Raw genomic sequence first — 244,879 nt, forward strand, 5'->3', positions numbered from 1 at the left:
TTTCTCCCCTAGGGCAATCTCTGTCTTGTGGACTAAATACTCAGTTCATATCACCAATAAACCCACAGAAAACATCCAGGCAAAAAAGCACACACAATAAATGTCTTATAACTGGCATATCCTCGTCTGCATGGCCTGATGTTATGGTGTTTGGAAAATCAGAAGTAATTTTAAAAACTCTGATGGCTTGGCATTTGGAATACTAAAAGCAATCTGGAAAATCCTGAGAGTCCAACATTTGTGTCTCCATCATTAGCTGCAGAAACAGATGGTCAGGATGAGTTTCAGTAGGATCAGAGGAGTGAGTGTATCCGGTGGATCGGCTCACTGATGGCAGCATTAATGAGTTTGGTGATACATCTTTAACAGACTCCGGCAGTGAGTCTGTGATGATTAATTCGCTTCTTTTCCCTCCCAGAACATTCCAGAGGTCAAATACTGGGTATGTGATAGTATTTTATACTTTTATACCAAGAGTTTCTTCTGCTCTAATTGATGCATCTATAATTGATAAAGGCTTCAAGTATGAGCAAAAGTAATAATGGCTGAGAGATAAAAGCATATAACCTAGGCCATATCTAGAAATCAGAAATTTAAAAAATAATTAAGCATTATCAATAGAATACTGTCCAAATGTCTGGAAAAATCTGATAATCTTATAGGGTTAAGGTTCCAGTTATGCTGGATTTTTGGACTTTCACTGTCTTAAGCCAGCAGAAGCTGCTTATGGAAGGAAAAATGTTCAATAGTTTAAATCTTCAGACTCTAACTCCCCGGGACCAGTACCTGTCTGTGGCCTGTTAGGGACTGGGCCACAGAGCTCTGCTGCTCTCCCCCGCCCAACCCCTGCTGGTCTGTGGAAAAATTGTCTTCCATGAAACTTAGGAACGAGGGTGGGGGCAGGAGGTGAGTGGCAGGGCGGGCAAATGAGCTGAAGCTTCACCTGTATTTACAGCCACTCCCCATCGTTCGCATCACCGCCTGAACTCTTTCCCCCCACCCCCCCAAGGAAAAATTATCTTCCATGAATCTGGTCCCTGGTGCCAAAAAGGTTGGGGTTAAATGATCGGTTAATTTACTGTGTAATAGTCCATCTGATTCTCCTTTTCCAGCTCCAAACCACAGTCACATGCCACAGCTTAGAACAAGAAAGAATCGCTGGTCTAGCGCTCCTGCCAAGGGAGTCCACAAAGTAGCCTCACTCCCCAGAGTATGTCTGTAAGTGTTTATGCAAGATCAGCCTCTAGTACAGAGAATTCAACTTGGCAATGTCTGTTCACGTATAGTCATCAGAGAAGCAATGTGAAATAAATGAGAGTCAAAACAATAACACTACAAGAGCCCAGATAAAATGACTTCTCTCCCTTAAGTTGCATGAAACCCTCTTTCCCCCCTGCCTCCTGCCACTGATTGTGCACATATTACTCCAGTTAACAACTTTCTACCCGCCTGGCTCTAGGAATCACATTTTGACCACTGTGTCTCCTTTTCACACAGACTCAGGGCTGGGAGTCTTTTCTGTGTAGGCTTCTAAGGGAAGGGTTAAGCTTAAAGGGGAGAAGAGTTCTACTTAAAGGAGGATCCCAGCAAGACGTCTTTGCACTCAAGGTCCTTGTCACACTTTCAGTTAACATTGATCAAATGTTTCAGGGGCGTTTCCTATATGCCAGGCACTATGGTAGGTACTAGGAATACAATGTGATTTTTTTTTTAAAGATGGAGTCCCTTCTCTCAGGGAGTGAAAGCCCACTAGACGATAATAGCTAAAGCCTATTGGGAGTTTCTGCATGCTTTGTAGACATTATCTCGCTTAATTAAGGTATTGGGCTATTATCATCCCTATTTTACAGATGAAGAAGCTGAGGCAGAGAAAGGGCTAAGGGCCAAAGTTTATATGCAAACGCTTATGAGAGCTAGCCTTGATCCGAAGCAGCCTGAGTCCCGAGCCTGCCCTCTTAACCCTCATGCTGGGCTCCCTCTCTACTGCTCTCTGATGCACCCATTCTAGAAGCAGGAGACAGGCCCTGGGCAGCAAGTCCATCAGACACTCCCAAGCAAAGCAGAATCTCCTCTTGAAGACAGAGATGAGAATGAGGTGAGAATGTTTTTCAAGAAGTCAAGAGGAGATGGTAGGCTTTTGAGATGTTTGGAGTTTTGTGCCCTTTCTTTGGGTTTGGTGGAAATTATATTGCATAGGCTGATAAGGAGAAAGTGGGAGGGTGGAATTGTTATCTTCACTCCCCCATTTGTCTCTCCAATCTTGAACTTGCATCCTAGCAGTGGGGGCAGGGTGTCAACCAGAGAGGATCTGTGCCCTCAGCACCATTAGACAGAAACGAGATTTTCCACACTGGTGTGAAACCAGACTTGCCTTTGACTGGCTGGAAGTTTCTCTTAGACTGTGGTCAGCAAAAGCCAAGAGCTTCCAGGAGGTAAGACTGAGATTTTTGTTGAGGCTGTTTTCCTTTGTGTCAGCTCTTGGGAGTAATTTGTATGATACTTGTCAGAAGAGTATTTTCAAGGCCAGGAACACTAAATTTGCCAGATTTAAGGTAGGGACTCTGATCAACCTGACATCTGCCTGCCATGCCTTCGCCATACGCTACCTTCCAAAATCCAATAAACCAGCTATGAGGTTAATGTTTTAGGAAGCAGTCTACAAATGGCTTAAGCAATCTTCAGTAAGAGGAGTGGGGGTGGACTGTCAGGACCCAGTGGGTGGAGAGGCGAGATGAAAATCGGTATTGGCTAACAGTGGAGTCAGTGGTTTGGAGTCAGCAGACCTGGGCTGAGTAAGTTTCCTCATCTATAAAATGGAGTTAATGAGAATACCGAGCAAAAAAGGCAATTGTGAAAATTGAAGGAATTAATGCCTGTGACATGCTCAGCACATTGGCTGGCCCATAATGTATTCTCAACAAACCTTAGCTGTCTTCATCATCACCACCATTGTCACTATCTTCATCACCATCATCCTGGCTCTTCCATTTACCAAGCATGTGATCTGGGGCAAGTTATTTAACATTTGTAAGCCTCTGATTCTCATCTTTACATTGAAGAAGAAAAAATAGTTATCTTCAAGACTACAGTGAGGATGCAATGAAATGATGCACATAAAGCATCTAACATGTTTGGCAAATTGGTAGGTGCTCGTTGAGTCAGTGTTATGACCTATTGGTTTCAGTGGCTTTCCTTTTTTGAGTGGTAGTCAAACCAGGAATTCTGACATAGGCATGTGTGTGGCTAGGAAGGAAGATACCAAAGTCTGCCCAATAGGAAAAGTCTACTGTGTGGAAGAAACTCTCCAGTTTTCCATGGGAGTTTTTCTTTTTGTTTTCTGTATGGTCCCATCTGACATCTCCCTAAGACCTTAGATGTCCTTGAGTTTACAGTCTAACCCATTAAGGGGGCTTTTGTTTCTGAAGAAATCAGAGAATAGGCCGGGCGCGGTGGCTCACGCCTGTAATCCTAGCACTCTGGGAGGCCGAGGCGGGTGGATCGTTTGAGCTTAGGAGTTCGAGACCAGCCTGAGCAAGAGTGAGACCCCACCTCTACTAAAAATAGAAAGAAATTATATGGACAACTAAAAATATATACAGAAAAAATTAGCCGGGCATGGTGGCGCATGCCAGTAGTCCCAGCTACTCGGGAGGCTGAGGCAGGAGGATCCCTTGAGCCCAGGAGTTTGAGGTTGCTGTGAACTAGGCTGACGCCATGGCACTCTAGCCTGGGCAACAGAGTGAGACTCTATCTCAAAAAAAAAAAAAAAAAGAAAGAAAGAAAGAAATCAGAGAATATTGAAGATTTGGAGACATGGATGTAGGGTTGTCAGATTTAGCAAATAAAAATACAAGTGTCCTGTATTTTATCTGGCAATCCCACATGGATGCCAATTTATTTTCTTGTAAAACTCAAGCTAGGGCTTGTGACTTTGGGTGATGTTTACAGTATTCAAGTTCAAGGTCTTCAGAGAGAGAGAGAGAGAGGCAGAGAGAGAGAGAGAGAGAGATGCTGCAGAACTTGGGCTAGATTTCTCAGGGTAGGCAAATATCAGGGCCATCTCTCCCACTATTCACACTGGGCTTAAGTAGAAGCAAAATGAATCCTGGTGGTTAGGTTCCAGTAGGAAGGCCCTGGGGTAATTTCCTTACAATGTTCCCTCTCTTACTAATAGAAGCACCGCAGGGTCTCTACAGTCTAATGGGTAGAGTGAACCATGCTTCCTAAGGATGATATTATGTGAATCCAACACAAATCTGGCCTCCTGGGCTCTATTCTGTTCAACCCATAATATTCAGAAGTTATATCATTTCTCTTTCCAAACTCTGATGGCATTTCCCAATGGCTTTACTTTTTTTTTTTTTTTTTTGAGACAGAGTCTTGCTTTGTTGCCCGGGCTAGAGTGAGTGCCATGGCGTCAGCCTAGCTCACAGCAACCTCAAACTCCTGGGCTTAAACGATCCTACTGCCTCAGCCTCCCGAGTAGCTGGGACTACAGGCATGCGCCACCATGCCCGGCTAATTTTTTTCTATATATATATTTTAGTTGGCCAGATAATTTCTTCCTATTTTTAGTAGAGACAGGGTCTCGCTCTTGCTCAGGCTGGTCTCGAACTCCTGACCTCGAGCGATCCACCCGCCTCGGTCTCCCAGAGTGCTAGGATTACAGGTGTGAGCCACCTCGCCCGGCCCTCCAATGGCTTTACTTTTGAAATGAAAATGCAGGTGGCAGAGCAAGTATCAAGTTGATAACCTTTAGCTCAAAACCAGGATAATGTACTTACTTCTAACCATGTTATTTGGTGAGGTCAGGAGGAATAGGCTTCAGAGAAAGGTCAGGTGGACTCTTTATGACATTTTGCCAACTGCCCTACCCTAAAACATTTTCTTCTGTAGAGTAGGCCTTGAGGTAAGGCTGCCGTGTGTGCGTGTGTGTGTGTGTGTGTGTGTGTGTTCGTTCATGTTCAGTCTTTATGCCACTACTAGCTGAGATCACATAGAGCTAGCCTTCCTGGCAGAGTTTCAGAGCCTGGTGGCTAAGAGGGGAAGGAGAGAAGACTTGATACCATCCCTGGCTTCAGAGTGTACCTGTCTCCCTCCCAGCCTGAGTCAGGATAGCAGCACAATCTTTAGCAATGTCTAGCTCCAGGACACATTTTCAGCTCCTAAGCCCTTCCCACACCCCGTCCCACTCTGAACTCCTGGCTGGAACCGCACCACGTGAGAGAGGTTAGAGGACTTTGGGGTGATACAATTTGTCTCCTTGCCTCCCAACAGGACTGATGGCACTTGACCCTCAGGAGCAAAGACGGAATGAAGGGTGGCCTTTCTCCAAGCCCTTAGTCCTCCTTTCACTACACTCCTCATGCTCCTCCTCTGCCTTCCATGCTGGGTATCAGGAAAGGTTATTTTTGACTTCATCAGGGACCCTAAAATTCCTGCTGATGTGCTCTGCCTTTAATGACCCTCCCTCTTAGTCCCCATCCCTGACAGAGCGGAACACTGTCAGGAGCAGGCCTTTGCTTTGCATCGGAAGCTGGCCAGAGGGCACTACCATGGTTACTGGTCTTCTCCCAAACACCCCATTCAGCAGAGGATGAGGTGGGACAAATAACCTTTAGAGTTATGAAATCCTCCCGCCCACAGCACTGGCAAATAAACAGTGACCTAAACCTTGTATTTCCTTGATTCATCTTGGAGAGGGCCTTCCAAGATTACAAATTAGGAATGGACTGACTGGCACCCTCCCCCTTTTTCTGGATAATGCACAAGACCCCAGAATTCTCTGCCTAAATATCCCCAAGCTCACTTCTGGGCCCAGAGCAAGCCTGTTCCAGATCAGTCCTTCCAAGGGTGACCCTGACGCTGGTATGTGCACCCCAACCAACCTTAAGAGATCCGCAAGCATGAGTGTTAGGAGGGGGAAGGAACTTGGATATATGGAATGCAAGAAGGGCCAGAGTCATGAGTGGGAAGAGGAAGGACGCAGGATGAGGGCCACGCTGGAGGCTGGCTCTTCCCATGCCGCCACCGTCTGGCAGGGAGCTCTAAGGGGTCCAAGAATTCTAAATCCCAGCCGGGATTTCCAGGTTGTTCTGAAGGTATTTTTGTCAAGGTAGGAGGACAGAACATATTTTATTTAATGATTTGCTAGCTTGATTTATAACTTTAAAATATGTAGACATAAGGTTTGTGGGCCTCCATTTGCGTTCCTGACTTGGGGCCTACGATACCGATGCCCCACCCTGCTACCTCCTGAGAGAGAAGCCTGCACAGCCCACACGGCTCAGAGAGTGGTCCAGCTGGAACCTCTTGCTACACAGTCCCACATCTGTCCCACTGTTCCCTAGTTTGGCTCCTAAGAGTGGCGAGATCTCACAGGGCACTGAGTTAAGCACTCATCCTTATGACCATGTGTTTTATACAAACCCTATACTAGCTTTCAGGTCTGGATTGAGGGCATTGCATCGAATGTAAGGTGTTCACCCAGCTTTCAAGAACCATTAAATTTAATTCAGTTGAACTATGGGCCTTGGAGTCTTGTCTGAAAGAGATGAGGTGGGTGAAACTTGGCTGACAACCCAAAAATGTCAGGCTCAGGGGCTGCAGGAGGCAATTTAGGGGAGAGGTGGAAGGCCATGGAGCAGGAGCTGGGACAGGGACTTTGAGGAAAGAGCAGAGTATATGCAGGTATCCTTTAGGGGAATTTATTACATGTTATGAGAAACTTGCCCAATTTTCCCAAAGAAAAGTCAGTAAACTTGACCTTATTAGAGGCTGCTCATGGAGTCGGGCGGGTGTGTTTGTTTATTTGTTTTGGAGGAGGGAGACCAAGGGATGGGACCAAGTACTGAGTCTGGCCTGAAGGTGATCTTGAACGATGGCAGGAGCTGCAGAAGGGCCCAGATGCATTCAGGTTGACTAAGTGGAATATCGGGCATCCATTTCTCTTTCCCCAGGGCTAACTGGGTGCCGGCTTCTGAGTAGATGCCCAAGTCTCTGAGAACGAGACGGAGGCAGCTGCACAGGCTCGCGCAGGGCCTCCTGGGAGCTGTGCTAAGAGACAGATGAGCCGCATGCTTGGCCTTGCTCCACCAATCGCTGTTTTTAGATACGTGTTTTGGTTGGTTTTGTTCTCTGTTTTTATGACAAAAGTAGTTTGTGTTTATGAAATAACATTTCAGAAATACAGAAAAAGTTAAAAGAAGAAAAGAAAAATCATCCATGAGCTTACCATCCAAACCCCACCAATGTAAAACATTTGCCGTGATTCCTTCAAGGCTTGTCTTGCTCTTTACCCAGGGGTGTGTGTGTGTGTGTGTGTGTGTGTGTGTGTGTGTTTGACAGAGAGGGTGAAAGAAAGAAAGATTTTAACATAATTGGATCCACTTCCCTAAAGCACTGTTTTCAAGGCAGCATAGTTAATGTGATTTTAAAGTACTAAGATGAGTCATCTTAGAATTATTGAGCAACTTCATGAGGTTTGGTAAAAACAAAGTTGACTTTCCTTTATCCTGTCACCAGGAATTACCTCCTCTGATATTCAGCTGTTTTTCTCTTGGCCGATGTGCAGTGAGAAGGAAAACAAGATACACATCAAGAGATGTAAAAGTAAGAAATAGAACCAAGGCACATGCTATTATGACTTAATTACTTAAACAAATGATGAGACCTGTGTCTCCTAGTTACAATAGACCTACTTCTGACTAAGGTTAAAGAGACCAAAACTCAAGCTGAATCATTTGAATTTTCTGATAAATCCTGTTCTAAAATGAATTGGGATTTGATTTTTGTGGCAAAAGCAACTGCACATTTACTTGGTGACTTTTCTCAAAGACGAGCAAGGGCTAGGAACTGACATAGCTGAGGATGGGATATAAACAGTATAGAAGGAGCAACAGAAACTACATATTATAATTGAGCAAAGGCTGGGAACCAGCTTCATTTTGCCACAGTACCAAAGAGAAAAAAGTGGGGTCTCAATTCATTATTTTCTTAGTGAGTTTGAGAAATTGTCCTGGAAGAAACATTTCAGCCAATTCAATGAGCTTTCATAGCCCTGGGCTTTTTGCTTATGCAGATCCTAAAAACTAGAAGGTCCCATTCTAATTCTCTGCCTTTCTAAATCCATCTTAATAGCCAGCCGGATCCTGTGCCCACTCCAAGGAGCCCTCCTTACATTTTCAAAATCCTTGCCAGCATGACCCCTGTTTAGCATTTGTATTATTCTGCTATGTGAAGCAATGCATTCTGCTTCATAACAACATTTTTGAATGTTTATAAGCAATATATTTACAACGGTTCAAAAATCAAGCACCATAAAAAGCATATTCAGTCTTTTTCCCCATCCCTCCCTCCACATCCCACAAACACTTCTGTGAGTTTCTTGTGTCTTTTCCAAAGTTTCTTCATGCAAACATAAATACAAATCTATTATTTCGCTATCCCTATTTTCTCATACAAAAGGTACCTTGCTATGCATACTATTCTGTACCTCGCTCTTTTTGTTTCAACTTACCAATACATCTTGGGGATCTTTCTATATAGGTTCAGAAAGAAATTCCTCATTCTGTTTTTAAAGTGGTTTAAAAATTTTAAAGAATCCTATTATATATGGTCTCCTAATGTATTTAACCAGTTCTGCTAATAATCGTGGACATTTGGGTTGTTTGCCATCTTTTGCTGCGTCAATGATGCTTTATAGAAATAAGTCAATTTGCATTGTGCGTATATGTCTTTGGATAAATTCCCAAAAGCAGGAGGGCTGGGTCAGATTGTATAATTCTATAATGTTGATGGAGAGTGCCAAATTGCTTTCCACAGGGATTCTAGCTATTTATACCTCCACCAAAAATAAAGAAGGAACCTGTTTTTTCACAGCCTTGCCAACAGAGAGGTGAAGAGAGAGAGAAGTTTTAGGAAGGAGTGTTTGCTTGGCATCAAAGGCAAAAAGAAGACAATTGATGATGCCTGGAAAGAGCACACACAATGTTAGAGCTGACACCTTCCCTGGGTCCAGCCAGCCTCTTCCGGAGATGCCTGATCGTCTCTGTTAGGACCAGCTGAACACACTAACACGGAACTCGCTGAAATCAAAGCTTCCTCTTGGTTTCTCGTTTTCTACCAATGAAACCACCATTTGTTCACATTTAAAACCTTGTAGGAGAGGGTGGAGGCAAGTAAACTTTCACTTCTTACTTTACGAACTCTAAATTTATATGCTTTATTTTATTACAAAAAGCATGTATTTCTTTTGTAACTTAAAACTAACGAGAATATACTGCTTAAAAATGGAAATCTAGTCATTTTCCTTTTAGTTTTTATTTATCCATTCGAACATGTTTTATTGTGTCAGCTGTTTGTTTTTGTTTTATTTTGTTTCTGACAGGTGCCTAGGAAAATGTGTTTGTTAAATTTAATTTAATTTTTTTAGAGACAGAGTCTCATTCTGTTGCCCAGGCTGGAGTGCAGCATCTGATCATAGCTTGCTGTAACCTGGAATTCCTGAGCTCAAGCAATCTTCCTGTCTCCATCTCCCAAAACGCGAGGATTACAGGTGTGAGCCACTGTGCCAGCCTTAGAATGGTTTTTAAATAACTTGGCTCTAGAGGGAAATTATAAAGAAAAAAGCATTAATTCCACTTCTTTATAAATTATTCCTAAGCATCACCCCCTGCCACCACTCTCACACCCACTCACAGTTTTTAAACTGAAAAGAATTAAGAAAAAATTGTTAACGAAATGTTTACATAACAGTTATTGGAGCTGGGACACTATTTTAGGGCAAATTTATATGGTTAGGATTTGTCATAGTTGTGTGATACTTTTATGTGCTATAAGTCACTTTTCAATCCATTGAGGTCTTTATTATAATAAAAATGTATATTTGTTTTTATTTTATACAATTTGGAGCAAAATTGTACTACTTTAAATGATGGAAGCTTACAATTGTCATAGCTAGTTTTAGAATCACATTCTTGGTCAAATATGTAATCCACTTGGTAACAAGTGGATTATTGAAGCATTTCTCCTATGGGAAACTATTAATAGCATCAACTTTATCAATTTTGGGATTTCTACAAATTTAATATGGTAAAAGAGAGAGGTCATCTCTTGGTGCCCTTTTGTATATTCACTTTTTTTTTTTTTTTCAAGAAACAGAGTCTCACTCTGTCGCCTGGGCTAGAGTGCAGTGGTGTGATCACAGCCCACTGCAGCCTTGCACTCCTGGGCTCAAGCGATCCTCTTGCCTCAGCCTCCCCAGTATCCGGGACTACAGGTGTGTGCCACGACACCCAGCCACTGTACATTTATTTTTATACAGAAAAGGACATTACATAGAAATATAATTACTCTCCAAATAAAGTCAATTAAAAAAAGAAAGAAAGAAAGACATGTACTTGAGCCATCTTTCCTAGATGGCATCGGGACAATAAGCCAGGTAACAAAGGAACATCTTGAGCCATCTCCTGGCGGCGCTGCCTGCCAGCTCTCAGCTCAGTTCCGTCTGCACCACCATCTTTCTCAGCCTACAGCATTTACTCAGTTATGTTCATACTGGGTTGCATTTAGCCTTGTTGCTTTATCAAAATTAGTAAAATATGGGAAAAATGTAAGTGCAAACACCAGTAAGAGGCAAGTATAGCTCTCATAAATGTAAAACCATTGAGACAAACAAGGAAAACATTGAGTGTGCAAAGGTGGGTGAATCCTCAGCCTTAATCATGACAACTCATACTGAGAAGTTGTAGCCGAGTGCAGCGGCTCACGCCTGTAATCCTAGCACTCTGGGAGGCCGAGGCTGGAGGATGCCTTGAGGTCAGGAGTTCAAGACCAGCCTGAGCAAGAGTGAGACCCCATCTCTACTAAAAATAGAAAGAAATTAGCTGGACAACTAAAAATATATAGAAAAAAGTTAGCCGGGCATGGTAGCACATGCCTGTAGTCCCGGCTACTCAGGAGGCTGAGGCAGGAGGATCGCTTGAGCCCAGGAGTTTGAGGTTGCTGTGAGCTGGGCTGACGCCACAGCACTCTAGCCTGGGTGACAAAGTGAGACTGCTCCAAAAAAAAAAAAAAGAGAAGTTGTTATACATCAGTCATTATTGTTACCAGTTTACATGATTTAATTCACATTCTCACAACAATAGTATGTGAGAAATAAACGATGAAGGTACCATTATTATCTCTGTTTTTACAGATAAAAACAACAATTCACAATTCATAGAAAGGTAAACAGCCTGACTCAAATCTTAAAGCTGCCTATTAGATTTTAGGTGGTCAGCTCTGTTCAGCTGGGATGGAGAAGCCTACATTTTAAAAAAATCTGAGGCCGGGTGCCGTGGCTCATGCCTGTAATCCTAGCACTCTGGAAGACCCAGGCGGGTGGATCGCTGGAGCTCAGGAGTTCGAGACCAGCCTGCGCAAGAGCGAGACCCCGTCTCTACTAAAAATAGAAAGAAATTATATGGACAACTAAAAATATATATAGAAAAAATTAGCCGGGCATGGTGGCACATGCCTGTAGTCCCAGCTACTCGGGAGGCTGAGGCAGAAGGATCGCTTGAGCCCAGGAGTTTGAGGTTGCTGTGAGCTAGGCTGATGCCACGGCACTCACTCTACCCCGGGCAACAGAGCAAGACTCTGTCTCGGAAAAAAAAAAAAAAAAGAAAAGAAAAAAATCTGTTAAATGCTGGAATTAGGCCGGGCGCAGTGGCTCATGCCTGTAATCCTAGCACTGTGGAAGACCAAGGCAGGAGGATCGCTTGAAGTCAGGAATTCAAGACCAGCCTGAGCAAGAGCGAGACCCCATCTCTACAAAAAATAGAAAAGTTAGCCGAGTGCGGTATCATGGACCTGTAGTCCCAGCTACTTGGGAGGCTGAGGCAGGAGAATCAATGGAACCCAGGAATTCGAGGTTGCTGTGAGCTATGATGACTCCACTACACGCTAGCCTGGGTGACAGAGCAAGACCCTGTCTCAAAAAAAAAAAAAAAGAAAAAAAGCTGGAATTATAGTTTGAGATTATACCTAGGAGACATGGCACAATTAGGAATTTTGTATTATATTTTAGATCTCTGAAAATAGAACCCTTTCCTTAAAACACACAGATCTGTTTTTGAATTTTGTATATCTTACACAGGTGTGTGTTTTCAGGAACATGCTATATATGAAAGTAGGAATCTCTTATATTGTTATATGTGTCTTTAATGTACATGTAAAGATGTGAATCCTATGAGAACAGGGAACTTGTCTTACACTTCTCAGCGCCCATGACAGTGCTCAGCAAATGTCTGTTGCTGTGGTTAGTGACAACAGCCGTGGTTTGAAAACCAAGTTGTCATCATGCTGAGCACTGTGGGGATCCTGTGGCTTCAAGGCCACGTGTGGCCCTCTGGATCCCCAAGTGCTGCCCCTCTACCAAATCCAAACTTCACAGAAAAAAATCCCATTAAAAGGATGTGTTCTGTAAAATTTGGATTCCGTCAAAAGGCCACACTCAGGGATCCAGAAGGCCACATGTGGCTCTGAGGCTGCAGATTCCCCACCCCTAGCGAAGTGTTTGTAACAGTATCTTGAAAAATGTGTCATCTTAAATGCATACACACACACGCATCTATGAGAATATACAAGTATTTATAGGCATATATATAAAAACACATTTATAAGTGCATGACAAAGGCAAAATGATGTCACATCTTAAATGTATAAACACATGTATAGGTGTATGACAATAAAGGCAACATGATGATGCAATGATCATTGAAAATCCCATGCATTTTTTCCCATTGAAGAAGTGGATGGAACTACTCCTGTGGCCTCACCAAGACAATTGTGTACATTCAGGCAGCAGACAGATGCAGTTGGCAGCCTGCTGCATGTCCTACATTTGGAGTGCCTACGCTGTCTCCTTCCCAGAGACTCTGTCCCCATTCACCATCTCTTCATAATAGAGCAGTGGGCTTTAGGGCACCATTTGCTTGGGATGAGACTGGACAGACACCTGGTCTGAGCAGAGCCTTCCTGGGTGGTGTGATTTGAAAAGTAGAGCTAGATTCTCTTTCTGTTTTTCTCTCCCTGAAACTTGAATCAAGAGGCCAAGAAGGAAGCTTCCAGTGAGCTGTGAGCAACCTTGCTAAAAGGTTGTTCTGGGGCCTGAGTCAGCACCCTGACAGGCTAAAGACACTTTGCAAGCTGAAATTAGGGGAGGAGCAACTGTGAGTTAAGTGGGAGAAGCTTGAGGAGACAGAGGAAAAAAAAAAAAAAAAAAGAACATTCATCCATGCAGAGAAGCCAGGAAGCCAGAAAAGACAGAAAGTGTGCACCGCCCTACCTTCGTTTGCGTTCTGTTTTTCCTGGGCTCCTGGGCACATGTATCTTCAAAAAAATTTTTTCCCCGTGAAGAAACTCATGTGCTTTTCTGCTCCTCGTTACTAAAAGAGACTAAATTGAAATAACAAATAGCAGGAGAAAAAGTCTCTGACAGTGGAGGAAATAAACTAATTACTGTACAAGTACAGCAGTCCAGGGCCATGAAGAATAGTGGTAAACAGTCATTTCATTCAATAATCCTCGAGGACCTCAGTTTTGTGCAACCCTGTGTAATAATCAATATCGATAGTGACGACCTTGAGTCTTAGAGCAAAAGCTGATTGATGTTCAACATATTTTCAGAAGGCCATGAAATGTTTTAATTCAGGAAAACTTTCCTTTAAGTTTTAAAAAAAAAGTTTTGGTGTTTTAAAAAGGCAAGTTTCATCCAGTGATTTGTTATTTTTTAGTTTTTAAAATGCTTGTATTTATTGATACATGCCTTGCCTTGTTTCAGCAAAGAGATAAGATGACTTACAAGAATACACAAAATCCAACAAGCGAGCAAAAACTGACAGTGAAGGGGAAGAAAGAACATCACCGTGTTGAGATACAGAGTTGATCAGGAGATTCAGTTATCTGCAAATCTCACTTCTGCGGACTGCCTCATGCCTTGAGAGATCTGGAACACCATCACTAGTATTACTTGTTATCTCATAATTTTAAAATCTGGAGCAAGGTCAGGGCTTATCTTCTGGACATAAAAATCAAATCGAAGCTGGAAGAAAAAAAAGAAAATACTGGTTTAAATCAGAGAAAATATAATAATATTAATACATCCATGTAAACATGCTTTTAATCAGCTGCCAATTTAAACATGTTTAAATAATTTCTATATCTTTATTTCAGTAAGATAATTGTTACAGCAAAAAAAACAAAACAAAACAAAACAAAACATTACTACTAATCAGAAATAGCATCATGTTACGTTATACAACCGGTAAAATTCTCTTCAATATCCTTTTTACAAACCATATCAACCTATTTGGAAAAAAACCAAAGAATGTTGATTTAAACCCTCAATGCAAATGTAATTCTTATGCCTCATTAAAAAGCAATAATTTTTCCGGGAGCCCTCATTTGGAAAGACCGACAGAGTTTTAGTAAGTGTGTTCCTATTCCTTTTAGGCCTGCACTAGGGAAAATTTCTTCTAATGGATGTTTCTCCTTACAGAATCACTGCTTAAACTGATTTAATCCATAAAACATAGATTTGATGCAGGATAGTTGAGTAACAGCTTGGGTAAGTTTCTTTAAGCTTTCTCAACTTGGTTTCTTAACTGCAAATGGAGTTATCAGAGTTGTATGGAAGATTGAATAATATATTGCACATTAAGCCCTTAGCTCAGTATCTGATATCTAGTGAACCTAATAAATGATGCCTGTTATGGTAGAAACAGTGATTACACAGGACATTTCACACTGATGTGACATAAATTTCTCTTTCATTAGTGTCTTGTTAAAAGGCTTCTGGCCTAATTTTCCCATCAACAAATTTTCTTGGCTGGGCATGGTGGCTCAGGCTTGTAATTCTAGCACTCTGGGAGACTGAGCGGGAGGATCACTTGAGGTCAGAAGTTCAAGACCAGCCTGAGCAAGAGTGAGACTGGTCTCTACTAAAAGTAGAAAAAATCAGCCAGGAGCGGTGGCATGCACCTTTAGTCCCAGCTACGCAGGAAGCTCATGCAGGAGGATTTCTTGAGCCCAGGAGTTTGAAGTTGCAGTAGGCTATGATCACGCCATTGTATTCTAGTCTGGGTGACAGAGTGAGACCCTGTCTCAACAAAAAAACCAAACTTTCTTTAACTTTATTGTTGTGAATGCATTCTGAATTTTTTTATGGTATTGACATGTAAACTAGTTTTATTTCTTTTCTTTTTTTTTTTTTTTTTAGCATGAAACAAAGTTTATTGAGGAAGGGCAAGATAGGTTTATAGAGCAAGAGCAAGATACATTCACCACAGACGATGAACGGGCCCCCTGTCGTAACAAGAGGCCTAGTTTTATTTTTTGTTTGTTTTTTTATTTTTTTGAGACAGAGTCTCATTCTGTTGCAGGGGCTAGAGTGCCGTGGCGTCAGCCTAGCTCACAGCAACCTCAAACTCCTGGGCTCAAGCAATCCTTCTGCCTCAGTCTCCCAAGTAGCTGGGACTACAGGCATGCACCACCATGCCTGGCTAATTTTTTCTATATATTTTTAGTTATCTGGCTAATTTCTTTCTACATTTTTGGTAGAGACAGGGTCTCACTCTTGCTCAGGCTGGTCTCGAACTCCTTACCTTGAGCGATCCTCCTGCCTCAGCCTCCCAGATTGCTAGGATTACAGGCGTGAGCCACCACACCCAGCCTATTTCTTGATATTATTTTCTTATTGATTGTTTTTAAAATGTATTAATATAAGTGGTGTGGGTTTTTTTTTTCCACTGATAGATTTATAAGGGAAATTGTACTTTGTACTTTATATCTATCTTGATTTATTCCTTTGTTCCTTTTCATTCAGCTCTAGATAAAATGCAGTTAACCATGTCTGCCAAAGTACGTACAAAGTCTCATCTGACTAGCTCCATCATGTGTCTAGAATGAGTTTTACAGTTTTAAAAGTTGCTTCCCCTTCATTTCTACCATGGCCTTGAATAAGAATAAATATTTGCTAATATATTACTGAGTCCTCTGAAAAATAGAGCAAATCAGGAAAATCAGAAAAACATTCATTTTACAAGTTGAGGATTTTTCAAAATTTCATTTGGCCAAAAATCTAGGATACCCATATAATTTATCATTTAAACTACACCTTTTTGAAAATCAAAGAGGGATATAATTAATAAGTTCAGTGGGATAAAGGCATAAACCAGGACTTTCCCGGGTATACCAGGACGTAAGGACATAAGGTCACCTTAGTCCAAACGGACAATGTACCTCCCTAAGGTGGGGATGGAGTGGGGGAGGGCTCGAAGGCCTTCTTCATGAAATTATAGGCTGTATCACATGATCACACATTACATTCTATACTCAAAATGTGAATTAGTGGGTTCTGTTTTGAGAATCCAAGCTGAGCCTCTGCCTTTAAAGTATCGGGCTCAATTCTAACCGACATGCCTCAAGAGAAACACAACAGAGACAAAGACCCAGAGAGGCATAACCAACACGATCAAGAGCTGTGGCTCCTAACATTTTGGCCATTATGGCATCTTTGAAAATTTGATAAAAGCTCTTAACTCTCACTGAAGAAAAGGGCATACACAAACAGCCCCCACACTTGGCATGCAATTCAGGGGCCACGGTCCATCTGATCTCAGCCAGGGCCTCAGGTCTGAGTCCCTCACCTAGAACACAAGGGATGGGTGAAGAGAAAGAGGAATCCATATTTGTTTTTTTTTTTTTTTTTTTTTTTTTTGAGACAGAGTCTCACTCTGTTGCCCAGGCTAGAATGAGTGCCGTGGCGTCAGCCTAGCTCACAGCAACCTCAAACTCCTGAGCTCAAGCGATCCTCCTGTCTCAGCCTCCCGAGTAGCTGGGACTACAGGCATGCACCACCATGCCCGGCTAATTTTTTCTATATATATTTTTAGCTGTCCATATAATTTCTTTCTATTTTTAGTAGAGATGGGGTCTCGCTCTTGCTCAGGCTGGTCTCGAACTCCTGAGCTCAAAGGATCCGCCCACCTCGGCCTCCCAGAGTGCTAGGATTACAGGCGTGAGCCACCGCGCCCGGCCAGAATCCATATTTGTTGACCATCTTTACACATATTTCATTTTATACTCGCCTCAATCTGTTTTATAGATAAGGGAACTGAAGCACAGAGAAATTAGGATCTCACAGCTAGTTAAGTGGAAAAGGCAGACTTCAAATTCAGGTTTCTGTACCACTAGATCTCATGATCTAAGCACTGCTTAGACATAAAAATTTAAATATATATTATGTATTTCCATCTGGAAAAAAATATATTGTAAAGTCATGAAAAATGAACACAAGCCTACATGTTCATCCATGTCCCAACTACTAGAGTTGGGAATACCTCTTGAAACTGGAAAGAGATTATTAGGGCAAATAAAAGTGAACATTTTTTAAAATGATTTTTTAAAAAATCTAAAATGATGATACAATGGACAAATAGTCTCAAGATCGTTATTGAAAAATCAAAAACTGATAGATTGTCGATGGATTATTAAGAGACTTTCAATGTTTCATTGCATCCCTGGGTTAAACTTGGGAAAACAACTGTGTCTTTGCCTGTATATCTTGAAATCATGTCAATGTGACTACTAATCAGGGTGGGCCATGGATGGGATGGTGGCTTAGGTGTCATTTCCAACTTTAGGGTTCTTGTGGTGCTAATAAGTCCAAATTTTCCTTTTGGCAACCTCTGTTCATTAGTCCTAAAATAGCTAATAGTATTTTGAAGCTGATATGCTCCTGTGAGGTATGGAGTCAGACTTACCTGAGAATTTAATGTGTCACATCTCTATGTAGCTAGGCAATGCCTAGTGCAGATGCCATACTGTTTACTTTCCAGGTCAAACTACACACTGCTGCCTGATGAATTTCCTAATCTGAACTACAGCTCCAAATATGGCAGTTCCTTGCACAAAACTACTGTCACTTCTCATTGTATTTGTTTCTTTCCTGTAAGCATTTATTATTTTTAAATTTATCATCTGTATCTTCCCTTCTAAAATTGTAAGCCCAGCAAGGGTAAGGACCAGTTGCATCTCAAGTGTCAAGCTACCTTATGGAGGGCGTTCAAGTATACTATTGCCCAACTATGTGAATGATTATTACAGGAATCTGGACAATGTGATTTTCTTCCCTTTTTTTTAAATGTGATGTAATTCACATACTATAAGATTCACCCTTTTAAAGTATACAATCCAGTGGTTTTTAGTATTTTCACAAAGTTGTACAATTATCACCAATATCTAAATTCCAGAAATTTTTCATTACATCAATAAGAAAACGAATACCTATTAGCAATTACTTCCATCCACCCGTCCTCCCAAGCCCCTAGCAAACCACTTATCTATAGACTTTCTGTCTCTATAGATTTCTCTATTCTCAACTTTTATATAAATAGAATGATATAGTATGTGATCGTTTGGGCCTGGCCTGTTGCACTTACCATGTTTTCAAGGTCCATACGTGTTGCGGCAGGTATCAGTACCGCGCTCCTTTTTATGGCTGAATGGTATTCCATTGTATGGATACACCACATTTCGCTACTACCCTATTTGGACAAGATGATTTTTAACACCCGTCTCAATGCTATGATCCTATATTCAAGTGAAGAGCTACAACCGAATTTCATAAAGTAAATCATACCATCATTATCCTTCATAGCTTTTCTATGCCTGGAAGTTTTCAAATTTTATCTTCCACAGATCCCAAGGGGGCAGCCTCTTGTGAACCACCAAGGTTACTTCTGCAGTCCTCCAAAATAAAATCAGACTCTCTACTTTTATTTCAGGATTCTGCTTTTCCTTCACCCCAATCTTCTGCTCATTGTGCACCTGATTTCCCAAAACTCCATACGCTGGAATAATGCATTTTCACAGTTCTGATTGTGCTTCTGATTGTTATCAACAGGTACCTGTCGACTGAGGTTGGGTGGTGTTTCCACCTCTCTCTCCCCTTCCCTGTGCTCACTGCACTTGCAACTTTCCTGCCATCAAAACCTCCAAAAGAGAAAAGAAAAAGAAGCCAGAAGCCTTCCTTTGTTTTCCAAGGAAATTCAGGTAAAAGGAGGGGTGAGGGAAATGATATTTTTGACTTTCCTCACAATCCAGACATAGGAATGAAAGAGGATTTCCTTTGGGCTGCTGCCACGACTCTGATCTTTTATGCTGATAAAATATTTCCTTCTTAAAAAAAAAAGTTCTGGGAAAATCATGCCACTTCGGCTTGGAGGCTAAAGCTACTCTAACTTTGTGTTAAAAAAAAAAAAAAAAAAAAAAAAAAAGAAAGGTTTACTTCTGTTTCACGGAGGGTTTTTTTCCTAACAGTGCAGGTCTTGCCACCAGGCGCGAGCTGGGTCCGCAGCGTGCGGTGGAGGCTGGCGGGGACCAGGACTACAGGATCCAGAGGTCTTTGGAAACTCCAGCAGCTCCAAGCTTGTTGGCTACTACGGTTTCCCTGAGGAGTGACGCTGCGAAAACAAACCCTGATTGGTCAGGTCTGAGCTGAATTCTCCATTTATGGACAGATTGCCCGGTCCGAGCCGAGGCTCAGCCAGAGGAGTACGGATTAAGTGGCCGAAGAAAGAGGAGCGAGGCAGGGGAACTGGGCAGCAGCGCCGAGCGCATCGGAGGCACCTAAGCAGCGGCGAGCGGCGGGTCCGAGTGGACTCCTGCCCTCCGCAGCATGCACCGCGTGTGCTAAGTCGCCCCCGTCTCGCCCTCACCTAGAGCCGCCGATCCCGCCTGGATGGAGTCCCCCCTGGGTTCCCATTGGCTCCTGTGAGTGCTTGGGTGTCGGGAGCCTGTTTTTGGCGAGAGGAACCAACTTTTGAAGTTCGCCCAGGAGACTACGTTCCAGCCCCAGCTCCCCGGCAGCCGGACCGGGCGGAGGCGCTACCGCGGCGCAAGTCACCATGGTGAGTTGGCCGCGCCGCGTCCCAGGACGCCTGACCCAGGGATGGGGCAGGAAGCCCCGGCGCGGGGCACCCACCTTGGGCGCGCTGCCCAGGCCAGGGGAGGAGAAGGTGGACGCGGGAGTAGGCACGTCGCGAGCTCTTATTTCCTCCTGCCTTCCGTAAACCGGGATCGGGGAGAGGGACCAGGGGCCAAGGAAAACTTTCTTTAAAGTCGCTTTCTGCGTCCCGAAACTTTTTGTGGCCGGGTTGCTATGGCTGCCAGCTGTCGGAAGCCAGGGTGTGGGCACATCTGTTTTCGGGGGCGCGGCGTCGGAGGGGATCCCTTTCTTCCAGCTGGGGCGGTGGGGGCAATCGCCCGTGCCCCTCGGGTCCTAGCTGGCCGCGACGTTCGTGCCGCAGCAGGCTCGCTGCGCCCCTCCCCACCCGCTGTCCCCTCCCCGCCCGCCGGCACCCTCGCGGGCTGACTCCCTCCCCAGCGCGGTTCCGCCGCCCGGCAGCGCCCGCAGCTGTCCCGCCTGGCATCGGCGCGCTGGCTGGGGCGGCCCCCGGCCTGCCCTGGCGAGGGGCGGCGCGGGCCGCACAAAGGCGGGCGAGGGCGCCAGGTAGGGCGAGCACCTGGCGGTGGGCAGGCTGCTGAGAGCGAAAGTGAGCCGGGCGCAGCCGGGAGCCCCGCTGGCCTGGACCCGCCAGGGGCGCCGGCCCGCAGGGTCTCTGCGCTGGAGAGGCCGAGTAAACACCTCCTGGGGAGAGCCCAGCCGCTTCCCAGGCGCGAGGTGACAGGGACTCTTCGCGTGTACAGTGAACAGTTCGCATGGCATGAAGTCCTCACGAGTTTCACGTTTTTTTGCTCTTTTTCCATTTGGCACTTTGGAAATATATGGAAGTGGCTGCCTCTTTCTCTGACTTTTTTGTGACTTTTCTGCAACCCCAGCTTCCCTACCCAGCTACATTCCTCCTCCCTGCCTATAACCTTAGCCACATCCCTTGGGCTTTGGTGTGGTGTACTTTTCTTTCCGAGGCACAAAAGCAAGGACTCTATTTTGAAAAGATTGGCAGTCCATCAGAAAAAAAAAAAAAAGAAGTGCTACTACAAGCCTTCATAGTTTCCACACTTGCTTCTTTTCAAGTAATCCTGCTTAGGTGGATGAAGTAGTTCTCTTCTGGTTTGTTCTTTTTTTAATGAATGTGAAAGTGAAGCTATGTCAAAATGATAACCAGCACAGCGCTAATCTAAATATCTATATATCCTGCATGAGCGGCCGGAAGGACTGTAGCAAAAGCTCATCGGAATCTACATACAGAGCTCAGAAGCAGCCTTTGACCGGGTGCTGTTTATTCAAAAGAATGATTAAAAACAAACAACAAAAAAACCTTTGAAGGCATCCTCGACCAAAGCTCTTTCTTTTCATATAGTCCAAAATTAAGTCACCTTTGCCCCTAAGAGAACACTTTATCTATAAAAAAAATTTCGTCTTCCAGTTTTAAAGTTTAAGAAGTCAGTCCACCCCACATTGTTTTTGGAACCCCTACAGAGAACCAATCACATTGGGCATGGGTTTGGGTAAAGGTATTTCGCTGGGCTGCTGGCCACCTGAATTTTAGCAATGTGATAGTCCTAGTGCTTTAGAACTGCTGTAATTATTTTCCATGGTTCAATATTTCTAAAAAAAAAAAAAAAAATCAATGTGTTTATGTCAAGAGCTTAAAGAAGCTTACAGAATTTAAATACTTGAGTGGTACCTTGAGAAAATTAACTTCCTCTCAGTTAAATTTATCTTTCATGCTGAGCAGACTGAAAAATAGTCTAGCATGCCTTTTTTGGGACCTGGGAAACTCCATACTCAGTTTGGCCCCATTGCAGATGAAATGGTTGGTCAAATGGATGCAGAGGAGGCGTGTTCTAAGGAAGAGTCATTTCCAGAGTTGGTCTATCCAAGGACAGGGTTGACTTACCTATTGTTGGGCTCCCTGCCATCAGAACAGATGGGCAGGTTGTGGGCCACCAGGCGACTATCCGTGCATCAGATATGGTTGCTAAGGCCACAATTCGGGAACAGAAAAGTTGAAACAGCTGGCTGTCCTGAAATAGAAGGTGTGCCATTCAGAGATCTACCGGATCCAGAGTAATTTGGCCAAAATTAAATGAATCATTTCTTTCCTGACTTGAAAAATTATCTGTTCATTAGATATGTGGCGTTGCCTTAGAACAGACCATCAACATCTTAAATAATCAGAAACCCACGTTATAATACTTAATGTTTATATAAGACTCTGTCAAACCAAATGAGGCTTCATTTTGTGTTCCACATTGGTCTAGGCCTGCCCTTAGCTGTCTAGAACAGGAAGGGACGGGACATGACCTTCAGTGGGTGTGGCTGAGATTTAGCACGGAGAATACAATTCATCAGTAGGCCCTTGGCCAGGTTATAGGGAGAGCACCTGTGCTATGGGCTTCTGTGTGTGTGTGAAGTCTTGTAGCACATTAGGAAGGTTTTCCATCTGTATCCAAGGTACTACCAAGACTCATTCAGTTGTGACTCATAAAGGTAGATTGCTATTTTCTGACTCATGAACACAATGTACAGTTTGTAGTTCAACTCCTATCTCCCTCCTGAAAACTCACTTTGGGACACTTCCCCATCTTGGGAAAACTAAGATCACTAGCAGGCAATAGTTATTTGTGTCTTTTTCCTTGGGAAACTTGAGGAAGTGCAAAAAAATAATTTAGGGTATGTTGTTTAGGAGAGTACAAAAATCTCCGTTGACATCTAAGGTTTCCTTTGTAGAATCCGGCCTTATCATCATCTGTAAAGGAAGTTCTGCTTTTGTGGCCATGACCAGTTTGGACCATCTGATGGACTGAAACCCATGTCTATAGATCTACTATGTGCTTTGGACCCAGAAATTGTGATTCGTGAGGCTTCTGTGAATTAAATATGCAGAAATATTAATATTAGGGCAAATCCGAATTGGCCATCACCGCAGAAAATGTTCAAGATGTGTTTCCTTTTCCTTACTTGCTTTTTACTTGTGAGTAAATTGTAGATATGACATATAAAAATATACAAGAATAGACCTAGGAACCTAGAAACCTGATAGATAGCTGACTATAAGGTAGATTAAGTTCCTTTGGGTGAAGGCAAGGCTTATATTTAGAAAGATTGGAATCCATTTCAAATATGTTTTCTGGGAAGGTAACCTTGTTCATTTTTACTGATTAGTTCATCAGATTGCTAGTAATCTGGCCCAAACAATACAATACAGCAAAAACAAAACCGGAAAGGAATGGGATAAAGCACAAAAAAATTTTGATGCAGGCAAAGGGTTAGGGAAAGATCTGGTGTCCTGGACATTATGTAGGGACAAGTGTGGGTGGGCCATCCTAGTGGGGAATATTAATATTTGGCCAGTCCAGGGCTTCTCTTTGGAGAGAAACCCAAGGTCAGAGGGATGGAGAAGTGTAGAAAGGAGACAGCTGCAGGAGCTGAAAGCTACCTTCTCCACAGTCTTGCCAGGGGCTACAGCTTTATCAGTGGTTGCAAACTGGAATGATAGGATTTGGTGGGGGGAGGCCGGCCTCTAGAGAGTGCAAGTGGAATGCATACTTCATCTAAAGAGGCACCATTACTTGACCCTAGGCCATGTTTACATCACCATATTACCAAATTGTCTTGTTTTTCAAGAAAAGCTAGAAATCCAGATTTTTATGCCATATCTTTCAATTTTTGTAAGTGTTCTGATCATCAGTGAGAGGCCAAACACACACACTTGCAGGTCAGCTGTTTGCAGCCACTCTGTAAATTTTAATGTGGTGTCCTGCTGGGAACCACAGTGCCTCCTCCCATTCACTCACCAGCAGGACCGTCTACACCTTAGCCACCTACCCAATCACAGCATTAGATTTTTACTGATACACCCACACCTTCCCACCGGGTCCCCCTAAAGAGAAAGAGTTGCTTGGTATTTTTAGCCCACAGAATCTCTAAGCTACTAAAACAGGGAAAATCTACATCCAGCTGCTACTATTTGGAGCTCTAAACACCAGTGTAGGTTGGTTCCATGAGTGGTGAGGCTGCAAACTGAACTTCTCTTTCTTACTCTTCTACTCCCTCTTCCACTGAAAATGCTCTGGCCCCCAATATTGCATGATGGCCTCTTTTTATTACTCCTTTCTCAGTTGAATTTCATGAATATGAGGTCTGTTTCAGGAGATCTCCTTAGGTCTAGATGATGAGCAGCAGTGAGAATTTTGATGACTTGTAATATTAATACAACATTTTGCTCCTGTACCTGTTATTGGCATGTCACCAGCTCCTGTGAGACTAAACGAAAGAAAGAACACGTAGTGCTTTGCATTTCCTAATGAGATGGGGACAAGGCCTCATTCCTTGGTAGGAACTTGTGAAAGCTCTTTTCATCAGCTTCAAAAAGCAGAAATATTTTAAAACCTCTATACAGGTGCAGGATATTATAAGCTTTATGGTGGGATATATAGGAATTATGAACAGTAATGATTTTACAAGTTTGAGTCATCTACTTTGTTTTTTTGCAAAGATGCAGCAACTTGTGTTTTTACCAATCTGCGATTAAAATAGGTTTCTCAGTGTTGAGATATATATAATATATATATATATTTTTTACCTTGCTGACTTGATATTTACAGAGCAAATAAGGGGTTAAAGGTTAAATGCCAAAGGTATTAAAAATAAACATCTCAGCCTTATGAGCACATTCTGTAATAATGGTAAACAAATTATGTTTTGAATTTCAACTTCAGAATTTATTTTGGCAGAGACAAAAGGTTTTTGGGTATCCTAGCAAAGTGTTTTTTTTTTGTGTCTCTTTATGACAGTCACACTTGAGAGAGTAGAACTATAAAAGCCATTCCTAAAATAATGGCATTGGCTTTGACAAGCCATAGAGCTGTAGGGTTTTTTTTTTTTTTTTTTTTTTTGAGACAGGGCCTCACTCTGTTGCCTGGGCTGGAGTGCAGTGACATCTTCACAGCTCACTGTAACCTCAAACTCCTGGGCTCAAGCGACCTCCTACTTCAGCTTCCTGAATAGCTGGGACTACAAGTGTACACAAGCACACTGGGCTAATTTCAAAATTTTTTGTTGAGAGAGGGTCTCTGTTGCCCAGGCTAGTCTCAAACTCCTGGCCTCAAGTGATTCTCCTGCTTCAGCTTCCCAAAGTGCTAGAAATACAGGCGTGAGCCACCATGCCTGGCCTCATAGAACTTAGACTGTACCCGTGAGTACAGTTGACCTCCCTTTTGAATTGCCACCATGAGAAGGTCATTGCCATTGTTCAAAGTACTTTTGAGTAGTCGTTTGTGAGCTACATAAGAAAATCTATTTTTTTTACTTCCTTTATGACTTAAAATATTACCACCACCCAGCCTGATCACCCATCTTACCAGACTTTGCACCAGATCCTTCTCAGCTGCTTCCAGTACTTACATTCTGCCTCAAAGGAGGAAAAATTAGTCCTGCTGAAGGTAAGCAATATCATATACACCAAGCTGTGGTGGCCAAAGAATAGGTCCCTCTTTCCAGGAATAAGTATAAGAACTGCCCTGAAGGGGGCCGTGCTCTCTTGGATCTTTTGAATTCTGATGTGTTTGTTAAAAATTTTTTCACAGCACTTTATAATCATTTGCTACATTGTAGAAAGTAAAACATATGCTACATTGTAGAAAGGCCAGAAGAGAGTTTAAGAATTCTATCCTAAGTCTTTTTGCTTGACTTCAGACAGAGGTCTAGAGAGGTTAAACAACTTCTGAAGTCTCATAACTAGTTTTTGGCCGAGCTGGTGCTAGAATCCAAGTGTTCTGATCCCAGTCTAATAAGGTTCTTCCCACTAAATGGTGGTGGATTAGAGCCTATTTCCTTGAGAGTCTAGACATGACCAGGTAGTTTTCTTTCTGGAACCTTTCGAGAAAGCCTGCTTGGAGATGGAAGGTCATTTATTTTTGCTTCATTACTATGTCAACTTTAAGAGATTATAAGAAATAAATTTAGAAGAATTCATCCATAATACCCCTGTACCTGAACACAGTAATTATTTTTATGTCTTTAGGTTTCCTTCCAATCTACTCAAACACACATTATTTTTATGTAGTTGTAATTATGGGGCAAATACTCAGTCAGTGCTCCATATTTTTCCACTTGTTTTATAAATCCTTTTCTTTGGTAAGCATATTTATTATATTTTGGTGGCAGTATAATAATAATAATATATATATGTAAATATATAATTTTTTTTTTTTTTTAAAGACAGAGTCTCACTCTGTTGCCCAGGCTGGACTGCAATGGTGTTGTGATAGCTCACTGCAGCCTCAAACTCCTGGGCTCCAACGATTCTCCTGCCTCAGCCTTCTGAGTAGCTGAGACTACAGGCTCATACCACAACACATGACTAATTTTTCTATTTTTAGTAGAGATGGGGTCTCGCTCTTGCTCAGGTTGGTCTTGAACTCCTGAGCTCAAGCATTCCTCCTGCCTTGGCCTCCCAGAGTGCTAGGATTATAGATGTGAGCCACCACACCTGGCCAAGTGTAATATTAATAATCCCATGTAGCCTGATTACCCAGAATGAGTCATAACTGTATGGAAAACTCCTCCAGAAGTGAGTACAGGGAAGAGTTCCTCCTTGTACCCACTAGAACTGCTGTCATCACCAGTAATGGGCGGCTTAGCCTTCTGTGGCTCCTGAGATGTGGAGCCCCTCTTTGGTGTAGAGCTGGAGCAGGATACACTTGAGGTACGCACGCCACACTCCTAGGTTCTAGCCCAAAGTTGCCTACTGTCGGTGTTCCCCCAGGAATCTGATGTTGGCACTCTAATGTGTGATGCCAGTGAGTGCTTAGGGCTCTGAGTCTAACTTGGCAAGTATGAGTGGTCCTACCAGAGAAGTGGAGTAGTTGGAGATGGAGAGCTTTGAACTCCAAAGTGGAGGAGACACAGCTGTGGCAAAGAAGGTTAGCATACATGCTTGGTACATAAGAATCCTTACCAAATATATTGCCAACTGCTGAGAAATCAAAGATGAATTAAGCACTGCCTCTGCTTATGAGAAGCTCACTGTCTAGCGGAGAAATGACAAAGGGCTTCTATATGCACTATTTCATTTCATTCTAGCACCAGTGATGATTTTTGTTGTTATTTCACAGGTAAGAAAATCAAAGTGTAGCAAGGGAAAGGAAATTATTCAGAGCCGCACAATTCGTATGTAACTAACGAGATCTGCTAAATCTATGCTCTTTTAAAAGCAATTGAGTAAATTATTTCTAAATTTGACAATACTGAGTCCAAGTATCTGTATAACATTTCATCATTTCACATACTCCCGAGGGAAAGCAAGACTGATAAAAAAAAAATCACCTATTTTGGTTTATTTTACTAAATAATACTAGGGTGGGATAATTTAGACTTAAGCATATGGTCTGTTATGAGTAGTAAGGGTCTGGGTTTTAATTTCCTTGTTTTGGGACTTTGCCATAGAGACTAGATGTCACACTGGGAGCAAGCATAAAAGTAAAAGAAAGTCATATTAGAAAGCTCTCTAATCCAAATTAGGTTAAAAAAAAAAGATAGAAAATAAGGGAAATGAGATAACCACCAGAGATCTAGCTGTTTAATTCTTATAAACATTACAGAAAATAACAACAAAAAAATTAGGATATCACATTGTTAGTCTCTTAGTAATTTCTTTGGTGTGAGCAGCATTTGATGCTGACAGCAATTTAGGATAACATTGCTTGGTAATACAATGTTCTGGACAGCAACATTATCTCATTTTAAGGAATTTTCAATGAAAAAAATAAGGCTGTTTTTAGTGTTCTAGGTAGATGCAGACCTTTGTTACAGGAAATTTTGGATTTGAATGCAGAAGCATCTAATAAGTGATTTTAAGAGTGTAAGGACAGCTTCCTTGAAGGCTTGAGAATGATCTAATGCAGAAATATATCTGCCAAATTATGGCACTTCCCCATCAGATTATCAAACAAAGATTCCTAATGTTTGGATGGAGGGATGGTGTTCTGAGGCCCTCTGAGAGTGTGTTGGAAGCAACCGATCTGTTCCTCAACAGCGTTTGTAATAGCACCAAAAACAAACAAACAAACAAACCCAAAAAAACAATGGAAACAATTTAAGTGTCCATTAGTAAAGAAATACATGTGGCTTACATATTATATGAGAATATGGTATCAATATGGATGGGTCTCACAAAAGTAGTGTTTGGTGAAGAAGCAATTGCAGACAGATGCACTTAGGAAAAATTTCAGGCTGGGCACAGTGGCTCATGCCTGTAATCCCAGCGCTTTGGGAAGCAGAGGCAGGAGGATCCGTTGAGGCCAAGAGTTTGAGTCCAGCCTGGGCAATATAGTGAGACCCTGTCTCTATACAAAGACTAAGAAAAGTTAGCCAGGCATGGTGTTGCACACCTGTAGTCCCAGCTACTTGGGAGGCTGAGGCAAGAGGATTGCTTGAGCCCAGGAGTTTGAGGTTGCTGTGAGCTATGATGACACCACTGCACTCCACCCTGGGTGACAGAGTGAGACCCTGTCTCCTAAAAAAAAAGTAATTTCAAAACCACAAGACTATATGTTAATACATTATTTTGTAATCTATACATTTATATATGTATACATATATTTATGTATATATTATTTTAAAATATAAATTCACAGACTAGAAAGATATATACCAAATTCAAACTACTGAATGGGGGAGCAGGAAAGGGAGATGACTGAGTCAGACTAATATCAACCCTATCGGTAATGTCTTATTTGCTTTATATATAAAAAAGAAATCCAAAACAAATATGATAAAATAGTATCTTTTTTTTTATATTTATTTATTTATTTTTTTGAGACAGAGTCTCGCTTTGTTGCCTGGGCTAGAGTGAGTGCCGTGGCGTCACACCTAGCTCACAGCAACCTCAAACTCCTGGGCTTAAGCAATCCTACTGCCTTAGCCTCCCGAGTAGCTGGGACTACAGGCATGCGCCACCATGCCCGGCTAATTTTTTCTATATATATTTTTAGTTGGCCAGATAATTTCTTTCTATTTTTTTTAGTAGAGATGGAATCTCGCTCTTGCTCAGGCTGGTCTCAAACTCCTGACCTTGAGTGATCCACCCGCCTCGGCCTCCCAGAGTGCTAGGATTACAGGCGTGAGCCACCGCACCCAGCCTAAAATAGTATCATTAATTCTAGGCAGTGTATATATAGATATTTCTTTGTTATTCTGTTTTTTAAGCATCTTTTTTTCAGTTAAAAAGAAAAAAATGCATATAAACACACACAATTCTTCATGTAATTTTAGGAGGTTCATAAACTCCTGATATCCATACTATAGCATTACAAGAGTTGCAGCAAACATTGTCTTGAAATGACCATTAGGGAGCATGGTCAATTTTGAATCTATGTCAGGATATTGTAATGACTGTTGACATAAAATCCAATCAGTAGTAAGCCCCACTGACTGGTTGTGTAAAGAGCTATTAGGAGATATGTCCTCCGATGTTCAATATATCTTAGCCTCTGTTAGTCACCTTTTCTTGCTCTATTGTGTCTGTTAGCTTTTTGTGTAGCAAATCACCCCAAACTTGGTGGCTTAAATAATAAGCATTTATTATTTCTCAAGATTTTGTACATTGGCTGGGCAGTTCTGGTCTTGGTGGTTTCATCCAATCCCTGTGGTCAGCTAGTGGCTTGGCTGGGCATGGATGATCTAGGATGGCCTCACTCACATGTCTGGTAGTTGGCCCAGTTTCAGCTGGGACAATGGAGATGACTTAGCCACAGATCTCTTGTCATACCAGGCTAGCCCTGGCTTGTTTATGTAGTAGTGGTCACACCACAGTGTTCCCAAGAAAAGCGAGCTTGCGCAAGCTCCAGTGCACAAGCATTTGGTAAGCCTCTGCTTGCATCTTGCCTGCTGTTGTCCCCACTGGCCAAAGCAAGTCATATGGCCAAGTCTGGAGTCAGTGTAGAAAAGGACTACCCAAGGGCTTAGATACAGTTGCCCAAACTCAACCTTTTCTCTGTCAGCGTTCCTTCCTTGGGTGGAGACATTGAGGCAGGAATAGATTCAGTGGTAGCCTCGGTTTTCCCTGGCTGATCCTCCGAACCCCTGTGGGTGACAGAGAAGCCGGTATTGCTGCTGATATGTCCACTGCTGTTTTCCCAAGACATGAGGAATTGGAGCTGCAGTTCTTTTGTATTGATGGGAACTCAGTCTGATTCCAAAATTGCTACATTTTGTTGGGAAAAAAAGGCAAAAGCAGAAGCTAACAACAAGAAAAACCATTTTCTGTCTGTTAAAGGGAGCTCTGTAAAAATAGCAAACATTTTACATTAAGTCCAAAGAGTGAGAGCAATGAATCATGCCAAACCAGACTGGGCTAGGTGGCCTGTTGGACAGAAAGGTGAAACTCGTGCCTTCCAAGGTGGGGACGATACTTCAGGCTGCCTAATTTTGCCTCTTCAGCCAGATCTGAGCTCTCCACGTGGAGAAAGACATTTCCTCGCATAGACAAAAATACTTTTTTTCCCTGGTTGAAAGTCATGTCTTTTGGACTGTAGGATGGTTCCCAAAATAACCCTGTGTCAATTCCATATTCTGTGAGCCACAGATTTTGCTATCTGGGGGCTCCTCAAGATGTGAATTGAGGAGGGTTCATTTAGCTTTGTGCACAGGACTCAAAAAATCTGTTAACCTACAGATCTTTCACTTAGACTCTCTCTGTGGAAAATTTAAAACTATACAAGTGAGAGAAAACTAATCCCCCAACTTCAACAATTGACAACCCATGGCCAATCTTTTTTCTATTCTCGTCTTCCTCTGGTTTATTTTGAAGTAAATCCTAGATATAGCATTTCACCCATAAATATTGCCATATTATATTGGCTTTTAAATAAAATAAAACTCGACACTATTCTTTGGACTGGAAGAAGAGGTATGTCTTAGAGAACCCAAAGCAAGTAGTGTTCCCTTGGCTTTTTTTTTTTTTATTAGGGTCTCGCTCTGTCACCCCGGCTAGAGTGCAGCGAGGTGATCTTAGCTCACAGCAACCTCAAACTCCTGGGCTCAAGTGATCCTCCAGCCTCAGCCTCCCGAGTAGCTGGGACCATAGGTGTGTGCCACCACGCCTGGCTAATCTTTTCTATTTTTAGTAGACATGTGTCTCACTCTTGCTCAGGCTGGTCTTGAACTTCTGAGCTCAAGAGATCCTCCCGACTCAGCCTCCCAGAGTGTTGGGATTACAGGCGTGAGCCACTGCACCAGGCTCTTAATGGGAGAGGCTTTGTTGCCAGCCACTGAGGGGACTTCTTCAAGCTTGGCCCCGTGTTGTCCACAGGAGAATCTGGCAGTGAGATCTTGACATTCATAGTTTTAGTGTGCAGGACAGCGGGACTCCCCTACCCTACAGTCCTAGCTCCACTCAGGCACTGCCGTTAGCTGTGATTGCTAGAGTGAGTTCAGCAATATTAGTGTCTTCACTTCTCCTCGTATATACCTGTATCATGGTAATGGCTGTAAAAATAATACTTGTTTCTTTCAATGATCAGATACCTTTAATTATAGAATATCAAAATGAAAAATATTCTAGAGACCACTTTGGGGGAAGGTCTAGGAAATTGTTTGTGTCCATGTCCATTCATATATATTTTTTTCCTGGGAAGAAGATTTATAAATGCCAAAGTGGTCTGTTGCCTCCTAGGGCCTCCCCAAATGACCTCCAAGGTCCAGAGAATTTGAGTGTCCTGACCCAGAGCCTTAGGTTACCTGGCAAGTTAATAGCAGAATTGTCTCTAGAATACAAGTCTCTTGACCCACAATCTGGGAATCCTGGTCCTGATGAAACATAATCAAGCATTAGAGAGAAGGGAGGTTGAAAGTGGTGAGTTAAAATAATTTTTTGTATGATTCTCAGATGCTAAGCTAATAAGACACATCAATGTGAGGCAATGGTAGGTATCATTTGCTGACAACTGACTTGATTTTTCAGAGCAATAATGAAGCATAAAAATAGAGTCACAGCATTGGTCCTGGACTTAGGTTTTTATATTCTCTTGTGATCACAGAGAGAAATGTGTCAAATGCAGACTTCAAATATAAATCAAGGGCATAAAGTTTTGACTTTATGTAAGTAATTGAAAGCCCATTATTCTCCTGGTGAGGATCCATTGATGTTAATTAGAAAATTAATATTTACTAATTGAGAGCACATAGAAGGGAATTGCTAGGCTTCAATTACTGGACTCTGGAGCAGATTTCTGTGCTTTGTTTCTATTACCCAGGACTAGGGCTTTCGGTGTAAAAAACTGGGATAGCTTCTTGCTTCCAGCTCTTTCTGTCACCCACACCCCAACCACATCCTCCTGCTAATGTTTTTTCCTTTTTCCACAAGGCCTTTTGCCCATCCTCTCCCTGAAGTGGCCTTCTGGACTTGGGAGGGATGAGGAGGAGGGCTGGAGAAGGCAGGAAAAATAGTTTGCACCTGCTCAGCAGCAAGGAAACATAATGAAGGCCACCAAACAAAGGGCAGCTCCCTCCTCCCCCTCCCTCAAGCTCACTTAATCCTCCTCCTCCGACCAGCCCTGCTTAGCACCTCTCCAAGCAAATGTGGCAAGCTTTGTCTGCTCTGCAGAGACAAGGAGGCATTGTCCTTTTTGTTTGGGGTCATGGATCAGAGTCTTCCGCTTTTTGCAGCCGTTGTAGTTAAGTGTCAGTTGGCAAAGGTATATCTTATATACTCCAATATAGGATGTAGTGAATAGCAACATTCCACTACGTCTGCAGTGTGGCTTCAACTTACCTTTTACTTTGTCTCTCACCTAGATCGTCTGATCAAATTCAACCACTTGGTGTTCCCTTTATAGGCTTGGATGTTCTCCACCCTCAGCTTGTGTCTGGCTGAAATCAATTCCCTTCCCTTCCCCATCCCACTGGTCTAATTCTTCTTTTGGGCTGGCCCCAATTCCACCTTCTTGAGTCTCATAGTTGAAAGTTATCCCTTAAGCAAAATCTCATGACACTTTATCTGCAAAGATCTTATGATGGTTTATACACATTGTATCTTCCCTTCTCACCAATTACTTTTCAGATAGAGCCCTTTCTTGTTCAGCTTTGTATCCCAGCCTCCCCCACTCCAGCCACCAGTTTTTTGTGACTTGCTCTACTGGGTATACAATACTATTTTAAAACTTACTGGGGGAAACTGCGTGTGTTTCCTTCTGCTGTGTGTGAGTATACATTCTTGAAACCTGCCCCCTAGGTCTTTACCTTGCAGGACAAAAGCAGGGTGCAGAACCACAGATACGGTGGGGCATTCTTAAAGTCCACTCCAATAAACCACTGCTCTAGGTTACTCAGATAATGGAATGAAACAGGGGTGTGAATTGGTGAAAGCACCCTGTGACTCCAATGTCGCTGAGCCTTTGACTTGCACGGAAATGATGAAGTTGTGTGATGTGTGGGTGTCACTCCTCACATCGTTGGCCTACCCTTTGGAAAGATGGAGTAGTGAGGACAGAGACAAGAGGGATAAAGACACTTAAGAGGGCACCTGAGTTGTGCATCCATGGAAGGCAGTGGAGAGCAGTCTGCCGTCATGGTGCTTGTCTTCACTCAGCAAGCCACTAAAATGTTGAAACCAGGAAACGCACCTTCCTCCCTCCCTCTACTGTTTAGGAATCAATGAAAAAAGATTGTTCTCCTAGAAAACAGATTCTGTTGTATATGTTGCCAGGAATTTCCCCAAGTGTTTTTCAGTGTATTTAAGACATAGGCAAAGATAATAGATGGGAAAAGGAATCGAAAGAATTGACGTGAGATTTTGCAGCAGCTGGACAATGTGTTTTTTTTATATTGCATGTAGTTTTGGAGGACAGGTTGAATTCAGATATTTAAAGGTAATCCAAAGATACGTATTGGCAAACTGTCCTCATGAAACCTTTGTACTGGAATTCATCAAGTAAAAACATTGACAAATTTGCACTTTTTGAACTTTTTGGAGTATGTTTTCCATGCCCAGCTCCAGGTGGCTGGGGGAGGTGTTCTAAGCTCTGCAGATAAAAGAAATGGCCTCCAGTGTGAGCAGGAGGAGAGAAGGGGGGAGTGTATATATGATCACCAGTTAGAACATTCGGAGTGAGGAATGTTGAGTGGCTTGTAGTAGACAAGGAATGGAAGAGTTTCGACAGGCAAGGTAAATTAGGGCCCTCCTGCCCATCAGAAGTTTTCAAGTGATATTAATTCATTACATTTTTGTTTACTATTCTCTTCTACTTGGCTGTAAACTCCCGAAGGGGAGGGACACTGTGTCATGCTCATGGCTCATCTTTGTATTTTGTGTTTTGGTATTTCCATCACCAGCACACTCTCTGGCATGGGGTAGAATCAGCAACTTTGCTGAATTGAACCATTCTGTTGCCCCCTAGACCAGATGTGCACGGAGGACTGAAAACCTTGCAGTTCAACTTGGTTGCAGCAACAGCAGCCTTCAATGAATGGGTGATGGATGAGTCAGTGGATTCAAGGAGCCAGCTAATTGTAAACTGGACATGTTTTTCAAAGATAAAAATAGCCCCCGAAGATAAAACCACTAGGGCTTCCTTTTGAGTTTTCCTTGAATAGAACAGGTTAAAAGTGGTCCGCTGCAGCTCCTGCAGGAGGCAGTGACTGCAGAGGGAAGCTGGGCGGGCCGGGATGGCTTCTACATCTGTCTCTCACTCCTTTTCAACTGAGGCTGGGTTGAGGCCACACAACCAGTCCTGGCTTGTCCCCCGAAGGGGTGGTGCTGCTCTTAACAGGCAGAAAGGAAACAAAATTCACCAGGGCTCTTTCTACTCAAAAGCTCCCAATTTTGAATGGCACCATTCCAAATCAGGTGCCTGCCTGGCATGGAGGTGGCAGCCTGTTCTAGCAAGTTCTGCCATCAGAGACCACTTTGACCTGTGACCCCGAGTTAGGGGAGGAGTGGTTAGTTGTTTTAGTTGATATGAAAGATCACTGCCAGATTAACGGATAGGATAAGAAGGTTTTCCTTGTTCAGCTATATGGATTTTCAGAATGTAAAATTTCCTGACAACGTTTATATCTGTCCTGGTTTTAAAGGGGAGAATTTCCTGCCTTTGTTTTTCCCTAAGCAGACTAACCACTCACCTGCCCAAGTGGAATCTGGCATTGCTAGCCTCCAAAGGCCAGTTAGTCTCAAAGGAGACTTGCTAATGGCTTAATTGTTTTGTTTATTCTGCTGCTCACAAATTCCTACAGCCTCATTTGCATTACCAGAAGAACTTTTTTGAATGTCTTGGCATTTCCTTTGGTTTTGAATAGCTCTTAAAGTTTGCCCTTAATGTTTTTCTGAAAGGTAGGTCGAGCGGTTTAGTGATAAGTGTGGCTTCCTCTAAACAGGGGTTTTTCTTAGTGTGTGATGGAGAAAGTGAGAGAATTTTAAAAAATAAGTGATATACTCTTTATCTACCTGTACACACCAACTATAGATTATTCTGGAGGCTGATATTTATGATTACATTTATATTCACATACTTTAGGTTTGGGGGTTAAAAGATTAATATGTGCAAGAGAATGGTTGGATATGTAGCCAGACAAAAACTACACATTTACAGAGCTGCAGTTTGCTTTTCAAAATGTGGAAATAGGACAAAGCTTTATTTCTTCATCTATGACAAAAAATTCCAAGTATAAGACTATTCTGATTCATGTAGTAAATGCATTTTTATACTTTTAGTATAAATGAGCTTGTTTAGATTAAAGAACTTTATAATGAGCTAGGGTGGTAGTTCTTAATGCAGGGTGGAATCTGACTTTGGGGAAAGGGAAATGTGAAGGTGGTTGGTTAGATCTCACTGTGCTGGCTGCCTCATAAAAGAAATGCTTGCTTTTTCCCTGCGGGCTGGAGTTTGGGGGAATTTCAGAGCTGGGAAATCATGCGATAGATCTTAATGTTATAAATCACTCAGACAAATACAGGATAAAGCTATTTTGGGAAGCGGTTGTGATTATACAGGATTATACGGTGATAAAGAGTTTTCAGCGGCTCTTTCGGTTTCTGAGGGTGTTCTGTGCTTTGCATTCTCAGGAATTCCCACAGAGAGAGACCAGAGAGCCTTTGAGGGGTTGGGTGTGCTTTTGTAGATTTAACAGTTTTCCATGCCACTGAAAAAACGAGAATCTGTTATCAGAACTAACAATTACTGAGAACCCACTCTGAACTGTCCAACATTTTTGCCTCCTGTTGAGATAGCTATTATTATTTTGCCTGGTTTATAGACAAGGAAACAATAAATGAGTTAGGTACCCTGTTCAAGTTCACGCAGCTGCAGAGTGGCAGAGGAGGGATTTAACTTCTGGGTGACCTGAATCTAAGGTCTGCTTTGGAGAGGAGCTGTCTGTCCCTGGACACATATATGTTCAAGTTGTGGGTCCATGGTCTAATATCCAGAACATCCTGTGATATTATTAGAAACGCAGAACTTCATGCCAACCCTAGACCTACTGATTCTGAATCTGCATTTGAACAAGGTCTCTAGGTGATTGCAAAGTACTAGTGCACAGGAACACTGGGGTCTGAGCGAGGTAACACGACTCTGAACATGTGTCCAGAGGAAGTCTAATGGTTGCTCTCAGAATGTCATCTTCCGAGGACAGGGATGTTGCCAAATATCCGAAGCTTCCAGGGATGCAACTAACCATTGCAACTGATCATCCTGCTCAGGCAAAAATTAAAGGGCACCGAGGGAAAATTTTCTCTTTGACAATACTGAAGTCAAGCTGTCCCCAGGTAGAGGCACAGAATAGGTGGTTGTCTACGGCATGCTAGGACAGCTCTCAACCCAGGGTGTCTCCTCCATGGCTGCTGTTGCTGCCACACTTTCTGCCAGTGCTGATCCCTCTGAACTAGTCTGTCAAACCCCCCACAGAGACCAAGAACAGCTTTTGTCAGGCCAGAGAAGGGAGAAGGAGATCCAGAATGGGGAATATCAGTAGCATGAAAATAGGGAAGCGCTTTGAAATGAGCCCAGCCTCCAGAACACTCCAATCCTGACCCAGAGAAAGTACACTCTACCTTTTCCTCCTCACTGGTTTTCCTTTTAGAATTCCCCCAGGCATTTTTGCTGGAGACAGTCCTGTCCTTGTCTGTTCTCCCTGCCGGACTCCTCTTGGTTCTCAAACTCTGGGAGTGTATCTCCCCAGGCGCTCCCTTTCTTTTCACAGCTGTCACTCCAGCTTGATTCACCATCACCTTACAGTGGGACCATCACATGAGTTTTTCTAAGTGGTCTTCACTCTTTCCTCTCCTGCAATTCACAGAAACAGCATGGTCAGAATCATCTTCCTGGCTGTGCACCTGTCACTCTTGCTCAAAAACTCTCAGCTCCTACTGAGAACATTCTAAAGCCCCAAATGCACTGCTGTCTCCGTTAAACCTATTGGCAGGTTGCCTCCGTCCAACTCTATTTTCCGGTAGTCCTGAAATACGTGAACTCCATGAGGGCTGCCTGAATGCTTTGTCCCTGCTGTTAGGTCCCAGCACAGCGCTTGTACACAACAGGTTCTCAATAAATACTGAGTGAATGAGTGAGCTTATTGTCATGTTGATGTTTTATTCTTCACCTAGAATACACTCCTGGTCAGGCCATTTTCCATGACTGGCCTCCCTTCCCTTTCTTGCCATTTGTCTAAATTCCTAGAGGCCTAACTAAAGGCTCATTTCCTGGAAACCTTTGATTTAGCTCATAGAGATCATTTCCTTCTTCTTGTCCTAGAGTTACTTTTCTGGACTAAATTATATGTCATCTTGCATTGCTATCTTGGGGCCCAGGTAGACTGTAAGCCCCTTCAGGTCAGAAATGACATACACTTCTTTGTACTGTTCAGAATTTGCCATGTTTTCCTTTGGCCTTCCCACATTCCTGCCCCCCTGGTCGTTCCGGGTCATGTGGCAGCTCTCTCCCAGCTCTGTATCTGACAACTGCCGGTAGTGGGCCAGGCCTCCCCTCCCCTCTTTCCTCCCAGGAACACATGCAGTCCCTGAGGGCAGGTGCTCCTTTCTCTTTGTGTCTTTTGTGGTTTTTTGAATGGTGGATGCTATAAACTTTGTTCTTTTGAGTTTTACATTCCTTTCCTTCTCCTGCTCAGTTCTTACAACTCTCATTTCTGAATTCCCACAAGTGTAACCATAGTGAATGAAAGCTAATGAAACTGTGACTCAGTGTGTCCTCTAGTTAGGGTGTGCGGATGAGCCAGCGACAGCGGCAGAGGATCCCTTCACCCCGAGGGGAGGCAGGAGCCTGCCTGGTGATCAGCACAGAAGGGGTTCCCCCCATTGTTTCCTGGAACTAGTAGAACAAATATTTTAACTCTGTACTTCAATTTCCTTTTTTAAAAAAGGGTGTAAGGATAGTTTACATTCTCTTTTCTAGTGGTGATGCACTGAATATTAATAAGAAGATTATAAAATGCTCTGGCCAGGTGGTGGCTCACGCCTGTAATCCTAGCACTCTGGGAGGCAGAGGTGGGTGGATCGTTTGAGCTCAGGGGTTCGAGACCAGCCTGAGCAAGAGCGAGACCCCATTTCTACTAAAAATAGAAAGAAATTATATGGACAACTAAAAATATATATAGAAAAATTAGCCAGGCATGGTGGCACATGCCTGTAGTCCCAGCTACTCAGGAGGCTGAGGCAGGAGGATCACTTAAGCCCAGGAGTTTAAGGTTGCTGTGAGCTAGGCTGACACCATGGCACTCTAGCCCAGGCAACAGAGTGAGACTCTGTCTCAAAAAAAAAAAAAAAAAAAAAAAAAAATGCTCTGGATACCTGATGCTGGCTGAAGCTCTGTACTAGGCGTCCCTCCTTTCTGACTCTGTTGTCACCCCTCAAAGTTAGAAGCAACTATCCACATGACAGTTACCACATTAGCATCTTTCTAACAAACTTATTCAGGTCCTGGCTCAATGAACTTCAGGGAAACCATACCATCTCTCTGCAATTCTTATAACCAATTGTCTTGGAAAGAGTTGCATGTTGTCTGTTAAAGAAACACTTCAACCTTGGAATCAATTGAGTAAGGTTAGAAATGTTTCAAGAACACAGACACATCTCTGCTTGATGTGCCCAGCCTCAAACTTTCCTATCTACTAGTCTGGGAGGGACAAATGGTGGATGTAGAGTGCTTCAGTTTTTGTTTTGCAGAAAGTTATGTCATCATCATGTAGAATAAAAATCACAGAATGAAATGAATTAATAATACACTAATTGAATTTGGGCAGGGTAGTTTGCCTATTTGAAATATTCTTGGCAAAATTTTTCATCATCCTCCTCCCTAATTGGCTGAGTAATTTAAAGAAGGCTTTTCAACTGAAATTTTCTGAATAAGGTTCAGTTCCCTTTTGTACATGGTAGGTTGTTTGCAGTGCATTACTGGGAGTTAAGGAAAGACACCCTTTTCTGTCTTAACCCTGGGCTGGAGGAAACACAGCTTTGTCTGGAAGCATACTAAACACATGATTATAACCATTTCATTTGCAGTGTGACAAAATCGTCTGTTAGAAAATTATGATTGCAAGTAGAAATAATATAGGAGGCATATATACTTAGATGTTCATATGAGAAGTTATGGGAGGAAAATTAAATAATTACTAACGAATAATTACTACCAATAATAAAATTTCACATTTTCCTCTGTCTGGGTGTCTTCCCATCATGCCTAAGTCTTAGGTAAGTTTCGAGATCTAACCTCAACAAAATCCCATCCTCTGAGTCTCCAAAACTTCCCAGACCTTCCTCTTCCGTGTGCCCCTGGGTTCTTGTTTGAAATGTTCTCACATCATGCATCATGGTCTACCTTGTGTTAGACCCATAAAGATTTTGTGTCTCATTAAGATGTTGTACTCTAGAGAGCAGAAGTTTTTTCTGACACACAGCCAGTGGTCTTGATCTAGCTTAGCTGCGGTGCTTTTTAAACATATCAACCCTTGGACTCTATCCTAGACCAACTGAAATCAGAGTTCCCGAGAGTAGGATTTAGACACAACTGTATTACTTTTAAAAGGTTTCTGGGTGGTTCCTAAAAGCAGTCAAGGTTGAGAGCCACAGTTGGAAGATATTTAGGAATTGTTGGCTATGCCATAATTTGGTACAGCACCAAATATAAGCTGATATAACTTTTTCCAAATGGACAGTTAATGGTCCTAAAAATAACTTTTTAAGAAATGCATTTTTTGTCTTCTCTCCTGAAGTGCCACCTTTATCCTCTATTAAATTTATATCTGTAATTTGTTTCTGGCCTTTTCTGTTCCATTGATCCTTTCCTCTATTCCTGAATCAGTTACCAGCAGCACACTGTGTAATTACTCTAGTTTTAGAATGTGTTTTTGTGTTTGTTTAGGCAAGGCTCCCCTAATTATATTCCTTTTTAAATGAGTTCTTGGCAGTGTATATTCATTTACTCTTCCAGACAAAATTTAGGATCCATGCGTCAAAGTTCCAAAACAAAATCTCTTTAGAACTTTGGCTGGAGCAGCAGGGACCCTGTGGAGCAATTTCAAAGGCGAACATCTTTGTAACTGAGACTTCATATCCACAGACATGGTGTCTGGCCATCCCCGTCAGCCCTTCTTTTAGGGCCTTCCATACACCTTTATGCTTTTCTTTATACAGTCCTTTCACATTGCTTGCTAAGTTTATTACTGGCATTTTATAACTTTTTTTCCTAGTTTGAATGGGATCTTGCCTATAACACTGTTTTTTTTTTTTCTTTCAAATAACACTTTTTTGAAAATGTTAATAATTTTATTCAGATTTTGTTCTTATAATTTAATGGATATGCTATGACAACCCACAGAATTATAAAAATCTCACTTATCTGAATGTGAAGGGATTTTAGCATTCTGATTCATTCCATTTTTTACTCTTGTTTTTGAGACAGGCTCTTGCTCTGTCGCTTGGGCTAGAGTACCATGGCATCAGCCTAGCTCACTGTAACCTCAAACTCCTGGGCTCAAGGGATCCCCTTGCCTCAGCCTCCCGAGTAGATGGGACTACAGGTGCGCACCACCACGCTCAGCTAACTTTTTTATTTTTAGTAGAGATGGGGTCTCACTCTTGCTCAGTCTGGTGCCAAACTCCTGGATTCAAGTGATCCGCCTGCCTTGGCCTCCCAAAGTGCTAGGATTACAGGTGTGAGCCACCGCGCCCGGCCATTTTTCACTCTTAATTCAAAAACATGAAACAAAACAAAGCGATTTCTCCCCATGTGTCCTAATGCAGTTTTCTTCAGTAACAGAGTGGCTTGGGTCATCATTCTGAAGACTTATGGCAGGACTGGCCCCTGGATGCAGAAGGAGCTGGTTCTGGAGCTGGGCTGAATGTGGCAGGATGTACCCTGCAGGTTGTGCTTCTGAACAGACCCCAGGTAGGGGGCCCTGATAGGGGACCAGTGATGCACCTCCTCATCCTAAAAGTCAAGAAAGCACAGTTAAAAGTGGAAGAGGAGAGCCTGTAGTTCCAGCTACGGGGGAGGCTGAGGTGGGAGGATCTCTTGAGCCCAGCAATTTGACTCTGCAATGAACTATGATTGTGTCACTGCACTCTAGCCTGGACGACAGAGCAAGACCCTACCTCTAAATGAATGAATGAATGAATGAATGAAAATGAAAGAGGCAGAAAGATGTCTTAATTCTGCTTAGCAGAATGAGGGATTCAGAAATGGGAGCCAGGCCTTCGCTTCTCATCTCTGAAGGAAAAAGACCGATTCCAGGAACCAAATAATTCTACTATAAGAGTGTTTTGCAAACTATAAAGTGATATTCAGATGTATGAGGAAGTACTAACTGTTTTTAAGCTACATTTGAAGGACTTCAAGAAAGTAAGCAATGTCATTGCTGGATAAAACCTGTTCCCTCTACCCCAGAATTCTTGTCACAGCTTTAAAGGAAGTTTTATATGCAGGGCAGAGGAAAGTAATAGCAAGATAACTCTTTAATCCAGAAACATGTCTAAACCTTGAGGATTCTGGGAATTGGTGAATGTGCTGTATATTCTTAGCATCCACAGGCTAAATACCCCTCCATTCCCTAAGTGTGGGCATGGGAGAAGTTAACAATGTTCCATCCTGCTTCTTCTCCCTTTGCATTTCCCTGTCTTTCCCCAATCATCTTATACCACAGGAAATAGAAAAGTAGTTAGGCAATCCTATTTTTTTGTTAGCAGAATAAAAGCCAAAGTTAAAGGTAAAATGCTGAACCAATTGGGTTCTAACAAGCTAGTGAATCAAGTGTTTTATGTCCAAAGAAATAAAGTGTTCTGTGTACCCAAGAAATTAAATTACTTTTTTCATCTTCATATTTTTACATTCTATTCTGCAGCCATGACATAAGTAGATGTCCACTTTTTTTTTTTTTTTTTACAGCTCATTCAGCATCAGAAAGATGTCCACTTTTGAATGTGGATTTTCTCCTTAAAGAAAAGTTTAGGAAATTGTTAGGAAACAATTCTGTATGAATTAAGAATAAAATCTGTCCATGAAACAAAAGGACTTGTTATAACTGGGAGGAGTAAAGGGAGGAAACAGTAACAATTAGAGACTTCCTAATAAAGAAATGATTAGGAATTCTTAGAACCAATATTTTATTTAGTGACTTTGGTTTTATACCACAGGTGAATTTAGATGTCAAGATGGTTTTACTGGTGAATTCCATAACACCTGTAAGAGACAGATAGTTCTTCTCATAAATGTTTTTAGAGCAGAGAAAAGGAAAGATTCTGAATTTTTTTCCTACAAGGTTGATAAACCTCAATTAAAAACATTTTACAAGGATGGCACAAGAAAAGAACACTAGAAACTAATTCCACTGATTAGCATGGATGCCATCTCATTTTGGAATTTTGGGGGGGAGCTTTGAAGATATCCAGACCATACCTGCCATTTTTTGGGGGTGAGAAAACTGAGAGTGGGAGTAGATGAATGCTTTCTCCGAGGTCATAGTTTGGTATAGCTCTAGACCCATTTCCCGAGTCCAAGTTTAGGGAAGTTTGTTTCTTGATTCTGTGGAATCAGACTGCACCCCTCTCGGGGAAGGGGAGGGAATTTGAGGGAGTGCGTTCCAGCCACATGCTTTATGAATTGTCTCCCATAATCTCACCTTTGCCCACTGAAGGAGATTGTACTATCTCCATCTTCCCAAGAAAAAGCTGAGTCCAAGAGAGGCTAGTGTGTGCTGAGAGTTAAACCTGATTCCCAGAACCTATGCTTTTTTATACTACTTTTCTTTTGCACAGATCTGCAATTCGCTTAAGTTTTTATCAAATTTAAATACTTCAGCTGCCTTTCTGATCCGTCAACTTTTCTTTGTACCTTTCCATGATTGCTTTGGCAAAGAGCTTCCAGTGGGCTACATGTATTTAATATACTGTAGCTTCTGAGGTCCCCTCTCTTTAGGGAGAAGTGGCTCTTCTGTCTACCTGATTTGTCAAGACTCTTTTCTCTTGATGTCTTTGTTTCTTTATAAAAAGCTAGGCATTTTAGAAATTTTCTATTTTTCTTTTCAAATAAATTACTTTAAATTATTTTGCAAGCTATGGCCATATCCCGTCAATATGAAAATACATGAGCTGATTAAAAAAATGACATGCTAGTTTGGGTTCTTTGTTCTTTGGTACCTATTGCCTATTAACTGGCTACTCTTAGGGCTGCTTTTGTTTGTTAAATCTAAGTATTATATCCTTTTTGGATTTTTCTTAAATACTTCCTTCCTGACTTTATCCCCAAATAAAAATCAAACATTATAATGTTAGTTTTAATTTTTGCTTTAAATGTCCAAGTAAATTAGAAAAAAGAAATAGTAAAAGGGGGAATAACCTCAGAAAAGGCAATTATTCGCAAAGCTGATTGTAAACATGTCATTTGATGCGACTGTTATTTGATGCTACACGTGGTGAAGACACAGTGAGGTTACCAAGAACCACCCCAAGTCTTATGATACGTTTTCACATCTTGACAATTTTCCTCCTCCCTCCAATATTCTTAGGAATTAGACTGTCTAGAGAAAATGTAAGAAGAACAGAGGACATCATAGAAATAGAACCTCAAGGAAACAAGATTTTATGTGAGGAGTTTGCTTTGCTTAATTTAAATGTCAGGGTGGATTTTAAAAATTCTTAGTTCAGAAGCCCTTTGATGAGTTAAATATAAAGGCAAGGAAAAACTCTCTTTCTTTTTTAGACTTTAAACTTTGCTCAGTCCTTCTCTCCCTTGTATTTCTACATTGTACCTCTGGCTTTTGTCCCTGGAGCTGAGTGTGGAGCCCCCCTCCCTCTGAAGAATACAGCAATGACCACTTTTTCCTTTGCAGAAAGATACTTTGCAAATCCAAGTACATTTATTCCCATTCCCAAGTACATTTATTCCCTGTAAGTTCCTTACATTGAATTCTACTATGCATATTTTTCTTTTGTTTTGGTTGCCATGTATTCAAATTACAACTTTCTCCAGTCATGGGTCTTAGGAAGTTGACTATAGGAAACAGAAGAGAAGGAAAATGGGTGACAGAACAATCCCATTAGGAGAGAGAAAAATGGATGAGTCAAAATAAGAACTGCAACTTGGTGGCGTACATCAGTAGTCCCTGCTGCTAGGGAGGCTGAGGCAGGAGGATTGCTTGAGCTCCAGAGGTTGAGGCTACAGTGAGCTATAATTGTGCTTGTGAATAGCTACTGCATTCCAGCCTGGGCAATATAGCAAGATCCTGTCTCTAAAAAAAAAAAAAAAAAAAAAAATTATAAAAAATAAAAATGCCTAGGATAGGAGCCTAATATCCCTAGAGCTGCCCTTCTATGTGTTTTGGGAGGTGCTTTGTCCTAGAGGAAGGTGGTCAACAGAAGGCTGGACAACTGTGGGTGGTAGGGGAGTGGACTTGAGAAATACCAACTGTGTAGTACGGAATAGGTTATGTAAAAGATTTTCCACTTCAAGTAACCAAGGTATCTTATGTTTCTGTCTGCACTTGGGAACCAGAGGTCAGTCAAACATTTGGTTAGAGAGCCAGGCACAGGGAAACATGTCTCATTACACATAAAATCTATATCCAAGCACTGGGAATTCTATATTATCCACTAGAAGCACTGGAAAGGAAGACCCTGAAAGGTTCTGTCTATGGAGGGATGATAAACGGAAGTTAAGAATTTAATACCCATTATTGCTAATTCAAGATGAATACAATGTCATTGACATTTTCTTTATAGGGTGCTATTCTTAATGTTTAAATGTCCAGTTTTTTATGTAGATGAGACTTCTGTAGTTTCACGCCTGCCTTTGGTTCTCTTGCACTGTTTTTCCCAGAGCATCCTACATTTTTACCCGAAGGGTTTTTCAGGGACCTTGCTCCTCCTCCTATGGGAAGCAGGTATGGGTTATCAGATTTGGAACTCCCTTACTGTTTTTTCCCAGATCAGCAGGCTTGGTGGTCACCAGCCCCAGCACTCCGAGGACCCATAGAGACAGTCCTGGGTAGGTGACGAGGACATCCTGGGAAACATCAGTGTTTTGTGGAGCAAGCTTAGGGGAAGGTGTTCTAAAACCACAGAGGAAACAATTTTCTCTCTGTTCCCCACTTCACAATTCAGCAGATGACGTCCCTTCATGGATTTATAATAAACATAGTTCTCCCATCGACCAACAGGTTGAAAAGCTCAGAAAGTTTGCTAGGCACAGCTCTCGGTGTCAGGAATGTCCAGTGTGCTGAGTAAGACATTTCTAACTCCTCTTTGAATCAAAAGGAAAATTTCAACACTGACCTAGTTTACGTGGCTACTATGAAAAATTTCTATTAATGAAAATAGAAATTCGGTTGTAAATAGAGGAGGCTCCAAATTCCTAAGCAATCTATTCATTTTTTTTTTTTCAAACTTAAAAAAATTCTATTTGCTTTGCTTCACGATGCAATTGTTGCTCTGGGGCCGCTTGAGTTACACCTCGTAGCTGAATCTGCAAATACTGCAGAGCTCACTTCCTTCAGAAGGATTTTGTTTGATTAATTTATACTCTTAGGTGACATTTCTCAGTTGAGTAGGAGGAAGGAAAGGAGCTTAAAAACCACATTAGCCACATCATGGATGGGGAAATGTAGGGAGTATGTTTAAGTGATTTGCCTTATTACTTAAGCGAAGATATTTCTAAGCTTAAATTTTACTTTGTTCTTTAAGAACTTTATGAGCAAGATATTTTTGACTACGGTGGTTTAAATGTTCTTTTAAGTCTGGTACTGTAGGCTAAATCTCTGCTTTCTGCCAAATGTGAAATAGTAGAACAGAATAAAACCATGTGCTTTACATTACACAACGTGTATCTGATGGATATTCATGTTTAGAAAAATCACAATCAAGCTCACCGCTTGTAGATACGGCTAACACAGCTCCTTTGCCAAACAGAGCTGATTTCAGCACGATTGCCTACCTTTATATATTTTATTTTTCTACCTGTAGTAAACTCGATTTGGTTATACTTAAAAGCTAGTCAGTGGAAATTTGTAGAATGGAGCGCTGGTTTGAGTCCTGGCTCTTGTAATCTTAGATCAGTGGCCTCAGTTTTCACATCTATAAAATGGAAATATTCATAATAATAGACCATCTCCTAGGGTTGTTATAAGGATCAAATGAAAAAATAAAGTATCTTGAAGTGTTTCGTAAACTAAACCATTTAATAATAATTAGTTATTAATAATTACAGTTATTAATACTAACTGTAAGGAGTGGGTTCTTGGGGTGTGCTGCGTGAATCACAGGAGGTACCAGAGAATTTTCAGATGGTCCAACACATGTCCAAAATTCAAGTCCTATTAAAAACACATCGTTTTAAAAGTAAAAGACACTTACCATAGCATTCTGAGATCTAGATTCAAAGGGACATGAATAAATGTTAAATAGTTTTGTTTGGTTTTTTAATCCAGGAAAAAACTTCAACATATTTCTTTTGCTTTTGCTATGTGCTGGGAGCAGTAGGGGAGAGGGGTGGCGAGTAGGAGTCGCTGCAGAACTGGTCCTTTTGTGGCATCAGAGAGAACGGCACACCACACACACAGCCAGGTTTGCATCCGGGAAGGAAGGTGTCAGGACCGTGTGTGCAGACAGCGCTGCATATACTCTGTGACACTCCTAACATCCCTCCACATAAATCGGGGCCACACACGGTTTCAGGTGATAGAGGTTCTCTCCCACCATTCTCAAGGGAAGTCATTTGAATGCATCAGTTTCCCTGCCGCGCCCGTATCTCTGTCTTGCCTGCCAAAGTTAATGGGGAAATAAACGCTCACGCTGCTTAGCAGTGGGCGAATCTGGGGCATGAGATGTAATTTAAATGTAAGTCCATCGTAGCCTCCAAGGAGCTGGGAAAACAGGTGGGGGACTTCAAAGAGACCTGAAAGCAAGCATAGCCAGGTCTCTTCTACTTTTTCAGCCCTGGCTTATGCATGGGATAATGGTGAAAATCGGCCCTTAACGGTGAACCGCGTGGTTTTATTATTACTCACATTCAACACAGATTTGTTGATGTAGAAAACAGGTCCTCCTGATGTGGCTACTGAATCATCACTTGCTTCTTTCAAAATCCCTAAAGTCTTGCATTCTGATGCTACTTGGCTGATCCCAGCTCATAACGGCGGCAGCCCATGCTTGCCAGGTGGACTGTCTGAAAAGGGGTTCAAGTAATTTTAACAAACTCTTTGATGATCGTCCACCTTCGCTGCATACCAAGAATAGTACATATATGTCCCAAGTTGTGCCAAATCTTGTTCTTTCTTCTTTTTAAATTTTAACGTCAAATTCACACTTTGTTTAATAATAAAAATACAAAGCTATGAGCTATGTAAGGAAGAAATAAAGATTATTCTGAGTAGGCCCTATGAGCCACGGGAGTGCCCTTGTTTTTCTCTCTCATAGTTTGACCCAGTGTGGTGTGAATGTTCTCTTTCATCTAGTCTTTGTATTAAATCCTGACACTAATACATTTGTTAAAACTTCCTTAGGAATATTCTAAGCAAGGAAGAGTTGGTGGATGTGATTTTTGCAAAGAAGCTTCCTTTGCCTGCTTACCAGTTTCCTTCCATGTTTCTGAAAGTACGACCCGTAGATGACACATATAGGTGGACGGAGCAAAGTGATGGAGACGTCTATGCCGTTCTGATAAGTAAATAATTCTAATAGTCCATGTTGAAGAACCAGCAAGTTTCTCACAGATTTCCTACTGTTCTTGACCCTGCCCAACTGAACCCAAGTACCCGGCTGTGTGACTAGCATGGGCTGCCCCTGATTTCTGTGTATTCATCTCACGGAGACTTACCAAGCTTTGGAGAATATTTGGATGAAGCTGGTGGCTGTTTTATTAATGCCATCTGATTCTACTTTGGTCCTGTAGCAGTTTCTGTCACTTTGTCACCAAAGGGGGAGAGAATTCTGTTACCACATTGGAAAAAGATGACATTTAGTAGCATTTTCCTATATTTGTCTCAGAACTCCTCTAAAACGGTCATGATTTGAAGAGCAAGGCATTCTGTTGATTTGGTTAGCCCTGAGACTTGGGTTGCTTATTCTAATTTGAAATTATACTGCCTATGATAAGAATGAGCAAGATGAGCTACTAGAAAGCTAGCGGTCCCCTTGACCCCAGCCTCCGCCTTGGTTTCGTGGTCCTGCGAGGCTGTGGTCTCTAGGGAGGCAGAAGCCCTGCCTTGTACACCACTTTTTCTTCAGGACTTAGTACGCTGCCTGGCATAGCATAGGTGCTCGGTTTGTTGAGTTAGTTAATTAATTGGTTAATTAAATGTGTGAATAAAAAATGAAGTGTAAAAAGAGATCCTGGGAGCAGCTACAACAATAGGCAACTCCCATAATCGGTTGCATTTTGTGTAGGGCATCTTTTCCTTGTTTGGTTGTTTGGTTTTTGAAGGCCAAGGATATGGGGAAGATCCCATCAGACTCCAGCCTTCGTGTGGTTGTTTGTTTATGATTGGTGGACGGAGTGAAAGTGTCCTTTCCTCCTCCTGGCCCACACCTCTCCTGTTGTGCCTTGGGTGTCACCATCAACCACCACTTTGTCCACTTGTTTCAGCTGTTCTCCCATACACAGCAGATACCCAGTATTGGTGGACATTAGGATTATTTCCATTTCTATTAAACACTCAGGCTAGTATTCCTGGTGAGGGGATTCTTTGAAGCAGGGTCGCTGGTTCCTAGGGTATGTGCATGTAACACTTTGAGAGGAACTCCATGATTGGCTTCCAGAAAAGTTTTGCCTATTTACATGCTCACCAAAGGCATAAAAGAGTGGAGAGTTATGAAAATAAGGTAATATTTTGGAATTATTGGAGGATAATTTCAAGTAGCTAAAAACTCTAATTGCCGGAAAGCTCACAAAAATTTTGAGAACAAGAGATTCTTTATATTTCTTTTACATCTGCCACCACAAAGCTAACTGATGAGTGTAATTGATCTATTCAGCCAGAAGTCACTTACCTTTCATACGTTTCCCTGTTACCTGGTCATGTTTCCAGGGGGTTTCAGAGGAAGAAAAAATAGCTCTTTCCTATCAGCCTATGCTGGTTCCAAAGTCTTAGATACATGGTGGAAGCTCAAAAAAATATTTACTGAGCTCACTCTTTTGGTTCAGCTTTCAACTATAAACACTGTAAGAATAAAGAGGGAAAAGGGAAGAAAAGCTAGAGCTGAAAGCAAGGTGGGAAGACAGTAGATCTAGAAGGAAGTGGGGAATTGGTTTGCTCAGAGGAAGGATACCCACCCACCAATGGAAGACAGGTCCAGCGTTGTGTGGTAGAGTTGTGGGTGGTCGTGTAATAGCAATTTTACAATGTGTGTAGAAGGTTGGTGACTAGATTAGAAAGTAGAGAACTGGCGAAGCTGGATCGTGAAAGCAGAAACTCAAAGCAAGACGTGGGATTGGGATATAGGATTTCAGAATTTAAAAATTTCTTAGCGCATTGTCCTTAGATTGTGTTTACTAAGCAACAATCAGCTAGTGAGATTGCTAGATATGGCCAATCCAGATAAATAAAGACCATCAAGTCTTTGTGAAAAGGAAAGAAGAATCTGGAACTCATATCCCTGTCCAGCTCAACACCTCGCTTTTTGTTTTGAGGAGTACAGGAAGTTGTTAGATTTGTCTACAAAATAGGAAACACCTGATTAAAAAACAGCATGGGGCCAATCTTACCAATGAAATCACCTCCATCCAATAGAATGGCTGAGAAGTTAATTCCCGAAATCTCTCCAGCTCAGCAGTAGCATAAAGGTCTGAACTAAGTTATGGGGAAATTTAGTCTAGGTGGCTTTAGCGTCAGCCAGGTCAATGCCAATTCTACTGTGGATATATGGGACAGGGAATGGTACAACTAGACATGCCTGCCACTGGCCCGTTGTGCTGTTCAGGCTATTCTGTGTGTCTAGTGAGAATGGACGCCACTTCCCCTGTGACAGATAATGGAAGTCCTGCGTCAGTGTTCTTACTCCTGGTCTAATTGCAAGCTACAATTTGGAACTATTGGGTTTACTTTTAATTTTGAGAAGGTAAATGTGTTTGTAAGAGTTATAGAAAAGCCCAGAATTCATTTCCTTAAATTGGCTACATTCTTGGACATGGTAATCCTATCACACACTTTTACCTGAATTCTCTTTTTCCTCGTGACTTTGAGCAGGTGATTTAACCTCTCTGAGAACATAGCTCCTCACGTGCAAAACAGAAATAATGTCTATGTTATTACTTCCACTCCAAGGGTAGTTTGAGGGCATAAAATGGTAAAGGAGGTAAAAGCTAAAGTACTGTAAAATTATAGGACCACTTTTTGCTTTTAAATTTGATTTTTACTCATATGTCAATTTTTATCTAAAGCCTAGATTCTGGGCTAAGAAAGAGAGCTCTCAGACTTCTTTCTACTCCATTAGCCCTTCTTTATCTGTACTTTAAAATTAGTCTTCCTGTTCCCTTTCATCTCCTTTGAACATCATCCCTACCTTGCAATAATAAAAGACAGCTACAAACAGTGAGATCAAACTGTGAAATTATAGAATTGTAGAGCCAGGACTAGCTACATGTAAAGAGAAAAGCAATCTGGTTAGAATAATTGTCATCAAGGTGAAAATGACCGAGAGATATAGCTTTAACAGGGTTATCTTTAGAGATGTGCAACTAAATTGTCAACCTAAGTAAAATCCAGATTATGGAAGGTACGTGAGGTATTGATAATATGGGACTCGTTTCTTTCTAGCTCATTGTTTTTCCGGTGGGGGAGTGATATGTCTACATAATTTTGCATTAAGAAACAATTTTGGGCTGATGTTGACAATCAAATTGATTGCAATCTGTAGAAGAAGAAGTCTGTCTCATCTTTTTCTTGCCATTTGTATATATTGTTCCACCTCTTCCATCTCATTCTAAATGTGGGGCAGTTACCTGGTTCCCAAGTGTTCCTCTTCTGACTTGTTGCTCACTGATGTGTTCCCTCAGTTGTAGATGGGGATTTGAAAAGAAAGGTGTTTGGGATTTAAAAGGCTTGCCACTTAACTGCCTCCACAATTGTAGTAAGCCCAACTGTAGACTGGACAAAGCTGCTCTTAGACCTTTCGAGGTGTTTTTCATTTGTCCTTCTACATCAGATCAGCAAACTTCTGTAAAGGGCCAGATAGTAAATATTTTAGGCTTTCTGGGCTATACAGTCTTTGTCACAACTACTCAATTCTGCCATTGTAGCACGAAATCCTCCATAGACAATACGTACATGAATAAGGGTGGCTGTGTTCCAATAAAACTTTGTTTCCAAAGAAAGCAGTGGGCCAGATTTGGCCCACGGCTACAGTTTGCATCCTACATTATTTCCCACCTTTATGATCTTCATGATGGGACAGATTCATTTATAATACTAAATGCAATGGAGAATGCCATTGCAAATGCTCTCAGGTTGAATCAAGGATAGATTTTTAAAACAGTCTGCTTAGGAATTTACCTACAAAAGACTGTATTATCACAATTTTCAGTACTTCCTTGCACTGTGTACCTATACATTGAATTAGGCAAAGGCCTGGCAACAGACCTTGGGAATATTTAGGGATATTTACTTTTCTCAAGTAATTCTTTTACATACTTAGTCTGCCAGTTTTTACATGGTACTGTCAATTTAAATTAATGCTGCTGACCTAATGCCAACCATGTTCCACTCTTCGGGCTGCAAACTGGATTAGAGGAGGAGCAAGGAGGGACTAGGAGAGGGAATTTACCTTAAATGATCCTTGAAGTCAACACTCAGTACCTTGAGAAGCTCTTGCTGCTTGAATTTTAAGATCTTCAATTACAGTACTTTGATTCTTAACCTTAAAAAAAAAAAAAATTCTCCTTCAACCATTTCAAGCCATGTGGAATATCTATTACTGCTTAGGAATTTGCTGTGGTTTTTCATTGATCGTGGCCCCAGACTCTGGAATATGTATTAATTTATCTGGGCAGAGAGTGCAGAAATCCACATGCAAAATAAAGCGAACTCTATGCTGAAGCAGAATATTGAAGCTGGAAATGATTAATTCTTAAAAAACGAACCATCGGCATTAATAACTATTGAATTCTAAGAAGGTATTTTGCAGTTTGCTTCTTAAAGTACTGAGGTAGTCTGATGGATGTCCCATTTAAAAGTGAGAGTTTTTCTCTTCTCCCCATGAACAATATTTGTTTAGAGTCATTGGTAAATTATTAATCTGCATTCCAGTGTTTCATGTCTGAAATACCAGTCCGCCCTGTCCACGGGGATTTGATCTCAGGCTGTAATCAGCAGAGGGTTCTGGGAAGTGAGAATAGCTGTGGTTTGCTCTTTTAAAGACCTTAAGAGAGAATCAAAAGTGGTGGTTATACAGGAAGTAGGCCTGTCCAGTGTTTGACAGCTGGCACTTTCCATATCGAGTCATATGATGCCGTGAACTTGGAAGCAACGCTAACTTGTGGGAAAGTTTGGGTGGGCTTTCCTCCCTCAGTCTGATTTTCAGAGGTCCTAGAATGTTCTTCAAAGTGTTCCTGCAGCTCTTTTGAACGTATGTCAAAATCTCTTTTGGTTTGGAGCTACCCCAAATGTTTATATTCTGAGTCTTTGGTCCGTTTCCCTCCAACGACGCACATTTGGGGCTGCTATTTGGACATCTAATAAACTGAAATGGTAAGATCCTCAGGATCTCTGGCCCTGGCTCTACACCACTTTCTAGCTGTGGCATGTTAGGTAGGTCATTTAACCTCTCTGATTCTCACACTGAATGGAGATTAAAACAGTGTCTACATCATAGTGTCGCTTGAGGATTAAGAGGAATAATTCATGGGACCTGGCTTGAGTCTTGTCCACTAGATGGTAAGCTCTACAGGGGAGCTGTATTCTCAGTGCCTAAAGCTGTGCCTGGCATGGAGTAGGGAGCTCAATAAGTACTTGTTAAATTCATAGTAAGCATTTGGTAAATGTTATGATTGATATTAATAATATTCTCAGACTTACTGTTACTTACTTTGCCCTCGTACTCAAGTTCCACTTTGAGTCCTCCGCCTTACTTGCTGTTGGGGACAATAATCTTCATGGAGCAGCTGTAGTGTCATTGATGGAGTGCTCCGTTCAAGTTCTGATCCCACCCTAATTAGCCATGTGCAAGATTATTTAATCTTTCTGAGCTGGTTTCCTCATCTGTAACTTTCTGATACTTCCCCCCGGCTTGGTGCAATGCCTGGTCAATCACCAACCCAATGAAGGGAAGCTCCTTTTCAGAGTTTATGAAAGTCTTGAGCGTTTGAGTTGAGAGCAGATCAAGTTCTCCTTCCTCCTGTAGAGTCTCTCTTCTAGTCCACACTCTCTCTGGGAGGTAGCACAGGACCAAGCAGAAGGCCACTTCCCCAGTGCAAGAAAATGTACTGCTGTATTCCCACCTTCTACCTCTGGTTTGAGCAAAGGCCAAATATTGTGAGCCTTTTCGCTGCCCAGTTAACACTCAGAGGTGAACTTTCTCTCACCCTCTCTGCTGACACCTCTACTAGCTGCATCTCCTTCAGAAAGGCAGGACCCCCCATGGGGCTTTGTATTCTTCTTTCAGCAGGAGAGGAGCCCCCACGCTTCTGCCCAAGCGCGTGGGACCACCACCTTCTCTCCTAACAGCTGTCATGGTGGTGGGAAGCGAGGGAGCATCTTGTGGCTGAACAATGCTTTGTCCACTGACAGGGAGTCTCAGCCTTGCCCAAGATGTGTCTGGAAATGGCAGCCCAACCTGGCCTCCCCTTAATTCACTCCTTCCCTCACCCCCACATCCAAGCCATCAGTCTTGCCATTTCTACTTAAGAAGAGACATCGAAGATGACAGCTTTACCTCACTCCGGAGCTGCTACCCTAATTGGATGACCTAGAATGGTGATTCTCACCTAGAACTGTGTGAGATAGTCCTAGTTGATTTTGCCCTCCTGCATTCTCCACATAGCGGTGTGTTTTTACAGTAAATAAATGAAAATATTTGTAGTGCTTGCTGTGTGCCAGCACATAAAGTAATATTTAGGACTAGGTCTCCTGAAAAAATTTACAAATGCCTTTTAGGAAGTAGGTATATGAAGAGGTGAGCTGGATCGAGGCTTGCAGTGCCCGGCGGTGAGCTGGGTCCGCACTGGTAGTGGGTGCAGAGAAGGGGAGTGGGGGGGTCTGTGGTCCATATGAGGTGGGAGATCAGATTGGAGACTCCTGCATGGAGCTATGTGCTCAAGAGTCAAGTAGGAAAATACCTTCCCCATAAAGGGAGATGATATCATCACCACCTTAGTTCTCTTTTCCTACTGAGACCCCACCCGGTAAGCCCCACCCAGCTTCAGGAAGCTGTTTGCCTGAAGCCTGGTGCTGGGATTGTCCTACTGTCCCTCTGTTCCCTGACTGGTTCCCTGACTTGCTGTTTGACAAAGCCTTTTTACATACATTAGAGAGCTGGGCAGGATCTTGGCCACTCAGCCAATAAGAAGCAGACTCTGAACTGGATGCTTCTGAATCATTTTGCAGTGTCCTTTCTACCATATTGACAAGGGAAGAATTTATGCAGGATTGCATCAGCTTTAATTAGAGCAGAGCTATAAAATATACAAGTAGCAATACATATTTTAACACAAAAGGAAGGTCCATAGACAAAAATAGAATGGTAAAATCATGAGAATGTAAATCCATTGCGTGGGAGTCATTTAGGCTCAAAGTATTATTTAAAAATCAACACTTGTCACCTGTTGATGTGATGCTGAAAAACATCTTGTGATTTTAAATGGAAAGGTGGGTTCAGGCTGACCACCCAACTAAATCTACTGTGTAATTTTCCGGAGGAAGTGAGAATTATTTGGGTTTTAAGAGAAATATATAGCTGCCTGGGTTTTTTTTTCTTTTTTCTTTCCTTTTTTCATTTAAGTACCTGACAATAAAAATGTACCTAAACAGAAGAGGAACCAAACCTTTGAGTTTGATTAGAGTTTGATGTCTAAAGAATCTAAGACCATGAAGAATGTATGATGACTTCCCTTTTCCCATTACGTTGAAAGTTCCAGTTATTGCCTCTTGGGCTTTGAGAAGATTCATTATGCTTTCACATTCCAATTCACTGGACAGCCTTGGTCATAGGTCGTGGAGATCAGAGCTGGAAGGGGCTGTGGACGTCAATCCATGTTTCCCATTTGACAGGGGAGAAAATGGAGGCCAGAAATTGAGAGTCCAAAGACTTGCCTAAACTTCCACAGGGTCACCTCAGATACTGTGAAGGTAGACACCTGCCTCTGCTCCTGAGCAATTTCCCCCCAGTTTACAGAAGAAATGATGATTTAATTTTAGCCGTTTTATTTATTTATTTAGACAGAGTCTCGCTCTGTCACCCAGGCTAGTGTGCAGTGACATCATCATAGCTCACTGCAACCTCAAACTGCTGGGCTCAAGGAATGCTGCTGCCTCAGTCTCCCAAGTATCTGGGACTATAGGCGCGTGACACCACGCCCAGCTAATTTTTTTCTATTTTTAGTAGAGATGGGGTGTCACTCTTGCTCAGGCTGGTCTCAAACTCCTGACCTCAAGCTATCTTCTCAGCCTCCCAGAGTGCTAAATTATAGGTATGAGCCACACCAATTGGCCAATAAATTTAATTTTAAAAAGATGAAAAGGAAATGCTAGATTAATCTTTGAAAATAATTGTTAGTATGCCTTCATGGAAAAAAAAGCTAACAAAGTGATTGGACATGTACATTTTAGTATGTATTTTTCAAAGAATATGTTTTTGGATGACACTATCAAACTTCCGAAAATCCTGAGTTGAAATATGTATCATCTCAACCAGTGATTTATAGTGGAGATATGTGCTGATCAGCCGACCTCCCAGCCTACTGACTAGGACTCACTACAGGAATTTAAGGCCTTCAGTTAAGATATGTTTTCATTTTGAAAAGTAAAATTAACGGAAAAAAAGAAACCCATAGCATTTTTAGATATATTAATAAAAGCTGAACTCTTTTGTGGTTAAACAATCCGTGTGATCATTTCCACAAAATCCTTGGTTATGTCACCTGCAGATCTTTTTTCCCTAATAAAAAAGGGACATTAAATTCATTTAAATTGTTAAATCCAGCTGAAGGGGTGATAGTGCCCCAATCTAAAGGCATTTTTTTGCGGCTGGGCTCAGTGGCTTACACCTGTAATCCCAGCGCACTGGGAGGTTGAGGCAGGAGGACCCCCTGAGGTCAGGAGTTGGAGGTTGTAGTGAGCTATGTTATCATGACACCACTCACTGCACTCTAGCCCGGGCAACAGAATGAGACTGTCTCAAAAACAACAACAACAACAACAACAAAAATCCCCAATATTCTCTTTTATGTAACTCAGGAGTTAACTGATGTGACCGACGTTTGCACTTTTGGGTGACTGCAGAGCTAGGGCACTGCGGAGCAGAGTTAAGCCTGGGTTTTCTAACAGCTCAGATGTCATTCGCTCTGCCTCATTGTCCGCATAGATAAATATATACTTGTCTGACTTTGTGCCATGCTCTTTGACCTCAGAAAATCTAGTTATCCTGCCTTCTATCAGCTGAGCCTTATTTTCCTATTTATGATTTGTGGCCAAAGTGGGTCCTGCCCTTGAGGACTGTGGGGGTACATGGAAAGGCCCAAATTAGATCCCAAACCTCAGATCTTTCTAGGATTCTGTTTTTATCCTGCTTTTGGTGGCTTCGTCTGTCTCCAGGAAGCCAGTGGGGGTCTGGGGCTGGAGAAGTCACTGTGGGCACATGGAAGGGTCTTTGCTGCTCCAATCTCAGAACAGCAGGCCCCACAAGCTTTAGCAATAACAGAAGGTGACAGCCCCCCAGGGGCTCTTATGGGCCCGCCAGACCCCTCAGTCCCAAGCCTGGTGCATTCCCTTAATTTGCAGGTCCCCCTCCCCTCCCGCGTGGCGGGGCTGCAGCACACACCAACACCGATGCAGTCATCACACAAATGCACACCGCCTTTCCCCATATCATTCTGCATTTTAAGCTTGAATGTTAATTTTTTGGTTGAAATGATTTCTTTACATGTCATGTTCAGAAATTATCACATTTCAACAAAACTAAGACTTCATTGGTTTGGTTTTAGAAAGTGATCTTTTTCCCTGTCAACCTTATTTCCATTTTTGGTTGTCATTAATTTTAATAAGCACCATTTTTTTTATATACCTTTAAGAAAGAAAAATACAGTTAACTAAATTAAGACATGCCATCAATTTTAAGACATTCTGATTTAAGATATGTTAAATGCAAGAAAAAAAAACAACGTGCTTTTTTTTCTTCTCCAATGTGCTTTTTAGAATCGATAAAATCTGGGTCAGGACTCGATTAGATTTCACTTTCCCTCTGACAGAGCTACTTGTGTTTTTAAAATAGCCAGGTAAGCAGGACAATTTCCTTTCAGCCCATTGCTGGCTCTCGTGGCTTCCTTCTTACCCATGCTAGATAAGCACTTTGAACTTGAAACACTTGACTAAATGCACTCATATGGTCTGGATTGTTTAACCACAAAAGAGTTCAGCTTTTATTAATATATCTAAACATGCTGTGGGTTTCTTTTTTTCCTTTAATTTCACTTTTCAACATTAAAAAATATCTTTTAAGGTCAAAAATTTCAAAGCAATTTGTAGATGTTGATCCAGTTTCACAGTGACAATTTCTTACATTATAAGGTGACACAAAAGACACCTTTTCTCAGTAGCTTCTTGTTTATGTTAGCTGAGAAGTGAGCAGTGAAAAGAAAAAGGCAGGAAGGATCCTCAAGTTAAAAGACACTTATCTTAGTGGTCTTATGTTACAGATTTCACCTTGTCCAGAAATCCTTCTAACAATTTCTGACGATTCTTGAATACTTCCAGTAATTAAGAACTCATTGTCTCAGAAGGGAGCCTACTTATTTTTGAGCAGCTAACCTTATTTAGAACACTTGCATTGTTTAATTTTAATTTTTAAAAAGAATTTTATATAATCCGTTTATTTTCTTTTGAAATTAAGATAAACTGGTTGCCACAGACACTTTATGTTTGAGATAAAATGTATTTTTTAATGACATATACCCATTCATACTTCTACTTCTCTATTTTTTATTTTTATTTATTTATTTATTTTTTTTTTGAGACAGAGTCTCACTTTGTCCCCCTGGGTAGAGTGCAGTGACGTCATCGTAGCTCACAGCAACCTCAAACTCCTGGGCTCAAGTGATCCTCCTGCCTCTGCCTCCTGCATAGCTGATGCTTGCCACGATGGCTGGCTAATTTTTCTACTTTTAGTAGAGACTAGGTCTCGCTGTTGCTCAGACTGGTCTTGAACTCCTGAGCTCAAGCAATCCTCCTGCCTCGGCCACCCAAAGTGCCAGGATTACAGGAATGAGCCCACCACATCTGGCCTACTTCTCTATTTTTATTCTATTTATGATTGATTGGTTGACAGGGTCTTGCTCTGCCACCCAGGCTGGAGTGCAGTGGTGCGATCATAGCTCACTGTAGCATTGAACTACTGGGCTCAAGCATTCCTCCTGCCTCAGCCTCCCAATAGCTGGGATATAGGCATGTGCCACTAAACCTGGCTAATTTTTAATTTTTTAATTTTTTTGTAGAGATGAGGTTGTGTTCTGTAGCTCAGGCAGAACTCCTGACCTCAAGCAATCCTCCCATCTTGGCCTGCCAAAGTGCTAGAATTGTAGGCGTGAACCACCAAGCTCGCCCTTGCTGTGCTTGTTTAGAATAATCCAGCCATGCAAGTCTTTGTAACCCATTATCACATGTCCTCTGAGACTTAAAATGTCTAGTGCCTATAAGACAGGAAGTCAGATAGACCTGAGTTCAAGTTCAGCTCTGCAATTTACTCACTGTGTAATCTTGGGTGCCTTTCTCATTTTCCTCGTCTTTAAAATGGGGATAATAATAACCTTTCTCTCATGATTTTTGTGAGGATTAAATTAGTTGGTGTATGTAAAGCCCTTAGTACAATGCCTGGCAAATAGTAAGTTCTTAATAAATGTTAGCATTTAAACAAAAATATCTTCCTCTTTCTTAACGTCCCAATTTCTAAGAATGGCAACACACATCTTCTAGTTTCATAATTTTGAAAACCTGATGTCATTTCTTTTGGTTTCAGTCTTTCACTTGGTTTCTATGCTCGATCAGTTATGAAGTCTACCACCCATTCTTTCCTCTGATTCTCTCTCTCTCTCTCTCTCTCTCTCTCTCTTTTTTTTTTTTTGGAGACAGAGTCTCACTCTGTTGCCCAGGCTAGAGTGCCGTGGCATCAGCCTAGCTCACAGCAACCTCAAACTCCTGCGCTCAAGCAATCCCCTTGTCTCAGCCTCCCAAGTAGCTGGGACTACAGACATGCACCACGACACCTGGCTAATTTTTCTATTTTTAGTAGAGACAGGGTCTTGCTCTTGTTCAGGCTGGTCTCAAACTCCTGAGCTCAAGCGATCCTCCTGCCTTGGCCTCCCTGAGTGCCAGGATTACAGGCATGAGCCACGGCACCTGGCCTCCTGATTCTCATGACAACTCATTTTGACAATTATGAAAACTTACTACCTGGTTTCCTGCCTCTAGCATTTACAGGACAGTGTGGTGGGAAAAGCAGGGACTTTCATGGTAGCTGCTCTTGGGTTCAAATTCTGATTCCATCACATATGTCCATGGGCAAGATATAGAACCATTTTGAGACCCAGTTCCAGTACCAGGAAGATGGGAATCCCATGTCTGCCTCTTCCAGAGTGATTATTGGATTGTGAGGTAGGATTATAAAATAATGCCTGGAGAGACATTCATTAAATGCCAGTTATCTCCCATTTCCCCGCCAGTTTATTCTACATATGGTGACCACATGCATTCATTAAATCACAGCTCCAATTACACAGTGTCTTGCCTAAATATCCTCAGTGGCTCCCCATTTCCTTCTAAGGAGGTCTAAACTCTTATGTCCACCTGAAATATAGAACCAGCCTGGGTGTGTTTGAATTCTGCTCTGTGACTTACTAGCTACCCTGGGCAAATTTCATAACCTCTCTGCCTTGGTTTTCTCATCTGTAGAATGGGAGTGATAATACGAGTGCCTGCCTCATGAGGTTACCAGGTTCGGTCATAACAATTATTGAATTAGTCCACACGAAGGACCCAGAAAAGGTCCCAACTGTGTCTCACATCCTTCCTCTGTCACACCAGCATTTTTCCCCAACCTCTTCTAATCACTCATCTTTAGCACCTCTAGGCTCCTGACAAGCCAGATAATTTGTTCTTCCAAATTTTTATTTATTTAGTTTTATGTTTTTGTTTTTTCTTTTTCTTTTCTTTTCTTCTTCTTCTTCTTTCTTTTTTTTTTTTTTTTTTTTTTTTTTTGAGACAGGGTCTCGCTCTATTGCCTGGGCTAGAGTGCTGTGGCGTCAGCCTAGCTCACAGCAACCTCAAACTCCTGGGCTCAAGCAATCCTCCTGCCTCAGCCTCCTGAGTAGCTGGGGCTACAAGAATGCGCCACCATGCCCGACTAATTTTTTCTATATATATTTTAGTTGTCCAGCTAATTTCTTTCTATATTTTTTTTAGTAGAGATGGGGTCTCGCTCTTGTTCAGGCTGGTCTCGAACTCCTGAGCTCAAACGATCCTCCTGCCTCGGCCTCCCAGCGTGCTAGGATTACAGGTGTGAGCCACCACACCCGGCCTGTTTTTCTTTTTCTCTACTCAGCAATGACAAAAGGAACAATGTTCTTCCAAACGTGTCCCCCTTCCCCTCTGTATGCAGGGTTTACTGCTTGTGAACAGGAACTCCACCTGTACCCAGACTGCCAATCCATTTTGGGACAGGTGCCAAAACCCACCACTGTCTCTCTGATAACAGACTGTGTAGTTGTCTTAGGTTGGGCTCTCTGTTTTCAGGGGCCAGAAGATGCTGTGAGTGGTTGTCTTAGTGTATGCCACTACCCGAGCCTTCCCTATGGAGGTCTCTTATTGCTGCTGTCTCCCCAAATTATTTTCTCTGTTGGGTTTTCCTTAGTGATGGTGAGCATAGAGTTTACCCCAAGCATCTCGCATGTTGTCATGACTCAGGCCAGATTAGTCACCAGCTCTCAGCCCCTTGTTCCAGGTTTCTTTGGGGAGGAGAGAGAGAAGGGTACGTCTTAGACATGGCTTTTATTAAACTGTTGGAATTGCTTGTTGACTTGTCCATTTGCGTCGTTGGACTATAAGCTCTGTAAGGTCAGGTAAGATACCTGTCTTGTTCATCTGTCTCCCAACCCATAGCAAAGTATCTGGCACATAATGGGCACTCAGTATTGGATGGATGGATGGATGGATGATGGATGAATGGATAGATGGATAGACAGAATAAGACTGGAATGTATAATGCCCCTTTTGGCATGTCCAAATGACAAACATCAGATGCATTTTCCTCTCTGCCTATGGAGGAAACCATTCCTAGCAAGAGTACAACTTAATACTCTAGAGTACTCCTGGACTACTGGCTAGGCTTTCTAATAAAGCCATGCGAAGTTAGTTATTAGCAGTTAGGAGCAGTATCTTAGTAATACTAACTTTCACAGGTACCTGGGTTGATTCCAGATTTATCTCCCTACTATGGCTTCAATTTTTAGTATGCATTATTTGCTTTGTATGGTATCTTCTTTACATAGCATAGTGCTTTCACAGAAATATTGAAGACTTGCTAATGGACCCCAAAGACCTCACATAAATCCTCTGTGAAGTCTGCTGTGGAAAGCAAGAGGACTGATATCCAATCTGTACATGATGAAATAAATTCTGTAATTGAAAGACCAGTTTATATTGGCCAGAAGTGATCAGAACTAAAGCAGAAAGGACAAATGTACAAAACCGTATGTGGTCATTTGATCTTAATATCAGAATTATTTCTGGCTTTTATTCATTTCCATTCCTTTTCTTTCTCCTCTCTGTGTAATACTGCTGGGAAGAGAGAGTGCTGCTCACAATTTTTTTTGGCAGACTTGGGTATAAGTTAATTAGCATTTTGGCCTCCAGTCTGGAGAGCAGACCCTATTCTCTTTGTAATGGGTGCCGGCAAGGAAGCTTTTCAAAGCAGAGGGAAAAAGTGGCCCCCACTCTGCTGTCAAGGACTTTTATGAGGGTCAAGTGGTCTTGGCAAGAGTTCAGGCCAGAATGACTTGGCTTCAGCAAAGAATGCCACAGCCCTTGTGACAGGTTAGATTAGCCATAAACCTGGACACACTAAATTCTTAAGATGGTGAGAGATTGTTCCACTCTGGCCCAAGAATTTCTTGCGTGCTTTTCTTTCTTTCTTTTTTTTTTTTTTTGCAAGTGAAAGTTTGATGGTTTGACAGCTGCTGTCTCCTTACTTGCTCTGTCTCCTGCTGTTCCTGCCCCTTCTCAAAATCACCATGTGCCAAACCACCCTGGTACTTGTCGGCCCACTGATGCCTCAATGTACAAAATATTCCTTGGTGTCTATAAAATGTTCCAAAAATGTGTCCGAGTAATGAATGGGTCACAGCTTATTTGTCACTGAGAAAGTATGAGTTAATGCTCCAGTTACACCTCCGTAAGTTTTTATGCTAAGCCTCAGACAAATACTAACATTCATCTTGATCTAAGTGTGATGATTTTATCATTTTTATGAGCACCATTGCATTGGGGCATTATTTCCAAAGGCAAAGAATTCAAGAAGGAGGCTTAGGTGATAGTTTTTAACTAATCATTTCACATACATGAGCTAATTCAATTCTTCCTCATAGCCTGATGAAGTGGCATTATTGTTATCATCTCCATTTTACAAAGCAAGAAACTGAGGCACAGAGAGGTTAAGTAACTTGCCCAGTGTTTTTTCTTGGCAGGTCAGGACTACAGCTTTTCTAAGTTCTCTTCCAACTCTGAGAGATTAAAATTTTTATCTGGATGGGGATGGTAATCAGGTCAAAAGACGTAGCTGAAGAAGTGAGTGAGAAAGAGGTGGAAGATGTGTGCTAGACAAGGCTTTGGGGGATGCATGTGACAGAAGCCAGTTCTTAGGCAACACAGAGGGCTTATTAAAAGAACTGCCTCACAACACCCAAGGAAAGGGAGAAGCCAGTTAGCTTCAAGGAGCTCAAGTAAAGGAGACTTTGGATCCTCTCTCCAGATCAGAAGCTGTAAGCTGGTGGCTCCCAGGCTCCAGGAGGCCAGAAAATGTGTTTATTTGGCCCATACATTTATTAAAAAATTGAGTCAATATTTAAAAATCAGATTTAAAAAAAATCAGATCTCACATAACAATCCAGATTTCCAGCTTCTCTAGAAAAATCAGATCTAGCAACCTCGAGGCCTGGTTACCCCCATGCTGACAATCAGCTGGAGAGCCATATGGTGGTGTCCCCTCCTCAGACTCTCCCCCTCCAGTCAGCTCAGCTTCCTCTTCAGCTGAGTCACCCCGTTATTATCTGCTGGGCCCAGGAGGCGTTTGTGTTGCCTAGAAGTGGCAGTCCTCTATAGCACGCTGCCCTGTCTGATCTGGGGAGATGGAGGAAGAAAAGCAAAACTGGCCATCATCAGACTCGGCACAGACCTGAAGACATGCATGATGCAGTCACTTGTATTTGCAGAGCAGGTTTAGTTGGCAGGAGGCCACCCCGTCTAACTCCTGCTCCATTCCATCTGGGTGTAACCCAGCCATTATGGTCTCACTCTTGGGTTTCGAATGCACAGGAGCAATTAAGTCATTCTCATAATTTCATGTGGTACAGAAAGTCCCAAGCCAAAAATACCATCCTTGGTTCCTACTTTTAGACTTCCAGGGAACTTCCTCCTCCTTTTCTCCTTACAATTCATTTTGATTCCTTCTGTTTTTCTCTTCTTGAATGCATTGGCCAGACATAGAGTCCTAGTTTATTTGACAAGGGGCTAAAGGCCAACACAAATCAACATAAATCCAACTTTCATTTGGCAGGAGTGATGAGAGCAGAGGATTGCTGGAGGTCCTCAAATGCAGAAGCTCGAAACACAACAGAGTGTGTGGATCTTATCTCTGGGATGTAAGAATATGAGAACACTGTACAAAATAATCACTAAAAGATGATGGAGTGACAAGGAAAGTGGTTGTAGCTATACTGCTATTATTATTTGTGAGTCCTAGATAACCACAATTAAGTCACTTTATTATTAGTACACAGAATTTCTTCTCCTATGGAACCATGACATCAGACCTGTGTTGCTTCCTTAAATGATTAAGTTTTCTAGATCTCTTTCAGATGTATACTAACAGTTAACTTCCTGGTAGTCAGGTGGCTGATGTGGTCTGATGTGTGTGCATACATCACGCATGTCTGGTATCTCTTCCTTCATGTCTCTTCCTACTATAGGTTATATTAAGGACTAAATGAAATGAATTCCAGCTACAGATGATTTCAGTGTTTCTTCTGTGGGAATAGATATGTCTTCTCTCTAGAGCAGTGGTTCTCAAAAGCTTCAGCGAACCCCAGAATCACCTGGAGAATTTGTTAAAACACAGATTGCTGGGCCCCACCCCATGCTCAGAGCATCTTATTCAGTAGGCCTGGGGTGAGGCCCAAGACTCTGCATCACTAACAAGTGTCCAGGAGTTGCTGATGCTACTGGTCTGTAGGTCCCATCTGGTGAACTAGAGTAATCAAGAATGATGCTCTAAACACAAGGCTTTCTCCAGCAGTAGTGACAACTGCCCCTTTCTGTTTCTGTGCCTTCATTTGTATTGTCCCTGGCAAGTCCCCCTCTTCCCACTGACTGAATCCTCTGCATCCGCCAGGCATGGCCTAAATTCCTATTCCTGCATAGACCACATCCTGACTAGTCCACACAGATCTCTTCCCTTCTCCGAACTCTTTCAGTTTTTTAAAATGAATCTGTAAAATTTAATCTGTTGCCTTGTATCATTTGCAGATTGGTGCATGTTAGTCCTTTTCCCAGCTAGACTGAAGTAATTTGATCAGTGAACATGACCGTGTCTTATATACCCTGCTGTGTGTTCCTGAACCTACATAGCTAAGCACATTGGAGATGACTCAATTATTTATATTGTGATGAAGGTTCAAAATGAATTAAGAGAGAAAACAGAATGCTGACTGTTTTGCTATAATAGAATACCACAGACTGGGTAATTTATAATGAAAAGAGATTTATTTCTCACAGTTCTGGAGTCTGGGAAGTCCAAGGTCAAGAAGCTGCATCTGGTGAGGGCCTCTTGCTGTGTCAACATGGGGAAGGCATCACATGGCGAGAGAGTATGTGACAGATAGCAAGAGAGGGCCAAACTCGCTTTTATAATAAACCTGCTCTTGCAGTCACAAACCTACGCCCTTCATAATGCCATTAATCCATTCATGATGGCAGAGCCCTCATGACCTAATCACCTCTTAAAGGTCCTACCTTTTCCTGCCTTCCCACCCTGTTGCATTGGGGATGAAGTTTTCAGCACATGAACTTTGAGAGACACATTCAAACCATAGCTCTGCCTATACTACCAACTGGGATTGCCTGATGTGGAGTGCCTGCTTCTCCTACCAAATTATGCTTTACGTTTCTGATATGACAAACCTCTGTGGTTTCTGTGCCCAAAGCTGCAAGTCCTTCTGCCTGCTTCAAGATTGCCCAGACTTTGGTCTACTAGAGTAGGGACCTCATGGGCTTGCTCGGTATGATGGACGCTCAGATCCACTCTCAGGGACACCCTGGATGGTCACCGTCACCATGCCTGCAATCTATTGTGCATAAGAACCAGTCGCTGGACTCCAGGGCAGAGTGACGGCGGAAGGTCAGCAAGCAGGTGGAGAAGTGCAGGGAGGAGATGATGGCAATTAGGCTGGCAAGGTGGGTTGGGCCAGACTGAAGGCCTCACATGGCATACCAGGGGCTTGCACTTTGTCCTGCAGAGAGTGGAGGGTTTTAACAAAGAGAATGACAAAATCGGGTTTGTTCTTTAGCACCACAATTCTGGAGGCCACTGGCTTCTTGCGGAGTGTGTCTGAAACTACTGAAGGCAATTTTGTGAAGTAGAGGAATTTTGACATGAAGGCTTCTTTAATCTTGCTGGTCAGCTCTTTCCACTTTTCTTCACATGTTGTAATTAGTGTTCTAGGGTGGTCTTAACAAATTGCTATAAACTGGGTGGCTTAAAACAACAGAAACCTATTCTCTCCCAGCTCTGGCAGCTGGAGTCCGGAATCAGCACCGTCAGCAGGAGCATGCGCTTTCTGAAGGCTCCAGGGAGAATCTGCTCCATGCTTCTCTCTTAGCTTCTAGTGTTGCTGGCAACCCTTGCATTCCTTGGCTTGTAGACACATCACTCCCATCTCTGCCTCCGTCATCACATGGCCTTTTCCCTCTGTGTCTGTTTTGTGTTTCTTCTCCTCTTATAAGGACACCAGTCATACTGGAGTAAGGCCACCTCAGTGACTTCATCTTAACTTGATTACTTCTGCAAAGACTCTATTTCCAAATAAGGTCACATTCACAGGAACTGTGGATTAGGACTTCAACGTATCTGTTTTGGAAGGGACAAAGTTCAAACCATCACAGACACATACTTCACTGCACCTTAGCATTTAAGGGGTCAAGGTAGCAAAGGGCTTCCTGCTATACCCACGCTGGTCATCTTGGCTAGGTAGTGTGTTCTTGGGGAGGGCCAGGAAGCTGCCTCCACCTAGAGTCAGTAATACTAGAGGCTCACTTAAGTAATTGTAAAGGGAACGTACACAGGATCAAAGCAGCAGGCTGTGGGGAACTGACCGAAAGACCAGTTAGGGTGCTCTTGCAGGTGAGAACAGAGAAGACAAGGTGGAGATGAGAGACAGGTCTGAGGTGGAACCAATAGGATTGGGTGTTGGGGAGGAAGGGCTCCAAGGGTGATTCTTAGTTTATTTACAAATATGTATGTGCAGGAATATAATACTTATCAATATATTATATATAGATGAAGATAAATAAGGCCTTATAGACAAGCTTCTCTTGGTTTCCACCCAATTAACTTGAATTATGCTTTATATGCTGAAAAGAAGAGTACTAAAGTGGAAATGATATGGAAGAAATCGAGGAGAAACTTTAGAAATCCATGTGAGTAAAGATCTTTCAAATGGAAAAAATGGAAAAAGACACAAATTTTGGCCCACAGCCTTCTGGGAAATTTCCTCTAAATGGGGTGTAGGTGTCTAAGGAAATGGCAACCGCTAACCTGCTGCGTGGACTTCTGACGCAGCCCTAGGGGCCCTTTGCCTCAGGTCAGGTCCAGGGCATTGTCCGGCCTGGGAATGGGCAGCTGGCTGACCTCCAGGCAGATTCGAAGGTTCTTGGTGAACCTATGATGCAGGTCCTGGCATCACCATCGTAACGTTCTCTCACCCTCCGGTAGCACCTGGTCAACTGCTTTTGCATTCCACTGTCTGGTTTGCACAACAACCTTGGCACAACAGAAAATCCCTTGACAGGTCAGAAGAACTGAATTCAAGTCTTGTTTTATTGTTGTTGTTTTGTTTTGGGAGAGGGGGTGGTGTTGGGGTAAAACACTTCTCCATTCTCATCAGTAAATGGACCACCAACACCATTCTCGTGGGATAAATATACATAAAGCCTGGCCCAGACCCAGTGCATAATAAATACATAGTCAGTCCCTTCCCCCGCCCTTCAATCTTCCTTCTCCTCTTTCCTCCAGGTTTTCTGACGCTTAGGCCCAGAGGTCTTTGTGCCATTCTGTCTCTCTGGGAATAAAATATAAATAAATAAAGATAAATAAATTATAAACAAATTCCTCTTGAGGATTGTTTTAAACTCATTAGAATCAATTATAAATTGTATATTCACCCAAAAGGCTAGATTAGGGGGTCTTAGAGTTTATGAAGCAAACCCCGGGAGTCAAGGTGAGAAGGAAATGGCAGATTTCTAATCAGGATGAACATCCATCAAATTTGACAGAATCTGGTGCTTGTGCTGCCCCTTTCCCACGCTTGCCGGTCCCAGCTTGCCGGTCCCAGCTGCGCAGCTGCTGTCATCTGTCAGCCCGGGCTCCTGCTTACTCCTTCCAGTAGAAGATGACTCTGCAGAACCTCATCCTGCCGGGACCCAAGGTGTTCACGCAGCTGCCGATGGCTCTGGTCAGCTACCCCGTGCCCAAGTGCCACCGGAGATGCCTGGAGAGTGGCCGCTGCCCGGGCCATGCCGGCAGCTCCCTGGGTGACATCCACCTGGACTTGGTTTTACTGTGAAGTTAGAAAGCAGTGGCCTACATTTTCAGCTAAATAAAAGCTGGAAATGAGGATCTCGTCAGGGCTGCCTCCTCAACCGTATGCTTCTGTGCTCTCCTTCATCTTCCTGCTAGGAATGCTCTCCCAGTGCGGCTCTCCTCCTGCTTGCAGCCCATCCTCAAGTCTCCGCCCTGCAGTTCCACTTTGGAGTCCATCCTTCAGAAATGTTAGCCTAAGGCTGCACAGATGCAGGGACAAGAAGGCTTGCTGCTACATTGCTCACAACAGGGAAACCAGGAAAATAACTCAAAGGGTTATTCACGGGTTTTTTTTTTTTTTAGATGAATCACACCATAGCAAGCGACTCACCATCTCAGCTCCTTGTGTGTATCATGTAAATTTCTAATATCCAGCCTGACTCCAAGGACTGTGAGATGATGAGTAGGAAAGCACTTTGTAAATTGCAAACGGTTTTGCAAGTGTAAGGAATATGATGAATCAACAGTGAACAAAGTCCTTTGAGGCCTTTTACAAATAAAGGCATTTATATATTTAAGCCCTTGGCACTCACAAATTTAACATTCGAGGTTTAGCCAACGCATTGCAATTTACAGTTTAGCTGAGGCGTATATTTTCTTCCATCCATAAGCGTGAATATCTCACATGAGGATGCGGAAGAGTGAATGGATGAGGAAGGCAGGTTGAAATATGATTACTCTATAGAGTCTTTAGATGCTCATTAAAACAGACATTTGTTCAGTGTCTTTTATGCTGTTGTCAGTGGGCTCTGGGCTATTGGGAAAGAGTAAGACAAAAAGGTGAAAACTAGAAATATACTATGTAATTGGAAAGATCATAAATACACTCATAAAACAATTAGTGGCCATAGCAATATACAACAATGTTATAAACATTATAAGATTCTTACCTGTATTGTGCATTAGGAGGAGTGGGGACTCATGCAAAGCAAAGGATTCATGTAGGAAATGGTTTGTGTAAGCCTGGTGCTGTGGAAGGACTTAAGTTTAATTTTACCACATTTAAGTGGGAAAATGTCCACCTGAGAATATGCAGCTGTAATTATGAGGGAGTTTTATTGTTACTCTGGTGTGTGTTTTTAAGTCTCTCCCACTTACATTCTGCATGTAGGCACTTGAAGGGTGGTGTGGAGCTCTGCAGTTGTCTGGGGTGCAGCCTGCTCCCCATCTCTGTTCTGCCACTCCTAGGGTGTGTCCCACCCCTTGTCCTTATGGGCCTGCGATAGTCCTCTGGCTCCTTCTAATTTTGAGCAAGGGAGGGGGAAGGAGGGCCACACCCCCCACTTTATGATGTGTCCTAGACCTTGAACACATTTCTTCCACTGACATCACCAGGCCACACCTAATTGCGTGGGAGTCTGGGAATGAATTCTTTATTTTGAGCAACCGTGTGCCCAACAAAAGGCCAGAGATTTTATTACTCAAGGAAAGGAAGCACATCTCAGGTGCTGCCAAAGGCCCATCTCTGCCCGTCTGTGAGCCGGTTGTTCAGACGGGGAGGAAATCTGAATAGAGGAGGAGACAAGTCCAGGCGAGAAGACTTAGAGCTGAGCATATCTGCTAGGGACTTCAGAGGACAGCTTAGTACTAATTGTACTTTTGGTTTCATTTAAATTACTATTGAATGATCTTCCTAGACTTTCTGTTAGATATGAAGGCTGCTCAGAGGCAGTTGTTCGAGAAAGAAAAAAGCAATTCCTGCCATCCAGGCACTGGTCTGACAGCGCTGGTTCACGGCGCGGCTGGAAGCTGGCCAGGCGCTCACAGCTAGGCCATGTTGTCCTCCTGTCGGACGTAAGCGATCACACAGAGCACCACCCTCAGACAAGGTCACTCGGAAACCATGGGAGACTGAGCCAAAGCAAGGCCGCTGCATAATGTTTTCTGAGCACAAAAACAAGGTTCCCGTACAACCTGCAAAACACCAAATATCTTCTCACTCACTCAGCTAATGTGAGTGGCCACTGCTTCTTAACCATCATGGCTCTATCTTTACTCTAGACAGCTCTCCCTGTAGATGAGATTTATTGAGGTACCCATTCACACGAGCACCCCACTTTCTGGCAGCACCTAATATAGAGCAAACCCCACTTCTTTAGATCCTCCCCCCAAATCCAACCAAAGCCCAAATTCTATACTAGGTTTAACGGCTTCTTACCAAGGAGGCTTGATGGCTTCCTATGGTATATGTTCTTCCTCACCACAATCAGTAATGAACCCAAATTGTTCAGCTACAGGTGTGCTCTTGGTGGTCTTTGGCTGAAAGACACTGACATGTTTGGGTAGTGGAAGGAGGAATGCTGTTCTATAAATTCAGAAAATCTGGGTTCATTTAGAGGAGACCTCACTGCAACCATAGGACAGTTTCTTAACACCCGAAAGCTTCATTTTCCTGATCTGTAGATTGAGCATGATAATATCAACTTCACAGCGTTGTGAAGACTAAATGAAAGAGTGCATATGAAAGTACTTTTTAAAATTACGAATCACAGTAGAAATGTAAGGCATTTAATTTTGATTATCACAGGGAAACTAAAGATGAATTCTATTTTTCTAGGATTTGGTTTGAGCCAAGTCAATGACTAGCTTATGTTATCGCTTAATTTACAATATTAAGTAGTTTTGCATTCTTAGGCCCCACTTTTCTGTACTTGGGAGGGTAATATGAACGAAGAGCCTGATCCCCAGGCATTTCTACCCAAACCAGATCACTGGCTAAGGATGCAAGAGAGGGCAGATTCAGCAGAGTCCCTTTGAAAGGAAAGTTCCTCTGAATACAAGGTACAACGTTCATTTGAACAGAGAAAACAAAAAAGGCAAAGGTGACATTATGATTCTTTTTTGTGTCATACCTAAATTATTAGAAGAAAGCCCTTTTTCCTAATAGCACATGTAAAATCTTCGCTGGGCTTCAGAGGTCTGAAGGGAAACTCTAGAACCAAGACATATATCAGTCCAGTTATTCGGAGGGTCAGCACCACCCCGGTTGTGAAGAGACGGAAAGGGGCTACCCGGGGCAGTAGAGTGAGAACCCGGTTCTGCCTTTTATTTTGTATGTGCTTCATATGGCCAAGAACCTGACTTTCACCTTCCTCATATAGAAAATGAACATAGGAGAGCCTGCCTTCTACCTCCTCCAGGCATCACTCCAACAGGATGATGAGTATGAAAACACTTAACTATGAAAGGTCATATAAAGGAACCATTATACTCCTGTTGTGTTGCTGTTATTAATATTTTATTAAGAGAGGGTCTTTCACTGCTGGTTCAGTGTAACAGGCAGCTTTTGAGCACTGCCTTCGTGCCAATCACCGTGCCTGGTAATTTGTCCCTCCGCCTCTCCCTGCCACTCATTTGACCTTCTGTCAAATTGGAGGAGACACAGCTAGCTGTGGGGTTACACTGCTCACTCCAGGAAGAAACCTAGAAGGCACTATTGCCTCTTGCTTTTGCATTTTATTTTATCATTATTTTTTTAGAGTCAGGGTCTCGCTCTGTCGCCCAGGCTGGAGTGCAGTGGCTCATAGTTTCGAACTCCTGGGCTCAATCTTCCCCCCTCAGCCTGCTTGAACAGCTAGGACTTCAGGGGCACACCACCGCACCTGGATAAGTTGTTTTTGTTTTTTTTTTTTCCCCGAGACAGGGTCTCCCTATGTCGCCCAAACTGGTTTCAAACTCCTGGACTCAAGTGATCCTCCTGCCTTGGCTTCCCAAAGTGCTGGGATTATAGGCGTGAGCCACTGAGCCCAGCCACTTTTGCATTTTAGATGATGGATTTTATCAGCTTGGCACTTAATTCTACCAATCAAATTAGGCCTTGATGGAAGTCTGAAACTGAAGGCTTTATTTACCACATGGAGCTCACCTGCCAAGCTGGTTTCTAAAAATACCAGCCCTCATTTTCTTTTACGTGGAAGCCAGTTAATAAACCTAGCTGTGGGATTGCACAGTTAATATGGTAGGTAGCGTGGAGTGATTCTAAGGGGTATCCTCAGCAGACAACAGTGAGAGTTTTCTTGCTCCGCTATAGAGACACCCTCATCTAACAGACTAAATTCACGGGTGCCCTGGGCAAGGTCATTCTGGAGACGGCCTGATCAGTCCTTATGTTCCAACATCATTTTTAGATTTTAATTGGGCAAGAGTCTTTGGTTTACTTTCAATAACTTACCTTTTACATATTTGTAGAATTCATATAGTGTTTCAGAGTTTATATTATACTTTACACCTCATTTTTCAGTTGTAAATTTAATAAAATTGATCAAGCCCTAAGGAGTGTCAGGCGCTGTGCCGGTGGACTCTGGGGGGGTGGCCACAGAAAAAGAAGCCGATTTCCCTGCCCAGGCGGGTGATGTCTAACTAAGGTCAAGCGGCACATGAAATCCAGTAATGGAGATGGGTCCTGGGCACAGCACGTTTCTCTCACTGGTCCTGTGAGCTAGGTTGTCACACCCTTGTCATGGACGAATAAAGTGAGACCAGTGTCCTTAAGTGGCTGTGGTGGTCGCCCAGCTAAGGGGGTCTGACTTCTAAACACTGGCTTTTCCCAGCCCAGCACTCACCCCCATTCTGCGTTGTCTGCGTTCTTCCGCGGCACGTTGCCCTATCAAGAAGGCACATTAATTTCTGTGATGATGTTGAAATTATATTTTGGGTTCCCTGTTTTCTCAAGACATTTAGGAAAGTGGCTTAGTTATCTGGACCTGTTCCTAAATCTTACTTGAGTAGCTAACCGATCTCCTCCTTGGCATGCTGGTTTGTGTTAGCTTCAAGGTGTACCAGTTCCAACCTTCCCTGCTTCTCCTTTTTTCACATCTGGTGCTCTTTGTGCCTGGGACTGTCCTGGAACTTTGGCCAGACCCCACGCTCTCTCATTACCTGCAGCGGAGGGTTTCCTTCTGCCAGGCGGTGGGCAAGCCTACCTTGGTTTGGGTGTTCTGCTTGCGTTATTTTGAAGATAGGTTTGAGGAGGGGGGAAGGTAAGTCATTCGAAGTATGTAGCAATTAGTTTGAGGGTATACAGTAGGAGAAATTAATAAATTAAATAGCATCCCATGTGATCTCTTGATGTTGCCAAAATAACTTATTTATTTGGCACCATAATGTTTACTTTTCTGTTCTTTACCTCAGTGGTCCCTTGCTTAACACCCTGTGAGGTTAGAAACAGAGGAGTTTAAGTAAGTCCTCCAGGCCACCTGGACAGTAGTAAATCGAGGAAGAGGAAATTTGAGTCCACTCCAGTCCTAAGCCTTTTCTCTCTGCCGGGTCATGGAAGAATATGGACTTAGCCAATAATAAAGCTTCTTCAAGTGCTGCTGAGAGTGGTTTTTACTGACCTGATCCCTCCTGGCATCCGAGGGAACCTTCTCGATTACACGTTACAGCCTTTGGGCGTCAGCCCAGGAGATGCGGCAGAGGGTCCCGAGAGCCTTCACCTAGCGTGGGGCTGGCGCCGAGTCTGTGAGGGACGAGCGCAGCTTCAGGACTGCACTGGGGAGTCTACCTGCCCCTGGCACACTGAGGTAGCGTGTCCTGGGAATGAGGACATTTCTGAGGAAGGAGTAAATTGCCATAATATAAATGGGGGTTGATCTATTTAAAAGTGCTCAGATGTAAGTACACATTTTTATTGCTGAATCTACATTTGCCCCCAGAGAGGGTGTTTTCTGGGCTGTGGCTACATTAACTAATGTTAACTAAGGAGACATTTTTAAATAAGACCTGAGGATTCACACACAGGCTGCCACACTAAAATTGGAAAACAAATGGTCTACAATAAGTCTCCCTTCCCAGGAGTTTGTCATTTCCATTACTGTTGTTGTGATTATGATTTTGGCATTTGGATATCTCCTTAGAACTAGTCTGTGAGCCCTTTAAGAAAGCCTGTCAGAATTCTTCATAATCACACCTCCAACCAAAGAGGGGCAGTTTTGGGGATTTCTTTTTTAATTGGAACCCTGGCAGATGTGTAGCTACAAGGCGGTCGCAGGTTTCTAGCTCAGTGTCCCAGCCCACTGTCTTCAACCTTCTACAACGCGTGGCCCCCTTCCAGGTTTCAGAGTGTGAAGGCGTTGGGTAGATTCACTTCCTCCTGTGCTGATGCTTGAGAATGAGGGGGCAGAGGAGGAAGTGGGGGTGGGCGGGGAGGATGGGCACCTGGCAATGCTGGCGGGGAGTGTTCAATGACTCTACGCCTTTGGTAGTACCTTTGCCAATAAAGACCTGGGAAAGGGAGTGGCCTTCTGTGCGTGCCGGGCAGGCAGAGCCATGAAAACAGGAAAACCCAGCCCGGCCTCAGCCTCTCTCACAGGCACTGGTATTGCTGGACATACTGGTTGGGAAGAACTGCCTTCGATTTTCTTTCATCTAGAAGAGACTCAAGAGAACCCAAAGCCTGGGGATTTAACACTTAGCACTTTACCTGGTGATAAATGATCAAGTAGCTAACCGGTCTGTGGTAAACAGTTGCCCAAATGCCCTTTCAGCTTCTCAGTGGCAATAAAGTATATCTCACAAAGATCTGACAAGCCATGAAAGATTTAGGGATTCCAGTTAGGATATTTAAAACCTCTTGCCAGATGGGAGATGATATCACCTACCTCACACCAAATTGCTAGATCTCAGAGAGACAGGCATGGAGATTTTTTAAAAAGTAACTTTTGAGTGGACAATCGTTAAGAGAAAATTTAATCAACTTAATTTAAATAGACCAAATGATGATTAGAGCTGATCATTGTCAGAGCTTGGGCTGTGGGGGATGAGTTCTTTAAATAGGGTCACCAGATTAGCATTCAGTTGTCTGGAAGATCAATGATTAGCCTCAAGTCTTGTCTTCTCAGCTTACCTGGCAGCCAGGGGTAATATTTCACAATTAGGTGTGAATTGCATTCCTTTTTTTTTTTTCCTGGTAGGTACCAGCTCATTCAGTGTTTTTATATGGTGAAAGAACTGAATCTTATATCAACAAAACCCATTTTTAAACAATGGAACTATAAATGCAGACTTAAGTAATTTGTAAACCTTTGTATCTTTTTTTTAAAAAATCATTATATCCCCAGGGCCTAGCACAGGTTTTGTCGACTAGGTTAAATGATCGAATCAGTGAAGGACTGAATAAGTTGAAAACATGGATGTGGTTCAGGAAAAAGACCACGAGAGCATAGTTGTTATTAAAAGAATGCCATCCCTAAAATTACTATTATAATATTGCCAATTTCCTGTTTATCTTTATGAATCCTTAGGAATTTTGGAGCACACTACCAATAATTTGTATCTTATTACTCTAGCTAGGGGAGGGAAAAAAATGAATCCTAAATGTAAACTTTTTACCTTGAAAATCTAAAACATTTGTTTTCCCAGTGGTGCTTCAGCAGTAGTATTAAAAATCACATACGTTTCCGAAATGGGCTCCAAGCTTGTAAAACAATGTGGCTATAATATTTATTTACAGGACTAGAAGAATGTTTGATCTCTGAATAAGCTCGTTCATCTTCATGGCTGTGATAATCTGCTATAGGGACTGGGCTGCTTTCTCAAGTTCTATCCCAGCTGCCCTAGATTTGGAAGTGGCGGTTCTTGTATAACAAAGTTACCTGAGGTAATGTTTCCACATAGTAATTTCTAGCAAAAAGAAAATGCCTGATGACTATCCCAGGTGATAGCAGATTCCCTTGCGGGAACGAGAATGGCTAGAATCTAAAGTTGGGCCCAGAGAACTTCCCTCTTTGTGGCTCAAGAGCAGGTGGAACTGAATGGTTGGACTCCGTCCTTTTCACTCACATTGTTCTTCTCCCAGTCTCCGTGTCCTCACCTGGCTTTAAGCAATCCAGCCCAAAAGGGCTTCTTCCATTTCCACCTTTTTAGTAGGTACTCAGTAGAGAGGAGGAACAGGATGGAGCAAGGATGAGGCTCTAGGCACCCGGCTGGAGGGAACCAGACACAACCGTCCCACGCAATAGCTTTGCATATGGGCAGGCCTGATTGTCTCGTATACCTCTTTCCACAGTCCTGTCTGGGCCATTAAGAATCACCTTGACTCATAATTCTGGTTATCAGTTCAGCTTCTAGGAATGCATTATTTCACACCCTGTGGAGGTGGAACACGGCGTCACAGATCAGGAGATCAGGAGCGCAGCTATCTGGTAACCTCAGCCTTGCTGCCTCTCTGGGAGGAACTCAGCTGCCATGTCTCCAAGAAGCCCAAACGTGTGCTCTGTAGCCTGCCTGTCTGAAAAACTCAGCTTCTGAGAGTAATGCATTCTCCCGGAATGCCAAATAACTGCATTTAAAATTTTAATTTTATCAGTCAGTTTTCAAAGTTTGTTGAGGAACAGGATATTTACATAGTCTAAAGTATCTCCCTACAAACCACTTCGCAGTTACAACTGGAAAAAATAGAAATTATGCAGTGGCAAAATTGGACAATACTTAATCAAGTGATAAAGATGAATATCACCTACAAACACCACGTACCACTGGACGTGATGCCCTGAGAAGGATGCAAAATTACTCGCCCAGAATTCTAGCCCCAGATGCAAAGGATGAATCTGATTATGACAAATATCAGAGAAATCCAAACTGAGGGAAATTCTATAAAATAACTGGCCTGAATTCTTTAAAATCATAAAAGACAAAAGAAAGCCAAGGGACTGTTACAAATTAAAGGAGACTAAAGAAATCTGACAACTAAATACAATACATGACCCTGCACCAGGTGAAAAAAATTGTCATAAAGGACATTACTGGAATAATTGGTAAATATTGTAATATTGTAATATTGACTTGGATAACAAGTACTGTATCAATGTTAAATTTCCTGTTACCTCCACTGTGGTTATTTGAGAAAATTCCCTTCTTAGGAAATATACACTGAGATATTAAGGAGTAAAAGGACATGACGTATACAACCTATTTTCAAATGTTTTAGAAAAAAATAGTTGTGTATATATACATATATATGGAGGGTTGGAGAGAGAGAGGAAGCAAGTGTGGCAAAATGTTATAAACTGATAAAGAGTGGAAGAATTCTTTGTGTATTTTTGTAACTTTTCTATAATGTTGAAATTATTTCAAAATAAAAGGATGGAAAAAAAATACTTTCATTTTCCTACACTCAAAAACAAAATGAGCAACCCTCCCCCCCCCCAATTGTCCCCTTTGCCCGGGTTGGGTCAGCAATGACACTGAAGTGGTTGGAAAGAGGTCTCTGTCCCCTCCGTGTCCCTCACCCTTCCTCCTAAATAAAGTCCCCCCAGCTGTTGTGGACGGTGCCTGCAGAGAGACGCCAACGAGCACGTCCGACTCTATTTCTAGGGCAGTGGCCCAGGGAACTGCTGGGCAAACGGGCTGTTCTTCCCAGGCCTTAATGCCCCTCCACGTGTAAGAGTCCCAGCTCTGCCCCGCAGAGCCAAGAATTCTCTCAGCAACCGGAATGGTGGCCGCAAATTGAGGTCAGTAGGAAAACAGATCTGTCTGGGGTTGTAATGTTGCATACAATGCCGTGAGTGGACAGAAAAGAATGTACCCCAGTGAAGGAACGGCCTTGCAAACCCTGAGTTTGGTTCTGAATATCCTTACGATGCCCAGCATAGAAAACAGGAAACGTCAGTTAAAATGGGAAATCGCTGTGGGCTGAATTACTGTAATTCCTCGTCTTACTTAGAAGTTGGCATGGAGCAGGGCCCGTCATCCACAGCGTGACGTCTCTGGCTTTTCTGTGCCTCGATAATTTTGCCCTTTCTTTAGGGTGGTGCATTATCAAGCTGAAAGGCTTTTAGGCTGGAATTGCTACCTTTAAGTACACTTAGAAATTGTTTTTAAAGAGCTGTTTGTTTTTTCCCTGTCTCTAGGTTAAAAGCAGTCTAGCTCCAGTTCTGGTTCCCTCCCCCTGCCCCCTCTTTATTTCTAAGTAGGCGAGATTGAGCACACAGAGAGACTCGCAGCCAGGCTTAATAATAACCCAGCGATACGTGACATGGCCATTATCGTGCTAGACTAGGGGACAAACAGAGGTGCGTTCTCCCAAGCGGATGAACCCAGCTGGAAATTTGCTCTTTGGTCCCCCCACCCCCATTTCTACCACTCCACTGGGGTCCTTAACATAGAGGGGGGATTTTGCCAGCCTTTCAAAGCCGAAAGGTGGAGATGATTACACTACTCCCTGCCTTCCTCATGAAGTTGTTTTAGGACTCACACGGGATGATTCATGGCTAAGCAGCCAGACGCTGGCAGCAACGTACAAATTCGAGGTGGCGTTATTTATTTCTCTCACTGGATGGGAATCTGACTACAGTAGTTTGGGTCCTTTCCCTCTGGAAGGAAGACGGTTTTTCTGTGTGACCTGGGCTGCACCCTCTGATGGAGATTCCATCTCGGCTGCCTGTTTCCTGTCTCCGCTGCCAAGTCCTCAGCCTGGCCTGCCTGGCCCTCCTTCAGCCGGCTCTAGTTTTCCTATTCAACCTATGCGACGATTTCTGCAGCACAAGTCCCCCTTTCTAGTCCAGTCGGTCTCTTTAGGGGGCTCTCACGTGGGGGAAAGCTCAACGCAAACACAAGCGATAGTGTCCTCGTCCGTGCCTTTGCTTTCCTTGTACCCCTCCCGGGAGTACCTTTCTTCCTCCATTCTCTCCAGTCAGTGCTTAAACTTTTTTTCAACCCTAAACTCCAATCCGATCTCCCTGAAGCCTTCCAGAATGACTCAACCTTTAGTGATTTTTTTCATTAATTACTTCATCGAACAGGCATTTGTAACGTCATTTACGTGCATGGCTCTTTATTAGGATGAGGGGAGCACGGAGATGCGGCACACCCCACCCTCAAGTGACTTACGGTTGAGAAAGGGAGAGAGAGGAGGCGCAACTAATTGTGAGGGTACAGGCAGACTCTTGTCAGAGTGCAGGCAAGATGACCCGGAATGTCTTAGAACTTGGAGGCACTGGAGAGGTAGCATTTGCATTGGGTCTTCAGGGATGGGCTAGATTTGAACATGCAGGACATTCAGTCCGGTGGCCAGAACATGATGGGCTGAGACACAGAGGTCAAATGTTCCAGCCTAAGAGCACCAGGTGGTCTGGTGACAGGAGCATTGGGGCACCTGGGAAATAAACACTGGCAAGGAAATGGGCTTGGGACGCCGGGCTGAGGTGTTTGAACTGCACTGACTGGCAAGGAGGAGCTCCCCTGAGGGGCAAGAGGAAGAGCCAAAGCCAGCACTGTGTGGGGGCTGAGAAGGCTGGCGTGCCCCCTGAATTCTCATGACTGCCATTGGGACAAAAATGTTGGCATTCCCAGGACATTTTGTGGCATACGGCATGGCTAGATCAAGTACAGGTGCCTACCTTTGCCATCCAAAGCTGTTTATTTCTAAGTTCAGATAGTGTTTGGGTAGGACAGTTGGATAACAAGGAATACTGCTTTGTCCACATCTATTTAAGATCGGGAGTAATGAGATTCCAGGTAGGAGAAGGTTTATCGAAAACTTTATACGAATCTATTCAGTTCCTGAGTTTGGATCTCAGATAGGGAGGGACATCTGTATTTGAAGCAGCTGACCCAGGAAAAGCTAAAGGGTCTCTGAGGGTCGTTGTCATTATATAGAATCCGCATCAAGCCATCTCAAACTCTGTTATAGTTTGGTTGTTTAACTTAGGCAGGGATGCTCTAAAATATTTAAATACTTAACATGCACAGCAACCGATCAAGACGACGCCAGTCAGAGGCGCTGTCCAGTGGGAACTCGCTGAGTGTCAGGCCTATATGTAAGTCAGCCTTCTTTTGCTAAGTCAAATGGAAAATTTCTTGGGCTTAATTTACTGTGTCTGAATTCATCGTGATGCTTAAAACAACACCAAGTATGTGTTAGAGGCTTAATATTTTATATTTTTTTGAATTTCATTGGCTTTATCCATATTTTTGTAATTTTAGAAACTTTTCATTTTAATGTGTCAATGAGAAGTTAAGAGAGTATCATGATGCCGTTCTTTGTTCAGACTTTGCTTTCCAAAGTAGCCCCACCTTGCATCTCCCTTTATTCCCTGTTAATTTTCAGGCTTCTTTATTGTTATTTACTCCTTCAACAGTATTTATTGAACATCCCACTATGTGGCAGGCACAGAACTTGGATAGAGCACATTCAGTAGAACTCACACATTTGTTGTTCTGCAGATTTTAACCTGACATTGGTAAGATTCTGGGGTTCAGGCTGACTAAGTTGGTGGTCAGTGTCTGACATTTTGCTGCTCAGGGTTTGACTTTCCAGTCTCTGGCTTTGGTGTGCGTGAATCTCCCAGACGAGTGCGCTGAATGAATGAATGATCAGCTCTGTGTTCACCGTGCCTGACGCAGCTTTCTGCACTTCACAGAAACCCAGTCTCGCTGCTCTCTCCTGCTTCTTCCCGCCTCACTCCTGGCCTTCTTTGTCCCTTCCAAGTTGGTTTTTTATTATTTGTGGCCCTACTCAGAAGTTCACTCTTCAGAGAAGCTTCCTCTAGCCTCTAAACTCTATCACATTACCTTATTTTTTTCATAGCATTTATTAATATCTGAAATCGTATTTGTTTCTCTGTTTATTTCCTGCCTTGCCAACGAGAACGCGAGCCCTGTGAAAGCAGGAGCCCTATTAGTGTGGTCTGCACCTGTTACCCCAGTGCCTGGAACAGGGCACATGCCTATTGGAATGAATGCATGAACAAAACAAATTGATGAAACACTTCCCATCCTTGGTTTCCTTCTTGTCCATTTCCTCCCTTTTTTGCAAACTCTCACCCATGCCTGTGGCAACAGCTGCTTAGAGGCTGAGGGAGGACTCCCGAGTTGATGTTCCTGGACTGCTCCTTCCTCCTAAGCTCCAGAAGCTTCGGAGCTGAACATACAGTGCCTAAGTGGAGAAGCCGGATAGAGAAGGGTTTCCATGCATGAAGATTCTAGAGCCAGAACCTTTGCCAGGGGGTGTTGATCTGGGGCATATCATGTGAGTCCTTTGTATTAGGGCTTCGTCCTCCTTAAAATGGAGATCAAGAATAACGCCAACTTTACAGTTTTCAGGGATAATTAAGGGAGTTAATATAGGTAGACAGCTTAGAACTTTGCTTGGTACATAGTGAGCCCCCAAGAAAGTTAACTGGGTGGGGGTTTCATTCTAGCCCAGTGCTCCTTCCGTCTGGTGTATTGAAGTGATTGCCTTCTGCCCTTTTTTCATGGCAGAATAAAAGGGGCGCTTTGCTGAATCCTGAACTCTCTCCCACCACAATGCAAACGTATTCCTTACCTGTGGCATTTGGACCATCGGTACTCATGTCTCCCTACTCAGCTCCAGAAAAGTGGTTTTCCTGGCCCAGCAAACAAGACGGTTTCCAGCTCATAAGCAGGGCCCCCCCCCTTTTGTCTGCACACTCCCATTTGCCTACCACCTCCAATCCTATGGGATAGACCCCCCCCCACACACACACATTCTTTATACAGGTTCACTTCTCAACTCTGGCTCATAGAAATTCAGTCCTTTCTTTGGCTATGTGGATGATTTAGGTAGCAGATAGTGACCTAGGTTCAGATAAGAAAAGACCCCTTACATGGGTAGACCCATGCTCATTTTGCAGTCTTGTTTGTAGCTATAGCAATGTCACAATTCAGTTGAGATTTTCATCACATTGGTCAGGAAATTCGTAGTGAAGGTTACTACAGCAACCTTAACTCTGCTCTGGAAAGCAGAGCCCTTACAATGGGGCCTTTCAGAGGCTGGCCCTGAAGCTGGGCAGTGATTCAGCCTATTCAAAACACAATGGGGCAAAACAGAATAGAAAGGAACTACACATTGTTTTAGGCCTCCTTTTGCCATCTGTAGCATTTCACATTGTTGTCCATCTTTATACCCAACATGAGTTTTGTTTCTCTGCTAATACACTTTAAATCTCACAACTCACACGCCTGCCAGTGGAAGCGCATTTCATGGAAGTTGAAATAGTGATGATAATTCTATAGTGGTGTACAACAAATTCACAGCCAGAAGGTGCTACCGAGACATGTTTAAGAAGAGGCGATTCAGACTTTTGATTTGGAGACAAGGAAAGCACCAATTGGATATGTTTAAAAATATTAAAACCACTCTTCAGAACTGATGGATTTGCCTTGAAATCCTATAATACAACCATGAATTTTTTCAAAAGGGTGAAAACCTTAAATGACCAATTAAATTAAATTAAATCACCCCTGGCCTTTATACACAGTGACTCCAAACAAACCCATTCACCAAACAAAACATACCCACTGATAGGAAATGATTGATTCACTTACATTTTTTAAGCTGGAGAATGTTAGGTAGGTTTTTAAGAGCTGAATTTAGCCATTTAGCGTGTGAACAGCAGTTATACCAAGCAAAAAGAGCTGTGGTTTCCTTAGAATGGAAGTTGGAAGGAAACTCTTTTCTTATTTTTTTCCTTTAGTGCATTTATGGTATTTGATTTTATTTATTCCTACTGCTTGCCCTATGATCAAACAACTCTGTTGTATATTTAGATCTCTAGGGTTGTTTTATTTCTGTCCCTTCTTTAATGTTTCCCTCATGTTTAATTTAAATCATTTGCCTTTTATCTTTCTCAGCATCTCAAGCTATTTCTCTTTCCTAATCTTTGTTCTCTTCTTGCTACACTGAATTAAAAAATAAATTAAAACGAGCTTTTTTCCCAAGTGTAAAGGTAGAAGCTACTTCTGCATCTTGAACATAGCTAATCTCCATCAAACAAATGGTGAATCCTTTTCCTTTTGATTCCAGTGAACTCTTAATTAACATGTAGTTACTCCCAGATATCTTTGGGTGTTGGTTATTTGATTAGTAAGTAATACTGTGCTTTTGGCCCAACTCCAAGGAAGAGAAGGAGTCACAGACCAGGGAAGACTATTAGGACTGCTGGTACTACTACTTTTCCTTGTATTTTGGGTCTCTGGGCTCAGGTAGAAAGGGACTTTTGTGTGCTTGGGAGCAACGTATAGTACAAATCCTTTCAGTATTTTTGCAACCAGAAGCCATGCAAATATTTTTGCAAATATACTTGTTGTCTTGCTGGCAGTTTTTGAGCACAGCCCTCTGTTTGAGGTGGTGATGTTGAAACTATTTTCTATTCACTGTCCTGCTCATAATTGAGCACACTGTCTTTTACATAACTGGGTGAGCACACTCTTCTCTACCTAATGTAGACAGCAGGTATCCGTTTGTTTCCGTTCCTTGCATAAAATGATTTCTGTTATTACTGCTCTGGGGCAATTTGTGTGTTAATCCCAGCCCCCTTGAGTCTTGTTCCTGTCCATATGACAAGGGAGGGCAGAGTTTACTGCCAGCTCTTGACTTTGCAGGCTGAGAGAGGCATGCTATGTGACTTTGGAAACTATGCAAAAAATTCCTTCAGCGGATCACTAACTGGGACTATTTTTGCAACTGATGTCTATCTTGCCTATTTTGTCTGAGTGAGGACTTCTGTGAGGTTATTTTTAGGATATCTGAGTCCCCTGATTGTGCTAAGAGGTACCTTTGTCACAAAGGAAAATCATCATCCCCCTCCAAATTTTCCCCCTCCAAAATTTTTTAATGAGAGTCCTGCTCTCACTGAAGACCAGGGTGTGGGGAGTGTGTCTTCGAAGCTGGCTGCCAGGAGTACTTTGAAGGACATAAGGCAGAGGCACAGTTCGCTCTCAGCGCCACTGAGGCTTCTTACTGTGCCCTTTAGCTTTCTGTGTCAATCATTCAATGTGCCGAAAATGCCTCTCTGTTTAGAGGCCAGTTCTGTTCCTGTAACCAAGGTAACCCCTCATCCAATTTGCCATTGTAGGACCTAAAGGCAGCTTGGGGTGCTGCATATGAAACCTTGCTGTCAGAGAACATCTCTCTTGAGGGTCCTGAATAAGCTCACAGTGAAGCCATGCTGATCTTCCAAGTTGGTTTTGTTGCAAATTCATCCCAGAACTTGCTTATTGAACTTGGGGTTGGGGGAGGGGCATAGTAACCTACAGGTAGTTGGTAAGAGCCCCTTGGAAATTCTGTAGGCAAGGGACACATCAATAGAAGATAAGGTTTGTGTCTGCTCCTGCAGTGGTACCCAGGTACCCACTGCCCTCCTGCCCACTGAACTGCATGCAGTGCCTGCCTTCTGCACACTGGACCTGCAGACCCGCCTGCCTTCCTGTCTACCCTAGGGCTTTTCATTGAGTTTTCAAGCTTATCTTTGATTCCCCCCACCCTTTTTAAATTCCCTGAGCCCAGCCCTGCTTTCATTCCATTCCTGAAATCCATGGTGTGGCTCAGGAGAAGAACTGGCAAGGTGGGCCCTGAAGCAGGTGATGGAAGGGAGTGAGAGGATGGACTTCGTGTTTGTTGTCACACATTGAGCTGCCCTGAGCCTACAGGACCCTTGGTGACACTGATCTGCAGTGTGAATTAGTGGCTGCTCTTGTGGTTTCTTCTCCTGGGATGTATCCACAAGACCATCACCTCGGCCATCCATCTCATTGGTGCTCTAAAGGCTCCTAGACCAATGCATTTATGGCTACGTTTTGCCCCTAGAGGAACACGGTGCCTGTGTGCTACAGATCAGTCTAGATTAAGCAAGCCAAGGGTCCAGATGTGCCCGTGCAAGAAACAGCCATTTCTTACTTCTGTATGTGGTTCCGTGTTGGCCAGTGGTTGTCGTGCTCAGAGATGCTCCTTGCCCCTGAGCTCAGCTTTTTCCCTGGATTCGATATCCCCATAGCTCACCCACAGCAAAGGCTGCCCATGCCCTGGGACACCCTTGGGACATACCCTTTCCCCACCCAGCACATCCCGACACAGCACCCCTGCATGGGAGATGATACACCAACACCTTACCTGTGACCGCTACTTAAAATCCTATGCGTTATACTCTGGCAGTGTTCCTACACCAGCTTTTAAAAAACACAGATGAGAAAATAATTCCATCCATGTTACAAAGCTTTTTAAAAATTGGCTTCTCATTCAGATATGCCTCAAATAGTTCATGTCTCAGAAAAATGAAATTAACTAAGAAAACCATAAAATGTGGTTAGTCATACCTTCACCACTTTGCATGACATAAATAATACATATTTTGCTATCAATATAGAAGAGATGCTATGAAGGACAGTGAGTCCTGGAGACTTTTTAACCAGGTTGCTATCGGCTCTACTCTGGTTTGCTAAGTCTTTGCATATTTTTCTTTTTCTTAAAATAGCATTTAAATGTTAGGATTTCTTTCTTCCATGGTATGGAGCTAGAGTTCATTTTATGTAACAAGAAATTGTTCAATTCCCTTCCTGATTTTATTTCTATTTCAATCGATAACATGAACAGGAGCCATTGGTTCTGGTATTTCTAGCTGGTTTGCTTACTTTGTTACTTTGGCTTCTTAATTCAATTAAAGAAACTTACTGAGCAGCTACCATTGCTTCAGATACTATAATTTTCAACCCAAAAGTTAGGACACATAGTGTGATAGGACTTTAGTTTATGAATTCATTATTAACAAAAATCCTGTTAATGGAGGTGCAAAAGCTAAACCATATTTAGGTCTACATTTGACAGATTGCCTTAATTGTGAAGAATAAAATTCTGTGAAACTGGCCTAGCCCAAGGTCACAGAGGCATATAAGGGATAGAGCTTGTAGCCAAGTCTGTGGATTCTAATCAGCTGCTGGATTTGGCACGAAGCATTGCATTCCCAGATGTCTAAGACCTTGCCAACTGTAGTGGCTCACACCTGTAATCCCAGCACTTTGGGAGGCTGAGGCAGAAGGATCACTTGAGAGCAGGAGTTCAAGACCAGCCTGGGCAACATAGCAAGATCCTGTCTCCAAAAAAAAAAAAAAAAAAAGTAGAAATTAGTGGGGGCATGGTGGCGTGCTCCTGTAGTCCTAGCTACTCAGGAGGCTAAAGCAGGAGGATCACTTGAGTCCAGGTTTCAGTGAGCTATGATCACATCACTGCACTTCAGCCTGGGCGACAAAGCAAGACCCTGTCTCTAAAAAAAAAGAGATTAGTCTATTACCCTTGACTACACTGTGAAGAGATGGAGAACTGTCCTGAGGGGCAACATCTCTTCACTTTGGTCTCCTGGGTCAGGGAAAAATAGGAAAGCTTTGGAAACTTCTTTCTTCCCTGGCGCAGACTCTGGGCCCAGGACCCCCATTTTCCCTGCTGATAGCTGCCCTAGAGCCATAGAGACACAGCAAAGATGTCCTCAGAGGAGCCAAAATGGCCTGGAGTTTATTCAGCCGACTACTACTGATTGAACACTACCATGTGCCAGGCACCACGCTGCATGCTGGGGACACAGCAAGGGACAGACCTCCCAGGGCCGACTCCATAGCGAGGAGATTGCTTTGTCTTGTGCACAGCCATGCAGAGCCAGACCGCTGCGTGGGCTCCTCGCTGTGGGGCTTTGATCCAGGTACTCCACAGACTACATAGTACTTTTTTCTCTTCTGTTAAAAAAAAAAGAAAGAAAAAAGAATAATATAAGTACTTCCTGGTGTTATTGAGCCAATGAAAGAAGTTAATACATGGCCTGTAGTAAACATGCAATACAGCAGTTGCTATGAACTTTAGAATTATTGCTGTTTCCAACTGCCATTAGTTTATTATGGTAGACAGTAGGTACAATGTTTAAAGCACAAAAATGATCTGAAGCCCAGCTGTTGGAACTGAGCTAGTTACTCAAGCTCTCTGTGCTTCAGTTTCCTGCCTTGCAGAGTTGTGGGGGTTAGATAAGTTATATATAAAATGTTTAGAACAGTGCCCGACATGTAATAAGATTTAGCTGCTATGTGAGAATAATAATATTTTATTTCATTCATTCAACAGACTTTGGGGGGTGCCACAGGGGGTGCCGTCACTATACTAGGTCTTGGGGTAGAATGGTGAATAAGACCTAGTTCCGGAAGTTAGTTTAAGCGGGGAGCCAGGTACTCAGATAATGCTGTTTCCTAAGTGCGGTGAGGCAGGGGCTTCCTAGGGAAGAGGGCGCCTGAACTGAGCTGGGTGGGAGTTTACTAGGCATAGGATTGGGGGCGGGTTAGGGAGGAGTTCATGGAAGAGCATTCCAAGCAGAGGGACAGTGGGAATGTAGGTACTGAAGATCCCACCTCACACACAGGTACCCTGGAAGCACAGAAACAAAACCCGGCATGCTGTGCATGGAAAATGGTGGTGTAGGCATTTCAAAGTTAGGGGGAAGCAGGGGTTAGAGATGGACAAGGACAGGTCAGGGGGCCTTGCTAAGATCTGTGCTTTAGATGCAGGTACAGCTGCCCTGTGGCCTTGAGGGGTTCGAGACCAGGCTTGCAAGGTGGCCACTGTCCTCTGGCTGCCCATTTTCCTGGGATGCCAGCTGCACTGGTGGCTGTGCCGGAGAAGCCCCAGCCAGAGCCCTTGCCTGGCCTGGAGAGCAGATGCCCTGCGGGGGCTTGGAGAGCCTGGGCTGCTTGGGGTGAATTGCAGGGAGCCAGGGACACTGGCACCCAGATTGTGTAGGGGTGTTAAATCCTTTTGCAAATAATGGGGGGGGGGGCGGCTTCAAAGGGGCTTTTAGTGAGGACCAGAGGGGAGGGAGCCACGGCTCTAGGTTTTCTGGAGATGGAAAGAGGAGGGAACAGTACTGGTAATGATTGCAGGTAGCACTTCCTGAGAGAGAAAGAATAAATAGCAGGTGCCCAAAAGAGACTTTCCTTATCAGCCTCAAGACAAGCCGTCACCCTGGGGGACTAGTGACCTCCCCACATGTGGCTGGGAGGGTTTTCTGAGGCCAAAGGGCAGGCAGGGGCCTTGGGACCCCTGATGGAAAGTGCAAGGAATCCAGAATGTGAATACAGGGTAGGTTCTACTTGCAAAAACAAAACCTAGCCTCTCACCTCCTAACTGAAGGGGAACTCTGTCCTTGCTATGTGAGATTTTCCACAGCAGAGAAAAATGTGTCTGGAAATGCAACAGAAGTCATTTAAATTCCCTATGACTAGACTTGAAATTGCCAGACATAGGCCCAGTAGAGAATGGTGGTGTGTTCCCCAGGTTGGAACATAATGCCAGGCACTTAAGATGGGGATGTATAATCCCACGTTGTATATTTTACAGCATTTGTCTTCATAGCTATTTTTTACACCTTGGAGAAACAAAACTAGCACACCAAACTGATGATCTGTATGGAGATTATTGTGCAGGATTAAGCCAAATTCAAAAGGACAGTTTCTGGAAGAAGTTGAAGCATAGGACTGGTGAAACTTGGATATAAAAAACTTGTTAAAGTAGTTGAAAATGACTGAGGTTTAGGAAACACTGGAGTACAGAAATAGTAATCCCAGGGTGGACATGTAGCATAGGGACAGGGCACCTTTCGCTCCAAATGGTGTTGATATTGAAGGAACCTGTAGTTTGAAAGAGATACACACCTGAATGTGCATTTACAAATTGAAAAGGAAATTACCTAAGGACCTCGCTTTGCAAGCTTGTGGTCTGGGGGGTGGCTTGTCCTGGGCAGTTTGTCATCCAGGACACTTGCCCTCATCCCCTAGTGGGGTGGGGGTGGGGCGGCCCTGGCAGCTACAAAAACTTTCATAACAAAACCTCTAAAACTGGGTGACCAGCAGCCTCACCAGTAAAAAGTATTTGATACAATGCTTCCAGAATAATCAAAATGTTATCAAAACCACAAGAAGGTTTTGGCCTAGATCCAGTTGCTCGCCACACAAAGATCCAATTATTGAGACGATGAGGATTGCCAAGGAAGAATGGAGTTTTAACTCAGAAGACATCTCTTGGGAGAATGGGAGAAATGGTCTCAAATCTGTCTCTAGACCACAGAGATCAGGAGCTTTTTGAGGAGGGGCCACAGGCATTAGGAGAGGTATGTATGGCGCAGGTCACATGTATTGGCAGGTGTATTGGGGCAGGTCACATGTCCTGGGGCAGGTGTATTGGAGCAGGTCACATGTCCTGGGGCAGGTGTATTGGGACTGGTTGAAGGCATTGGGGCAGGTCATAGGGGATGGTGTTCCTTGCCATCAGGAATCATGCTCAGGGGCCTTCGCAATCTCAACTCCCTTGTCTTGCAAAAATTCTGCCATTTCTGGGAAACAACTCAAAAAGTTCAAGTAGTTAGTTAAAGGGAAGGGATTATAAAAAACCACATGGGGTCATTGAAATTTATTCATAGAGCCAGTTACAATACAAATCTTTATGATATTTTATATCTGTGATGATATTAAACAGTGACTTAATATTTGCAGTGCTTAGAAGAGTACCTGGCCCCTAGTGTTAGGTGCCATAATTCATCACAGCTAAAATGCTACTGGTTATAAGAGGATCATCATTATTTTATTTACTGCTTTGAAAAAAAAAAAAACCTACTGCCAGTGAAATTATGACACACCATTTATTGTAAGACACATCCTAATTTCAGAATGTTAAAATGAGAAAGAATGCATCTTTAGAACTGATGGAATAGTTAACTGTTCATTTACAACGTCTTAGATTCGAACTAATTCATTGATACAGAAAATGATCTGACATTTCAGGCTGGAAAGTTAAAGAAAAGCTCTCATTTCTTTTCCTACTGGGTGTCTGTTGTTACATAAAAAGAGCTCAAGGGCTGGGCGTGGTGGCTCATGCCAGTAATCCTAGCACTTTGGGAGGCTGAGGCAGCAGGATCACTGGAATTTGAGACCAGTTTGGGCAATATAACATGAGCATATCTTTACAAAAAAATAGAAAAATTAGCTTGGTGTGGTGGTGCGCTCCTGTAGTCCCAGCTACTCGGGAGGCTGAGGCAGGAGGATCACTGGAGCCCAGGAGTTTGAGGCTGAAGTGAGCTGTGATGATACCACTGCACTCTGGCCCCGGCAACAGAGAGCTTTCTATAGCTGCAAGCTGGAATAAACAAGGATTGGAGACCTCAGTTGACATGGAATAACAAATAATATTTAAAAGTGTCAAGGTTCATACATTTATATATTTCATTTCACTTTACAAAGTATTTTTATATCTTATTTGATCTAATTTTTTTCATGATGAAAACAACTGTGTATATTTTATAAATACATGCTCAATAGAAAAATAAAACCATACAGAAAGTACCTATAGAGATAAATAACCACAATGTTTTAACAGCCATAATTTCAAACTGAGATAGTGTACATAAATACTATATGTTCAATTAAAACAAAATTTGGACACCTTACCATTCCTTGTTATTTTTTACAAACCTTTTTTTTTCCCTCCCTCACTCAATTAGTTCAACCAGTGTTGCCAGCCTGGTGTGCACCTTCCACGCTTTGCTCCCTGATCATGTCATCATATAAAACCAACCCTACCCCTAAAGGGATTGGGGGTTGCTTTGATGGTCAGTCTTATTTTATCTTCCCAATAGTCCCAGGGGCAATGTAGTGTGACAAGCCCCCTTCTGCCAAGGAGGGGACAGGCTCCGAGAGGTCAAGTGATTTGTGTGACACCCTGTGGTTAAGTGGCATAGGGCCTTAGCTGGAAGCGCTAGTCTTTGAAAGTTGCCCTTGGCTTTTCTGAGATCAAGTTCGTCATAGATACAACCATTCAGCCTGCGATGGTCACATTTTATTCCTCTTGCTCCAGCTTTGTTAACAACGCTCCCTTCTGCACTCAAAATCCCAGGTTGGACAAATTATACGTTTGCTGCAGTCATGGACTACTTCTCCAGTCGGGCCAATTCTTCCAGGGTGATTGATTCCTGCTGGTCCTGGCCAAGAGACCACTGGACGGACCCACAGTGGTCCTAGAGCAGTGTCTACACTTGGCCTTACAGATGGTGTTGGAAGTGAGATGCGATATAGCAGCAAGAGCAAAGAAAAGGAAGTCAGAAATCTCAACGTCAATTCTCAGGGGCTAAGTGAGATCACTGCATGTAAAAATGCTATACAAATACTGAATTTTTGGTAGGGTTGCATATATTTCAACGAATGAAACTAACAAGCACATCTTCCAAATTCATTGAGCCTTCCCCTGTCCCCAGTCTCACGTGCCAACCCTCCAGTGCGCTTTCCCATCCACACCCCCTCCAAGCAGAGGCAACATGGTACATTACAACCCTAGGCTTCAGTTCCTCCATTTGTAAAATAGTGAGGGATTATAATACTTGCGTCTTGTAGGTGTTATGAGAACTAAATGCTTTCAATAAATGGTAGTTCCAATTACTCAGGGGTCCAGGGGATGGGAGTGGTTTGTTGGCTACTGACTGCCCTGTCTCTGCACTCTTCCAGAAACACTTCCTCCTTATACTCTGTCCGCTGCAGTCCAGGACACACATGCTGGCTTCAAAGGCACATCTCCACATCTCCAAAATATTGCGGGGGTTAAATTCCATAAAGTCAAAATATAGTGCAAGCCCAGTGCCTTGCACGTAGTAGACAGACAAGTATTTATGGTTGAAGTAAGTGTTTCATTCCCGTCTAATGGCAGAAATGCAAAAGGTAGAATTCCAGAATGTCAATTAAAAGATCAAAGTGTAACAGATAGTTCTGTTTCTTCCCGTTAGGAGTCACTGCAACAGAAAAATCCCATTAAAAAACAAGCCCAGGTCGACTGCAGCCATAGCATTACCCATTGTTCATTGTTCACAGTACGAGTATGATTTATCTGCTTCTCGGAGTGACACACTTATAACGTTGGGCACATTCTAATCCCAGGTTTTCTGGAAATCAGATCTGCTGTCCTAGCGTGTCCATGGACCAGGTAAATGTCCCAGATATGATACTGTTTTGTTGTCCAGACATTATCTTCCCAATGCCTTTCAAACCTGGAAGTAGCACAGAAGCCAGTCTTAGGACAGTCCTAGCTTTTGCCTTCAAGAGCCTGGTCAGTACCCAACAGCCCTCAAGAAAATGCTTGATTGTATTGATGTTGTTTTCAATGCTTCTGTTTATTTTACTGACACATGCATATGGTAAAAAAGATATATAGAAAAACATAATATGGAAAGTAAAAGTAACTCTTTTCCTGAAACCCCAGTACTTTATGTTTCTTTCAACCAATTATAACACACATACCTTTTTAAAAATTATATAAATGCATTCATTCTGTATTTATTCCACATATTGACTGCTTTTTTCATGAAACAGTGTATCTTGAAGCTCTTTCCATCTCAGCACATGCAAACTTCTTTAATGACTGGACAGTACGCCTTTGCAGAGTAAGCTGTATCGTAATCGATCCCCTACCTGTGCTTCGTGTCTTCCGTGTTGTAAACTTTGCTGCAGTGAACAATGTTGCACATGTACCTTGGCATCCTTTTGAAGGTATATCTTGAGATAAATTTCTAAAAAATACAATTGCCAGATCACAGAGAATATGGCTTTATTTTTATTTAGTTAACTATGTTTATATATCAGTCTGTATATCAGTTTATATATCAGTTTATATATGTAAAATTTCAATACCTATTTCTAAATTGCTGCCTAAAAATACTGTGCAGTGTCCTCTTTCTGGAAGCATGTAAGACTGTTTATGGCCCCATCCTCGCCCCGCGCCCTGCCCAACACTGGGCCTGTTGTATTTACGTGGCACATTTAATGGCCTCCCTTTTCTGGGCATCTGAAGGGCGTTTGAAGACTATGGTTACCCAGTGTGGGGTAACTCCTCCTCTCTCCTGGATGAATCCAAGGACAATGCTTACCGGGATGCTGGTGAAGTGTTTGCAGAACTGCTTCTGTGACAGGCAAGCACTACCCTGGGGCTCTCTCCTGGGCGATGGAGGTAGACTTTCTGGAGAGAATAATCCCTACCTGTGTGCTCTGACTCACCTTTGCTCTTGTGAGTCTCCACCCTGGTAAACACACACCAGTTAGCGAGGCTCCACCTTTTAAATCAGAGAATCAGCCAGCCCGGCTTCCTGCTCACAGCCCGGTTCTTCCTCCCTGTGAGGGACTCTGGTGTTTGGTGCCACCTCCTAAATGAGGCCATTATGTGGATATGGGTGTACCCCACTTTCTGGAACTTGCATGTGAATCAATTGCTCTTTAGTAAACTAAATCATTCTTAGATATTAAATGTGGGTCCAAGGAAGTGTGTACTCAATCCCTATCTAATAGAAATGTCTTCCTCATCATTTGCAGTAAGTGTTGGGGCGAAGAGCAGTTTTTCATTGTTGTTATTACTATGTTCATGTCTTAGTCATTACTAAGGCAACCCCCGCTGCCTTACTCATCGAGGGCTGCTGGAAAGTGGAGTACCTTGCTGAGGATCCTACTGTTTAAAATGCCACCGTTTTTTACCAGGGGAAACACAAAGGAGTTACTCAAAAAGGAAGCCCACAGAAGAGAAGGCAGCTGAGCCTAGAGGTGTCCTCACACAGCTGGAGAACTTCCCATCCCTGCTGGCCTCCTGCAAGCCTGTGTGGCAGCCAGACCCGCCCCCGCCTCTCAGTCAGGACAGGAGGAAGAAATGACAGGGAAACAGGGGCAAGGTTATTTGTTCCAGAACCTCAAATGCATATTCTTAACAATTCTTGAACAACTTTCAGCCTCTGTTTCCAAAGGGTTCGGGTGGTGAATGCTGCCGATTTCCTACCGTGTTGCCTACCTGCTCCCCATGTTCAGTGGCTGTGTTCTAGGAGAGGCCTCTGGATAAGTCAGGCCATTATTGAGCTCTTTTGTCCCCCACACAGCAACAGAAAATGGTTTTTGTTTCACCGTGGGGAACTTTTAATTGTCCCTGGGCTGGGATGAGAGCCTGCACATCCAGGTTTGGTTTCCAGCTTCCCTGACAGCTTGGTCACCCTCTGTTACAACGTCCCTGCTCAGCCCTAGCCCACCCCAGCTTGCATTTACCTGCCTTTGGAGGATTCTGACCTTGTCTTTGACAATCTGAATTGCTCCCACCCTCCCTCCGCCTCATCTGGATGGGAGGACAAGGGCACAGCAAGGAGCAGTCAGTAAAGACAGATGCTATCGTAGGAGACCTTGGTTTATAGATAATACACATAGCATGGGGAGTGGTTGTGAAAGTTGAATGAGTTCACATATGCAACTATTAATGTAAGAGCCTGCCAGAGGGACAGTGAGGGAGAGAGGGGAAGGGAGGCAGTGGGAGAGAGAGAGAGAAAGAGAGAGAGAGAGATTTTGATTGATTTGTGACCAATTGGTTATAGAAAATGTATGAAATCAAAAATAACTCCAGTGTTTTCGTCTTTGATGCTAAGAGGAGGTGGTCATTAACAAAGATTGTGTGTCTTTTTAATGATGAATTCCATTTTAGAGAGAGGCTGTCATTCTATTGCCGCCTTAAACTTAACAAGTAGAAATATCCCTTAAGTCACTTGTGAGACTGTGAAGAAACCATGTTTGGATGCATCCAAAATCATTGAGTCTTTGATTCACATCTTGCCTTTGCTACTTACGGGCTGGGCGATCTCACCTTCTACCGGGCATGGGAATGTTAATCCTCTCTCACAGAGTTGTGTGCGTTTGTGAGTGGAACGCCCTGTATGGATACAACAGCTCATTGCTTTGCGTACAGTGACCACCCCGTCACACTATTGATTCCTTATCCTGGTGCAGATAGAAGCCTGGAAAACGAGGCCAAGGTAGGGACTGGAGATCCAGGGGTGGGAATCTTCAGTGTTGTCCTATCTGGGACCATGAGAATTAATGAAGTCCACAAGGAACTCTATTCTACTAAGGAATAACTGCCATTAGGAGGAGAAGGGACAGTCAGGAATGTTTTACCAGGCAGTTAGAGAAAGGCAGCTGGATTGAACACCAAGACCAGCTTGGGTTACCTTGAGAAGGCAGCTTCTGTGGATCAGTACAAACGTATACACCATGGCACAGAGCTTCTCTGTTTCTTGCCTTTGTAGAAGTTAAACAACCACTTATTAATTGTCCTGTTTTGTTCAACTGTGCTTATATTTTTCAAAGATAATGTAACATTTTTGGCCTTTTTTGAGTATGGGGACATCTGTTGGGGTTAAAAATCTACCAACCAATCAACCAACAAACCTGAGGTTGCTTACTCTGGGAGCTTAGTTTTCTATGGCCAGAAACCTGGAAAAGGAGGGAGCGAGGGTGAGAAGGGGTTGAATCTTTATCCGGTTGGAAGTAAACATGGGCATTTATTTGAAGGAGATCTAGTGAGTCACGCTGTGGCCAGGCAAGTGCTTTTTCTCTCGTTCTGCGTTGCTACAAGAGGAAGAAGGAGTGGTGAGGTGTGAGTTGTAGAATAGATGCTGCATGTAGTTCTGAGAAAGCCAGACACATCACATAGACAGTTTCCCTCTGCAAGACAGCACGGGTGGCAAACCTTCCAGAACCCGTTTCCAAAGCGTGAGCCCATGGCACTGCTATGCTTTCCCTATGGCTGTTTTTAAAAGATTGCTTTTCCTAGATCCTTTAGAATGTGCTCTTAGCAAAGGATCTGTGTTTCCCCACAGAGAAAGCATTAAACAATTTAACAAATTTTTCAAATGAAACCCGAAATGGCTTCCATCTTGTTTCTTTCTACCTCCCCCTTCTCTCAAAGAGCCTCTTTTTCCCTTTTTCATCCCAGTTTTGATATCTGAGCAGTTGGCCTTCCTAGATACCCTTATTGGAATTTTTCTCTCCTTTGTTCCAACTCCCCCAAGCATGAGCTCCCATGGAGGAGCCAGGGGTCAAGTCTCACTGGATTCAGTGCCCCCTATACTCACCCACTGAGTGACACTTCCAGTAGGTGCAAGAAGTGTCTGAGGGCAAGGAGACTCTCCCAATATCTTGGCATGTAATATTTGCCATTACTTCATTTGCATTAGATTTTTTGTCCAGTGAGTGTCAATTATAATGAATGTCCTTCCTCCTCTGGCCAATTCAAAGTATTTTAGGCCTATTTCAAATGCCTTCTTCTCTAGGAAGTCATATCTTCTGCCTCTCCCAGGACAAAGGAGTCTCCCTGCCTCCACTGCTGGAACACGCATTTGGTGTGTGTTTATGTATTGACTGTTATTGACACATGACTCACTTTGCCCCGTCATTATCTAGTGTCCTTCAGTGGACTGTGAGCTCCCCAAGTGCAGCCACTGATAGCAGTCCCATCTGCCCCAGTCCCAGGACTTGGCAAAAAGCTGAACACAGGGGAATCCTGCTACAGAAATGCCAAATGGAAGGAAGCTCTGCAGTCCACAGAGTGTCCACAGGCCACCCCTGCTGTTAAGCTGAAAATCCCATAAGTAGACAAGGGCCAAGACTTCATCTATTCAAGGAGGGCATGGGGAGGCGTATGAGGTCCTCTGTCCAGAGCATGTTCTGTGATCACATTTTTTTTTAATCTGTCCTGTCCGCTTCCTCATTACTGTAGCAGTGATCAGTCACGAAAATGTAGCTTATCTTTTGAATATGGAAGGCCAATAGTACAGTGACAGTGATAAGTTTATGGAGGGAAAATAATTTAGGTGACTTTGAGAAATTATGACAGTGTGACATAGCCATCGTGTGATCCATATTCTTTCCATTTCTTGGTTCTGTCATATAATTTGCAAAACAAGTCTAGAAAGTTTCTATGCCCTTGCTTATTTTCCTAAGGTTGAAGGAATTGTCAGAGACCATAAATCATATATCATGTTATATTCCAGACACTGTTTGGCACTTTACATGTTATTTTGTTTAATCCTTATAGCAACTCTATGAAGTGGGTCTTATTTCCCCCATTTTATGAATGAGAAAAGAGAAGCTTCAGTGACATAGTGAACTTAGGTAACCTTCCCCTACTTAGTCTGTAGGGAGCAAAGCTGGAACTTGAATCCTTGTCTATTGATGACAAAATCTTTCTCTGTTTGCTCTGCTCATTCTGCTACGTTTTATTTGGGGAAGACTTGGGAAATTAGCAAAATAAACTATCCTAATAATTGTGCATTTTCTGCTTGCAGGGAAGCAAAGGTGCATACCGGTACCACTGGCAGAGCCACAATGTCAAGCACAGTGGCGTGGACGACATGGTGCTGCTCTCCAAGATCACAGAGAACTCCATCGTGGAGAATCTCAAGAAGAGATACATGGATGACTACATTTTTGTATCCTTTATTGGTTTCTCTGGACATTTGTAAGTGATACAACAGTAAAACGTGGCTTTATTCCTGGTGTAAGAAGAGCCATCTGGAAGTCTGAACTGACGTTGTGCTCACATCAGTTTCACCATTTCAGAATGAGGTTTTGTCCTTTTATATCACTTGGTTCAGGCTGTGCAAAGGGCAAAGATGATGCTACATTATTTTCCTGGCACTTCACAAAGTCAAGATGCAGCCAGGATTTATTCATTTTAATCGGTGGTATTGTCCCTTTGACGTGCTGTAGTCATGCACATGGTGTCTGAAACCTCTGCTGTTCCTAGAGAAAGTTCTGGTTTGCAAAGAGTTATTGATAGTGCATCCTAACTGCAAAGCAGAGATATTTAAGTGCAGACTTAAAAGGCTAAAAAATGTTGCCTCATGCAAAAAACAAAAAGAAAAGAAAAAAAGCAATTTTGCCAGTTTTTCTGCATTTTTATGTTTACTAAAGGAAACATGAGACGTGAACAACAACTATTGAAGATGCCTGACATTCTTGAGTTGTTCTTTATGTTTCAATTTTAGCTTACCAGATGCCATTTTTTATAGGGCTTTTAAAAATGCAGAATGGAAATTTGATTCAAATGTGTGTTGACTTCATTATAAACAGAGAACTGTGATATTTGCTTAAGTTCCTGGAGGATTCAGGGGTTTTGTTTGATGCAACTATGTAAAGATATACTGGTGGAATTGTGGTGAAAGTTAGTCATAAGCATGCAAAGATCTGTGTAGCAGTACCGGAAAGTTTAACTTGGATGCTGATCGTGACTTCTGAAGGTATGGTGTCGCGGATGACCTATGAAAAGTGGAATCTTTGCTATTGTTGTAACAAACATTTTGGATTTTAACCCAGAAAGCTTGGGGAAGAATAGTTTTCTCATCGGTGGCTTTTTTGTTGTTGTTGTTAAAACACTGCTTGTCTATTAGTTAAAACCACCTGAACCAGGCTGCCTTGTGCCATCACTGGTGTGTGTGTGTGGGGGTCAACTTATCATCAGGTATTAATTAACAGCATTATTCCAAGGCACTTAGACCATTCTGATCAGTACTATGCTGTTTCTTATTTACTATAAAGGAATTTTGCCAAATATCTGCATAAACCTCTAAACTCCTGCTTTTAAGGGTTAACAGAGATACTTGGATTTGTTAGCTATGTGATAATAGCATCATTTAGAAAATTTATTTTTAAATGGCAAATAATAGTTGTATATGGTTGTGGAGTACAATGTGATATTTTCATACACATATCCGTTTTGGAATGATAAAATCAAGCTAATGAACATGCCCATCACCTCACATACTTGTGTGTGTGTGTGGTATAAACATTTAAAATCTACTCTCTTAGCAATTTTGAAATATTCATTACATTATTAACTTACAATAGCATCTTGAGCAGAGGCAACCTACAGCCTACAGACAAAAATCCTGCTTGCTGCCCTGTTTGTAGCTACAGTTTTATTAGAACACAGCCGTGCTCATTTGTTTGCTCATTTGTCTATGGCTGCTTTCATGCTACAGTGGCAGAGGTGAGTAGTTGCAGGAGACTCTCTGACCTACAAAGTCTCTAATGACTTTCTGGCCCTTTATAGAAAAAATTTCCTGACTCCTGCTCTAGATATGTGTGCAAGACTTCCTTTAATTTAATTACATGGAAGCAGTCGTGTTCAGTTGCAAGTTTTTATTTTATTTGGTCAGAAAATTCCAGCCTAAGCAAGAGTGAGACCCCCATCTCTACTAAAAGTAGAAAAATTAGCTGGGTGTCCTGGCCATGCCTTTAGTCCCACTTGCTTGGGAGGCCGAGGCAGGAGGGTCCCCTGATCCTAGGAGTTTGAGGTTGCAGTGAGCTATGATGACACCACTGTGCTCTAGCATGGACAACAGAGCAAGACTCTGTCTTTAAAAAAAAAATAAATAAATAAAATATGCTTACTTTATCTGGACTTACCACTGTCAAAAAATTTTAATCACTTTTATGTTCAAGACCCATGGCATGTGGAAACTGGCAGATGATAGATTAGAAAGGGCTGGGTGGCAGAACGTGGAGTTGGACTGCCTGGGTTCAAACCTTACTCTGAGTGGATTTGGTGATCTTAATAAGTTCTGTGATCTCAGTGCCTTGGTTTCCTCTTCTGTAAAATGAGAGTGATAATAAAATCTCCCAGTGAGACTACAATAGGGTGAAGTGAAATAATGAATACAGTAAGTATGCAATAAACATTAATTATTATTACCATATGCTAGGGCAGGGATATAAGTTCTTCCCATATTTCTGAGTTATTTTACAAAAAGTCAACTGTAAAATTGCTTATTGGAAATTCCAATGCATTTTGCCATAGAAACTTCTAAATGGAGGATTGAAAAGCCCACAAAAGTCTAATTTCCACAGAATGTAATTGAATAGGTTATTTATTGGAATGTTCTTGGAATGTGGGCTCAACTTACTACATTATTTACTTGGAAATGTGGTTTTTGAAAAGCTGGGTTAAAAAAAATGATGTTAGTAGCCAGTTCATCCTCAACCCAGACAACCTCACTCCTCTCTCAAAAGAATGCTTACTCCCCAAACAACAGAAGCTCCCTCAGGGCAAGGATTGTGTCTTGTATATCTTCTTCAAAAAAACCAAAATGAAAAAAACCCTTTAAAGCAATACATGTTCATTTGACACGACATATAAAATGCAGTCAAGCAAAAAGGAGACCACTAATATCACCTGGAATTCCACCACATGAGATTAGTTCTTATTAATCTCTTGGTGTCTATCTTTCAATTTAACCACTTATAGACACGCATGTATGTAAGCTTTCTTGTTGTTGTTAATTTTAACAAAGTGGCATCATCTTGCATCATGTATTTCTTGGTTTCCTGCGTAAGTATTCACTGAAAATATGTTGACTGTTAAGATGTGCTTTTTGAATTCAGACAACAGAATTTTTAAATGACTCACACAGAGGGGGCTGATTATGCGCCTTTGAATTGATGCCTTTGAATCAATGACTGACTAATCGTGTGTTCTATCAAGGAAGTGAGTTACTTGACCACTAATGACTTTATGTTTTAGAAATCTTGACCCACTACCCACTCAATATATGGGAAGCCCAGCATAAATGTGCTTTCTATCATTAGCACAGAGTAGCTTTCAGCTTAGGGAAGCTTGATAGATGTTTATGAAATAACACTGGGGGTCTGGCTGCAAATCTTTTCCTCTGATAGTGTTGAAAGCGTCCTTTACCACTTCAACGTTAAGGGACTTTAATGTTAAGGGAACATTATAATAGGGTAGCATTACTGTAAATAAGAGCTGGGTTTTTTCTCTTCTATGTTTAATTGTTAAGGCAAAAAGAGACTTGATTTCACATTAAGTTATAAAATTACTCATTTTATCTCTTCTAGATCTAATTCCAGCTCATTGCCATGTATTGAAGGACAGCATTTGGAACAATCCATTGTTAATGCATTCAGGCTGAACGCACATTTCTTCTACATTAGAGAAAAAAAAAATACTTAGAAAATGCTGACATTGTTTATCAACAAAACCCCCTATTTTTGAGTTATTTATCCTAAGACAAGGAAGGTCTAATTTGCCATCCATTTGTTGTGAATGTTGCCACACTTCTTACAATTACATTCTAAGATAGATGAGGAAAACATTGCAGCATTTTCTCTTGTGCTTGGCCAGACATCATTTCTAGCCACTTGGCTGACAGAGTTCTTATGCAAAGCGCTCCACGCTCATTTGGTCCAACTTTCCCCAAACTTGTTTTTACTCAAAGACCACACTCAAGTGTGTTTGGCATTTTTAATCCTTGAGTTAGGAGTTCAGACCTTTGTGCCAGACCAACTGGAATTCAAGGCAGCGTAGTTGCTCCTGGTAGGTTTGGCCCTTGGCGGCCAGTTCGTGTGGCGGCAGCGGCTGTCGTGAGACAAAGCCTCGAGTGCCAGCTCAACCATGCTCCATGAACGTGACCCTGGGCAGGTCGCCTCACCTCCCTGCACCACCTCAGGAATAAATCCAGGGAAGTCAACTCAACCCATGTGGACAGTTTTGGGGAATCCACTGACCATTCACGTGTTTTTTTTTTTAAGTTCAACTCTTAGCATTGACAAATAAGGGACCATTAAAAACAAACGTGCAGAAATTTCACTACCATCATATTTTATAAAAGAAAGAATATTTTAATGCCAAAAAATGTACAAAGGAAATAATCTAAGAATAAAGAAAATTCCTTTATATTGAATAAATTCAGCTTTACGAAAAATTCAGGGCATTGTTTCTCTTGTCATTCTTGCCACGAGTCCATAAAAATTCATACATCCATTGACAAGCATTGGGAGCCAATCAATTAAAGATCTACTGATCTCTTCTGTCTCTTATAGTCTATTAAATAAGATGGTATTTATTTTATTTTTTTTTTTTCTGTTTTTTTGGTATTATAGCTTCATGTCTCCATGCATTTTGAAAATAAAGACACCTTCGCTGCCAAACATGATGTGGGAAGAGGCAGTGATCTGAACAGCTTTCCCAAGGCACACCTGAATGAATGTAGTTGGGAAGGGGAGTGGACATTAACCAGAGTTACCCAGAGTTCCCAGCCCAGCAGGAGACCTGTGCTTGCAGGGAAATAGCTGAGTCTCTGCAGACCCAGCTGGGTGGAAAAGGCTAAAATTGTTTGGATAATTGTTAGGCCAAACTCTCACCTGAAATAACTAAAATCTGTTTATTTCCTTTTAAGCTCAATTAAATTCTCTTGTCCCAATTCTTCTGATTTAGCTAAGTTTGTTGCTACTTAGCACAGAAACCTTAAAATTACGCCTTTTAAACCAAACTTTATTTTTCAGAAATCCTCCTAAATTGCCCTTGGGAATCCTACCGGGAAACTTAGGGGGCAGTTACACATTTCCCTGTTCATTCCAACCTGAGTCATTGGGTTCAGGGTTGGCCAAGAATAGTCCTAATGAGGTTTGGTTTGGTTTGGTTTTTTTCTCTGAAAGTCTTCTGAATCAGGCCCTTACCAGAATTTATATAATCTACTTAGTGAAAAACCAAGACTTTACAAGATATGTCTTGATATATCAGATTAACGGTTTAAATAATGTGTGGTTACTTTAGGAGCTCGTATGTAACTAAATTCATATTTTGGGGGTAACCATGAGATTGGTGGGGAGGTAGTACCTGTGACCTATGCCCTCCAGGAAGCGCTTTATTCTTTGTGTGCAGAAATCAGTTTATCTAGGACAAGGTGGCATTAACAGCATTCCCTTTGCCACAAAGGGAAGGAGTAGCCTCCTCCATGGAAGGAGCTTATTTGCCCAGGTTTGCTTCTACCTGAGGATGATGTAGACATAGACTAGACATCTTCCTCTTCTGAAAGGAGGATAGTTCTAGCAGTGCTGTATTTCTTAAAAATTAGGTTTACATAAGAATCCTTATTTTGGTTAGCATGAGAATCAGAATGAGAGATGAACCTCATTCATTCAGTTTTGATTAGGTTCTCGCCACATGGAAAGGACACTAAAAAATCCAACTAAGGGATATTTGAGAACACAAAGCATCACAGATTCTAAGTTAGAAAAGACCAACCCCACCTCCACCCTGCATTTAATCCTTGCACTGCCAATTTAGGGTTGCTAGATAAAATTCAGGACTCCTGGTTAAATTTGGATTTCAGATAAGCAATAAATAACTTATAAGTGTGTCACAAATATTGCTGGGGGCCATACTTATTTGGGACATACTTATACTAGAATATTCTTCGTTGTTTATCTGACTTTTAAATTTAACTGGGTATTCTGTATTTTTGTTGACTAAATCTGGCAACTGTGCCTATAATAATAGGAAGAAAATTAACAACAGCAACAACAATATCTGCTTATCTTTGAAAGACATAGCTTGTTGATTAAGAGTGTGGACTCTGGGGGCTGGGCGTGGTGGCTCAGGCCTACAGCCTGAGCACTTTGGGAGGCCAACGCTTGCTTGATGCCAGGAGGCCTTGCTTGAGGCTGGGAGTTGGAGACCAGCCTGGGCAACATACCAAAACCCCATCTCTACAAAAAGTTAAAAAATTAGCTGGGTATGGTGGTGTGCCTCTGTAGTTCTAGCTACTGGGGGAGGCTGAGGCAGAAAAATCTATTGAGCCCAGGAACTTGTGATTACAATGAGCTGTGATGAAGCCACTGGACTCCAGCCTGGGCAACAGGACAAGACCCTGTCTCTTAAAAAAAAAAAAAAAAAAAAAAGAGTGTGGACTCCATCTGGGTTTGAATCACCACTCCGCCATTTACTTGCTTGTGACTTTGAGCAGGTTTTTAAATTTCTGTATACCTCAGTTTCCTTGTACAGGTTGAGTATCCCTAATTTGAAAATTCAAAATCCGAAATGTGCCAAAATCCAAAACTCTTTGGGTGCCAACATTACACTTAAAGAAAATGTTCCTTGGAGCATTCCAGATTTCGGACTTTTGGATTAGGGATGCAGAACTAGTAAGTATAATGCAAATATTCCAAAATCCGGAAAAAATGCAAAATTCGAAAAACGTCTGGTCCTAAGCATTTCAGGTAAGGAATACTCAACCTAGAGTAGAATAGGATTAGTAATAGTAATAGGATCATTGTTAGGTGCTTAGATTAGTGCTATGTGAATGTGCATGTGTTCGATTAGTTTTATCACCACTTATAGATTCTTGGCTACAGCATCATGGACATTTCTAATCTGCTTAACAATTGTAGTAGTACCTTGATCTGTCCTAAATTTTACCTCAAAAAGGTGGGCTAGTAATCTGTCACTGGCTTCTTCTGACTTTGGCGACCGGAAATACGTTTTCCAATCTCCAAGCTCCTGGCCCTTCCTCCATACGCTTTAGTTTCCTCAGCATTTTCTTTCCCTTAGTGCTACAGACTGCCCCTACACCAGAGCTAGTACATCCTCTGTGCTCTTAAAACCACTTCATCTTCTCTGCTGTTCAACCCTTGCAAGTCAGATCTTTCTGGTCAGTGACAAAGGAAGCAAAATATAATAACAATCAAGTCATTGTGCATGCTCACTCACCTTTGTGTACACATCTTTTTTTTTTTTTTGAGACAGAGTCTCACTCTGTTGCCCAGGCTAGAGTGAGTGCCGTGGCGTCAGCCTAGCTCACAGCAACCTCAAACTCCTGGGCTCAAGCGATCCTCCTGTCTCAGCCTCCCGAGTAGCTGGGACTACAGGCATGCACCACCATGCCCGGCTAATTTTTTCCTATATATATTTTTAGCTGTCCATATAATTTCTTTCTATTTTTAGTAGAGATGGGGTCTCGCTCTTGCTCAGGCTGGTCTCGAACTCCTGAGCTCAAATGATCCGCCCACCTCGGCCTCCCAGAGAGCTAGGATTACAGGCGTGAGCCACCGCGCCCGGCCTAAATCTTTTTTTTTTTTTTTTTTGAGACAGAGTCTCGCTCTGCCTGGGCTAGAGTGCCGTGCCATCAACCTAGCTCACAGCAACCTCAATCTCCTGGGCTCAAGTGATCCTCCTGCCTCAGCCTCCCGAGTAGCTGGGACTACAAGCACGAGCCACCACGCCCGGCTAATTTTTTCTATTTTTAGTTGCCTGGCCAATTTTTTTTCTGTTTTTAGTGGAGACGGAGACCTCAGTCCCACTCAGGCTGGTCTCAAACTCCTGAGCTCAAGCGACCCTCCCATCTCTGCCTCCCAGAGTGCTAGGATTACATGTGTGAGCCACCGCCCCCAGGCTTGTGTACAAATATTATTTTTTAAAAAACTATAGTATCCATGCCACATTCATTTGTGTTCAATAATAACAACAACGCTGTATCTAATCAAAACTAAGAGGCCACACTTGAAACATGCGTCACGATTTCAGCAATGTCAACGTGTGACAAAACACGCATCTTAGAGGATATGAATGAAGGAAATAGCATCTACTACATGCCAGACACTGTGCTGAACATTTTATATTGATTCTTTCATTTAGTTCCCATAGCCTGGCTATCAAACAGGTCCTATTTTATCTCCATCATCCATTCATGGCTTACAGATGTGACTTGCCCAGGGTCAGAATGGAACTGAGCTTGGGAAGCCAGGCAATCCAACTGGACGCCCTGGACTGCTCTATTTAACACATAGATCATAGTATATAAACACGTAAATGTCTTCCTTGGGAAGGAAGTCTCATAGTTTTAAGTCTTTAACTATTTAAAACTATTTATTTAGAAATAACTTTTTATTTAACTACTTACTTGTAAAATTTCTAAACACGTTGAAATCAGTGATTAAAAGAAACAATTTTGAGTGTGTATTTTTATTTTTGTTGTAGTTTTGACAGTTTTTTCCTCTGTGAGAGCAAGGAGTTTTATCTATCCTGTTTATTTTGTTCACTGCAGTATCCCAAGCATCTAAAACAGTGCCAGGCATGTTGTAAGCACCCAGATCAAATTAGTTGATTGTTGAATGAATAAATGGAAGTATTTTTTGTTATAATAATGCTTCATTTATGTGGGCACATTAAAATGTGTCATGTAACACTTTCAAGGTCTAGCATAGATGCACCCTCTCAGAGAGGCCTCCCTGGGTTCCCCAAGCAGGAATAATACCTTCTTCCCCTAAACCCCATCTATGTGAGTTTGTAGTTTTCTTCTCTAAAAATTATCTTATTGATAATTTACTACCAAAGTCCGCTAAGTTCCTGTTCAGTTCATCCCGTATCCTTCTACTTGTTAAATGAGTAAACGAATAAGTTTTTAGTCCGCGTAAAAGATACGGAAGTTCCAAGAGAAAAACACATGTCATTTGAGGAGAGAAACGACAACAGCTCTTTTCATTCCTTGCCATTTTTGCTTTGCTTTGTTTTCTCCTGGCTGTACCTGTCACCGATCTTGAAAGAAGGTGCTTTAATTCACTTAAAATAATGATTTCTTTTCGTAGCATCTTGGTAATTAAATGCATTATTTTTCCTGAGGAGGCACAAAGCCTGAGCTGGTTGGATAATTGCTTTCGTCTTTATTTGTAATCTTTTAGAAAACAAGTAGATGAGCTTTCCGCCTGGACAGTTGTTCTGAATTCTTGATAACATCTGGTTACTTAATTTGAAAAATACGCAGCTGTGAAGATTAATGATGGACCTTAACGGAGTTTAAATTCAGACATATATAGGATCTGTATTAATCTCAGTCAACCCTTTCAAGCAGATGCCCTATTTTGGGGAAAAGGAAATTGAAATGTATCAAGGAGCGGTAAGTCATGTGTCACATAAATTACTGCTATGTTTAGGGCTCTTATGACGCGTACATAGTTTTTCTTGAAGTTAGCAGTACATTTGCATTTTCTTAGTATGAATTATTAATTGAGGAAGCTCAAGTAAATGACATTGTTTGCTTTTTAATGATGTGCCACTCTTTAGAAGCCAGCTCAAAAAAGCATAGGACTAGCTAGTATTTGAGCCTTGTTTATAGGCAAAATTAGTTAAACGGCGTGTAGGACCTACAGCTTAGGGGATCTTCCCACTTCCACACAGGCCACAAAAATCTAAGGAGTAAAAATCAGTAATGGGTGAAAAATAAATAGGGTGATGGCAACCCTTCTTTAGAATCGGAACCTTAGTTAAGCTGTGGCTATGACTTGAATATAAAAAATGAATCTTTTATTACTTCATTTACTAATCTGACCCTGGTCCCTATTCAAACTCAGCTCCACTGCCATTTCAGTTGTGTAATAAAAATAGAAACTGTAATCATCATTAATGTATTTTATTCCGTGGTTCATCACTGCCCCACGCCTCCCTCCCCATCTCCGCATCTTTTTCCTTTCCTCTTCCTTCCCTCTTTGCTTTGCTGCAGAAGCACAAGAGCGCCCATTAATCCTGACCCCTAGAAAACAAACAAAAGGGAGCCCACACAAATTCATCAGTTGAAGTGGAAAGCAAGTTACCCCGAGCAAGAGCCCACCCCATTGTTGCCAGATGAATGGTGCTGGTGGCGGGAGCCGAAGGAGGCTGCCACGCGAAAGACCTTTGATAATGCTGCCTTTATGGGAGCCCAGCACAAGGGGAACACTGTCAGCAGAGGCCGGGCCCTGCCCTGGTGTCCTGCTCAGCGAGGCCCGGGGGCAGCAGGCGCAGAGCCGGCTGGGAGTCCTCGGTGGCAGCCAAGGCTCGGTAGACGGAAGGGCTGTGCACGCGTGTTTCTTTCCAGTTTTCTGCAAAGGGTTGCTGCATACATGTCCCTTTGAGGCCATTCATCTTTTGAAGAGGTTTGTTTAAAGAAATATCATAGAAATTTAAAAAATATGTTTATTTTTCCTGCTAAAGGTTAACAGAATGTTGTAAAATTGGTATTTACTGAGTGCCATGTACTATGTTACAATTGTAACAATCATAAAACAGCCCTGGATGCTGGCTGTGTCTTACTCTCTGTCTCCATTTCACAGATAAGGAAACTGAGGCTCAGAGAGGTGAAGTACTAGAATCTACCAAGTGGTGGAGCGAGGAGTTGAGATCAGTTCTTAATGTCTTTCAGGGTCTCAGGGAAGGGAAGGATCAGGTAGAGGAAATGCCTAGTCTGTGGTTCTCACAGGCAGCTGAGAGGTTCGCTGAGACCACAGATGGGAAGAAAGTTTGGAAAATGTAGAGTGATATGCAGAGGTCAGGTATAACTTAGTCTAGCAGCTCTGAAGCCTTACTGGACGAGGACTTGCCCACACCTTCCCCTCTATTGCCCCGTAGCTTTCTCTCCACTCCATTTCCTTTTATTTTCTATCCTCTTTTCTTTCTTATAATCCTCCATTCTCCTGTTTTCAAAGAGACATTAAAAATAATTCCGTAAGGGGGTGTAGCTCAGTGGTAGAGCCCGTGCTTAGCATGCACGAGGCCCTGGGTTCAATTCCCAGCACCTCCACGCGTAGGTCTATCAGATGCCATCTTGGCTGCTGCTGTAATGCTGTTTGTGTACAAATAAGTTCAGCTTTTTTCTTGGCCGGGCACGGTGGCTCACGCCTGTAATCCTAGCACTCTGGGAGGCCGAGGCGGGTGGATCGCCCGAGGTCAGGAGTTCGAGACCAGCCTGAGCAAGAGTGAGACCCCCGTCTCTACTAAAAATAGAAAGAAATTATATGGACAACTAAAATATACATATACAAAAAATTAGCCGGGCATGGTGGCACATGCCTGTAGTCCCAGCTACTCGGGAGGCTGAGGCAGTAGGATCGCTTAAGCCCAGGAGTTTGAGGTTGCTGTGAGCTAGACTGATGCCACGGCACTCACTCTAGCCCGGGCAACAGAGTGAGACTCTGTCTCAAATAAAATAAAATAAAATAAAATAATCCCAAAAAAGCAGTCTGGGCTAGAAGAAGCCCATCTAAGACCATATCCTGAGGTCCTGTCCGTGCATCCCCTTCCGACACTAAGGTGAAGGCAGAGATAACATATTCTTTTGGTTCCTGTGTAGAGGTCTTCAGTTGACCCGTCCCAGCAATAGGCTCCAGCCCTCACTGGGCAATTGCCCTTGTGAGCCCCCTGTCCGCAACATGGGGAGAGCAGTGAGCACTGGATACACCAATGCTCAACGTGTGTGCAGGCATCACAGCCCCTGCTCTCCAGCCCCTGGCCCCGGAACTCTTATCCTCCAGAGCATGGCCATGAGTGGCAACTTCTTAACTGGGCCCCTGTTTTTATAGTAAGTCATTGCATAATAGGGTTCAACGATGGGATAAGTAAATCATGCTTTCCCTTTGTGTACTACTCTATCTTTTCAAATTGCTTTCCCAACTGTCATCTCAGTTACCTTGTGAGATTTGTAGCCTGGGCATTATCATCCCCTCCTTAGTGATGGGGACCACTGAAGGGGAAGACAGTGTGTGTATGTCTTCTCACTCTGCATCTGGTGTTCTTTTCACTCTTTCAGGTTCAATAACCTTAAATTTAAGGCATGTTCTTTCTCCAGCTACATACCCCGTGAAATATTTTTCTTTTTAGTAATTTTTGAGGTTGTAGTGAAGATGGATACCAGGAAACTGAAAACAGGGCTGGAGCTAGCCTGAGAATTTATCAAGCATGGAAAACTTATTGGGTCTTATATTTATGTATAGCTAAGGTATCCAATGAGACTGAATCACAAACCCTGGAGAATGTCTTAGTATGGTAGGATTTTTTTTCTTCCTCAATAGAGATGAAAAAAACTGGTTAAAATGGTTTATTCCTTTAAAAAACCATGCCTCCTACCCTCTTCTTCTGGAAAATTTTAAGTTTTTCTCCTCACTAATAGATAGCCTCACTTAATTCCCCCTGAGGTCCTAGAATCTGCACCTTGTCTCTTAGAAAAAATTACATAGGAACTTGTTAATAGAATTCCAGAAGTCAGATCCAGGTGTTTGGTAGGCCTCTCTTAAGACCTCTTGCCCAAGTGTCTTCAGCAACAGTTAGAAATGGAATGTGGTCTGCAGAGGCGTGTTTGGGTGGAAGGGTGTGGTGTCAGAGTAGCTGGAGACGTGGGTGATGACCAGAAGGCTGAATCACGCTTATGCCTACCAAGGAGTCCTTCCAAATTCCATCTTAATTTTGTTAGGGTGTGACTCTTCACGACCTAGGAAATTTTATAAATTCTTGTATCTTGCAACCTTTAAGATGTAATTATAGGCACTAGAACTATAACGCATAGTGGTGGATTCATTTCCAAGGCCAAGAAAAAAATTTAATATGTTGTTCTATCTGACCATGGTTTTGTTTTTGTTTTTTTTGCTGTTCTAGGCACAGTATGAAAACCCACCACATATCTATGCCCTTGCAGATAACATGTATAGAAACATGATCATCGACAGAGAGAACCAGTGCGTCATCATCAGGTATGAGAAAGATCCTTATGAGCAGGCCTGGGGGATGTGAGACCGTGGAGTTCTGTCCAGAAGCAGTGATTTCGCAACAGCTACTGATGTCAGAGGCTGGTTAATGTGTCTGAGTAAAAAGCAGGCTGGCTGCTATATCCTGGTGTATTTATAACTCCATACCATAGAACTTCATATCATAAAAATCTGGAGCTTCCATGGGGTTACTGTTTATGCCCCTGTTGCTTAAGGCATTAAGGTTTTAGGGCACGTGGGGCCAGGCAGACCTTTGTCTTATCATCAAGGTAAAGCTTTGTCATTTTGGCCCTCGATGAGAATCATAAAACATCTCCCCTCCCGTGTGATTGTACTGTGGCTTTACTCTGAACTGGAGCTCCTGTATGGCAGAAGTGAAATAAGCATGTTTCACTGGTTTGTCAGCTGGAGTCCTTTTCTCTAGGTACCTATTTTTTCCTTCCCTAATAATTCAGTAGTTAGTAATTCATGTTTGAATTTTTTTTTATTGTACTTTGTCATTTGTTTTGAATTTTTGAGGACATTACTGGTAAATGACAGCATTCGGTTTCCGTATCTACATTTCATAATCTCTCTAACCTGACCTGGCTCTGAGTCTGGATTGGGTTTAAGTGCTTTTAAAATTCTGTTTACTATGGTGAACATTTTCAAATATGTAGAAAATATAAGCATCCATAGAATCAGCACTTTGAATCTGACAGTTAACATTTTGTCATGCATATTTGTGTTCGTCTTTTTTAGTTAATTTTTTTCATCCAAGGCATTTTTGGCAAAGTTTTTTGTTATAGATATTTACAAACAACACAAAATTAGAAAGAATGATATAATACGTCCCTGTGTGTATATCATCCATTTTGTATCGTTATCAATATATGGCCAATTCTGTTTTATTTGGTCCTCCCTTCCTGTCCCACTTGATTATTTAAAGCAAATCCTAGATAGCAAATTCCTTTATTTGTCAATAATAAATATGTAACTCTAAGAGATTTTTTTCGCACCATAAAAATTAGTAATTTTTTTATGTCATCTAATATTATCAGTATTCCAGTTCCATGACTATCTTATAATTTCTTTTTTATAGTTGGGTTGTTTTTATTTAAGGCCCACACACTGCACCTGGCTGCTCTCTCCAGTCTCTTAATTGTTAACAATTCTCCCTTGCTTTTTTGGTTTTCTTGGCATTTATTTGTTAAAGAAAAATGTTGTTTGTCAGATCTTTCTACAGTCTGCCATTGGCTGATTATATCCTGTTAAGTTGGTTAAGTATTCCCCTGTTCCCTATATTTTCTGTGAATTAGATCTAAAAGCTTGATCAGGTTCAGATTCAGTTTTTGACAGAAAGACTTCCCTCGTGATGCTGTGCACTTATTACCTGTTGGTCTTTCTTTGTGTGTTAAGATTGTCAGTGAACCCATTATAAATTCTCATGTCACAGCCATTGTTTAATTATTTTCTATTCTATTATTCCTTCTGCATGTATTAGTTGGAGTTCTTTTAATTTTGTCACCTTAAAATACCAACTATATGGGAAAATTAGACAAAATGCTTGATTCATTGCTTTTACTTACCAATTTTCCCAAAGCAAGATGTTGTTGCTCTAGCAATCTCCCAAGGTAACGTGTTTTTATTTTCAGTTTCACTCCAAACTTGTCTATTGTAAATATTTTACCTGTTTAACTACATTGCAGTTATACATTTGGGGGCTAAAATGATCCTACTGTTGACCAGTGACAATCTCTTGTCTTGGCTCTTATGTCTTTTGACATCACTCCAGTTGTCTCTCATAGTTACCATTCCAGGCTCATCTTGTACATTTTCTGTGCAAGACCTGGAATCTGCTATTTCTCCAAGGGGCCCTGATTCATTGTAATGGGAAATAGTGCCTACAGACCACTAATCTGGGCACTGAGAGTGCTCACTGCCCTGTATTGTCAATGCTTCTAGTTCTTTTGAGAGGACAAAGCTAAGGAATAGGAATTTTTTTAAGAGAAAAATGAAATGAGTTCATATTGATGTTTCCCATTCATTTTTAAGATTGCAGGATTTCCATTTTTTTGATTTTTATTTTATATCCTGTTTTTTTTAACTGCTGATAATCTTGGTTCCTCATGATATTAATACAATTATATGCTTTACATTGTGTGTGTACTTTGTAGGTGGATAGATAAAGCAAATAAGTAACTTTGTTAATGCTTTAATATAATAGTATCAATATTACTAGTAGTAATACTGAATTCATTTTAAAATTTCTTTGTTCTTTTTGTCTGAATACCCAATATTTACAATCAAAATATTGGGTTTTAAAAGTCACTTAAAATAATCCTTTTCTGGCTGGGTGCTGTGGCTCACACCTATAATCCCAGCACTCTGGGGGGCCAAGGCAGGAGGATTGCTTGAGCTCAGGAGTTCGAGACCAGCCTGAGCAAAAGTGAGACCCCAACTCTATAAAATAATAATAATAATAGAGAAAAAACTGTAAAAAAAAAATAATAATCCTTGTCTGTGTCTTTAATATGTCAACCTGACCTATAGTTAGGTTCATTTATTTAATTTTATATTTTAGTGGTTTAAAATTTTTTAATTTTGTTTTATAATTGTGTAAAACATTTATGTGCTTACAAACTCAAAACTCTAAAAACAAGAATGCTTAAGCATTTCAAAGTAAATATAGATCTCAAGTATTTCAAGGTAAATATAGACTTTGTGACATTTTACCCCTAAATACTTCCACATGCATCTCATAAAAAATAAAAACATTTTCTCATTTAGTCCCAGGACAATGATCACAACTAAAGAATTATTATTTTTTTCTTTTTTTGTTTTGTTTTTATTTTTTTTCTCCAAATAGTCATTGACTCAGAACAACTAAAGAATTAATAGTAATTTTTCAATAGCATCTAAAAACCAGCAGTCCATACTCAAATTTCTCTAATTGTTGCACATACTTCCTTTCCTGCCAGTTTATGCAAATCCAGGAGCATTGGTTGCATTTGGTTATTCATCTTAAATTTATTTTTATCCTACCACAGTTCCACTACTACCGTCATTTTTTTTTCCCATGACATTGACATTTTGAAGTGACCAAACCAGTTTTCCTACAGGTACCTTTTAGATTTGTCTAATTGTTCCCTCATGGTCTCATTATACTTATTCCTTCAACTGGATTTTCTACAAATTGAAAGTTAGGTCTAATTACTTGATTAAATGCAAGTTAAATTTAGAGGGAAGGAATACCTGGGTAATGATGAATTTGGGTGCTTAATAGGAAATGCTTCTGTTTGGCAACAAGTGGAGGCCATTGGGAGTTGCTTTCCTAAGAGGAATTTAATGAGAATCCAGGACGAGCTTTCTGTTGAAGTCCCTTGCCCTTTCTCCTTTCTCTCTTTCCCCTCCTGGGTCTGTACCAAGATGAGAAGGACGAAGATCATCTTGTTCTATGAGCTTCAGCGGTCTGGAAGCTGCCTCAGTCTTACCCTACCCACGTCTCTCCCACTCTTGGGTCTCTTCCACCTGTCACTGCAGAACACATGTGTACTTCCAGGACCCTCCTTTCTAGCTGTTCAGATGGCAAAGACTTCAAGGACCTGCTGCCAAGGATTTCTGTTGTGATGACTGTGCTCTAATCTAGGAAGTGGTAGAACAGGGAGCTGCCTCTCTTTCAACTACTTGGAGTTAGGCCACACTGCAAGTTGAGGGCACTGTCCTCCCCAAGCTGCCCTCACTGCAGACACCAGCTGCAGGTTCACGGCTCCCCAGCCCACCCTTACAGATTTAGGGGTTCCCACTATACCCTCAGGTTCCATAATTCACGAGAGTGACTCACAAAACTCAGCAAAGCCCTGCACTGAGTATTCCCGTTTTATTAGCGAAAATATACAAGTCAGAGCTGAACAAAGAGACACATAGGGCAAGATCTGGGAAGGGCCAAAGGTGGAGCTTCCGGTTGTCCTCTCCCTGTGGAGTCATAGATTATGTAACCTTCTACCAGCTATGACATGTGACAGTACTCACAAAGTACTGCCAACCAGGGTGCTCACCTGAGCCTCTGGTGTCCAGAGTTTTGACTGGGGCTTGATCACATACTGCTGGCATGGCTCACCTTCAGACTCCAGCTGCTCTGACGGTTTGGACTAATACCTTTAGTTTCCAGCTCCTTTGGAGGTCAGAACTGTTAAGGTGTGTTTCAAATGGCTAGATCACATTGTTAGACTCTCCTGTGGCCAAGGCTCCCAGGCAAACGAGGACACTGCTATCAGGCAGGACATTCCAAGGACATAGAGATTATCTCCAAGTCATCTAGGCCCAACCTCTCTTGGGTTAACTCTTGCCTACACAGGAGCTATGGTTCGTCTGCCTTGGGAAAGTAAAATTGAAATCTCTGGCATGCCTTGGTTCACTCTCCCCTGCTCTCAGACCCTGGGCAGCACACTTCCCAGCCCTGGGCCCTGGCCTTTACACCTGAGAGTGAACCGACAGACCAGATGACCTCTGAGGCCTTCCTGGTTCTAAAACTTTCTTCCAAATAATGCTACAGAGGAGGGAAAACAGGGAAATAGCTGACACTGGAGGGGCCAGATTCTCCGTCTGCTAGCAGCTGTGTTGAATGGTGCCTGCCCGAATGCATTTGTGGACAGAAAGCAAACAAAACCCATTTGCTTGGGGGCTAGAAGAGAAGCCTGTTTCTTGGGATTCTGGTATAGCTGGAAACACTAGGAATTTTTAGTATCGTTTAATTAGGAAATGAAAAATTAATGATGACTTAATTTCTGTGGTGTGCTTTTAGACTTCCACCTCCTAACTTCCCTGGTGTGATTGGTCTAAATGACTCTGTAGATGGCATAAAGATGCAGCCCATAAAGGCAGCGTTTCCAGCTTCCTCCCAATCTTACTCGTGTTTCCTAATGCGGTGGATACAGTGACAGGATGGACTGGCACCTGACTGTTCCTAGACTAGAAATCAGAGTAACAAATTGAATTTACAAAGAAAGGAGATGGCTGCTTTCTCAAGCAGAGACATCCCTGGATGCTTGGCCCTGAGTTCCGCACATCTACAAACTTGATTTGTCAAAGCAGTTGGAGTTCAGCAGCCTCAAGTAGATGGACTCTTGCCAACCAAACTCACAGTTGAGTATGAATCAGACCCCAGTTCATTGTTTTGTGGGGAGAATCCTGCCCCTGGACAGCTGATATTTGCCCTGGGACACAGTCCCTGAGGGGAACCAGGTTACCCGTAGAGGGCTGAATAGAAGGTTGCATTCAGAGCAAGGGGACGATCACACTGGCTAATGTCATCAGATCACAGCACTCACCTCTGGAGACGTGAACTGAGGATGTTGCTGTACTCCTCCGAGTAGTCCTTTTAGCTGGAGAAAACTCACCATTCCTACTGATTATTTTGCTGTCCTGACCCATGGAGGTCAACTTTACACTGTCTCCTGCCAACCCCTGCCACCCATTTGGTTAACTTCTATTCAGGAGTAAACACCCAGGATTGACCTTGGATATTCCCGAGTCTTCCTCCACAGCCCACTGGCAGACAAATCTGGAGAGTGGCTCCCACAGATGCTAATTTCACCCACCATACCTTGTGTTCACTCACGTAACTTTCAAGGGATAAGTATTTCCAATTCCTGAACTGCCTTATTAGTTTAGTGGCTATGCAGATATCTAAGATCCACCTCCAGAGATTCTGTTTCAGCTGATTTGTGATGGGCCCAGAGCATCATATCTTTTTTCAAGCTCCCCGAGTTATTCTAGTTGAGAACCAGGGTACAGGCTCTTGAAATCCTGGTTCCAGGTCACCTCTTGCCTTGAGCACCATTAGTACCGAGTGCCTGCCCTCTGCTGGGTGCTTTTCACATAGGTTGTCTCTTTTAATCACCACGCTGGTTGTCAGTATTATTGTTTCTTGAAGTTTCATGCAGAAAATGAGGCTTAAGAGAATTGCAAGATCCCAAACCTAGTAAATGGCAGAGACTCTATTTGAACTTAACCTTGTCTGATTTCTAACCTGATACACTTGCTCTGTACCCTACTAGCAAGTGACTCTTCTCTGTTCTCAAATTTCCCACATTTTAACGGAGATGTAATAGCTACCATATACCATGAGACGGAGGTCCAGGAGGTTAGTTATCCTGGACTCGATTGAGCTCCTAGGGTAAAAGTACCTCTCTTCCCCCCCCCATAAAAAAAAACAAAACAGGTGCTTGCTTTTTTAAACCTAACTCTGCATGTTATTGGCTGTGTTGCTCTCTGCATACCCAGGAGGTTGATGATCGTGTCTGTCATCAACTGGAGGACAGTTGACACACACACTGAGTTAACAGGAGAACACAACTTTATTGACACATTAACCTTGATTTCTTACTGAGAGGTGAAGATGTGTTTATACAGCAAATGGCCATACCCGGGCCATTTCTGTACCTTTCCTGACTTTTTATCCTATTGGACATATACATGTGGGGCAAGAACTCAGTCTTCCACTTCTTTTCATGTCTCCCTGTGGCCTGTTGCTATATTACAGCCACGTAGCATCTGTGCAGGAGAGCAGGGCTGGTTGAGTTGGGGAGATGAGATTGACTGGGTGGCAGGGCCCTCTTTGACAGGCTGGGTGATCTGCAGATAAATCTATAGATCTTGGTGTTGTCTTGCAGTTCTCTGAGCAGGAACATCGTGCCACCACAGGCTGGTTCACAAAGATGAGTCTGTTGGTAGAAAAGAGACAAGATCTTAAGGAATACAGAAACCTAGTGCAGCAACGAGGGCCTGACTTGAGTTGGAAGGGCAAGGAGGAAACTGATGTGTGACTTTCAATAAGCCTGTGAAAGAATAAAGGAACAGGCAAGTGAGTGTGGACTCCGGGCAGCGCCAACAGAAGAACACAGTAGTTATAGCTACATTAGCATCATTAAAAATGACGATGAGCACCTGAAGGGTTGGTAGACACCGGGAGCCCAGTGAATGAGCAACCCATCTCTCCTTAGCTCATCAACCTGTTCTCCGAAATCCAGAATTTTGATTTGTCCTTTAGCACCACATATGTGGTACCTTTGGATGTCAGAGACATCTGTACATATATAATTAATGAAAATAATTGTGGTGTGGTAAAAGAAGAAGAATCGGCAGCCGGCTTTTCTCTTGTTCTCTGCCATCTCTGCATCACCAGACAAGATCTTGGCAGTGTGGGCAGAGGCATTTCTGAAGCCCTTGCCAGCTGACTCTATGAAGAAGTACTGGACCTTGGAGAATATTTATGTGGCAGTTTTATTGCTGCCATCAAAAGTGAACTCCTTCCTGGGCACGGTGGGTCACGCCTGTAATTCCAGCACTTTGGAAGGCAGAGGCAGGAGGACAGCTTAAGGTCAGCAGTGTGAGACCAGCCTGGGCAACATAGTCTCTACTAAACAAATAAACAAATAAATAAGCAAGCCAGCAAGCCTGGTGTGGTGACACCTGTAGTCCCAGCTACTTGGGAGGCCGAAGCAGGAGGATCGCTTGAGCCCAGGAAGGAGTTGGAGGCTGCAGTGAGCTGTGATGGCACCACTGCACTCCAGCCTGGGGACAGAGCAAGACCTTGTTTCTGGGACGGGGCAGGGATGGGGGAAAAAAATGAACTTCTCTCACTTTTGGCCTGCATCAGCTCTTGCCACCTTGACTTTTAAAAAAAATTGTGATGTCCATTTGAGTCACATTTAGTGCAGTTCCTAATTTTTTAATTTGAAATATCCTGGTGAGAAGAGCATTCTGTCCTTATTGTATCCAACACCAGTTTACAGTCTTTGCAGGTTATATTGTGCATGGGTGCTAAATAAATACGTTTTAAAGAATGGATGAAGACACATGAGAGATATTTTGAAGGCACATCAATAGGATTTGCTAACGGAATATGAGAATTTTCACAGAAAAATAGGAGATAGTTGTTATTATTGGAGCTAAGAATTCTGACCCACCTGCTTCAAAAGACATTTTGGATTTAGAATTTTTGCAGTCGTAAAGATTGAAAGAAAGAAATCAGAGTGCCTCTAATATTTGTCTGTGTCTCCACTCTGGTCTTTGCCTCGGCACCACCAGGTGTCTCAGGATTCTCAAGCTGTCTTCCTGCCTTTGATGTATTAATATTTCAGGAACCTTGTATTATTAGCATTGGGACTCTTCAAGGCTCTGCTGAGCTTCTGTTGGTCCACCCAATTTCTTGTTTATCCCGGCGGCGTTGGCCTTTGAGGCTTTCTGTCTGTCTGGCCAGGCTTTGGCAGGTCCCGTCAGCTCACACCCCTGACTGCGAGGAGGCTGGCTGGGGGCTTCCTCTGGCTGTGGATCTGAAGAGCAAGGGCCCAGGTTTACCCTGTTCCCCAAGTTCTCTGCAGATATTACCTTCTATCCTGCGTGGTTGCTGAAATTCCTTTATCCTCAGTCAAGGAGTATTATTCAGGAGGGCTGCCTAATTAACGTATTATCCATAATCATAATAGCAACCCTTTTTTGAGTACTCGATTTGTATCCTTTTAATTCTACTATTTTTAATCTTCATGCGAACCAGGTACACTAGGTATTATTATTTCCCTTTTTACAGATCAAGAAACTGAGTCGCAAAGAGGCAATGAAATTTGTTAAACATCTTGCATTTGGAATGTGGCAAAGCTGTGCTCCAAGCCAGGACTGCCTGCCTCCAGTGTTGCGGTCTTGCCACTTTTCTCTGCTGCTTTGAGCCAGCAGGTCTTAGGTTAGCTGGCTAATTAATCCATTACAACTCATGGTCATGAGGTGCAGTGGAAAGATCTCTGGGGTGAATCATAGGGTGGACTGTTTATTCTGTTCTGTCTAAGGTGTGTGACCTCTGCAAACCTCAGTCACTTCATCTGCAAAATGGAAATTAACACCTTAAAGGAATGTAAAGAAAGTATACATGGGGAAAAATTATTTATTTCTTTATTACTTTTGAGACAGAGTCTTGCTCTGTTGCTCTGGCTGGAGTACAGTGGCGTCATCATAGCTCACTGCAACCTCAAACTCCTGGGCTCAAGTGATCCTCCCGGCTCAGCCTCCCAAGTATTAATAGCTAGGACTACAGATGAGCGCCACCATGTCCGGCTAATTTTTTAATTTTTTATAGAGACAGCACCTCACTATGTTGCCCAGGCTGGTCTCAAACTCCAGGCCTCAAACAATCCTCCTGCCTCAGCCTCCCAAAGTGCTAGGATTATAGGTGTGAGCTACCATGCCTGCTCCCCAACAGATATTTTTTTTTTTTTTTTTTTTTGAGACAGAGTCTCACTCTGTTGCCCGGACTAGAGTGAGTGCCGTGGCGTCAGTCTAGCTCACAGCAACCTCAAACTCCTGGGCTTAAGCGATCCTACTGCCTCAGCCTCCCGAGTAGCTGGGACTATAGGCATGCGCCACCATGCCCGGCTAATTTTTTGTATATATATATTTTAGTTGTCCATATAATTTCTTTCTATTTTTAGTAGAGACGGGGTCTCACTCTCGCTCAGGCTGGTCTCGAACTCCTGACCTCGAGCGATCCACCCGCCTCGGCCTCCCAGAGTGCTAGGATTACAGGCGTGAGCCACCGCGCCCGGCCCCCAACAGATATTTTTAAGCTGCTAAAGAGTGATATAAAATATCTGCTAGTAACACTACAAAGGAATTTCAGAGCTAGTAAGTAAGTAGCTGAGCTGGGACTCAAACTTGGTGTTCAGAGACTAAACATTGAGTTCTTCCTGTTGTATCAGGATGGGCCAGGATGAGCATTTCCATGGGGCCATTTTCTTGGCAGAGTAGGTGAAAATTTTGTCTACTTGACAACACTAATTAACTGGCCATTTGTCTGGGGTTGGGAAGAAATAACAGTTCTTTGTCTTATTCACGCTTTCCTTAATATGTTAAAGAATGAATTTATGTCATGTTTTCAGCATTTTTGGCATGGTTGTTTGTTTTTGTATTTTATACCTTTGGCCATTGCATATACCTGAAGGTTTCTTTTTTAATGTGATTGCAACGTCTAACAGAGGACCCCTCTCTCCTTAACCCTCCAGATAACCCACAGAGGTGCTTCACCTCCCACTTATTTCTGTTCCAGATCTGCCAGGAAGGGAGTCTGTGATTTGAGTCATTGGAGAGGGCTGTCCAGAACCTTCTTTGATGTGGTTTCTCATTCTCACCGAATTATCTTGTCTTGTGATCATAGTGATGCAGGCTATTATTTGTTAGTTTCAACTCTGTGTGAGATAGTAAATGTTGGCAGAAGCCTCCCTGAAATGGGTGTGTATGAGTAAAGGCTCGGGAAGAGTTGAAAGTTTGATCATACTATGAACTGTGCTATTCACGGAGTTACTGTGAGAAACACTGTAACATATTCCCTTCCTCTGAGGCAGTGTAGCTCCAGCTCCTGAGTCAGACTGTCTCGAGTCCTTTCCTGGCTCTGCCATCTGCGAGCTAAGTGTCCTTGAGCAAACTGCTTAACTTTCTCATCAAAAAATGGAGATAAGAATAGTATTAAATATGTATCTCAGGACCATTATGCGGAGCAAGTGATTGATTTGTGTAAAGCACTTACAACAGCCTCTGACGTATGTCACATGCTCAGTGGGCACATGCTATAATTATCACATCCACAGGACTTCAGTGTGTTCTTTTCCAATCTCCTTTGGAATTGATGTTATTTCTTATCTTTTGGACTATTTTTCAATCATAACTGTGTTCACCTTTTATAGTTCAAGAATTAGAAAAAATTGTTTTTTAAAAACTATTCCTATATTTTCTTTCTTTTCTTTTTTTTTTTTTGAGATGGAGTCTCACTCTATTGCCCGGGCTAGAGTGCTATGGCATCAGCCTAGCTCACAGCAACCTCAAACTCCTGGGCTCAAGTGATCCTCCCACCTCAGCCTCCCAGGTAGCTGGGACTACAGGCATGTGCCACCATGCCTGGCTAATTTTTTCTATTTTTAGTTGTTTGGCTAATTTCTTTCTATTTTTAGTAGAGACAGGGTCTTGCTCTTGCTCAGGCTGGTCTCCGGCTCCTGAGCTCAAGCGATCCTCCTGCCTCAACCTCCTAGAGTGCTAGGGTTACAGGCGTGAGCTACTACCCCCGGCCTATTCCTATATTTTCTATCATTGAGTTATACCTTTTGAATAAGAGTCAAGTTCAATACTGTATGTCCCTCTATCAAAAAAAGCAGGGTCCAAGAGAATGGGTCCCAGCGGGAGTTTCCATTGTCTCAGCCATCTCCCCACCACGCTGACACAGTCGATGGCGACTCCCTAGGTTTCGGTAACACCACATTCATCTCCTGCTTCTCCTTGTGCCGCTCTGACCTTTCCACCGTGTTCTCTGTGTTCGCTGTGTTTTTTGCGCTTCGCAGTTCTGAAGAGTCCAGGCATTAGATTCTGTAGGACGACCTCAGCCCGGGTCTTGGTGTGTCCTCATGACTGGATTCAGGTCACGCATCCTGAGCTGGAGTGCCATAGAAACGATGCTGGGCTCTTGATCACCTGGTCCCACAGGTGTCTGCCGGGTTTCTTCCGATTAAATTTACCATGTTTTCTTTTGCGACATGTTCGTATGTTGTGGGAATATATTCTCAAACAACATCCTGCTCCTCATCAAGCAGGAGTTGATGACTCCTGCACAAACCCACCACCTGTGTGGTGGCTGCCAAATGGTGACGATCTATTTCCATCATTCCTTCTGCATTTATTATTTGGTATTCTGTTGTGAGGAACAGCTTTTCCTTCTCCCCTATTGGTTGATTGATTGATTTTTTTTATAGCAGTATGGATTTGTGGCCTCCTATTTTATTCAAAAGATCATGATCCATTATTATCATTACTTCTCTGTATTTGGCCAGTGGGAACCCCTTTAAACAGGCTCTCATGTGCTCGACGTGTTCGTATCAGCCACTCTACATTTCCTTACTTTCTGGCATGGTTATATGTTCCAGGCCCAGCTTATATTTTCCCTGGCATTTGCCATTTCCCAAGAAGCCCTGGCAAATTGGATCAATTTAGCGACAAATACTAAATAAACAATAGATCAATTGGTCTCTATATGTAAAGGTAAAATTCATGAGTATGGTACAGAAGGGCTGGAAGTCTGGAGTCTGTATAAAATGTAACATTGAATACCATTGACCAGAACCCTGGGGCTTTCCCAGAACTGATACTTAAGGTCACTGTTCTGGATCTCTGCAGTGACCTCCAGTCCCACTCCCCACCCCTCTGAGCACCCCACTTCACACTCAAGTCCTATTCAGCCGTCTGATTCCCTTCACACAAACCAATGGGGTTTTTGTCTCTGATCTATGGCTTAGGCATCACCCCCACCTCTTGACAGGTGCACACACACACACACACACACACCACCCATCTGGCTAACTTTACCTGTCTCATTGAGACTTAACTAGTTGTGACTTCCTTTAGGAATCTTTTCCTAGCATACACTCCAGTCAGGGATGGATGCCACCCACGAGTCCCTAAATCTTCACTGTGTTATTAATCGCATTTGTGTTCTCAACTTCCCCCAGAGGCGGTGAGCGAGCTCCTCTCTGGCAGGGGCCACATCTCATATGGCCTCCAGCTTGGCACATGGGTGGGGAGCTTAGACAATGCATGTTGAGTGAGCAAATGCACAAATAACTTTTGTTTTACGTTTTTGTCCTTTCTTAAGGGCAAAGAAAACATTTCAGTTACATTAATTCAATCAGTTACAAGGGAACGACAGTTACTATGATAATGATCCAGTAGAGAGATTCTGGGACCAGGAATGGGGATATGGAAGTACATTGGTGAATCTTCCAACACAAGAAATGACTGACCCTATGTATTCTAGGGGATATCTCAACACAAAACCACCTGAAATATTTCTACATTTGCTAGAATTGAAATGAATTGAAAATACTATTGATTTTTAAGTAAGGAATAATCTTTCTCAGAAAAGCAATTGTAGTCCTTGAATCCCATTATTAATATACCATTGTAAATAGCTCTTCTTCCCAGAACATTCTTTGTTTCTTTGAAATTTTAGCATATGTTTCCATTCCTATAGCTCACACACATGCAAGTATTATTTCCTATTTAAATTGATATTTCCTATAAAGCCTGTCCTGACTTTGATTTAAAATTGTTTGGCTGCTTCCCAGCCAGCTATGTAAGAACTAGAGAGTTTGTTAAAAATTCCTATTCCTAGACCCTGACCTTGGAGACTGGGATTCAGCAGGTCAAACAAGGGGCCCAAACATGGGCATTTTAAAAATACTCTGAGGATTCTGATGGACTGCCAGATTTAGGAACCACTGGGACATTTTCCTAATTTTTAGAGTTTGGTTTTTTTTGGTCCACTTTGGGAGTCAAGTGACGGTAATTAAATTAGGAAAGGCTGGCTGTAAGCATAAACAAAGCAAATTGCTCTAACTGCTCTGAGATGCAAAGTGAATAATTTTTATATGCTGCATAATCTGTCTGATACCTTCACGTTCTTTTAACTTGGGTTTTGGTCCAGAGGAAGAAACAGTATTTTCTAGTCCCGTATAGCCAGTATAATTCTGGTTGTATATACTGTAAGCTTCAAGTAATTATGTAACATTCTGTTATTGTACCATATTTTCAGCAAATTGCCAGCCTCTGATCAATAAAACTTCTTCTTAAGTGTCTGTAAATTGAAACCAAGAAATGAAAATTCCGATCAATGTTTAGCTAGAACTAATTATTTTTAATCTCCTGAAAAAGATCACAATTTCTGAGAATGTAGATATCCTATTTTTAGACCTGGCATACTTATTTTAATATATGAAAAGAGTTATTTTACATCACTATTCTTCTACTTCCAACAAAAAGGGACAAAATATTTCATATTTGATTATACTATTAACCAAAGATACAGTTGGGAGATTACTGTACTTTTATTTTATAATTCCAATGGGACTTGTTCTCTCTCTTTCACAGCTTTGTTCTAAGTCTAAATGTGAAAATATGCTAACTTATGGCAACATATAAGAAGTTGAATAATAATCTAATGAAATTAATCAATGTTGATTATCATTGTGATATGTGATCCCTCCTTCTTTTACTAAAAACAGTTTTTAAAAATCTGAAATATATGAATAGTTACCTATCTTGAAAAATTTAAGTATTAAGAGAATGCACATTAAAAGAAAAAAGAATTATCTTTACACCAGCCGCCTAACAAGTCAGAAATATTTGTTTTTCCTTGTTGCATTTCAGTTCTTGTTCAGACATTATTTTTACTTAGTTATAAACATTTTACAGATACTTGTCTTTTGTTCATATTACCACTTAACCTTAGCTGCATTGTCTTTATATTGCTACATAGTCTCTGTAATTTAAATTACTCTGTAATATTACAGTGGGTGGTTGTACTATTGTAATCTTGGACTTTCCAATGCTTTTGAATGTTTACATTGTTTACAACTTATAAAATGGAGTTTCATCGTTGATATTTTACCTGTGCTTCAAATGAGAGAGAGTGAATGTATTGACCCTGGGTCTCATATATAAATCATCTGGTTATGTCTATCATTTAAAAAGATAATTTCCTCATGGAGTTTAACGTGCCAGACCTACATGTGCCTGTGAATAGGCATGTCCTCTGTAAGCAGTGTGGCACCTCATTCCAGACTGGCTGCTTTTCTACTTGCCACTGTTATCATGTGAAATTTCAGTTTGGTTTCTGCATGTGATCAGGGAGCCAGAGAGCCCAGCACTAAGATGGTGAATGAACTGCATGGGTGGAGTCAGACTTTTAGAGGGTCTAAGCCCTAAACAGAAGATAGTTCTCTCTTTCCTCCCATAATCTATCTAACACCACATACTAGTTCAAGGAAATTCAACAAAGTTCTGAGTTTTGCCACATGGCTACTTCAAACCTTTTGTTTGTTTTGAAGTATCAAATTATTTCAAAATTTATTTCACTTTCCTTTTGGGGGTGGGAGTGGGGTCATCTTGCTTGGTTGTACTCCAAGCCAATGTTTCTTCTTTTCTTGGGTATCTCAGCAATTGATAACAGTTAATTAGTCTGGGTATTCATTCATCGAAGGACATTTGCTCTGCACCCCAAAATTCTTTTTTTTTTTTTGAGACAGAGTCTCACTCTGTTGCCCTGGCTAGAGTGCCATGGCATCAGCCTAGCTCACAGCAACCTCAAATTCCTGGGCTCAAGCAATCCTTCTGCCTCAGCCTCCCAAGTAGCTGGGACTATAGGCATGCGCCACCATGACTGGCTAATTTTTTCTATATATATTTTTAGTTGTCCAGGTAATTTCTTTCTATTTTTAGTAGAGACAGGGTCTCACTCTTGCTCAGGCTGGTCTCGAACTCCTGACCTTGAGCGATCCTCCCGCCTTGGCCTCCCAGAGTGCTAGGATTACAGGTGTGAGCCACCACCCCCAGCCTGCACCCCAAAATTCTTGATCACCAAGAACAAACAAAAATACTATCTTATGAACTTTAATAGCCTGAATTTTTTATACTAAATTCCACCATCATTTTATATGGCATGTGTTCCTTTAATCTAATTATTAATAATTATATCCTGGTAACACAAAGGCTACCAATAGAGAGATGGGAAATCTAACTGACTGAAGCATGTTTTGAATTGAGGTCATTATCAATTCAAGGGGATTTTGAAGGAAGAATGGATGGGGATTTTGAAGAGCAGACTAAATACTATTAACAAAAGGATTTCCCCATGCAGTGAGGCTAACAAACGGAAGGTAGTCTTTGTTACTCAGGATGTGATTAATATTGCCTCATCATTTAATTTTAGAACTTCTAAAATAAGGAAGCTTGCATCAGTTCAAGGCACATGGTTTGAAACTTCAGAATGCCTACTTTTTCTTTTCTTTTTTTAATTGCAGAAATAATACATGCATTACAAAAAGTTTAAAAAATAGAGTTAAAACAAGTCTTCCATTGTCTCTTTAACTTGACCAAACCTTCTGATAATATTTTGTGACTGTTCCGGTCTTATTTTTTATGTACTTTTTAAAAATATTTTTGTAACCATGTTTTACATATAATTTCAATCTGATGTATTTCATTTAACATTACTTCATATGCTTTTTCCCCCTGCGTTTACAGTTTTCATGTCAGTTGTAATTTCTGCATCATTTCACCTTGTGATATTCCATAAGTTTCCTAATCATGCCCCCAATTATTGAGCATTTAGAATGTTTAATTGTCTGTCTTGTACACAATGGTAATTATTAAGACTGTTGTCCACACCATGTTAATGTTGCTCACACAGGTCACAGAGGTGACCTAATCCTGCTGCAATTTGCCTTTCTCAACCAATATTGTGCTGTTTTTTTCCCCTGAATTCCTTTTGCCTGTTTTCTTTTTATTTTTGTTTGTTTTGCGGGGGACAAGGGAGAGAACTGGTGGCAATCCACTTCATACATAGGTGGGCATTTTTGTCTTTTTTTTTCCTCAGTGGTGAAAGTGGTGCTGGAAAGACAGTGGCTGCCAAATACATCATGAGTTACATCTCTAGAGTGTCTGGAGGAGGCCCCAAAGTCCAGGTGAGCTGGTGATGGCCCATCTTAATACTTTATGCTATGTGAAATGTAAGATGCTCCATTTTCAGTTTGTCAAAGAATTTTTCTTCTACAGAAAAGACATTGATTCTATAAACAAGAAAAGACATTGATTCTATAACCAAGAAACGTGAAATCTGCAAGGAAATAGCATATTTTAAGACAGACATACCTACTATATAATGAACTCCTATGAATCAATAAAAAGGTCAACAGTCCAAAAGGAAAATAAGGGACATGAAACAGAACTCTTAGAAAAGGAAATATAAATGACTCATAAAACATGAAAATATGTTCACCATCATGATAATAAGAGAAATGCAAATTAAAACTACACAAAAAAGCTATTTTTTACCTATCAGATTGGCAAAAATCTTGCAGTTTTAAATACTAGATTGGTAAGAATGTGGGGACACAGTTGTTTTCATACATTGCTGGTAGGAGCATGAACTGGAGGACATTTCTGCAAAATCAATCAGACTTGCATGTATTTACCATACAACTCAGCAATTCTGCTTAAGAGAATTTATTCTTTAGATATGCTAAAATGTATGCAAAACCATATATGTATAAAGTTATTTGTGGCATTTTTGGTAATGAAAAAGACTGGAAGCAACTTAATTGTTCCTCAATAGGCAACTAGTGAAATAATTTATGGTTTGTCATATAATAGAATATTATACAGCCATAAAAATGAGGCTTCGTGTACTGACATGGAACGATCTCCAAGGTATATCATTCATTGCAAAAAGCAAGGTTCAGAACATTGCGTATTATATACTGCCATTTGAGAAGAAAAAGAGAGCATATATCTATATTTGTTCTGATGTGTATCACATATCCCTAGAAGGATACATGAGAAACTGGAAACTATGGCTGTTTTCAGGGAGGGAAGCTGGGAGACTAGGGGGAGGGAATACTCTTCCTGTATACCCTTGGGAAACTCTTTTTTTCTTTTCTTTTCTTTTCTTCTTCTTTTTTTTTTTTTTTTTGAGATTGGATCTCACTCTGATGTCTAGGCTAGAGTGCTATGGCATCATCATAGCTCACTGCAGCCTCCAACTCCTGGGCTCAAGCAATCCTCCTGCCTCAGCCTCCTGAGTAACTGGGACTACGGACATGAGCCACCACACCCGGCTAATGTTTGTATTTTTTGTAAAGATGGGGTCTCACTATGTTGGTCAGTCTGGTCTCAAACTCCTGGCCTCAAGCAATCCTCCTGTCTCTGCCTCCCAAAATGCTGTTATTACTGGCAGGAGCCACCATGCCTGGCCCCTTGAGAAACTTTTATGGTTTGAAGTATGTGAATAAATTGCCAATTCAAGAAATTCATAAAAATTTTAAAGGAGATAGAGGGAGAAAGGGAAAAGAGAAGGGGAAAAGGGAAGATTAGAACGTACAAAGGAAACCTTAGGAGAAGGAGAAGACCCAAGAATGAGAGGTGAAAGGAGAGGAGTACAAGAGGGGCAGAGAATCACCAGATTCAAGGAGAAAGGGTCATGAACAGGGTAGCTACACCTTTGTCCTCAGTTTCACTGCTGTGATACCAGAATCAGCATTGACAGGAACATATAAGGCCCGCTCCCCAGAGAGAAATGGACGATGGTGATGGTGCGCTGAGGTCCCTAAGGGGCTGCCCAAACTTGGCACATGCCAGACATTATTCTAAAGATAAAATTTTTAGGCCAGGTGTGGTGGCTCACACCTGTAATCCTAGCACTCTGGGAGGCCAAGGCAAGAGGATTGCTTGAGGCCAGGAGTTCAAGATCAGCCTGAGCAAGAAAGAGACCCTGTTTCTACAAAAATTAGAAAAATTAGCTGGGTATAGTGGTGCGAGCCTGCAGTCCCAGCTACTGGGGAGGCTGAGGCAGGAGGATCACTTGAGCCCAGGAGTTTGAGGTTGCAGAGAGCCATGATGATGCCACTGCACTCTAGCCTGGATGACAGAACAAGACTCTGTCTCAAAAAAAAAAAAAAAAAAAGATTAAATTTTTTTAATCAGAATCATTTAATAAGCAATTTTATTGCCATGGTCTGCCATAGACTTTAAAAAGACACATAAAATTATCAGCTAGGTCAAGTGCAGTGGTGTTTACAACTAATAATCACAGCCAGTTACAGATTCCTTTGTTCCTTCATTCCCACTGCTTCACTTGACCAGCCTTTATAAAAAAAATTCCCTTTGCTGTGGTTCTATCTACTAATTAAATAGTGCTCCGTCATGTCCTGGTGGATCAGAAAGCTTAAGGCAGAGCTCAAAATTCCTTATGTGGCATGAAATGGTCTTAGAGTGACCTCTTTCTCTTAATGAAAGAAGATCGTGAGCAGCTCTGTCTGCTAGAAAGATGAAGCAAGCCACATGTGTAATTCTAAATTCTCTAGTTTATAGAAACAGATGAAATTAATTTTTGAAATATTTTTATTTAACCCAATATATCCAAAACATTTTCCCTTTAGTATATAATCAATGTAACAAAATTAATGAGATATTTTACCTTCCTTTTGGGGGACTAGCTAACAGCCACATGTGGCTTATGGCTTCCATATTGGACAGGGTGCAGCTCTAGAACCTAGGTTTGTGGGGTTCAGTCCACTGCTTTTCTCCATTCATGTGACCGTACCCTATCCTGAGAGTGTTGACATGGAGACAGGAATCCAGGATGCCGTTTTGTACGTGGGCTACCCTTTTGCCTTAATTTGCTCTTTCTCTTTTCCGTGATATGCTCACCGCAACATTCTGCTGAACATCACCAAGAGTTGATGACTAGACTTGTGTGGATACGTAAAGATTCTCAGTTTAAAAGTCTATAATTAAAGAAGGGAAGAGATAGAAGAACATCCTGTCTTTCATTCTCTCCCTGAAAGAAGCTGAGTGTTGTTAAATGGTGTAGGGATGTCTAGCCAGCAAAAAAAGAAAAGAAAAAAAAAAAAAGAAAAGAAAAGACATAAAAGAGTAATGAAGATCCACAAACTCAAAATTAATTTTACAAAGAAGAGCAAAGTTTATGTAAATCCATGAGTTTTTAAAGGAGAATAGGCAACGTGGAAGTATGTTTCCAACCTTTGAAGTTGACCCCATGGAGGGACCACCTAGAATCTGGCCTTGGTGCCATTGCTGACAATGATTCCCCCGTAAGGATGGGATGCCCACTCTCATTTCTCGTGGCAGTTTCACTTCCGAATGTTCAGGAGGGTGCCATGGGAACACTGGCTGTTACGCAGTCAATTAGCAGTTAGTGCCTTAATCTAGTCCTCCTTGCTACAGCCCATGACCTAGTAGCCAGACTGCAGACGGTTAATGTTGATTTTTCTCTTCCTGTTTTCCTATGAGGACAATGATACAGAGTTCTTGGCTTGGAATTAGTCAGTAGCTAAAGAGCACAAGCCAGAAGACTTGTTATTTCTGGAACGTGTTTAACCATAGCATGTGAATAATTAGAAGTACAAGGAATGACTCACTTGTTGAAAGATGTCTCTAACGTCAAATCCTATCTATTGAGCTATCTTATGTCCATGGTGTGTTTTGCACACTTTTCAATCTGGCACTGAACTGGGGTGTTTGAAAACCAAATTATTCCCCTCTAGTAGGCCAGGAATTGTGCTACACAATTCAGCATTGACACTTGCTGTTCGAAGTGTGGATCCACGCTGGCAAAATCAGCACCACCAGGGAGCTGATTAGAAATGCAGATTCTTGGGCTCCACCTAGGCCTACTGAATCCACGTCTGCATTTTAACAAGGTCCCCCAGGTGATTCTTACACATTAAAATTTGAGGAACACAAGACTATATTTCCATATCCTCCTCTAGGGAGGAGAAACTGATTAATTTCCCTAAAGTCTCACTTGCTGTGGAGCCGGTGGAGGAGGGATGAGATGGGTGGGTAGACTGGTTGGGAAGGGGTAAAGACTCTGGTGGGAACAGCAAGGAGTTTACCACTTCCCTTTCCTCCCTGCTGCGATTCCTGGCACGACCAGAAGTGTGAAGCAAAGCTGCAGCAACCAGCTTGGAAACCCAGTCCAGGAACGTTTGTAGAGCGTGATTTAGGGGAGGCACTCCAGTTCCTGGAAATCCTGTATCAAGCCAAGGGAATTGGGAGACCTTAACACACAAATGGGTTTAGGTCTGTCTCGATGAAAGAATAAATCCTCCAGGAACCCCCAGGGACATGTGGATGTGGGGCCTCCCACCCTACTGCATTCAGAAACCAGGTCTTTAGGGAAAGTTTGGCTTCCGTTGTGTGGTGGGTGTTTGCACCTTCCTAACCTCCAGTCTGTTTGCGGGACAGCACGTGAAGGACATCATCCTGCAGTCCAACCCGCTGCTGGAGGCCTTTGGGAACGCCAAGACCGTCCGCAACAACAACTCCAGCCGATTTGTGAGTCTCTTCCCTGTGTCAGGGAGTGTCGCCTGACTGATGATGTTGATGTTCCTGATTTAAGTCCCGTATCTCAGGGGAAATGGGAGCTTCTCGCATATCATCGGGAGGCCGCCTTTTCAATCTTCTCTTCATTTTCTAGAGCGGCATGCTGTCAAGCTTCGATTTGCCCTTTGACTGAAGTTATTTCTGAGCCTCAGGGAGGCAAGCAATGTAATTTCAAAAACAGTTTTCAACTTGAATTGCCTTATTAAGGAAAATAAAAATTCATAAATGTGGCAGGTTTGGTCCTGGGGGAGTTTGCTTTGTGCTCTGAAAAAAAGACCTTCTTTTCCTAGATAAATAACTCGAGTAGATGGGTATCCTAGGTATGGTTGCCCACGAGCAATAATTTTGCTTCTTAGAATCTGGTTTGTAGGCATGGAAGGGAGCAGATAGTTGGAGTGATCTGGCACCTTGGAGAGAACCTTCCTCCTCTCTGTCCATCAGAGTGAGCTGCCTACTTCCCACCCCCCTGGCTTGGTGCCTTTGTTTTGTGTCTGCTCATGTAACATAACAACATCCAAAAGTGACTAGGCCTAGCCTCACTAACTGACCCACTTACCCAAGGTAAGGAAAATGTCAACTCTGTGCATTGCTGTGAATGCCCATCTAGACATTTCTCTGTTGGGTGTCTCCTGAGAGGGTAAATTAGAAGGCTGGCAAGGATGAAGAAGAATATATTCCCCTGACAAAAGCCACATTCACAGAGAAACAAATGTTTGCCCAGTAACCTTGGCTTATATAGATTTTGCATCTTATCTCAACCATAGGTTATGTCTGGCGCTAAAGCATTCAAGGAGCCATCTGTGAGGCTGATTCTGGACCACTTTGAAATAAATAAGTGGGAATTTCAGAGAAAAATAATTTCTTTCTCACTCTCTATTTTGGAAGGAAATTTCTATTTCCAAGAGAATTTTTACTATGTTCTCATGTAATAATTAAGATCCCTGCTGGGTTATATCTGTCAGACTTGCCCTCACTTTCTTTCTTTGCTGCCCAATTATTCAAATTATTCGTTTGTCTCATGGTTTTTTTTTGGCCCAATGCCTGAGTGGTGTTATCTTGGAGAAATTTCTAGGTAATGAAATAGCAAAGAAGATGTGAACAAATTTTCCACTTGACCTTTTTCCCCTAATTATCAATCTAAACCTGCCTTATAAAAATGGACCTGACCAAATTTAACCCTCTAGCTATCTGTGTCCTGCTCTCTTGCCCTCCTTTGAGAGCAGAAAAATAATTAAGTCAGTATTTTCCTTGATTTTTCCAATATGAATCATTCTTTCTCCTTGGAGGATGCATCAGTCAATTTTTGTAAACAACGATAAAATTTTATACAACTTTGGTGAAAAGATGGGAAAGGGTGTGATGGGCAGTTCAGACACACACTCGCACACACACACATACACACTCATATATGCACTCACACATATACACAATCACATACACACACTCACATATACATACACACTCACACATTCACATATACACACATTCATACACAATCACATACACACACATACACAATCACATACACACACTCAGATATACATACACACAGTCACACACACATTCACGTACTCACGTGCACACACACAGACACACTCACACACACACCCTCTTTCTCTCTCTCACAGAGACATGCCTGATGGCATCAAAAGATACTCACTCTCAGGAATAATGACAGAAATGTAAATTAAAACCATATACCATTTTCTGTCTCACGCAAACATGAAGGAGACTGATAATAACAGGAAAGAGGCACTATTGGTTGAAGACTGACACATTCTTCTCTCAGGAGAGCAATTGGGCAATTTTTATCAAAATTTAAAATGCTCATATCTTTGACCCAGTGATACTTTTGGAATAAATTATCTAAGTTCTCTGTTAAATAACTACTTATTTTAAAAGATATCCATAATATATTGTTAAATTTAAAAAAACAAATTATAGAATATTATTTACAGTTTGTTCTCATTTTTGTTTTAACACGTGCACATTATATAAAACGTAATTGAGGTGGAGGTAAAGGCTCGGCGCGGTGGATCATGCCTATAACGCTAGCACTCTGGCAGGCCAAGGCGGGAAGTTTGCTTGAGCTCAAGAGTTCGAGACCAGGCTGAGCAAGAGCGAGATCCTGTCTCTACTAAAAAAAAAAAAAAAAAAAAATAGAAAAAATTAGCTGGGCATGGTGGCCCACACCTATATTCCCAGCTACTCGGGAGGCTGAGGCAGGAGGATTGCTTGAGCCCAGGAGTTTGAGGTTGCTGTGAGCTATAATGACGCTACTGCACTCACCTGACTCTCAAGATAGTGGCTGTTGGTTCTCTATGCCTGGTGCCTCTCCCGTATTTGTCTTTGTTTTTCGGGAAGAGGAGGGGAAGGGGTCATCAGATTAAGACAAACAGACAATGAGAAGATGGCCTTCTTTTGTAGTCTTTCTGACACCTGGAATCAGTAACTTAAGAAGAGGAACATACATTCATGCACTCACACGTTGGCACGGCATGCAAAGGGCTTTTCTTGTCCTTAATGAGTTTACAGCTCTAGTCACAGACTTGAGGTCCAGCCGAATTCAGCCCTGAATGAGTGGATTTAGTCAACATACAAAAACTATTTTGGGGGGGAGGCTAGATTCAGGTTTCCCTGAATACACACTCCAGCACGCAAGTTTTTATCACATTAAACGTGAATTCAGTAAGGCTGGACGTGCTCTCTGGTTTGGCCTTAGGCCACACCACTCCCTGACTCTTTTCCTTCATTTGAATTTACCCTTCTGGCCTCTGAGAATGCTTACGTTTCTGAGGACTGGAGAGAAACTATAATACCTTCTAGTGAGAAAAAAATATGTCGTTAATTTAACAATCTGGCTACCTTTTACAACGAAATTCCAGGTTTTAATTCTCCTTTGTTCCCTGTTACCTGCAGTTAATAACAAGGACAGTCACAAAAGTCCCCAGACCCACAAATAGCTGGAAATAATTTAATTTTTAATAAAATGTTTTTGTTTCAGATAAGCATTTTAGCTGCTCTAGAAGTAAGAGGGATTGGCTGGTTTTGCTCAAAGCCGTGAAATGTAGTCTGCCAGAGGGAAAATTTGCTTGCTCTGGAAGACGATGGCAGAGTTCACTCTTGTTAGGTTAAGGGAACCATGTGACTTTTCTGCCCCGTTCTTTAAGCCTTCCCTTTGAGCAGGCAAGCACCTATGGGGGAAAAATGGGCAAGGAATAGAGCATGTCCTTATTTAGTTGTGCTAACGACAGATTCTCCCAATACAGAATTGTGTGATTGGTCAAAAGCATGGGTCATTGTCTGATAGGAAAAGATGAGGAAGTCTAGGCTAGAATTAGGAGTAATTCAGAATGTGTCTTTCATTAATGAACTTCCTTGAATTATATACCGTATTCAAAGCCTGTTTGAAACACTGTGTTTTTGTTCACCAACCGTTGAAGGAAATTCCCAACTTTCTTGTAGGGAAAATACTTTGAAATCCAGTTCAGTCCAGGTGGGGAACCAGATGGTGGAAAGATCTCCAACTTCCTTCTGGAAAAATCTAGAGTGGTGATGAGGAACCCTGGAGAGCGGAGTTTTCACATATTTTACCAGGTTTTCCATTATGTTTTTTTCTTTCCCACTTCCTATTCCTTCTCCACATTAAAAAAAATTGCTTTTTCTCAGCCCTCAGGTTAGACAGTCTAGTCCGGGCAAGCCGAGGAGGATGTATTACTATAGTGTGCAAGTCAATGTGCAGAATTGTGGGACTGTCCCTGCCCTCAAGGAGAATCAGTTCTAATTGGAGTGATGAGACAAAATTCCCCCAAAAGTTAAATGATCAAAACAGTGCTGGTATAGCTTAAAAACAAAAGTAGGAATCTTTGAGTCTTTGCCAAATAAGAATTCATGTCGGGAGATTTGGCCCAGATGGTAAGGAGAGGTGTTAAGGAGCGGGAGCCCTAGACAGAGAGTAGATGGGGACTGCGAGGGAAGACAGGCCAACTGAACCTGAGCAGTGGAGGTGGGAGAGGGAAAGCCAGTCAGTGAGCCAGGCCTCAGCCAGTTGGCAGGGCAGACGTCTCCAAAAAGTGAACTGTCGGAGGGAAGATTTGAGGTAGGCTTGGGATCTTTAATACCAAATCAAAAAGTTTCCACTTAGACCCTCAGAAGCCGTGGAGAGTTTGGGGCCAGAGCAGTGTGCAGGATGCTTCAAAATTGTATGCCAGGCTTCAGCATTCATCTAATTCAGCTATTTTTAAAAAGGTTTTTAAGTATTTAAAAAACATGATTGGCCGGGCGCGGTGGCTCACACTTGTAATCCTACCACACTGGGAGGCCGAGGCGGGAGGATCGCTTGAGCTCAGGGGGTCGAGACCAGCCTGAGCAAGAGTGAGCCCCCATCTCTACTAAAAATGGAAAAATTAGCCAGGCATCTTGGCATGCACCTGTAGTCCCAGCTACTTGGGAGGCTGAAGCAGGAGAATCGCTTGAGCCCAGGAGTTTGAGGTTGCTGTGAGCTATGATGACACCATTGCACTTATCCAAGGCAATAGAGGGAGACTCTGTATCAAAAAAAAAAAAATAATAATAATGACGCCATAAGCCAAATTTTTTAAGTTTGGGTTTACTTGTTAATATGTATATTAGGGATCCACACTGAACTTTTTTGAAGAAAGGTCTGGTAACTTTTTATGTTTTGTTTCATTTTTAGTTTGAAGATCACTGGATTAGGACATTACACTGTGGGAGTAGCTCACATTCAGTCTTTTCAGTTACACAGACATCTTAGATGGCGGCAAATACTTTTTTCTTGTTGGTATGTGTTGGTGGGAAAAGTACATAAATGACCAAAAGCTTCTGAGAATTCAGGAATGCTTTAAATTGTATTAATCAAAGCAACATGTACAGATGAATGAAAAATAATTATATGTATCTCACAGATACACAGTATATTATTTACTGAGTACTAGACAGACGTTCGTAATGGATGCCAGGACCCCTTTCAATAAATTCAAGGCCCACCCCCCTCCAGGAGTCCTGCCCACAGGTCTGAAACCACCGGAATAGAGGCTGGGACCTGGTGGGCCTGGGGTTCAAGATTCTGACATAAGAGCAATGGCTGAAGCTGTGAAATAGATGAGACTCCCATGGCAGTGAGTGTGGAGAGAAAAACAAAGCACACGCGGGGCTTGAGGGCGGCATGAGGAGGCCTGGAGGGGAAGGAGGAAACCTAGGACCCTGCCGTGTCACCGAGGCCAGGGGAAGCCTAAGGGGAGAGGCAACAGGATCAAATGCTCAGAGCTCCTGGGGGAAAGGGATCGGTCTGGGGTCTGGCAGCCCCGAAAGGGTTGCTGGATTTAGCCGCTGGGAAGCAGCCACAAAAATGGTTTCATCAGAGTGGTGAGGGGAGAAGCTGGGGTGCAGGTGGTTTACATCACGGAGAGGAAGGAGATTCTGTGGCTTAAAGAAGTTCAGAGTCAAGAAATATCTCAGGAAGGCCAGAGCAGTGTGTTTGTAGATGGAAGAGAATTAGAGAAAGGCGGGTTTGAAGATGCGAGTGAGGGGCAACTAGGTGATGTGAGTGGGCAGAGGACTGAAAAGGAGGGAGAATATTCTTCTTTGGAACAAAACCAAAACAAAGCCACTCCAAAAAACCTGAAGGAAAAAAGGGAAGGAGCAGTACAAAAAGATCTTGAGGAGACAGGGAAGAAAAAGAAGGGGCCCCATGTCATGCGATGAGGATTCCTAGAACTGTTGGGCGAGGGGACTAAGATGCCATGACGAACTTCGCAAAGACGGGGAAGCATGGGTAGGAACTGTCTCTGTTTTTCTAAATTTTGTTGAGTTAGAGCCACGGTGTGCTGGAGCTGGTGAACATGTGCTGTGCACATCTCTTCCCACCTCCTCCTCCCGTGACATCTCTTTGCTGGTTTGAAATTAGTCATGGTAGGAGTATTTACACCATGGGTATTAGCAAACACTACGCATCACTTTTTTTCTCCCAAGGGTTGATTGTCAAACATTTTCCAGCACATCACTGGTTGGAGCCCATTAAGAGGATCTTGTCCAGACCTAAGTCAGTGGTCAGGAGTTCTCCTGCCCTTATTCCTGGAGGATGACATGCTATGTTTAAAGACAGAGCTCAGAATGTCAGAGAGCAAGACCTGTGGGCTGTTCATTAAAAAACAGCCTGCAGTAAGAAGCATGGAGAAGCCAGCACCCCTTTCAGAAGCCATATGCAAGTTGGGCAGGAACCAAGTAATCACAATCTGTTTTGCTTTCCACCCTCCAAGGGGTCACAAGTGTGGCAGCACAGTGCCTTTCACTGGACAAGGGACAATCCTTACCCCTTGCAGACCTTATCAGAGTTAAGGGTCAGAATTTTTGCAGACATGGTTTGGGGCTACTACAAGTAGAGCAGACATAAAGAAGCCCCTTCGTATTTCGGAGACTAGGACCAGCCATGATTTTACAAAGCAGCACCAGAAAGACCTCATCACTGGGCTTGGGGGTGGAGGCTGCAGGATCCGTGAGGTGTCTTTGGTGCCTTGCGGTCCACGTCATGGCACATCCCGTGTTCTCTCGCTCCAGCTCATCGAGGGCGCCTCCGCAGAACAGAAGCACAGCCTGGGCATCACCAGCATGGACTATTATTACTACCTGAGCCTCTCGGGGTCATACCAGGTTGATGACATCGATGACAGGCGGGAGTTTCAGGAAACCCTGGTAAGTGCCGGTGCCAGGCCAGGCAGGATCTGCTGTCCGGACTGGCCATGGCCTGTGGCAGAAAGGGAAGGGAGGGTTTACCAAGCAAAGAGCAGGGTGAAATGTCTACCTCATTCTGCCGTGAGCACTGCACATCCTAACACCTGTGTTTCGGCACCCTTAAATAGCCAAGTGCTCGGTTGCCTAAGGACCACTTCATGATTGGAGATGGGTTTTTAAAAAGTGAATTCATCATTATCCCCCTGTAGGACCTTGATTAACAGGCAGAAATTATTGTGGGTAATACATTCAGGATATCTGTTTGCCCATGGCCTGCCCAACCGGTGAGCTGTTTCCTTAGAAAGGCCAAGCAAACAGCACATTTATGGAGTTATTCAGGTTTTGAACTTCTGGAACACCTTTAGTCTTTTTTCTACCCTCTTCATTTCTCTTCCATTTTTGAGGACTTTCTCTTCATCCCTGTATTGCACAGGTCAGAAGGTGATTTTTCTACTCCACGCCCTTCACGTTGTGTGTGTGTGTTACCATGCAAGTTGTAAAACTTGGTAGATTGTTAGGCGATTGCATCCTAGGAGAAGCAGCTTAAATGAGTCAATCTAGAACTTTCCATAGGTAGGCTACTCACCCATTTAGCCTCAAAGGGCTGTATCACCACTGTCCTGTGAGTCATCCACCAGCCAGGCCCATCCCTCAGCCCAGATCCAGAACTGAGTGGCAGGTCCTGAGTAAGCAATGGAGGTTCAGTTTGGGCTTCAAAGGGACAGAGGTTCAGATAGACTGTGTCCTGGGTGCCAGGAAATAAAATGGTTTCAAGAGGCCACATGGTCTCAAAGGAGCTGGAAGATATAAACATGCAGGTAAGAGCCTGCACACTGGTCTTAGAGTATAGTTTTCTTAGGAGACAGATGTCTAAATTTAAACAATTTAGCTGTTTTTATTGAATTTAAGGGACATCAGAAACTAGACTTTTGAATGATACTTTTACTGAATTTCCTGGAGAATTTTAAGCAAGATCCTTTTGGAAGTACAATCTATTCTCATCCCTCCTAATGAATAGAAAGATCTCTTGAGTCTACCTGGAAAAGATCAGCAGTGCCCTTAGAGGGAGAGTGTTGGCAACAACACCAAGGGACAAAGACAGACGGGGACCTTGTATACAGCTACCACTCCAGAGTGTCTTTCCTCCTGGAGTTTTCCTGCCCTTATTCCTTGAGGACGGCATGCTATGTTTAAAGACAGAACTGGCCTTCCAGCATGACTTTGGGGCTTGAGAAGAACGTATGCAGTGGTCAGTGATCATGTACAGGGACTTCCCGCTGCCATCTCAAGCTAAGCCACACATAAGTGCACACCCCACTCTCTGCATTGACTTTTTTTTTTTTTTTTTTTAACTCATCTGTATTTGTTGCAGCCTTATTTAAAGCGGCTACTATGCTTTGGCTTCCTTATTATGTGCTTCCAAATCTGGAGATCAGCTTGTCTGGATAATTTCTCTTTTCCAGCACGCGATGAACGTGATCGGGATCTTCGCAGAAGAGCAGACGCTGGTGTTGCAGATAGTGGCAGGAGTTCTCCACCTGGGAAACATCAGCTTCAAAGAAGTCGGCAACTACGCGGCAGTGGAGAGCGAAGAGTGTGCGTAGCTCTGGCCTGTGGTTGTCGAGTCGGGGGAACAGGGGGTTAGCTGCAATCGGAAGTAACCCACCACCTCCCTTTGCTTAGGTCTCCAGTGGGGTCTCTGGGGATGAGGTGAGAAGTATTATGCGTCCTGCTGGGGCAGAGTAAAACGGCCTCATGAGAGACTAGACCTCTTCTATGCACCTGCCCCTCCTCACCACCAGCATTGCCAAGCCCCACACCATCGATGATTAACGAAATCATTTCAGTTTGTCATTAACCTTGGGGAAATCTGGCAGAATTTCACATCTAGGTTTCAAGATAAAGTGACATCTTTAATGAAGATTAATGGTTTAATAATGCAAAAGATTAGTCTCTAAATGAAAACCTTTTCTGTAACTGATCTTTGGGGTCTACATTCACTTAAAGGTCTTGAAGGGCAAGTGGCAGAATATCTTAACATGTAAATATGAGAATTGCACAGGTTCACAGTTCGTTGCATGGGTTGGATTAGGTTGGATTTCTGAACACAGAAAGAAGTGGACCTTGACTATGGTGTTGGCATTTCTGATGATCCCTTTAATGATCACATCTGTGTAGCTGGAGCCTCAACACCTGAATGGTCATTTTTACTCTTTGAAAAGAAATCAGGGCTCTTCCTGCAGAGAGGTATGATCGGCTACATGTGCCCGCAATCTGCCATAAATAGCGTGGCGTGTGACTCTGGCCTCTCAGGCATCGACAGCTTTCCAGGCTCTTTCAGAGCCCACACATCCTTTAGCCACCCAGGAAGACATTCTTCCTTTCTCAGCATTCTTCAAGGGTGATAAATTTAGATGCTTAGTAATAAATAGTATCCCACTCACTGCTGACAATGCAGTTGGGGATATTTCCATTCCAAATAAGGTTCTTTTTTTATGTTTTTGTTTTCTTTTCCGATAAAAGAGGGAAGTTCTGCTAACTTCTGATGTCTATCTGATAAAGACAGAGAGATGAATTATATTTGCCAGGGAAGGGGGTGGAAAACAATAAATGGACTGGGTGTCCATAAAGTCTAGAAACATGACCTAATAATTGCAATCATAATAACCATGTTTTTAAACTTTCTATCATTTCCTTGACATTTAACAAACGCGCATGTATGTCCAGTGGGATCTTTAGCCCTTGGCCTTTTAACACTGACAGTTTTGGTTTGGTAGTATTTTCTGTGGCAGTAGTAGCCTTGGTTTCTTTTGCCTTCTTGGAAAGTAACATTCTTTACTACCTCCTTATTCTTGAGAACATGACACTGAAACAGCAAGCATTCCCCTGGATGTTTCAACCAAGAAATGTTTTGCACATTGATGTCCAGAGTTAAAAGCCCCCTCGGCCAAATGGCTGAGGTCCCGGCTTGGCAACTGTTGCGAAATTCCCCAGCTGGAGGTGCTAGAGGGGTTGGCTATGCTTGAAGCCAAAGATCCCCCCCCAAATAATTTTCTTTTATTGATTTGGGTATTTGTTCACTGGGGCTGCATTAACATGGCTCAAGTGGGTGTATGGTGAGAATTCTCTGTTCTGTCCCTTTTACAGTCAGCTTGTTCCCTCCCCAAAGATAATTAAGGTCCCCAGTCTCTGGTGTTTCCTTTCAGTGATATTTATCCCTTCTTTTCCTACACGCATCCCTTTTTTTCCTCCCACTTTGTGCGATAATGGGAGCTTATAACACAATGTTCTGCAACTGCTTTTTCACTTAACATAGATCTTGGCGATTATTCTATATCAATTCATAAGGAGCTTTATCCTTTTTATAGCTGCGTAGCATTCCATTGCTTGGCTACACTGTGATTTATTGAAACAATCATCTCTTGCCGGACATTAAGATTTCTGATCTTCTGCTATTACAATAGTGAGTGGACACCACTGAAGTGAATAACCTTGGTTCCTGTCATCTTTCACATATCTGAGTATATCTATGAAATAAGTTTGCAGAGGGAAGTGCTAGCCCATGCCTTTATAATTGAGGAAATTTCTGTAGCTATTATAGTGTAGGAAAAAGAAAAATGGTAACATTCCCAACACCACTGGCCTACTAAAGCAAAATAGCCATTAATAGCAACTAATTTTGTTGTTACCTTATCTTAGACTAACGGGGTTATAGAATTTCCTTGGTCAACCCAAACAAACCTCACCTTAGGCGTATATATACCTGTCAATATCAATATGGTAAGGTGACATGTATTAAATATCAAATTAACCTAATTTGGTATTTAATTTTATTGAAGGAAAATTGAAGAATTTTATTGAAGGAAAAAAATGCTACTTCAATAACAGTGGGTTGCTCTGCACAGTCAGCGCTAAAAAATTAATAACAACAACAATGGGAAGTAAAAGTACAAGTGGCAGTATTCCTCCTTTGCCCCACTATTAATGGATTAGAAAGCACAGAACCGCAACACCAAAGACAGATAAACCTTACTTACTTCCCTTGCCATTTTTCAAAATTTGTAAAAATGGAATTTTGTTTTTCTACATCTTTTTGGTTTTTTTCTCTTCCCTAAACTTCAGATTGAAATGGAAAAATTAAACCTAACTTTGCTTTACACTTTAATGCAGTAGCAGAAATCTGTCTTCGTTATTTAAATGCACTGAGACATTACTTTGTAGCAGGTTCTTCTATGTTTTACATGACTCTGATTAACTATACCAGAGTTACATCCTCATTTTAAAATTAATCATTTGCTTTCTTCCTCCTTTGCCTCCCCAAGCCTCCCAGCTTCTGCACTGACGCTCTTGTCCAGCCGCACTCACACACACCCCCTGGAATCCACAGCCAGGAGGACATCAACACAAGCAGCCCTGTAGTTTCAGCACCAGGGCAGGCACTGAAGAAAATATGAGGCCATAAAAGCTTGTACTTGAAAAACAGGGCATGGAGTTTTTTCAAACCAAGTGCTGTATTTCCTCTCTAGTCTTCTTAGCTGTTTCCCTAAGCTTGTAGCTCCGATTCTTGGCCAGATTCTATGCCTTGTTTTTTGAGTGTCTGCAGTCCTCCAGTTATGTCCTCTTCTACAGAAAAGGCACAACACATGGAAGTGTAGCGTGTGTCTTTGTTTTGTTTCAAGGACTCTCATCATAGCCCTTGTTGTTTTATTTCTTTGCTAAGGTCGTAAAGATAATGGCATAAACATTTTTACCAAATATTTTAACTGTGCCCCCCGTTTTAGCATCGTTAGGGGCTTAGGAGAAACCCATGTTTACAAAACAGACAAATTGGGTCTAATTATTCATTTTATAAAACTATTCACTTCATAGTTCCCATGAACAGTGAGAGGGGCCCTGGTGACTATACTATAAGCCATCGGTGATAATGTCCACTGAATCAAGTGAGATATGCCCTGCCCCAATGCTATGATGATAAGTGACATCAGAGCATCCCCTTATCGAAGGCTTCTTATATGTTGGATGCATTGGTAAATGTCTCTTGATTCTCAACAACCCTACATCTGTCCAGTCTGATTTACGAACGTCATCATCTGCCCTTACTCTGTGCAAACAAAGTTTTAGTTCAGTGGAAGACCCATCCAGATTCCTAGACATGTGTTAAACGAAACGAAATGGCCATTTTCAGATAAGTGCATTTGATTTTGTTCACGTGTCCTCTGTAAAAGGAAGCCCTTCTACTGATCAAAGTATTTTTGTGAAACACTCAAATAGATGATAAATGCCTTGTTCTGGCATTCTCCTTTTTCAAAATGCATTCACTGACTTAATCTCATTGGAAGGTATATACTGAGAAATGTCAGCCCATTATATTCTAACACCATCTGTGAAATTCTAACAGATTATCCTTTATTGGGAGGCTTGTGATTTTTAAGCATTATCATAAGGTCTTTAACAAAATCCTTTTATCATATAATTTCGGGAAAGCATTATGCAGAAAAAGAAGACTCATATCCAAGTTCAAAATTTTCATTTGCCTCTATAAAAATCTTTCATTCATATTAGAAAAATCTGAGCATTCTTTCTTGTCCAAGAATGATGTCATTGATTCTTATTAGAGCGTTTTGTCCCGAAATCAGAAAATCCCATTTATATCACTAGCCTTCCTTTGTAATTTTCATGGCCCGGAACAAGTTACTGAGCCGTAGGAGGAGTCTTGGTGTTTCTTTCCAAAGACCATAATCAACCATAGTACATGACAGTAGGACGAGTGTGCTGTGATAGGAATAATACCAGTCTCCTCCGTTTCACTCCGTATGCCACCCTCAGGAATCTTCTCGTGGTGCCCTTATCCATGACTCCTTTTGCCTCTAGCCCAACTATCCCATGCCATTCAAGCACATCCACCACTGAGTCCATCCTAACCTTTTAAACTTACCTTCACTTTCCCCTGCAGCCAGTGCCGGTCTATGCACCGTAGACCATGTCCAACCCCGTCTCCTACATTCCTGCCTCTTCACCGTTGCACGTTCCATTTCCCTCTCTGCGTCTGTACAAATCCTGCTCATCCTTTTAGGCCCAGCCCAAACCCCTTGACTACCCCAGCAACTAGTAATATCTTCCTGTTCTAGATTTCTTCACAACTTTATTGTCTGTGTTACATAGTCAGCTTTTAGGGAAACTATTTTTGCCTCATCTCTATTGCTTTGAAGATTTCTTAAACATTTTGTTTCCTTTCTTGTCTCTAGTAAACTTACACAGAGTAAGCACTCAATAAATATGTGATTGGTTGTAATTATTAGTTCAGTAGAATCAGGTGCTTTAAGCTCTTTGGAAATGATGCTATGAAAACATTGTACCAAAAAGGAAGAAAACAGTATTTGGAGCCAAAGGAATGTTTCTTGATTGAGTTCCTTCCGGGCCGTCTTGCTGAAAGCTTGGAGAGATGTCCATTTTAGGCATTTAACTGTGATCTCAGGAGGAGGGATTGGTTTGCCATCCTTTTTGGATCACCGATTTGTATTATTAGAAGTCTCAGTCATCATAGGAATTGACTCATGTAATAGAACAATTGGGAGAAACAAAGTAGATGGATGTGTGTGGCATTGCTGATAAACAGCCTTGTGTAGAGTGTAAGTTCTCGGGGGCTGGTGATGGTGCCTTGTGTGTACACATATGCACACACATGCACTAAGTGCCTCCACATGCCTGCGAGATGCACTGCTGTTAATTCTGAACCATAATCGTGTTTTCTTTCACGTCCTCTAGTTTTGGCTTTTCCTGCATATCTGCTGGGGATAAACCAGGAGCGGCTGAAAGAAAAGCTCACGAGCCGGCAGATGGACAGCAAGTGGGGAGGCAAGTCGGAGTCCATCCACGTGACCCTCAACGTGGAGCAGGCCTGCTACACCAGGGACGCGCTCGCCAAGGCCCTGCACGCCCGGGTCTTTGATTTCTTGGTAGATGTAAGTAAACACAAGCTGACATTGATGATGCTTCAAATGTTAGCTATAAAGAGTAAAACTACTATGGTATACATACTTTCTCTCATTCCTTTTAACCATTACCATACTCTACTTTGTAGCCTCTCACTCTGGAATCATTGACTCTTGCATTGACTTCTGGATTTGTCCAGCAAGACACATTAGCTAAACCTACTATAATCACAGTTTCTTCTGGGTAAAATATTTAGTAAAGCCAGCACTAGAAACTAGTAAAAAGAGGAGACCCATAGTCATGGGCCTTTCTTGACTTTTGAGCCTAAAGGTTTAGGGATATTGTATTTGTCTTACATTGCTGTGTTGCAAATTAACCCAAAACTTAGTGGCTCGAAATATTAAGCATTTATTTTCTCATAGTTTCTGTGGCGCAGATATTTTGGATCAGCTAAGCTTGGTGATTCTAACTCAAGGACACGATTAAAGTCAAGATGCTGATTGAAACTGCAGTCATCTCAAGGCTTGACTGGGGTTGGAGGATCTGGTTGAAAAACGGATCACTCCTGTGGCTGTTGGCAGGAGGTCTCAGTTCTTGCTACACGGGCCTCTCCTTAGCGTTGCTTGAATATCCTCGTAACGTGGTGGTTGGTTTTCCCCTGAGTGAGTGATCTAAGAGAGAATGAGCAAGAAACCACAAGTTTTATATGTCTTAATCTTGGACTCAAGTATTTTCACTCTGCCACATTCTGTTCATTAGAAGCAAGTCACTAAGTATAGTCTATGCTTAAAGGGGTCAGGAATTAGGCCCCACCTTTTGAAGGGAGGAATATCAAAGACTTTTTGGATATACTTTAAAACTACCGTAGATATTTTTGGTTATGGCATACTTATATGCATGTATATATACTTATGTATGCATATATACATATTTATATATGTATATCACATATATATTTATATATGTATATCACATATATATTCAGAAAATTAGTCTTTCAGCAGTACAGAGCTGCCAGTGACAATCTATGTTAATCCCTGTAGCCTCTAAATGGTAGAATAATAATAGCACACATTTATATACCACTAACTGTGCCAAATACTGTTCCAAGTATTTTAGGGAGGGAAAAAAAAACCTCACTTAATTTTTACAGCAACCCTGTGACTTAGGTATTATCATCTCTATGATAAATTAAGTAAGGCAAAGAGAGGTTAATGAATTTGCCCAAGGTCATACTATTACTATGTGATTGATCTAGGACCACCTAGATCCCTAGCTATTCTGCTCCTTTGACTTTGATTACTATATATTCAAGCAAAAGTAACCCCTGGGGGGACTTTAGTCAAGGGTCAAAAGCAAGGCCATTAGATCCAAAATGTCTGTATTTGAATCCAGGTGCTAACACCTTTGATGGCTTCATGTATGGTTAGGTATGGTTAGGGCAGTGTTTACCCAAGACCATTCAGCAAGAGGGTAGCACAGATCTAGAACTAGAACCCACATCTCTTATCTCTTTGTTTAGGATACCTTCTGGCGCTGGACTTCCCAACTTCCTTCCTTCCTGTCATCTCATTTTTTTTGTAGTAAAAGTGGATGAAATGCTCATGTAAGTGATACTAATTTGAGGTGGCATTTACTGAGCACTGACCATGTGCCAGGCACTGGGCTAAGTGTTGTCTGTCATTGGCCATCAGCTCACAACAGTTGATATGTCATTTTCTTTGCCTGGAAAACACATCTGGTACTTTAGAATTCATTCAGGTGTTCACAACCGCATGGAACTTTGCTCTTGTGTTCCTTCCTCCCCTGCATCCCTCACCACCCCCTCTATCTACCCTACAGCTACCCTGCCATTGTTGAATCTGTTCCAGTGAATTGCATGGCCTTTTCTCACTGTGGTCAAGAACACAGATTTAGACATCGTACTGCTTAAGTGTAATCCCAGGCCCTGCTTCTTGCCCAGTGCAATTTTAGGCAAGCCTCAATGTATCCATCTAGAAAATGAGGACGATAATGGTATCCTGCCATTATGAGAATTGCAATGAGAATTAAAAACACATTGAGAATACTTACCAAAGCCTGGCAAAGGTGAATAAATAGATGGAAGCTGCTTTTATTATCAATTTTAAAATAATTACCATTGTTATTATCTGTAGACAGTTCACCCTGTCTGTGAGCAGGGCACTGCCTTGACCTTAGCACCCCTGGAATATTGTGTAGGGTGATTGTTAAATGACAGCTGAAGGGGGGACAATGAAGTGATATTTACAGATCTTGTCGTGTTGGTTCTTCATGTTTTACTTCGATCATCCAAGATGACATTTTCTTCTAATTCTCAAGACTTCCTGGAAAAGCTGACTGTGTCAGAAAGAATGTTTTTCATCATTAAGCAAACATTTTTTCCCTACCTTAGTAGTTTTTTTGGATCCTGGTGGTTTTCCAAAGGACTTGATGTTTCAAGTTGCTGGTCTTCATGCTGCTCTGTTTCCCACGGGTAGTGGTGTTTGCTGTGTGTGCTCTTGCTCCCCTTCCCCCACACATGCCCATTTTTAATGTGCATGGAAAGGAGTTTATTGTCACGCTGTGTGCTTTCTCTAGTCCATCAATAAAGCCATGGAGAAGGATCATGAAGAATACAACATTGGCGTCCTGGACATCTACGGCTTTGAAATATTCCAGGTAAGGCCAGTTGAATAATTGGGGGTTAGGAAGATGATGTTTCATCTCACCTGCAGGGAATAATAATTCTATGCAATGAAAAAATACCACTCTTTTTTGCCTTTGTGAGTTCTTCATGTATGTTACCAAATTAATTTCTCCTAAATATAAAGTTCTCTCTTTTGGTGCATCCAACATTTCTGTTAAAGCTTCTCACATCAAGACAGTTCACGAAATCACTCAAGAAATGACTTTTAAATGATTTTGCAAAACGATTCCATGGGAGTAACTTTTTTTCTTTCAGAAAAATGGCTTTGAACAGTTTTGTATCAATTTCGTTAATGAAAAATTGCAGCAGATTTTTATTGAACTGACGTTAAAGGCAGAACAGGTAAGCAGTCCCTCTTCCTTCATCCTATTCTATTTATAATTTATTTTGTTTTGAAGGGTATGGATTTCTCTCTTTCGATAATAGATTCAGGTTTCAGGCTTATATTAAGAAATGTACCTAATAAAATCAGGCAGAAAAACCATATGCCATTGTGGCATTTTAGTCTATGAAATATAAATAGCATCTGCTACATTTTCTTTCTCCTTTAAGCAAATGATGCTGCGAAGTTGGACTTACGACTGCTGTTTTTACTACACTGACTCACTGACCGAGTGGAAAATGGGAGCGTCGTTCCAACCCAATTGTCTATGGCATATACTCTGTTCCAAAGGAAAACTTGATTTTCTGAGAGTTGCTCCACTCTCAATCTTCCCTAAAAATATGTGTATTTTTAACAAAGTTGGCATTTTAATTCTGACTTTAGGTAACATGTCTTGCTGTAGTTTCTTCTGAAGTTCAGTGTGGGGCCCATCATATTCCTGATACTATATTGTTTAAGATTCGTAGGGTCACTGTAACAAAGTAGCAGAGGCTAGGTGGCTTAAAACAGCAGAAATTTCTTTCCTCAGAGTTCTGGAGCCCAGAGTCTGAAATCAAGGTGTCCTAAGGGTTATGCTCCCTCCACAGGCTCTAGAAGAGACTCCTTTCTAGAATCCTGCCCCTTCCAGCTTCTGGCCGCTCCTGGCATATCTTGGCTTTTGGCAGTATAGCTCCAACCTCTGCCTCTGTCTTCACACGACCTTTTTCCGTGTCTGTCTCTCCAAATCTCTCTCTCTCCTTTCTTTTGGAAAGATACCATTCTTTGGATTTAAGGGTCACTGTAAATCCAGGATGATTTTATCCTGAGATCCTTAACTAATTACATTTATAAAGACCCTATTTCCAAACCTCACACTCTGAGGTTCTGGGTGGGGACATGAAATTTGGGGGGGTATACTATTCAACCCACTACACTTATCAAAGGCTGTTTTGGGGTCATTTAGTCATGAAAGTGTTCATTCCTCTGCTTAGGAAATGCCAATAACCAATTGAGTTTCACATAAACCTCTGCCCTGGATGTTTAGTGTTCCTTCCCCATGGAGAAGCTAGAGCACGACAACCAGGACAGAGCATGGCAGTGACTGAGATGGGAGCGTGTAGGCAGGGGCTGGGTCACAGAGGAACTTTGCAGGGCCTGGCTGAGACTTTGGATTTTATACCACGTATGATGGGGACCCACTGAAGAATTCTCAGCAGGGAGTGACACGATCTGATTTGCATCTTGTGATTTTGGAAAGGTCACTCTGGCTCTATACACTTGTAGAGTGGGGGAGGCAGGGGAAAGCGATCCAGAGTGGGCATTTAAAATCCCACTACCGCAGGAGACTGGGCTAGAAATGGCAGACTCGGACAGCGATGGTAGCTGAACAGGTGGTAACACGTTGAGAGGAAGTCAGAATCAGAGAAGATATTTCCTGAGGGAGCCAGCAGGACTTGCTCAAAATAATTAGCAATAGCCAAGAAGGAAAGCATAATCGAGGGTGATTCTTAGCTTTGTGGCTTGGATAACAGGACCAGTGGTGAGGCTGTTTACTGAAGGGTGGGATCAGAAGAGGAGTTGGTTGGAGACAGTGGGAGATGTGGGATCAGAAATTCCCTGAACACGTTTAAGTGTCAGAGGCCTATTGTACACCCAAGTGGAGATGCCCAGTCGCAAGGTGTAGACTAGAGAAATAAATCTGGGAATCATTAGCCTGTAGGTGTTATTTAAAGCTGTGGGATGGATTGAAATCACCTAGAGAAGAAGGGTTGGGAAAATAAGAAGGCTGGAAGGTGGAGCCCTGAGATTCCCCAACATATACAAAGGTCTGGAAAGAAGAAAGAGCTAGCAAAGGAAGCCAGCAACACAAGACCAGGGAGGAAGGAGGAAAACCAGGACCGTGTGGTGGTGTTCACCCAGTGAAATGAGCAGCTGATCTGAACGAGGAACTTTCTCCTTGAGTACCTAGATGCCCATCTGTAAATCTGCCTCCTGTCCTATGTTAAATTCAAAGAGATTTTTTTTATGACTGGACTTGGAGGTTAAGCCATATTAAATTATTGGTTTTGTCAGTCAAAAATGATTGTGTGAAAGCAATTTCATATGGTTCAAACTAAACATGAAGATCACCAAGCAATAAAATGTTCCTTTCCTATCACCTCTTAGAAAAAAAGAAATTAAAGTTCCTAGTGTTTGCTGAAGGGCATTCAAGTGTTTCTCTTTCATGGTGATTGATGCACCTTACCCGTATGCGTCTGTGCAGAGCTCTGGTCTTGGCTGGGTACTAATGTGAGGTCCTGGTTTCTGTCATGCAGGAAGAATATGTTCAAGAGGGAATAAGATGGACGCCCATTGAGTATTTTAATAACAAAATCGTGTGTGACCTCATAGAGAACAAAGTTGTAAGTATTGGTCTGGTGTGTCTCTTCACTGCTCTCGGGTTTATATTAAGTGAGTGTTCTTTGTGTCATGGTTTTAGAACAGGCAAAGTGGCCACTCTGATCTGCAGAGAATTTTAGTAAAGACATGAGTTTTGTGGATATGTGAAAACAGAACAGTGGGGGTTTGTTCTTGTAGTAAATATGAGTAAAATGTTAATTTACAAATGGAAGTTGTTACTGGCTGCTAAGAGAGGACAACTGTCACTTACACTGATGGCATACCATATAAAGAGCCATAAAGTTAGCCCTGTCTTCTAGTCCAATCACACAACTTCTAGAACGTTAGCCCTCAGAAATGATTCAAAAGAAAATAAAAGCGATGCAGACAGAGCTCTCTACAGGACTGTGTTTTGGTGTTTTTGTTTATCAGAGCTAAAAACTAGAAACAGTAAAAGCATCCGTAGACAATTCAGTCATTAAATAAACTATAACATATCAGAGTAGGGAAATACAGCCATTAAAATAACAAGTATGAAGAAAACATGAGGAATGTTACAAATTAGCGCTATTCAAGAAAAAGTAATGCATGATAGAATGTGTACGCTGAATCGCTATATAAACAGTGCCTATGTGAGTAACAGACTGAGAGAGAACATTAAGAAATGGATTAGGGTCAAACGAAAATGTTTTATTCTCCTTTTGGATTATTAAAGTCAACTTAGTATGAATAGGAATGAGCAGATAATGATCTGTGCGTGACTTTGAATAAAACTTCAGGGAGTTAAACAGCTTGTTGGAAAATGGACTTGTCCTCCATCTTTAGATCTAAGGGGTGACTCCCCATTTGCGACTATTAATTACATTCTTGCCTAAAAGGAAAGACTGACTTTCAAGATGGTATCTTAAGTCTGGGGAGCTGTTTGCTTACTAAGAAAGGACCCTGCAAGCATTGTCCATTCTGGAAAGGTTGGTGATCTGGGCCTTGCCTTCTTGGTCCCATCAGAACCCTCCTGGGATCATGAGCATCTTGGATGATGTTTGCGCCACGATGCACGCGGTGGGCGAGGGGGCGGATCAGACACTGCTGCAGAAGCTCCAGATGCAGATCGGGAGTCACGAGCACTTCAACAGCTGGAACCAAGGCTTCATCATTCACCACTATGCAGGGAAGGTATGGCCAGCGGGCAGGCTCACCAGGAAAGGGGGAGTTATCCATTGTGATGCTGACCTGTTTTAAGCTGTTGGGTCCGATCTGTTTTTTCATGAAACAAATGATATCTGTGTCTACATACCTCACTGTATTTTATTCATTCAACAAATAGGACTTCTAAAATATCGGGGGAGGCAAAACAAAAGATTGTGGGCTACTGCACATTTGGAAAGCAAATGTGATTCATCACCCTGGTACATATATTTACTGCTGAAGGAATGGATTTGTGTCTTGCTTCTTGCTGCAATCACAAACTTGCATTCCTTGTCTGCCCATGACCACTGGGAGTATAAATCAGGACCAAGAGCTCACTTTGCATGTTTGTTCTTATAAAACACATGCATTTCAGGCCTTGCCTTCTTGGTCCTGGGCACCAGGCTGTATGGGAGTGCTGGGGATACAAAAGTAAGTAAGTGGAGGTTATCGTGGCTCTTGGGGCCGTCCTGGTCCTATGGAGATACACTGGTCTCATCCTTGATCCCAGCTGATCTCTTGTGAATCAGGCTCTCTGAAAATAAGGATGATAATGGTATCCTGCCATTATGAGAATTGCAGTGAGATTGGTGCAAGTCTGATAGCACGTCTGGGAGAAATTGCAAAGCCTCAGAGGACATGGCCCATTGCAAGGGATTAATGAGCATGAGGGGTTTCACTTTTATTCTGTCAAATTTAGGAAAGAATTAAGTTTATTACTTAGACTCCCCTATGGATCCATTAAGGAATAGGTATGTGATCATCTTGAGAGTCGGAGTCCTGATCGTAGATCATCTGGGCCATCTAGGCAGCCAGATACTCATCAGCATCTGCAGGCCATTCCCAGCTAAGTGAGCTAACAAGTTAAATAAGACATGCACCGCTTCCTGTGACAGTTCACAATGAAATCCCAAATGCTACATGTGGAAATATACATGTTGTGGTAAGGATAGCCATGCCAGCTTGGGTTTTTTGTCCAGTGAAGTATTTAAAGGCTAAAATTAGATTTCTTTTCATTCTTGGCCAGGTATCCTATGACATGGATGGCTTTTGTGAAAGGAACCGTGATGTCCTTTTTATGGATCTGATCGAGCTTATGCAGAGCAGTGAGCTGTGAGTGTGTTTTGTCTTATCTGATATGGGATATGGGTTTGATAAAATTTTCAATATTAAATTTGTGGCATTTGAATGGTTAGCATTTTGCTCCTTTGAGCTACTGAGTCTGGATTATAATTAGATGATTTGGTTTCTCAAAATAATTTTCCTTTTTCCCATCTCATTCTCTCCGTTTTGTCCCTAACACTTCATACTCTCAAATTCCAAGTGCCATCTATACGTCCTTCAGGGCCCCAGGCTTCATCATTTTCCATACTGTTATCAGAGGGAAGTGACCGTGCTGGATTTGGATTGGGATGACCACGTGAGAATGGAACATCATCCCAAGAATTCTCCATAGGCACTCATTTTTAAAGGTGGCTACTGGCTTAACAAGACCCACATTGACCTGAGTTCCCCAGAGCATTGGGAAATGGCCCGAAAACTTTGGGAGGTGCAGCTAGACAGGGATTGACTGAGAAATCCATTTTAGCTCCCAAGACCCTGTCTATAGGTGTATTAGCAGGAGGGGTATGTCCCTCACAAGCCAGGAGACCTCTCAGGACCAGCTCTCTGTCCCTTTCTCCCCACCTCCCTGGGCAATGGGTAGGGAGAGGTGATTTACATGTGCAAGGCAGTGCATGCCAGGCAAGGGCAGCTTTGCACAGCCTTAGAGCTGCCTCCAAGGAAGAGCTACCCTTGCCGTCTCTGTTACTTAAAGCGTCAGAACATCAAGGTTAACTTCTCCAATCAGCAGCAGCAAACCTGATAACTCTCTTAAGAAAGGCCTAACTGCAGTGAAAGCTAAACAGAGTTTCCTTCTCGGGCCCTGGTCAGGGTGGTGCTGCTCCATAGACCCCTCTCTCCCCCACTCCCCACCCTCCTCGCCCTCCTCTCCCCTGTTGCACTTCCTTGCACTACCGCCACTTTGGAGACTTCGGATTTCTTTTCATTCAAAACACATAAAATATATTTGCTCTTCTCTGTGAAGGTCAGGTAAGCCACAAGTCTTGACTTGTGGGTTTTATGGCAGTCAGGTGCAGACCTGCTTTCAGAGATTCTTTTTTTTTTTTTTTAATTATTAAAATTCCTGCCAAGTTCAAGAGCTATTAATGCTTCCACATAAACTCCTGTCATATAGGCATAGCCTATTATATTATAAACACATTTGCTACAGAAATCTATAATTGTGTCTGGTCAAGCTAAAAGTAGATTGCTGGGGAGACTTCCTGGAAAATTCAAGATGCCCTACAAGTCATTTAGGAGGAAGTGAGTTTCAGTTTGAGTGCCAGATTGTCAGTTTACATGGATCACTTCATTCAGTCAGCAAAAATTTATTATGCACCTACTGTGTACCAGGCTATGCTTCGGACACCAGGAGCACTAAGGTGACGGAGGCATTGTCCCTGTTGGTGAGGCAGACATGTAAACATATGCACTCAATTAGCACCACTAATGGAAATATATTCAGCAGGCAAAACATAAGTGATTTGTTACTGCTCCACTTAAAATTGCTCATAGTCAAAAGCAATTTGTCAAAGTTTTTTGTGGGGCCAGTGGGGACAGTGTGCTGCTGGCATCTAGTGACAGAGGCCACTGATGCTGCTGAATACCCTGCAAGGTGTAGGAGAAGCCCCTTCTCTGCCCCCAGCAAAGAATTGTCCAACCACGAGTAGCAATTGTCTCCAGGTTCAGAAACCCTGCTCTAGAGCAACACAGCATCTGCACTGGATCCAGACGTTTCATGTAATTCCCTGACCTCTGGTCTCTCTTGCTTGTCTTAACAAACCCACACTGATCTCCCTCTGTCCTATTCTATCTGGCAAGGTAGATTCCAGTGAGTGGGGACATTTGAAAAGCAGAGTTGTACATTTATTTTGCAGGCTTAGACTCTGAGATGCTTACATCTTAGCATTCTTTCTCTTTATGACTTGTGTCTGTTGTCCATTTCCCCAAGTCACATCTTCACGGCTCGCACTGTGAGTCAGAGGGCTTTCCTGTAGCCAAGGTTACGCGCTTCTGGACAGCCCTCCGCCCCATCCTCTAAGGAAGCAGGCTTTCAGCCCCCAGGATACTTACAGATTGCTAATCCATCCTTTCTCCTTTTCCAGACCTTTTATAAAGTCTTTATTTCCGGAAAATCTGCAAGCTGACAAGAAAGGGCGCCCAACGACTGCCGGAAGCAAAATAAAGGTTAGTTCTATTTTGGGAAGTTTATGGATTCCTATAGGAGCTAGGGTTTTCTAGGAGTCAGGAACTGCACCCCTGGGCCAGGAGGAGGTCAGCAAGATATGAGGGGACGGTTACAGACGATGCCCAGAAGTAATATTGCTGCTTGTAAAAGGCTCCGGGATGCAAGCTGAATTTGACTTGGCTGTACTAAAACCCCAAATGGATATTAAGTGCCACATAGCTTAATAGTCAGCAGATGATAATCAGCTACTTTCTAAGAGGAAATGACTTTTAAACTGAATCTGGAAGAATTTAAGCTAAACTTGCAGAGAAATTTTGTGGTTCGGAGCCATGTTTTAGATCTCGATGACAGCTTTTTTAGGCCAGTCCCCAAAACTTGCCAATTATAGAACATTACTTGCCAAAAATTCTAGTTGGTCTTTTGGGGCAATTTATGCATCCCTCCTCACTGGGTCTTGCAGGGCTTCCTTGCTGTGAATCGCAGACACCTCTGGCCACATGGTGTCGCAAGGTCAGAAGAGCACCTCACCTCCTTTGTCAGGAGCCCCCTTGGGCAGTGCTCTGTGCGGTCTGAGCCATTGCATGGTGAAATTCATTGTCCCTGATCATGCTCTGAATTAAGAAGTTGTGATTAAGCACACTTAATCATGTAACTCTGAGGAATAATCACTAACCCGGTTTTTAATACCATACCAGTTACAAGGCTGGGTGCAGTGGCTCACGCCTGTAATCCTAGCACTCTGGAAGGCTGAGGCGGGAGGATCGCTTGAGCTCAGGAGTTCAAGACCAGCCTGAGCAAAAGTGAGACCCCCATCTCCACTAAAAATAGAAAAATTAGCTGGGTGTGGTGGCACCTGTCTGTAGTCCCAGCTACCCAGGAGGCTAAGGTCTAAGGTAGGAGGATCACTCGAGCCTAGGAGTTTGAGGTTGCAGTGAGCTATGATGATGCCACTGCACTCTACCCAGGGTGACACAGTGAGACTCTGTCTCAAAAAAAAAAAAAAAAAATACCGTTAAGAATATTTTTTTTAAAACTCATACCAGATAAATACCTCCCAAAGGAATGGTCGAGTGATTAACAATAGGGCTCTGAGATTCGATTGTCTGTGTTAAAATCCCAGCTGTGGTTCTTACTAGCTACGTGCTTGCTAGTGTGTCACTGAAACTCTCAGTGCGTCTTTTGTGTACCTGTAAGATGGAGATTTTACTACCTTTCTTAAGGGGTTGCTGTGATGATTCAGTTCAATCATTCATCTGAAGCACTTAACACAGTGCCTTACACATACTGAACACAAGGTGCACGTGAGCTCCGATTACATTCTTCCCTGTGAGTCCCCTCCCTGTACTGCCTTGTTCATCTCTGCTTAATTCTTTTTTTTTTTTGAGACACAGTCTCACTCTGTTGCCCAGGCTACAGTGTCATGGCATCAGCCTAACTAACTCACAGCAACCTCAAACTCCTGGGCTCAAGAAATCCTACTGCCTCGGCCTCCCGAGTAGCTGGGACTATAGGCATGCGCCACCATGCCTGGCTAATTTTTTCTATATATTTTTAGTTGTCCAGTTAATTTCTTTCTATTTTTTAATAGAGACAGGGTCTCACTCTTGCTCAGGCTGGTCTTGAACTCCTGACCTTGAGCGATCCTCCCGCCTCGGCCTCCCAGAGTGCTAGGATTACAGGTGTGAGCCACTGCACCCGGCCTCTGCTTAATTCTTAATAAATACTTGGGTGTGTATGTGGTGGTCCCTGCCTAGACTGTCCTTGCCCCCCATTCACTTGTGTAAATCCTGCATGTCCCTCTCACAGAGCCCTCCTAGGTCAGCCCAGCCTCATGGACACCATGGTTGTTGTCTGTTGTGTTCTCTGCCTCTCTCTTCTCTGAGTACTCAGTTCCTTGCGTAGAAAACTGCCTCCGCGGCACCTGGTAGGCTTCCTCAGGGCAGGAACACTGGCTGGAATAAAGGAAACAACCAGTGAAAGCTCAAACAATGAGAAGAATCCAGTTAAGCGGAGCCTTTAGGTTTTGTAGAGAAAGTCAGATACAAGCTGGGTTTGGGCTGGAGGGTAAAGCCCTCTGAGTTTCGAGGACATCACGTCCGAAGAGCTAGAGAAATTTAGGAGCCCCAGGACAGTCACTGGGTTAAGTTCACTGGAGCAATGAGTTGAGAAAACAGATGAAATTCTCATGAGGCCCCAGATATTCATGTCTGCTTGAAGTTTCTGACTCATGCCTTTGACTTTGAGGTCCTGGATAAGGATTAGTTCTGGGCTGGAAAATCTAGTCATGAGACTGTCACATTCGGATCCAAGGGGCCCGGATCATCCAGGTTGTGATGACTCATTTTCAAGTGGTCTGGACTATTCCCTATAAAAAGAAGAGCAGGGGTAGGGACACTTTTCTCCTCTTTCAAAGGCTTTACCCCTTTCTTTCCTTCGCTTTCTCATCTAGTTGAATGCCCAGAGTGGCTGCATTTCTGAGCTATACCCACGATGTTTGGGATAACAAATCTCAGGCTATTGTAGGGAGGTCAACCTGAAGTCAGCCAGCTTGTCTAAAGGGATTGTACTGTATTTTCTCACTTCCAATCACACTCTCCTTGGGGACTGTGTGACTTCTGTCTGCCTGACAGCTGACCTCCGTGTCCGAGTGCAGGTCTCCCTCCCAGGCACCTGTTAGAGATTCATAGCCGTGGTCCAACCTCTTATGCCTTCCATAGCCACAGTATTTTGCAGATATCATTAATATCACTTTAATGATATCCCTGAGGTGTAAGTATTCTAAAGGATTTCCTTAAAAAGAGCTCCTTAAAGGAAAAATTAAATTTAGGTTCAAAGTAGTTTTAGTATTGGGTATTTTATTGTACTCTAATTACTGAAAAAATTAAAACTGATCTATAGGATTTAATTAATAGAATATCCATTTGATGGGAATTCTGATTTTGTTCATTATAAATAGAAGTATATTATATTTGATAGCACTTGATTTTGAGGCTTTACTAAATTCTATCTTTTTTTTTTTTTTTTGGGACAGAGTCTCACTCTGTTGCCCAGGCTAGAGTGCCGTGGCGTCAGCCTAGCCCACAGCAATCTCAAACTTCTGGGCTCAAGCAATCCTCCTGCCTCAGCCTCCCGAGTAGCTGGGACTACAGGCATGCGCCACCATGCCCGGCTAATTTTTTTTCTATATATTTTTAGTTGTCCAGCTAATTTCTTTCTATTTTTTAGTAGAGACAGGGTCTTGCTCTTGCTCAGGCTGGTCTCGAACTCCTGAGCTCAAGCCATCAGCCCACTTTAGCCTCTCAGAGTGCTAGGATTACTGGTGTGAGCCACCGCGCCCAGCCTAAATTCGATATTGTTGTGGCTGGAAGAGACCAAGACAGGTTAAGCATCCCAGATCTGAAAATCTGAAATCCAAAATGCTCCAAAATTTGAAAATTTTGAGGGCCAACATGATACTCAAAGTAAATGCTCCTTGGAACATTTCAGATTTTGAATTTTCAGATTAGGAATGCTGAATCAGTAAGTATAAGGCAAATATTCCAAACAATTCAAAAATACATCCCAAGTCCAAAATGCTTCTGGTCCCAGACATTTTGGATGAGGGATACTCAACCCGTATTGAAATGAAAGCCAAAGACTGATGCTGCAGAGGAACAGAATCAAGAGTTGGCAGAGTGGGCTGGCTACAGCTTTATGCAAGTGAGGTTGGGGCTGTGAGGGACCCGACAGAGGAGTTGCAGGCATTGCGTAGGTCATTGGATTGGTTGATTTTTATTTTATTTTATTTTTTTATTTTTAATTATTTGGACTGGTTGATTTTTTTTTTTTTTTTAATGAGACAGAGTCTTGCTATGTCACCCTGGCTAGAGTGCAGTGGTGTCATCTGTGGCTCACAGCAACCTCAAACTCCTGGGCTCAAGTGATCCTCCTGCCTCAGCCTCCCGAGCAGCTGAGACTACAGGAGTGCACCACCACACCCAGCTAATTTTTCTATTTTTAGTAGAGATGGGGTCTCGCTCTTGCTCAGGCTGGTCCCGAATTCTTGGTCTCACGTGATCCTCTCGCCTCAGCCTCCCAGAGTGCTAGGATTATGGGCATGAGCCACCATGCCCGGTCTTGGACTAGTTGATTTTTAACATCGATTCCAACCTTTAGATTAAATTAGAGTTCAACCTACTCAGTTTAAGATGGAGAAACTGAGGGCCAGAGAAATTTAGTGAGTTGTCATGGAGCTTGCAAATAACAGAGGCAGGACCCCCAGTCAGGCCTGCTAATAATCTGCGTTGAAGGTAGAATGTGGAACTTTCCCCCAAGCCCTTTCTCACTGTCCTGTCTGCACATTTTAACCCCTGCTTCTGCTGAGCAGGTGCTGTTGAACCTTTCTGTCCTAACTCAGGGACTCTTTTTGCCTGGAATCGGGGTTAAATCCAGTTACTGCTTCACAACCACCTCAGGGGACATGTAAAGTTGACCCGTAGCTATTAAAATTCAGGATAATTTTGATGGTTGAGATGTATTCTTATTCGCTGAAATTAATTATTCTACAACCTGGCAGCTTCTGTCTAATCCTAGCTCACCCAGTTAATTCTTTTATGTCACACTAAATTATCCCATCTCTTTGTCAGGAAGGCAGGATAACATTGTGGTTAAGGAACAGACTGGGTAGCACGTGGACATGGGTTTAAGCCTTACCTCCGTGCTGGCTAATTGTGTCATCCGCTGTTTTATTGAGCTAGAGAGAACTATGGCAGGAGACACAGAAACTTAAGTCCCACTTGCCTCTGTATGTTTTCTTATGCTATGGTGAAAAGAAGGTGCTCTGTTAAATGCTTAAGACAGAAGAGTCTGCAAAGTTATTCTCGGAAATTAAATATTTAAATTAAATAAAAAACTAAAATCAAAAAATAAAAGTTAAAAAAATTGAGAATTTGGAGACTATTAAAAAAAGCTATGTTCTAAGCAGCTCTGCAGTCCCTTTCCTGCTTAACCTGATGTGTTGCAAAGATCACCAGATTTGTTCCCAAGTGCAATCTACATCATCAAAGGAGCTAAGAGGCAATTTACTTTTTCATCATAGGACATTGGTCTGATCGTGCAACCTCTGCAGCTCTGTCTGTCTTCAATTTCAAGAATTGCAAAGCGTGCTGTTTTCTGCACATATAAACAGAGAACTTAATTCACCAATGAACATCTTGCTTTGAATATATCTAATAGTTTTTCCCCAGGGTTTCAAATTTCCCAAACCCACGAAAACAGAAAAGCCCTAATTGAGAGAGGGCTGTCTCTCGCAGCCGAATGCCTTCTGCTGACTTTGTAATGGTTTTCTGGCTTTGGGGATCCATGCTTGCTATTTGCTTTTGGAGGTTTTCTCTCTTCGTGCTGATTTGCTTGGAAGTAGGGTTTGCATATGTGCCACATCCGTGGACCCACAGGGTGTGCTCAGCTGTGTGGTAGGAACGCTGATGCGAGCTCTGCTCCCAGTTCTTCAAACAACATTCGAGATTCTCATGATTTGACATCGTTCATAAGCAAATTCAGCCGAATTTATGTGGCTTTTTCAGGTTAAACCCACTTTGAGTACACAGTGCATAGGCGGTAATAGACGGTTTTATACAGAATATTCTAGCTTTGTGAAGAGGTTACCTGCCACACAATAGGTGTTCAGAGTCTGCATGTTTGTAAGAAGACATGTTGAAGAAGAAGTTGAATGAAATGACATACGAGAAGTTTATAGATTCTGAGATTTTCATGAATTTCCCAGGCTTTAACTATAAATTTCCATTATTTTAGTAAAATGAGCCTTCATTAGTTGGACTGCCAGGAAAGAGAGAGTAGGGGATTTGGATGATTTATCTTTACAAATAATTTGGGGGAAAGAAGTTAATGAGAACAATGTATTTGCAAAGGCCCTCAATCAGTATCAAATGAACCTAATTTGTTAATAACTGGCATGCTTCCTTGTACCACATGAAGAGAATTGTATGTGAAGATTTATTGAATTTTTGGTTTTTTTCTTGTTGTTTTATTTTATTAACTGTACTAAAAATGCCTTGTTGCTTTCGAAGATTGAATTTCAAACCCATTTAAGAGCAATAAAATCATCATAAAAGTCAGCAGAGCTTGAAGAAAGCTCGGTAAACCTGACTTAAGCTTAATGAACAAATTGTCATGAAGATTAATTCCTAGCTATATATTTCTACACTAGAGTTTCACAAATCTCCTTTGAAATTTGGTCTGCTACATGGAGAAGTTGCATGTTTCTGATACTCTTCTTCCTTTCCAGAAACAAGCCAATGACCTTGTGAGCACCTTGATGAAATGCACACCCCACTACATTCGCTGCATCAAACCAAACGAAACCAAGAAGCCCAGAGACTGGGAGGAAAGCAGGTACGGAGCAGCAGCAGGTGGGGGCCGACGCCGCGCAGGTGGCCCTGGCATGTTCTTCCCTTTGCTCAAGATGAGCCATCCTAGGCCATAGGCAGGAGCGGTTCAAATTGCCCACACATGTCCTGTCCTGTGTCTTCCCTTTTTCAGGAAGAAGGCTATATGTTTTTTCCCCTCCTCGTCTTTTCCTAAAATGTTAGTAGTGCCATTCAGCTCAGAATTAGCAATTTATAATGTTGATCTTGGCTACTGTTGGGGCCCATGGAAAGAAAACAAAACAAAACCTTCATCCCACAGAGTCATGATGGTTTTAAAATTAGTCTGAGGCTCTGTGTAGACATTCTTAGCACACTCAGCCCCTGATCGGCACCCACGGGATGTGGCCTGGAATGCTTAGCTCGCGGTTGAAAGTGAAGGGCCCAGGAGCTGGTTGAAACGCAATCTGTCATTTACTGTACCTCATGAGGACACTGGGGACACGCTGGAGGCTCTGTAATTCCCCCTAAGCTCTGTGTTGGTGAGCAGAGCGACCCTCTGGGAGGGAAGATGCCAAAGGGAAGCGTGGAGCAGGAGAATGCAGGGAGCCCTTTCCTCCCTGACTTCTGGGGAAGCCTGCATCACTGTTCCTCCTACAGCTGGCATTTAGGGACGTGGCCTGGGCAGGCGGAAAGGGGGGTGTTGAGCAGGAAAATGTTAAGGTGATGTTTAGAGGGTGTGGTTTTTGTGTCCAGCTGGAGGATGCAGACACACATGGCTAGGAGGCCTGGTCTCACCGTCCTGAGGAACATGGGCAGGGTGCGCTGGGGACAGGCAAACTGCAGACAGGACTCTGGCCATTGTCACCAGATAACCGCGGCCCAGGATGTCAGCCTGCTAGAATCATTACCTCTTGTCTTCTCTCTTGGAAAAAAGAAGATAGACTCTTAGGTGTCAAGTGACTAAATCAAGGTTTAACTTCAACGGGAAGACCAGGATTAAAATTCATAGCTGCTGTTTACCTCCTCTGAGAGACAAATGCAGGTCCATGCCTCATCCTGCCAGCAAGATCCTTTCTAAACCATGCAGACAGATAATGCTGGATCCTTTATAGGAGGGAAAAGATAAAAGAGTGAGGAAAAAACCCAGGTCAAGCATTCACCGTCTGCAGGTTCTTTCTGGTTAATGCTTCGTGGTGTGGTCTGTTCTCTCCCCTTGAGAGGCCCTGCTGCTGGGGCGTAGGAGCCTCTCCATCTCGCCAATTCGCAATCATCTCATCAGTAGATGCCTATGCCTAAGGCATCTTCTCTATTGAATATCTGAAATTTTTCAATTTAACTGTAATCTGAGATTCCTCCTACAATATTCTCCATCAGTGATATTCAGGCCCTGACGTGAAACTCACAGCTCCTAAGGTGAGCAGTCCGTCTTCGGGTGATTCTTACTGTTAGGGGCCTCTACAGTCCTTCTCTAGGTCACTTATGCTAATCCGAGGTCTCCAATCTGCTGTAAGAATGGTTCTCATTGCTTTTCCACTTGAGGCATCGTGTCTCCCCCGAATCTTCTCTTCCACGGGCTTATCCCCTCATTTCCCTCAACAGTTCCTCTGGGATGTGCAATGTGACTGTCCCCCTTCTTGGTCATTTTCCTGGGTGTGCTTAAACTGGCTTCTGCTTTTCAGAACGTCAGTTTCTCCATTGAGGCCAAGAGTGCAGCAGCATTGTCACCCGTTCCCACCTAAAGAGAAAAAATGCCTTCTTCCCTGTTAGCCGGTCAAGTGTTGATTTTTGTTTCCAGTAGGATCGCTTTCTGGGATTCCACCCTTGATCTTGGTTCAGGTTTATTGTGTGACAGATGGTTTCACTCCATCGTGAGCGTGGAACGTTGGGGTCCGAGAAAGGGCAGTGTGCTTCGCTGGCAGGGATTACACGCTCCATTGAAGTTCTTGGTGGAGAGGGTTACTCATTCCACAAGTTTATGGGGGGTGGGGTGGGTTTTTTTTTCTTTTCCTGTTGCAAATATGTTTTTGTTTGGTTGCTGGCAAAGTTGCTTGCCCTGGATTCTGAGTTGCTGCCCTCAGAGTTCTCGAGCCTTGACCTACTTGAGTTAATGGCTGAGGACAGATTTGGACAGGACTCCGCCCAGAGGTGGAGTTGGCACAACCGAGGGAACAACTGGGCATTGTCCGGCCAATGGCTACCGAGGAGGGGACGGTGCTCCAGGAAAAAGCTAAAACCAACTTGGGTCCCTGTGGCGACATGAAATTTTAAATATTTTTAACAAGATTTGCTAGACCGATTGTCCTGCTGATGGAGGAAGTTATAAGGAATAAAACAATGTTTTCACATGAGGAATATTCTTCCCCATGTGATTCATGGGAAAGGAACCTTTCTGCTTGAATTAGTGGGTGATGCGTTCCCTGCCTCAAAAAGCTTGGTTGGAGCGAAGCCAGTGTTTATGAAAAGTACTTTAAAATAAGCAAATACCTGAAATGGGCAACCTCATGTGTATTTTTCTTACTAGAGAAAAGGCCAGTGGTGGGTTTTAGATTTGGAGGATGGGAGAAAGGAAGATTAATTATTTTCCTGAATGATTATTTTATCTCTCTGTCTCTCTCTCTCTGGCTTTTCCTGGCAAATGTGAATATTGAATATTCACTCTCTCATATAAAGGTTTTTCAAGAGGTAATTATCTTGAAGGTTGAAGGAATCACCATTTCTGGATGTTGGCTCTAGTACAACCCATCAGACTGGGGACTTTCAAACAGCCCTCACTGTGTGACCTCACCCCCCCATCACAGTCAAGGCTGCACCCCTCTCCGAGCTTCCTTTGTCACCCTGCCACCCTGCACCCCTGGCCTTTCCCATCCCTGTGCCTTTGCTTTCCTGGTGCCCTCTGCTTCTTCTCCACTGCACCTGCTGGATTCAACTCATCTTTCCAGGCCCAGGCACACAGCACTGCTGCTGAGAATCCTCCTGCTGTGAAAATGCATTTTCTTTACTATTTCCTTGCCTTGATTTGCTTATTGTACCTGGAAACATATTAGAATACTAACATGTTTATATCACTCATGCCAGGAAGTAAGTGCTTTAGATGGAAGGTACCCACCTAGAAATTTAGCATATATGTCACCAACTCCATTTTACAGGAGAGGAAACTGAGGCACAGAGAAGTTGCATGATGGCAGAGCCAGGGGTATTCCAGACATCTGGCGCTGGAACCCTTGTGTTGTCTGCGTGGGTTCCAGGAGGAATCGTAGCACTGTCCTTTTTTGGTTTCCCCAGCACCTTGCGTAGAGACCAGGTGTGACTGGCACAGAGACATCAGCAAGTATGAGGCTTAGTGGGACATGATGGTTTCTAGGAGAGCCTTGCTGGGCAGACAGCTGTCGAGAACCTGCATGAAACTGTAACGAGGATGCTACTAATTGCCTTTTCTGCACAGCAGATCAGGGAAAGCCCATTGTTTGGAACCCATCATTAGCGCAGATAACCCAGAACATACCGAATGGGGAGCGTGAGGGGCTGCCTTCCTAATGCAGCACATTTTTCACATCCCGTCTTCAAGTCAGAGAGAGAGTTTACTTTTTATTTCTAATTTTCCACAAATATCATGTTTCTAAGTGTCTGTATTCAGCCTGCCGGTACAGTACACAGCCCAGGCCCTGTTTATCTCCCCAGAGTGGACGATCAGAGTCGAGTGTTCAGGATCTGTCGCTCAGCGTCCGGGACACTGTGCTTCTCAGCAAGGGGTGGGTCTTCACCATGTACGTGTCCCTGCTCTGCCCCAGCCCCGCCAGGCAACCAAACCGATGTCTCTAAGGTGTAGGGCATGGGGCTGTTTTTCTAATATGAAAATCTTTACGTGCAAGAACATCAATCTAATAGTTCTCTGTAACCATTTTCCAAAATACTTCATGTTTGCTAGTGTTCAAAAACCAACTAAAACTACCATGGAGATATATTTTTAGACCATTTTTAGCATAGACATTTGAAATTAATAGTTTTCTACACCCTTTCTTAACTTGTATTAGAAAAGCCTGAAAGTGTGGTCCCATTAAGTCTAGAATCAATATTAAATTTAAGTTCAATAAAAAAAGCAACTCTAGCATCATTTAAGTTGAAAGTTAAACGTTCTTTCCTTTAGCCTTTTAAAAAAATCAATATCTTTGTTCATAATCTGGGTGATAGGTATATGGGTTTTTGTTTTGCTATTACTCTCTGAAAGAGATATGTGATACCCTGTTGTGTAATTGCTGTGTTTCAATAAAATATTTTAAAATTAGCCTTATGTAATCTGAGAGGTCAGCTCACTGTGTGAACATTATAAATCATAGTCTTTTTCACGTTTCTCTGCAGCCTGGAATTGAGGGCTCGGGAGGGGAGGAATTATTGGTAAGAATTTTAGGCAAAAGGATTACCCGATAATACCGAGGCCCCATTCTCTCCTTTGCAGGGTAAAGCATCAAGTAGAATATCTGGGTCTGAAGGAAAACATTCGCGTGAGAAGAGCTGGCTATGCCTATCGGCGTGTCTTCCAAAAATTCCTGCAGAGGTAATGACATGGTGACTCTCGACCTTTTTTATTAAACAGGTTTATCAAGTTATAATCCACACACCATGTAGTTCACCCCCTTCAAGTCTACAATTCAGTGGCTTTTCACACATTCATAGAGTTGTGCATCCATCACCACAATTAATTTTAGAACATTTTTTACTCTGAAAAGAAGTCTTGGTCCCCTTTGCTCTCGGGCCCAGATTCTCCCCAGCCCCCTGCCCTAGGCAGTCACTAATCCACTTTCTGTCTGTATAGATTTGCCTGTGCTGGGCTTTTCATATAAATAGAATCATGTGTGTGTCCTTTGTGACTGGCTTTTCACTGTACATTGTTACATGTCTGCACTGCGTCCCTACTTGTCGCAGAATATCCCGTGATGTGCACATACCACACTTTACTTGTTCATTCGTCCGTTGAGAGGCATCAGTTGTTGTCACTCTTTGGATGTTGGGAATAGTGCTGCTATGGAAATTTGTGTACAAGCTTTGTGTGTTCATATGGTTTCATTTCTTGTGGGTATCTATCTAAAAATGGAATTGCTGGGTCCTGTGGTAACTCTATGTTTAGCCTTTTTGAGGAGCTGCCAGATTGTTTTCTGAAGTGGCTGCACCATTTTCCATTCCCATCAGCAGCATCGGAGGGTTCTAATTTATCCCAATCCTTGCCAACATAAGCTGTTATCTCACCATCCCAGTGGATGTGAAGCAGTGTCTCATTGTGATTTGGATTTGCAGTTCCCAGATGGCAGCTGATATTGAGCATCTGATATTAGCCATTTGTATTTCCTCTTTGGAGAAATGTCTGTTCACATCCTTTGCCCATTTTTTAATTGGGCATTTTATCTTTTTATTATTGAGTTGTAGAAGAATTTGTTTTACCATTATTTATTGTATAATAAACCAGTGGCCACAAGTGTTCAGTAGGCTGTCTGTTTAGTGCAACGCATAAGTTCAGGAATTCATGCTAACTGTGACACAGGAGGGCTGAGGTTAAGCTTGACTGAGCAAATTAACAGTATGAAGACAATTTCAGGAAAATATTTGACCCACTTAAGAAAATAAGCTTAAAATATTTAACCTCAAATTTTTTTAGACAACCCATGTATAAATTTAAACTGATTTTTGTATTTCCTGTAAAATGTATTTGGCAGGACCTATACTTACATTGTTCTCCTTTTGTGTTGTTTTTGAAAAGGATAAAATTTAGTGTCCTTAAAACATGACATCACTCTAACTTCTCTAATGATTCCATGGAGTTCCACTGTATTTTCCACATCTAGTTCATTTCCTTTAAGAAAGAGGAAAGCTAAAAAATTAGAAAAGAAAAAAGGAGAAGTAAAAGAAGAAGGAAGCTAAATTTAGCGTTTTAATCAGAAAACAATTATGTCTTCCTGGTATGTGACATCCTGGCAGGATGTAAGGATTTTTTTTAATTCAAATTTTCTGTAACAAAGAACTAGCAAACTGAAGAGGTTAATTGCTGTCTTTGAAATCGAGTACATTTTTTTAGAGACTGGGTCTCGCTCTGTCGCCCAGGCTGGAGTGCAGTGGCGTGATCCTAGCTCACTGCAGCCTTGAACTCCTGCGCTCACGCGATCCTCCCACTTCAGCCTCCCCAGTACAGGTGTGAGCCACTGTGCCCATCTGCAATCCAAAACTTGTAATAAGAATTCTTCCTTTAGGGCCACTGTTTCTTGTGCCATGAGATTAGGACAGCTGACCCACCATTTAGAGGTTTTAAAAAAGGGCCAATCATTCCATACAATAAAGCCTCCTTAACTCAGTCCCCACACATTCGTTTCCCAATACTTTTGTAGGTGAGTTAGACGAGGAATAAAATTCACCCTCATTCTTCTCTGAATCGAAGGGGCCAGTACAACTCTAGTGTAAGTAAAACTATATGAAAGAAGTATTTAGGAAGTTGACAAAATTAATTTGTAGAGCTTTTGCATCACTATAGCATCATCCATTTGCTGACAAACAACTGAGATGTTAATTATAAGATTTTGATCTTCCTTAAACAGATCAGTGTAACACTAGCTTAGAACAGGGTTTCTCGACCTCAATGATTGATATTACAGGCTGGATGATCCTTTGCTGTGAGGGGCTGTCCTGTGTGTTGTAGGGTATATAGCAGCCTTCTTGGCCTCCACGCAGCAAGTGCCAGCAAGTGCACCCTCCCCACCAAATTGTGACACTGAAAAGTATATCCAGATATTGCCTAATGTTCTCCGGGAGGCACAGCCAGCTGAGAACCACTGGCTTAAAGTTTTCTGCAAAACTTACTTTTTTGGGGGGAAGGGAGAAATACCCTTTTTTAATTAAGAGGAAAAAATTCAAATACAAGAAATAGTGAATGAAAAAGTATTTCCTCTATATTTCTTTAATTTAGAAAGGCTTGCCCTCCAGCAGTTCCAAAGCATTTTGCAATTTTATCCTCCTTCACTATTTTTCATGTACATAAAGTCTCCTATTTAATATTTGCAAATTCTCTCTAATGGGCATTACTATTAAAAACTGTGGCTGAGTGTGGTGGCACACGCCTGTATAATCCCAGCATTTTGGGCAGTCGAGACAGGAGGATTACTTGAGGGCAGGAGTTTAATACCAGCCTGGTCAACATAGTGAGTGCCTATGTCTACAAAAAAATAAGAAAAACTATCCAGGAATGGTGGTGCACACCTATAGTCCCAGCTACTGGGGAAGCTGAGGCAGGAGGATCACTTGAATCCAGGAGTTTAAGGTTACATTGAGCTGTGATTGTACCATTGCACTCCAGCCCCGGTAAAAGTGAGACCCTGTCTAAAAAAAAAAAAAAAAAAAGGTAGAAAAATAAGAATTGATCAGACCTTTTTAAAATTTAATCTTTTTTTTTTTTTTTAAGAAACTAATTCTGAAAGACCTCCTTCTTTCCTACACTATTTAAAAATCCAACCAGACTTCCATCCACAATGCTGTGAGTTGTGAGGTCGAGGGAGAGCAGGAAGTTCATGCAATCCTTTTAGGATCTAAGGGGCCCCGAGCAGGCTGTGATGCTTGTTTGCAACAGCTCCTTCAAGGAGCTGTGAAATGACCTCTTTGATTATCCAGAACTTTCCGAGTACCGTGCCAGCTCACGATTGCGTGCACGGTACTTCATGCTGTGTTTCACACTGAGTAGGCATTTAATGAAATCTGTTATGCCCCTTATGTTGAGGAACTGTCGTTGAAGTGATTCTGTCCTTGAGTGCCTCTCTTCTTAGCTCTCCCGCTGTGGACTTTTCCTTTCAGAAAAGACCAATAGCCTTATCGTGTAAAAAAGTGGGCTTTTTTTATTGTCATATTTCTCTTGGTTTGAGAATACCGGGAGGAGACTCAAAATAAAGTTTGGAAAGAAATTTATTTTTAAATAAAAAATACATTTTCAGTCCCCCACACTGTATTTCAGACTGTTATTGAAGCAGTCCACTCAAAAGTGACTTGAAGTCCAGATATGTCCATCGGCAGGGAATATTTCTCCAGAGACAATACCATTTTCCATAAGGTATATGAGTCTGGGATCTTGGCCGGGCAGAATTCTTCCAAAGTCTGCCACTGTCTCATTCTGTGTTGCCCTGTATGTAATTGAACCATCTCATCCCTTTATTCTCTCCAAGGCTGAGAGGAAAGACTGTGTTTATAAGTTTTCTTTCTAGGTGTCCACCCAGTGGCTGCCAAGTGGGAAACAGAAAGTAAAAACCTGAAGGGAAAGGATATATTAATACCCAGCACAACTATCCACACATGCATGTATTATACAGCCTCCTTAGAAAGGAAGCTCACAGGCCTAAACAGAGCAATGACTCAGACACTCCTAGAGCACAGTGGTGGCTTAGAAAGTAGTTTGTGTGTTTAGTGTGTGTTCATTTCCTCTCTGGAAAATCCTTTATATTGTATTTATCACAACCATCCCTCTTGACTGAGTATTTATTGGAGAACAAAAATCAAAAGATGCTAAATTCCTCCACCTCTGAGCCATGTGCTCTCGAAGTAAATCCTGCACTACTTTAAGCAATAGTAGGAAGAACCCTCTTTTGCCATCTTCCCACTACAACTTTCATGCCTTCAAAAAGTGTTAAAAAACTGTTAGAAATGGCAGCCACGTTGAGTCTTGGAAAATATCTTTAAATTCTCCAGAAAACACCTCTCTGGGCTAGACAACGTGTGTTTCTTACTGCAGTTGGGAGAAATAAGCCCAAATACGGATTCTGATCCTCAGCAAGAAAAATGGGGTGGAAACATAAGAGATTTGCAAAGTTTATCTTGTGGCACAATTCGAACTTCCTCACAAGCATTCTCTTCCTTTGACCTTGACTCAGCCTCTCAGAATGTGGGTGTGGTGAAGGGGTGCCTTGCCAGGAAAGGCATTTCGTACCACAGCCAAGAGAGGAGAGAGAACAGGAAGCCCAGGGACGTGGAGTGGTAGAGTATCCCACTGGCTGCCAGGATCTTTATGTGCTTGGAGGTCAGAAACATACTTAATGCCCAGTGCCAGCAGCAGCGAGTCCCTGGGGTCTGAGCTGCGTTTCCTTGGAGAAGGAAACATTGGATCAGCAATTAGGAGATAACAGGGAACCTACGAGTCTAAGGGCAGGGAAGAGAATTCTAGGCAGAAGAGAACAGGCAGCACAAAGGCTTTGAGAGGAAATATTGGCATATTTGAGTTTTAAACTGAAAATGCCTGATGAAAGGAGTGTTAGCTATTACCACTGTCTCTCCAAAATTATCATGGGCACCAACTGGGCAGTGGCACCGTTGCCTTGTGCAACCTGTTCCCACCCCAGGCTATCCTGGAAAAAGATCAGAGTGAATGGGTTGTACTTAAAGGGAGAGCACTGATCTAGAATTGTGTCCCGGCCTCTCCAGCGGGATCCCGAAGGGTGGGGTGAGGATGCATCAGGCTTCCTGGGAGCAAAGGAAGCACTGGCAAAGCCCATGTGTTCCCTCATTGCTGCAGGGCCTGTCAGGATAAGGGAGAGAAAAGTCTGGAAAGTTCCTTACTATAAAAAAAATCAAATGAGAGAAATGCAGCTTTGTTTTTATAGGGAAAAAATGTGAATTACAATAGAGACCTATCTGCAGTTGCACAATAAAGGTATTTGGGTTTATAATTTTGATTAGATCAAGCCAGGCAAAATTGCGCTTTTAGAAACCTGTCACCTGGAAGATCTAGTCTTTTCTTTCTCACTCCTACCCTCTGTGAACTTTTCTCCCTTGTCCAGTTAGATGACCAGTACCTTCCTATGTGTTCACCAACTCCCCCAATCACATCTAGAAAGGCTCTGCGGTCAGTCATTTATATGTGGCTTAATTTATTTAACTTCATTTATACCACATATGAAATTTAGTCATACTAACATGTGGCTTCAGCTAGGCATTTTTATATTTAAGCTTTTTATCTCTAATTAGGATTTACTTCTCCAGGAAATTTATGATGTTGCTAGGCAAGGTGTGGATTTGGGGGTGTCGGGGAGCAGAGAGGGCTCCTAGAATCAGCTGAGTCCCAACCAGCTGGCCGGAGGGGAGCCCTGTACCGCCATAAGCCAGTCTAATCCTGATAGTAGTTCTGGGAACAAAGTAGGGCCCTGGCTTCTCTCGAGGCCTGGGTCCCTATTCCGTGTGCCCTAGATGTGTGTGCACATGGGCCACGCCCTCCAGCTTCACACCCACACACTCCTTCTCTGATGTCTCTTCCCTATTTGACATCTGCAATATACTTCTCTCTCCTCCATTATATCAGCCTCTGGCGTAATAAGGTTTCTAACATAGGCATGTGCAGTAGACTGTATGATCTTTAAAGGAATTATTTATTAATACATACAAGCCAGTTCATAGCTTATGAAGCAGTGCCATGATTGCAGAGACAGATATGTGTTCAAATCCCAGCTCTGACACTCTCTAGCTATGTAGCCTTGGGCAAATCTCTATTTGCCTCTGCCTCCTACTCTGAAAACTGGAAAGCCAACCTGAGCAAGTTGTCGTAAGGATAAAATGGGATCCTATATCTAAAGCACCAATTGTAGCACCAGCTGCAGAGAGAGCACTCCACAAATGTTAGTTATTACCGCTGTGTGCCCGGCATCGTTTCAGATGCTGGATGTACAGCATGAACCATGTGGATGTGGCGTCCACTCTCGTGGAGCTCTTATCCTCGTGGGGGAGGCATAAATTAACCAAATAAACACAAACATGAATATAATTACAAATTGTGATACATGCTCTAAAGAAAAAATATTATTTGCTATAAGAGAAGGTAACAGGAGAGCAGTGTTTGATTGGGTGGTCCCAGAAGGTCCGTCTGGAAGTGTCACTGAAGGTGAGTCACCCTGAGCAGAAGCCAGCCAAGCAAAGTTTGGAGAACAGCATACGAGGTTGAGGGAACAGCGTGAGCAAAGGCTGTGAGCAGGGAAGGAGGTTAGTGTGTGTGGAGAAGCGGCCATCCCCCAAGGAACACAGAGAGCCAGGGGAGAGTAGAAGAGATGAGGTAGGAGAACCACCAGGGACTGTACCATAAGGGCCATGTGACTCAAGATGCACAGAATTTCAAAGATGAAAGTCGATGCACAGTAATAATAACAGCTGCTTATAGGGAGCTTTATGAAACTCTGCATTCATTGTTAGATGCTCTAAAGAAATCAGGGGAGATTATGATTGAAAAAAGACCATCGGATTTTGCCTAAAGAGCGTCACTGGTGACCTTCCGCAATGCTATTTTTAGATGGTGCTAGGAAGGGAAAGCAGATTTTCACCAGGGCGTTAACATGGAAGTGGCGGGAAAGGAACGGAGCGGGAGGCCGCTCTGGGATGGGCATCCTGGACTTGGAGGATTGTTCCAGTCCTCAAGGTCCACACCTAAGCCTTTGAACGGTGTAAAGGGACAGGCAGCACCCCAGCAAGAGCCCAGCAGGACCCCAGCAGCATCGGGTGCCTCCGGGACAGAGCTCCCACTGCCTCGCCCCAGCAGAAAGCCCAGGGGTGCACAGAGGAAGTGAAACTCATTGGAAAACAGCCAGGGGGGTGCAGGGGAGAGATGGGGAGGGGAATAAACCAACCTAATGGGTACCATGAACACTATTTAGGTGACAGGCACACCTATAGCCAGGACTCAAGCATTCAAAAACGATCCATGTAACCTAAAACATTTGTACCCCTTAATATTTTGAAATAAAAAGAAAACATATATATACATGTACCAAAAAAAGAAAGCCCAGTTGGTCCATCTGAGTCTGACCCTCCTCTCCCTTGTGTCCCCACAGGTATGCCATCCTGACCAAAGCCACCTGGCCCTCGTGGCGAGGGGACGAGAAGCAAGGCGTGCTGCACCTGCTGCAGTCCGTCAACATGGATAGCGACCAGTTCCAGCTGGGGAGGAGCAAAGTGTTCATCAAAGCCCCCGAATCTGTGAGTGCTCAGCCGGCTTCTCTCCTCGGTCCCCTCCCTGCGGTGCCCCACCGCCCGGCTGGCTTCTTCTCTCATCCTTTGCTTCATGCCTTAAATGTCATCTCCTCAATGAAGCCTTCTCTTCCCTCCCAGTCCAAGGGGGTCCTGCCCCACACCCCTGTACCCTCGTAGCCTGTCACCACCCCCTCTCCATTTCCTGCAGGTGTGAAAGGGGTCATCACAGGGTGGTTTCTTTTCTCACTTGCTGTCTCTCTCCCTTGCACACGGGGATCTTTCTGAGGGCAGGGACTCTCTGTTTTGTCTGCCTTTATATACCCAGAGCCTGGTACAGAGAGTGCTCAAAAGTTATTTCGAGTGCCTAAGCTAAAAAGGGACTTCTTTGTCACCCAAAGGAGGCTTGGGTAAATCTACATCCTCATCTAGGTGACGCCAAACCTGTTACACACAGCTTAGGTCTCCTCCTTGAAGGGGGAGCAGAGTTCCCGGGTGGGAATTCCTAGGATCGTACCTTGAAGACCATGAGGGCGCCTGGAAAGGACTTTGAGGGTGAGAAGAGGTGGGAGGGGAAGTCTCCGGGCTTATAGAACACAAACACTTGCCAGTAAGGCATTCACATGAGCGGGTTTTACAATTCACAGACTTCTTAGACCTCCACAGATTAATTCGGAGAAACTTCTTATCTCTGCTGTTGAGGGTGTGGTCTCAATGAGTGTAACGAGGGTGGGTCCGTAGGAAATTGTGTTTGAGCAGGAATTCAGCTAAGCCCTCCAGCTCCTCTGCCCAGGTACCCCCAGGACTGTGGGATAAAGATGTAACTTTTTAAGTTGGTGAAATCGTTGGAGCGGAGGTTCAGCATCTTCGTCTCGCGAGGTTCCCTAACCATCACAAAGTTCCATTTCAAGAGTCAGTGGTGAGCTTTGCAAAATTAGTCACCAGACCAAGGGGAAATAATATGGGAACTCACAGTGTCGGTAAAAATGGAAACACTTGACTTTTGGCAAATCCTGGTCTCCAAGTTAGTTTCTTGTCCTCTAAGACCGGCCCGAGTGACTGCTCTGCCTCGTAGCATCAGCCTGGGACTGCAGATAGTGGCTGTCACTGAATGGCTTTGTGAACCGTAACGATTATTAAATAAATAAGCAGCACACATAGAACCCGTTTGTGGTAGCGTTTTTCCACTTTGAGTTATTTGTAGCCTCACAGGAATTTCATTTCCAAATATAAAATGAAAATGTTGTGTCATTCGCCATTAAGCAACCCACAGAACAGTTCCTGTTCTTTCTAAAACGGGATGGAGCGATTCACCAGTACAGTGCAGAACCCCCTCGGCTGTTTTATGCCCGCTTTTACTTTTCCACTTGCTAAGTTTTCATATATAATGAAAACAACCTCAAAAATTTTAATGCTTTTTTTTCTGATTCAGTTGAGCTTTGGGGGTTTATATCTAAAATCAAGATTTATTTTTGGTTTTTCTTTTCTTTGCCTTCTTCTCAATTGCTTTATTACCATCATCTGACTCTCCTTTCCTCCATCTTCCTACACACGTGCACACATGAACACGTGCACACATGCAAACACACACGCACACACACACACACCCCGTCACCTCCATGCTCTCCCCTGCCCCCCAACCTCATCCACCCACATCGAGCCCTGACATACAAATACCTTTACAAAAGTTGATTTTTAAAATCTACCTTGTGATTTTGCCTTAACTTTTATAGTAAATATGTTGAGTAGACGAAATCACCTATTTGCTTTAAGAACCTATATCAGACATTGCACACCAAGGGGCTTATTTTTGTTTTGTGGTATATGTATCCATGTTTTTTGGCTTTTTGTTCTTTTTTCTTGAACCTCCCTGATTTTTAACCTCCTGGGCTTTTGGAAAGACATCTAAAGCTCAGCAAATCTTTGGAATTATCCATAGGAAGCTGGGAACTGTTTGCCTCCTTGTCCTTTCTCTGAGTCACGGTGTATTTTCTGTGACACTCCCAAAATAGTTCTGGGAAAGAAGAAGGAAACAAGACTTACTCAGAAGCCCAACACACAAGATAAGAAACATCAATGAATATTCTTACAACAGGAGACCGCAGGGCTCCGATTTTATTTTATTTTATTTTATTTATTCATTTTTAGAGAGGGTCTTGCTCTGTCGCCCAGGCTGGAGTGCATTGGTGCGATCACAGCTCACTGCAGCCTCAAACTCTAGGACTCTAGCAATCCTCCCTACTCAGCCTCCCGAGTAGCTGGGACTACAGGCGTGCACCACCACACATGGCTAATTTATCTTTTTATTTTTTTGTAGAGACAGGGTCTCACTATGTTGCCCAGGCTGGTCTCAAACTCCTGGCCTCAAGTGATCCTCCCACCTCAGCCTCCCAAAGTGCTGGGATTACAGGCACGAGCCATCCTGCCTGGCTCAGATTTTAAACATTCTGTTCAGTTGCTAAACCTTGTATTCCATTTTGGGGTTAGAAATCTGCTCCTTATGCCTATCACATGTGGCACTGAAGGCTGGGGATTTAAGGAGCCCTCTCTTGGTATCTGGAGTTTGAAACGTTGTTTCTGCACAGCTGGGGCTGTGAGAAGGAGGAGAGTTGGGTGGCAGGAGGGGCCAGGTCTGGCTCCTAAGCATACGCTCGGACAAACAGAGACAACAAATCAAGCCCAGCTGTCTTCAAACCACATTCACTTGTTTACTTCTGCAACATTTTTGCAGTGACTGTTCATCATTTTTACTTTGGGTTTTTATTGGTCCATTTTATTTTTTTTCCTAGAGAGTCATGTAAACCACTTCCAAGGTGGATGGGAAAGTTTCCTACCGTTTTACAAGTTGATCAAATGCACATTACAGAGAAAGACTTGTGTGTCAAAACGAGGAGGAGCCTGGCCGAGCCTGAAAGACCTGGGTTCACTTCCAGCTGCACCCAGTCTTAGCTGCAGTATTCCCATCTGTAAAATGGAGATAACAGACGTATGTGGCTCGTGTCGTTGTTGAGGTGTTGCATGCAGTGCTGTACGGAAATCAGCTGGAAAGGCTGCTGACCCAGGGCGGGCTCTCAGTACACTGCAGCTACCTGCCTGTTTCCTCGTTATTCCAAACCCGGCTGGGTGAGGTGCAGCCGTCAGTGCTGTTGTTAAAATTGCCCCTCCCCCCACCCCCCGCCCTCCTTAGTGAAGTGAGTCCTAACTAGCGCATCTCAGGTCCTGCTCCAGTCGCTGCGGTTGTTATCCTGTGCTCCGGGACTCCTTGGAGAATCCCACGAGGCAAGAAGTCTATCCTTCCGTGGAAGTGAAAGTAGGGCAGCCCTCTTTCCACGGCAACACAAGCTCTGCTTCTGCAGAAGCCAGAAAACTCCACGGAGAGGCTGCATGCCGCAGTGCCACCCCCACACCACAGCAGCGCCTCCCAGCTCCTTCCACCCAGCCCCCTACTGTCCTCTGTGGAGCAGGGGGTGGGAACCAAGTGGACAAATGTTCAATCACTCGTTTCATTCTCAGAGACTGTGAGCAAGGCAGGGCAGAGACCATGATTAAGGCCCAACTCAATACACTCAGATCCAGCTATTGCCCATGGTTTTTCATTAAAAGAAAAAATGTACAGATGCAAATTAGGTAGTGATAATAAACAGCATGCCATGGGGATCATTTTGCCTGTGTATTCATGAATCTGAGAAGCTGCTTCTCTGCGTGTCCTTGACTAAACTGAGTGTCCTTGAAAGAACAGCAGGAAAAGCGATGTTCAGGCTGTGTGGATTGGCTCACACTTGTGTTCTCCACATGCACAGCTATTTCTTCTAGAAGAGATGAGAGAGAGAAAGTATGACGGATATGCTCGAGTGATACAGAAATCATGGAGGAAATTCGTGGCCCGGAAGAAATACGTGCAAATGAGAGAAGAAGGTATTTCAGTAATTTTGATTCATTCGTTTAGCAAATCTCTAGAGTAAGTCTGAGCTTAAATGAAGTCACGAGTTCCATTTTATTTTGCATAAAATGTCATAGGCTAAAAGTCTTGCATCATTTAGAGTTTCTTTATGTGTTTCTTCGCTAAGTATTTTCCTCCTTTTTCTGGGTGACTGATCCTTCTTGCATCGCTACCTTCTTGGGAATTATAGCCTCAGACCTCTTGTTGAACAAGAAGGAGAGAAGGAGAAACAGTATTAACAGGAACTTCATCGGGGATTACATTGGGATGGAGGAGCACCCGGAACTCCAGCAGTTTGTGGGCAAGAGGGAGAAGATCGACTTTGCAGACACGGTCACCAAGTACGACAGGAGGTTCAAGGTACACGCTGACTGCTGGCCTCTGAGAGTCAACACACAGTTTCCTTATTTTTATTTTTTATTTATTGGAGACAGGGTCTCAATCTGTTGCCCAGGCTGTAATTTAGTGGCAGCCATTATCATAGCTGACAGCAACCTCCAACTCCTGGGCTCAAGTTCGCCCTCCTGCCTCAGCCTCCCAAGTAGCTGGGACTACGGACACAGGCCACCACGACTGGCTAATTTTTCTATTTTTTGTAGAGACAGGGTCTTGCTCTTGCTAAGGCTGGTCTTAGAACTCCTGCCGCCTCAGCCTCCCAGAGTGCTAGGATTACAGGTGTGAACCACTGAGCTCAGCCCCTGTTTTTTTTAAAAAAAAAAAACCTTGTAATTTGGCTTTTGTTGTTACCAAAGCAGAACATGTTCATTGTCAAAAAATTTAGAAAATACAGATAAACCAAAAGAAAAATAGCCCAGAATGCCCAAAAATAGCCCTTATGCCCAGAAACAATCACTGTTAGCATTCTGTGTATATGCTTCAGAACTTTTTTATATAGACATATATTTGCATATTTAGTTTTACAAAAACTGAGATATATATTATATGCTATTTTATGTCCTAAATTTTATTTTTTTAAATAATGCTAAGGAGAACTTTCCATATTAATAGATATATTAATATAAATGTGTAGCTGCGTAGTATTCCATTCTACAGATGTCTTTTTTTAACCAATTTTTCATCAATCAATTCTTAGTGAGTTTCTATTTTTCTTCCTTTTTTCTATCATAACTGCAGTGAGCATCTCTTCACATATCTTTATGCATTTGTCTCCTGATAGTGTCAGAATAAATTGATAGAAGCAGATTGTTGAGTCAAAAAATTCAGAATATCAAGTAAAATTGCAAAGTATTTTCACCCATTTTCCCTAATTGAATGACTGTGTGAAATTATATTGCCACTGGAGGAACAGCTGATTTTTTTTTTTAATCTCCTCCCTTAGACACTTACATTTTCTGAGATAATTTTGGCCCTAATAGGGAAAGTCGAAGCCTCAGAAGCTCATGGTTCTGTTAAGAGATTTTTTGTTTTGATTTGGTAAGGAAAAAAAATTAAGGCTATAAATAACAGTAATTTAACAAGAAGGGTGATGTTGTTTTGCTTAAACCAAATCACTGCTTGCGACCTGAATACAGGGCCCGCTGCCATGGCAGCAGTTTTGAATGCAAACATGGGTCTCCCAGCAGTGCTCGGTTATAGTGTGGTTGCCCACACATTCCAAAGTATGTTTACATTAGATTATTAAGAAGTGTCATTAAAATAAAAATATATCAATTTTTTTTTTTTAAATTTCATGGACTCCCATGAAAATATACGCAGATACTTAAGGGACCCCTGTTTGAGAAACGTGGTCCAACAGATCATTGATAAGGTCACCATATGTGTTGGTGAACTGTCCCTTTGTTATCCTGACACCTTAGGTGGATCCATATGAGTTTGCCATTTTGTAAGTCAAAAAGAGTCAAATATCAGCATTTTCATATATGTCAACCTAACGATCAGTAACAGTGCCCTCTTTCACTCTCACGGGGCCTGGTGAGATGATGCATGGAACCGTAGTGAAGATCTGCAGCTTCCGTCTGTCCTGGCAACAGTGGCTTGTGAGTGGACACTTGTCCCTTTGACCAGGTCTGTCCACCTCCTCAAAGCTCCTCTCCTTGCAGGGTGTAAAGCGAGACCTGCTTCTTACCCCCAAGTGCCTGTACTTAATCGGACGAGAAAAGGTCAAACAGGGCCCCGACAAAGGCCTTGTGAAAGAAGTCCTGAAGCGGAGGATCGAGATGGAGAGGATCTTGTCCGTGTCCCTCAGGTGAGTGGCAAAGGGGCAGCGGCAGGGCTGCCTCGCGTCTCCTCGGCGTCACCATCCGCTCTTCCAAACACCGCCCAGGGAGGGCCGGGCGGGGCTCCCTAGCTGTCAAAATCGCGATGAAGACAATGAAATTTCCCTTCTTCCCAAAGGAGACCTGATCTCTGTGGTCTTGGGGAGGCCTGATATGACAGGAGTAAGACACCAAGAAAAAGTCGCCTTCCGGACAGTTCCCCTAATCAAGGGATGCTCGGCTCTGTTGTTCCCATAAAATTTTAGAAATAAACCTAGTGTATGGAACACATCAGAGAAGAATTTCTCCTGTTGAAGCGGAGCCCAGGGTTCAGAGCCCCGTGTCCCAGCCCGCCTCACCCAGTTTGAAAACCTGACCCTTCTCACCAGCGAAGATCGGTCAGGGGTGTCCCAGCAGGGAAGTTTCTCTGGGTCCTCCTTAGGACTTCTTTGGGGAGTACAAATTGGTCTCCGTCATCGGTGGTGCCAGAGTCATCGCCAAATGCTCCTGCAGCTCCAGGCTCACGGGCAGCTGGCAATGGCAGCTAGCCGAGACAGTGGCTGCTCCTGCCTGTCCTCAGCAAGGCCCTGCCCTTCCTGTTGGCACTCCGGCCTCCTTTTCGCAGAGGGGCTCCTGTGCGTGAGGAGACCTCCCAAAGACCTCATGCTAAGAGCTCCCAGACTAAGTTCCTCTGCTGACAGCAAATCCTTCCAACCCACAGAAGACTGAGAATAGAGGAAGAAAGGCCCCCCTGGGCCCAGTAGCCGACCTGGGCCTCTCTGAGGCTAATGCTGCCTTTGCATTAAAGTAGAGATGTTCCGATCACATGTGAACATGGAATTGGGGCACCTCTCTAAACTCTTACTCTGCACAGGAGACAAAACTGCTGCACTCAGGGAAAAGCAGGCGATTTATGTGCTCAGGCGTCCGACCTGCCGGGCTGGAAATCCCGGCTCCAGTGCGATAATCCAAAGCAGATTTCTGGTTGTGTCCATTCTTGCCTGTGCCTCTGTGGTTTCTGATTCTATCTGTTCCTAATTTTCCTGGATAAAGGGCCAGGCGGTGCAGTGAGGTTAAGGGTTTGAAACATGCCAGCTCAGGATGTGGTGACATTTCTAAGCAAAGGAGTCCCCTGGTATCCTTTTCGCAGCCCCACCTCAGGTAGGTCTCAGCACCACGGGTTTCAAGGAAAAGCTCTAGGCACCGACTGGTTTTCTTTCAGAAGGTCTTACACATCCGGCTCCCTGGCTGGGTCACAACCTGAGCTGGGCCCTGAGGCCACCCTTGGGGTTACAAGGAGCCCAACAGGAAGCCTCTGTTTGTTGTGTCCTTGCCTGAGCACCTGCTGGACCTGGGCCATGCTGGGTTGGACGGGACGTGCCGTGGACACTTGGCTGACGGTAGCTGTGGCTGAAGGCCGGGGAATCACCGCTCTAGGGCACGTGTGGCTGTTATTCTGAGCGTGATGATTGTTCTTTCTGTTGTTATTGCCCAGGTCTGTCTGCAGGTCCTCAGCCCACCAGGGGAGTGCTCGTGGGACCATAATAAATAGTCCTAACCCAACTTCATTCATAGCCAGCACCGACACTTACCGTCTTGTTGCTAAGTCCTTGGGCTTTTCAACCATGGACTGTTCACACTCAAATTTCTTCTTCTGTACCTTTTATTTTCCTTCTCTCACAGCCTCTGGGGATACAAAGTCTCGTGGTAAAACCAGCTTCTTTTTCTTCTTCTTCTTTAGTATTCATGGTCTGGAAGTTTGCTTCCTTGTGGCCTTCCCTTTTTGGAGGATGTAATAAAATGGTTTTTTCTGACTCTAAAGAAACAAAGAGAGAGACTCTGAGTCATTGAACTTGTGATGTCTGCACATGGCAGTTGCTGAGCCTTGTACTTACCAAGATGAATGTTGTTGCCTCATTTCCTTTATACACGGAGGGAGGCCAGACATCAGAAACCATGTTAGCAAAGCAACCAGAGGGCTGGCGGTGTCTGCAGAATGGAACCCGGAGTGGAAATTAGTCCTGGTACCAGACTACTGAGTGTGTGTGTGTGTGTTCGCAAAGCACTTCAACACTGGCATACAGAAAGATTTTAACAGTTGTCTTGTACTTCAACATTTGTATGTGTTTCTAAGGATTTATGAGACCTACTAGTTGACTGTTGGCTGAGATGATATCACCAGGTGCCTCCACTAGTTAAGACTTACCAGAGTCCTGTAAGCTTGATCTTTCAGCTCATCTCCAACTCTTTTAACTTAACTAATGTCCATGCATACAGCTGCCTATCCAAACAAAGCAACCACTTGAAAACAGTTACTAGACAACATGGGGAAGCATGACTAAATATTGGATATGAAGGATTTGTTGTTCATTTCTTTAGGTGTGATAATGGTACCGTGGTTAATGTTATATAAAGAGATTTTATCTTTTCATGATACACACTGAACTATCTAAGGATAAAATAATATAATATTTTTACTTTGCTTTAAAATAAGTTGTTTCAAAGTGGAAATGGGAGGGCGGGGATGTACCTAAATATGGTGTCCATGGATCCATAATTGTTGAAAACTGTTGACCTGTGGTGGCTCATTTTAATATTCTACTTTTTTATATATTTGGAATTTCCATAATAAAAAGTTTTTCTAATCCTCTAGTAGACATTATATTTTTAGGAATCTTTACCTTTTGTAAATATACTGATATATATCTAGTTGAATTATAGTTAACATTTTTTAAAAGTTTTTATTTATAAGAAAAAAGTAGGATCACAGCAGGTAGAATAGCTCACAGAGATATAAAGACTACAGTTGCTCAAAGGCACTCCAGGTTAATTTCAACGGGAAAAGTCCTTATCTAAATGGAAATTAGACTAAAACACTGATGGAGGTTCCACACCAATACAGAGTTGGGACATCAGATTCTGAGGCTTGGAGTGTCAGGTGACAGAAGGCCATGCATCAGTTTGTTTGGTTTGGGGAGGCGGGGTTTGTTTTTGGTTTTTAGTTTTTTGAGACTGGGTCTCCGTTCTGTCACCCAGGCTAGAGTGCATTGGTGTCATCATAGCTCATTGCAAGCTCAAACTCCTGGGCTCAAAGGATCCACCTGCCTCAGCCTCCTGAGTAGCTGGGACTACAGGTGTGCACCACCACCCCCAGCTAATTTTTCTATGTTTTATAGAGACAGGGTCTTTCTATGTTGCTCAGGCTGGTCTCGAACTCCTGGCCTCAAGCGATCCTTCTGCCTCAGCCTCCCAAAGTGCTAGGAGTACAGGTGTGAGCCTCCATGCCCACCCTCATGCATCAGTTTTTGAAGGATCTTTCAAGAGCTCCTTCTTGTCCACGAACTGACCTGGCCTCTTTCTTATTTGAAAAACTTGGTTTGCGAGAAGGGTGGCCACGAGGTGTAATGACCCATGTTCTTGGCCGTCCTATTGTAGGTCTTGAGATTGGTGCCAGGGATTCTCCTATTTGGGGCTCTCTGAGGCTTCTCATATTGCTGCTCATTCCAGCCTCTGACCACCAGACGGCTAGGACCGAAATCTATGTGGCTGCCTGTCTGGGTCAATAGACTTGCTAATTATTGTCTGTAACTGGAAAAACAACATATGAAAGTGTGCTGTAGACAGAGGCTCCAGCCCCCTGGTCATGACATCCTAGGATGTTTTATTGCCTAAATGCCTTAAACTTTCTGGCTGTAAGAACAGCCCCTTTCACTACCTGCTCTGCTGACCTAAAGCATTACTGAAATCTTGACTTGCTGTGGCTTTTAGGGTCTGGGAACCTGGGTGTTGTCAGCACTGTTCGGCTGAGTGCCGACCTGGTGTGGAGCCCTGGGGTGCAAAGGTGAAGGAGGCACAGTCATCGCCTCAGGAGCTCCCTCTCGCCCCGGAAGGGAGAACAGCCACCTGAATACACATGCGCCGTGCAGGTTACAAGCGTGCAGAGTGTGATCTAAGGGCACTCCAGGGACACAAAAGAGGCCAGTGGGCCCTTGCACCCGGGAGCCGGGGGAAGCTTCTCTGGGCAGCACACCCGAGTGCCGAGGCCGGACACGCAGATCCAGGCTTCCTCAGAGAGGGTAAGAAGGGTCCCCAACTGGTGCCACTGGTTTCTCTGAGTGGTAGAATTCTGGGCAAGGTTTCTTTTCTTTATTCACCTCCGTATCTTCCAGTTTACTACAAGGAGCATATATTTCATAATCAGCAAAAACTTTTAGAAAGGCAGGGCTAACCTTGGAAATTGCTTTTTCAGCTTTATTAAAAATAAAATTAAAAAAAAAGAAAGAAAGAAAAACAACTCCTTTAGGACTTTCCCCAGTGTTTTGTAATCAACATTTTTGTAAAGAGGATATATTGGTTAAGAGAGTAAAACAAGATTTTCTAGTGTTGTCAGCATTACTATAAGCCGCAGAGACGGGGAATAAAAAACAAGTACAGATCCAAACAAGAGCCCAGCAAAGGATCTTTCAGCACAGGGCACAGCGCAAACGTCTGCGAGGAATTGCAGCTTGAGCACACGAAGAAGTCAGGGGTGAAGTCCAAAGATAAGTCTGATTTCTAGAATAAATAAACATAAAAGCTTTGTTTTCGGGCCCAGGAGCACGGGCTGGGGAGAGCCGGACAAGAGGGAACCCTGGCCTGGGTGAAGACGGTTTTGCTAACACGGGTGCCTGGCTTGCTGAAGGGAGGGGATTTTGAATTTGACGGTTAAAGTGTCCAAACACATCTCTTCTCATTTCCAGATTCATGCTGGTAATTGGCCTTGAAGTTCTGGCCTCCTTGCTTGTTTTCTTTATGGTAATGAAACTCCTAATAAATCTAAGCACATTAAAACACTCAAAGTTACTTGTGTTTGGCTCACAGCGGCCTGTTGAATAATCACCACCCTGCTGAAAGTTCGGCCAGGCGGCCAGACATGGCCAGACATGTCAAAGAGCGCTTCGAGTGAAACCACTAAAACAGGAAGGAGTTTCAATCCTTGCCCACAGGCCAAAAGGTGGTTCCTCTCCTTGCACTCTTTTCCATTGAGTGACTCCTTGCCCAACGTGGCCATCTTCTTACACCTGTGCTAGGATGCTCAGACTTTATTTCATTCATTCCAAACAACTTGAGAGAGCTCTTTTGAGCAGCTTTTACATATGTGCTCTTGGAGCTTCGAATTGCCTTGCGGGCCTTGAATCGCTTTTGCACACCCTATGGAGTGACAGAGGTGCAAACAGTATGTTATTCAAACCACTAGTTGTCGAGTTTATCCTATAACTCAACTGTCACAAGAGGGGGCAAGAAGCATGGTTGTGATGTAGGGATGTTTGAAAACAAACTTCTGAGGTAGTGATAACGACCAAGTGCTCCTCCCAAATAAATGCTGTGATTCATCCCCAAACGCCCATAAAGTATTTTGACTTCACATCTAAGGAAAACTCTCTGGCATACGCTGTTCAGTAAACAGGCTGGGAAGGGCCAAGCTCCTTTCCCCTGATGCTCGTATCTTGCTCCTGGTTGACTCCGTTCCCCTGCTGTGGTTTCCGCGTGCTGCCATTCCTCGCCTTTAAATCGGCTGTGCTGTGGTCCCGCCTTAGACCCTTTTTACTCTGGTGCATTACCAAGCCTCTTTCCTCTGGGAAGACAAAGGTCGAGGTTTCAGGCACAGAGGCTGTCTTAGCCGTTCCTGCTGCTAGAACAAAATACCTGAGACTGGATAATTTATAAACAACAGAGAATTATTTCTTACATTTGTCAAGACTGGAAAGTCCAAGATCAAGGTGCAGGCAGACTGGGTGTCTGATGAAGGCCGTCTTCCTCGTAGATGGCAGTTCTTGCTGCATCCTCACATGACAGAAGGGCAGCAACGGTGAACTGGCCTCTCATGCCTCTTTTACAAGGTCACTGATCCACTCATGAGGGCTTCACCCTTGTGACTAGTCACCTCCTAAAGGCCACACATCTTAATACTAACACACTGACAATTAAGTGTCAACATGTGAGGAGGGGGCATGTTCAGACCACAGTGGACGCTGTGGCTGTGGCTATCAGCTCGATAGCTCCCTGCCTATCACTAGCTCCCTGCCCCCGCCCAGAGAGAAAAGATTCCTGATGACCTGGGACAGTCCACTAAGGCTCTCTCTGCCCAAGGTAGACCTGTGACCCCAGGGGTGGCCCAGCCCTACCTTGACACTATTAATGGGGCTAAACAGAGAGACCATAGGGTTCTACATGGAAGAAGAATCCGGGCCTCAAAGATTCCCTACACCCTGCATACGATCCATTCACCTTGTCATCTGGCTTTGTCACAGCCACACTGGGGCAGAGATACCTGGAGCCCTGGGAGCAGAACACAGCTCCTGTGTGCAGCAGCTTGGCTCTGGGTGTTAAAAGAACTGTCTCTTTGGCATTTCCTTTACTTGGAGAGATTAAAATATTACCATGGTCAATTCATTGAAACAGGTTCATCTAAGTTGGGTTTTTTTTTCTTTTTTCTTTTTATGTTTTTTTGAGACAGAGTCTGGCTCTGTTGCCCAGGGCTAGAGTGCCGTGGTGTCAGCCTAGCTCACAGCAACTTTAAACTCCTGGGCTCAAGCAATGCTCCTGCCTCAGTCTCCCGAGTAGCTGGGACTACAGGTGCCCGCCACCACGCCCAGCTAATTTTTCTATTTTTTTAGTAGAGACAGGGTCTTGCTCTGGCTCAGGCTGGTCTTGAACTCCTGACCTGAAGGGATCCTCCCACCTCAGCCTCCCAGAGTGCTAGGATTACAGACATGAGCCACCACGCCTGGCCTCTAATTTGTTTTTGACACCTGGAAAACACCTACAATCCCTAATGAAACATCATTCTTTAGAGGGTCGTCTTAGTTATTGGGCAGCAGTACTTGGGGATACTTGTAAACTTGTGTGTTGTGGAGCCTTTGGGGTGGTAGCCTCATTCAACTGAGCGATACATCTAACAGCTGGGGTATGTTAGATATGTGTGTATTGTCTCTTTCCACAAAGTCCAGCAGGTGTGGAGACAAACTGTCAGATCAACCTCCCCCTGCCACTAAGCATTTCTCGAAGACTGGCCTTGCCTCAGCCTCTCTCTTTCATCCTCTCTGTAGCTCCTAACATCCCCTCCCCTCCAAGCGTGAGTTCCTCCACTGTCCTTCGCTGCCCAAACATGCAATTTCTGCGAAGGTGTGTTCTTTCCTTGTCTGACAAAATTCATTAGCATGAAGGTGATGATGTGTGCTTACTTGCTGTTTGTACATCTGGCTGGTGGGTCTCTGCACTTTGATGTGTCTGTATATTCTAGCAGCACCTGGCATGCAGTATAAGCAGAGCACTGTTTGCCAGAAGGTTCTTAAAAAGTGCATCTGAAGTCCAGGACGTTGGCTTCCCTCTCGATCACCGAGCTTACAATTCTTCAAGTTCAGATTCATTCCAATAGCTACAACCATACCATAAATTCAACTAACTTGGAACTTAGTGTGGAATTATTCCTTTTCAGTTACATTTTATTCATAACATTCTTTGTTTTTATGATCTTAAAAACATAGCCGTTGAATTTGAAAATGGATTTTTTTAATATGGCCTAAATTGTCCTTAAAGTCCTGATTTTAAAGATCACGTGGAAGAAATGTTTTGATTATGCATTTCCCATCTCATTATGTAATTCTCCGTTGCTGTGTTTTGCTTTAACGGTTATCACCTATACGAGAAAGACTACAAAAGCCAACACTGTCTTGCAGGATAAAAAAAAAGTGAATTAAAAAAATAATAGAAAAAAACAAAAGTGCAACTTTCATTAAGATTGTCCAATCTCTTTACAGTACTATGCAAGATGACATTTTTATTCTCCATGAGCAAGAGTACGACAGTTTGCTTGAATCGGTCTTCAAAACTGAATTCTTAAGCCTCTTAGCAAAGCGTTATGAGGAAAAAACCCAGAAGCAACTACCTCTGAAATTCAGCAATACGTAAGTCTGCATCTGGGGCCCAAATATCTGCATGAGACTAACAGGGGCCTTGATCTCAGCCCTGGGGTTCAGCCCTGGGGAGGGGGATGGGGGGGGTCTTATGGCTCCAGCCCCGGGTGCCTCAGCTTCCCCAGTGGAATCTTGGAGCCTGCGGAAGACAGTCTGAATGGTTGTCACAGACTTTGAAAAGGTCACTTTTGTGTTTTTGTGAAATACTGACTTCATAGAGTAAATTTCATATATTTTATCATTTGGAAAAAAATCACCAAAATGAGTCAGAGAAAGGCAGATTTTTATATATCACCAATAAGAGTATTTTGTGCAGCAGAACAGACAGGAGCAGAGTCGGGCTGGAAGCAGATGAAAGTGTCAGGAGTGGGAGCTTAAATTGCCCAAATCAATGCATAATAAAACCTATTGGTGGAGCATTTGGGGACCTGAGGGCTGTGGGTGGCCAACGTATTGTGTCTTGGCTCATCTTCATTTGTCTTGGCAGCGCGGTCCGATGGACCAGATACTGGCAGACTGTTGAGCTTCTAATCTCATATTTGCTGAGTGAGCATTACTTAGTTTTTCTCTTATATTCCCTGGACAGTGACATGGAAATATTCTCCATCTCTTCCTACTCACAAGAATGAGGCCAAGATAAAGCCTTAATGCTATGCTGAGAGAAACTTACAATAGGAAGCTACTTAAAAAAATTATGATTTTTCTTTCTTACAACTGAGAAAATAGAAGTTTAAAGAGTGGAATATGGATTGCATGATGCAGGCGCATAGGCAATATGGAAAAATAAAAACCGAGTGGGGAGTGGGGGTAAACCTGCCTACCTTTTGGATTTTGGTTGCTAGTGTTTGTCTTTTTCTGTCCCTGGGTAAAGCACGATGGTGGAAGAATAGAACTTAATTAAATAACCACCACATTCTGCGCTAAGGGTCTTCGGCTGTCTTGTGTCTGCCATCTGTCAGTCCTCCGCAGACACAGGACAGGGAAAACAGCTGGAGGCACAGTGACGCAGCACAACAGGTGTGGCCTGGACTGTTCCCTTCCTCCTGTCCCCCCCCCCACCCTGGCAGTCGCCCCTAAGGCCACCTGACAGAGTGAGTCAGCACATTAGTGGGGCGCCCCCCACCCCCGGTTTCTCACGGTGTCCCCCAGCAGTGGTGCTGCACCGTGGACGCTGTGCACCTCCTCAGGTCCTGCGCCCGGTTTAGATTATGCGTCTTGCCGAGTTTTACAGCGTGTCTGCCAGCGGCAGAGCTGCATGGTTGGGTCTGCGAGCACCACTTTCTCACCAGGTCATTCCATTGCTTAATTCCAACCAATGTGCTTTTTGCAGGCTCGAACTGAAGTTGAAAAAGGAGAACTGGGGTCCCTGGAGCGCAGGGGGCTCCCGGCAAGTGCAGTTCCACCAAGGCTTTGGGGACCTGGCTGTCCTCAAGCCCAGTAACAAAGTGCTGCAGGTCAGCATCGGACCCGGGCTGCCCAAGAACTCCCGTAAGTGTTCCCTGGGCCACTGGCGGAGCCGCCACGCCACGCCACTCTTCTGCCCGCACGCTGAGAACACGTGCACAGATCTGGGGGCTGAGACTCAGAACATCGACGGCTTCCTGGGGCTTGGGGGTAGAACATTCAAACTAAAGCAGCATCAGAGAAAATGGGCAGGTTAAAACTTTCTGAATGATTGAGTACTTACGTATGGAACACTTGGCACTGCAATATTGTGTTTAAAACCAATCAAAGTTAGTTGGCTTCAAATTTCCCAGGCCTTTCCAGTCAGATCTTGTCCATAATATAAATATTTTACTCTATGCCAGTTTTAAAGAAATTGACCACATTTACCAACTCTCTGCAGGGTTTCACTGTGCCACTGTGAATCTAAGGTCTCTGCTTTCCCTTTAGAGAGCTTCATTAGAAGACACACACACACACACACACACACGCTATTAATAAGTCAAACCCCACTCTGACTCCAGCACTGGCCCTTGATTCTTTTTCTATTTATAATATTTTACAAACTTATAGTATACAGCATAGAATAACCATATATGCTATGTATTTATAGAACGTAGATATCTTTTAAAATTTAGCCCGTGTGTGATCAAGGAAGAGTAAGCCATATATAAAATAGGCCTTTATCAAATCCATCTACAAAGGTACGCATTGACATGTACTCTCGGCATAGTAATTAGGTTATTAAGTATGAAATGTCCGATTTCCTTAAGCACTAAATTTGACAGTTGATATCTCTGACATTTCACCTTGACACTTATTGTTTTATTTTTATTGTGAGGTACATCCTTAGTCTTTCAAATACACGGTTTGGCTTGTGATTATCTTTCAAATTTTCTTAGAGCAATTTTTGTGAAACTAGGAACAAGTCAAAAATTCATGTATTTTCAAATATGAGTTCCATTGTGGAACTAATGCTATGCAGACAGCTTGAAATATCAATGAAGTGTTTGGGAAGGATGTGGCTAATGAACACATAATACATCGATGGTTTGAGAAGTTCCATTCTGGTGAGTTTAATCTTGAAAATGAGCCACGTGGGTGACCTGAGACCAAGGTGGATAATGATGAGCTGAAAGCTGTAGTGGAAGCGAATCCATCTCAACCTACACGTGAATTTGACGTTACTATTCCAACAATATTGGACCATTTGAAACAAGTTGGCAAGGTAAAGAAGCTGGATAGATGGGTTCTGCATGAATTAAATGAGTGTTGGAAGAGAAATCATCTCAAAGCTTGCCTTTCTTTGCTGTCATGACATAAGGAGGTGAACCATTTCTACACCTTATTGTTACGTGTGATGAAAAGTGGATTCTTTTTGGCAATCGCAAGCATTCGGCACAAAGGTTGGATAAAAATGAAGTACCAAAGCACAGTCCAAAACTGAATATTCATCAGAAAAAACTACTGGTATCTGTTTGGTGGTCCAGCACTGGTATTATCCACTACAGCTTCATGAAACCTGGTCAGTTGATTGCAGCAAGTGTCTATTGCAACCAGTTGGACGAAATGATGAGTATGCTTGTGATTAAGCAGCCAAGACTGGTCAACAGAGACAGGCCAGTCCTCTTTGCAAGACAACGCTAGACCACATGTCGCACAAACAATGCTGCTCAAACTACAGAGGCTGGACTTGGAAACTGTCTGTCATCCACCGTATTCACCAGACCTTGCACCAACTGACTACCACTTCTTCTAGGTTTTAGACCACTTCTTGCCAGGAAAAATATTCAATTCTCAACAAGCTGTGGAAAATACCTTTTGCAATTTCATCGCTACTCGCTCTCCAGACATCTTCACTGCTGGCATAAACAAGCCACTATTAAGATGGCAAAACTGTGTCGATAGTTTAGGCCCACACTTTGCTTAATTGTACTGCTTCCTGTTTGAGATATAATAAGCTACACTTTTGATTAGAAATCAGACATTTCATATTTAATGACCTAATACAATACTGATAAATGCTATCATACCTTTACCTTTACATACTCAGAAAGTGTTGGTGTGTGTCTGTGCTTCAGTTGCTACTTACTTGCCGAAAACAGCACATTTCAGTAGGAATTTCTTTTTTTTTTTTTTTTTTTTAGACAGGGTCTTGCTCTGTCGCCCAGGCTGGAGTGTAGTGGTGTTATCATAGCTTACTGCAGCCTCCAACTCCTTGGCTGAAGCGATCCTCCTGGTTCAGCCTCCCAAGTAGCTGGGACTACAGGCACGTGCCACCAAGCCTGGCTTATTTTTCTATTTTTTGTAGAGATGAGGGTCTCATTATGTTGCTCTGGCTGGTCTCAAACTCCCAATCGTCCTGCCTTGGCCTCCCAAAGTGCTAGGATTATAGGCCTGAGCCACCACGCCCAGCCTCAGAGGGAATTTTGAAGGGACATTTAAGTAAAAGAATGTGGGCAGGGTTAAGGGAACAAAGTAGGGACCCCAGAAAAAGGACCAGCAGGAAACCGTTATTACCTTTAAGCCTGGAGCAACAGAGGGAGGAAAGAGCTGCAGGATGTGGACAGAGTAGGCAGACTAAACCCTCGCCTCCCTTTCCTCTGGCTCTCCAGGCACCTGCCAGTGCCTCCCATTGGCCAAACCCCACTGAATGCAGAGGCCGGCAGCCCACAGGGCTCAGACCCCCGGCACAGAGCCAGGCAAAGAAGGGCTGCAGAGAACCAGCAGGATGAGTGCGAGCAATTGCAGTAGTTCCCAGTAGGGTGTTTCATTAGGGCCTTCTTGGGATGGGGCGGGGTGTGCACCAGGCCACTTCCCACTGCCCCAGGGCCCACATGGTGGGTTTGCCCAGCACCTTCCCCAGGATATGGAGCCCCAACTCCTTTGCTGTGTCTACACACACCTTGTCGCTTCCTACCCTTCTCTACTCGTCTTCTCCTCTGTACAAGAAATTCCCTCTACACCTCCCTTCCAGCTAGTTAATCCTACCCTCCTTCCTGTGCCAGCTGAGACTCTATTTATTGTTTTCCTTCCCAACACAGATGTCTCTGCAAAGCTCTCATCTGGCCCCCCACGGCCTTGCCACCCAGACCTAACTCTGGCCCTTAGTGATGCTCCAGTTGGCACCCGCTTGTTTCTAATTCCTTCATGTCTGTATCATGGGGACAAGTTCACTTCTCCCCTCTGTGTTTATTTGGAAGACTGTAGACCACAGACTCTTGCACGAAAGGCTCTTGCCCTAGGCAGACGTGCAGTCGGTGCCGGAATGTGCTTCATGCCGAAGCAGAAGATACGCAGCGCTCACCTGCTCAGCTGCTTTGCAGTGTTTAGAACATGAGTGGAAACATTAAAATGTTCCATCTGTCTCTTTTTGGAAGGCTGCAAAAATAGAAATGCCTTTGTAAGATTATCAATACTTTTTTGAAAAGCCACTATCTCTAACGTATCAAAACTGCACCTCTATAAACATATCCTCCAATCTCACCTTCCCACCAATGCCTGCCATGACAGTATTGTTCCTTCTGCACCGCAGCCAGTCTCCTGCAACCCACCTGGGACCTGAGCTATAAACTTCTCCGAAGTTTTCCACACGCAAAGAACTGTCAGGAGCCATAAAACCTGATGCCACAAAATAGTACTGATTTTAACTTTGCCTTGCTTCCTTATTTCAGGTCCTACCAGAAGGAACACCACCCAACACAGAGGTTATTCCAGTGGGACTCAAAATGCCAACTACCCAATGAGAGCCGCCCCTCCACCCCCAGGTAAGCCAAGCATGCACCGCAGTGTGGGACCACTAAATCTAGACCCTAACTTATAAAATATGTTTGGGAAGAAACCCACCAGCTAATAAATGCACACAGATCAATCAGACATGGGCCATTTTAGTGCCAGATGTACTTCTGTCAACACAATGGCCCTACTTGTGACCCCAAAATTCAGAAAAGTAAGAGTCAGTGCGACTGAACCGTGGCTGAGTTAACAGTCTGGATTTCATTACCTAGCAAGACTACTCCCTTAGGAAACGCTTCTTCTTAGAGAAAGGAGTTCCCTACTTGTGACAACCGCAGCGATGTCAGCTTTTAAGATGTAGGATGCTGCCTTTATGGAAATGAGAGTTTATGAGTATAACCCTATCACCACCACCCAACTCCAGCCAAACACCACACAGTAGCCCCTCCTTATCCTTGGGGGATACATTCCAAGACCCCCAGTAGATGCCTGAAACGGCAGAGAATACCAAACTCTACAGGTACTTTTGCAGTTTGAGGTGCGACAGCAAAGCTAGCAGAAATCTCTTTTTCCTGCTTCACAGTTTTGCAAAGAGCAGATTTGCTCTTACTGTAGATCTTAGCAACCTCAGCACGCAGTTTTGTTCTTTCCTTATTAAGTTGAGAACTGTCACTTTTTCACTTAAAGGATGCACTTGCTGGCTTCTCTGTGGCATATCTGAATCGCCAGCATCTCTACTCTTGTGCTTTGGGGCAGTTAGGAAGTAAAATTAGGGTGACTTGAACCCAAGCACTGTGACACCACGACAGTGCATCTAATAACGGAGCCGGCTGCTGAGTGACTAATGGGCGGGGAGCGTCTGCAGGGGAATAAGCTGGACAAAGGGGTGATTCATGCCCGGGGTGGGACAGAGCTGGACAGCACACAATTTAAAACTTAGGAATTGTTTATTTCTGGAATTTTCCATTTAATACTTTTGGACCGCAGTTGACCACAGGTAACTGAAACCACGGGCAGCATGGGCAGGGGGCTACTGTATAATATTTTACAACTACTTGACAGCTTAATGCATGAATAGAAAAAATCCATTCTTAGATAGAACCCAGGAGACCTGCTCTAAAAAATAAAGTAAAATCCAAGAGAATCCACAAAATTGTCAACAAAAGTTACCCTTGTGTTTCATATTTCTCATTTTTAATAATAAAAATATAACTTGCAGATCAATACACTCTAAACCTGATTTTAAGACTTTTTTGCCCCTACAAATCTGTTTGGTGTTTGAAGGGCACTTTCAAATTTCACAAAATGTTCTTCCATCACTCACAAAATTCAGTTCATAAAAACTGCTCCCGGAATGTTTGACTCAAGTCGCTTGGCTCAAATCATCCCAGACAAGAGACTCCTGTCCAAGATAAGGAATACTATGCATTTCTTTAGTCTCCTCCTGCTCTGGAATCTCACAGTGGTATGCTGAAACATGGACAGGGGTGCCTAGCAGTGAGAAACCTCTTTTGGGGTCCCCATCCTGCCTTGGCTTAGCTGTCTCTCCTCCCCTCTTCCTTTATCGTTGAAGAAAATCCAAGCACAGAGAAACCTAAGAAAAGCGATGTAGTATTATATTACTGCTTATGTGCTGGCTCCCCTCGTAGGATTCCGGCCAGGACCACCTGGAAAGTTCATTGGCCCCAGCTAGGTTGGCCAAAGTAGCCTCAGACCAAATTAGGCCACAAAGTTTCTCACCTTGAACTTGGCTCCCAAGCTCTCTAAGTAACAGTTGCCCTATCGATAAAATGAGACAATTGGACCTGGATCCATTAGATCAATACTTCTCAAACTATCTGTGGTGAAAGATCAGGGTTTTTTGTTTTTAGAGTTTTTTTTTTTTTTTTTTAGATTCCCAGTCCATTACAAGCCATGCTTTTGCAAAATATAATAAAAATGACTTAGTAGAAGAATGGAATGTTTAAAGCATACAAAATATAAGCCAAAATTTCTTGGTGTTAGATTCAACAGACATGAAATATATCTGTCCAACTGCTATGAACACTTCTAAATGCTCACTCTCAATTCTGAACTTATCGTGGGCTACTGGGTCTCGAGCAGCACATGGCACGGCCCGTCCAGGGACCCCACTTCGAGGACACTGCCCCAGGGCGTGTCCCACTCTGAGATGCCCTCTCCTTTCGTTGGCTCCCTGGGCTACAAGTGGGGTCTCACTGCCCTCTCCCGTCCCAGACACCATGGGGAGCCCATGCAAACCCCACTGACCAAGGGGAACGGGGTAAGGTGACGAGCCAGGCTGTTTGCCCCAAATGTCTAGATCTGATCTGGCCTGGGTGGCCCACGGGAGGAAATTGCTAGAGAGACGGCTGGATGAGGAGCCACCCTTGTGAAAGCGCCACTCTAGAAAACTGTGGTTCCAAGTAGAAACTCCACCTATTCTTATCTGGAAGGAGAAAAGCCCACTTCTGGCTCTTTTCCTCCCCAGCATAGAAAAAGTAAAGGATATAGAGAAAAAGTGCATATCAGAGCTGGAAGTGACTGAGTGGATTCTGGACCCATCTCCTTGTTCTTTAACGAGAAAACTGACACTCTGAAAAGTCAAATATCTTGCTCAGGTTCTAGGCAGCTGTGAGAGGCAGAGCCAGAACTGAACCTCTAGTCCCCCTCATAAACTGAGGATCATCCCACTGGTACCAGACTGTTCTCTTAGTCTGGTTGTAAGAGGTTCACTGGTGCAGCTCACCAGAGTGGGCCTCGGGGAGTCTTGTTGCTGCCCACTCTGCTCACATCTGTCAGTGGAAGAAGAGACAAGGGCCTCTTCACGAATAGCATGGAATGATAATGCCCCTTTTGGCCGAGACACGTGGTTTGGAGCCCATCACCATAGTCTGTTCTTTACCTGCTAATGTAGCCTTGACTTGAAATCGCTGTTTGGCCAAGAGAGCTTGCTGCGCCTGGGTGGGTTCAGCGGGGGGCCGCATTGCCCTTGCCTGGGTAGGGTGCTCCCTCCACCTCAGACAACAAGCTCCTGCCAAGGGCGCCCAGGCTGACCGCTTGAAAATGGATGTCCAGCTGTTTAAACAGCTACCTGCCAGCCCTTATAATTTTTCTTAGACCCAAGAATGTGTCTGCCAACTAGCTGCAGGCTTAGCTCTCCTTGACGGTGGGCTTTGAAACCCTGAACATCTGGGGATTCTATTGTCAAGTTCAATAAGCATGTGCTGAGCGTCTGCTACGTTCCCGGCACTTCCTGGGTGGTTTAAACTCCATGGCATTGTACACCTTAAATATGTACAGTTTTGTTTGTCAATTACACCTCACTAAAGCTGGAGGGAAAACAATATGTTAGCACTAATCATCACAGCATATTAGCTGCAATGCCCTCCATTTTTTCATATGGGGAAACTGAGGTTCAGGTAAATTAAGTAACCTGCCTTGGCTAATGGAAGAAATTTGGAGAGTCTTTTGGAGAAGGATCAGGAAATTTAAGCTTTGTTTTCTTCTCTGTTCTTCTCTTTAGGGTACCATCAGAATGGAGTCATCAAAAACCAATTTGTGCCACATCCTCACGCTCCTGGAAACCAGAGATCCAATCAGAGAAGCCTGTACACCTCCATGACCCGCCCGCCCTTGCCGCGACAACAGTCCACTGGCTCAGACCGAGTGTCACAAACACCAGAGAGCCTAGATTTCCTCAAGGTCCCGGACCAGGGAGCTGCAGGGTAAGATGCCCACATCCTGCAGGTGCAGCTGACAAGCTCCATCGACATCAGTAACGCCAAGGGTTCAGGGATGTCTTTGGGCTGACAGTGCATGGTTCTAAAGTTCAGTTTGCCACCCAAATGCTGCAATCCAGGACCCAAGGCTGTGGGGCCTTGGCTGGCATTTTTAAACATGCAGCCCAGTTGATAGCACACAACTCGTTTCATTCTCCGGAAGAGAGCTCACCTTGGAAACATCAGAAGAGGGGCCCCCTTCATCCCCGGGATTCAGTTACTCTGTGACCTTTTTTGCTCTCTGAGGAACTCCCCACACAGTAGAGGAAGAATGGGGGTTTTGATTTATGTCCGTCTGTGCCTGAAGTTGCATAAACACAACAGCTCAGTCTTTAGCAACATTAAGCATAACATCCCAGCATTCTATGACATGTGGATGTTTGTTTAAGAACATGGATCTTTGTGGCTTTGCAAAGAGAGCCTCACTGCCTTTCTAGAATAGTGAACAGTGAACAGTGGTGAAAAGGACCCAGGCTTTTCAGCCTGAGGAAGTAAAGATGGCTGGAACTCTTGGATACTCAAAGAGCTATCAGTGTGAAAGAGGGAGTCACATGGATAGAGTAGGGCCAACTGCAAGACCAGTGAATGCACTCTGCCAGGGGGTAGATTTTGGTATAAGTAAAAGAAAGAACATTCTAGCAACACAAAGATAAGTTGTCCCTGGAAGTAGTCAGGCACAGGGAGGGTGGGAATCCCCAGGCAGGAATGTGGTAGAGTAATGGTGTCAAGTGTCAGATAAGGGTGAGTGAGACCCGGCAGAGAATCCTATTTCAGCTGCTGTTCCCTACATAGTGTCGGCCCCACTGCTCACCCTCTCTGAGCTCGTTTCCTTGTCTGTACGCTGCCGCAATACCAGCAAGCTTGCAGCGTTGTTGGGAAGACTAGAAATAATGTACATGAAACACCTAGCGTGGTACACGGCATGTAGGAACTAGTGACTTTTAAGGAATCTGGCAACTCTGCCTGATTCTCAGTGGTAGAGTAGTTCTGCCTGCTGAGCCCAGTAACTGGCCACTGACTGCAGCCTGCTGTCTCGCCTCTTTGCCCCCGTCAAGCCCGCTTCTGTTTTCCGTTCTGTCCATGTCTCTAGCACAGTGAAGAAGTTTCAGATGAGCATGAGGAGACTTGTGTACAAAACAGACCCGTTCTGGGAGAGAAACAACGGCTCCTTCTTCTCAGTGGGCAGCTACCCACTCACCTCCATGCCTCCTGCCCTGGCAACTTCCTTCTGAAGATCACAAAGCTCTTACGAACTTGACCGTGTTCTCTCTAGCATTCCTTTTCCCCTGGCAAGTCTTACGTCATTCTCTCATCTGGGCTACAAATATGAAAGTGCCTTAGTTTTATCGTACAGACGGCTATGGATAGAGTGAATGGCACACACCATTAGGCCTCTCTCCCTCTCTGGTGCTCTCTCCCCACTTCCCTTCCTCTTTCCCCAGCTCTGTGTACAGAGCTATATTCCACCCATTTTAATGACCTTGGTTACCCTAGTGGCTTGGTCTAAAGCAGTGGTTCTCCAACCCTAGTGTGCAGCAGCTTCACCTGCAGGGCCTTGCTGGCCCACTTCAGAGGTTCTGATTCAGTAGGTCTGGGCTAGAGCCCCAGAATTTCCCAATTTCTACCAAGTTCCCAGGTGATGCCGATGCTACTGATCTAGGAACATTTTGCAAGCCACTGGTCTAAAGGCACCTGTTGTCTAATTGATAAAGCCAGGGGAGATTCCATGTGAAAGGGAATTGGAAGGGTGCTGTTAAGGTAACGGAACTTTCACTCTGTAACCCAGACTGCACTATTCAGATGGATGAATGTCACTAAAACAATCACGATCCCCCCAGGGCCCAGTTTGGTGTCCTAAAGGAGTCAGGGGATTGCAAGCAATCAACAAAGTGCACCAAATCTCTTAGCTCTGTCTGCTAGCTTCCTACTTCCTTTGGTTTTGGCAAGCAAAACCATCTTTCCAGCCTACTTTGTAAGCTACAGACTTGCACATCAGCCAGCTGGGAGCATCTGTCAGCCAAAAGTGGGCAATTTAGGAACACTGTGTCTTAACCGAGGCTGCTCCCTTGCAGCCCTCAGTGTTCCGGTCCCTATTTAAGTCTTATCGCATCTAAAGACCACGCTCATATGATGTTGTCTTGGAGGAATGGCTGTGACTGGAAGGGGAGGACATTTCCATATCCATCTACCAGGCAGTAAAGATCTCCTATCTGTTGTATGTAAAATGTTATTATTAAGCACACTAAATCCAGTAGCTGTAAGAATTTAGCCAACATCCTCTTTGTACACTTAAATTTGCTATGCAAACATTCCTTAAGAAATAGTACCTTGGTCAAAGGGCTGAGCTTTTTCTTGGTATTTATTTTGTAGAACACACAAAGGTGAAAATTTAAAGTTTCTTACGTGGCTGGAGACCTTGTACATGGTGTTCCAGCAGCCTCATGGTTGCCTAAATTTAACAGCATCTCCTCTTTGCCAAGAAGACATGAATTGCATTTATTCCACAGGAGGCTGTTGGAGCAAGCAGAGAATTTTGGAATCCCAAGCTTGTACTTTTCCATAAACATGAAGATTCCTATATGCATCAAAGCTTCAAACAGTCACCTCAAATTTACCAATCTGTAAAAACAAGATTATCATAGTCTTTCCTGGGCCTTCACATTCTGGGTTTATCTTCCTTTCTCTCTCTCTCTCTCAATGCACTTTTTCTTTACAGACATAATTAGCATAAGCAATTATTTCTTTTGGATCATGTAATATGGATAAAATCAAATGATGTAATTAGCACCTCAAGTTAATTCAGGAAAGTCTTTATCAGTTTATTTTAAGTTCAATCAGTTATTTTTAAATAGAGCATGAAACCTTCACTAAATTAATTACCACCCCAACTGGATTCTTTTAACCCTGCACAATTTTTGTGCACATGGTAGCTGCTGTTGTCATCATCATTATCATCACTCTCCTAGAAACACTAAGAGATGTGCAGAGGGAATTGTTATCTTGCAGTCCCTTGGCGTAGCTTTGGAAAAGTCTGATTCAGTATAAAAATCCTTCCTGATTCCCAAGGAAAGAGGACAGGTTAAGCAAGAATCATATAAACACTTCATTCATCCACCGTTGCTGTGACCTCATAGGAACACTTGATTTGCCAATCAAATGTGCTTTTTTGTCATTTGCCCTCCTATAACTGAATTGCACATAATCCACCTGCAGTTCATTATTGGAAGCATTAAAACCCCGACTGGAAATGTCTGTTGCCCTTTTCAATCCTGTGGCCCATTTCATGAGAGGATAACTTCAGGAAATTTCAAGACACTCCAGAGATCAATCCAACTAGAGGTTGGGGAAACAGAAAACCGTTGCAAGTGTTTGGTGGTAGGGCTTCTGGCCATGCCGCAAAGGAGCAGTCGATAGAAAAACTTAAACGCTGCCTGTGTGTCTCTTGTCAAGACTCTCCTAGTGGAGTCATATTTTCAAGGGCCGCAAAATTTCCCCTAAGTGTCCAATAGCAATATTTCTCACCCCACACTCTCCAGGAGCAGCAGCCATAGCCTGGCCCAGGCAGACATGGAGCTTAGGAATTCCTGGCATCCGTTCCCACATTTCCAGTAATGTTTATGGATTCAACCTTTTGGAACAGAACATATTTTTCAGAGCCAATGAAAGAAAATGCCATTATTTTCCTTCTTGGAATCTCAAGACGTAAATTTCACATCTGCAGAACAAAGAGGTGATATTTGAAAGCTTGATCCCTGCTCTCCCGGGCATAGACGAGGCACACCCACCCAGGATACGTGGGAGCTGCAGAAAAATTCACAGAAGGCGGCGTGGTGGGGCGCAGGGAGCAGGGGACTTGCGGTTACAAGAATGGGATACGAGTCCTCGTTCATTTGTTGGTTGCATTTTGTTTCATTCATCGAATATTTACCGAGCCATGTGCCTTCTGTGAGCCACCACATGCTTGTCACTTCATTTTTCTACACCTTGATGTCCTTACCTGTATAATAAGTATAATAATAATATAATAATTTTTTTTAAGAGATGAGGTCTCACTATGTTGCACAGGCCAACCTCAAACTCCCAGGCTCAAGCAATCCTCGCACCTCAGCCTCCCAAGTAGCTGAGACTACAGGTGTGGGCCACTGTGCCCAGAAATATAATCATTTTTAAAACCCACTTCTCAAGGTTTCTTTGAAGATGAAATAAGGGCTTTGAAGGATATAAAGCGTGATGCAACTTGAAAGTTCCCTTGTATTTGTTTCATTACAACTATTTATCAGCTTTGGGCTTGCAGGGAGGTTTTAATACTCTACCAGGATTGAAAGGATTGAAAGGTAGGTGTTCCCTGGCCCAGTGGGTTTATTCTCTAGAACTCAAATCTCTGGCCCACCTAAGAGCTCTGGATTCCACTCGGGTCTACGCTTCAGGCATTGCTGGCTTTGACGGGGAGGGGAATGGGCAGCCTAGGGAAGCCAAGACAAGGAGAACAGGCAGAGAGATGCCTTCCCCCAGCACTCACACACACCCCGGAAGTAGCCGTGCCTGTTCTCTGTGGGCACAGAGCATCAGCAGAACAGAGAGCTGTGCAGTAATATTGCAACAGTCACTAGACACTAGAGCTTCATCTGGGCAATTTAAATGAAAGTCACGAACTCCTTCTTGCTCTGAACTGTTCCACATTCCTTTTCTAACTAAACATCTTAGCTACCATCACCATAACAACTCACATCCATGGAAAGTGACAGGCATTAAGGGCAGAAAGAATTAACTAGCCCTTAGTTTAGAGAGGTTTGATGTCACTTGGGGGTTTGTTTCCTGTGGACTTTTGTCATTTTTTGAGATTTAACTGCTGTCCCCAAGGGCTCAAATGTCAGTTGGCATCCAGACTTCTTGGGGCAAAGACCTCCCCTGGTCTTCTCTGGTCACTAATGCGGAACTTCTCTTGCAGTGCAAGTTTTCACAAAGCAAATCAGATGTAATGTGTTTAATTCATCAAGAAACTTTATTTGCCCTGGGTTATCATGTGATTGCAGTAGAGGTCTAATGCCCCTCTTAGAAAAGAATCTGCTGCAAAAACAGGTTGCTATAGCTGAGCTTCTTCGTGTGTTTATGTTAATGGTAATAGGCACAATAGAGTGATAAGCATATACAAATTACCCTGAAATAAATGATGGGTCAAGTCATTATAGGAAAACTAAATTGCATTGTACAAAAATCACATATAATAAAACACTAGATTCCCTCACTAATGTATAGTTTTATAACTGTATACTAACATACAAACATATATGCCTTTATTGTTGAAATGTCAACAGGAGAAATAACTTTGGGAGTCTGAAATTCTTGCTGCAAACCGTTATCCTAATGAAATAAGTGTTTGATTTTCAATTCTATGAGGTTTATTAAGAAATGCAAATACTGTATCACAACATACCAGAGGAATGAAAATTATCTTACTCCTACATGGCTATGACAAGGCAAACGTAGGCAAAGCATATTTAGACGAGTGGACGTGGGCTATCCTGAGGGTAGCATGAGGCTAGTGATGTGCTGCTACCCAGCAGGCACTTTGGGGGTGAAGAAGCTTGAACTGTAGCATTTGCTAGTTTCTGTGGTGTAATCCTCTCACCATGGCCAATCTCAAGCTACCAATGTGGCCACAACTGAACGCAGATGTGGGAAAAGATGGGCAATCGCACACCGTCATATAGTATTTCCACCACACATCAGCAATAGACGTTAATGACTTCAGGAGCATAGGTAGAAGTAAAATCATTAGGAAGGGATGAATTATAAGTACTTATTGCCTTTCCTTGTAATATAATTTATTCATTATTTGTTTATATGATTCAATTTGTAGTGATGGTCATGCTTAACAACTGGCTCAAGAAATCCCTAAAAGTTTTAACAAGCAGCTGTTGCAAGCAGGACTGGGCCAGCACAGCGGCATGAGGGTGGCATTTGCTATGTGAGGTCTGTATTCCCTCTTCACTGGGGTGACCAATCGCCTCGGCTGGGAGTGGAGGGCTCCAGGCGCCTAAAAGACCTCATTAATCAATTTCTGACCGTTTCTTTGAAAGTCATTAGTTCTTCTCATTATTAATGACACAGGACCGCCACCTAGTGACACAAAGGAGATTGTGTGGGTTTTCAAAGCTGTCGGAGCCTGTCTGACACAGAGCCGGGAAGGTGGCTGTGCTCGCCGACTGTGTCCTGCGGTGGCTTCCGGGCCTCTAGTGTGGTGAATCGTGGACTGTGACCTTGTCACTGCACAGGCATCCTGTGTTTCTTGGCACGTCTCACAGCAGAGACTGTTGAGAGCTCTCTGCAAAGCTTTCTTAGAATTAGAAAACGGACCAGGGCCCTTGCCTGAATCGTCTCGTGTTTTGCAGACGCAGAGCTGGGCCTCAGACCCCGTACACAGACTCTTAAGCCAGTGTCCCTCCCGCTGCCCACTGTTACACCATCAGAACGTACACCGTGTTCTTGGGCCTGGTGCCAGGTCCGGGGCCCACTGCGGTGAGCACAGATAGGCGCAGACTCCACCCCGGTGGAGCCTGCTCATCTCAGCAGGGAGCCAGCCAAGTAGGCACACAAGTCACTGTGACACCCTCTTCGGCCCCCTGCTCTGGCAGCGTCATGGGCTGTGAGAAGGGGACACGCAGGAGTCTGAGGAAGTGGTGGCGGAAGTGAGAGCCAAAGGCTGAGCAGGGGTTAGCAGTGCTCGTTGAGTGATGGGGACAGGCCAGGGGAGCGTGGCCAGAACAAGGAGCCAAAAAGGTCAGTGTGGCTGGAGCTCTGGGGGCTTTAGGCATGTGCTACCATGTTGGCCAATGATGAAACCAGCAGGAAATACTGGGAACCTGCAGGATCCTTTCACAGGGGTGTTGTGAGGGGTAAATGAAGCGGCATCTGTGAAAATGCCCAGCACAGTGCCTGGCCCAGCCGGAGCAAACTGATTGAGACGTCACATAGGCAGGCAGCAGTTCCCGGAAGACATCCCGTCTGCTGGCCCTCTCAGGAATAGTGCAGATGCATGCAGATATGCGGTGAGGCAGGATGGCCGGGGAGCAGGAGGGCTCTGCTCTAACAGCAGTTCACTTTGGGAAGATACTGCCCAAAGGGAGCATTTGTACCCTTTCCTGGTTACAGGAAAGAGACAGACAATGGTGACATCAGTGGTGCCTAAATGGACCCATTCCTAGTGCCAATGCTGAACTCTCCCTACTTCCTTCCGGCACCTCCCCCATCCACACTCTGCTCCCCAGCAAATGCCCTGTCCCAGGGCTGCCCCCAGCCTCTCCCACCTCCCTTCTGTTCCATAGCATTTCCTTGTATTCAGTGTTTTGTTTTTTTTTTTTTTTTTTGAGACAGAGTCTCGCTCTGTTGCCCGGACTAGAGTGCCGTGGCGTCAGCCTAGCTCACAGCAACCTCAAACTCCTGGGCTCAAACGATCCTCCTGCCTTAGCCTCTCGAGTAGCTGGGAGTACGGCCATGCGCCACCATGCCCGGCTAATTTTTTCTATATATATTTTTAGCTGTCCAGATAATTTCTTTCTATTTTTAGTAGAGACGGGGGTCTCGCTCTTGCTCAGGTTAGTCTCGAACTCCTGACCTCGAGCAATCCTCCCGCGCCAGCCTCCCAGAGTGCTAGGATTACAGGCGTGAGCCACTGTGCCCAGCCTGTATTCAGTGTTAAAAGTAATCTAGAGATGATTTAAAGTACATGGGAAGGTGTATGTAGACCATATGCAATTATTGCCCCATTTTAAACCAGGGACTTGAGCAGCTGTGGATTTGGGTATCCACAGGAGTCCTGGAACCAGTCCCCAGGGATACTGAGAGACAACTGCCTTTGGGTGGATGTGTGGGGTGTGTGCATACACATGTGTGCATCTGCGTGTGAACACGTGGGCTCCCAACCCTGCTCCATGGAGCTGCCAGGCTGGAGGCTTCCTCCCTCCCGGGAGTTCTAATGCCCACCCCACCCTCTCCATTCCTGCTGCTGGGAAATCAGATGGTTTCTGGTATCCAGGCTAATGGCTCTTAGGAACCAAATGCTGACACAGCCCCAATATATAGGGTGCTTAATTAAAAACCTAACTTGCCTGGCCAGCTTTCAGAGAAGCAAGCACTTCTCAAACAGGGAATGGGGACTCCCGTAGACACCAGGTAGGAAATGCTATATCATGCTGGCAATCTATAAGATGCCTTTCCTCTACTATGAAAGTGCTGTGTGTGTGTGTGTGTGTGTGTGTGTTGGCCTGAGGAGTGGAACTCCAGTAGCCTTGGGTTTGCTTCCTCCCACTCTGAGTGGAGACAGAGCCCAGTTCCTGGGAGCCCCGCCCTTGCTGCGGACAGGCCTCCCACCCTAATGGCAGCCAGTGTCCCACCCCAGACAAGGCCAGACCCAACAGCCAGTCCCTTTCTTGAGTTCCAGCCCAACCCCTTTTAGAGGAAATCTTAAGCTTAAATTTCTTTTGTAAGCAAATGAATGTAGGCTTTCCTTCGGTTTGTCCTTAAGGGGGATGGGGAAGAGTGGGATGTTTTCTGTTTCTATTCCTTTTTTTTTTTTTGCTAAATGCTTTTCATAAACATATTTAATAAATGTTTCCGATATAAGTTTAAAGATCTTGATAAATAGGAACAAGTTGCAGTTATTTGCCTTTGAGACAACGTATTGAATGGTGACTCCAGGCAGCATAGTGTGTAGAAAGAGTAATCAAAGCTAGAAGATCATGTTAGGTTTGAGCACTGGAGATATTTTTGATGGGCGGGAAAGGGGTGGGGGGTGTTACTGGTGTGCAATGAGTAGATCTCAGGGATGCAGCTAAACACCCTAAACACAGAACAGCCCCCACCCCACCCACACAGACACAACAAAGAATTATCCAGCCCCAAATGTCAATAGTGCGGATGTTGCCATCAACTGCTCTGGATAAACTGTGCAAGAATATTCACAGCAATGTTGTTATTTTGCAAGGGAGGGAGATTGAGGGGTAATACTGACGCGGATGAGGAGCAAAGTCTCACAGCAACATTTTTTTGTAATAGTGAAAACTGGAACCATTGTGAATGACCATCAACAGCAAACTGAGTAAGTCATTCATGACATAGTCATGCAATGGCGTAGTATAAAGCAATGAGGATGAATGAATTATAGCCACATGCATCAACAGGGTACTTCTAGAAGTTGTTGAGCCTATGCTAGTAGAATATAACTCCATTTATGTTACAAAACAGGCAGACTATGGATATTGTTTAGGGATATTTACATGTGTGGCTTATAAAGACAAGCAGGAGAACTATTAGTACAAAATGTAGGGTAGTGGGTAATTCTGGGAGGGAATGCCGCTAAGGAGAGGCACTTGCAGGCTTCTATGACACTAGCAAAAGTTGGGTTGCCAAAATTGGGGAGGGAGAGACAGATACGTGAATGTTTGTTTTATTATTTAAATGCATAGGTATGTTTTGTACACTTGTGGGTGGATATGTGCCTCTTTCACATTAACTTCTGTGCTGGGGATACAATAGCAACAGCAGCTGTTTTCAGGTTGTTGCAAAAGCACATAGCTCTTAACAAACGTTAGCTACTGTTATTACACTAAGAATTTTTTTAAATAGGTGTTTTTATTCTTAAAGTTTAAGGGGTGCACCTGGGGCCATATGGCTTCTAAGGGTGGAGCTGTATGTGAACTTGAACAGGCCAATGCTGGCCCCCAGGCTCCAAGCCAGCACACATTTGGTTCCATCTCTCATCTGCCTCCACTTTCTCCACAGTGTCCGGAGACAAACGACCAGTCGGCCTCCCCCAGCGGGGGGCAGACCCAAGCCCCAGCCCAAGCCTAAGCCTCAGGTGCCACAGTGCAAGGCTTTGTACGCCTATGATGCTCAGGACACAGATGAACTCAGCTTCAATGCCAATGACATTATTGATATTATCAAAGAAGGTAAGTGCATGGCTGGCTGGCTGGGACAGCCTTCCAAAGAGCATGAAGTCACATTGCTGTAAACACTAGTTTAAACATGAAAGGAATTTAGGGGCTTCTATAACTGAAATTTGTAGAAGCAGGCAGGCTTCAGGCTCAGTTTGATCAAGACTCTACCTTCTCTGCTTTTTTATTGTTTTTTTTTTTTCGTTTTTGAGACAGGGCCTCTCTTGCTCAGGCTAGAGTGCAGTGGCATCATCATAGCTGACTGCAACCTCAAACTCCTGGGCTCAGGCGATCTTCCTGCCTCAGCCTCCCCAAATAGCTGGGACTACAGGCATGAGCCACCACGCCCAACTAATTTTTTTGTAGAGACAGAGTCTCGCTCTTGCTCAGGCTGGTCTCAAACTCCTGACCTGAAATGATCCTTCCACCTCAGCCTCCCAGAGTGCTAGGATTACAGGCGTGAGCCACCATGCCTAGCCTCTACCTTCTTTTTTTAATGCTTCTTTCAGCTCTGCCCTCTTCTTCATATCTGCTCCCTTCTCAAGTCATTTTTCTTCATGGTAGCAAAAGGCAGCAGCAATTCCAGGCCAGTCTATCAAACCACTACTGAAATCTGCCTCATCTCTATAACCTCTTTGCTTAGCCATTGGCCAAAAGCCCTAAGTTTCACTCTGATTATACCAAATTAGTCATGTGTTCATCCCAGAACCACTTTCTGTAGCAAGACAAAAGCTGTGCCCTGATTGGGTCAGACCTGGCAGGGTTGCCTAGGAAACAGGGTGAGGGCTCTCCCACCCAGACGTCATGGCTTCGTCGTAATGAAAGGGGATGGAGTGGCAGCCAGGGAGGCAACCCCCAATGTCCACTGTCATCATGGTCCATGGGCTTAGCTGAGGGCTTTACTAATTTGATACAGAAGAGATATATACATCTCTCTGTATATATATAAAATCACATGTCAGTGCTTATGGAAACATAAAAGAAGGTAACTCCTGACAAGATGTTAGAAAAAAACACCATGAAGGAAATGGCATTTGTGGTGAGATATGGAGACCGTTCTCTGAGAGAGAGTGACAGAGACAGAAGGAGAAGCCATGGAGGAGAGAGAGCAGGTCAGTCCGGGAAAACAAGCCAACCCTCAACCACAGTGCAGAAGCAATAGGGAGATGTCGTGGGATTAAGCTAGAAATGTCCTGGTGACAGAGTCCTGAACGTGAGGCTTAAGAGAACTTGCGAAGGCAGTGGGGAGCCACCCCCGGTACGCGAGCACAGCAAGGACAACCTGAGTGAACAGCAGTTCTTGGCAAGTGCAGCTTTCAGGAAGAGGCGGCCACGGACAGTATCAGGAATTGTGTTCTTAACACCTAGGTTACTTCCTCCCATGAGCTCACTGGGAGGAGAATTCCAAGTCCCTGGATCAACGTCCTTCAAAATGGCTTCCTGAGTGTTCTTTTTTAGTTTTCTATGGGTTTTAATATTTTAAGCCATTCAGTATCCTTCTTCAGAGTTGCCAGAGTAAATATAAGTGTTGAATAAACTGTTAGTAAAAACAAACAGGATTTTTATCACCAGCCTTATTCAGCAAAAATATTGTAAATGACCTAATATCCAGTAACAGAGGATTAGTTAACTATATCCATTCAGTGAACTTCAATGCAAAATTTTTTAATGAAAGATAATATTGTAAAAGTACAGTATGTTTATTGACATAGAAAATGTTCATTAAAAAAAGAAAAAGGTTAGACTGCAGACTATGAACTATAGTTTCATTTTTGTAAAAATATAAAATGTATACAGCTATATGTGTATACATATGAATGTATTCATGTGCATATATATGTTATAGAAAATGTTAAAAGTGGTCTCCTTAAGCATTGAATTTACAAGTATTACATTCTTTTCATTTCTTAATATTTTCAAATTTTTTTAGAAGTAACATTCAATATAATTAAAACAATTATATATTTGTGTATAAAATGTAGAGTCCTAGAAGTTATCAAAACATGCTGTCAATTATCACTGTAATTATTTTATTTTATTGAGACAGAGTCTCACTTTGTTGCCAGAGTGAGTGTCATGGCGTCAGCCTAGCTCACAGCAACCTCAAACTCCTGGGCTCAAGCGATCCTCCTGCCTCAGCCTCCCGAGTAGCTGGGACTACGGTGGGGGTTGGGGGGGCCCGCTACCACAGCTAACAGTTTTTCTATATTTAGTAGAGACAGGATCTCACTCCTTCTCAGGCTAGTCTCAAACTCCTGAGCTCAAGCGATCCTCCTGCCTCGGCCTCCCAGAGTGCTAGGGTTACAGGTACAAGCCACAGTGCCCAGCCTATCACTGTAATTTAAACATTGTAGTGTGAATACGCAATAAACATATAGACATGGGATAGAGTAGAATCCAGAAGCAGACCCATGCCTGTGTAGACACTTAATACATGATAAATGTGGCATTTTAAGCTAGAGGGGAAAAGATAGACAATTATTTTCCATTTTGAAAAGAAAATAAAGTCAGATCTCTGCCTCGTACGCTACATATGTGTTTGAAATCAAATGAATTAAAAACCTAAAAATATATAATGAAATTATAATAGTCTTAGAAGGAAACTGAGAATATTATATTAGTCTTTGGGTGGGAGAAGGCAGACATACAACACAAAAGCCATACAGGATTTAATCTCATAAAGGGGCTAACCTAACACCTGTGTGATGAAAATCACGAGGATCGAAGTTAGATAATAGAAAACAGAACAGACAGAAGCATCATACACATATAAATAGTTGCCCCGCACGAATAACAGGACAGACAGCCCAGTCCCAGGTGGACGGAGGTTATTGAAGCCATGCGGCACAGAGCCTCGCTACGCATCAGGCAACGCAAAGCTCAACATTTTGCCTAGGACCCCAGCAAAGATTAAAATGTGAGACAGTTCACATTCCCTTATGCAAACCCTTGGAGCCAGTTGAGTTTCAGAAATCAGAAATGGGAGCTTTTAGGAAGTTAGTAACAGTGTATGTGCCTTATATATGCAACACGAATATTCACACTCAGCAGGATGAGACATCATGAACAAATACACATCTGTTCAGGTCAAGTTTTGCTACCAAATGGGTTGAAGAAAACTTTTCGTTTTCAGAACATTTTACATTTTGTCACTGCAATAAGAATGTGGACTATAAAATCTGTGGTTAGTCAGGGAGTTGGGTACCCTTTTCATTGTTCACTGCTGGAATAGTCTTTTTGGGAGAAAATTTAGCAGTAATCAGAATTCTTAAATCCTCATGTCAAAGTAATTACTTTGGATATATTCTTTATCTGCTGCACCGAGATAAATTTCAAATAGATAGGAGAGTTTTCTTTTTATATATTATCAGTGTGGAAAAGAATTTCTAAAAATGTTAGAAAACCAAGAAGCTATAAAATATGTCCATTGATTGAACTACCTAAATATTAAAACGTCATAAACAGGCCGGGCGCGATGGCTCACGCCTGTAATCCTAGCACTCCGGGAGGCCGAGGTGGGAGGATTTCTTGAAGTCAGGAGTTCGAGACGAGCCTGAGCAAGAGCAAGACCCCGTCTCTACTAAAAAAATAGAAAGAAATTATCTGGCCAACTAAAAATATATAGAAAAAATTAGCCGGGCATAGTGGCGCATGCCTGTAGTCCCCGCTACTTGGGAGGCTGAGGCAGGAGGATTGCTTGAGCCCAGGAGTTTGAGGTTGCTGTGAGCTAGGCTGATGCCACGGCACTGTAGTCTGGGCAGAGCGAAGACTCTGTCTCAAAAAAAAAAAAAAAAAAAAAGTCATAAACAGAGTGATAAAAACAAGGGGGGTTATTTGCAACTTATATGACAAATTCACTAAGATGTGAAGAACTAATCAATAAGCAAAAGGCCAAGAACCAACAAAAAATAGGCAAATGATATAACAGTGGCATATATGCAACTATAGACAAGAATACGGAAGCTCTTCACACGCTCATATGAAATGATCTTTAGTCTATATATTGTTAAGGTTTTAAAAAGTGCAGAACATATAGTATGTTATGTGTGTACTAAAGAGAGTAATTTTTATAAATATTTGCTTTTGTAGATACATGAAATATTTCTGGAAGAATGTATAAAAAATAGGTAATATTGTCTGCCCTTCGAGAAGAGATCTGAGTGGCTGTTCCACTGTTTATCCTTTTGCACTTTTGAAAGTACAAAAAATAAATTAAATTTTTTAAAAAAGAATAATAGGAGGTCCATGTTCTTTGACCCAGGAATCTATCCTAGAGAACTACTTGTACCTGGGCACAAAGATAGATGTATGCACATTTACTGCATTAATAGTGAATAATTGGGAACAAATGGCCATCAATAAGGGAATGGTTATCGAAATTTTGGTATAGAATGCAGCTGTTTTACAAAATGAGATATAGGCTGGGTGCAGCGGCTCACACATATAATCCTAGCACTTTGGGAGGCTGAGGTGGGAGGATCACTTGAGGCCAGGAGTTCGAGACCAGCCTGAGCAACATAGCAAGATCCTGTCTCTACAAAATATTAAAAAATTGGCTGGGCATGGTGGTGCATGCCTATAGTCCCAGCTACTCGGGAGGCTGAGGCAGGAGGATTGCCCAGGAGTTTGAGGTTGCCGTGAGCTTAACGCCAGGGCACTCTAGCCCTGGGCAACAGAGCGAGACTATCTCAAAAAATAAATAATAAAATAAAACAAAGAAAGGAAAACTGTGGGTGGAGCCCAGTCGCTGGAGGATCCGTGGGAGCAGAGCGCTTGCCTGGGGCAGAACCCACGCACCTGCCCTCACTCTCGCCGTCTCTCTCCCCGCAGATCCTTCTGGCTGGTGGACGGGTCGACTACGCGGCAAGCAGGGCCTGTTCCCCAACAACTACGTGGCCAAGATCTGAGGCGCCCAGAGACCCTGATGCGTGGGGAGGAGGAGCTCCAGGCACAGACAGGGGAGGGGACATTTGGGGCTCTCCTTCCGATCCACAGTGAGCTATTGCTTCTCCAAAGCCTGAAGCGATTCTGGCACCTTCCCCATGGAGGACACTGAAAAGTCTGGGTTGGGGACAGAGAGTGTCACTCCATAAATGATACTCAAAGGTAGCCTGTTCATAGGAACCCAGGAGGGCAAAACACCCACCCACTGAGATTTATTTATTGTATTTAAACCTGGTGAGAGGACAAACGAGGTCTGCTCAGACCTTGTTGGCTTCTGTCGAAACAGCGCCCCGCTTGCTCCCCAGGCCAGGGGATGGCTGTCGGCGGCCACTGACAAGTGCCTTTAGTCGAAGAGCACATTTCTTTCCGTACCTGACACACACATTCCTCTCCGCCACCTTCCCTCCGGGAGGACCCGCCCTCTGCAGCTGGGCGCAGCGTGAGCGGGCGCTTCCCGTGCAGATGCCGAGGCGGCCGGCCCGCGGAGCCCGCGGAGCCCTCGGCAGAGGGGCACTGGTTTACACTGCGCCGGGACCCCAGGGCCACCGAGCAGGGTCGGGGCTGGGGCTGGGCTGGCAGCCTTGCTGTCTCTGGGTCTTCAGTTGGAATGTGGCTGGCCCATGTTGGTTTTGTGTTTAAATGCTGTACTTATTACAAGAAGGATCTCTTTTTTTCAAGCTGTACATTTATAAAAACAGATCATATACTGTATATATAAAAATCTCAAGATGGTAGCAACATGTATGAATGTACTAAGTAGTAGTCCACTGTACTCGTTCATAAGGTAGGCTTTATTACAGAACTCACGCCAGGTACTTACAAGTGTGCCCTGTTCCTTTCCAGCCACAGAAATAGTGTCACTGCTTTCTAGCTCAGTCCCTGCAGACCCTTCTCAGCCCTTTCCCTGTAGCTAATTTTCCTCTGACCCCCCTGCATCCCCCCCTACCGCCCAGATAAATAAAGGAATCGGTGAACCACCTGTTCTTTCATGACCTTTGTTACGGGTTGAATTGGGTGCCCCCCAAAAAGATGTTGCAGTCCTAACCCCAGCACCTCAGAATATGACCTTATGTGGAAATAGGGTGTTGACAGAGGTAACAACACTAAAATGAAGTCATTAGGGTGGGTCCTAATCCCATGTAATGAGGTCCTGATAAAAGGGGGAAATTTGGACACACAGACCAACACACAGAGGGGAGAAAGTGAGGAGGGAGGCTGGTGCGGTGGCTCACACCGGTAATCCCAGCACTTTGGGAGGCCAAGCGGGGAGGATCCCTTGAGTACAGGAGTTCAGGAGTTCAAGACCAGCCTGAGCCTCATCACCCCATCTCTACACAAAAAAAAAAAAGGAAAAAAGGAAGAGGGAGGCAGAAGCCAGCCACCCACACACAGGCCTGGGTGAGAGGCCGGAGCAGACCCTGCCCTCACAGCCCTCACGAGGCACTGACCCTGCAGACTCCTTGATCCCAGACCTCCAGCCTCCAGAATTGCGAGACAGTAAATGCCTGTTGTTTGAGCCACCCAGTTTGTGGTACTTTGTTCCGGCAGCCCTAGCAAACCAACGCAACGTTTACTGCCGTGACGCTGAAAGGTTGGAGACAAGGGAGTGGTTCCAAGAGGAGACCGACATTTCGCTACCTCTCCTTCCAGTTGCCGTGGCCAGTCTTAAGCTGTTGGGAAGTTAGAGTCTGACCAGCATCCACCTTTGTGTCATTTTGGATCCTCAGGTCCACAGGAAAAAATTATTAGGGGTTATATATGAGGAGAAAAAAGTATGTGGAGGCCAGGCGCGGTGGCTCACGCCTGTAATCCTAGCACTCTGGGAGGCCGAGGCGGGTGGATCGCTCAAGGTCAGGAGTTCGAGACCAGCCTGAGCAAGAGTGAGACCCCCGTCTCTACTAAAAATAGAAAGAAATTATCTGGCCAACTAAAATATATATAGAAAAAATTAGCCGGGCATGGTGGCGCATGCCTGTAGTCCCAGCTACTCGGGAGGCTGAGACAGGAGGATCGCTTGAGCCCAGGAGTTTGAGGTTGCTGTGAGCTAGGCTGACGCCACGGCACTCACTCTAGCCCGGGCAACAAAGCGAGACTCTGTCTCAAAAAAAAAAAAAAAAAAAAAGCTTAATAAAAAAAAAAAAAAAAAAAAAAAAGAAGTATGTGGACTTGGAACAAAGAGAAACCATTTAATTCGAACTTCAATCCATAACAATAACAAATAACGTTTAAAGGATATTTCAGTCCCGTTTTGTGACCAGTTAAGAGAGAGAGGAAGCTAAAGCCGTGATGTGATGAACGGAGGAAAGGTAACCTGTTGACCCCAGTGGTCTGTGTTTTACGAAGTACTTGCACGTTCCTGGGCCCACTGACAGGCAGGAAGGAAGGTGGAGCATTGGTACGAAGGCGCATCCTGGCCGCCCCACAGCCGCCAGCACTCAGGCTGCTTTCTCGCAGCCAGACGCCCAGACCAGCCTCCCTTGTTGCCCTAAGCTCCCGGCTGGCTAGAACAAGCTTTTGTTTTTCCTCCTGTTCGGCATTTTAAACGCATATATACCTGGGAAGCCTCAGGCTCTAGGTGACAAAACAGGAACTGAGTTAAACACCCCCATCAGCAGCACAAAGACCCCCTCATCCATGGAAACCACAGACCACACCCTCGTCACCTGCATCCAGGTGCCTGGCCCAGGGCCAAGTTCAAGAGGTGCCCAACAGATGCTGATGAACAGGTGAGGGATTCACGTTTATAGGTGGAGGAGCCTTAGATCCTGAAATGCTGGAACTGTTCATAAACAAGAAAAGTTTGGAGAAATAGTGGTTTATTCTTAAACTTATTTCTACACACTTGGAGATTTAATATGGAGATTACCAGAAAAATCTGGGATGGATAAATAACATTTCCCTTTTTCTCCTAATTAAAAAGTCTTCACAAAAATGCCTTTTTTTTTTTTTTTCCCATTTAGGGTCTTCAAGTCATTAACCTAGGTTTTCTCTGGTCCCTGGACCCAGCCAGGCCTGCCATTTTGTTCACTGTCCAGTTGAGCAAACACGGTTAGTTCAAGAGTCACTTACCAGTAGAGAACACAAAGATCAAGGGGCCACCCTCACCTCCTGGAACTTGCCATCCTGTTTGGAATAATAGGCGTTCATGTGCACACACGACACGTGTGTAGCAGGATCAAATGCAATGTAAAGATGTGACAGGTCTCTTCAACCAAAAGTTTAAATTAACGAGAACCAATGAGCAGGCCTGCCCGTGGGCCTTTGGGGAGAAGGGTTCAAACTTTAGTTGTAGACCAGGAGTTCTCAAAGTCTTTGGCCTCAGAACCCCTTTACATACACTCCTTAGTATTATTGAGGACCCCAAAGAGCTCATTTTATGTCAGTTATGGCAATGACTATTTACCATATTAGAAATTGAAACAGACATTTTTAAAACACAAAAATACACAAACATCCCACCAGCTGCCAGAGCGATGACATCATTACACATCATGTAGCCTTTGGAAGATTCTACTGTATACTGCTGAGAGAAAGAAAGTAGGAAACAAATAACATCCTAGTATTATGAAAATAGTTTTGGCTTTGTGGACCTCTTCAAAGGGTCTCCCAGCCCACACTATGAAGGCCATCAGATGGGGTAAGTGCTAATGAATGGGGGCACAGCAGAGAGAGTAACTGACTTCTTGTGACATGAGACTGAGACACATGAAGAGAGGGCAGAGGTGACGCCTTTTGTATGAGTTTGCTCCCCCACCAAGAGGGCCCCAGCCCATCTTGATCAAACCCGACTGGCCACCAGTACCAAGCCCAGGGCCATGAAGGTGGAAAGAGGATGAGGAGTGCAGTTTCCTTTTAAAAGGACATGCCTTGGAAATTGTACACACTATGTCCCCTCATACTCTACTGGCCAGAACTTAGTCACGTGGCTTCAACTCAAGGGGACCTGGAGGGTCTTTGCACAGCTAACTAAGCAGCTTGCCTAGAGCTCCCAGGCTAGGGAGGGTGGCTCCCTCTTGAACTCCCCTAAGTGGTGCTAGTCAGGCTAAGTCTGGCTCTGCCTCTAGTTGCTGCCACTTCTTGCATAGGTGGTGTCCCAGTTGGGATTTCGTTGACCGCAGGGCTGGGCCCTAGCTTCCAGGACAGTCGGGAGCCGGGCATGTGCAGTGCATCCTTGGTGGAGAGCTGAACTCTGTGTCTCTGGTGCCCCTCATCTGTGCTCAAAGGAGGAGGGAGCCATTCTGCAATGTCCACCCTCCTCGCTTGCTTTCCTTCTCCCAGAGCCTCGCCAACCACACTCCTTCCTGAATTGAGTAACTTGTTTTTATTTCTACCAGCCAATCTTGATGCCCTTCCCCCTCCTGTACTGTTCCTTCCCCCCTCGGCGCTCCCTTCTAACACAAGGCTGTGCTCCTACGGTCCCTACCTTGCTCACAGTCACACAGTTCCTCTGTCGGGGAGTCATCACTGGAACCTGTCTGACTCCAAGGCCCACGCTTTCAATCATTGTCCCCAAGTCAACAAATATTTATATATTTGATATCAAATGTGTCAGCCTTTAAACTTCCAATATCTTTCTCTAAAAAAATAAAAATCTAAAAGAAAAAATTGGACTGATTCTTGATATCAAGAAAATTTTTAAATATTAAAAAGAAATTTTTTTAAAAAGAAAGAAAAACTCATAAATAGGACTCAACGGCTATAAACTTGTAAAGTCCTTTAATGGACAAGAGCTGCGTCTACCATCTCTCTGAATCCACAGGGTCCATCTCTTTTCAAGACCATCAACCCTCTTAAAATAACAGCTGCTAATGCTCAAGTGTCTCCTTTGTACTAGATACTGTGCTGAGTGCTTGAGGTACTTTATTTAACAACCCTATGAGGTAGACACTCTTATCCCCATTTTACAGGTATGGAAACTAAGGCAATGAGGTCACACAACTGCAAAGTAGAATCAGACCCAAACAACCCACCTTCAGAGTGTTTGCTCTTCTATATTGTGGTTACGTCATCTCGTTTTCTAATTTCAGTGTTTTTATGACATGATTTCTACTTTGCTTATTTCACACTTACAGCACTTTAGTTTGGGGTGCCTGCTGTGTCACATAAGAAATCATCTTAAAGGCCTTGTTTTATGACATTCTGGAAGAATTTCCTGAGGACATTTAATATTTAACTATATAAAATATGTAATAAGCTATAAAATGTCTTTGGAATATGCCTACAAAACTCACGCTTTCTTGGAGAGTAGAGCTCAAGCGTCCCTGGGAGATCACTGCTTATTGGGCCAGGAAAGCTCCCTTTCATGGTCTCACTTCACCGCCATTCACACTTGCCACCTAAGTTGGTCTGAGGCTGCCAACGGGACAAGCTTCACTAACTCAGCAAGGGATATTTATAAAACTCTATACTACGATTTCAACATAAAAAGATACCCCATTCCTCTAAATGCTCAAAACTTACGGTTAAAGATCTACCAATCGGGCAGCCCTGGCTTGCTCGGAAAGGAAGGAAAAGCTAGCCCTGACTGGAGCCAGTTTCTCCTCCCCAGGGGCAGGTGTACTCAAGCCACACCTGAACCGTGGAACCAGACACTACATTTCTCTGCCGAGCAGAAGGTAGCTTTTACCACACTCTAGGTTGGGGAAATACTGAGTTAAATGAGTTTTCTGCAAAGCTCAGAGCCATTGTAAATCTTCCAAGAATTTGCAATGTTTCCCAAATTTATTTGACTAGCTCCTTTCTCTCTAAACACAAATTAACATCTTATTGAAATGACAGTTTGGGAGGTTGTTGCTATAAGAGACTCACTATGTTTATGGTTTTTGTTTGTTTAAGTTAGTGGTTGGAGACTGAGGATGCAATTCCTCTTAGAAAACAATGCTAAATGTGATTAAATACCCAACAAAAAACAAACCATTTAGCACATAATGTAGCTGAAGTAGCACAATGGGAAAATGAATTCCAAGTTTCAACTTTAACAGAATGTCACGGGGCCATTTCCTTCTCCAGCTGTGGCCCCTTAGGACTGCTCTTCCTGGTCTCCACCTGTTTGAGAGAGAAACCTATCGGAGGGTTACTCTGGTGGTCGTGGCCCTTGTGGGCCAGGCGTTCCTATGTCGGAATTAGCAGTTGAGTAGGTTCTAGAAAGGAAATTGTCATGGTTATCTTCCCGTTTTAAATTTTCATAATGAATCAATCTATTTATATTCAAGAAGTTTATGAATTGGTTAGTGTTCATTGCAACCAAAATCTAGTTTTTTCCATTTGAGAAAAGGATAGGTCTTTCCCAGAGCCATAAAGGCAATAATATTTATAATAGCTCAAAAAGAAATTAGTCAAAGCAAGCTTCCATTGATTTTTTTCAGTATAGAATACACAAATAAACACACATGGGATACCTTAAGAAAAATCAATAGCTTTATTTTTCCTCAATATACATTTAGAAAATAGGTCTGAGTAGAGGTTTCATGAAATAGACCAGAGGACTATGTACAAAATCAAGAGTTCCAAACCAGTAGAAAAAGTGCAGAATGAGGCACTCATCCCTGAGGGCCACAGCGCCTAGGACCTTCCCATCAGCGGGGAGGCGAGGTCTTTGATGGCTTTTGAGTTCAGCTGCGGGATCGTGCTGATCTTCAGGAGCTTGCTGCTTGCATACTTGTTCTTGACGGCCTGCAGAGGAGCACATGTCAGACCCCCACCTTACACCTCACTCAGGCTGAGTCACAAGTATCGCAGGGCCAGGGCCAGAGCCTCCAGATGGTGTGATGATGCCCATCGCTGGAGCCAGGGAAAGCTCTGGGCCTATCACCTGTGCCTGACCGCTTCCTTCCATCCCCAGTCATGAACAAACCCAGCTGGCAGCACAGGTGATGAGGGAACAAGTGATTTCAAGGTCCAAGGAACAGGCTTTCTCTCATAAGCTACCAGAGGGATGGGAGCTGTGTTTATGACACCTAAGTGCCACTAGGACATGACAGGTTCACTGGGACAGCAGTAACTGGCAACAAAAGTGAGTGGCCACTAATGCTTAGCAAATCCCAGACTATCCTCTCAGGACTGAAGACACATTACACTTCCACAAAGCAAACCATGCTGTGAGGACACTTGAGACTCTTCTGTGGTACAAATGCCTTGCTCTTTGTCCCCAGACCCTTAGTGTCACACAAGCACAGGAGAGCACTAAGTTTCCTCTGGCTCCTCCTCATAGGTGGGCCACACTGAGACACCACGCCTCCAGGATGCTTCCTCAGTGGGCTCCTTCACCATGCTTGCTAACCCGTGCTTGTCGGTCACTGCTCCAAAAGCTCCTAGACAAAGGCCCTGACTGGTATCACCTGAATGCTCGAGACTTCCGCATGCCATTTGAAGTGGGCCCTTGTTCCTCCCAACCACATGTCGACCAGCAGTCCCTGCTTGCTGAGTGCCCTGCCCGGGATGCTGCTACAAGCATGGGGTAAATAAATGCATAGAACCCCTGACTGGCTGTCCAGGAACTAGGCCTGGGCATGGTTACCCTATCTACCTTGTTTCAAGGACAGCTGGCTTTCAGGGTTCACCAGTGTGCTCCATCTCCCACAATACCAGAAAAATACAAAGAAATCTGTGCTAAAACAGACTCTCACATATGCCAAGAATATATTTACATAAAAACGCAAACACACACACACACTTGCACACACACACACATACTACACACAAAACCCACAATCTAATGCTTTCCATGGCTTAAGAAATAATAGTACTTACAATGAATTTAGTTAAGTTTTCGTTTACTTTGACCACATTTTTGGCCATGTGCTGCATGACTTCCAATACTTCATTCTCTGTATATCCTGTGTAATATTGCTGCTTTAAGTTCTGAAACACAATGCACAGACAAGGAAGACATAATTGAGGGGCAAGATAAAGGCTCTACTTTTTTTTTTTTTTTTTAAGAAAGAAAGTCTTGCTCTATTGCCTGGGCTAGAGTGTGGTGGCATCATCATAGTTGACTGCAACACCAAACTCTTGGCTCAAGTGATCCTTCAGCCTCCTGAATAGCTGAGACTACAGGTGTGCACCACCACACCCAACTAATTTTTGTATTTTTTGTAGGGATAGTGTCTCACTATGTTGCTCAGGCTGGTCTCAAGCTCCTGGTCTCAAGCAATCTTCCTGCGTTGGCCTCCAGGAGTGCTAGGATTACAGGCTTAAGCCACTGCACCCAGCCACCTCTACTTCTTTAGAAGAGCACATCTTACACATGCTGACATTACTTATATAAAAGCTGTAAAAGAATATTCTTACCTTCTGGAAATTCAATCACAGCCCTAACCACTACCACAGTATCAGCAAAGCTAAAGTAGCTGGTAAATGCAGGATGATTCTGGCCCTGAGACAGAGCTAAATTAAGACCTTATGAGAGCCGGCCGCAGTGGTTCACGCCTGTAATCCTAGCACTCTGGGAGGCCCAGGCGGGTGGATCATTCGAGTGCTGGTGCTTAACTACACAGGTAAATTGTTGCCTACAGCACAGTTTATTTCTTCATTCTGAACCTCTGTCCCTGACTGGCAGTGTGGATGTCTGGGTTCTTGAACTCACAACAGTCGCTGCTGGGCAGGGCTTTGATGGAGGGATGTGTGAGATGTGCCCAGCATTGTAAAGAGGGCACTTCTTTGTTTGGTTTTTGTTCGTTTGTTTGTTTTTGGCTTTTTGTTTGTTTGTTTGTTTTTGGTTTTTGAGATGAGTCTCTCTCTGTTGCCCAGAGTAGAGAACAGTGACGTCATCGTAGTTCACTGCAACCTCAAACTCCTGGGCTCAAGCAATCCTCCTGCTTCAACCTCCCCAGTAGCTAGGAATACAGGCACATGCCACCACACCTGGCTAATTTTTCTATTTTTAGTAGAGACAGGGTGTCACTCTTGCTCAGGCTGGTCTCCTGACCTCGAGCTATCCTCCCACCTCGGCCTCTCAGAGTGCTAGGATTACAGACGTGAGCCACTGCGCCTGGCCCACACATAATTTTTGCTGTACCATTTGAAAGTGAGTTGCAGACATCATGGCATATCCCTTCTAAATGTGTCAAAAGCATGCCCTAAAAAGTATATTTTCCTACCTATCCACTATACCATTCTCACATATAAGAAATATCATCAATTCCATATCATCTAATATATTGTCAATATTCAAATTTCTCCAATATTCAAAAAAATGTTTTTTATAGAGTTGGTTTTTTTTTTTTTTTTTTTTTAGACCCAGGGTCCAATCAAGGTACACACTGTATATTTGGTTGTTGTGTCTTTAGTGTTTCTTAAATTTAAAACAAGCCCTACTTTCTTGGCTTTAAATGATGAATTTTTTTTGAAGCATGTAGGCTACTTTTAGAACACACATTCTGGATTTGTCTGGGTATTTCCTCATGATTTAATTCACATTAACATTTTGGGCACGAATATTACATAGGTGATAACGTATATGTCTTACTGCACAAGAAGGCACGGCAAATCAGGTGGTCCCACCACTGGTGATACGGAGCTTAATCTGGGTTAGGGTGGTAACCACCAGGCCATTCCGTTATAAAGGCACAGTTTTTCAACAGAATTAGGAAGTATCTGTGAGATGATATTTTGAGACCATGTGAATCTTGTTCCCCAAAATTATTTCATCTAATGATTTTTGCATTCACTGATGATCTTTCTTGAATAAAGTATTACATTAGGGGTTGAAAAATAGTGGATTTCTAACTATTATTCTTTCTACTCTAATTAGCTGGTATTCTGATTTTTAAAAAAGAGTCCCCTGCCCCTTTTATGTTTTGTATCATTATGGACCCATGAATCCTTTTTTTAATGCATTATAATCTATTACTGTCATTATTCTTTTTAGTGCTCAAATTTAGTCAGCCAGAGCCCTTTCAAACCAGTTCCTATGTCCTTTTGATGTCACCTCATTGATCTTTCAGAATCTGCTTGATATCTGGCACAAACTGTTCTCGTACTTCCCCTGCTATAGCCCCGAAATCCACTGTTTCACTAAGGAGCCCTTGTTGCTAATGGGTAATGGTAGTTAGTACCCAAGGTGTGGGCACTAGGTAGTCTTACTGCTACTGGGCTGTCTTTGTTTCTAAGCCGTTTTGCTATGAATTTACTGTTATTTCCCAAACAGATTTAACATTATAGAGATTTTCCTTTTTCTCCTTTTTTCTATTTCTTAGGTGAGGAGCAACTTTTTGTTTTTAATTATTTAATATTTTATCTCTTTCTTCTTACAGTGAAAATTTTAGTTAATAACATGAATATATTTGCTTTACTGTATAATATATATAAAATAGTTTCAGAATTATAACATTACTAATACCCATAAACCTACTAAATAAACTTTATGTTACCACTGTTGGTCCTTTGTTTTGTCTAACTTTACATCCTACCAAGGATGCACAGGCAGAATGCTCTCTTCAAGTTACAGTATGTGAATTAATTCTTTCCTCTGTGTTCTGTTATCATTTTGATACATAGTTGCATTGTTTATTTACACTTTGGGATTTGCATAAAACATTATATTGCTCAAAAGCACAAAAAAGTTACATTGTATTATGTAAAAGCCAATAAAAAGTTATAATCACAAGTCCTCCCATCCTCAAGCTCTATCCTATTCCCACAGAACCCCATAGTACCCATTTTAATTAGATTCTGGTTTATTCCTCCTGAATTTTTTATAACATTAGCAAATACATAAATATGAATATACATACACACACACACTCTTTCTTACATAAAATGTAAACTACTGAATACAGTTGTGTAGGAGAATGGCTCCAACATGCTGCTCTGGTGACTGCCTGTACTCATATAGGCCAAGGCTTGAACCACAGCTGCTCTGTCCTGGCAAAATGCTTTGTGATCCTCCTGGAACAGGAGGAGATGGCAGGCTTGGAAGCAGCTGCCTCCCCACCACCTCCCGCTCACCTCGCTATCAACCCTGGGAGACTGCTTTGAGACAGTTTCTTCTCCCCTCCTAGGTTCTGATGAGGCTTTCTGCTCTGCTGTAGGGCATAGCTGCAGACTCTAGAACTGCCTCTTCCACCACAGTGTGTGCATGACTTGCATTGCAGTCACCCAGCTCCTTTTGTTTCTGTGTCATCCTTTTTTGGCATGTGAGACAAGGACCCAGGGAGCTGGCATCTTTGGCTAACTCGTCTAAATCTAAAATGGCTCATTCTATTTTTACTGGCTAAATCAGTCAGGCCTTGGCCTTGCTTTGTCTGGTGTGCTTGACAACTTGCTTGTTTCACTTAACAAAATATCCACGAAATCATACATATCAGTTCTTAGTGGCCTACCTCATTCTTTACAACTCTAAAATACATTTGTGCACCTTGGTATAGTCGACTCGCCCCTGTTTAAACTGTTCCAAGCACCTTTCCTTTTAGGCCTTTGGACTTTTAACATTTGCTTCAAGGATAATGTGAAAATGCTAAGGGGTTTCATATCATGAGGGCCTAAAATACAGCCAGATTAATTTCTCTTAAATCCTCCACTCACCCATTTTCCTTGGCCTAGAACCTTCTGAGACAAGCAGGAAGCGGCTGCTGCTACCTTAGAAGGGTGATAATGCACCATGTCATAGTCAATCAGAGTCAGCTCCATCAAATACTTGGCTAAAGTATGCTGTTCGACATCAACCTATGAAAGAGCAGCCAGGGACAGTAAGAATCACAACTGTTATTACTATCTTGCAAAATGCTGGGTAAAGGCCTAGGACCTCAAATTCACTTAACTCACTTATCTTTCTCAAGAACTACCCTATTTCACAATATGTTACAGACCCAGAACGTGAGGACTTTTCTCTTACATTAAGAACTTAAGATAAGCATTAAGACTTATCTAAAGGATGCTTCCTATAAATTCATAAACTTTCCTCTAATTAGGTCAATGTTTCTGGAATAAGACATCAAGCAAAATCCCTCCTGGAGAGTTGGAGGCACTTACCTCCCCAGCTTTCGATGCGCGCCTTAAAAAGTGTAGTGGCAAGGGTCTGCCCAACTCAAATTTCAGTTCTTTCAAAATTAGAGTTTCCATTTCTCGGATTTGGGAACTGGTATAAGCATTGTCTGTGATGTAAACAAAGTCTTCAATATTTGGAGAAAACATCTCCTCATACTTGGAAGCCAAGAGCAGAGCAGTAATCCCAACCAGTTGAAGCTTTTTACGTGAAACTGGCTGAACCTAATTGAAAACAAATGTGTCAAAAGTCACACTTAACAAGAGGATTTAGGCTCTGGGTGGGAGAAAGGAAAAGGAGCAAAGTTCTGGAGAAGTGCATGTCATTTCTGCTCATGGCTCTCTCAAGGGCACAGGAGACCTGAATATTCATAGTAGGTTCCACCACGGACCATGGCAGCTATCTATAATTGAGTACTAACTATGTGCCAGGCACAGTGCTAAGATGCTAACACGTCATCTCAGCCAATGCTCACAAAATCCTAGGAAGTACAGATTTTATCCTTAACTACAAAGAGGTGATCTGAACACCAGCCCAAGATCACTCAGTGGCTGAGCAGGGAACAGTCCAAGCCTGATGACCAAGCTCCTAGTCACTCTCTCTCCCTCATTGTCCTGACTCAAGTGTCAGTGGCAGCGTGACCTGGCACTCAGTATGGTCTGAATTGAGATGAGTCCAAACAAAAAAGAATTTAGTGGAAGGCATAAACATTTCCTTAATCCTCGCCAAAAGCATACCCATTATTCAGCTTGAAAAACCTTTCACCAATGCTTCAGAGTCCAGGGAAAATCTCAGTCTAGGGTAAAAATATTTTCCTTAATTTCCGTTTTTTTTCCCAGAGTGGAACTTTGCTTTTCTTGCTTCAACTCTCATTACTGAAAATCTACCTGAAATGTCATGCTTTCCTGCCCAAAGAGCAATGCATACTGAAAACCACGGAATCCACAGTCACTTAGGATTTTGCAATATCTCAGTACCACTATCGTAAGCATACTTATTACTATATTGTTTGGGCAGAATTTGTACTTGGCCTAAACCCCTATCATGAATGTTGACTTTTAGTAACTAAATCCTTATCTGTAGGACTACCGTTTGGTAGATAACACACTAGCGGTTCATGTCTGGTGTCTTCCCCACAGGTCAGTGTCTGCATTACCAGTTGAAAAATACACTGAAGACCACGTTTGCCTCTCGGCTTATTTTCTTACATTCCTCTTTACTTTACACTCTACATTCTCAACCCATTCCACACACATACTCCTGCTGCTTTTTAAAAACAGTTCTGCCACCTTCCTTTTCTATGGTGATTCAGCACCACAGCTGGCTGGAAACTTTGAGGTTTTCTAGCCAAACTCTTCATTTTTCAAATGAGGAAGCTTAACACCAAAGAGCACCTAACTATGGAAATTGTACATGTAGGCCTGGAAAACCAGCATCCAAAGGCACCACAGACTTCAGATTGACTTTTAGCCCACCTGTGGAATATTTCCTCCGATCAAAGACTGTGGCATGCAGTATCTCCTCCCCCAGGCACATTTTAAAGGCTGCCCTTCCAGAACTGCCTGGTGTTAGTCAGTACCACCAAAGGCTCAACACACTAGGACTACTGCCCTTTCTAGCACCTGAAGTTCTTTGGCTTCTCACAGATTGGCTTTTGGTCCCTTCTTCAGAGGTACCCCACCTTAGCTTTCTATCTCCAAAGTATAAATGTAATGTTCAGTGAGTCACTGGCATGAAGTCCTTAAAGCCACACTTACTTGTAAAAATCGATCCATCATGGCAATGCACATGTACAGAGTCTCCTGCAGAAGCCTAAACTTGGAGTGGACTTGGACCAGCCAGTCCACCAGGATGGCACGCATACGTCCATTTATATCTCTTCCATCTAAGAAACGCGGGTTTATAGATTGCGAAACCTGTTGGTGGAATTAAGAGTTTAAAAAGCTGACCTCATTTCCTTCCCAGCTGTGCAGCAAATCCCACATTGTTTGTTCAACCAAAACACAAAGGCCCACCCACCTCAAGCTGCCTGAGATACTGGTAAATATCCTTAACGTAGTCACTGCAGAGCTGAGGATTCTCCCAGTCTTCGTTATCAATGTCCTCAATTTTGCAGAGCAAGGCATCGGAAAAAGCTTGGCAGAGGTTCTCTTCCTTCATGGAGATATCCTCAGGTATGGAAGAAGGACCCTACATCAACAAATTAAAGCAGGCGTATTACTTCCTTAGGAGCACCCTAACTACAAATACACGCAGAGCCACCTGGCTTAAATATACATATCATATGCACTTTGAATTCAGTTAAAGCCAAAACAAATAAATTTCATAGTAAGAGGTGAATAATTCAAGATATAGTAGATGAAGTTCTTGGAGAGAGACTTCTATTGAAAACTCTCTAGCTTCACTCAAAGTGAAAAGCTAGGTCCTCCCAGCAGCGTAAAAACTCTATATAATCCACGATCTTGCCTCACCTCTTCCCTGGCCAGCCCTTCTCCTGCTTCTCTCCTTTTGGTTTGCTTTGCTCCAGTCTCCTGGCTCGGCCTCCCTCACTGCAGGCAGCCCCTCCACCCAGACTGCTTTGACCCCTTTACCCACATGGATAATTCCCTAACCTTCTTCAAGTTTTGCTTAAATGTCACCTGCTCAGTGAGGTCTATCCTAACTCCTATTTAAAATCATCACCTGCCTCCAATCTCTGTCTCCCGACCCCACGTCTCATCTCTCTGTTTTTTTCTCATAGAACCTATAGCTTTCATAAAATAAATAATAGTTTATTTATATGTGTACTATTACCTCTGCTAGAATATAAGCTCTATGAGCTTACACTTATTTATTTTAATTGGTTTTGCCCACTAAGGTACCTCAGACACCTGTATAATCCCTGATACGTAGATGCTCAATGAACGAAAGAAACTTGGGTTCAGACAGTACTGGAGCTGATCGTTCACTTTAGCTGTAGCCTCTTCTGCAAGCATAATGTTTTCTTCTCTCCAACTAAGTTACTCTAAATTGAAAAACTGGCAACTAAAACGCAGAAAAGCACATTCCAGTCTATGAATAAAATAGGATGAGCAAGCAAAGACCGAGCAAGTGTACAATGAGGTATTTTATTTTCTTATGCTAAGTGGGTGATTATTTATAAAAATCACACAAAAATGTACAAAGTAAGTTAAAATAAGTAGTAAGGAAGTATAGATAAATCACTGCTTTTAAAATAAGAGGTACTTCTCAAAGTGACATGTAACAGGATGCTAGGCTATATGAATATATATTAAGGTAATAAAATATAAAAAGAGGTTTTATGATAAAAATAATTTTAATTTACATTAAAGCACAATGATTATAATTTTTAGTCTTAGAGGCAAATACAACAACAAAAAAGTAGCAGTTCAAAACATGCCCTTCCCTCTTAAATCAAATGTCTTAAACTGAAGAAGGACCAGGTGCGTAGGTATGTAGGCCATTTATTCAAGAATTAGAGAACCTCAAGAGGCTAGAACGAATGAGAAGAGGTACATGGGGTACCAAGAGGGTAAGACCTTAAGGAAGACAAATAGGTAAAAGGAAAGCAAGTGCAAAGTGCCAGGGGAGGCACAGAAAATAAAGGCAATTCTGGGAACTGCAAACTGATTCAGGATGGCAGGAGGATAGTATGTGAGGTATGAGAAGATGGGCTGGAAAGGTGAGCAAGAGCCTTGCTAAGGAGTTTAGATTTTATCAGAAGGTAAAGAGAAACCACTGAAGGAATTTAGCAAGGGTGACTGGAATCAGATGTGCTTTTTAATAAGCATACATAGCTTCAGTTTAAGGTTAGCTTTTTCAAGGAAGAGCATTATCCATAGGAAGGGCAGTCAGTACCAGGAAGTCTGGTTTAAGGAGTCAGAGGTTATCATCATGTTCTTCATGTGCTGTCATAGCAGTTTGAAGTGTTTATCTATGTCCTATTCAGGAGTGCACTTGCTCAGGGCTTTAATTTAGAATTGCTTGAAAGCATTCCTTTTGCACTCCAACATAATTTTAATTATCATAAGACCCTTTCTAAGTTCCCATTCATCTGTTCAGGTAGTTGCCTAAGCCCGAAGGGCCAACTGTGCAATCTTCTGTCCACTGTCTGCTGCATGTAAAGTTTAAAAACCATACCAACAAGTTAACTGTCACAAACTTTTGAATGGCAAAAGTAATCTGTGAATAAAAACCTTCAAACTAGATTAACGAATGAGTTCTGTGGGTTGTCAGAGACAACTGAAAAGTCAGATCAGAAACAAAGATGTGAAACTTGGCTTCACTTGAGAAGGTCCTGTGAGGAGTGTGAGCAAAGGCTACTGAAGTTCTCCTAGTGGTGCCATTTACTGAGTTGGAACTGCTGAGGATGGACTACTATTAATATGCAAATATATAGGTATTCACACAAGTTTTGATAAAACATAGAATCCCTTTATTTAATAAATTTATGATAAACAATGTCAATTAAATGCAAAAGGGAATGACTTCAAGAAAAACTGTTGATTCCAGACCGTTCATGATTTGTAGCAATAAACATGTACGTGTGCATACATAGGCACACACAATTACAGAAAGGCAATCAGTTACTGTGATTAGCTTTAGGAATGCGAAGAAATGGAAATTTAGGGATAGTAACAATGAACTGACCTTTTATTCTATGTATTCTATGTGGTTCTGTAAGGTTTTGCTGTTCTATGACTATTTCTTGTATAATTTAAAAAAGTAACTCTTTTTTAAAAAATATGAACAGTTGTACTTATTTCCCTTTTATATATAGTTTTTGTATTAGGGAAAGTTAGGCCATTAAACATTCTCATACTTGAATAATGACCATCACTAAATTTGATGTTTAAATCAAATCTGTCAATCCAAAACCGCATCTGAATTTGTAGCTGCGACTCCCCAGTACATCTCTTAAGCTTGCATCTCTCTCGTGCTAGATGTAATACACCTTTTTACTCCTAGATTCCCCAACTTAACTGGGCACTACCTGGGGGCAGAATTAATGGTTTATTCAACTTGTTTCTCCAGTGCCCAGCAAACAAGGGACTATAAGAAAGCCTTCTCCTTCCTTTCAAACTACTCAGAGTTTACCAAAGCCTCATTTACTCAGCAAAAACCAGTTTTCTCTAAGAATTGCAGGATAATAAGCTTCTATGAATACCTGTGAATGGCTAGAACTCTTCCAAGGGTTTAGCCAAGGCCCCTTGTGATTCAGTTGCACCATCTGCTACAAAGCAAGAAACCTGCCCTCCAGTTTTGCAGAACGGATAGTATGAATTCGGTTAGAAGTCTGGCAACATCTACTTTCATAGATACATGGCTTATATTATAAGCTTTCCAGGAAAGTTGTAAGAAACTGTGTGCTCAAATGGCATTTCTACAACTCCAGGAATTGGCTATAAAGGAAAAATGACAACCCTGCAGATAGAGCAGGTGACAAAGTAAAGCCAGAGGGACTCACCTGCCAGAAGGTAAGGTTCCGCCTAAATTGTGAACTTAATGGTCCCTTTAATATGTTTCTCAGAGAGAAATGTATTTGAATTGGAAATAATTATTCATTAATCTCTGATAACTTCTGGAACTAGAACATCCAGCTACGTGTTTCAACCACATAAGTGATTTTTATATGAACTGAGCTATAGGTCCATAATGCTTTAACTGAAACACAGTGGCCTCAATATGTCAGGAAGCTAAAGAAAAAGTAGTCAGCCCAGGAGATGTGGACTAAAGGGAACACAGAAAGGGTGCAGTTGTAAACATCACAGGAGGAAACAATTTTTTCTTTGTTTCTTTCGTAACATTTTATTAAAAATTGGTCTTTTGTCTTTTGTAACTCGAACAGTAATATGTACCTATGGTAAAAGTCAGAATTTTAAGGAAGAAAATGAAAATCAATCTTAAAGCCCAACATAATAATCAAAAATAACTACCATCAATTTTTGCATATAAATGCACATTATTATAAAAGCAAATCTGGGGGTTGCACTGTATATATTGTGTTATAATCTGATTTTTCCACTTAATATTATAAGCATTTTCACACCTTTAAATATTTTACTAAACTTATGGGTGTATAGTATTTCATTAAATGGATTTAACTGACCTCCTAACATATTGCTCTACTATATAAGAGATATTCATTACAGCACTATTTAAAAGTCCTTGACTATCCCTCTGATCGTTTTCTCTGCATAAATTATAAAACCAGACTTACTGGGTATTGAGAATAATCATTTGAAATATACTGCCAAATTGCCTTTCTGCAACATGGGAGGAACCACATTCAGTTAGCCACATAAAATGCTGCACAATGGTCAAGAGATCAAGGTCTGAAACCTGGCCTTTGGGTTTGGCATTTAGGAGGTTACTAGAAACCTTCAAGGGAAGGCCTCTTAAAGGAAGGTGGATCTTGAGTATTTGTTCTGAGCTTCAGTTCTCTATTTGAAGCCTGTTTCTCCTGTCTCATAAACAGCAACATGCTTTCAACTACCATCTCTATGGAGAAAGCTCAAGAGTCTATTCCTCTCCTTCAGATGTTGCTGGAAGATTTCCAACTTCACTTCCAGGTGGATGTCCTCCTGTTACCTCAACAAATTTATAGCCAAATAGGATACCTCCAAAGCTACCTTCCACCCCTGACTTTCCTATTTAAATTTATTTCATAAATGGTTTATTTAATATTCAAGTGCTTACAGTCCCACTCCTCCAGTCCAAGCAATGTATAGAAAGTATTCTTTCTAAATATAGGATAATGTTCCTGAAAGGAGCTCTAGTACATACTAACACATTTGATGTTGTTTCTTAGCACCTCATATTTATACTGGTGTATGGGTAGGCACTTACAGGAGATCTGGGCTGGTTCAAAAACTCATCAGCTTTTCTTGGACAACTGTAAAACCTCCTAACGTACTTCCTTCCATAACCACCCTACACTGTTTTCATCATTTCTCTCCTCAAAACTTTTTCAGTTTCTTCATTGCCTAATGGGATAAAATCCAAATTCCAAGGCCTTCAAATCCGAACACAACCTTCTTCCCAACCTTATCTTCTGCTTCTTCACACAATCCTTCTGACTCAATTTAGACTTGCAGACTCCTTGACCAAAGGACGTGAGTATAGGCCCATTTCCACTTTGGTGCCTTGACTTTTGTTGCTGCTTTGTTCCCCAAAAAGGTTCCCTTTTCTATCAGCTTCTCTTTCTCTAAAAATCCCACTCATTCCATGAAGTCTACCCTGACCACTCTGATCCCTTAGTGTTCTCTCCCTTCTTTGGGTGCACGTTCCCAGGGACCACATTTATGTCTACCCTAGCCATTTGACATTCAGTCATATATTGCCCAGAGGCATCTAATATCATTCCCTGGGATCACTAATTTAATTTCAGGTACATATGCCCCTTCTAGATAAGTCTCCTAAAGGCAAGATGTCTCTTTAGCAGCCTTAACACAGCCAGATATGACAGTAAGTGCTCAATATACATATTTCCTTAATATAGGCAATGTTTTATTTTCAAAAATTTCAAACATACAGTATATTTTTTTTGAGCTAAAAAGAGTGAAGTAGTTATTGTTATATTCTCAGCACCTACAATAGTGCCTGTCTCACAGTAATTGCACATGTAATTTATGAATGAGAGCATGTATGAACTTCAACATGGTAGAAGGTAAACAGGCCAATGTGTCCATTAGCATTCTAACTCCAATTGAGCTAACCAGTCATGGCGACTATAATTTATCAACATAGAATTTTGGCATTACCTTATTCTTACATGAGTTTGGGTCTCAAAATTGTGGGTTTCTAAAGCCTTCAGGGGCAAGTTCATTCTTATAGTGGATTCTTTTTAAAACTCACCAAATTTTACTCTGAGATCACTAGATTTATTTGGGTATTAAGGTAATTAACTTTATTATTCAAGGTCATAAAATTAAATTACGTACCATCACCTAAAAGGTACATATATTCATTTCCTACACTGTTGCTTCAAAGTAGAGCTCTAGCTATGAATACTTTTCAAAAGTTGCAGTGATGATAAAGGCACCCTTGCAGTATGGCTAACGACAGGCTACCTCTTTAAGTGTGTTTGTAAATTCAGAATTTCCTACCTTTGGAGCTAACATTTCCATCTGGACTGGTTTCACAGAAGCAGTAGGTTTCAGTTGTTTGTTGACATTTGTTGTTTTGGTGGGTTGAACTGGTACTTTGGTGTTGTTCTGAGCTTTCTACAAGGAAAAAGAAACACAGATAGGGCAAGACAGCCAATGTTCTGACTCAGTGCTGTACAGAATCAGCCTCTGTATGCACATTCAGTCCCCACGGTTGTTACCTTAGCTACTTGTGCTGCTCTGGTTGTAACTTTATTTCCAATTTCTTCAAAAACTGCACGCCTAATAGTCACATGACTCTTAGCTTTAGAATTAACTCCTGTGTCAATATTCTCCAAATCACTGGACACCTAAAAAAAAAAGTTAATGAGGCATTGAGACAATTCAAAATACTTTGCTAATGTCATATACTCAAATTTAGAATTACTTTGGGAAAGGTGAATATGCCAAGATTTGCAAGAGAGAAAAGGTACATTTTAGGAAGTCTAAAAATGTTATTTGTGATTGATTACATCATTCTAAATTAGGTAAATCACTCATGTACCTTATCTGTAATAAAGATCCTCCCACAAATCTTGCAAAACTATTTTGAGTATTCAAGTGGGCCTGTAAGAGAACTTCAAAGCTTCACAAATAAGTGATTATTTCTCATACAGCACCCACATCACTTGTTAGAGATCCCTGTAAATTAAAGCCATAGAGTTAAAAACTTGTTTTACAGAGATTGGTAACAAGTACAATTAAGATGAAAAATTAAAAATCTGTAATATTAATCATTAGTAATAGGTCTGGCTGTTAAAAAACCAGATGTTTAAAACCTAAACTAGCTTTGATTCTTATGCCATCCTATAAATAAGAAATGCTCCTGTAGACATGATCATTTATTTATTTATTTTTGAGACAGAGTCTCCCTCTGTTGCCTGGGCTAGAGTGCAGTGGCATCATCATAGCTCACTGCAACCTCAAACTCCTAGGCTCGAGTGATCTTCCTGCCTTAGCCTCCCGAGTAGCTGGACTACAGGGACACACCACCATGCCCAGTTAAATTTTCTATTTTTTTTTTTTTTGTAGAGACAGGATCTGGCTATATTGCTCAGGCTGGTCTCAAACTGCTGGCCTCAAGCAATCCTCCTGCCTTGGCCTCCCAGAGTACTAGGATTACAGGAGTGAGCCACTGCACACGACCAACACGATCTTTTAGAAATACAGCTTTTAAAAGTGTTATCACCATAGCGTGGAGCCTCCTCTCTTATATTAAGGATACTTAGAATGAAAGTAGTTTTCTTGGGTGATATAGTTTTGGATCTAAAATTCAGGGAAAGTTGGAATTGTATGAAATAAAACCTGTTAGTTGACCTTTAACCTGCTTTACACAAAACATGCTTAGAAACAAAACTTGCAAGAAAAAGCAATTCATACAAAAAAGTTTATTTTACTATAGAAGTGATAAACATTTCATGAGAAAAAACAACATATCCTATCCCTGGGAGTTGGGGGTCCTAACCCTAAGAGAACTCCCAACAGGAGGGTTGAGTGGATCTAGCACAATAGACAGAGGGGCCAGGGAAAACTCAACCCTTCCCTGAATGGAAAGAATTTGACTATTAAATAACATCATAGGCTAAACTGGACAAAAATTACTTGTCACACTTAGATCCATAACAGGATATGAATTAAATACTGAATGTATTCAATCTATGAGGATTCTCAAAAGTCACACTGTTCAATTTTTCCAGTACCATTTGCCAATTTAAAAAAGTGTTTGAAAGTTTAATGCTTATGGGTTGAAGCCTGGTAACGTGACTAAGTTTAAATTCATCTGGAAGGGAAAATTGGCAGCTTTTAACTAGCCTATAGCCAGAATGATGGAACTCAGGTGTGTCATGGTCCTCTAATTTTCAACAAAGGAAAAGCAGATCCAGGTACAATTCAAGCCTACTGGAAAAAAAATTCCCAAATACCATAACACTTTGATTATTGCTAAGATGAAATAATGAATTTGGACCCTTTTCTCTGTCTGCCATGTTGGTCCATATCATATGCAAAATCTCTATTACACTTAAGAAATTATTTTTTTTAAGGGGACAAACCCACACATTAGTGAACTTAGCCTGGAAGACTTAGTGTGTGTGGAAATAAATGGCAAACTCATACAAAGCGAAATGTGAAAAATCTGAAAAACAGCCATGGCTGTTGCTTGATCAAACATGCAGAACACTGTACTGCCTACGGAATTTCTTCCAGTCCTTCTCCCCACCCCCACCATAGATCTTTTAGTTGGCAAGGAGTTATGAGAAAAGGGGAAGGAAATCCCAAGAATCTGCAGTTAGATAACTCTCTAACAACAAAGAGCACACGGGGATCGGGAGGCTCACTTGACAGATGCCACCTCCGAAACACTTTCCTACACTTCTCCCACCCGGGGGCAGGGAGAGGGAAGTGGAGGGCGGAACCCAGGCTGGGAGAGGCCGGCCAGAAAGGACCGGCCGCAGGGCCCGGGGCGCGGGGGAAGCAGGGAGCCCCGGAGAAAGGAAAAATAGGCCCAGTTGGGACCAAGCAGCTCAGAGCAGAAAAGAGAAGCGAGAGGAGGGTTATAGGGCTCAAGATCCAGCCGCCAGAGGGGCCCCCGGGCACACTCACCGTCGGGCGTCGGAGCAGCGCCATGAGGGACGGGGAAGGCAAGAGAGCCAGCCCGGCCCAGGGAAGGACGCGGACCGGAGAGGGAGGGCACTGGCGTCCGCGGCGCCGTTAGGGCTGCACTGCGAGACCACACCGCTGAAGATCTTCGGCGATGTCGCCTTGCTCCAGGATTCAAATACCGCGTCGCTCGCGTCCCATTGGGCGGCCCAGAGCACAGCGCACGCTTCTCATTGGTTAAGACCGAGGCATTCCCGCATACTGGTTGGCTGAATTTTCGTAGCCTCGTTTGGTTGTCATAGCAACTGGTTGGGTTTTTTTTTGTTTTTTTTTTTTTTTTTTTTTTGCTGCTGTTGTTTTCCTGCCTACAGTCTTTTAAAAAAAAAATCCCGGTCTCTGAGATAAACAAAAATGAAGTGCCTCATTGGGAAAACAGACGTAGGACGCCTCTGAATCTTGACAAGGCCTCATCTACGGATGTTTCTCGACGTCTATACAGGGTGGGCGGAAGTTGGTTCTAGGGACTATTCTGGAAATGTATTTCTGACCTTTAGTCCTCTTCCGGAAATGTTGAGTTTGGAGTTTAGGTTGTGGTGGCCTGGTTCGTGGGATGGGCGCCTCAGGTTGTTCAGGGCTGGAATGTGTTAGGTGACTGAGACTCAAACGTGTGCTAAAGGAGGGGGAATTGTAGCGTTTATTCAAAAACTAAGATTCCCAAGAGAGGCAAAAAAATAAATAAATAAAAAAATAAAAGCGATTTGCATGATTCGTGATTCATCATGTAAGCTGTCGGTTGTATTCCCAGTACCTAGTACATTGTTTGGCATGTGGTTGGTGCTCAATAAATAGTCGTCGAATAAATGATTCTATGATGTGGTAAGATTTAGAAATGAGAAACAAGATGTGACGCCAGTCTTGAGCAGAAGCGTAGGAGGATCAGGAAAATCCAAAGGAAACAATATTAAGTTTGCCCAGGAAAAGAAAAGCAGGTGATGAAAAAAAGAGAAAAGGAAAAGTGAGATTAAAAGAAAAGGGGATAGGAAAGGAAAGGTCTAACGCCCATGGTAAAGGCAGTGGAGTGACTTTTTAAAATCTACCTATTTATTTATTTAGGTTGAAACAACCTTCATGATGGAGTGACTCTTGATACCTGGTTCCATCTAAGAATTTGAGCAAGCCTTCCCATCACTCCTACCCTTCCCTCCAAATGGTTTGCCTCTCAGTTACTTTAGTACTAATGATCAGTGTGGGTGGATGAGCCTTAAAGTTGAGTGATCTGCATTAAATTCCTTCTCTTGCCCGAATCCCTTTTGGTTGTAGGGTATCTGACATTCTGAACCTGTTTCCTCTTCCTTAAAACAAGAATAATTGCAGCTATTATGTTGAAAGCTGTTAGGGTATCTATCATCCTGTAACTAAAAATGAGGTATTGTATGGAAAGATCTTAGAAAAATAAAATAGATCTGTTTTAGTGTCCTGGGGTTGTGAGTAAAATTATATTTTTGCCTTATTGGTCCTTGTCTGAAGGGTTAAAACATTTCTTAATAAGATAATCTAAAGGGGGGTGCAGAAAAGACTGTAATAGTTGAATTTGTACAATGTGGTGTTATCAAAAGATACAACTATAAAAGTACAATTCTTGCCAACTCACAGGGCTTTGGAAATAGAAATGTTATGAATGGTAAAGTGCTTTATTAACTGATAAACAGTCGTTAAAGACAAAACTATGTCTTCAAGTTCAAAACAAGGAGGGGGAGACACATAGGAAAAAAACTATTATAAGAGGCAGAACCTGTAAAATACTAAGCACAGAGGAGATTCATTACAAATGGGGGTAGATGAAGGAAGGCTTACTAGAAGCGAGCATTTGAGCTGAGTTTTGAAGGAAAAGTTAGATGTTAGCAGGCAGAGATGGCAAAGGCATTCAAAAAAGAAGGAAAGGAATAAATGTGGAAAAACAGAAAGTGGTCTGAGGCATTTAGATCCGTAAGAATGTTAAAGACAAAACTGCAAAAGATCTCAAAGGTGAGAAATCACAGAAAGTTTTTAAGGATATTGACTTGGTCAGAACTTTGCTTTAGAAAGCTGACCCCTGGGGGTGCAGCATGAAGGATGGATCATAGTGGATTTGAAAACTAAAATTTTCCCAGGTAAGATGGAAAAAAAAAAAAGAACCTGACTTGGATGAGTGTTGAGAATGAAAAATGGAAACAGGTATGTGAAGCATTTCTGGAGAAATGACAGAACTTGGCAAATGACTGAATGTGTATGATGAGGGAAAACTTTAAGTAGGATGACTTAAAAGTTTGGAGTGGTTAGGTTAAAATTTTCTCCCCAAAATTTACCTAAACTAAGTTATAAATAAAAATAACTTTCATTGCTAATTACTTTGGGAAGACAGGCAGCTCAGTCGTTTATCTTAGAAAAAGAGAATCTTTCCTCCCGTCTTACTTGCACCCATCTTTACCTACCAGTTTCACCTTGACCAACAGGTCAACGTTATGTATCCCATGGTTGTAACCAGGTAACCTAGTGCTGGCTGGGCAGGGTGCACGGGTAAGTCCTACTCTAGGGCCTATCGGATAGTCAGAAGCAGGGAGATTCAGAGAGGTGGAAAAGAACCCCTTTCTAGTGCCTTCATGAGCCTTCACTCAAAACAATGTTTTAAATCTGGACCTTTGAAACTTGTGAATTACCCAGGTTTTTTTTTTTTTTTAACCAACCAAAATGCCTTCTATAAGCAAAGCATTATACTACTTAAGAGAGAAAAATGGCATAAAAAACTGAGTTCCTGCCCTATGGTGCTTAAAATATGATGATAAGGTACATGAAAGGATAACAGTATAATTTATTCATCCTTAAAGAAAAAGTGGGTAAGAAGAAAAAGTCTTGAGAGTAATAAACCATTGACTCAGAGTTTTTAAAGTTATGCTGTTCTATTATTCATGTATTTCCCATTCTCTATTACAATAGATAAAAATCATGAGGCACTCTAATTTTTGTATCATATCCTAATCAGCTTTAGTGGAATGTCCCAATCAGCTTATCAAGTTGACTTTTAGGCAACAACCCTAATTGTGGGCTAAGCTGTGCCTATGTGCGTACAGGCTACGCAGATGCGAGAGTCAGTCTCCCTCATGGATAATGAATAGAGCTGAGACTGTGGCTCATTTCCCTTCAGTCTGTATCCCTTTTCCAGTTTATGCCAATTACCTTCGGTTTCCACACCAGTCTTTTAGAAAACCCATACTCCCTTACAAAATACCACCACTCCAAGACCTAACTCATTAACATGAGTTCAGAAGTAATTCTATACTTTGTAATATTCAGATCATGTTGGAGTGATGTTCAGTTGTAAGTATCATACTTTGAGGAACATTAATAAACTAGAAGTATCCAGAAAATGGCGAAAAGAATGATTAAGAGGCTTAAGATCCAGTTTAAACAAAAACAAGGGTACTTGGGGAAGACATAGATAAATCAAGATGGCCGGGCGCGGTGGCTCACGCCTGTAATCCTAGCACTCTAGGAGGCCGAGGCGGGTGGATTGCTCAAGGTCAGGAGTTCGAGACCAGCCTGAGCGAGACCCTGTCTCTACTAAAAATAGAAAGACATTATATGGACAACTAAAAATCTATATAGAAAAAATTAGCCGGGCATAGTGGCACATGCCTGTAGTCCCAGCTACTCGGGAGGCTGAGGCAGTAGAATCGCTTAAGCCGAGGAGTCTGAGGTTGCTGTGAGCTAAGCTGACGCCACGGCACTCACTCTAGCCTGGGCAACAAAGTGAGACTCTGTCTCAACAAAAAAAAAAAAAAAAAAAAAAAAAAAAAAAAAGATAAATCAAGATAACTGTCTCATAATATCTAAAGAGCTAGCATACAGCAAGGAACCAGATTTATTTTTGCATTGCTTTAGAATATAGAGTAAGATCCTATGACTGAAGTTATAGGAACCCCTGCCAAAGTAACTTTCTTTCTTTCTTTTTTTTTTTTTTGTGAGACAGAGTCTCACTTTGTTGCCCAGGCTAGAGTGAGTGCCGTGGCGTCAGCCTAGCTCACAGCAACCTCAAACTCCTGGGCTCAAGCGATCCTCCTGCCTCAGCCTCCCGAGTAGCTGGGACTACAGGCATGCGCCACTATGCCCGGCTAATTTTTCTATATATATATTTTTAGTTGTCCATATAATTTCTTTCTATTTTTAGTAGAGACGAGGTCTCGCTCTTGCTCAGGCTGGTCTCGAACTCCTGACCTTGAGCGATCCACCCGCCTCGGTCTCCCAGAGTACTAGGATTACAGGCGTGAGCCACCGCGCCCGGCCCCAAAGTAACTTTCTAATGGTTGTAATGGCTTACAAAAAAAGATATGCTTTTCTCAATAAGTAATGAACACCACATCACTGGAAGAATAGAATCAGAGTACAAGGAGACTTAAAAAGTCTGTGGAAAAATGGAATTAAAAGATAAAAAATATAACTTTATTTCTCAATATAAGCTCCATCAAGTTCAAGACACTTTTGTGAGCAATGGTACTAGCCATTTAGTTCATCCCTGAAGAACAGAGATCCTGGGAATTAAACCATGTCAATGCAGTCTTTATTTGACATTATTAACTGAAGAAAAATGGTTCCCTTTTTCTTTGTGGTTGAGTAAAAGTCAGCTGACTCTTTATTGCTCGAGGGGCAGGGGTTCAGGAGCTCTTGGTGGGGCAGTGCGCTTCCTCTTCACCGCAACAGGCTTCTGGTTGCACAGGATGTTGCCCTGTGGACGGGGCCACGTGCAGATTCACAGATTGGGCAGTACTGGTTCTTGGCGGATCACACGGCCGGACGCTGCCGAGGGTGGCCCAGGCGCCCGCGGATGGTGGTCCATACGTAGGAGGTGTCTGCCTTTCTCTGGCCGGATCCCCGCTTCAGGACCACCACAACGCCTCTGCCGACCACTGAGGCCTGAGGCCTCCACGCCCACAGCCTTGCGGGTGAATCAGCTGCTGCAGCAGCAGTTGCTACAGGTTGGGGCTCGGGGCTGCACGTCTGCGTCTTCCTCTTGGTCAGCAAACGAGCAGTTCCGCGCGCCCATCCGATGCAGATCCGCAGACGTGGAGGTGGCTCTTCCCGTTGTGGCAGTGGCCAGAGACGTGAAGAGCAGTATTTTCATAATGCAAATTTTCCATGCACTTTTGGAAAACCCCTCATGTCAGTCAGGTTTCTCTAGAGAAACAAAACCAATAGTGTGTGTGTGTGTGTCTGTGTATGTGTTATAAGGAATTGGATTATGCAATTATGGAGGCTGGCAAGTCCCAAGATCTGCAGTCTGCAAACTGGAACCCAGGACAGCCTGTGGTGTGGTTCCAGTCAGAAGGCTGGTAGACTTGAGACCCAGGAGGAGCTGGTATTTGCTTGAGGGCAGGAAAAACTGGTGTCCCAGCTAGAAGGCAGGCAGGAGTTTCCCCCTACTTATGGGAGGATCCGCTTTTTCATTCTATTCAGGCCATCAGCTGATTGGATGGGGCCCACCACACCAGAGAGGGCAGTGCTTTACTCTGGTTCAAATGTTAATCTCATCTGGAAGCACCACAGACACACCCAGAATAACGTTTGACCGAATGTCTTGGCACCTTGTAGCCCAGTCAAGTTGACACATTAACCATCATGATAATTATCAAGAATATTGCAGAAAGAATTTCCAAATTACACCAAGATTAGCAAAGAGCCAGAAATACTTATCTCCATCTCACAAATTTTTTTTTTTTCTCAAATATCAGCCTAAGATGAAAGTACCTTCACTGCTGATTCCTTTGACAATTATACTTGAGAACCTAGATCATTTTGCACACAGGCCTCTCTATATGTAAAGCTTTGGTTTAGGGGGAAATTCAACATGTTTGTTTGTATTAGACATTCTAACAAAACAATGGGGCTTGTTTCAACTCCCTGTGGTGGATTAAAGGTGGCCACGATATTTTTGCTGCACCTTCTATTAACAGGTGTAGTCTGTTTCCTCTCTTCTTGAATCTAGGCTAGCCTCATTACTTGCTTTAACTAACAGAATGTAACAGAAGCGCTGCTGTTCCAGTTCCAGGCTTTCATCGTAGGAGGCCTGACAGTTTCTGCGTTCTCCCTTGGAGCCCTGAGTCACCATGTGAAGAGGGCTAGCTATCCCTTGCTGGAGAGAGAACACTGAGAGAGAGATATGTCCAGTGAGTCACCAGCTGTTCCAGCCATCCCAGCTGAAGCATCAGCTATGTAAGGCAGGCCACACTGGACACTATTCTGCGAGAGGTCCCTGCTGAATGCAGCCATACCACAGTGGAAATTGAGCTATGCCCACCCAGCCCTGCCCAAATCACACAACTGTGAGCAAATAAATGTGTTTTAAGCCATTAAATTTGGGGGGTAGTTTGTTACAAAACAGGTAACAGATGCCCTTACCTGGGGTATTTCTGTTCTTTGCACCAAATAAGCCTTTTGTTTGCTGGAATAGTCTTATATGATCTTGGTTTCTCATGAGATCAGTTTAAGAAAACACCACAGTAGCTAGGATTTATAATCATTTGTAAACTCTGATTCTCAATGTTATTCTGGCAGATTTTTTTTTGTATGGGAAACTTGAGTGTCTTTGCCTTTTCCAGATGTTTTGGCACTTGATTGTCTCCTGATGGCACAAGAAATCATACATTTTTCCGGTACTAATCCATGATCAGACATAATTGCGAGCCTTGGAAAGGACTAAAACCAGTCTGACAGAATTTTTGATCACAGAAGTCTAGATGTCTGAAGCTGGGTCTTGACATAGGGGATAATAGTGTTACTGTGTTTTTAAAATGTGTACACAAATCCTTCGCTACCCCTTCCTTCAAATGATGGAAGCTAGTTCACTTCCTCGAGTAAAGGCTGTACTTAGTGACTTTTCTAATATAATGTAGCAGAACGGACAGCGTATAACTTCTGAGACTAGGTTAAACAAAATGGCATTGTGGTTTCCTCCTGGCTCTCTCTGGATCACTCACTCTGGGGAACACCCTGTCATGAAGACAGTTGAGCAGCCCTGTGGATGGGCCTACATAGCAAGGAAGCGAGCTCTCTTAGCCAACAGCCCTATTAGTAAGCCATCTTACATACAGATCATCCAGACCCAGTTAAGCCTTCAGATGACCGCAGCCCCAACGGTTGCCTTGATTGTAACCTCACAGGAGACCCTGAACCAGAATTGCCAAACTGGGCTTCTTCTGAGTGCCTGATCCACAGAAACTGAAATGACGTTTGATGTTCAAGTCACTAAGTTGCAGGTTACAAAGCGATAACTATTGCACAGCAACAGATAATAATACTTTGGGGAGTATGTGGCTATTATGTTCTAAGAATCCAGGTACATCATAACAACTTATTCTTTGACCAAATACTAATAACTATGGTAGTGTAGATAGCAATTCAATGAAAGGCATTCTTCATTCCTTTTTAAGGGTAGGTTGGAAAGCAGTGGATGGGAAAATTACCACATCTCTTTCAATTTCCTTGTCAAATGCCTTTCTTGTAAAAAAGGCTCTTGAGAATCTAAAGAACAGAATTCCTAGGATAACAGGTTTGGAGTGTATCATATAGTACGGAGGAATTCCCAGGTATGTGACAGGAATATCTTTGAGTCATCCCTGAACTGTCAGATTAGAAATTTGAGCATCTTGAGTTGTGTGATGAGCTATGCAGGCAATTTCAAAAGCCAAATTCTTACTATCCAGAGCACAACGTATCAATAACAATCTGCAGAATTTTACACTTTCCAAAGGTTCCCCCCTCACACATATTGAATATTACTACCTAAAGCAAAAGTGATTCAGTAGAGCCCACAATAAAAACTAGTATTTAGTGAATCTGATGATCCATTCTCTAGTAATGGTAGAGAATTCAGAGATATGCAAATTGTTGGGCTATACAAAAGCTTTTCTTGAAAACTCACACTTTCCATGCTCTCTCAGTGATAGCTAATCAGCCCAAGAGTAAGCCCAGAAGCAGCTAAAACACAACATAGGTAGCTCAGCAACATGTGTTTATTTAACCCCTAAAGGGCACCAGGCCCCTGCATAAGTTTGGGAGGGAGAGAAATTGAGAGAATGAGAAATTCTAGATGTTAATTTCTCTGTAAAAATTAAATTTTAGGTCAGAGAGGGTTCCATATCCTGTGCCAATTCTGACCCACTGGCAGTAGCTGCCTAAAGCACAGCGTTGAATGCTACTGATGGGCAACTATGCTCTTGCTGTGACTGCAATGCAAGGGGAAGAAAGCACATGTGATCAGAATCTTCCATCCTTGTAGTAAAAGAAAAATTCTAACCCATTAGATAAAGGCTGAAGATCGTTCCTTCTTATGTAGTAATTAGATGCATGGACTCAATGTAAGAGATATTAGCAGCATAAACTGATCTATGGTTCAGCACCTTGCTATGCTACCATTTGTTAACAAAGGCAAGGGCATTTCGGTGGTGGGGTGAAATAAGAGGAAGAACGTATATTCTCATGTACTATGTGCAAAGTCCTTTACACTCATCTCATTTAGTTCTAATAACCTTAGAGGGAGGTTTTATTTCTATTTTGTAGATGAGAAAGTTTAGGCTCGGAAAGCTTGTTTTAAGTTGCACAATTCAAAATCCAAATCTGACTGCCTCCAAAGTAGTCAAATCTGACTACTCCAAAAAATCATGTGTGGCCCGTGAATTTGTACAGAATACAGGAGAGAGAAGAAATTGTTCACAGTAGGCCAAATGACAAAATATAATTAGTAACTTTTTTCTTAGTAAGAAATGTTTGGATATAATTCTTAATTCAAGAATTAAAAATCTATGACTGAGAGAAGATACTCTCTCAGAATTTCAACCTTGACATGTCCAATATTTTGACACATGAAATCTTCAATAAACAAAAAAATTTACTGTTCTCAGAGGTTTTGGAAGATAAGTTAGAAATTAGGATATATTTTTTACAGATTTAAACTATTTCCATTAATGAAACACTAATAATAAAATGTCCTCAAGAGTGTATATTTTAATTTCAGTGTTTCAACTAATTACAAATAAAAATTCTTAAAATAATTTTCTTTATGTCAGTTGTTATGGTTCAAATGCTGAAGTGTGCTAGCAGCTAAAATAAAGTCACCAGAGTAAGAAAAAACTTTCAAATATCAGTTTATCATTTGCATATTAACAACAATAAAAATAAAGATTTGCTGACAAGAGAAATTTAGTTTTTAAGTATTTGGACAGCTATCACTGAAATGTTCATTTTGACATATAAGATGCAGCAGGATATGGATGACACCAAAACAAAGCGCAAAAAGTTAAAATGTTCAAAATCATTTTCTTCTTTGTTCATTATTAATCACATTTTTCTGTAACTAATGGCAGTCGCTTAATAAGCTACTGCATTAACAACTCAGGTTTATGCCATAAATACTTGTATTAAATAAATTTTAAAGTAATGATGCTTTACCTACAAAAAAAAAGCAGTAGCAATTATAAGCAGGTCAACAGGTAGTTGTGCATCTAAATCTGATGGAATATTAAAAAATAGAGAAATCCACCTGGGCTTTTCTTGGGTTTTGGGGAACATCAAGAGGACTCCATGGTACAGAATTTTTCCCATTTTACTTATACTACTACTTTTTTTTTTTTTTTAAAGCTAGTCAACCATGGTTGTAGGAGGAGACAATGTTAAATCAGCTTAACGATAACCCACAACCCTTGGACCAACTACTTATACTTCTTCAATCCTTGGCACAGACCCTTATCCAGTGGCAAAGTACTACATCCATTGCAGGCTACTCGAAGGAAAATAGGCTACTTGCTCTTTTCCCTAAGACGGTAGACATGAATCACTCTCTTCTTCACTCTCCTCTGACCACCTACAACTACAGCTTAATCAAGTATACTTTTAAAAAACATTATTGTATATCCAAATTTCTTAACCATAATCCATCCTCCTTCTGCACACATACTATGTTGAAGCATGTTAATATTGATAAGCATTACAGGGTAACATTTACTAATATAAAAAAAGGCAAGTAGTCATAATTGAATATAAACACCAAATTATGCAAATGTCATTTTGAGTGAGATCATTATTTTAAAATTCCAAGACGTTTAATGTAAACTTATTTATAAAAACTAATTATGAAACACAAAGACAATAGAAATATAAGTTATTTATTAATCAATCCACTTACAAAGCAGGTGGCTTAATGCAAGCTTATTGACATCTTCACATATGATCCATGGAATATGTCTTCCACATACAGACAGTGATATTACTGACTGGATGCATTTGCAATCTGGGGCATGTTAAGCATATTTAAACAAATAAAATTAGGCTATCCTGTATATGAAAGTATCTTGATAATATGCATCCTGAAGTGGATTAAAATTTCCTCCAAAGGAGAAATGTTAGTATGTTAACTTAACTTTATATTCTATATTATGCAGTAAATCTTAACTATAGAAATTAAAAATTTTAAATCAGTGATCGACTCTTGGTAATGTATGAAGTGGGAGTATATAACCATAGCAACAGTAGGTTGACAGTATAATTTGTGTCTCACAGTATCTGCAGATTTACTGTCTTCAAGTTTAAAGA

General features: G+C 42.8%; 2 protein-coding genes and 1 non-coding gene across 3 annotated transcripts; 2 read left to right on the forward strand and 1 right to left on the reverse strand.

Annotated features, from left to right (window-relative positions):
* The first annotated feature begins 19,585 nt into the window (after positions 1 to 19,585).
* Positions 19,586 to 212,504, forward strand: MYO1E (myosin IE). Its single transcript, XM_069483352.1, has 28 exons — positions 19,586 to 19,955; positions 97,667 to 97,810; positions 106,979 to 107,068; positions 110,575 to 110,669; positions 127,126 to 127,213; positions 131,517 to 131,606; positions 135,120 to 135,251; positions 138,231 to 138,365; positions 139,868 to 140,000; positions 145,170 to 145,366; positions 147,936 to 148,016; positions 148,300 to 148,386; positions 150,721 to 150,807; positions 151,790 to 151,957; positions 152,997 to 153,082; positions 155,176 to 155,257; positions 161,542 to 161,648; positions 166,077 to 166,175; positions 173,452 to 173,596; positions 177,388 to 177,502; positions 177,718 to 177,887; positions 179,588 to 179,733; positions 187,543 to 187,689; positions 189,029 to 189,186; positions 192,816 to 192,908; positions 196,400 to 196,601; positions 206,436 to 206,605; positions 211,421 to 212,504. Exons 1-28 carry the CDS (start codon positions 19,953 to 19,955, stop codon positions 211,495 to 211,497), a joined length of 3,327 nt encoding a protein of 1,108 aa, XP_069339453.1. The 5' UTR covers positions 19,586 to 19,952; the 3' UTR covers positions 211,498 to 212,504.
* Positions 108,656 to 108,727, forward strand: TRNAA-AGC (transfer RNA alanine (anticodon AGC)). Its single transcript has one exon. It is a non-coding gene; the product is annotated as a tRNA-Ala (tRNA).
* A 5,425-nt stretch (positions 212,505 to 217,929) lies between the features above and the next one.
* On the reverse strand, positions 217,930 to 234,412 carry CCNB2 (cyclin B2). Its single transcript, XM_069459318.1, has 9 exons — positions 234,266 to 234,412; positions 231,847 to 231,975; positions 231,626 to 231,742; positions 225,537 to 225,707; positions 225,275 to 225,433; positions 223,505 to 223,741; positions 223,058 to 223,198; positions 219,284 to 219,394; positions 217,930 to 218,206 (listed from the first exon to the last, which is right to left on the reverse strand). Exons 1-9 carry the CDS (start codon positions 234,287 to 234,289, stop codon positions 218,096 to 218,098), a joined length of 1,200 nt encoding a protein of 399 aa, XP_069315419.1. The 5' UTR covers positions 234,290 to 234,412; the 3' UTR covers positions 217,930 to 218,095.
* Between the last annotated feature and the right edge of the window lie 10,467 nt (positions 234,413 to 244,879).

The sequence above is a fragment of the Eulemur rufifrons genome, chromosome 2 (genome assembly GCF_041146395.1).
Source record: "Eulemur rufifrons isolate Redbay chromosome 2, OSU_ERuf_1, whole genome shotgun sequence".
NCBI lineage: Eukaryota > Metazoa > Chordata > Mammalia > Primates > Lemuridae > Eulemur > Eulemur rufifrons.

Bases quoted from the DNA above. Each gene is read 5' to 3' on its own strand.
- MYO1E (XM_069483352.1), top strand. The intron at 127,214-131,516 runs GTGAGCTGGTGA...TTTGCGGGACAG, and splicing joins GAGGAGGCCCCAAAGTCCAG to CACGTGAAGGACATCATCCT. The intron at 166,176-173,451 runs GTAATGACATGG...GTGTCCCCACAG, and splicing joins TTCCAAAAATTCCTGCAGAG to GTATGCCATCCTGACCAAAG.
- CCNB2 (XM_069459318.1), bottom strand. From the start codon at position 234,289: ATGGCGCTGCTCCGACGCCCGACG. The intron at 231,743-231,846 runs GTAACAACCGTG...TTTTCCTTGTAG, and splicing joins GAGCAGCACAAGTAGCTAAG to AAAGCTCAGAACAACACCAA. The intron at 218,207-219,283 runs GTAAGTACTATT...GCTCCTCTGCAG, and splicing joins AAAACTTAACTAAATTCATT to GCCGTCAAGAACAAGTATGC.